Genomic DNA, 287,665 nt, shown 5'->3' with positions numbered 1-287,665 from the left:
GAGAGGCTCGTCTCGGGCAGCTGCGACTCGTGGCTGCCTTTCATCGGAGGGATTCCTTTTCTCCTTTTCACCCTCGGACAGGTGCGAGCGAAGGGTCGGATCCGCTTCCTCAAAACGATTCCTGCAGCGGAGGAAATGGCCCTTCTCCGGAAATCTCGGGACACCTGTCACCGAGAGAAGAGTCCCGCCTCAGAGGGCGACTCGTCCCCGTCCCGTCCCCCATTTTGCTCGCGGCAACCAGCTATGGCGGCCTCCCCGTCAGTGCCGAGCGCCTTCCTCCCCCGCCACCCGCCGGCTTCGACTTCTGCCTGCGCACGGAGCCCGCTTCCCGGCCCGCCTGCTCGCAGCCCCTCCGGCGGGAGCCGAGCGAGGGAGGGGAAGGCAGGCAGGCAGGCTGGGGTTTTCGCTCGACGCCCACCAGGGGCTGAGTGAGCCTCCTTCAGTGCGCAAGCTCGGGGCACCAGATAAAAGCTGGGCTGGCAGCTCTTGCCCTGCCTTGATGGAGCCGAGACCATCGAGTGGCAGGAGGAGGGAGTTAGGAACAGGCTTAGATAAGAGGAGCTGGCTCCCGGTAGGAGGAAGAAGCAGCCGAGGTGGGAATGGCACTGGTCTGGCTGCCCGACTGGACCCCACAGAAGGCGGCTGCCATGGGGCGCAGAGTATGCAGAGGGGTGAGAAAGGGAGGGCGATTAAATGTCTTGTGACCATGGTGGAGTGTGTGGATGTGCTTATTGTTTTTTATTATTATTATCACCCCCCCCCTTGTCTAATCCCGATGTCTATCTATTTCTCTCTCTCTCTCTCCCTTTCTAGGACGCTTGGCGGGGCTGCTCGCTTGGGGGTTCCGCCTGTTGTAATACGAAATGGCGACTGCCGTCTCGGGGCGGTTGGTGATTGTCGCGCCGCGAGGTTGTTGTTCTCCTCCCTCTGCCCTTCTCTTCCCTCCCCTCCCCCTTCCTGTCTTTGGCCGTTTCTCCGCAGCGAACCGCGGAGAGCGCACTGAGGCGGGGGGGGGAGGGTGGCGGCGGCCGCGCAGCCAATCAGCTCTGCGGCCGGGCCGCGGAGGCGCGCTCCGATTGGCAGGCGGTGACATCATCCTGCAGCAGGGGCAGACGCAGCTGCTGGGCAGGGCTCGGGGAGCTGTCGGGGGTGGCTGGTGCAAAGGGAGAAAACGGGCGCCATGATACCAGCCGCGGTGGGTGAGGAGAGGGGGCCGAGGCTTCTCCGGAGAGGCGCTAGGGACGGCGGGGCCGAGGGGGCGGAAGGACAGCGGGGGCCGGGCGACCGCGCCCTCCCGCGTCCCCTCGACCGAGCCGGGGTGGCGGTGGCGGCGGCAGCGGCGTCGGGGCTCGGAGGAAGGTCCGCTGCTCGGCGGCGTCTCGTCGGCAGCTGTAACTGCGTCAGTCCAAGATGGCGCGAGGTGTCCCTGGAGAGGGAAGGGAGCCGCACGTCCGCCGGAGGTCATGTGACCGCGTTGCATTCTTGTGTGGGGCTTGGCGGAGGACCAAGCTGGCTGAGGAGGAGGAGGAGGCGGCGGCGGCGTCCGTGGCTCTTCGGCTTGACAGGGATGTGAGGGGGGGGGAGTCCCTTTCCGTGCGGTCGCGGCGGTTGCCTTCCTCTTTCCACATACACGCCCCTCTCCCCCCTCCCCCGCCCGCGTCGAGCAGCTGTTCAGCGAAGCGTCTTTTCTTCCTCCCTCGAAGGGCGTCGACTGTTTTGACAGGGACCTCCCCTCCCCCCACAGCCGCCGCTTCTGCCAGGGAAAGTTCTCGCTCCCTTTTTTTCCACGCGCGCGGGGGGGGGGGGAGGCGGAGCGCGTGACGCCCGCGGCGGCTTAAAGGGACGAGGGAGGGACGCGAACTGCCAGCCCGTTGCGTTCGCGGGACTGAGAATGCAGAGGAACTGTTGGGACTCCGGAGTAAAACACTTCTCTTTTTTTGCGAGGGAGGGCGGGCTCGTGTAGCTCGGCTCAGTTTGCAGTTCTGTAAAACAAGGCAGAGGTAGAGTTGGAAGGGGTCCCTTGGGTCCTCTAGTCTGACCCCCTGCATTTAGGAATCTTGCCCACGGGTGGGGATCCACTTTGCTAACCGGCTTGTGTGACCCGCATTAAGGCCTCTTTCTTCTTGCCAGCTGGTGGTGGCGCAGAGTGACTCCATCCTTCAGTGTTTTCCGGATTTCCAGACACCCATCCGCGCCTTGCAAGGGAAAATATGACACACTTCACGTAGTCCGTTGTTGGGGATGCGAGGAGGAAGTTGGTCATCGATGATAGCATGGTTGTTTTAGTGTAGTGCAGCTGCCTTTCTGTGAAACTAATGGATGAAGATCCTGCTCTCCCTCCCCTTGCAGGGAGATTTCTGATCTCCATTTTAGGTTCCAAGGATGACGGTGGTGAAGGAGAGGCTAAATGTAACAGGATAGACCTTCTTAGCTACACTCTTTTTGAAGAAAACACATGACTTGGTGCAACCTAAAGTGACAGGGCACATTCCTAACCCATCAGACTGGACATATTTGACCATATCTGGATGTGGCCTGACTTTTTTTTAATGCTGTTAACTAATCATTAGCAAGGGCTGGAAATACCCTTGGAACTTGCGTGCTCTTAAAAAAAGAAGAACCTACATTCTTCTAGTCCAAAATATTATTAGGTTGTGCTGCATGTACTTGTTGCCGAACTGCATTATTAATCCTAACTATCAATAGGTGGATCTTGGATTGTTTTGGTTTTACAGTGGTAACATTTAAAAACAGACACCTGAACATTTGGCTTCCCCCGCCCCCCAGTGTTAGGACTATTTGGGGATATTAATCTAAAATATATAAGCTATAGCTGAGGGTGAAGCCCGTTGCTTACCTAACTTTATTTTGTTGCTAAAGTTATCTGCTTTAGTTACAGCTCTTAAGGGAATTTTTTAAATAGCATACAATAATGGGGAACTCTTAAAAAGTGTGCTGTTTGCTTTTCCATGGTATCGAACAGAATACAAGTTTTAAAACACTGTAGGAAGTAACGTTTAACATGGTTTTTTTTTTTTTTTTTTGTAGATTTTAAAATTGTAGTAGATCTATTTGAAGACTAATGTTTCAGGAAGATGCAACCGTGACAGTGTCAAACCCATCTTCCCTTCAAGTGTTAGACAAACAGTGGCTTGCATTACATTTCCTCCTTACAAAATTTGCTTCACACTGGGATGATTGAGGGGAGGGTGAAATAAAAGAAGAAACTGGTAAACTCTTCTGAAACCATTCATACCTATTGTCAGAATAGTTCAGGACCAAATTTACCAGTTTCTTCTTTTATTTCACCCTCCCCCCCATTTGATTACTAACCATTTTATAACCTTTTGCTTTTAACTTTGTTTGTTACAGGCCCACTGTGCCCCCAAAAATGTTTGACTTGGATTGGTCTGTTGTAGGTGGTATTATTTGCAGTTTCAACTGTTTATGAATCCTGAAGCCTAAATAATTAGATAAACCTTCATTGCTAGCTTGGTGACCAAAACTACTTCAGCTTGTTTGTGGACTTGGTGAACACAACAGAAATACAGTAATACCTGGCATGAAATTTGATAGTCATCATTAGCACAATCATGATCTTGAAATTTGCCCATTAGTTGGGCGAAGTTAGTTCTTCACTTAGAATTAAAAGCCAACATGATAGGATCTGCTCCTTTGATAGCTGTAATAAACCACATGGAAAATCCCAATATACCCAGCTTGGGGAGGAGGAGCCACTGTATTGAAAAGTGGCAGGTGTTTAACTAAAAGCACCATATTCCCATAAATACTGTGTTATGTACCAGGTGCTAATGATGGTATTATTTATTTGTAGAGGCAGCAATTCAAGTACAGCGGAGAAGTACAGCTGAATAAGAATTGATTATTTTAAGTGTTACACGAAGAGTAGAAACCCTTGAGGAATTTCAGTAAGTCCAAAAATGATTAGTATTTCAGACAGAGAAGTCTTGAACTCTGCCAGATATCAAAGGAATGCACTTAGTTTGTGTGACAGAATCATCAGGTACAACCCAAAAACATCAGCCAAGAAAAAAACGAGTTCACTCAAGATTCTGATTCTAAGATACGCAACTGCTTTTGTGGAGACTGACAGACACAGCTCATGTGAACGTTCATACTGAAAAAACCCATTTGGTGAAGTGGAACTCTTGAAGTTACATCCTGGCTGAGAAGTGTCTGATGGGTGGGGGAAACATCCAGATTTGGATAAACTGCATAATGGACTTGACTTCAGCCACAGGGTGTTACTACCACCATTGCTTTATGTGCTCAAGTCATCCTGTTTCATTGCCATTTATCTTGGCCCATAACCAAGGACACCCAGATCATTAAGGCAAGATGTTCAATTTCCACAAGATAGGCGAGTATCTTGGTGAACTTGTAGCCATTATGCAAAAATGCCCATATTCAGAAAAAGTAATATACCACTATATTTTGGAGAGCTGGTAACTATAGGTGAAATAGCAGGGAGAAGTTGAGTTGCTTCTCTGGGCTCCCCTACAAGGTTTTAAGAGAGAAACGGCACAGTGACAAAGTGACTTCCAAAAAGATGCATAAGCAGATATATGTTCATACTCGGGAGTGTGATCTGTGCCCAAGAGCAATGCAAGATGGCCTTGAGACAAGTCTCTAGTTCATGAAATTTTTAGACATCTGATTGGTTTTCTAATGCTTTGGGAAAAGAGTTACTAAGTTAAGAGCAAGAGAAGTGCTTCACAATCCAGCATGCTGTCATTGCTGCAGTGCATCCACAATAATTCATGTCACATTTGCAAGTTACTCATAAGCATTCACCTCCACAGGCAGTACGTCAAAGGTATTGCAAGATGCTCTTCCAAATAGTTGTGTCTGTCCTCCTTGCAATCTGATTTGGATAATCAGAAAAGCGGAAGCTATAGTTTGGGAAACAGCTTTCTGAAGTTGGTGTTCCAACAATAAGAGCCAGCAATGTGCCCCTGAGTGGGCACAATTCCTTCCATGCCATGAATGGCACATAGCGTGTAATTAATGCAAATGAGTTCTTTCCATGCAGTGAACCCAGTTCCAGAACCCAGGACAACTATTGAATTTTCTCTAGTGAAGGACATTGTGAATTTCCACAAACAAGATGTACTGCCTATTTTGTCAAAACTGCTATAAGTTTGCTCAACTTTTCTGTGTGTGGGCGAATGTAACAGGAAATTTGGTGGTGGTGAGTAACATAGTTTGCAGTAAAAAGACTGTAATAGAATAGTAAAATTGTTACTCGGACCACAAAAATTGTTCATACTTCACCTTGCTGTTCATCGTGAACACTTGAAATAAAGCCAGTATAAATTTATTTGTTTCCAAGTAAAGGCAGTCAAGTGAAATTGGCATTTGAGCCAAACATTTAGAACGGTGGGTGGGGAACGTGTGGCTCCCCATATGTTGTTGGACTCCCAAAAACATAATCTCCAGCCAGCATGGCCAATGATGGGAGTTGTTGCTTTCTGGAGGGCAGCAGGTTAACCACCCTTGAGTTAGAGTAAAACTCTAGAATGTCACAGCTTATACAGAAAATATAAAAAAAGCCCCTAGGTATTCAAATTCTGTCTTCTGACTGTTTTGAGTGAAAGAAGGTTCAAGCCAGTTTTCTCTCTTCAAATACTTGGAAGATGTGGGTATATTTAGCTGAATTGAGAAACCACCTGGTGGCTTCCTCTCAGCTCAGTTCACTTGGGCTGCCTGTATGTTTACCACAGCTTCAAAAAAAGTGCATTTGATTTGGACAAGACATTTTTGTATTTGTACTGAACTGTGTTTGGAAGGAATATACTGAAAACAAATATGGCCAGGCAAACAAATGTAGTGAAGTACTGACCTTAGAACGTAGAAAATGGTTTTGGAATAGAAATAGACCACATCTTCCTACTGAAAAAATGCAGATATTGTGGCAGGCAGATTGGATCTTGTGTTGGAGAATTTTCAGGAAAATCTATTCCACAGATGTGAATATCCTGTGCACACTGTGATCCTTATAAGATGGACAAGTTTCTTTAGTAAGGCTTTGGAGAGGCTCTTCATGTGCATTGACCTACAGAGGGTAGGTGGGTGACTATGAAATTGATTTCTCAGTAGCCCTGTCCTAGTTTTGGAATGCCCTCCCCAGGGTAATTTGCCTGGCACATACTTGTAAGATGTTTACATACCAGTTGAAAATACTTCTGAGGATTAGCGATCTCTGCTAACACTTCCCTGCTGGTTGTGTTCCTGTTGTGATGTCTTACCGTTTTTTTTACTCCCAACTTTTTTTACTGTGTATAATCTTTTCCGCAGCTTCGAAAGTGGGGCATTCCATGCAGTGCAAGAAGAAGCCCTTGTCCCCTTCTTCAATCCCAGCTTGGAGCAGATTAAGAGTGAAGGGTAGCTTTGGCTCTATTTGGTGGCTACTTGGAGCATCCAGCAAATGCAGATAAGCTTTTGCTTCACCTTCGCCCTCAAGCTCAGAGGTGATGGTGAGAAGAATATTAACTTTCCTTTGTATTTGCCAGGTGCCCTGAATGCCTGCCTGCCTCCCTGCTCCCCCCTTTGAGGCAGGTGCAGAGACAGGATAGAGCCAAAAAAACCTTGAGGCTCCTGCCTAATTTGGGAGCTGAGGAAAGAATGAGAACTCTCTCTGCCTCCTGCAGCTCCAAGACTGTGAGGAAGCCCTGGATACATCACCTTTAATAGAGGCTGGCTGAGATTTGCTGCGGTGAGCAAGTTTGCGCCCCCCTGACAGGGAAGACCATAGAATGAAAACAAGGCCCCCCCCCAAAAAAAAGATATGAGAAAAAAATGCAAATTTGGGCAATGGGATTCTAAAAGCAGTATGACCATGCCTTCTCATCGTAGTCTGAGGTTTGGTTAGATGTAGGTTTTTGATACTGGAGGATTATTTAACTTAAGCTTGACTGGTGTTTAAAAGCAATTTTCATGTCGCTACTTCTGTCATTGTTATTAAGGCTATGAGAAAATGTAAGGCCCACTTGACAACACAAGGGATGAGCAGACTACCGTATTTTTTGCCCTATAGGGCGCACCGGCCCATAGGGCGCACCTAGTTTTTTTGGGGGGGGGGAGAAATAAAGAAAAAAAATTATTCCCCCCCCCCCAGGCGTGGGGCTGGGGCGGGGGAAGCCTGAGCTTCGCCCGACCCCAGCCGCCAGAACAGGCTGCTATCCGCAAGCCTTGGGATATCTGCCCGAAGCCCGGGGTGCGCTCCGTTGCGCTCCCCGGGTTTCCGGCTGCTGTCCGCAAGCCTTGGGAGCCCAGCGGGAACTCCCACGGGCTCCCAAGGCTTGTGGATAGCTTCCTGAAGCCTGGAGAGCGAGAGGGGTTGGTGCGCACCGACTCCTCTCGCTCTCCAGGCTTCAGCAAAAGCCTGCATTCGCCCCATAGGACGCACACACATTTCCCCTTCATTTTTGGAGGAGAGAAAGTGCATCCTATAGGGCGAAAAATATGGTACTTTGGAAGCATTTATACGTCTCGCTGCTCGCACGTCAGGGTTTTAGGAGCTGCTAAAACAATGCCAGTAACTATAGCCTGTTAACTTTATAATCTGAGATACTGTTTTTTACATCATTAGATGTGCACATAAGTCTGCAACTTTTGGGGAACAAATAACGGTGCATCACCTTTCCATAGTGAGGTTGACATCCAGAACTGTGGCAAACCTGGATTGTGAGGCATCCTTGGTGATGGTGGGACAAGAGCATTGAACAGCTCCCAAGCTGCTTGTTTGAAAAGGAAATCATACAAGTGCATGAGGGTGTTCTCAGCATCTTGCAAAGCCTCTGAACTTCAATCACTTGTATCCCAGCTAGTTCAATCCTGAATTACTTCAAGAGAATGAAATCAAGTAAGACTGCAATTCTGTACTCTTAACTTGGGAGCAAGTGCCATTCAGCTTGATTGGGCTGGGTTGATACGTATAAGGTTGCACTGTAAGACAGCTTCTCCGATTGTAAAGTAAATTGAATGGCAATCTACCAACAAACTAACATTTCAAACCACAAACAATAAATTGTGGTTTATTCCTAACTGTTTAGTAGATTGCAGCTGGGAGCAATTGATAAGCTGGGTGTATCATGATCATGTTGGATGTATGTATTTGAATTATGGCCTTCAAAACATTTTGTGGCTCCAGTTCAACTTATTTTGAGAGGGAGGAAATGTAAGCAATAATGTTAGGAACCTAGCATTAGTGCTTACTGCCAGAATTCTGGTCTTAAACATGAACACAACTACTGTACTGCTATCTGTTTAAAGAATGGATCTGTCCTCTTGTTAAAAGTACCAAATACCAAATTATTTGGACTTGAGGATACCTGGCGATGGTTGTGATCCAATACAGCCGCTTTTAAATATTTATAATGGTAAGGAAATGCTGTTTATCATAGACTAGTGCAGCCACTACATAATGCAAGACTGAAACCTTCAAATTGAACTTGGGAAAAAGTAGGGATATCTATGGCACCATATCATTTGCATTCACACACTTAATCTCCAAGGGCTTGCAGCAAAAGTGAAAGCGTGTGGTGTCTAAAAGACTTAAAGCGGGCTTGGAAAACTTGCCATCCAGCAACATATTGAAGGCTACAGCTCTTTCCTGAAAGAGCTCCCATGACTAAACTGGGAAGGCATCAGTTAGGGAAGTTGACCTTCTTGGTTCTGGAAACCCCTTTTGGAGTAGCAATCTGAATACCCTTGTGAGGACAGGCTAGGCCTTGGGGACTACCTTACTTCTAGTGAAAGCCAGTTTGGTATAATGCTTAGTGTGTCAGGCTAGGAACCTGTGAGGCGACAGCATAGGTCTGGATGGTCACGAAGCTCACTGGGTGACCTTGGCCCAGTTATTGTTCTTACCTGTGTCTCGTAGTGGTTAAGATAAAATTGGGGGGGGAGTCCCATATGTTACCTTGAACCCTCCTTTGTGTGTCCTAGGCTTTCTGTTTCGTTGAAACAAAAAACATTTTAAAACAAAAGTTAAGGGGGAAAATACAACTTAATAGTTCATGTGGTGTAATGGGGGGGTCCACAAGTGGTAGGAACCCATAATCTGTAAGCATTAGAAATATAGTCCAATGTAATTGTGCAACATTTTTATGCAGTGTTTTTTAAGTAAGGAAGTGTTTGCTTTTTCCTCCCTTATAAGAGTTGCCCAATCCGTTCCGTGAAAGCCCACAGGAATTTCTCAGCCCCTAGAGTGCTGCTCCTTGCAGCCAAAAAGGTGCTTTAGCTATTGATAGATGGCCCTACTCTAGAGATCTAGAACAGAGATGGGGAAACGTTTTAAGCCTAAAGGCTACATTCCCTTCTGGGCAACTTTCCAAGAGTCACATTCCAGTGTGGTGGGTGGAGCTAGAGGCAAAGGTGCACAGAGCAGCAAATACAGATTTTACCTTTGTACGGTAGGCAGGCTAGTTTCCACACCCCTCTCTCCACACCCTTCTCTCCAGGTAAACAAAAGGCATTATCAGAGTTCAAGGACCCATTCCAGCTAGACTGGAAGAAGGCGTGAATCTGCCAGTGAGGGGTACAGCATGGGGAGTTTTTAGAGTCAGCTAGAGAGGCCCAGAGGGCTGCATCTGGCCCCTAGGCCTGAGATGCCCCACTCCTGGCTGTATGCAGGAATAGTGTGAGGCACCAGCTGGGGAACCAGCAAAGGAAGAAGGCTCAAGAGCTAGGGGTGTGGTGATGGGAGAATGACAATGAGTGGTCAGAGGGAGCAGACTGGGGGGGGGGGAGGTGTTGGAAGCAAAATAGGCAACAGGGTTTAGTGAGAAGGAAGAGGCTGCGGCAGAGAGCAGTTCAGAGGCAGAGACTGGAGAGGAGGTCGACCAAGAGACAGTTGAGACACACTGCTGAAGAATCCAGGGAGTGTCCCCCTTCTGCGACCAGCCCCCCCCCCCCGGTCTCCTAAAACACAGGGAGAAATGAAAAGAGCAGAGCAGAGATTGGTTGTGTGCAGATGCAGTTTGAGACTGCTTGGGAAAAACCCTGGAGAGAAGAAGCCTTAGAGCATGTTGGGAAGGCAGGGACCTTCAGTCCTTGCAACTGCCTCATTGGAGCAAGACCTAGTGGGAAGAGTTGCTGGGATCACGAGGCCTGCACTGTTTTGGTTTCTGTGAACGGCGTTTCCGTGCGCTGCTCTGGCTCGCCAGAAGCAGCTTAGTCATGCTGGCCACATGACCTGGAAGCAGTGTGTAGACAAACGCCGGCTCCCTCGGCCTGTAGAGTGAGATGAGCGCCGCAACCCCAGAGTCGTCTGTGACTGGACCTAACAGGGGTACCTTTACCTTTATATTTATGGTGGAGATAAGGTGGAATGAAACAAAATTGGAGTTCTGCTCCCAAGAACAATGGGCTTTCAAGGATAGATAGTGGAGAAAAGTTGAACTCACTCCTTAACAATGTTTAATTTCAGAATCTAAAATTACCTAACCGCACCACTATATGTTAGAGATTGCATGGGGGGGGGGGGGAATCAGTAGCTGGCTGGCTTATGTGAACCACTGTAAATAAACAGTGTGCTTCTATTCTGCACCACCTTAATCAGTGTGCAAAAATGCAAGATTTCAACAGATTCATTTTGCTCCATCAACCTAAGTTTGAATTGCCTGCAGTTGCAGGGTGTGTGTGGTGAATAGGCCCTGCCATTACAAAGTGTGAAGAAAACATGAGCCTCTCCCATATCATCCACTAGTTCCAACGTGTAGAAATGCCCCCAAGTGCAGAACACTAAATGACTTGCTGGTTTTGTCCCTACTTGTGTTTTCCTTCTGGACATTCTTGTGACAAACATTTACACCTGGTTGGAAGAGTTCTCTTCCATGTGAGCTTGGCACTGCCTTCTGGAATACCTGTGCGATTCCATCTCGCTTGCTACTTTCAAAGCCCATCTTTCCCACAAAGCCTTTGATTCAACAGCCCAGTTCCCCTGCCCTATTACAGTCAAGCCTAAGCACATGGAACTAACAATTGCGTGTTCGTTCTGCTCTTGCCCTGCCTCTACGTCCTTCCTCTCCTCTTCCTCCTCCCTAAAAAAGATTAAATTTGAGATTGCAAGGGCCTTGGGCAGGAACATTTCCCCTTTTATGTGTTAAAGCACCATGAATACTGATGGAACGGTATCTTGGTGTACAGGCAACCCCCAATTGGTGTGGAGGTTGCATTCCTGCCCCCCTCCAAGGGCAGGAGAGAGGGAAATGACTTTCTCCCCTTGTCCATCTTCATGCTTCTCCCACCACCATGGCTGCTGCTCTAGGAAGCATGTGTATGGTTGTCCTAGAATATATTTGGTAATATTTTTGTAACTAGCTATATTTATGTCTTTGCTTTATTTCCATCCATAATTGACAATTGGGAGCATGGACATGTATCCTATTTAAATGTGTGTGTTTTTTTACTTCTCCCTTCTGTGAAGGTGGTGGGTACTACCAAGAGGACTAAGAAGACTTAAGTTGTTTAGGGCTTTACACAAAAAGATGAGCACCTTGAATTGGGTCTGGGAACAAACAGGAAGGCCCTGTATCTGCTTTAGAACTGGAGTTTCATTACAGATATTGGGGGCAGTGGTGGTGTGATTGAGACTCCTTTGTTGGCTTTGCTGAAACCGATACTGGGTTCATAGAGATGGAAATCTTGTTTGGCATAGAGGAATGTTAGCAGCAGGGGTTGAGGAGGGAATTTCCTTTTGAGAGATGTTCTCCCCCTCCCGCCATCAGGAAACAATTAGGTGGCAGCCTAGTTTCAAGATTGCTGTGCTTCCTGTTACATCTTTGGAGCCTTTTCAGTACATAGGCTGAGTGACGGGCAGCCTCCTGTCACAGCTTCTTACCCTTCTCTAGCTGTGCCACTCACACAACTTCACTGGAGGGGAAACCGTGATGAAGAAAATTTGCCAATGTAGTGTTTGCAGCTGTACAAAAGCATCTGCCCCCCTTTTTCTAAAGGGCTGCAATTTCCCCCTCACCCTAATGGCTGGAGGTAGAAGAAACATAAGAGGTGCACATTGCCTTTTCACCTCAATCAGTGGTTGCAAAGCTACACTTGTTTAATTTCACCCTGTCCCATTGAAAGCGCAGAAGGACATCTCCCTCTTTCATCTTCTCTATTACAGCTGTCTTAGCAGAGTTGAAAGTAGAACAATGTGGATTTCATTTCTGGTAAAAGGAGGATTTCTTCAGCCCTAAGCTACATTCTAGATGCCCGTGTATTAACCAAAGTAGCCTCAGGTTTTGTTGCTCTTTTCAGTGGCAGCTTTTAGATTTGAATGCCAGGTTCAAATCTCTCTTCTTCAAGCCCAACTGGTGACCTTGGGCAAATGGCTGTCAAAACTGTACACACAGCAGTTTAAATTGGTTTCATTGCATCCCATGTGTGCATGTTTTTTTTTGCATCGTCAACATGATGTCCTCATCCAACTGGCAGCCTTCACCCCTCCCCCAATTTAATGTGGATTTTCCTGCTCTGAACAGTATGGGGGGGCATACAGTTGTATATGGCTCAACTGTGGGCATACTGAAGTGAATTGTGTGGGGTGGGTTCTTGTGTTTTGCTGGGTGCATCTAACACTATATTGCCTGCTACTTTGGTGAGGGTGCCCCTTCATGAGTGGATGGGGGGCAGGTGTGACACATTATTATTAAATTATATTGTATAAGTCTGATATACCAGAAAACCCATATCTCAAAAATTTTTTAAAAAAATGGCTATACATGCAGGTAAAACGGCTGCCTGCATTGGTACATTGGTACATATGTGGTGCATATAAAGATGAAACTTGGGCAAGCTCTACTAGGAAGAGTTGTACAAGGTCCTGTCCATTAATCCACCGTCCCCTTTTTCCTGCTGGAGTAAGCTGTATTCTTTTATATGCAACAGAAGGAGAAGAACACGTGAATTGTTCCGAAAGGCAGGCTTCAAGTTCTTCAGACATTAGAAGGCTTGAAGAAGCTGTTGTCCTGCTAAAAGAACAAGGCAAGTTAAAGAATGCAGGCCCAAAGGTCTTTAGGTGGTTGATGGCTCTAAAATGCACCTAGCCATTCTAAAGAAAGTACAAGTTTAAAAGCAAGTGAGAGGAGCAATATCACAATAAGATATAGAAACGAAGAAAGAAAGAAAAGACCACGGGGAGGTACAAGTTGATTTTTCTGTTGCTAAGATATTTTTTCCTGTGCAACTAAGCAGGCAAATACTGTAAACAAAAGCTGAGACTTTTAGCAAGAGCAAACCGCTTGTGCTACCGCTGTGCTTGCTGCTGGACAAGGCTGTAGTAATCTCAATTTCCTTATCTTTTGCTTAAATTTAATTACCACAATGAGGTGGGAGTTTTTCTCAACTATGTCTAGACTTCAAAACACTGGTGTTGGGGAGTTGATAAGAGTTTTGGCCTTGGACCAGGGAGGAAAGATTGCAATCCCTGTCCAGCTTTCAACTCGCTGGGTGAGCTCAAGGCAGACTTTTAACTCTTCCTCACCCTCCCATACTTCTCAGAGCTCTTGAAGGCAGCAAAGGGAGTTCTCTGAACTTGTCAGAGAAACTTTCCATTTTAAATTCCATCTCTTACAGCCCCCCCCCCCAATCTTTTTTTATTGCTGGCTTGCGTAGCCGAAGAACACCGAGACTGAACATAAAGTGAAACTGGCTTCTTCCAATTTATGCCTCTCTGTGTTCCACTTCTGGAGGCTGTGGGACAAAGCAGTCCTGCCTGCTCTGGCATGGTGGCAAACAGGACAGAGCGTGGAATTTACATGTGTTAGTCTTGCCAAGCCTTGGTTCATATCTGAACTTAACCCCAACATCAAGCAATGACCTGCATCTGTGAAAGTTCCAGGCAGAGCTTTACTCACCTAAAGATCAACATACTTAGCCTGCTGCAAGTCATCAAGTGATACATATGCATGGGTGAATAACCCCTTAATAGTGCAAATAAGAATTTTTATTCACGGACTTTTGAACGGTTCATCAATAAATGAGAAACAGCAAGCACTCCCATTTTATTCAGTAAGGTCTGGCTAACACCTCGGGTATCCTGCATTTGCCCTCTAGAACACGGCAGCGGTTTCCTAGCAGACAAGTTAATGTGAAGAGTTTTGTAAACAGGAAGTTAGAAAAACCACAAAACTTGCCTTCTTACGGGGTGATAAATGGTAAGTCAAACTGAAGTTTTGTTTTCAGCTTTGTTTTCATGTATTTTCACAAATAAATGGTTTTGGCGATAGGCTGAGAGCTGATGATATTCCTCCTAGACAGTAATGAAAATCCAGGCACCCTGTCCTCTAGAGCTGCTACGCCTTCAAGTATTGCCTGCCAGTATATAATAACAGACTTAGAACTGGAATGAAAGATGTTAGAAATACACTCTCCTTCCTGCAATAAAACTGAATAAATGCTGTCTATGTGTCTGGCTATTTACTAAGGACTCACACAAGCTCCTAAGACATCCTGTTCACAGAAGCAGCTGACAGGAATGCCTATTGTTCTGCTTTGCTTTTGTGCCTCTAATCTGATTTTTCAAGGGCTATGTGGAAACTGCAGCTGGAAAGGCATTTCAGAACTTCCTTGGCACATCCCTATGCAAGCAAACAAATGGGGCCCTCTACTGGTTAAGGGCACCGTCTTGTTAAAAAAGTAAACACAAAGCACAAACTGAACTCGACAGGAACAGCCGTTTGCTCATCTTTTAATACAGCCCCACAGCTATTCAACACATTGTGGCATTGCTCAGTGTAGCAGCACTGGCATAAAATAAACCAAATGGATCACATGAAGTGGCCGAGTTGACATTTGCAAAAGGTTACCCACTGTTTCTTTAGCTCCTGAGCTTTGAGAAAGGGTTTTGCCATTGCTTCCCTACTGTACCTGTCTTCATTTGCTCTTCTCCCCTGCTGGAAGGTATAAAGAGGAAGAAATAAGTGATAACGTACCTGTGACCCAAATATTGTTGCACTCCCACCACCCCCAGACTGCACGGCTAATGTTCACAGATGAGGGGAACTGAAGTCCTTGTTCTCCAACACTGCATTTCAGAGTCTCTGGTTTCTTTTAAAAACTAGTGGGGAACGAGAGAGCTCTGTATAGAGAGTTTTATGCCTTTTTTTTGCCTCTAATAAACAAACGAGAAGCCCGGCCCCAGGAAATGCAAAACAATATTAATAGGCCTCTTGCTGCTCAGGAAGTGGATTCTTACATAACAAACTATGAACTTGCAGTTTAAGCCACTACAACGATTGTTTTAAAATACCACTCTGGGTTGAACCATTTCCCCTCTGGGAAAAAAGTGCCCGATCTATTCTTCTATTTCTTCCTCACATGCACAAAATGACCAAGGGAAAAAAGTAGAAACTGAAAATACAATTAATTTTTTTAAAAACATTTTATAACCATTGTCTCATAACCGGTTTTGCTTAATTAGAAATAGGTGTTGGCCCGTGCATAAAAAAATGTTTTATGGAGTGCAGCAAGTTGTAACTTTGTAGGATCAAGCCCAGCAATTTCAAAAAGAATGCAGCCACCAAACCCTTTCTACTTCAGCGTTTCTCTGATTCTTACACTTTCATGCTAGGTCTTCTGAAGATTGACGCATGCAGAGTGCCAATTCATTATCAGCCCCACAGCTTGGTCCCTTTTCTGCATATGAACCTTCCCCAGAGCCTGAGATCGTTACCGGAGGCTCCTCTGCATATCACTTCCAAGGGGGGTGGCTTTTCCTGCAGTAGCTTCTCCATCTATCAAACACTTTCCCCAGGGAGATCTATCTGGTGCCAACTTTTTCATTTTGGCGTCAGGCAAGGAGGTTTTGGCTTCCTAAGTAATTTGGGCAGTGCCTAATGAATACCGTATTTTTCGTTCTATAAGACGCACCAGACCACAAGACGCACCTAGTTTTTGGAGGAGGAAAACAAGAAAAAAATATTCTGAATCTCGGAAGCCAAAACAGCAAGAGGGATCGCTACGCAGTGAAAGCAGCAATCCCTCTTGCTGTTCTGGCTTCTGGGATAGCTGCGCAGCCTGCATTCACTCCATAAGATGCACACACGTTTCCCCTTACTTTTTAGGAGGGAAAGAGTCTTAAAGAGCAAAAAATACGGTACATAAGTTTTTTCATGCACTTGAGAGTTGGGGTGCTAGGGCAGGGGTAGTCACTGGTGGGGGGGACACTGTGCTGCTGGAGCAGTATGTCCACCTTTGGTCCCCACTCTGCACTTGGCTCTCACCTGTGGCTCCTAGAAGCAGCCCCACCGCAGCAATGACTGACCGGCTGGCTAAACCAGGCGAGGATAGCCAATGTTATCTAAAACCTTTGGTGGCTTAGGGACTTCCTTTTCATGTGAAGACAAGCTCTGGCAGGTTGGACAAGACCCAATAGTGAGTCCAATGGTTAAGAAAGTGCTTTCTGCATGTGCTGTAGAAGCCCATCTAGAAGAAGGAAAACTTCCAAGCCTTCCCCTGCCTTGTGGAATAGCACAGCCAGTGGCGTAGCGTGGGTTGTCAGCACCCGGGGCAAGGCAAGTAATTTGCGCCCCCTAACCCGTGGATTTGCGCCCCCTAACCCGTGGATTTGCGCCCCCTAACCCTAACCCCAGATGTTGCGCCCGGTGCGGCCGGCCCCCCCCCTGCACCCCCCACGCTACGCCACTGAGCACAGCTCTCCTAGGTAAAGGGACCCCTGACCATTAGGTCCAGTTGTGACCTCTGGCGTTGCGGCACTCCTCTCGCTTTACTGGCCGAGGGAGCTGACATACAGCTTCCAGGTCATGTGGCCAGCATGACTAAGCCGCTTCTGGCGAACCAGAGCAGCGCACGGAAACGCCGTTTACCTCGCCGCCAGAGCGGTACCTATTTATCTACTTGCACTTTGACATGCACTTCAAACTGCTAGGTTGGCAGAGGCAGGGACCGAGCAACGGGAGCTCACCCCGTTGTGGGGATTCGAACCGCCGACCTGATCGGCAAGCCCTAGGCTCTGTAGTTTAACCCACAGCGCCACCCGTGTCCCTACAGCTCTCCTAACCACCCATTAAAAGGTAAAGGATCCCTGACAGTTAAGTCCAGTTGTGAACGACTCAGGTTGCGGCGCTCATCTCGCTTTACTGGCCAAGGGAGCCGATGTTGGTCCGCTGACAGTTTTTCCGGGTCACGTGGCCAGCATGACTAAGCCGCTTCTGGCGAAACCAGAGCAGCGCACGGAAATACCATCTGGGACCTTCCGATTGGCAAGCCCTAGGCTCAGTGGTTTAGACCACAGCGCCACTCGCGCCCCTACCCATTAAACACCTGCAAATAGGTGATCTCTCTGACTCTGTTTTCCCAATTGCAGGTTCTCCCATCTTCAAGTGTAGTGATTTATAACTATCCCATAAGAATGAATGGCACATGTTTGCCTAGGTAGGAGAATCTACAAAACTCAGGTTGATCCTCAGTTCTTCGTCTAAAAGGGATACATTTTGGGACACCACTAATTAGGTGGGGGATAAATCTGGCCCTTGTCATTGCTGACACCAGCCAATAAGAACCTATCCTGTCCCTATCTGCACAGTGGGGAAAGTCGTTTACCAACATTAGCCTCAAAACCATTTAAGGGAGATTTACAACATTTTCTCTGTTCCATAATGCGGGAACCGAGCCTAAGATGTATCTTGCTAATTGTAATAATGGATAAGCAGGAATTTGAACTCTTCTCTTCTGGGTCCAGGTGCAACACCCGAGACCATACCAATGCTCTTCTTAAAACACAATGGTGAGTGGAGAGATCTATCGAAACAAAATACAGTATTGAGGAAATAAACGTACTGTACCTGAAATAGGGATGTTGAGATTCTAGGGAGATGTCTGGTGCCCTCTAGTGTTCCTTTTTGTTAGAACACACAATTTCCCCCCTTTTAGAAAAACAAAAGTTTTGTCACATTCAGTGTGCAAAAGATATGTATATTACATTTCATCTCGTTATTGTGCATAGTTTTATTTGGTCTTGGTGCACTGCCACTATGACCGCCCATCAATTAAGTTTTTAATGGATGGATGATCTGCTTTTTAACCTATTCAGTTAAATGTGCACATTATCACAATCTCGGTATAGGTGCTATCTGGAGATATTGGAATAAGTGTGATGTAACTAATGGTCATTCGGTAGATATTATTAATATTATTAAGACTGGCAGGAGTCGCAGGCACACAAAACAAAATAAGTGAACAACACTAATGTCAAACGCGGAAGCTAAATTCATATGGAATTTATGGAATCTTGCATATGGTTTCCAACCTTTCTTGCCATATCTTTAAAATGCAAGATGAACAAGTATAGAATAGCAGCGTGGGGCAGGATTATCTTTCAGAGAGCAGTGTGTGGGGAATTGGTTAAAAAGCCCTCCCTCTGTGCCATGGTCCAAGTTCTGATTTTATTCCCCATTGCCATGACTGAGATTTAAAGAATAAAAACCATGCCTGCTAAATACTTGTATATTTAAATCGGGTCCAAACCATTGGCTGGATAGTTATTCCCTCCCCCACCACCAGAAAATGCAGGAGAAAACTGAAAGTCAAAACAAAAAGGATAAATAAAAGGGCAGCTGCAGCCTTATGCAAATGGTTTTATTATTTTGCCACAAATATAACAAGCAACTCCCTCAGTTAACCTTTCCATTCTTCCATAAATTTATTTATGTGGATCAAAGAGCTTGCCTGTTCTCCTCTTCTCAGCCACTTCCTTATTTGTAGATTTATAAATCATTCACCAGCTGTCCTGAAATGGGTCCAGGTTCCCTTATTTTTAAACTCTGCTTTCCCCCCTCTAGTAGCAGTACTAATTAATCAATCAAGCCTCAACTGTAGGAAGAAACTTAAATTTCCATTGCAAGAGGATAGCCCCATAAGGATAACTCTGTGCAGGGACTTTTTGCTGCCTGAGAGGAGACAGGCTGGCCATCCCCCCATATTCTGTGCAACGAAGCTGGCGAGACGGGCAACTGAGTTTTATTTCAACACAGGTGACACACTCCTGGCGGTAGCAGACTAGCTAGCAGGGAATGCAGCAATCTTCATAGTACTGCTTCCTGCCCCTCGGGACCTGCTGCCTGGGGGCACTCCTGGCTCCTGGCTCTATGTCCAGCCCCATGTCCCACCTGTGGCTTCCATGGAGGAGGTGAATATTTGATAACAATATGTATAACAACGTTCCATTCAACAGAATCCTCTCCCAGCTGATAATACAAGTTCCTATCAATTAAAAGTTCTAATCAGTTTCATGGGACCAGTTCTTTCTGCTATCCTAATAGTTAGTCTAACTTTTGTGCCCCCCCTCCTTCTGCCCTTTAGGCTAAGCCTGTGGTTAGGACTAGGGCTGATGAGAAGCTGGAGCAGCAGGTCCTGATGTACCGGACCCACCGCCAGAAAGGCCCCCAGACTCATAGTTTTCGTTAGAGAGAGAGAGATAGTTTGTGTGTCTTGTACTCCTAAAAAGAAAGTTAGAAAGCAAAATGTTTAGGTACCTTATCAATTTCTTTGAGATGAGTCAGCCTGGCTGCTTCCACCTTGCAGTGTTTTCAGCCAACAAGTGACCTCAGGAGTCTGATGGATAAGTGAGTCGTTTGGACCCTAGGCAACAGGAATTCTGGTGGTCCTAAAGAGCTGCTTCTTACCCCTCCCCTTTAGTGTACTTTTCCTGGTCCTGAATGGAGTAACTATACTTTGAAGGACCAGCTGTGCAACCAGGGGGTCATACTGGATTCACAGCTGTCCAGGGAGACACAGGTTCTGTGTCCAGGGCCATCTGATATGCCAGCTGAGGCCCCACCCGCCTGGGCACTGTCTCACCAGAGTGGTACATGCGCTGGTTATCTCCCTCTTGGACTACTGCAATGCGCTCATATTGATTTTGCATTGTGTTTTTGTTGCTTCTTCTATTTCTGTTACGTTTTATCTATGGAATTCAAAGAGTACCAGCGGAAGAGCCATAAAACGGTCTGCTAAGACCCTCAACAATGTTCAAGTGATCCACGGGGGACCATGGCTCTGGCCTGATCTTCAACGGATAGGCCTGGTTGCATATCTTGGTCTAGCTTAAGGAGAACCACCAGCATTTGGATTTTGTCTTCACTATCATTAAAACCTTTGGGCTTATTCTTTTTTAAAAAGAAAATAAAAGAGAAAGGAGGAAGTCAGCGAGAAGAGGAGGAAGACACATAAAGAATTAGAATTAGAATCAGGTCTCCTCTGTTGCAGGTTGTGGTGAAAGAGGAGTCCTACATCGGAAAACGCTGGATTACTACCGAACATAGTACTGAAATCCCAGAATAGGTTATTAACACAGCCTTTTCCCCTAGTAAGTAAAGGTGCAGCGTTTCCACTGTAAATAAGATAACCGCTTGTTTGCACAGTTAACAACAGGGCAGAAGGCAAACAAAGCCCTTTTTTCATATAGCTCTGACTGCCAAACAGCTGGCTTGGGGTAACTGTGTTGGGTTGAAGGCATATAGCCAGCCTCTAGCATTATTCACTAACATTATGCCTGGGTAGGGACCTCTCCCCTTAACCTTTGCAGGGGATACTGACAAAGGGCCAGGGGCCAAGGTTTGTCCAGAGGCGGATTTAGGGGAGCACAAGGGATGCCACAATTATTATTTAGAATGGAACTAGGGCTGCCATACATTTGGATTTTTCTGGACATTATCGGGATTTCAAAGGTGGAATTGACGTCCGGAGGGAATTTCTGGAAGGCGGCGCTTTGTCCTGGATCTTAGGCAAGTCAATCAAAAACTCAACAATTTTGGGGGTTTCCAAAAAACAAAAACAAAAACCAACAACAACACCTCATTCAGGGTGTCCTGGTTTTTACTTTTTGAAAAATGGCAACCCTAAGAGGCACCATTGAAATCTGAGAGCCCAAGTTCCACCACTGAGAAATCCCATCGGTGCTGGGACTGTGGATAAATTATGGAAATTGATTAGGATGGTTCAGCAGGGGAAGAATCACTGGGGACACACGAGCTGGACTTGTAGGTGAAGAGACAACAAATTGCAGGTGGAAAACGTGAAAACAGGGTGGTCACAGTCTCTCTGATGCAATATAGTGAGAACAGATTTCTCTGTCTTCATCACAGCACATGTTTGTACATACTATGGCACAAAAGTCAAAACCGAAGCAGCACAGGAAGCGCCCGTCTATCACGGCCATTAGCTCATCTGACTAGCAGTGGCTCTCTGAAACTTCAGCCTTTCCCCGTCCAACTCAGAGATGCCAGGAACTGAATCTGGGACCTTTTGCATGCAAAGTGTGTGCTCCGGTACAGAGCCACAAGCCTTCCACAAAAACAGCTTGCGACTCTTCCTGTAGGCCATTCTTTCAACAGCAGCATCTGCCATTTCCAATTGCAAGATGTTGTCATTAACCATATGTGTGGTCTCTGGCTGTTTGTTCTTTCAATTTGTTTACTCCCATAGAAGGCTTCTTTTGGTTGGAAACCTCAGCCTCACTCCAGAAACCCCTAGCAAATGCCAAATTCCATCCTTGCTGCAGGCGAGAGATCGCCAGTGCGCAGGGAATTGTGAACAGGAGGCTGCCAAAGCAAGAGAGAAGCAGCCAGTCGCAAGCCAGCGGCCTCCCCTTTTTCTCTCAATGAGTGACCCCCCAAAGAAAGGGGTGAACAGTTTCAGGAATGCAGTGTTTTATGGGCACATTTAAAGTAAACCAATGGTGCACTTAGTGCAGCGTGCCACATCCTTATTAAGAGCACTAATGGAAACATTAAGGCATCAGAAAGCAGAAGCAAAAGAGCAAGCAAAAATCATTATTTTCTCTGTGACGCACAGCACAGCTTCAGTATCCGGCTCCGCCAGAGCGCATGGCCTCATCCAGAAGAAACAATGTCGTGGAAGACTGCAGTGGTCTGCGCGGTGTTGGGAGACGAGCCCTTTGTGTGTGGCATCACACATGTGCAAAGCACGCCAGGCCCCTCCAATTTTGGAAGACTGTTGCCTCTGACTCCAGATATGCTAAAAGGGAAGTAATACAGGGAAATCAGGGTGTGCCCTCATCTGGGTTGAGTGGATCTGTGCTACAGCTGAAGAGCTCAGCACTATGATATTCTGGTAACCTCCAGATTGGATGGTCCTAACATGCTTTTTGTGGGGCTGCTCTTGAAGATGATTTGGAGACTTCAGGTGGGTCCAAAATGCAGATTTACTGGCTGGGGGATCCATTTAGAACTCAGGTAACTCCCCCCCTTTTTAAAGTGTTCAAGGGTTAATTTGTTTAATCATTTTTTTCGATACAAACATCAGCCGCAAAAGACACATACAACAAAAACCAGAATAACAATAATAACACAATTTGACAATTCAGATTTAAATACACTGATATACCTACGACTACACCTTTTTAAACAATATTTTCCCACCTCTCTCTCCTCCCCCTACTTCCCACCACTATCCGCCTTATTACTTAAATATTCGTTCCAGATTTCTTCATATTTATCCATTCTTATTTTGCGTTGACATGCAATTTGTTCGTATGTAGCTAATCTGTCCATATTATCAATCAATGTGCTCAATTGAATCTTTTTGCGGCTCTTCCAATTCATCAAAACAAGTTTCAGGTAACTCCCACTTTAAAACAGCTGCACTGATTGTCAGTTTATTTTCTGGGCCCAATTCATGGGAATGAGGAGGGATTTACAAGTCAGCCTAAAACGTAAAGACTGCAGGTTTCCCTCTCCTCACCTCTGTCCTGCTATCAGGGATTCATTCTACAGATTTCCTAGAGCCAGTGTGGTGTAGTGGTTAAGAGCGGTAGACTCGTAATCTGGGGAACCGGGTTCGCATCTCCGCTCCTCCACATGCAGCTGCTGGGTGACCTTGGGCTAGTCACACTTCTTTGAAGTCTCTCAGCCCCTCTCACCTCACAGAGTGTTTGTTGGGGGGGAGGAAGGGAAAGGAGAATGTTGGCCGCTTTGGGTAGTGATAAAGCAGGATATCAAATCCAAACTCCTCTTCTTCTTCTTACAGCCCAGTTCAGTGGGACTCACTCCGAAGGAAACGTACACCGCTTTAGCCAAACGCAGTTGTATCATTATGTCCTCAACAATTCTGTCACCTTGGGAAAAAGAACGGGATTGCCATCCTTTGTCAGCACATTATACAGAAGGAGGGCACTTGGCATGACAGAAGGTAAAAAATAGCTTGGTTCCCCAATGCTGAGAAATTGAGGCAAGGTGGAGGTGGCCATTCTTCACTGGCTCGACACCCGGCTCTTGTGAGGCAAGCTGCATGCCGCTATCCATCTGTCAGCCTTGAGGCACGAGAGAGGGAAGCACAGAGAGGACCCTGGTGGGTTGAGAGTATACTGTGCAATGAAAGGTGCTATTGAAATTAGCTGTCATGAAAAATTTAATGCAACCCACGCCTAGAGTATCAATAATGGATCTCTCCATCTCCGGAGATTATATGGAAGCAGGAGAACCTCCAGCATAATGCCCGAGGCAATAATTCAATTTTGCAATTGAAAGAGCAGTAATACCTCTACTCTTCTTTCACAGCAGTGTGTTATCTAGCATCAGGCTTATCTCGAAGAGAGCGAATGCAAAAGGCTTGCTCATTTGTTACACGGAACACACAAACAAGCTGCCTCTAAGCGTATGCAAGTGTTTGCGTGGAAGACTGTACGCTTGCCGATTTGGGCAGCTCAGCTATTGTCCGTGCAGGTTCGCAGACAGCATGCTCACTGGAAGTTATTTACCTGTGAATAATTGCATGAGTGTGCATCTGGGCTATTTGTGTTCGCAGGTACAAAGAATGTACACATGTACACATATGAGACTGCTGATGCCATCTTCACAACCCCATGAAAGGTGCTGCTCACTGCTATACAGCTGCCTTCTCCTATGAAGAACAGGAAATACAATACGCTACACTCCGCTACGATATCTTTATTGTCATTGTGCCCATGAAATTGAAAACTACATAAAACTACATTAAAACTACCACAAAACTACATAAAACTACATAAAAACTACATAAAACTACTACAAAACTACATAAAACATTCAAACCCCCCTAAAAACTCTAAAACCCTCTAAAATTTTAAAATACACTATACTACAGAGACCCCTTATGCTGCGTTTAGAACCAGAATTGCATTAGCGTAGAAACAGGGGGGTTGAAGATTCTGCCATTTAGATGGAGCTTCAGCTTCCAATGCATCAGCAGTTTTGATCCATGATAGGCGGCTCTTGCAAGGCAGCTGTGAATCACAGTCCAAAGCAGTCACAGACTAGCTGTGTTGCATGCTCGCCATTTGCAGTGGCAGACCTTGGCATCTAAAATTTCAGCGGTGGCCTGTGCGACACCTAAATCTGCTGCCCCTCGCCTCTCGCCTTCTGTTAGATGCTGAAATATACTCAGAGTCGAGAGTGGATTTCATGCTCTTTATTCAGCTCATAGTGGTGAGGAGGAATGGAAGTTCCCCCAGAATGTCTGCTTTATATACACTATTTACACAATGGGCCCCACGTGATTGGCTAATTCCGGGATTCTCCTGTAGGCCAATCAGGTTGCAGATTCACTTCCACCTGGAGCTGGATTGGGTGGCTCCTGTGGACCAATCAGACTGCTGCATTCTGAATCCTATTTTCATTTCCCTTCCATAACTTGAAAATTATACAGCATAGGAAATTTTTTATTCACACCAGTGGCTTTGACATGTGAGATAATCCAGTGCAGCAATTTTAATCAAAATCTGAAATGATGTAGCTTTTTTGTGTGCGTGTGTATGTTGTGGAACAACCCCATTAAGAATATAGCAGTGGTTCCCCAGACCTTGGTGGAATCTAGACACATATAAAAAACATTGTGAAAATGCTTTTTAATTTTTTAAAATATATATATTGAATTTGGCATAGCTCACCATCACCCTCTAGTGTCACATTTGTATAATGCACTTTACAACACACTTAAAACGTTTTATTTCCAGCTGTATAGCTGAGTCCCTTGTTGCTGGTGGCGAAGGGGCCCCCATATCAGTTCAAGCTTTAGTGCCCCCAAAATGTAGGTCTGCCACTGCACTACAGTCCAGCTCATAAAAGGGACTTTGTTCACTGCATTGTTCACAGGATCTCAACCACCCCTTCCTCAGTAGCTTGCGGAAGTCTTTCCTTGGCAACACAGAAACAAGTTCGGCTTCATTTCCTTTTCCTTTTTCGCTCCTAGATTGAGGTATTAATCTTCTGTCCTGGATAGGACAGTAATTTTGACCACCTCATCTCTTATTCGCCAGGCAGAGAAAGAGATTTCCCCGAAGACTCAAGGCTGAACAAGATCAGCTGTCCCTCTTTGCCGCCTCTGCAGCAAAACGCTGCCTGGAGCCATTCTATTGAAACAAGGTGCATTAAGGATAAATGTGTTCTAGGCCGATAAAAAGGACCCAAGGCTGTATCTGGCAGGGAGGAAGAGGCTTAGACTAAGTGACTGGACTGAGCATGCCTCAATCAATCTACAAGTGCCAGAACGCAAGCCAATGTGCACATCTGCTGAGCCAAAATATACTTAACTTCCCATGAGTCACCAGAAGCGTCATCTGTCTGCTGGCTGGCTTGATACAAGTTGGGTTGAGGAAGATACAGGGATGGATGTTAAAAAAGGATAGAACTTTCTTTATGTATGCTACAACAGCAGCAAGAATACTCATCGCAAAGTATTGGAAGACGCAAGATCTACCCACTCTGGAAGAATGGCAGACGAAGTTGATTGACTTTATGGGATTGGCAGAATTGACTGGCAGAATCCGTGACCAGGGAGAAGAGTCGGCAGAAGAAGAATGGAAGAAATTCAAAGACTATTTGCAAAAATACTGTAATATTAAGGAATATTGAGTGATGTTGGATTGAAATTAAGGGGTTATTAGCTGTAATGTTACAAAAGAATATGAAAAAATAGTTCTTTTTCTTTGTATATAAGTAAAAGTATAAGTTACAATAATTTAAGAAGATGGACAAAAAATAAGGTTTTTAGCTGTAATGCTATGAGATAAGGATTTGCTGGATGAACAATTTGAACTGGAATACAAGAAGGGGAGGCATGAGGAGGTCAGGGAAATATGTTATTGAAAAATAAGCTATGAAATTTTTGTGTTTTTAATATTTTTCCTTTTTAATATTTTTTCTTTTTTTTTCTTTGTTTGTATAAAATGGAAAACCCTAATAAATATCTTTAAAAAAAAAAAAAGAGGAAGATACAGGGATGGATGGACCAAAGTGCCCCAATGCTTGAAATACATCCCACGAGCATCTGTAGCAGTGAGAGGGCTGGTGACTGTGATGCATTTGCTGTCTGCTAGAACTACAAATACGGGGAAGGGGAGGCGAGGGTGGGTTTAGCCTAAAGAGGGCTACCAGTTGTGTAGACCTGATCTGAAGAAATGACTGCCCTTTATTCTTTTGATATCACATTGCCAGAAGCTGCTCTCCCACTAGGGCGCTTCCAGATGTGCGACAAGTGCTCCACATGCACACAAGTTTTTTTCTTGCAGTATCTGCATGGCGTTGTTGGCATGCAAAATCCAGTTTGTATCCCAGGGAACGTCCGGTTACAAAACCAACAGCCCTGTTGCCAGTGACCTGCTCCTGAGATCTCAGTGGCACGTTTGCAAACTATGTCTCAACCTGGAAGCAACCGCGGTTGCCCCAGGGCTACAGAACCGAAGGACCAAGACCTCCCAGCCAGAAAAAAACAAATAAACCAAGAGTTCCAGCTGCCAGGAGACCTGGGAGCCACTCTGGGCTCTGCCACCACGAAACAGAGGCACATGACCACCAGAAGGGAAGATCAGCCTGGCCCCAGCTGGATAGAAATGCCCATTTGCAACTTATTTTGTCAAAAGGATCTCCCTCCACTTCTTTAGCATGTCCTTGCAAATTTCGTAAATTTAGTACAATAAATAGGTTTCTAAGACATCATCCATGGTGTTCTGATGCGTTATCAGGGAAAGAAGAGAGAAAGACCCGCACAGAAACTGCTCTGTCTCCTTTGTATCTTCCAGCTCCAGCTTGGATAAAATGTTAAAAATGGGCAGGGGAGGCGGTTCTGTCATTCGGACCTTTTGTGTCTGGGGCAAAAGTGCTTTGGACCAGTGCCGCACAAGCAAATGTAAGACTGCAGGAAGGCAATAATAACGATGAATAATAATAACCATCAATAATAATAATAATGATAATAATAATAATAATTTATATTTGTACTCTGTCCATCTGACTGAGTTGCCAGAGCCACTCTGGGTGGCTTCCGACATAACGTACAGAAACACAACACCAACACCACAACAGAACATCACACCTTAAAAGTGTCTTGATACAGGGCTGCCTTCAGGTGTCTATAGAAAGTCGTATAATTATTTATCTGTTATGTACTGAGTTGAATAGGATCCAAACTGCAGCAGTCTGATTGGTCCTAGAACAATAGGATCCAAAAGGCAGCAGTCTGATTGGTCCTAGAACAATAGGATTCAGAATGCAGCAGTCTGATTGGTCCTAGAACAAGGCAGCAGTATGATTGGTTGGCAGGAACCACCCAATCATGCTCCAGATAGAAGTGAATCCACAACCTGATTGGCTTACAGTAGAATTCCGGAATTAGCCAATCATGTGCAGCCCATTGTGTAAATAATGTATATAAAGCAGATACTTTGAGGGGACATTCATTCATTCCTCCTCACCACTATGAGCTGGATAAAGAGCATGAAATCACTTTGCGACTCTGAGTATATTTCATTATCTCTTTGACATCTGATGGGAGGGTGTCCTTCGCATGCCTGAGCACACTGTAAATGTGGCACATGGAGGAGTTTTTCAGCAAAGGTGATCATCGTAAGAGCAGCAAAAGCAGGAGCAGTTAAGGCCTGCAGAGCAGGCATTTTACATCTTTCTCGCCACAGTGCCTTCATCAGCCACTACAGCTATGAGGAGAGATGGAAGCTGCAGGTACTGTCTACCTGTCCAGGTACACTAATCTACAGGGATGGAACCAGCCTGTGCTCTCTGCCTCCAGTTGCTAGGCAACACACTTCCAGGGGAGGCTATTTCGCCCCGTGGCTATCAGGAAAGCTTCCAAGAACATCAGATGCAGTCATGACTTCTGAATATGAGGGTGTGGACTTTTTATAGCTTCACTCTTCCAGTGATCTGTGCCCTTAAAAAAGGTTTGTTGTGTGTTAATGTTTTCTGATTGTCACATGCTTTGGGGCTTTGTCGGGCAAGATGTAAATATTTTAATTAAATAAAAGCATAAAAGCATCGGAGATGACAGAGCTTGAACTGAGACCCTTATGAGGTGTAGTTGGCACCTAGCCCACTGAAGAACTGTTAGGGGTCAGGCTGCAAGACATCTTAAGGCACAGAAGGGGTGTTTGATGTCATATCTTGCTACTGGGAGACAGTACAAAGCCTGGGGATTGGCCAGTCCTGGTATAACTATTCGGAAACTGGCCTTTTGTGCAGAGAAAAGACCAACAGAGTGGTTTTAAATTCGTCGCATGATGACCTGTGTCACAAACTAGATTTAATGAACACTCACATCAGAGTGCTCTCTAAATTGATAATTATCGCATTTTATTTTTTTAAAATATATTTTTATTAAAGATTTCTTGGTTTACAAAATCATGTGCAATGTCTCTTTTTCAAGTTACATTTTCTGCAGATCAGTTTCATTTGTTGAGACATTAGTGTCACATTATGAAGAAAAAGGAGAAAGAGGTGGAGGGGGGGAATGGTGAGTGGGGTGGGGTCGGGTAGCAATGCTTCTGTTCTACTTAGTGTATGTGTGGGGTTTTGTGTCAGTGTCTCTTGTGCGGGTTCTCTTTACTATTTGCTTGTGTTCCTTTGGTGGTGAGAGGTTGGGGTTGGCCTAGGGTGTGGTTGTTTGTTTGTGATTGGCTGTGGCGATCTTTGTTTTCATGTGTGAGTGGGGTGGGTGGGTGTTTTGGATCAGGTTAGCCATACTGATTTGTATGTTGTTGGTGGATTTTTGTCATTGTCTGGTTGGGCTGTGTATGTGATAAAGGGGAACCATACCGGGTGAAGGCATCTTCTTCTATTTGTCTCCTTGTCAGTTTCAATTTGTTGGTTAGTTTTTCTAACAAGGCTGTTTCACATTACTATTTGATACCATTGGTCCATGCTTACTCCTGACAGGTCTCTCCAGTGTCTGGTTATGATGCTTCAGGCTGCTGAGCTCTTTGTGTTGTGAGTGGGCATTATTGTCTTGTAAGATGTTTAGTAGGGAGTTATAGTCTTTTATAAGGGACACGAGTGGCGCTGTGGGTTAAACCACAGAGCCTAGGAATTGACAACCAGAAGGCCGGTGGTTTGAATCCCCATGACGGGGTGAGCTCCCATTGCTCGGTCCCAGCTCCTGCCAACCTAGCAGTTCGAAAGCATGTCAAAGTGCAAGTAGATAAATAGGTACCGCTCCAGCGGGAAGGTAAACGCTGTTTCCATGTGCTCCTCTGGTTCGCCAGAAGTGGCTCAGTCATGCTGGCCACATGACCCGGAAGCTGTACGCCGGCTCCCTCGGCCTATAGAGCAAGATGAGCGTGTAACCCCAGAGTTGGCCACAACTGGACCTAATGGTCAGGGGTCCCTTTACCTTTAACTTTATAGCCTTTTATATACTAATCTTTTATGTTCTTCCTCATCCGTTTAAAGCTCCTAACCCTTCTTTTAGATTCTTTTAGTTTCTTTTAGATTCTTATAGTCCTTTAGATATACCTTCTGTTTAAATACTTTTTAGCTTTGTACCCCCACCCTACTTGTGCTGGTCTATGACCGTAATAAAGATTTTATGATGATGATGGTGATTGTCTCTCTCTCTTAAGACAGAACAGCAACAGAAATTTCTGACTCCACCCAGTTCAATAGTGCCACCTTGTGTCAAAGCTATATAATGTCACTATCCACACCTCAGGTATCCTGGACATTGCACCTTTCTGGTCTACAACAAAGTTTAGCCATCCTCAAGTCTAGCTCAACATTGACAACTGCTTGCTTGAGCTGGCTGGGGAATAACCGTAGCAGCAAGTATCAAAGCAAGCATGGTTTAAGGACCATTGATTTTATTCCTCTGTTGGTGTTTAACTTCAGAGAGGCAACAGCAATAAAAAGCAACCTCCAAAGTACTACAGGTGTTCTTGCTTTATTGCTGAAGCTATATGGCCACATATAATGGCCGGACGTAAGTGGTTTTAGTGCTTCCTTTGTACGCAGCCTCTTGTGATGACTGCTGCGAAGGTCTCTGTGTTGGCCTTTGCCCCTTGAATTCCCAGAGAGAGGAGTCTTGTCTTATCAGGCAAAGACAGGGAAAGAGGCAACACATTCATGCACACACTGCATGGCCAAACGGCAACTCTTGTTTGTACCCCAGCTGGAGAAATCCAGGTGAGAGCTCTGTGTTTTTATTTCCAGCAGAGCCTCGGGGGAATGTCGCCTCGGCTGCTAGGAGCCTGCACACTCCACCTCCCAGTGCCAGCTGATCCGTGGACCCCATGGGCTGGTAAAACAGCATGAATGTGCTCTGTGTTCTGAGACTTCCTCTATTTGATGTGGCAACATGCTCAAACCAACAGCTCTGTGCTTGTGGAGTCTGGACCCATGCCTGTGGGAACAAGTATGCGATTCTAAGCCAGCAGAGTCTTCCCAGCAGGGGATAGGGAGTTGGCTAGAGCTTCACATTTATTTAGCCTCAACATTGTACTAACTGCTGCAGCTGCACAGGAAACAGAAGGGGCTCCAGGTGAGTCTAGAGGGGGCTTACACTTCAGGTAGGATGAATAAGGCAAAGAAGAAGATTAATGGAGTGCTTGATACAAAGAGTGGTCTGATAGGGGACAGAATATAGTAAACAAGCAAGCACCCAGTTGCTGAGTGAGGAACTGTTTTCCAGTGGAAATGTGTGCTGGGTCACCTGCAGATTGTTGGTATTGTGGGGGGATTCAATTGCATATCAGAAATTTAGGTTTAAGGAAATAAAGTGGATTAAAATTCTCCGTTGCTGTGGTGCAAGAAATCCACATTAAAACAAAAAAACAACAACAATAACAGTTCGCAGTTACAAAAGTGATGAAAGGAGAAGACATGACAATGTATTTTGGGATTAAATTGGCCACAACTTTCTTTAAATTTCAGACGTAGGAAACCTTGGCATAGGCACTGGGCATGTATCCCTCTCAGCCCCCTGCTGGGGGTCTGAGGCATGACAGGGTCAAATGGGAATATGGAACCACGGCAAAATGTTTGATGCATGGGGGACTTCTATGGCCCAACTGTTGTGTGCTTGTGGACAGAGATTCCCCTCAAGACCCCTCTAACAGAGTACACTGTTATTGCCGTCATGAGGGGTGAGTTACTAAGGGATTCTACCCAAGGCCTAAAAACCGCCACTTGAGACTGCAAAATCACAGTCTGGCCACCAAGTCTACCTACAACTGAAACCATTCCTCAAGGCCCTGCTTCACAGCTCTCAACCAATGTTCATTCCCTATAGGGGTGAGGTGCACTCCGTCAGGTCTGAAAAGGTCCAATTTGTCAGTTTTAAGGTCCGGATGTCTGATCACTCGGCCACCAAGAGGCAGGGTCGCGTTGCCTAAAGGCCTGTTGGTTTTTATTAGGGTGTAATTGAGGTGAGAAGGCTTGAAGGCCCCTCTCCATCGCGGGCGCAGAAGGGGCTCAGACCAAAAGATGGTGTTATCTGGGCACATTGCCCAGATTCTTTCAACGTCCACAACTGCTGCCATGATTAAACTGATGCTCTTTTGTGCAACCAAATCATTCTCGCCCAGATGAATGAGCATCCTGGGGACTATGTGAAGTGCCTGCCTATTGCAATTTCAGCATGAGGGCATCCCAGCGCATCCCTCGTTATTTGTCATGAGCGGACAGGAGTTGACCCAGCTCCAACTTGGTCTGCTCTAGTTGCCCTGCCCCCCCAGGCTGCCATGGATAGGCCAAATGTGAATCTGGCTTTGGTGGGAACCCAGCATGCTCCACAATGGCCATGGGAGCAGAGCAACGGCCAACAAAAGCAGTGTGGCTTTGGGAAGACGGGGAAGCCACACGCTGGGCCGCAAACATGGCCCACCGCCAGGACTGGGTGAGCGGCCATTTTAGGTAGGGCATGAAAGAGGCATCATCATGCAAAGAGGATATTTTTCTTGTTTGATAAGGGCACCTGCGTCTCACCCAGGCTGATGGAGCAATCATCCTGGTCTGCTTGTACAAAGCTTACGGCATCCACTCTTGATTGAGCATTTGTTCTGATTTGCCCAATGACAATGAGCATCTATCCTGATCTGCTAGCCCGGAAGGCATCTTCTTCTCATCCTTCCAGGGACCACATCTCACTGGTGGGCCAGAGGTAAAAGCAAGCAGAGCAATCAACACACATTTTACCTTTGTTTCAGCAGCCTAGTTTCTCCACACACTCACATAGGCTTCTCTACTCTTCAGAGGTCAAAGGCACATTCCAGTCAGGTAAAAATATTTGGGGTACAAACCAGAGCACATGAAGGCTGTGAGCAGAGTAGGGATGGCCAGGGGAGAGTCCAGAGGATTGGCCCCTGAGACTGAGGTTTGCCACCCTGGCATATAGTTGCAGCCTAAGAGGGAGAAAACACTTTTTTTTTGCTGTTAAATTTATTATATAGTTTTATTTTCTTAACAGCACACTGCTCTGGGAAGTTATGCCAGAGGCCAGCTTATACACTTTCAAAATAAAGCTATGTGTACAACTTTCAAATACAGTGGTACCTCAGGTTAAGAACTTAATTCGTTCTGGAGGTCCGTTCTTAACCTGAAACTGTTCTTAACCTGAGGTACCACTTTAGCTAATGGGGCCTCCTGCCGCCGCTGTGCCACCGCCACACGATTTCTGTTCTCATCCTGAAGCAAAGTTCTTAACCCAAGGTACTATTTCTGGGTTAGCGGAGTCTGTAACCTGAAGCGTCTGTAACCCGAGGTACCACTGTATTGAGTAATGTTGTAAGATGATTTATTTTGAAAGCATCACATCAGGATACAATAAAATGCAACGGGTTTAAATTGCAGGGGAGACAAATGCAGGCTGTTCATGTAGAGTTAAGATATATCTTAAAGATACGATCAAATTAAGTAACGGGGAAACAGCCAAAATAACTTACAAAGCCACTTCCTTTGGGGGGTGTTGGACCAAGAGGTGGCTAATTTGTCACCTGCAGGTGTTGTTGACCATGTTGGCTGGGTCTGATGGGAATGGAGAGTCCAGCAACAGCGGCAGGACTACAGGTTAGCCACCCCTGTTTGAAAAGGGCCTCCTGGAAGAATACCTCTGAAGGGTGCTTGGGGTTTCACATTGGGCTCTGCAATCAGTAGAGCGGCCATGGCAAATCTATGGACGTTATCGTCTGCATCACCGGAATAATCTCCCATGAGCTTGCAGATGAGAAGACGTTGATCAAAAGCAGTGCAGCCCAGAAGATGGAGCAGGAGCTGTCTCCTTTCCCAAAGGAACAGCAGAGCAGAGAGGATCACGCCCTGAAAATAAAAAAGACGAACAGGTCTTGTGGCTTGGGTGCCTTGTGCAACTCTGAGGAAGAACATCCTGTCTGCATGAGTGAGCCTTTCTTTTCATGCGCAGTTCCCATGCTCCTCATTAGAAATCTGCTGATTGCTCTGTCAGATGTCGTCGCCGTTGTTTTCCATAAAGTATTTCTTTATTTCATTTTGTTACGTAAGTCAAGAAAGCAGTTACAAACCTCAAAGGAGGACAAACAGAACAAGAAAGGGAATTTAAAAAAAGGATAATACAGTAAAAGAGAGAAAAGCAAACAATACAGCAGGGAGGGAGCACTTCAAAGCTAAAATGGTAAAATGTCATACTATTATATGAGATATACTAAGAATAATGGAAGACCACTGACCTAAACAGTCTCCAAAAATTGAGTTGTGAGAGTAGAGGTTGACTGTGCTCTCCCGATCGAATAACAAACACCAGGAGAGGCCACCAGATACCCTCAAACTTATCAGTCTTAGTAAGACCTTTATACCGTTGGACCTGGTGGTATAAAAAAACCTGAAAGGAAAAACAGCTTTTAATCAACTCACTTTAGCTCCCATTCCATTTCAAGGATTGGTGGCTCATGTGAGTCTAATGTAACAATTCTATACTGTTTCATTATCAAGTGAATATATACCAGTTCATCATGTAAGTGGTCCGTGAATGGTCTGAGATGGCACATTAGTTTCATCTTTCGCCAAACTTCCTCTGCAGATCAGCAAGATGTTCAGAAACGTCCACTTTCAAATGCAAACACACACACATGCATTCATCTGATTTAATCCAGGTGATTAAATCACCTTGATTGCAAATAAACGTTGAGTAATGAAAACTTTCCAGTTATTGATTCTTGCTTTACTTTCTCTGTTTGCATTCACATATTCAAGACACACATACACACATCTGGTTCCATCATGTTTATGTGTGTATATCATAGGAGCCACCTCCCAGGGGCTGAGGTCCCTTCAGCCTCCCCAATAAAATATTTGAGAGGGCTGCCCCCCCACAGTTGACGGGCATTGCTGTTCCAACAGCGTGTTTGTGTGTGTGTGTGTGTGTGTGTGTGTGTGTGTGAGAGAGAGAGAGAGAGAGAGAGAGAGAGAGAGAGAAAGGGGGGGGGGGAGGGAGAGAGAAGGGGGGGAAGAGAGAGAATCTTTCTCTTTCATCTCTCTATCATCTATCATTGATCTATATATCTATCTATCTATCATCTATCTATCTATCATCTATCTGTCTATCTATCTATCTATCTATCTATCTATCTATCTATCATCTATCTATCTATCTATCTATCTATCTATCTATCATCTATCTATCTATCTATCTATCTATCTATCTAATCTATATCTGTTTATCTATCTATCATCTATCTATCTATCTATCTATCTATCTATCTATCTATCTGTCTATCATCTTTCTCTATCTTTCTATCATCTATCTATCTAAAATTGGGTATATCTCTTTCTTTAAAAACTTAGAATTGGAGTAAGGAAAAGAACAAGCTATTGTGTAAATGGTTGTTTGTTTGTTTGTTTGTTTGTTTGTTTGTTTTTAAGAGCCACAACAACCAATTCTACTCTTGGACCTTTCCTTCTTGACAAAGTGCACATCTGTTTCTATGGGCTCCCTTGGAAGGTCAGGCAAGATAGAAAATTAATAAATGAAATGAACATGCTAACGGAAAGGAGAGAAAAATAAATACTGGCCTACTATTAGGATTGAATGAATGAATGAAAACTGTCAAGTGATTTATCACTGTTCTCAGATAGCAGCTTTGAGGCAGGAGGCATGCAGAGCCTGTTGACTTAGAGGCCGCACTTGGCTCATTGAGATCGGCTTCCTCTGTGCAGTCCAAGGTTGTGTACACACAATACCTCCAAAGCACATTTGAGGCACATTCTCTTCCTTGGAGAATTCTGGGCACCGTAGTTTATGTCCCACAGAGTTGAAATTCCCAGCAACAACCCTTAACAAACCAGAGAGCCCAGAATTCTTTGAGGAAAAGAATGTGCATTGAAGCTAACATGCTTACATTGCTCCAGGCTACAATCCTGCGTCTGCTTTTTTGTTGTTGTTTAGTTGTGTCCGACTCTTCGTGACCCCATGGACCAGAGCACGCCAGGCACTCCTGTCTTCCACTGCCTCCCGCAGTTTGGTCAAACTCATGCTGGTAGCTTTGAGAACACCGTCCAACCATCTCGTCCTCCGTCGTCCCCTTCTCCTTGTGCCCTCAATCTTTCCCAACATCAGGGTCTTTTCCAGGGAGTCTTCTCTTCTCATGAGGTGGCCAAAGTATTGGAGTCTCAGCTTCAGGATCTGTCCTTCCAGTGAGCACTCAGGGCTGATTTCCTTCAGAATGGAGAGGTTTGATCTTCTTGCAGTCCATGGGACTCTCAAGAGTCTCCTCCAGCAACATAATTCAGAAGCATCAATTCTTCGGCGATCAGCCTTCTTTATGGTCCAGCTCTCACTTCCACTGGGAAAACCATAGCTTTAACTACACAGGCCTTTGTTGGCAAGGTGATGTCTCTGTTTTTTAAGATGCTGTCTAGGGGCCTGCTTAGGACAGTGTACCCCATCTTGTGCACTTTCAGCGTTCCCCAGCCATGTGCCCTCCCAGATGATGGGACTACAGCTCATAGCCGATGGCCAGAGATGATGGACGTCGTAGTCCAACGCATCTGGAGGGCACCAGGTTAGCGAAAGGGGACTTATTGGATGGCACTGTTGTCAAGCGTGGCATGGCTCCAGTGTTGCAGGGCCATAAAGGTAAAGGTAAAGGGACCCCTGACCATTTCGTCCAGTTGTGGCCAACTCTGGGGTTGCAGTGCTCATCTCGCTTTATTGGCCGAGGGAGCCAGCGTACAGCTTCCGGGTCATGTGGCCAGCATGACTAAGCTGCTTCTGGCGAACCAGAGCAGCACATGGAAACAGCGTTTACCTTCCCGCTGGAGCGGTACCTATTTATCTACTTGCACTTTGAGGTGCTTTCGAACTGCTAGGTTGGCAGGAGCAGGGACCGAGCAACGGGAGCTCACCCCGTTGCGGGGATTCGAACCGCCGACCTTCTGATTGGCAAGCCTTAGGCTCTGTGGTTTATCCCACATCGTCACCCGCGTCCCATACAGGGCCATACTCTAGCACAAATCTTTAGTCCCGTAATGAACTGAGAAGGGGAAGTGAGGCCACAGCTGAAACGACGGGGCTGGGAGTAGCTATGGAGACCATCGTCTTTCTGGTCGAGATTAGAGCCCAGCATAAAAAGCTTTGTGAGGTTAGAGCAGCAGAGTTGGACAACTTGACTCCTAATGAGCTCGCTTAAACCATCCCAGCTGTAGCTGACTCATGCAGCGGGGCTGAGAAGCAGCAGCCTCAATTGCTGCTCGTGTTTACCCTGGCGTCTGTCCCAGAGGCACTTGGGACCGGCTGGAGTTTCCAAGGAGAGCAAAGGTGGGGCTCTGCGAGGGGAAAGAAACAAGAACCAGCTTCCTCTGCTGGAAGGAAACGCTGCGTTGAGCTCAGGGGATGAATGTAAGGCTTCTTCGTAAGCACGGACCCAGGAGGATATGACGACAGCAGGGCGAGCCCATAAAATAGACTCCTTGCCTTTGTATTCCCACAAAGAGGAAACAGGAGACTTTATAGGCCTTCCTTACCGGAGTAACCGGGTGATCCTTGGTGGGCTGTCCCTTCTCAGCCTAGTCTACATCACAGGATCGTTGTGGGAAGAAAACAGGGGGGCACCCTCCCTGTTGTTGTTGCTGCTGCTGCTCTCAACTCCTCAGAGAGTGATAAATACAAAGAACAGACAACCCTGTAGGGTAGGACTGGAGAACTTGTGGCCACTAGCTGCTGGTATGGAGCTGAATGTTAGTTTTGTCAGTCAATCTCACCTTTGGCTTTTTATGGCTTGCCAACAAAGGCCCGTATAGTTAAAGCTATGGTTTTCCCAGTAGTGATGTATGGAAGTCAGAGCTGGACCATAAAGAAGGCTGATCGCCAAAGAATTGATGCTTCTGAATTATGGTGCTGGAGGAGACTCTTGAGAGTCCCATGGACTGCAAGAAGATCAAACGTATCCATTCTGAAGGAAATCAGCCCTGAGTGCTCACTGGAAGGACAGATCCTGAAGCTGAGGCTCCAATACTTTGGCCATCTCATGAGAAGAGAAGACTCCCTGGAAAAGACCCTGATGTTGGGAAAGATGGAGGGCACAAGGAGAAGGGGACGACAGAGGACAAGATGGCTGGACGCTGTTCTCGAAGCTACCAGCATGAGTTTGACCAAACTGCAGGAGGCAGTGGAAGACAGGAGTGCCTGGCGTGCTCTGGTCCATGGGGTCACGAAGAGTTGGACACGACTAAACGGCTAAACAACAAACAACAACAACATTTAAAGGAGGGGCCAGCTGTTGGTGATGGAAGCAGCAGCACCAGCAAACTCAAATTGCTGCAGCCAAGGAGCTTCGACCAAGAACCGCTCAGCTTCTTCACCTCAAGTTTCCTAATAAATCCATCCCTTGTGTTACAGCAAGAGCATCTGCTCCACACTCTCTGTCCCTGGCCAGGACCAATATTTGCAAAGGATCTCTGGCTCTTGTTTCAATATTAACCTTTCAGATGGGACTTAGCTTCGTTCCAGGTACTCCACCATTTATAGGATATTTGTACAGTAGTACCTTGGTTCTTAAACATAATCCGTTCCGGAAGTCTGTTCCAAAACTGAAGCGTTCTAAAACCAAGGCGTGCTTTCCCATAGAAAATAATGCAAAATGGATTAATCCGGTCCAGACTTTTAAAAACAACCCTTAAACAGCAGTTTTACATGAATTTTACTATCTAACGAGACCATTGATCCATAAAATGAAAGCAATAAACAATGTACTGCAATCACACAATCAATCAATCAATCAGTAGCTGAACTGGGTTCCACACAGTCACACAAAAAAGAGCCACAAAAATGCAAAATAAATAGGAAAAACAGACAGACCTCAGTATAACACTCAAAACGGAAGCATAACACTCAAAACGGAGCATGTTCGACTTCTGAAAAAAGTTCTCAAACCGGAACACTTACTTCCGGGTTTTCAGTGCTTGGGTTCCAAGTTGTTTGAGTACCAAGGTGTTTGAGAACCAAGGTACCACTGTATCTTGTAATCCTCCAGGAAGACTGTCTCTATTACAACACTGGCATTCCTGATGCTCACACACAAGCTTTATTTTGCGCTATCTCAAGTAGCGATGAAGTTATTTGCAAGAGACGAACGGTAAATTTATTAGGTGAATTCCCAGGTGAGCCTGTAAACCAGGAAGGGGGCAGGGCAGGCCTGGGGTCCAAAGGTAGACCTTTCTGGCCACTCCTAATTGTGAACTCAGCTCGTGACAGGATTGTAGCTAAAATGGAACCCCTGAGAAACAAGATGAAGGTATCAGTATGCTTGGGGGAACTCCAAGCTCTGTAGAAGTACAAAACTTCAGAGGGAAAGCCCTAATGGTGCAATCCTGCCATCCTAACACAGCCTGATACTAAGTACAGCAGAATGTGAAGTGTCTGCCATATCTGGCTGAATGGAAAACTGGGAGGGTTTGTGCGCAATTGCGTATCCCGGAGAGGGCACGGCTAAGCATCACACACACACACACACACACACACACACGTATACGGAGGCCTCTGTTTTCCCAATACCATTTTATTTTTATTTTATTAAAATAACGTCTTACCTTTCCAGTGCATAAAGAGAAACAGAACAATCTCTGTGGGGTTGCCTATATAATTTCCTTTCTCCAAACTGTACGTCTTTTAAGCATCAACACTTTGCTTTTCTTGGGATGCTAGCCAGCCACTTTCCCAATACTGTGTACGGTAGTTTAGCAGCTGTCTCTTAGAAAATGTTTTACTGCCATCTACTGGACAATATAACAAACTGCACCTCAGGAATAAATGACGGAGCTTCACGACAGCAGCTGTTTGGTAGAAACATTCCCCTTCCACAACAGCTTTAGGTTTGGCAAACATCATTGTTGACATGTTGGCTCGCAAGCAACACAAGAAACGAACCTGGGAAGTGTAAAGGTCTTTACTAGGCCAGGTTTTACTCTTAAAAGTAGCACAGTGCCTTTTCGTGTGATGATAATGCATACTTCATCTTCTTTCCAGATCCTGTGTGCCTTGTCTTTAAGAGCTGCATGGTATGCATAAACTTAATATCTACCGATTTTACTACTCTTTTATGGTGCAGAAAGGCTGCATTTTGTAAATTTCTACTTGTTATGTAAGGAGAGGGTGCCCTGACTATATAGCCAAATACATTCGGATCATAGCTGTCAACATTTCCCCCTTTTAAAGGGAAATTCCCTTATTCCGAATAGGATTCCTCGCAAGAAAAGGGAAAAGTTGACAGCTATGATTCAGATTTGTACGCTTCTGTTTAATGGCTGCTTTTTATTTTATAGTACCAGTGTGCCTGACATTGCAAAGCAGAGGTGATAAATACCTTTCAGGCCAGGAGCCACAGTGCGTCATGGGAGCAACAGACTCTTACCTTTGTACAGCAAGCTGCATCCCTACCATATAATAATAATAATAATAATAATAATAATAATAATAATAATAATAAGTAATAATAATTTAAAAGCAATAGGTTTTCAAACACATCACTCTCCACCCTGGCACCATCATAAGTCAAGGACACATTCCAGCCAGGCAAAAGCTCTCGGGAGGACACAGAGCAGGACCAGTGAAGAGTGTGGCCTTCAAAATGGGCACAGGGAGCAGTCTTGAGAGCTGCATTTGGCCCCTGGGGCTTGAGATTTCCCACTCCTGCTTTGCAGACTACAGAGCAGGTCCCTGCCCCAAGGTGCTTACAATACAAGGGAAAGAGAGGAAGAGGCAGGAGTAAACAGGCAGCGAATATAGACTTTCAGTTAGGAATATAAGAAGCTACCTTATAACAAGGCCATTGGGTCCATCTAGTATTGCCTGCACGGATTGGCAGCATCTCTTTGGTGTTTTCAGGCAGGGGCCCCACCTGAAAGTGTGAGGGACTGAACCTGGCATTTTCCGCACGCAAGGCAGATGCTCTTACGTCTGAATGCAAGGCAGCTTCACCCTTTACAAAGGATGAGGCTGGAGCACAAGCTGAATAGCCAAGGAATACAAGTACAAATCAGGTTTTAAAGAAGGTTTAACTTTCTTCCCTTTCTCTCGCAATTTAGGAGGAGACTCATGGAAATATGCAGGAGACAGAAAATAAAAAAATTACAGATTGTTTGGGGAAAGTGGATTATTATGCTAAGTGGAAGCTGGGCCACCGCCTCATGACTGCTGGGATGCCCGCCAGATTTTTCCATGTCTGATTTTTTTAGCAGGAACATAACAAATCCCCCCCCCCCCAGATTCAGGAAGGAAAGAGGCAGCATCTGGGGTTCTAGCCAGGATCTGGTAGCAAGAAGAGAGCCTGAGGGGAGGGAGGCAGAGAAGGGATCGAGATCAACTGTTGAGGAAAAGAAAGCATTTTGTGTGACTAGCAGCAGGAGCCACAACGTAGGCAAGTGGAAAGAGCAGGAAGCAGATATGCAGGCCGGAGAATATTAATAACGGCACAAATAACTGGATCTGTGTACATCACTGACGTTTAAATGTATTTTTAAAAAGCTGGGCTTTGGGAACCTCAACTTCCACAGTGTAGTTACAGATAGGTAGCCGTGTTGGTCTGCCATAGTCAAAACAAAAATTTTTTTTCCTTCCAGTAGCACCTTAAAGACCAACTAAGTTAGTTCTTGGTGTGAGCTTTCGTGTGCATGTATCTGAAGAAGTGTGCATGCACACGAAAGCTCACACCAAGAACTAACTTAGTTGGTCTTTAAGGTGCTACTGGAAGGAAAAAAATTTTTTGTTTCCACAGTGTAAAATGCAAAAGGTGAACGGCAAAACCTTTCAGTGTACCACCAGGTGGCAGCAGTCAGGCACACACACAGGGCCACTGCATTTCCTAAATAACAACATCCCATTTCACGAAAATGTTTTTTTCAGCGCTCTTGGCATTCTTGCCTACTACCCTACCTTAGGACAGAAACGTTCTGAAGCCCAGAGGATCCCAGTGTAAATGCACTTAACTCAAAATGGCTGAAATGATGAGAGGTGCTTCATTTCATTTTCTAACACAAATTGTGGAACAAGTGCCCTCCCTCCCCCTACAACCTGGATTATATTGGTTAGTCAAGACCAGGAGTGGGCAGAATAATCTGGATCTCCTGCCAGGGTTCTGACTGATCTGCAGTCACCTGGTAAGGTGCAAACGGCTTACATAACAGCAGTGACAAAATGACCTCCCACCCGCCACAAAATTTCATCGCTGAAATGAAGAAATCTTTGGGTAGCTGGGAATGGACTGTTGTACAAAAAGACCCTGAGACCTGCCCAATTCTGGTACTCAGAATAAATTCCTCGGCTCAGAATTTTTAAATTATATGTTTATGCCTTTTGCAGCAGGTTCTGGTTTGTGGGTCTTTAAAAAGGCGAAGTCAGTACATCTTGCAGGCCGGACATCTGCCCAACGTGGGCCAGCCTAGGCAGGCAGCAATCCCTCTTCCTTAGAGGGGTGATGGGGGAATATGCTTGTTTTTGTAACAGCTACCCAGGCATTGCCCCCATTGGGATGAATTCCTATGCAGGAAATTTCGTGCGGCACCAAGGGACTTTGTAAATACTTCGTACCATTAGAAGCACTTATTGGCATCTGTCTGCCATGAGAGGCAATGGGGTGCGCCTCTGGGGGTGAAGCCAAACCACTGTGTTAGGAGTGCCCTGGGGCGCAAGCCTGGGCAGTGTGTATGGAGGTCCTGGGTTGTCCAGACGACAACATCCCCCTCTCAGCCTCACTGATGTGGTCCAAAGGAAAGCAGAGCAAGACATTTGGCACCAGCTTGGCTGCAGGAGTTGCCAGACGGAGGCATACAAGTTGCCACCCAACTGTCTTAGGGACTCTGATCTGGATTTGTGGAGGGTTTTCCCCTTAGCTTTTTCTTCTCCCAGAAATATCCTACAAGGCAGTGGAGGTTTAGGATCAAAGTTTTCCTTCTCCTAGATGGGAGAGCCAGTGTGGTGTAGTGGTTAAGAGCGGTGGACTCGTAATCTGGTGAACTGGGTTCGCTTTCCCGCTCCTCCACCTGCAGCTGCTGGGTGACCTTGGGCCAGTCACATTCTTTGAAGTCTCTCAGCCCCACTCACCTCACAGAGTGTTTGTTGTGGGGGAGGAAGGGAAAGGAGAATGTTAGCCGCTTTGAGACTCCTTAAAGGGAGTGAAAGGCGGGATATCAAATCCAAACTCTTCTTCTTCTACCCTCCCAGGCGGATGAGCCCTATGCCTTCTTGACCGTTGGACCCACTGTTAGTCTCGTCTGCTCATAGAATCATAGAATCATAGAATCATAGAGTTGGAAGAGACCACGAGGGCCATCGAGTCCAACCCCCTGCCAAGCAGGAAACACCATCAGAGCACTCCTGACATATGGTTGTCAAGCCTCTGCTTAAAGACCTCCAAAGAAGGAGACTCCACCACACTCCTTGGCAGCAAATTCCACTGTCAAACAGCTCTTACTGTCAGGAAGTTCTTCCTAATGTTTAGGTGGAATCTTCTTTCTTGTAGTTTGGATCCATTGCTCCGTGTCCGCTTCTCTGGAGCAGCAGAAAACAACCTTTCTCCCTCCTCTATGTGACATCCTTTTATATATTTGAACATGGCTATCATATCACCCCTTAACCTCCTCTTCTCCAGGCTAAACATGCCCAGCTCCCTTAGCCGTTCCTCATAAGGCATCGTTTCCAGGCCTTTGACCATTTTGGTTGCCCTCCTCTGGACACGTTCCAGTTTGTCAGTGTCCTTCTTGAACTGTGGTGCCCAGAACTGGACACAGTACTCCAGGTGAGGTCTGACCAGAGCAGAATACAGTGGCACTATTACTTCCCTTGATCTAGATGCTATACTCCTATTGATGCAGCCCAGAATTGCATTGGCTTTTTTAGCTGCCGCGTCACACTGTTGGCTCATGTCAAGTTTGTGGTCAACCAAGACTCCTAGATCCTTTTCACATGTACTGCTCTCAAGCCAGGTGTCAATCTACTACAGCCTGTCCTCACCTGCAGAGGAAGTCCCTAATTCACCAAGAGTTTCAGACTTATCGGCTACCCTAATCTGGTTTAGTCAGCCAGTCAAAGCTGTTCCCAGGTATGGTGGCTGTTGCATGCTGACAGCTTCTAGGAGTCACAGGTGAGCGTTGAGTGCAGGGTGGTGACCAAAGATGAAGGACCAGGTGCGCATCCTGGGAGTCATTCTGGACTCACAGCTGTCCATGTCAATTCTGTGTCCAGGGCAGCTGTTTATCAGCTCCACCTGGTACGCAGGCTGAGACCCTACCTGCCCGTGGACTGTCTCACCAGAGTGGTGCATGCTCTAAGTTATCTCTCGCTTGGACTACTGCAATGCACTCTACGTGGGGCTACCTTTGAAGGTGACCCGGAAACTACAACTAATCCAGAATGCGGCAGCTAGACTGGTGACTGGGAGCAGCCGCCGAGACCATATAACACCGGTCTTGAAAGACCTACCCTGGCTCCCAGTACATTTCCGAGCACAATTCAAAGTGTTGGTGCTGACCTTTAAAGCCCTAAACGGCCTCAGTCCAGTATACCTGAAGGAGCGTCTCCACTTCCATCGTTCTGTCCAGACACTGAGGTCCAGTGCCGAGGGCCTTCTGGCGGTTCCCTCGCTGCGAGAAGCCAAGTTACAGAAGAGGGCCTTCTCGGTAGTGGCACCCGCCCTGTGGAACGCCAGATGTCAAAGAGAAAAATAACTACAGTGGTGCCTCGCAAGACGAAATTAATCCGTTCCTTGAGTCTCTTCGTCTTGCGGTTTTTTCGTCTTGCGAAGCACGGCTATTAGCGGCTTAGCGGCTATTAACGGCTTAGCGGCTTTAAGAAAAAGGAAACAAACTCGCAAGAACTCGCAAGACGTTTCGTCTTGCGAAGCAAGCCCATAGGGAAATTCGTCTTGCGGAACGACTCAAAAAAACGGAAAACTCTTTCATCTTGCGAGTTTTTCGTCTTGCGAGGCATTCGTCTTGCGAGGTACCACTGTACCAAACTTTTAGAAGACGTCTGAAGGCAGCCCTGTTTAGGGAAGCTTTTAATGTTTAATAGGTTAATGCATTTTAGCGTTTTGTTGGAAGCTGCCCAGAGTGGCTGGGGAAACCCAGCCAGATGGGTGGGGTATAAATAATAAATCATCATCATCATCATCATCATCATCATCATCATCATCATCATCATCTTCCCTCCCCTAACACATCATCAGAAGCAGGGAAATAAAACTACCAAGCTGAGGACAATGAAGATGAGAAACTAGACTTATAACTGCAGCAGGGCTGGGCAACGTGTTGTGTCTGGCAGAAGTTGTTGGGCTAGGATGTCCATTGTCTCCGATCATTGACCATGAAGGCTGGTGCTGATGGGAGTCCAACCACTCCTAGATGCCACAGGCTGCCCATGCCAGACCTACAGCAAAATGTGAGGAATTGACACTTCCCAGCACACACTGCTTCCCCACAAGCCCTCAGTGTGGCTAATCCAGCAAAACGTTTGTTGGTGAGACGAAGACTTTAGCAGTCACTCATTCTTTCCGCATTGTGTGTCCAGTGTGTACGCCTGTGGAGCTAATAAAAATGGTAAGGGTGTTGCGGACCAGTTCCTGACATGTGGAAAATTTAGAGATGCTGTATGGATTTCAGTGTGTGCTATTAAAAAGGGGCATCGGGTCTTAAGGCCCAATGTTCCTCTCCTTGTTCTGACATGTGAACCTGATTTTGGTTTTCCTGGTCACTTCCAAATTATTTAAGAGTTTATTGAGCATTACTGTGATCAGTTAAAATGTCCAGCCAGTGAGCTTACTAGATCAGTGCAATGGACTCTGCAAGACAGTTTAGCTGCTCTGCAGACTTCTGCAAGACATTAGTTAATTTGCAGCTAATTTGCAATTCAAATAGATTTGCTAAATCTGATCAGACAATACTACAAGGCCTTCTTGCATACATTTTCATCCATAGCTTTTGGGTGTTTTTATTGGATTTATGATTTTTTCCCAAGCCATCCCAGGAATTTATCTGAAGGGTTAAGAAAAGAAATCCCATAATAAATAAAACCACATTTACATTTGAGTAAGCAACTTAGGCTTTCTTATTGAACAATTCTAGACATGTTTTCACAGCAGTAAGTCCTGCTATATTCAGTGGGACTTACATGCAAGTAAGTGTGCCTAGGATTGAAGCTTTAATTTACTGCTAATTAGCTAATTAGCTGCTTCATAGCACAGCACAACAACCTTAGAAGAAGATACCTGGACGAGATAAGGTACAAACCACATAGAATAATACTTATAATGCTATTCATCATCTAAGTACTGTATAGCACTAAGGGCATAAAGATTGTAACGCTGGCCTTTTTAGCCACTTTGAAAAGTAAGATGTAAATATTAAATTATTATTTGAAGGTTTGAATACTAAAACCTGCATAGTTGTCTGCTTTATTTTCATCATAGAGTAAGCTGTAAGTTGGGGTGTTGAGTTCAGAGGAAAGAGTCCAAGCTTTCAGTCTTAGGCAGACTTTCCAATGTGTATCTCCTATTGCATCCTATTCATTCCTTCCATATGAATGCTTGTAGAATGGGCCATTGCACCCTCAGGGTGACTCTGGAACTCAGAGCTATCGTTCAGAAGTCCTTATCAGCCAGTGAGATGATTGTGAACAAATTCCATTGTCAGTGCTGCACCTCTGGTTAAATTCATTGATACCTTAAATAAAAGATGCATCACTGTACATCTTTTATACTACAAAAGCCGTGAGAAAAACGACTGGGATAAGCTTTTTTTTTCTAAAAAAAAAGAAGGGAGGGAGGGAGAGAGAGAGAGAGAGAAAGAAAGAAAGAAAGAAAGAAAGAAGAAAGAAAGAGAGAACAGCCACATCTGAATGAACTAGAGAGAAAGGCACTAGAACACTTTATTCTAGTATGCTACAAAAATTCATTATTTATCTTTATTAGGTACTTTAATAACAAGCATACCTTAAAGTAACAAAAATTATTGTTTTTTGTTTCTTCAGAAAGGCAGGTATTCCAACAGATTTCTTTACAATTTGTTGACCTTTTTCTTTTCAAAAAAACACAAAGAGAAACAAAGCAAAGAAACCAAAGACCACGACTCTTTTCGACATGTTACAATGGGGCGACCTGGTGGAAAGTGTCAACACTTTAAGAAGTTAAAAACAGACTCCTACATTGAATGATGTATGTACTTAAAACTGTTTTGCTTCCTTTATATATCTATCTATCTATATATATCTATGTACATCTATATACACACACGCAGGTATCTACACACAAATGGTCATGGGGAAACCCACATCAGTTTGCAAGATTTTTGCAGTAACATTACTGGGCCACAGTGAGAAACAGGATGCCGAGAGGTGGGAACGTCTGCTGAAGAGAATAACGAATTTTGCTTTCACGATTTGGGTCTAAGGACCACCCCGCCATATTGGTACCAACAAAGTCAGCGATGGCCAGTTTTGTCAGGACTAGGTCATGGGATCTGATGAGCCCTGATAGGTCAAGGAGCTTTGGATCACATCAAAAGTGGCAATTTTCCGGAAATGTCAGGTGTTGTGGAGTCAACACTGGAGTCAACAATGGTCAGAAACAGAGGGACATGGTGAGAGGGCAATGGTCACTGCTGGATAATTCATCTTTGGAAGGCTAAGACCAAAGCACAGACCAGAGGGAGTTTGAGGATGACGCAGGTATGGAGAATAAAACTTTGTATGGCAATGGAAGGTAGGAAAGCACAAATCCAAAGAGATAAGTTGCTCAGGTAAGGGCCAGAAGTTGACCGGAAAGGTGTCATACTTAATTTGGGGTCACCAGAGGCTAATGAGAAGCCAGGAACAGCACCAAACATAGTCATGAGGACAGAAAAGGACCAATCCTCATCCCCCAATGCCAGCTATCCTTTGCAGAAGATGCTGCTAAGGAGGTCAGGAAGGTTTCTGGTTCAAGCTCTTGAGAGGCTGCGATGTGAAGGACAATGACTTTTTTGGGTGTGTTGTCTGTTCTGGACAATGACTCATGGTTCAACACGTGATTAAAATATTGAGGGTTTCCCAGCAAGTGGCAAACTAGAAACACACTGCTGTTCACAATAATGGCCACCACACACCAAAAAGCCAAGCATTCACATTACTACCTCAGCAGAGTTGCTGTGTGATGTCAGAACCAGCTGATCAGAGTTTGGGCTGATGTCCTTTCTGGCATTTCCCTGTAATACTCAAGACAACTCTTACCTTTTAAGCACCGGAATCTGGTTTTTTGCCCTACGGCAAGAGGTAGCCGAAGTCATGCCACTGAGTTCTTTTGGACCACAGCATCCATCAGCTCCAGCCAGCATGGCCAATGGTCAGGGATGATAGGAGTTGTACATAGGGGGGGCATTCTAGCTACCACTGCCTTTCAGGCACTTCTGCCATGATGCTCCTTTGCCTTTACTGCTTTTCTCTCACAGCAGGGGGTGGGGGTAGGGTTTCCTGGCTATGTAGTTTTCTGTCACAGTGCAAAGGGTTAGATTAGATGAGTCTCTGGTCCTTTCCAACCCTAAACATTCCATTTAATAACTAAGGATATAACTAGCGTGGGAATAAGCCCTGCTGAATGTATTAGACCTTATTTTTGAGTAGACACATATAGGATTGCAATGTAAGGCTGCAGTCCTATGCATACTTACTTAAGAATAAGGCTGGCTGAAGTTACATTTGAGAACCCACGCATCGGATTGGGCTGTAAGGCTGCAATCCTAAATACACTTACTAGGGAGCAAGTCCCACTGAATTCTGTATTCCGGGTTAACCCAAGATAACTTTATCATTGATGCTACTGATGACTATCATTTCTGCTGGGAGCCTAATGCCTGAGGCAGAAACCACCAGGCCACAGAAAGCAATCAGATGGCAATTCATATTATAACATTTAACAAATTAACAAGTAACAAATTAAAAAGAAAAGAAAAAAGAATTGGGACATGACCCAGACAAATAATGACTCTGTTAATCTGATGGTGGAACCATACATTGTGAGAAAAATGGGTTGCCAAGGAAAACATCCTTATTCTCTTTTTAAACATCTAGTTCAATGATGTCCTCCTGATATCATCAGACCTGGAGTATTCCCATCCCATTTTGCAAATAGTTGGTTGCCACTAGTAGGGGAACAGTATCCTGACATCAGGACGTACATTAAGGTGTGCTACTATTGACAGAGGGAGATAACTCAACACGAGACATCCATTTTTGTTCAGTTTGGCCCTTAATTACTATCTCCTTAGTTAGGCAGAACATCTAGAGATCAAGATTCATTGCAGCCACAGGTGTGCTGAGCTATATGTAAATATGCTACTCCTGTTTAACCAAACCTTGGGTTGTCTAGACATTTCCTCCAGGCTGTTCAAGATTAATGAAGTTTCCCTGCACTTCCACTGACTTTCATTCAAAGCCCACGGCGAGCCATTTTGTCCTTGGAACCTCGGGAGGGAATCACATTATACAGCACCACTGTGAAAAAGACGCTATGAATATCTATTTATGCTGTATAACAATGTTATCGGTAACTTCCTCTGGCAAACACTCAGCACACAGCATTGGAATACTACAGTGCTGGGGGCAGCATAAGCACCTAGAGAGTGGGGGAAAAAAGTTGTTTACTTAGAAAGAACCCTTTTTAATATATTGATAGTGTGTCCATAGGCATTGGAATCAGAGAGACAAGCAGCTTTAAACACAAATGGGTTTCTGCGGATTTATTCAAAAATGCAAAATCTAGCTTGTTTCCCCCGAAACCCCTTCTATCACAGCGCGTTTTTCTTATGCTAGATGCAGCGGTGAATGGTGAACCAGAGTTGTAAAGGAGAAGCCAAGCATCCTGACATAGTGCCCACCTGTGGCAAACAGTTACCAGTTTCTGTCTAGTATAATTAATTAGTAAGCATTGTGCGATGTTGTGCATGGAGGGATCCATACTGATAATGCATTAAGTCAAGTTTTCTAAAGGCAGCAGAGGAGCAGATAGATGGCGCTTTAAAACTGGCTGAAGAAAACATCACTGAGAGTACCTTATGTATTTCCCCCATTCAAATGGATCCCCGCAATGGACTGGTGTGCCTCAAACCCCCGTGTGGCAATGATACAATAAAAACGTAGCTGCCCAGAGTTAGCTCTTTTTGCTCTCTACTTTGAGCTAGTTGAAATAATTATTCCAAGCAATTTCATTGCTATTTGTAAAGAACGTCCATTTCCTTCTCTCAGATCAGAAAAACGGTAAAAGTGCATCACAGCAGCTCTTACGTGGTTACATTTCGGATGCCAAGACTAACCCTATATTGTTTACCAACCTTACTGTGTTACGTTTTGCAAAATGGCTTCCCACTGGACGTCAGCAGCACTTACCCCAACTGCCAACTCAACATGAGGGAGCTGGCTGAGTTTGCTTCAGGAGGCAGATTTGGGGTAGCAATTTCATGAAATATTATCTTAAACACACACACACACACACACACACACACACACACGACAGACACATTTGGACTGTCTGCTTCAGGCACAAAAATGTCTTGGGCCTATCTTTTACATCTCCGTTCTCAACCTTACCTTATCTGAGCTCTCTCCCCTCCACAGTTTATAATTTGACTGGGAGGCAAGGAGGGGAATGGAGACATGCTACAGGGAACCTATTGGGTAAAGAAGGTCCCCAATGAATCTCTGGAATAGCCTGCGAAAGAATTGTGGAAGGAGATGGGTCACTCGTCACTTTATGGGTTTTCATGTTTCCTCCTCGCGGAGATTTCGCAGTTTGGGAGCCACCATCTCAGAGCCTTTGCAGAATGAGAATCTGAGTCCGAAACAGCCACAGAGTCGCTACGCACAGAGAGTAAACAGAACATGTAGGCAAGGAATCAAGAAGCATTGTGTTTCAAAGTGAAGGCCAAATGAGGTGCAGCAATGGTGGATTCAAAAAGTTTACGCCATTTCCTCTGTAACTCTTACGAGAGTCTTTTCTGCAGCGATGCTGGATGATGCCCTCTCTGTTTCCTGGTGGCCGGAACAGGAATTCTCTGAGTTAACTGCCCCCGCCTTGTGAAATGCTTTATTTTAAAGGATTTTGCTTTTCAGTTGAAATAATATTATTTTTTTACAAACCTCCTTGATGCATGTATATTAATATGTTTACCTAGTGACAACTATACCCCCGTTTAAAATTTATTCCCCTTATGTGACTTTTCATGCATGCCTTCTGAATGTTGCATCCAGTGACAGTTCCTAATGAGCTGGTGGGTAAATCCAGGATCGAATCTCTCTCCAGAGAACCACTTGCGTGTCTGGCTGAACTGTGTTTACAAGGCAGCTCTTGGCAGTCAGACTTTTTATTTTGTGTTACACGCGTCAACATTCTCCTTCATCACAGGCTTCCTTCCAGAGCGTCTTCCCATTTAATGCTGATGTACAAAAGCTGTTACTTGGTTTTGTTTTGTGCTCATTCTAGTGAGGATTGGCTTAGCAGAACTGCAAAACAGAGAGAGAAAGAGAAAAGCCAAGTTAGTGCTGGAGGACATATTAGCCGAGGCATTCCTAGGCTTTCCTATCCCTTGATATGGCAAGCCTCCCGTTTCCGTTTGTTATAAAAGCTGTCAGGCTGAGCCCAGGCTGAGACACCTCACGAAAAGCAAGGTTCTCTCTGCATGTCTTTTGTTCATCATTTGAGGTTCTCAGGTAAGAATAAAGCAACAGAAACAGCACAACACAGTTCCTTTGGCTCAGGAGCCACACGAGATAAAAGATGGAAGGCGAGAGACTGGCTCACCTATACTTACTAAAAACCTCTCCAGGCCATACTTCACTATAATGAAACACCCAAGGAAGGGTTGTGACAGTCATAAAAACTGAATAAAAACATATAGACGGTAGAAAATGAAAAACGGAAGAGCAGAACAACAACAGGCAACATGCACATTGCTTAGTTCATTCCTCTTTGATGGCCTGTGGGTGAAGATGCCCACCAACTCATGTGGAAAGAAGTACTGCGTCCCAGTCCGACCACAGGAATTTGCCTCGCACCAGATCAGATTTCTTTTTAAATATGGCATAGGGTTATAGATAGTAGGGTGTTGGGGACTGGCTGGATGAGGAGGAGAGGTGGAAGCTGCCTGACTAGGAGCCCCCCAGGGAAAGCCCAGAGGACTTTGGATCTGAGCTCCTGATCTGGCCACACCCCAGAGGGGAAGAGCGGGAGACTGGGAGCTTGTCAGAGGATGGAGAGGAGGAAACAGGCAGGTGCGCCAGTACAGAGCAGAGACAGGAATCAAATCTGGCAGCTCCACCACACAGCCACCCCGATAGCTTCTCTGCTGACCTCCTGCAGGCCCCCCCCACCCAAAAACCCCCAAGGCGTCTATTGCATGTTACAGAGCAGAGAGCCAGGCAGAAACAGAGTTGCTGTAGACAGAGAGGGGCCTGTATAAACCAGTTCGGGCAACGGCTTCATCTAGACAGAAGCGACCCTTAGAAGTCTCTGTGTGTTCTCTGTTCTGCTTCCTTAATACAGAAACAGCTAGCCGGCGTGTCACTGTCTTTCTCTGATCTGCGTATGACCGGTTCTCCCTGTCGGCTCCCTGACACAGGGGTGGAAAATCTCAGGCTCTGAATGTGGCCCTCCAAGCCTCTCTATCTGGGCTTTAGGACTCTCCATAGGCCACACTGGCTCTTCTTGGCCACACCCCTCACTGTCACGGCTTTGCATCTTCCTTGAGGGCTTTTGCCTGGCTGGAACTTGCTATGGACTCTGACTATGGTTCCTGCTTGCCTGGATGGAGGATAGAGAAGAGTGTGTGAGTAAATTAACATTTGTGGTCCCACCCACATTTGACTCTGGTCCCATGGTCCACCACTGGCGTGTGGAGTGTTGCCTAGAAAGGACTGCAGCCTTCCCTGTCTACAGTGACTGGAAGCGCTTCCTCAGAGGCTCAGGGACAAAAAGGTCTTTCCTTGTGTGGAACCAAATCTCTCTCCCCGCACCCGTCTTTCGCAGGACCAGTTGTGTTTCAATGGTTCCCTCTCCACTACATCACTGGTAAGTAGACCAAGCCATTGTTAGTGCTTTCATAAGTCCAGCTGCTTTATATCACCAGTCTTCTCATAATCTGATCTAAGCTTATACCTAACCAGATCATATCCAACGTTAAGGATTTTTTTTTAAAAGGAAAACCCACAGTTTATTGCCAATTTTCTATTCGAAGTCTTCACCGTGTTTTATTAAGCGCAGAAACCTTTGATGTTCCATTTCCGGGCCACAACACATTGAAAGCTTTTTTAGTTCTCTTGCAAAGTTCTTACATAATGGGGTTATGTAGATGAAAGAGGGAATTTAATAAATGTCATAGGCTACTAGTTAATGCTGTATAATAGCAGCTGCTCCATAAGCAAGTCAATTTCCCTCAATCAATGTTGCACACACTCCTCTGGCCTTGTCACCTGTCATGTGCTCTGGAAACCTTGAAGGCTTGTATTCATGCAGGCTACCTACAAACCATTTCCCTTTTCTTTTTAAAGCTGTCACATGCACCTCACAGTTAATGAATGCAGCATTTAAGGAGTCTGCATTGTCCAAATTAGCCATGTGTTCTGTTTCAAGGGTTCTAAAGGACTTCCTGTCATCCTCACCTCCTTGCGAGATGTTGAATCTGTGTAGCTGACCTATTCAATCTGAAGCCTTGTCTGCCGCTGGTGAGAACACATTGCCTTAAGGGACTGACCAAAACCATTTCAGGGTCTTTAGAATTCCATTCCTGCGCGAATGCTCTGACAATCGCTGTGTCCAAGACAGGCAGGCTTCAGAACGGTGTCCTGCCAGTTTCTTAATATACAAACAGGCACACAAATAAACACATAGCATTTGTGCGCAGTTGGCTATGTGAGATTTTGATGGGGTCACTTTCCCCAGAGCCCTGAGAGATTTCACATGAGCTTCCCAGAGCAAGCACACGGAGCAGGCCTTGCTCCCCAAGCCAGGCAGAGAGATTAAAATCTCTTTATGTGCTGCATAACCCAAGCAGACTTGGTGCATAAAGAGCTTTTAAGCTCTCCGCCTTGCTTGGATTTGACTTGCGCAATTTCAACCAGTTACATGCATGTTAAGCTGCAACTGTACTGTGCCATCTAAAGTTGTGCACATTATTATTTTATTCATTTATGAGTCACCTTTCATACAATTTAAAAGGAGAAGAAGAAGAAGAGTTTGGATTTGATATCCCGTTTTATCACTACCCGAAGGAGTCTCAAAGTGGCTAACCTTCTCCTTTCCCTTCCTCCCCCACAACAAACACTCTGTGAGGTGAGTGGGGCTGAGAGACTTCAGAGAAGTGTGACTAGCCCAAGGTCTCTCAGCAGCTGCATGTGGAGGAGCGGGGAATCGAACCCGGTTCACCAGATTACGAGTCCACTGCTCTTAACCACTACACCACACTGGTGTAGGAGATTACAATCATACAAAAAACGGAGAATGAGCACAGGTTTAAGAACAATCCAAAAAGCCAAAAACAACAACAACAAATGAATATAGGTTAAAGAACAATACAAATAAACGCCCAAGCCAGAGACCTAATCCCTCCCCACTCCAGCTGGAAAGGTTTTGGTGAAATACAAATGTCTTCAATTGTTTCTGGAAATTACAAATCATAGGCACCTGTCATGTCTCAACAGGGATACTGTTCCAAACAGTGGCAGCCTCCCTTGAAACTCCTCCTTGGAGCTGACGTGGAGCAAGCGCCTGATATTTTAGAGACACCAAAGAAACAGCTTCCTGCAAAATGCAGTGACCTACTGAGTACATAACTGAGATAAAAATGTGTGTCCAGAGGAGGAAGGCTATTACACACAAGAAAATAGGCCTTAAGATTCCTGGAAAGGAACATGTAGTCTTTGCAGTGAATTGGTGTCCATTCATTCTTTGGTAGATTCTTAACTGGAACAGGCTCTTAACTGTTCAATTGATTGAATTTTTTTTGTTAAGGCCAACTTTCAAGGGGTTAATTCTTTGCTTCTCTCTCTTTCTAGCCTGCTGTGATTATTATAAAGGTTCACCAAGATGCTGATGGAGAGCAAATGGTTTTCTTGATGAGGTCAAGCCCAGTGCCATTCCAGCATCCAATTATCTGTCAAGAGGCCCTTTAATAATGTTCCAATGGCAAATTTCCTCCTCGCCTGACTACAGCACATAAAAGCATTCCAATGATACATGGAGCAAAAATAGAGATTATTTACTAAATTATGGAGATGCACTCAGGGCACAAAAATGGGAGAAGGAAGACAGGCAATTAGACTCTCCAAGAGGCCCAAGACACCAAATATTTGGGGAGGCAAATGTCTATTGGGCTGCTTGAATATTCGCAGAGATTTCAGTGATATTCTTGCAAAATCCCGTGTTCTGCTATGCCTGATCAAGTGACTGGTCCAAGGTCACCCCGTGACCTTTCATGGCTAAGTGAGATTTGAACCCAGGCCTCTCCAACCCTAGTCCAACATTCTCACCACAACACTTAAGGGAATTGTGGGAAACCAATGGGCCATTCTTGCAGGGGCTGATGGAAGTTATAGCACAGTAACATCTGGGCAGCCAAAGATTTCCTGCACCCGATTTAAGGGATTAACTCCTAAACTGTGTGCAAGAAATTGAGTAAGCGACTAAAGGCTTTAATGAAGAAAGAAAGAAAAAACTGCCTCCAAAGGAGAGACTGGTACCAGTTCCTTCAAAATGGAGACACATTCAGATCAGAAATTGATGCAAAACCTTGGGCTGCAGCAATATTGTGGAGGGTGAGGGATTTGCTTCAGGACTATGAAAGTGGGAAGCATAAAACTACCTCTCTCCACACACCATGTTCCCAAATTGCGGACCCTGCACCTGCCATTCAACAAAAGCAGTTGATGAAACCTGCTAACGTCTGGCTCCAAGAAAGAAGCTCTGTGGTGCAGGATGCAAACGAAATTGGCTCTCTTGAAAGTGGTGAACAGTTTCTCATTTCTTCAGGGGGGCAGCACCATCATGAGGGCACCTGGGCCAGTCCCTCTTCATCATGGGGAAACAATGGGGCACTGTATTCTTCAGGCAGGCCACATCTACATGAAGCTACAATTGCCAATCTCTCTCATTTTCAACAGGAATCATCAACATGTGGCCACAATGTCTCCCTCAGTCATTGAGGCATGCAGAAACAGGAGTCTGTTAGCATTGCCATACGTCCGGAATTTCCCGGACATATCCAGAATACTGCAGTCGGAAGCAGTATCTGAGTGGAAATCGCTAAAATGTCAGGGGAAGTCCCATCTGGCAACTCATGCCGGTGGTGCCGTTTTTGGCAATTTCCCTTAAAAATAGCTCTCGCCCCCTGCCCCCCGAATTGGGCCAAACAACGTTTCTGTCCAGATTTTCACTGTTTGAAATATGGCAACCCTAAGTCTGTGGGCCGTGTTTCTCTTTCTCTAACTGAATTAGGCTGCAGAAAAGTGTGGGCCCAGCAACCACCCGTCAGCCTGTGTCTCTGAAGTGTGCATTATCATGAGAGGCTAATAGAGGAGAGCTGGCAGGCAGATATTCTAACTACGAGATGCTACTTTCAGTGAGCGCCTGACATGCGTAGCATGGGTTGCTGGTACCCGGGCTGTGCAGAGAGGGCTGGGAGGGAGGGAAACGGATGGAGTACGCATGCACATTCAACTGCCTAAATATGACTGTGTCACCTGGCCACAGAGATAAGAAGAGAAGAGTCATTCCATTGTCTGGAGAGGGCACTTTCTGGTTCGCATGGAGAAGCCCAGTGGTGGAAGTGCACAGCTGTATTGAGACAGTGCTGGGTGTTGAAATTTTGCACCCCTGATCATCTTGTGCCCGGAGTAACTGCCCCTGTGCTATGCCACTAGTGCCTGAGGATGGCATGGAACAACAACAACAAAAAGTAAAGATAATGGAGAAGGGGACAGGAATGTAGTCAGCATCCCAGATACATCAGGATGACATCTTGCAGTGTCTGCTAGGCTCGGACACAGTTGAAGGCACAGGCTGTGTGCTCAACAAACATTGAAAGCATACAACTTCCCCCAAAGAGTCCTCAGAGCTATTGTTTACCCTCACAGAGCTACAGTTCCCCACATCCTTAACAAACTTCAGCTCCCAGGGTTCTTTGCAGAGGGAGTCTTGTGCTTTAAATGTATATTGTGCATGCAGCCACAAATTGGCAAGCTTCAGATGGGCAGAAGAGGAGCAGGAACGGGCATGACACCTTTGATAAAGCATCTGCCAGACAGAAAGATCAGGAGAGGGAGGGAGAGAGACAAGCTGTCAGCAGGCAGTGGGTGGACTGAAAAGCTGTGGGGAGAGGCAGGCCTTGTCTGGCACCCTATGGCAGGCAGGGAATGCTGAGAGACAGAACAGATGGTGGCAGATGGGGACCTGAGCAGCAAAAAGTGTGTGAAGTAAATACAGGAGGAAAATTGCATTTGGGCAGGAAAAGTGGCAGCCCAGAGATTGGTTGCATGGGCAGGGACAGCGTCTTGGACTTGGCAGTGTGGTGGTCACCTCAAGTCACAGGGAAGCCCACCATTTATGGAAGGTCGGCCTTCACCAACACCAGATGCCATGGAGCTGAAAGAGTTGTGAAGGGCAGCGAACAGGGTAATACCCACGGGAGATGGGGTGGGATGATGCGATGGAGAATATGCAAATAAAGATAAGAATTCGCAAGAAAAACAGCAAAACGCTTGGGCAAATCTAAAGAGAAAGAAATGAAACAGAGGGACGAAACTACAAAAATGAGCGCAGGGTGGGGACCAAAGGTGGACAAACTATCCCAGGGTTAGAACTGGAAGGAATTGTATGGAGGGTTAGGGGAGGGGTAGAAGCTCAGGTACACATTGTGCTCCTTCTGGGGTAGTTCCTCCACCTTTGGTTCTGTCCCCCTGCCCTCAGCTCTCACCTGTGGCTCCTAAGAAGCTGTCAGAATGTGACAGCGGCCACACCCCAGGAATGATTTCGACAGGACAGCAAAATCGGGTCTCAAACCCTTGGTGAGGTAGGGATTCTCTGCATGCAAAGACAGGCTCTGGTGGATTGAGGGGTGAAGACCAATAGTGGGTCCCATGTCAAGAAGGAGGCTTCTGCGTGTGGCATAGAGGGAAGTGAGGGGCAGATGGGGCTCGTCAACCTGGGAAGGTTGCCCAACTGGAAGTAGGAAAACTCTGGTCCCAAACCTCTGCTGCATTGTGGGATATCTGTAGCAGAAGAAATGGCTAAGGCATAAACCCTACACAAATCTGGAGTGGAGTCCCTAAGATGGTTGGACGGCACCTTGTACACCTGCTTCTGGCAACTCCTGCAGTCAAGTATTGCTCAGTTTTCCTTCGGACCACTTCAGTGAGGCCAGTGTGTGTGTGTGTCTTGTTGTCTGGGCAGCCCAGGATCTCTATAAATACTGCCCAGGCTTGTGCCCCAGGGAGGCCACTGGGGTGCCGCTAATGCTGTGGTTTGACTTCACCCCCAGAGGTGCACTCCATTGTCTCTTGAGACAGACGGACACCAACAACAACTACTCTGCCGACAGAATTAGCACCAAGAAACTCAAAGCAGCTATTATTATTTATTATATTTATTCTACCCCCTTCCTCTCACGAGATCCCAGGACAGCTTTCCCATTCTGCAACAGTTTACACGGTGCCCTCTCCACAGTGCCCCTGACTGGGTACTGCCAAATTGTGACACCAACACGAGGGTCACAGTGATGCATTTACAATGATAGTTGGCCTTTGGCTTAACTTGCTAGATGGTTTTGCATCTCAACCTCACAGCAGGACATAACGAGAAAATAATAGCACTGCATTTTGCTTTCTTTCTTTTTTACTTTTAACCAACTGAAAGGAAATCAACTAATTTGGACGTTGTCACTTTCTTAATTAAAACCAAATGCACATCTCTACATGAGACTTGTTTCCCAAAGTCAAAACAGCCAGTTGGAGCAGGTGTTTCCAAAGAGAGCTGATGAAAGCTGGTGAGAGGTGGATAGACAAGTTGAAGGAACAGGGACACAGCCCCTAGAACATAAAAAACAACCCTAGAACATAAGGGAGAGTGTTTGGCTAGGACCATTCCCTCCCAACATCTCTTTTGTAATGTAGAGGGATTACTTTTGTACGGTGAAGTATTTGATCATGTGAGCTCCCACCCGCAGTCAGAAATGGTACAACCAAGATGAGGAGATTTCACCCCTCCCATATCCAAGAATCTCATGATGATCTCTGCTGATTCTCCAGAGAGGAGGGGCGGTTTTCTACTCTCTACTTATTCTGCTCCAGCACCAAATCAAAGAGCCAGTCAGTCAGTCAGCCAGTGTGTCGGAGAGAGAGAGACTGAGTGTTACAGATCGTGTGTAGAGATAAGGTTGCTGCTAAGAGCAGCTGCAGACACGCAGTGTAGTGCAGCATTCATTTATGCTTAGACCTCATTAAGCTCTGTATATAGTTGTATAATAGTTGTAGATAGAATAAAGAAGATATTCTACAGAGCTGCTCTCCGAGTCGTTTATACTCTGCTATACTCTGCTGTAATAATAATAATAATAATAATAATAATAATAATAATAATAATAATAATAATATCTTTATTGTCATTGCCCCCTCTCAGGGGCAACGAAATTACTTGACTGCTCCATAAAAACACTAATTAAAACAATACAGTATAGTACAGCAAGGAAGATTAGATGACTTTCAAAGTCCAGGCTTCCCATTCAGGGCCGAGATTGCTCTGGAGAAGAAGCTGTTCTTAAGACGACTCGTTCTTGTCTTCATCGTCCTGTATCTCCGTCCTGACGGCAGGAGCTCGAAGAGACAGTGACCAGGATGCGATGGATCTTTTACTATGTCCAGTGCCTTCCTATGGCACCTTGTGGCATAAATCTGCTCTAAGGTGGAGAGTGGGCAGCCAACAATGCTCTCTGCTGCCTTAACAACTCTGCACAACCCCATCCTGTCCTGGGTAGTACAGCTTCCGTACCACACACATAAGCCATAAGTGAGCACGCTCTCAATGGCACAGTGATAGAAGGCAAGCAGCAGTTTCTGCGGAAGATGGTTTTTCCTTAGAATTCTCAAAAAGTACAGTCTCTGCTGCGCCTTCTTCACAAGCCCCCTTGTGTTGACACTCCAGGACAGATCCTCTTGTAAGTACTCTGCTGTGCGACGACTGTCTTCTTGTTGGAGTGAATCCGGTGCTCAGAACTCTAAGCTGTGAGTCCACAGCACTTTGACCTGTTCCTGTGCAGAAGGTGGTCTCTGGAAGTGCTACCCAGCTCACCTAGCCCAGTCGGGGCTGAAGTGGATGAGTCCAGTTAGTGGCACTGGCTCAAGGGCGATGCTGACACAGGACTCAGGTCTACCATCTTTGGGGAAACAAGATCCTTCAGTTCCTGACACGGAATGGAATGCAAGCATGTGATGATAAGCAACCTGAGAGACAAAGGAATCATGCAATAGCCTCAAACACATTTTTAAATTGTAAAGTGAGTAGGAGATAGCCAAATATTTCATCTGGGTTGAGACACATAAATCCTGCAATGTTTGATAACCCAAGTATTCTGCAAGATTTAATATTAATCAATGTTAAGCTCCTAACAATCTGCAAAGATAATCCATGCTGTTCTTCTGATAAAAAATGTAACTTACTTAATGGGGCAATGGGGAAAAATAATTCACATTAGCAGTATTTATCGCAACCTTCACGGACAGTGTAATGCAAGCCATTACCTTGAAGATGCCCACATTTTTGAATGGTAGTGATTGTGTACAGGGAACTTGCAACTTATGCACATTTAACTTGTGCGCATTCAGCTTTATGCTCTTGGCAATAAAAAAATTACACTAAATTAAAAAGGGCATGGGCACCTGGGGAAAAAGTCTTTGGCAGTCCTACCCACTCTTGAACCCGTTTTGACTATACACGATTTTGGCTTTACACAAGATCCCCGGAACATAACCTGATAGATCATGAGTCTCTTAACCTCAGGGTCGTGGGGTCTGAGCCCTGCATCGGGCAAAAGATTCCTGCCCCTTCCAACTCAACAATTCTATGAACCCCAGAGTAAGTTGAGAATGGCCTGTGTTGTTGCAATCCTAGAAACTGCCAAATTTTAAAATAGCAGTGGGGAACCTCTGGCCCAGAGGTCCTAATTTGGCCCATGGGGCCATTTCCTCCAAACCACATCTTCCTGCCCCACAAATGAGAATGTGGAGGAAAAAATGGGAGCTCCACATTGCTCCTTGCAAAGAGAGACTGTCTCTCAGTGCTGGTTAGTGTTGACTCAGGGAGTCCCTGCAGTACAGAGATCCCCACCAGGTGCTCCCTAGTGCTGCCAATGGGGGTCTTGGTTATGAATCACCTGCTGCGCACCCAAAGCTATTTGCATGAATGTGGTTCGTATTCCATTTTCCTTGTGCCAAGACTGCTTCCCTCTCTTGCCGCTCAGTGTTATGATGAGCCTTCTATCTGAGCTGAAATCTAGAAGATAGGTTTAACTGAGATAGAGAAAGACTATAAACTATTGGTCTGTAGCCTGTTGGGAACTTGGTTTAAAGGTCTTTTTGTGTGTGCTTTAAGTGTTTAAAAATCAGAAATTCATACATTTTTGCCAGCCTCGGGGAGTAGTAGAAATAGTATAACCACCTTATACAAGAAGTGTCAGAATGTGGAATTATATTAATGCTTTGAGATAAAAAAAAACTATCATATCAGGATACAAGCTATGAAAAACTACTATACACCTTCTTGCCAGGGGGGATATACAGGGGTATGATATGGGGTGAGGACCTCAAGTCCAGAGGTAGGATTCTTGTTATTTAATAACATTTTAAGGATTAGATAGGCTTGTTACACCAGTATTTTAACACGATGTGGTGTTGACTTGCTTCAGATTTTGATATATGCTATGCTATGTTATGTTATATTTATTATTCTGATATTTTGGGTTGTGCTGCTTTCTGTTTTCAGCTTTGGGCTTCCCCCAGGAAGGAAAGTGGGATATAAGCAATAAATGAAACAAACATTTCCCCTGCATTTCAGACCTCATCAGATTATTCTTCCAGCCAACTCATCTCAGGGAGTGACATTGTTTTACGCACTCCGTATGCATGCTGAATGCACAAAGCCCTTTGCTTCTTAAAAAAAGGAGTCTGTGCCATTGCTAATAACTTTGGGATAGTTCTTGACTTTGGGATAGTTCCCCAGCCATTCTGGGGACTTCCAACACTTATAAAAACATAATCAAACGTCAAACATTAAAAACTTCCCAATACAGGGCTGCCTTCAGATGTCTTCTAAAAGTTGTGTAGGTCTTTGGCTCCTTGGCATTCCAAGGGCAGGCGCCACTGCCGAGAAGGCCCTCTGCCTGGTTCCCTGGCAGTGAGGGAACTGCCAGAAGGCCCTTGGATGTGGACCTCAGTGTCCAGGCTGAATTATGGGGGTGGAGATGCTCCTTCAGGTGCGCTTTAGACCAGAGGTGGGCAGACTTCAGACCTGCAGCATCTGACTTTGTTTTTGTTTTAGTAGAACTTCTTCAAGGTCTACCACCAGAACTAGGTGCAAAATAGTGGCTATGGGGCACAGGGAACCTCTGAGCATATGATCACCCCAAGGATTTGTTTATATCCCCAGAATTAAGCTCACAACCCTTATACACAAAAATCTATTCTTGGTTTCCCACCAAGCTTTTCTTTATTTCACCAGCCTGCTGGGAACAACTGGGAGTGTGCTACCTCGCCTTTCGACAACCTATCATTATTTGGCCTCTCCCCTCAAACTGTAATTTGGAATGCCAATCCCGCAAACATTTTGGGCAAGGGTTACTGAGGTTATCTTGTGTATCACATTGAACTCTGGGTAGCACTATAGAAATGCTAGGCATCATCTCACGGAATTAATCTATACTTGGGAAAGGAACAGGACACAACAAATATGACCTCTTCTACTTCTTTGGCTGTGTAAAACTGTTTCTATTACACCGACATAAGCTGATGTCACTTAAAAAAAATATCTTCAAGTTAAAGACTTGTTATTTTTGTTAATTTGGGTGGGAAGGAGGAGAACAAGGAGGGGGAGGAAGTGTCAAGAGATGATAGAAAGGGCAGAATCTCTGCCTCACCTCTTAATTATTAGCAATGAAAAGATCTTCGTGATTTTGCTCCTCGACCAGCACTGCCTTCTATTTTTGTAACAGCAAGCTTACATTAGCATTTATTTGCTAAAAATAAACATATTTCGAATGCAGTTCATTATATAGTGCATTAGAGTAAAGACTTAATTCACAGCTCCCAGTCAAGAAGAACTTGTTTTAAAAGGGAAATTGTTTCGTGCAAATAGTCACTCTGTGTGTTGAGCTCACAATCTTTCAGCTTGAGCTGTCGTCTGGCTTCTCAGTGTCGTGAAGACAAACAACGTTCCAGAAACTGAGGAGAAATTCTATGTACTGTAATTCTATGTACTGTAGCGGTATTCTACTTTTTGTCTTCTTCATGAAACCCGGATGGGCAAGTCGGCCCGGGTTTCCCCGGACGTCCGGCAAACCTAAAAATGATTGTATTTAGGGCTGAGACAGATGACTAGTGCCTCTTTCGGGCTGCCTGAAAGTGTGCAAAGAGAAGTTTCCCCTGGGCTTCGTAACAGCCACATACCACTGAGCCATGCCAAATGTTAGCGCTATGAGACATAACTTGTGCTTCTTGCTCCAGAAAGCACTCAATGAGCCTCCGATAAACGGATGGCAAAACCCCAGCATGGTTACATATTCCTCCACCAGAGGGCAGCTATAGTCATGGTTCTCCAATTCACTGGATAAGATCTAAAGAATTGTTCTAGGAAACCAACTTTCTGTAATGCGGCTATATTTTATATTCTAACATTTCTACTTGTGTTTCTCATGTGAAGCCTTCAATATTGGATAAAGACTCTGGCACCTGCACGAAGCATGTAATTACAAAGCCTATTCAAAATTCTCCTCATATTAACATTCACCGATCTCATGACTGTCACTTTTATCTTTAATTCAACTCTGGTGTAGACAGGACATTTAAAATCAGTGTTAATTTATTTAACATTACCTATTGCACCGAAAACGCTTCTGAGGTGTCATAATCATAACCATAAACATAGGAAGTTGCTTTATACCAAGATCACTGGCCAACCCAGAGATGGCAACCTTTTTGGGGGGCTGAGTATACTGTCTGTGGATTGGGGCCCCTACTCACAAAAGAAGACAGAAAATTTGCATAAATTTTACATTCATGGCCATGTGCAAATGTGTGTCCTCTTTTGCGGGTGGGGGAAGGAAGCAGCACCCAGAAATAAATCAGGGGTGACATATGCACAAGAAGATGTCCAAGAATATCAGCAGACCTCCAATGCCATTAACAGCTACAAGGCAACACAAAACTGTGGATTCTTGTCCTATCACTTCCCTTTAACAAGGCAAGCTTCACTTGCAAATTTTCAGCTTGTCAGGTAGCTTGTAAAGGCACAGGGGGTCAAGATGACTCTCCTGCTTCAGGCTACACTCAGCAAACTATTTACTCTGCCATGGATATCTTGGGTCAATAGGAACCCTGCAGAAATAAGTAGTTTGCTGATAACAGACCTGGAGACCAAAATAGAAAAACAGCTGTGCTGTCGTTTGGGCCGCTTTGTCCGACAAAGTGAAAAATTAAAGGTCTTCTGGTACATATTGCAAGTCTTGTTCTAAAGCCACCGATATTTCTGTTAATCCTTCAAACGAATCCCCAAAAGAGTTTGCTTTGAGAGGAATTAACGCAACAAACATATTGCTATCATGAAAGCTGAATAAGTATTGTGTAGCTCCCTCACACCTAAAATGTCACAACCTTCCTCAGAATCAACTGCCTGGTAATTATTTCAGGTTTTCTAGTTCACAAAGAATTCTATGGTTGTGCCTGAGGAAGGACAGCTTTGGATAAGAAGAAAAGGCAAACAGGTTCAATATTCCCACATCTCCCTTTTCCTCTCAGTGTGAACTGCACTGGGGAAACCCAGCCAGAAGGGCGGGGTACAAATAATAAATTATTATTATTGTTACTCCTTAAGTTAAAAGTAGAGATAGGGTAGGAATGCTTTTCCAAGGGCCCAGCATACAACCTTCCAGGGGCCCAACTCTGTTGACAGCACACCAGCTATTTATCCTTTGAAGGGTGTGTGTCTGCCTTGTTTGCTGTGCCCTCCTCATGGCGCCCTGCCAACCCTCTCTGGGCACCATGAAGACACGCGCCAACACTGTTACCAGGTAGCAGAAGTGAACCTTTTTCCTTTCCAAGGAGTTTTGGAGGGAGTCTGGAAGGCAAACCTTCGGCTGCCTCATCCTCTTCTGTCACAGTTAAGAATACCAGAGGGGTCCAGGGGAATTGTGGGAAAGGGGATGGAAGTGGTGGAGAGGCTGCATGTAGCACTCATTTTCCAGCAGCCCAACATGACCCAACATCATCCATCTAGTCCTTGGGTCCCCAATGTGGTGCTTTTCAAGGTCCCCGCCTTCCCCCCCAGTTGATGGGCACTGCCGTTGAAATGGTGTGCCTGTGCTGTGTCATGTGAGGAATTAATTGAATTAAGTTAATTAATCAGGAATTAACCAGTTATGTGGGGAGGGGCTTACCTGGGCCCTCCCAATATTTTATTCCCATTGGCACCCCTGAGCACAATACAGCTTTATAGGTGCACATGGAAACCAAATTTTATTTCTTCCTTTGTATGGTGATGTTAGTTTGTTATGAAGCAACCGTCACATTCCTACAGAGATCTGTTCTTCTCTCTGCTTAAAACCAAGTGAAGCACCAACTGAGGCCGAACACGGAATTATACACAGGTGCATACCTTTCAACATTCCTCAGATGAAAAGAGGGACATTTTCATCTGAGGAATGTTGGAGGGTATGTGTCAGGATGCTGTCAGCGGCTCCCGGCTGGTTGCCCAGGAAAGTAAAAAGACAAGGAAAAGTTTCTTACCATCCTTTTTTATTTCAGTCTTCACACAGGGATGCTATAGAACCCAGATAATGGCATTGACCCCAGTGAATCTCCACCCAACCATCTCTCCCACTTCCTAATTCGTCACTTCTACGAGTGCTGCTACATGCCCTCTGCCTTTGAGCTCTTTGCTCTCCTACTTTTAAGGCTCGCCGGGTTCTGGGAGATGGAGGGTCTGGAATGCTTTCTAATGACAACATGTCAGCTGGGTGTTGTTCTGGCTGTCCCATGATTTTCCAGCTTTCCCCCTCATCTGCCTCTGAGATGCTATCTCCCTCAAACCCCTGTGGTAAATCTATACTGTCTTCCTCCTCATTGGAAGAGTCAAGATGGGGAGGCGGTCTCCACCATTGCTCCTCTGCCCAGTCCCTGACTGTATGATGAGACCACACATGCTACAGCAGTGGTGGGGAAGCTCAGGCCCAGGGACCAAATTTTACCCCCCCCTTTTCTTGCCTGGTCCTTGGGAGTCTCCACAGGCCACACCCCTCCCTAGGCCATGCCCCTCAATGGCCCTGATCCACACCCTCCTCAGTTCTTTGGCCTGGCTGGAATGTGTTCTGGACCATCAACAATGCTGTTTGCTTGCCTGGATGGAAAGAGATGGGTGTAGGAAACACTGGCTTTCGGGTGGGTAGATTGTAGCTTACTGTACAAAGATCAACGTTCCATGTATTGCCCCACCATCAGCTTGTGCCCCCTCCCTGCTGAGAAACTCCTGTGCTACAGGCATAATGCACAAAGGGGAAAGCCCATAAAAATGAACTAAAGCAGCAATGTTTTTTGGGAGCAACTATTTTTCTCATTCTTTCGCTTGATTGCTCATGGCTTCTTCTTCTTTTGCACTTGACCGTTCAGTTTGAAACATGAACAAAGTGGGTTTTGCTTTGCTGGAGAGGCGTTAGAGCGTGATACCCATTGTACAGAAAAGTACAACTTATTTTGCACAAGAGAAGAGCATTGGAGGAGCGTAGGATAACGTGAGGTGTACAGCATAAGCTGCCATTCAAAACTACGAAGCGAATGCCTCCCTATTATGTTTGACATTTCTCTGTGTGAAGGGAATTTTCTGGCTCATCATTCAACATTTCCCTTCCAGGGTTTTTCAAAATCTTTTGAGCTTCCTGGCACTTCATCACTTTCTTCTTTTTCTGCTCTCACAATACCACCCTTGCTAACCACTGCAGTTCAATAACTCGTGTGTGACTATTTTTATCCAGAGTGTTCTTCTGAACTAGCAAAATGGGAGGTTCTGCAGGGCCGGGCAATGGAGTTCCTACCAGGGCTTTGCCACAGCCTCAGTTAGAGCCAGCTGGGAGTTGGACCTTCAACGCTGCCGCGAAACTACATTGCCAATAATTAGCTGCCCTGTTCAGAGCTGCATGTGGCTCGTTAATCTCCTTGAAACGAGGGCTTAATGAAACATGCTCTGTAAACCAACTCAGCCTAGAGTCCCAACTGCAGGGAAGACGGAAGTCAAATTCAAAAAGAAAACATGGTGCATGTCAACAAGTTCATTTCGACAGGAGTGAATACGTTTTAAATAATAAGGAAAAGCAATTTCCGCCTTGATGAATACGTTGCATTTTCTCCCCTATATTAAAAAAGGAGGGAGGGGGAAAACCCACCGGAAATATACTCAAGAGAAATCATGCTCATAGCTAAACCAGCCAGACAATAATTTAAAAAGCAAATAAATTGTAATCAGAACCACAATTACAATTGCCTCCATTACATCGCGGAGTTTCTGGATTTGCCCACTTTAATTTTCAAATCGGAGTAAGGCCAAAGACTCAAAATAATATTTTCAAGTAATCGCTAGGGAGGGAGGGGAAATTCAGTTCACATTTTAATGCACATCTGTTTAATTCACACTTCCTGACACAATAAATGAACTAAAACAGAGCTATGCTTCAAAATTCACACTCCTCTAAATTTTATGGTGCAGTTCTCCAACCAAGTAATTAGTACAAAAATGCATATATTAAGGCATACTGCTGGCAAAAGAGATATCTCTTCAGTAAAATTACATACCAAAATGTGCAGATTAGGAGAAATCCACACTAAAATGCTGATGAATTTTCATTAGGACTTAAAGAATAAACCTCAAACAGGTACAGAAATGCGGAGGACTAAACTTAAAAGTGGAAAAATGAGAAAACAAAAGAAAACCAAAATTGACAGACTTGTCCATCCCTAGTAGTCAGAAATAGAACTTCCTGGGGGTTATCTGGGCCTTGCATTTCCAGAGATGCATCTTGCAGATAAAAGTAGAAGAAAGTAATGAAAATCCAACAAAGAGCCGAAAAAAGCTACATACTCAAAAGCTTTCTGACATGAAAGAACTGAGGCAGCAGATCTGTTTGCACAGCTGGTGAAACTTCATGGTGCTTGCTTGATCCTAAAGAAATCTCTTCCCCAAAAGGGAAGGTGGTTAAGCTTGTATGGGATTGAGAATTTTAGAATCTGTTAAATGGAATTTTAATACAATGATGGAGGAATATTTATATGTTATTTAAAACAGCATTGTTGTCCGATCCAAGCCTTTGGGACCTGGACAACACAGAACAAAGATGGAAGCCAAGGCTGAGATCAGTTATTTCAGTCCCACATATATTTTGTTCTTCAGAAGGCTGGTGTGTTCTTCCACTGTCTGAAACCAACAAACCCTTGATTGATATTTGAAGTAAGTTTTAGGATCATCAATTACTGGGCCACAGACCCTATGGTTCCTTCAGTCATGGCTTCACTTTGGTAAACCAAAGGTCTCCAAGTAGCTTTGAGCTTTTGCATAAGAACATCTTGTTCTCACAGTGGCCAACCAGAAGCCCAGGAGAAGAGCATCTCCCCTCCTGAATTCTCCAGCGCTGGTATTCAGAAGCATGCAGCCTCCGACTGTGGAGGCAAAGTCTAGGTGCCACGAGACCGTGAAAGTGTCAAGTGGCAACTGGTAATAGGGGTGGAAGAGATCACTGCTTGAGAGCTTGGATAGCTGTAGCCACGCAAAGAGCACAATACTGGGCTAAAACAATGAAAGGCTTGTCTCGGTAAAGGTAAAGGGACCCCTGACCATTAGGTCCAGTTGTGGCCGACTCTGGGGTTGCCACGCTCATCTCACTTTACTGGCCGAGGGAGCCGGCATACAGCTTCTGGGTCATGTGGCCAGCATGACTAAGCCGCTTCTGGTGAACCAGAGCAGCGCACGGAAACTCTGTTTACCTTCCCGCCAGAGCAGTACCTATTTATCTACTTGCACTTTGACGTGCTTTCGAACTGCTAGGTTGGCAGGAGCAGGGACCGAGCAACGGGAGCTCACCCCATCAGGGGGATTCGAACCGCCAACCTTCTGATCAGCAAGTCCTAGGCTCTGTGGTTTAACCCACAGCGCCACCTGCATTCCTGTACGTCTCGGTAGAAGGCAGCTTCATCAACTAGATCTGAAACAGCTTTGTGAACTAAGCCACAACTGATAGACTAGCAAAAAAGGTGTTGTACAAGTGTAGATTTCAGTTGACCCAAATAACACACCAGATCTTGCAGTAGATTTACAAGTGGTTTGATGACACGGCATTTAGGCTTGCCGTACATCCGGAATTTCCTGGACATAGCTGGAATACTGCAGTCGGAAGCAGCGTCCGGGCGAAAACTGCAAAAATTCTTCAATATGGAAACCCATGTTGGCAGTGTCGTTTTTGGCAATTTCCCTTAAAGATAGCCCAGAAACTACTTCTTATTTTTGGGGGGATGATTTTAAAGCTCAGCAACTTTGCCAAAAAAACTTCAATGACTTTTGTGTCCAGATATTCACTTTTTGAAATATGGCAACCCTAATGGCACTGAATCTGTGAACTTATTTATTGAAAAAGCTGGGCCTGCTGAAAGCTTCATCCATGGTTCCTTATCTATGATGGCTGTTTCACTGCATCACTTGATGCTGTAGTCATCAAGGAATGGACACATATGGGTGAATGCATCCTTTAAGCAAGGGTGTACATACATTCTGTAAGAACCTGCCGTCCATACAGGACCAGGGTCATTTGTAGGTCAACATGGCGTGCATCTGGACTGTTCCCATTTTCAGGCTGATTTGCCAATAGCACCATTACGTCTGCAAATAGTGTCCAGTTTCAGCCTGAGCCAGAAGGACCTGCGTTGCTCTAATTTCTTCCTAGAAATACCTTTGGTTATTCTCCCCCCCTTCCCTTTCCTAAATGTTTCCCTGGACACCAATAGCACTTCTAAGCCTCTTAGGGATTTTCTTTTTCTTTTTTACTCTGTGCTTCCTGATAAGGCACTGAGGAACATGACTGCTGAAGAGGCACATAGCTGAGTTCTCTGCAGCATTTTTCTCTCCTGAGAGGCAAAGCTAGATACAGATACGGACATAATTTGGAAGCAAGCAGCTTCATTATCAAACCTTTTAGCTAGACTAGAGCATTAAATGTAATAAGGTCTCCATGTATCCCATTAAGAAGTACTGTGTGGTTATTATAATGAATCCTGTTGCAACAGGTATGAGTACCTATTTTCAATTTATTTTACAATAGATTCTGGAAAGTGGTGTGTCTGCTTGTTCTCTGTAGGTCAAGCTGCCTCGAGATACTTGTTGCCAAACATGGCATGGGGATTCCTGAGGTGGGGGTGGTGATCTTTTTCAGTGTATGGATGCCAGCCATTTTAAATCAAGATGGTGGCTCTAAACATCACTTTGGTGTGACTTCACTCGTTTTTTGGCCTAGGTATGGCTGTGTCTCATTATATCACCACCAAACTTGGCATAAGGGTTCCTGAGGTGGAGAAACAGACTTTGTTGCCATTTGGACACCAGGTGCCACTGTGAATCAACATCAAAGCATCACTTTGGTGCAACTTTGCCCATTTTAGACATAATTTCAGTCACTTCTCCAGATATCGTTGCCAAACTCAGCACAAGGGTTCCTGAGATGGGGATGGGTAAATATGTCAAAATTTGGGCGCCATTTTGAATCAATGGAGATTGAGTAGCTTCCCCCCTTATGTACTGCACACAGAGTCTAGATCAATGGCTTTTTGTTTGTTTTCCTTTTGTAGCTGAAAAGTGATTCTTGAGAAATTGGCCTCATTCAGAAAAGCTTACTGCTGATTGATTCGGCATTACTCCACAGTATGTACATTTGAAAACAGAGTTCTGGCACCTCTCAGATGGGCGCCATTATAAGAGAACAAGGGAGGCACCTCTTTTTCTAGAAAAGCAGCACTGGTTCAATCTCTCAGCCGTTACCCCATGACAGCTAAGAAAGACTTTGAAACAGCCATTAGGCTAAATGGGGCACTGCCCTGTCCACTTCAGTCTGCCCTTAGCCAGACCCTACATGCCAGCTGTCTTATTTATAATTAGTTATAGCCTGTCAGTTTCACTGTCCTTCTCCTTACTCACAGTCTTGCCCTTGTAGAATTCAAGAAGGAGGAGGGTGGGGACAAAACCAGTATTAGCTAGCTATGGCTCCACCTACCACTGCGCTTCCTGCCTCCACTGCTCCTATCAAAATGTACATGTTTATAACGTCAGTGAAAAACTGCATTGCAGAGGAAGAGCATATTTTGAAGTTAATATTTCAAGCATTTGCCAGTAGGTTGTAGCCTCATAGACATGACCTTATTCGCCATCACAGTATGCATCCCATGTTCGCTTAATGCAAAACAAATGTGCCAATCCCTAGGGTCACCATTTCAGAGACTTAATTTGGGTCAAGATCCCAATTCATTTAGAGTGGGCAGTGTGCCCAGAAGCAGAATTGCACCTGGTCCTCAAGGAATGATTCTGATTGATTATATTAAAATTCTTGCAACATACTTTTGGGCACTACACACCAGAGAATTATTTTATCAGTCCTCTGAGAAGCAATTCACTCCAATGTCTGCCAGGCTGACCTGTGCCTTGCTCAGCCCAAGTGCAGTATCTGAGAATATTCTGTGTACTAAGACAAAGTTCCTTTCTTTCAATCAAGACCCTGAGCCTATAAGTTGCTACTCTATTACATTATCAATAAGCTAATAAGCAAGCTATATAATAATGACAGCTAGAAATATTTTGTTCCCTGAACAACTAATATGAAGAGACGTTTTGGGGAATTCAAAAGTTTTCTTACCACTTTCTGACTTTTCAGTAGACCCTAACAAAAAGTTATTTAACAGGTGTTGTTTTTATACCTCTAAAGTTCTTCCCAACCTCTCCTAAACCACCATTGCCAATTTTCTGCCCGTCTGCATGATTCCCCAGGTCTTCAAGGTCCTCAAACCCCCAACTGCTGCCTATTAGAAAAATATTATTTCAAAATAGGGGCAATAAAGTCTTTCACACAGAGACAGTAGACTGCTTCCCTTAGGTATCTGGTTGGCCACTGTAAGAAAAGAATGCTGGACTAGATAGGCCATTGGTCTGATCCAGCAATTCAGTTAAAAAAGCATGTCTTAGAGAAGGTTTGAGAACTAGCTCTCAACTTCAGATGATAGGTTCCACAATTGACTTGTGGGACTGTTTTCAGGCAAGTCACTCCTCAGGAGATGAAGTGAGAAAATAACTGAATGAAGACTTCACAACTCCAGAAATGCACAAATAAGTCAACTCCTGTTTTAGGGACAATATTGAGCAAGCAACTGTAATAATAATAATAATAATAATAATAATAATAATAATAATAATAATAATAATAATTTATTATTTATACCCCGCCCATCTGGCTGGGTTTCCCCAGCCACTCTGGGCGGCTTCCAACTGAATATTAAAAACAATACAGCATCAGACATTAAAAACTTCCCTAAAGAGGGCTGCCTTCAGTTGTCTTTTAAAAGTAAAATAGCTGTTTATTGCCTTGACATCTGCTGGGAGGGCGTTCCACAGGACGGGCGCCACTACCGAGAAGGCCCTCTGCCTGGTTCCCTGTAACCCTACTTCTCGCAATGAGGGAACCGCCAGAAGGCCCTCGGTGCTGGATCTCAGTGTCCGGGCTAAACGATGGGGGTGGAGACGCTCCTTCAGGTATACAGGACCGAGGCTGTTTAGGGCTTTAAAGGTCAGCACCAACACTTTGAATTGTGCTCGGAAACGTATTGGGAGCCAATGCAGATCTCTCAGAACCAGTGTTATGTGGTCCCGGCGGCCATTCCCAGTCACCAGTCTAGCTGCCACATTCTGGATTAACTGCAGTTTCCGGGTCACCTTCGAAAGTAGCCCCACGTAGAGCGCATTGCAGTAGTCCAAGCGGGAGATAACTAGAGCATGCACCACTCGGGCGAGACAGTCTGCGGGCAGGTAGGGTCTCAGCCTACGTATCTGATGGAGCTGGCAGACAGCTGCCCTGGACACAGAATTGACTTGCACCTCCATGGACAGCTGTGAGTCCAGAATGACTCCCGGGCTGCGCACCTAGTCCTTCAGGGGCACAGTCACCCCATTCAGGACCAGGGAGTCCTCCACACCCGCCTGCCTCCTGTCCCCCCAAAACAGTACTTCTGTCTTGTCAGGATTCAGCCTCAATCTGTTAGTCGCCTCCCTCCTCCAACCGTTACAGGAGAATTATGTGAGGTGGGATTTAAGGGTTGTTGTTTTTTGAAAAAGGATAATCAGGGGGCATTTTGGTTTTTAATGCTTAGAGGTCAGGATTCAGCGCCCACGAGGAAACATACTGATCCTAAGCTTCTAAGATGCCAATAAGATCCAATGAAATAAATATTATTTTATTCATTACAAACATTTATACCCTCCCTTTCTGTTTTTTTTTTAAAGCTTAAAGTGGCTTACAGCATAGAGATTAAAATAATCAACAAACAAAACCCCAAGCTAAAAGAAAACTAGACGGGAACAGCATATTCAAGCATACTAAACTTCCAGAGAATAAAACAATCAACAACTGAATGCCTATTGAAATAAAAACATCTTCACAAGATGGTAGAAAACCAGTGAGGGGGTGAGGAGGCATAGTGATCTCCAGAGAAAGATGTCGGCAAGGCCACAGAAATTTGCATCAGAATAATTCATTTTAGTCAGATTGCAATTCTCGGGGCAATTCTCTTTCATTTACTCCAGTATAACTTACTGAACTCCCCCTTCTCCAAATAAAATTTGCACACTCCAAATAAAATTTGACATGTCGGCTTAAAAGGTGCATTAGCAAAATGGCAGGATGCAGAAATAAATCTAGGTGTTGTGTATGAGAACAGAACTGATGACTATATTGCTGAAAAAGATGTGTGAGGAGCCAAGTGACCTGGTTGATTCTTTTGAACTCTGGGAGATGCTCTGGAATAGATCTGTTGAGTCAGAGCTTTGCAACTCTAGTGAAATAGAGCCTGCTCATCACAAAGCAGAATAAACTCTGTTCACTTTCATCAGTTCTTACGCCGGTTCTGTAAGAACCCTCTTCATTGCAGGATAAGAGAGAGAGAGAGAGAAATCATGCCTCTGTTTGAACAAACACCTGGGACTTACAAAGGCAATAACCATTCATGGATTTGTAATAAGGCTGTGCCAAAGTATCACAGAAGACTTAAGAGATCATCACTCCCACTTCTGCCAGCCATTATTTTAAATTATTCACTGAAGGAATAGTGCTTGATGCTGCCTATATGTAAGTAATCTCAAGACAGAGGAATTAACAGTCCAGTCACCTGCAAAGTGGTCATAGATAAATCCTACTGGGTTGAATGGGATCTACTGACACAGAAATGTACACATAATTTCAGCCTAACATGGGCAGCTATTTCATATGCCTTTGCTGTTGGATAAAGGCAGAAAGAAAAGATCTGTTAAAACTTACATATTATTATTTTTAAATGTGTACCCCATCCTTGCTCCTGACGGAGCCCAGAGCAGCAAGTTATGATACTGATGGACTGATAAGGCTGGAAACCATGTTAAGAATGGACAGAGATGGTTAATATAGAACACTACAGTGGAACCTCTGGTTACGTACTTAATTCGTAAGGTCCCTTCTTAACCTGAAACTGTTCTTAACCTGAAGCACCACTTTAGCTGATGGGGCCTCCCGCTGCCACCGAAGCACAATTTCTGTTCTCATCCTGAAGCAAAGTTCTTAACCTGAGGTACTATTTCTGGGTTAGCGGAGTCTGCAACCTGAAGCGTCTGTAACCTGAGGTACCACTGTATTGAATTTCTAGTCAGAGTAGGCTGCTGAAATTAATGGATCTAATTAACTTATGCCCACCAATGTCAATGGGTCTACTCTTAGTACAATCAACACCGAATTCAACACTGTCTGTTTGGAGTGAATCTGGCAAAAGCTGTTCCTTCTCTTATTTATATTGTCTGGATTATATGGTTGAAGTGTGCCATCGCTCCTACAGGAATACTCCTGTTCCAAGCTCCAGCCAGCAGGCACATTCTCCTTCAGGGTATTACAAAAGGCTGGAGGCTCAAGCTGGACAAAGCCTCCCTCTCCTCACTGCCTCTGACTGAACGTATTACGGATCCTACAGGCCAAGGAGCAAGGCCAGCCATTACTGAGCTGTGTTTAGGTGGGGTGAGATGCCCTCCCTTAAAAAAAACCACATGCTGTGTACTTGGGATACAGATAGGTAGCCGTGTTGGTCTGCCATAGTCAAAACAAAAAAAAAATTTTTTTTTCTTCCAGTAGCACCTTAAAGACCAACTAAGTTAGTTCTTGGTATGAGCTTTCGTGTGCATGCACACTTCTTCAGATACACTGAAACAGAAGTTGCCAGATCCTTCTATATAGTGAGAAGGTGGGGAGGGGTATTACTCAGAAGGGTGGTGGGAATGGGTGGTTGGCAGATAGCTGTGATGAGCCTGTTGACGACTCTTAACGACTGCAATAGGTCTTACAGGAAAAAGCAAGGGGTGAGAAGGTGAAAAATGGCTTTGTCATGTATAATGAGATAAGAATCCAATGTCTTTGTTCAGACCAGGTCTCTCCATGGTATTAAGTTTGGTAATGAGTTGCAATTCAGCAGCTTCTCTTTCCAGTCTATTTCTGAAATTCCTTTGTAGTAATACAGCTACTTTGAGATCTTGTATAGAATGTCCTGGGAGATTGAAGTGTTCTCCTACTGGTTTCTCTGTCTTGTGATTCTTGATGTCCGATTTATGTCCGTTTATTCTTTGGCATAAGGTTTGGCCTGTTTGTCCAATATAGAGAGCTGAAGGACACTGTTGACATTTGATGGCATATACAATGTTAGATGATGAGCAATTAAATAGTCCCGAGATGGTATGTGTGATGTTGTTGGGGCCAGTAATGGTGTTGTCCGGGTGTATGTGGCAGCAAAGTTGGCATCTGGGTTTATTGCAGGCTCTGGTGCCAGTGTCCGTGTTACGTCTGGTTGTAGTATTATTGTGAGTTAGTATTATTGTGAGTTACGTCTGGTTGTAGTATTATTGTGAGTGTGTACTTGGGGTTCATCTGAGCAGGCTGAGAGGCCCCCCCTGTCATTTCTCAGTGGCCCTGCTTGGCCCCCTCCCCGTGTGATTGCGAGAGAACACTTTCAGAGCATTTGCGACAAAACTCCATGCTGTATGTCAGTACGGAAGGTAACACACAAGTATTTTTAAAATTCAATTTAGACTTTCAATGTGCGTATATATTATGTGAAGGATGGGGGGGGGGATTTGAAACCTCGCCTCAGGAGATGGACTATATTAATATAGTTCCATGAAGCTTTGCTCGTTTATGGAAGGGCAAATGCTAATGTGGGGCAGCGCTGCCAAGAAACCAGAAATTAAAAAAAAACAAAACTGGCCAGTTGCCAAGATTTTGTGTATACAAAGGCAAAATTCGGGATAAAGCTGGAATGTTATGCTGCAGATTCTCATGAGTGCTTGCGCATGAACTATGTAGACCAGGCGTCTTCCACATGGAGTTAACAACCCAGGAGTAGATTTACTATTACAGTGGTATCTCTGGTTGCGAACGGGATCCGTTCCGGAGGCCCATTCGCAACATGAGCAGAACACAACCCGCAGTGGCGTGTCTGTGCAAGAGCAGGTTGTGATTCACCATTTCTGCGCATGATGACATTTCGCACGTCTACACATTCGATAGCAGCGAGGAATGGCAAAATCCGGAAGTAACCCTTTCTGGTACTTCCGGGTCGCCGTGGGACGCAACCTGATAAAACGTATCATGAAGCAAACGTAACATGAGGTATGAGTGTATTATTTTTAATAATAATATACCGTCCTATAACTGGAGGTCTCATGGGGCTCAGGTGGAGGCAGAGGCATAGGAAGGGGGGGGCGGACCGCCCCAGGTGTCATCACTGAGGGGGGTGACATTTGGCGTGCCACCTGCCCACGACTCCCAAGCCTACCCTGAGCAGTTGATGGGGGGGTGACCCCCCCAAATCTGCACCTGGTACCACCTGACCTTGCTATGATTCTGGGCAGAGGTGTCTTCAGCCCCCTCAAAATTTGTTTGAAGGGGGCCCAGTCCCTCCATGCAATGCAAGGAGGATGCCTGCATGTTTGTGCATGTGTATGTATGTGTGCATCTTTTTTCCGTTTCTTTCTTTTGCTGAGACAGCAATGTCGTAAGATTCCAAACCAACATTTCAATTAAAGGATCCCCAAGAGGAAGGGACGCGGGTGGCGCTGTGGGTAAAACCTCAGCGCCTAGGACTTGCCGATCGCATGGTTGGCGGTTCGAATCCCCGCGGCGGGGTGCGCTCCCGTCGTTCGGTTCCAGCGCCTGCCAACCTAGCAGTTCGAAAGCACCCCCGGCTGCAAGTAGATAAATAGGGACCGCTTACCAGTGGGAAGGTAAACGGCGTTCCGTGTGCTGCGCTGGCTCGCCAGATGCAGCTGCGTCACGCTGGCCACGTGACCCGGAAGTGTCTGCGGACAGCGCTGGCTCCCGGCCTATAGAGTGAGATGAGCGCACAACCCTAGAGTCTGTCAAGACTGGCCCATACGGGCAGGGGTACTTTTACCTTTTAAGAGGGCTAGGGGTGATGTATTGAGACTATAGGACTAGGACTGGGGACCCAGGTTCAGACCCTCTCAACAATGGGGCACATGAGGGTGACATCTGAACACATATAAAAAAAGTTGTTAAAATGCTTGGACAAAAAAAAGTTTTGAGAAATATATTGAATTTGCCGTAGCTCACCATCTAGTGTCACATTTGTATAATGCACTTTAAAACACACTTAAAATGTTTTATTTGCAGCTGTGTATCTGAGTCCTTAAAGAACCATAAAGACCATAAAGAAGGCTGATCGCCGAAGAATTGATGCTTTTGAATTATGGTGCTGGAGGAGACTCTTGAGAGTCCCATGGACTGCAAGAAGATCAAACCTCTCCATTCTGAAGCAAAACAGCCCTGAGTGCTCACTGGAAGGAGAGATCCTGAAGCTGAGGCTCCAAGACTTTGGCCACCTCATGAGAAGAGAAGACTCCCTGGAAAAGACCCTGATGTTGAGAAAGATGTAGGGCACAAGGATAAGGGGACGACAGAGGACAAGATGGTTGGATAGTGTCTTCGAAGCTACCAACATGAGTTTGACCAAACTGTGGGAGGCAGTGGAAGACAGGAGGGCCTGGAGTGCTCTGGTCCATGGGGTCACGAAGAGTTGGACACGACTAAACGACTAAACAACAACACCTGAGTCCTTAGTGACCTTGGGCCAGTCATTATCTTTCAGCCTAACCTACCTTATAGGGTTGTTGCGATATGTAACAAAATAATACTGACAAGGCTGTTCTGTTTTATACCACGCATTCTTACAATGGGCAGCTATTGACAGGATACTAAGAAAAAAGAAAAAAAGGACTGTTTCATTGGCACAAGAGACCTGCTTTTACTGCCCACACCAGGGCTGGGGAACCTATGAGCCATGGGCTGCCCTCTGGATTGTCCACAGGTGAGTCTGCTTGCCTTACCTGAGTGCTTTTGCCTGGTTTGGGAATATAACCTTGCCATGCCTCTTGTTGCCTGGGTGGAGACAGCACCTGACATTTGCATGGCTGCAATGTAGCCGACTGTATAAGGGCAAGAGTCTGGAGTCCTCCTGTGGCGCAGTGGGTCAGTGGGTCTGGCTGTTAACCAGAAGGTTGGTGGTTTGAGCCCACCCAGGGATGGCTGTGGGGAGAATTCCTGCATTGTAGGGGGTTGGGCAGGCATATCCAACTCCCAAGAGACTGTGATCTACTCCCAGTACTAAAAAACTGACAGTGATCTACCCATTGTCGTTGGAGGGAGGAGAAGTGTGTGTAGGATGAGTGGATTGCCCAGAGTTGTTGAGCTTTTTTGAGGGAGGATCCCTCAAAAAGGATAAGGATCCCATGACTGGCAGAATCCGAGACCAGGGAGAAGAGTTGGTGGAAGAAGATTGCAGGAAATTTAAAATTTATTTACAGAAGTACTGTAAAATGTATGAATGTGGATGATATTGAAATAAAAAGAAGAAGTTCTAGTAACAAGAGATAAAAATTGGAAACTATAAATTTGGGAGGTAAAATTTAAGGACAAAGTAGTACGACATGAATTTGCTGAGCTAATTGTTAAAGAGGGATACAAAAAAGGGAGGTGCGAGGAAGTCAGGAAAATAAGTTAACCAAAGATGAATAATTAGAAAAGAGTGATTTGTGTTTGTCTTATGTCATTTATGTCATTCGTGGTGTTTCTGATTGTTTTTTTCTTTTTTGTGAAAGATTGTATTGTTGTTCTTTATTTTTTTGTGTGTTTTATGTATCTTTTTATTGCTAAACTTAATAAAATATTATTATAAAAAAAGGATAAGGATCCCGCAATCTACCGGGATCAGTCAGGGATCTACCGGTAGATCATGATCTACTGGTTGGACGTCCCTGGACTATATAACCCTTGGGTCCCTTCCAACTCTACAAAGATTCTGTGATCTATTGGCCTGCCCTCATTTGTTTCTGGCTGTTCTGCCGACTGCTGGTGAAGCTTATCCATGAGAAAATACAGCGCGCAGGCAGGTCACTATTTCCCAGCCCTAATCTGCACCTCTGTGCAACCCAATGGCAGCCAACAGCAGAAAAGGCAAAAGGCAGGCATGGTGTCTTGTGCCAGGCCATTGAAAATGCTGCCTGTGGCATGTGGGATACCTTGAACTAAATTAACCAGTCAAAAGCAATGAATCATAGAACTGGAAGGGACCACAAGGAGCATCTAGTCCAACCCCTGCAACGCAGGGCTCAAACGCATGACCCTGAGATTAAGAGCCTCATGTTCTACCAACTGAGCTGTCCCAGTAGCTCTCTCAATAATTTCCCACTGGAATAACCGACACCACTTCTGAGATCATATCATTTCTACTGAGTTTTGTTATACAACAGCAGCTAAAGCAGATTGAACAAACTTTCTCTCTCGCTTTTTCAATGATTTGTCCCTGGCGCTTTCCGATTTACCTCTGAAGATGTCCTTGGGCACAAATAAGGTGGCAGCAATATTAGCTTCCCCTGCCAAGATGAACCGAGAACAAGGATCCCTTAGAGAATATGAGTTCTTATTCTAGAGATGGCTGTAGGCATCCAGGAAGTCTATTGGAGAGTCCCAAACGTGCTGAATTAAACAGCAGATCTTAGCTTCGGCAGCCTTGATAGACACATCAATTTATTTTCCCTGCTGGCTGGGTCAAAGAGCTGAATCTGACTTATTTTTCCTTATGCAATCCAGGCCTGTGATCCAGATATCCTTTTATCTTAGTAATTAGGGAGGAATGTGATCTCAGAAATTTAAGGACAAACTGAATCATTGCACATCATGAAATCCTAAACGCACTTCTTAGAGAGGAAGCTCCTCTGGGGACACTGACCTGGTTCACACATAATGCTAAACCAGGGGTGGGGAATGTTTTCAGCCTGAGGGCCGCACCTGCTTCTGAGGGCCACATGCCAGCAGTGGGTCTGACCAGAGGTCAAAAGGGTGAAAGCATAGGAGACAACTCTTAGGGGTCGAGGGGTCTTCATCCCCCCACAATAAAATATTTGAGGACACCCCCCCCCCAGTTGATGGGCATTGCCATTCGAATGGTGTGCATGTACCACATCATGTGACCAATTCTTTTCTTCAAGTTGGCAACTCTGGGTGGAAAAATGAATGTAAATGTTATCTTTGTAGAATACACTGGTTTCTACACAGCTGTCTCTCTTTTCTAGCCAGGCAAGAAAGAGGCACCATCAGAATTCTAGGGCACATTTCAAAACCAGTAAAGGATGGTATGAAGTGGGGCCTGTGAGGAGTGTGAGGTGGGGAGAGTCCTAAAGCCCACATAGAGAGGCTTGGAGAGTTGCATTTGACTCCTGGGTCTGAAAGTCATCATCCCTGTGATAAACCATGGTTTAATCTGATGGTCCCAAACCAGCCGTGGCTTAACCATGGCTCCGGATTACAAGTGAACCTGGCCAGTGAAACTTACTTCTATGAATAGGATTGCACTGCAAGTGGGAATCGTGTGTGTGTGTGTGTGTGTGTGTGTGTGTGTATCTGTCTTTCTGTGTGCGCTTTTTTTTTAGTCAGGACAAATGAATTGCCCACGACCCCCCAAGTATTTTAAGTGTTTAGTTTTATCCCCCCTCCTTTCCATTCCGTTCCAACCGGCTTAGATGTTATTCTTAGATGTTATCTTTCTTCCTCTCCGTCACTCTTGGCACCTCAGTGGCTGGCTTAATTGGCAGATTAATTACCCCTTCTTCGCTTGAAGTATGTCCAAGAACTTAAATCCAATTTTTTATCTTAAGAAATGGAACTAGGTGTGCTCGCGGAGACAGTGTCCAGGAGATCCGAACTCCCTCGGGGGCTTTCCATCCAGTGCCCCCACCCCTCCTTCTTAACGAACTCGGGGGTGGTTTGTTGGGCACCGCAGATGAGACTGCATCTTCCCTTCCACCGGGAAGAATTTGGGAGGCTGATTACTCCCATTTCAGCCTCTAAATTACCTCGTGGGAGCTGGAGAGATGATATTGTCGGCCATCTTCTGTGGCGCCCCTAGTGGAGCCCCAATAATTTATTATTTTTACCCTGCCCATCTGCTGATAGGGTTGCCCCAGCCACTATGGGCAGCTTCCAACACATATAAAACATAGCACAACACTCAACATTAAAAACCTTCCCTATACAGAGCTGCCTTCAAATGTCTTCAAAGGTTTATATAGTTACTCCTCTCCTTGCCATCTGATGGGAGGGTGTTCCACAGGGAGGGAGCCACTACCGATAAGGCCCTCCGCCTTCATCAGCATGCCATGTGGAAGCATAGAAAAGCAAACCAGATAATCAAAGGGAGAATGTAAAATCAGATGACTTCTTAAAGAACCAGCTTCTGTAAAGAGAGATGTTTCCCTCTAGAGCAACAGTCATGACTTGGGACCAAGGTACTTGCTGGATCGACCATTTCCATATTCACCTCAATCTGTGCCTTGAAATCAACTTCAGAGCCCTTCCTTTCCATGTCACCTCCATCACAGATATGGCAGGCAACTATCAGGCAAAGGCCAAGACATGAAGTGGATTTGTTTCATGTTCTGAATGAAATGCATTCACTTTTGTGGAGAGGAGAAAGAACTGCAAATGGGAAGTCCTGTTTTAGTTCTGGGCTTACTGCCAATCAGCCTCTGAGAATTTTGCCCTCATTTGACACCACTGATCAAGTATATAAAAGGTTATTTGGTCCTCCTTGTCACCTGCTTTCTTTTTTCCTAACAGTCCAAATACCAATTGATAATTTCAGCTGCTTTTTGTGTATGTAATTTACCTTGTTCTATAATTGTGTGTGGGGGGTGTGTGTTAAGCAATTGGGACAGAAAGTGCTTTAGCCTCTGTTATATTCAACTATTTTAGCTATTGCTAAATTGTTGATTACCAGAACTCCCAGTAAGACAATACTGGCTGCAATCTCACAAGCCACTTTATGCACATGCAAAATTTTGCACGTGGTCTTCTTGAATCTGTTTTGGTGCAGCAGCCCCCTTGTCTATGCTAAATTGCAGGCTGCTCCCCCTCTCCCAGCAACCCAACTTCACTGAAACACAATGGCTGGCTGGACAGGCAGATAGAGCACTTATGCTCTTTTAGATCAAATGCCATTGTTCTCTGGAATGTCATGTCTTATCTCCTAAAAGATACAGAGCAGGAAGAAATGTCTCCAAAATTAGACTACTTAGATGATAAGCAAATGGAAAGTGGAACACTCAGATACAAGATAGTTTTACATAGTTGTGTGCATTACTGCAGCATCACATTCAGTCACATGCAATTAATTGCTGGCTTCATTTATTTTCAGGTTAATAAAATGCTGACTTTTCTAGAATTCTTTCCCCCTTCCTCTTCTCATTAGGTTATGCTGATTGAATAGGGGGGAAATGATTAAAATAGAGCAGAGGTGGTGGTGTGCGGTCCATGTTAAGAAACACTTTTATTTTGTCCTTCCTTTCTTGCCAGAAACAGAGGAATGAAAATTACACCTCTATAAGGATGATTATGTTCTGATGATGGAAGGTAGATAGCACATTATCTGCTGCTAGATTGTCTTAATCAGCTTGTCATTAGGGAGCATGACCTCATGACTATGGAAAGCAGCTGTGGATATGGATATTTTTGCAGGTGTCGCTCACGGTGTGTGTATGCATGTATGTGCGTATGCAATTACTCCAGAATGCGGCAGCTAGACTGGTGACTGGGAGTGGCCGCCGGGACCACATAACACCGGTTCTGAGAGATCTGCATTGGCTCCCAGTACGTTTCCGAGCACAATTCAAAGTGTTGGTGCTGACCTTTGAACGGCCTCGGTTCTGTATACCTGAAGGAGCGTCTCCACCCCCATTGTTCAGCCCGTACACTGAGATCCAGCGCTGAGGGCCTTCTGGCGGTTCCCTCATTGCGAAAAGTGAGGTTACAGGGAACCAGACAGAGGGCCTTCTCGGTAGTGGCACCCACCCTGTGGAACACCCTCCCTTCAGATGTGAAGGAAATAAGTAGCTATCCTATCTTTAAAAGACATCTGAAGGGAAGTTTTCAGTATTTAACACTGTATTGTTTTTAATACTTGATTGGGAGCCACCCAGAGTGGCTGGGGAGACTCAGCCAGATGGGCGGGGTATAAATAATAAATTATTATTATTATTATTATTATTATTATTATTATTATTATTATGTTTTACTTGCGGTATTTATCTGTGCCTTCGATTTTGGCAACTGCAAGAGAGACTTGCTACAGGCCTACCTCTGAGTCTGAAAGGGAAAATATGCCTTCTTTATCTGTAACCCTAGTCTCCAAGTTCCGCCTATCTTTTCCTTGACGTGCCAAAAATGGAAGCTGAATTCTGAAAAGACAGAGATCTTATTTGCTCTTGTGTCTAGGGAGTGGAGAGAGGGCCTGTTTCGGATGGAGCTGCACTCCCTTGGAAGGAACAGGTCTGTAGCCTGGGGGTACTTCTGAATCCAGCATCGTCATGGGAGTCTCAGGTAGTCTCAGGGGCTAACAGTGCCCATTTTCAACTACGACTGGTTCACCAGTGTGGGGATGCCAATATCCAGGGTGTGGGGGTCAGATGGGGTTGCTATGAGGAATTATGAAATATGGAGCAAGCCATTTGTGTCAGCAATAAAAGCATTGCGTTGACTGGGTTTGATTCATCGACAATAATTTCTGATCAAATCCCACAAACCTCTGCACCTCTGCCATTTGCTTTCTCTACGCCTGACAGGCACGTATAAGCATTCTAAATACACAGGTCAGTTGTTGATCAGGCAACCTGGGTCATAAAGATAGTAGGTAGCTTCTTTGATGTAGCTGTTGTTAGTTTTGTTAATCTTAAGGCCAGGAAGAGAGTTCACAAGGAGATGGTAAATACTCTTTCCTTGCCATCCTTCCTTCCTTTCCTGCCTGTTTAGGACCTCTGGAGTTTCCTAAAAGCATTCCTCCTTGCTTCTTATTTTATTTACTCTGAACTACATATGCATGCTCAAGTAGGAAATAGTTTCTTTGTAGTTAAAATAATTTCTTCTGATCTGACTGTCCCATGTGGGGTTTTTGAAATGCTCAGAGGAAATCTGATTGGTTCTTACGAATATTGCGTAAAAAGTTATTTTGTGAATAAAATGACCTGGGCCAAGGGGTGAAGAGATTATTATTATTGGCACCTCCTCCCAGAGTCTTGCTGGTCAAGCCTCGTGTGTATTCTATTAATCAGAGTCCAATCCTTCCTTGTTTTGGGAATGCTGCAACCTGCTATGACCCCTTTTGGACAGAGACAACTTGGCCACTGTACTTCATGCTATGGCAACTTCCAGAGTGGATTATTGCAATGAAGTCTACATGGTCCAAACTACTGTAGTCAGATTACCGGTTGGGGTTCCCTTTATTGTTGTTGTTTGTTGTTATTTAGTTGTTTAGTCGTGTCCGACTCTTCGTGACCCCATGGACCAGAGCACGCCAGGCACGCCTGTCTTCCATTGCCTCCCGCAGCTTGGTCAAACTCATGCTGGTAGCTTCGACAACACTATCCAACCATCTCGTCCTCTGTCGTCCCCTTCTCCTTGTGCCCTCCATCTTTCCCAACATCAGGGTCTTTTCCAGGGAGTCTTCTCTTCTCATGAGGTGGCCAAAGTATTGGAGCCTCAGCTTCAGGATCTGTCCTTCCAGTGAGCACTCAGGACTGACTCCTATTACTCGTTTTAAAATAGCTGTACTGGTTGCCAGCTCACTCTGAGCCCAATTCATGGTGCTTTGAGTCTCCAATATCTGAAAGACCGCTTCCTTTCCCTACGGACTCTCTTGGGTGTTAAGATTGGTGGTGGGGCACTCTTAGTAGTTCCACCACCCTCAGGTGATTTTTTTTGGGGGGGGGTTACCTGGGAGAAGGCATTCTCTAAGGCAGCTGCCCCACACGGTGTGTGTTTGTGTGTGTGTGTGTGTCTAGCATCTTCTTTATATAGTTTCTGTTCCAAGCTAAAGGCAACCATCTTTTCCCTGTACTTCAACACTTGATATATTTAGTTTTAATACCCACCCTGTTCTTGTGACTGTAATTTCTTTTCAATTGTTCTAAATATTTTATTTTTAAATTGAAGTAACCCATCTTGCACCCTGAAGGGTGGGAAAGAAACTGTTATTGTACACAGTGTGGCATCTATTCAAACTTGCAGCTCCCCTAATGGCAACCAGAGGTGGTACAGCCTGGGAAAAGTTATAGCACCTGATTCTGAAAAATGCATCGACAGGCCCCCAAATAGATTCAAATAAATCCCCTTAACGGCTGTCCAATCGCCAATTGTTCCGGCCACACTAATTCAGAAGGCAGATCCAGTCACTCTTAGCCATTATGCTGACCCACAAGGCTTCTTGTAATTCTACAAGCCCTGAAAACATATATATTGTGTGTGGACTTCTACATTTAATATAATATAACCGCACTTCAGAGAAAGGCGCTGTGAAAAGTTGAAACTGCATATTGCTTCTCTTTTTCTGTTAATCGTCCGGAGACAAAAGGTGGATGGAGCAAAATGGAACTGTGCACTGACCTGTCACCTTGAACAATCTGGTCTCAAATTATAGCTTAGGACACAATGAAAATGAGGTTGGCAGTTTCATTCCATTCCCTATTTGCAGATTTCACAGGATCACGATAAGGTTTAATGGGAACGAGGCTCTCCTCTCAAGAGCAAACCAGGCTTGGAAATGGAAGAATAGGGTAGGAAATTGACAATGGAGTCCTGGAGATGCGTATAACAAAAGTGCTACCTCGTTCCTCTATACCAAGCCTTGGCACTTCGGGGCATTTCAATTAACATTTTGTTCACTTACACCGGTGTGTACAATACCTAAAGGTAGAAGCAATAGGCCTTTGCTGATTGCCATAGCTTATTATGGATGGCAAAGGCCCAGGTACTATTATTCCCATAAATCAGTGGCATTCAAATTGTGATTTGAGGAAACATAACTCAGTGGAAGAGCCTGTGCTATGCACAGAGAAACTCAGTTGCTGGCATTTGCACTGAACAGGATCAGGTAGCAAGGGGAGAGAAACAGGGCCTGCTCTAGGTTTGAGAGAGAGCCCTGGGCAAAATACTGGGTCCTTACGAGCAAAGTATTCAGCCCTCTGCCACTGGCGAGCAACAACAGCTTCCATCAGCATTGTGTTGGTATGGGTTTGTTGTTTTTGCAGAGGAGCCCATGATTTATGATGAACCCCTGGGATTCTTTGGAACACAGTTTGAAAACTGCCGCCATGTTCATTAACCAGAGGGCAATGTTCTATGGCTTATATCCACCTCAGGGCCAGTTCCATGGCTTTTGTCATACCTCATTACTTCTTGTTTTTCAGGATAGAGAATGTGGTGGTACTGGATCAGGAGTCTGGAGAGAGGGCCCTGCATATCTTTGCCCAGGCCACACCAAGACACCACAGTTCTCCCTCTCTCAATGATCCCTTACCTGGGTTGACTCTTGCCAGATAGGCACTAACTCCACTCCAGGTGGAAATGGGATAGGTGAGGGGAGCCTATAGCGACATCCCTGCATATTGATGGAAGTCAGTTCCTTTCCCTGGATTGGACACTCATCTCAAGATGGTGCAAATTCCGTAACAGTAATCACAACATAGAAGCCAGTTTGCTAAATAAAATAAAAACAATATATATGTGCAAATAGACACAAACAAGACTATAGCCACAAATACTATGCCAACACTTTTGCAAAAAGAGCTTTTTTTAAAAAAGGGAGGGGCTTGTTGTTTTTAATATAAAAGGGTAGGGATATAAACATTTGTGTTGCTGAACAAGATACTGAACATGCCGCCCAATTCAAAGGATGATAGCAGAAAGCCATGCAGCACACTTTGGGCCAGAAGCACATGAAACACTACACAGCATGTCCCAGTGAGCGCCATGCTTACACTTACATTTGTCAGTTTCACACTAGCTTTGCTTGTTTTATGCATTTCCATCATCTGCACAGGAGGGAAAAACAGAAGGCAAAGTTTAAAAAGACTGCATACACACAGAAGCTAAGCAATTCTCGTTATTGTCAATCTAATCTAATCTAAATATAGATGCACATCAAGTCAATTCCCAGCATTCGATCACACTTCAGCTTGACACCAAGGGCTAAAACAGATTGCGGTTGTTGTTAAAATCTGTATACTGTCCTTCATCCGTAGGTCTCAGGGCGGATCACAACATAAAATTGCAATATATATAAAAATGCAAAATATGTAATAAAAATAAGAACACGACTAAACCAATAACAGCACATTGAAAAGGGCATTGGATGTCAATGAGCCAAAGGAACATTTTCGCCCGGGGCCTAAAGATGTATAATGAATATGCCAGGCAAACCTTCTCGGGGAGAGCATTCCATAAATGGGGAGCCACTGGGGAAAAAGCCTTTTCTCATGTTACCACCCTCCAGACCTCTTGTGGAGGAGGCACATGAAGAAGGCCCTCAAAGGTTGATCTCAGGGTCCCAGTAGGTTCCTATGGAGAGAGGTATTGCAGTCCTGAGATGTGATGCTGGCCATGACTAAGCCTGTCCACTCAGATACTGCTTCCGACTGCAGTATTCTGGATATGTCCGGGAAATTCCGGACGTATGGCAATGCTAACAAACTCCTGTTTCTGCATGCCCCAATGACTGAGGGAGACATTGTGGCCACATGTTGATGATTCCTGTTGAAAATGAGAGAGATTGGCAATTGTAGCTTCATGTAGATGTGGCCTGCCTGAAGAATACAGTGCCCCATTGTTTCCCCATGATGAAGAGGGACTGGCCCAGGTGCCCTCATGATGGTGCTGCCCCTCTGAAGAAATGAGAAACTGCTCACCACTTTCAAGAGAGCCAATTTCGTTTGCATCCTGCACCACAGAGCTTCTTTCTTGGAGCCAGACGTTAGCAGGTTTCATCAACTGCTTTTGTTGAATGGCAGGTGCAGGGTCCGCAATTTGGGAACATGGTGTGTGGGGAGAGGTAGTTTTATGCTTCCCACTTTCATAGTCCTGAAGCAAATCCCTCACCCTCCACAATATTGCTGTAGCCCAAGGTTTTGCATCAATTTCTAATCTGAATGTGTCCCCATTTTGAAGGAACAGGTATCAGTCTCTCCTTTGGAGGCAGTTTTTTTTTCTTCTTTTTTTCTTTCTTAACCAAGGAGCATGCAAAGCTGCACCTGGGACTCATGTGACCTGTCACATTGAAATGTAATCACCACACTCACCTGCAAATCAGCCAGCATATGTGGTAAGTACCTTTAAATTTGATAGGTCATCCACGGAAGTCTCATGTTAGGACCCCGTTACCTGTGGCTCGCAACATGGATGTTTTGGCTGCGAGAAACAAATACCAGAATGGAGATACATATATGGAGGCTATGGAGTTACTTCTCGACTCCATTACCATGAACTGCCATTAAATGTGAGTGGGCAAAGTAATCAGATGGCAATCTGGGACTTAAATTGTGACGGTGCTGAAATGGACCCAGAATGCTGAGTCAATAGGGACAGCTTGTAACCCCACCTTGGTGGTATCTGAGTGCATCCCTGTACTTTTTTTTTACATACAAATTGCAATTTTCTCTTAGCGGTGTGGGTGTTAGGATTCATTCTCCATGTTGCAGTCATGGGATTGTGTATATGGTGTATGTTTTCATTCCACATTGTGGGAAGTGACGGAGACAGGATGTTTTGATTACTGTGTTTCCGTGATGTAGGACATTTGTCCTTTGTTTTTGCTTTTTGCTGTCTGATGCTGAAGAGGAAGGAGTGAGTTACAATGCTCTGAGTGTATATATGTAAATAAATGTAGTTTAGCCAAAAAGCTGCGCTACTGAGTATGTACGCTGACTGCCTATACTCTGCTGATCCTGAAGTGTGCTGATGCCTCTGAGGTATCAGTTGCTGTGATGTTCGGGCTGGAGAAAGATTTTGAATCTCCTGAACAACCGACCAGGAGGGAGAGAACATGCCAGTTGGGCATGTGTCTCTGCCGGACTCCTACTCGTGTGTAGGACCTCCTGACAGTGGGAGCTAGTAAAGCACTGTCCTTGGGGACAATATTGTAGTGGAGAGGAAGAAAAACTGAAAGGGGGGGGGAACCAGTTCGTCATGATCAGCCTTTTCATCATGTGATGATGTAGTGCTGATCACACAAAAGGGGTGCAAACTATTCCCTAGGGATATCCCCCCACAGGACTTTAACTTTTGGAAATTAAAACATGTGGATGAAATGATGGGCAGGGTAGATGTGGGCAGGTGAGGACAAACAGGCCGAATGTTGCAATAAAAAGACAGAAAATGGTTGCATAACATTCCACATACAGTATAGCAAAATCTTGGTTTCCAAGTAGACTTCCCCTCCAGTAATTTAAATGCTAAGTCAGCAAGACTAGTTTTAAAGAAATATTTGAAGAGATATTAAAAAGGGAAAAAAAGAGCTTCTACACAAGTCACAGCTAATTATTTTGATCAAAGATTAAACCACATATGAGATAAGCCGATGTTCTCAAACATACACTAATTTATATACAATTCTCCACAAGGAACTGGAATAAGTAACGGGATGGTTTTCGGTCTCAAAGGCTTATTTATGCCGTGGGCTATCGTTGCCAAATTACAGTGACGGCTTTAAGCACCTCACCCTACAAAATTGTTATTCACATATCCATGTAATGACTACTCAAGTCGAGTTCATCAGCAGCATTCACAAGCCAGCACACTTAATTATGGCCGCTGTCTCAATGAACTGAACCTTATGGCCATTTTCCACTTTTACAGTTCACACTATTTATAGCTTATAGGCAAAAAGCAATCATTTTGGCTCTCCAGAAAACAGCATGACTAAGGACCAATTCATCCAATACATCACATATGTGCTTTTAAATATATATTTGTATTCCTCCCTTCATTCAAAGACCAGCAATTTAACACCCACAGTAGAGGGTGCAGCCATTTTTTAGGAGATAAGCGGGGGTGGGAAACCACTTTCCTCCTTTTAATCTCACATTAAGTGTCTGCCGGACTAAAGCCCCTTCCGTCAGCGGAGAGACACAAATAAAACACAGGCCTCTCAAATTTACTAAGGAATACACGCCTTCCCTTCCCAGACTGGAATCCACATCATCAGCTGCAACCTCAGATTAACTGTCTCCAGGCACACTCTCCTATGGACAAATCATACAGTAACGTGCGAACAGCGATGAACACAAGGTCCAGTCAGTAGCCACATGTGATTGCAACAACTGGGAAAAAATGATGTGAATTGTGTCTGTGACTGGTGACACACTGTCTGCTCACACGATCTTGTAGCTGAGGTCAGCTAGGAGCACTTGCATGGTTCAGCCCTTGGCCTTATTGCTTATACTTAACCCAACAATGGCATCTGGTGAAACTCTTCGTAGGGGAACAGTGAGGGTCAGAGGTGCCAGGTTGTGAGGGTGATTTGGGGAGGGGACATTGTGTGTGTGAGCATCGCGCCTCCTCCCGAGATGGGCAGAAGCTTCCTGGGCTTTGGGAATGAGGTGCCAGGGCTCTAACAGGATGCTGGAAGCCTATGGCCTCCTTCCCAAAGCTGGGCAGGCTTTGGGAAGGTGGCCGGAGGGCTCTTGGACCCATCAGAGCATCACACCTCACTCCCTAAACTGAGCAAAAGCCTCCTGGGCTTTGGAAAGTGACAGCATCCTGACATAGATTGTCCCGAGTGAATCTCCACCCCCCATCTCTCCCACCTCCTCATTCGTCATCCTCATCATCTGATGGCAAAAAGTGAGGAGGAGTTAAAGAACCTTTTAATGAGGGTGAAAGAGGAGAGCGCAAAATATGGTCTGAAGCTCAACATCAAAAAAACTAAGATCATGGCCACTGGTCCCATCACCTCCTGGCAAATAGAAGGGGAAGAAATGGAGGCAGTGAGAGATTTTACTTTCTTGGGCTCCATGATCATCGGAGATGGTGACAGCAGTCACAAAATTAAAAGACACCTGCTTCTTGGGAGAAAAACAATGACAAACCTAAACAGCATCTTAAAAAGCAGAGACATCACCTTGCCAGCAAAGATCCGAATAGTTAAAGCTATGGTTTTCCCAGTAGTGATGTATGGAAGTGAGAGCTGGACCATAAAGAAGGCTGATCACCAAAGAATTGATGCTTTTGAATTATGGTGCTGGAGGAGACTCTTGAGAGTCCCATGGACTGCAAGAAGATCAAACCTATCCATTCTGAAGGAAATCAGCCCTGAGTGCTCACTGGAAGGACAGATCCTAAAGCTGAGGCTCCAATACTTTAGCCACCTCATGAGAAGAGAAGACTCCCTGGAAAAGAGCCTGATGTCGGGAAAGATTGAGGGCACAAGGAGAAGGGGACGACAGAGGACGAGATGGTTGGACAGTGTTCTCGAATCTACCAGCATGAGTTTGCCCAAACTGCGGGAGGCAGTGGAAGACAGGAGTGCCTGGTGTGCTCTGCTCCATGGGGTCACGAAGAGTAGGACATGACTAAATGACTAAACAACAACAAAGTGCCCTCTGTCTTCGAGCTCTTTGCTCTCCTACTTTTAAGGTGTGCTTCTTTTGTATGCAGCGTATAAGATGATATTAAGTTACCTATGTCTATAGAATTTTCAGCCATAGAAAATGAGTGTGCATACATGTAAACTTTTTTTAGACCAGAATTTCTTTCAAACTAAGAAAATACACTGTGATACTTTCTCCTATCCTGGAATAAGAAAGCTGTTGTTGTTAGTGTAATGGAGGTGCCCCTTGGAGTTCCTGTATTCCCTGTGCCACAATGATAAGCTTCCACAAGGATTTGAAATAAATAAATTGTGTCTCAATCACATGCTACTAAAAGAATATCCATGTTTTATTCTTTGTTGCTGGAGAAAGTTCAAAGATTTCCAGGACTTTTAAAATGTAGCCAGTTTACAACAAGTGAGCCCCCTAAGAAAGTTATTAGCACACTTGTAGATTAAACCAATTGATACATTAATTCTCTTAAACATTCATAGCAGGTGATAAAATAGCATAAACTTTATTTTTAGTGCATAACTCAATTTCCATAATTCCTGGAATCTCTGATTGAGTATCTAGTGCTCCCCAAAGGCCTCCTTAAAATACTTCTTGGCCTGGTCCCAGTGCATACATTAATCAAGCTATAAAACAGGGAGTTATCATTTTTAAAGAGACCTTGGAGAGTCATTGAAGAAAAGGCAACTGACACTTCCATAAAGACCCTGCAATAAGAGATGAAAAATCAAGGGAAGTCAATAACTAAAATGAGATGGCTTAAAGTTTATTGCTAGATAATCATTCCTATCTGTTAATATATGCTTGTGTCTCCTAGTTTTATATCAGTGAATGAAGTCCAGAAATAGATTGTGCTGACAGCCTTGAGTCAATGAGAAACACTGTTGATAACTTTGCAGTCAAAGAGAGTTGATAGTGAGGGGTGGAGTTGGGAGGGTATTTTGATCTTCTAACCTTAGTACAGCAGAAGCTAAACATTTTATTTTTGAACTATGCCAGCAATGAAAATTTCTCAATTAGCATTTTGCCCAGTTGTCACAATCTTCTTCATGAGCAATCTGCAACTAGTTTTAATCTCCCTTCAGTCTTGAAACATTTGGCATTTTATACTCAATATTTGTCTTTTGTAATGCTTTACTGTATTATTTCAGTGCTGATAAAATTGTAGATGTTAGGGGTTAGGCTGAGTTTGAGAGGGCAAAAAACAAACAGGCTACATACTGTAAATGGGGAAGCCTTTATAGACAATTAAAACTTGAAAACTAAGGAAGGATGTGTCAGGGAACTGCCATCGGAGCTAGAGGCGGAGGGAAGGCTCCAGAGGGATGCCGGAGAGGGTCCCAGTAGGGAGAGAGGCAGCCCATCTGCTGGGGAAGGAAATCAGCGTAACACCAGTGGAGAAGGGGGGCAGATGGGGGAATCGGAGAGGAGGCTCCAGGACTCTTCACCGGAGACCAGCGGGGAGAGCACGGGTGCTCCGCTGCCCACTCCCTCCCTGCACAGAAGACTTCCGCGCAGGGAGAGTAGGAGGAGACTTGGCGTCAAAGAACTTCTTTGCTGGAAGAAGTTCAAGAAACGCCCACTGACGGATTCTGCCAGCGACTGAGACAGTCACAAAGTGAAGGGCTGTCCAGACAGAAAGGGTTCAACCAGGTAACCTAGCCAGGAGTGGTGGCAACTTACGCACGAGCAACCCCTAGAACCATTACAGGATGAATCTATCAGATTCAGTTACTCAGTTATCGTTTTCATTTTTCCAATCTTAATTTCAGTTTGCCCATATCCACATGAAAATTATAAGCATTTTCGAGAGTATTTCACCCAGTATATGAATTTTTGTTTGCAATTTTGCCCAATATACACATTTTTTTGCAAGTAATTTACCCTAATATACACATAATTGTGCATACTTTTCCCTACAATATGCTTTGTCCCATGCGTTTTTTGTTTGGAAAGCTCTGCTGCAATATTCAGAGAAGTGTGACTTTCTAAAAGTAGCTGCACTTCATTCATGTACCAGCTTCGGAAGCGTGAATTGTTATTGAAAGGCCCATTTAAAAAAGAGAGAGAGGGGGAAAAAAACAACCCTATATTACACTATAATAGAAAGGGTAATTAAAAAAAGGGAAATCATTATATTTGCTAATACACAAAGGCAAAGATGCAATGAAAACAACTAAATAATACATACTTCTTGCAGAAAGCTTTATTTTCACTGCCAAATACCCTATCATTTTTCAATGAAACGAAAATGTCCCCCCCCCACAATTGCTGGGGAGGGGTGAGTGTGTAAATAATAATATTACAGAATTGTAGAGAAGAATAGCACCACAAGGGTCATCTAATCCAAACCCCCGCAACCCAGAAATCTTTTGCGCAACATGGGACTTGAACCCACGAACCTGGGATTAAGAGTCTCATGCTCTACCGACTGAGCTAGCCATGCTGTCTGGGCGTGTACAGTGCAGTACAGGATGGTGGTGCGTGACATCGCTGCCCTTGCTACTGCTTACTGGGAGGTAGAGGGGTGAAGTGACAGCATGGTGCAAATGCACCAGTGGAGCCGATCTGGTGAACATGTGCATGCTGCATATATGGGTTTGTGGTGTGTGCTGCATGTGTGCCGTATCCCCCCCCACTGGCATGTGGCCCCCATAAAACTGGTCATGAAAGAATCTGGCCCTTGCTCTTGCTCTATGCTTTCTCCCTTAGCATATTTTTGTCCCTATCCGTTTTTAAAAGACGTTGCTTTGCCAATAAAAAGGCTCCACACCGTATAAATTTATCTATTTCCGAACACAACTGCTTGCACTTCTTTCTTTCACAATGCCACCTTTATCACATGCAAATCATAAAGCGAGGAAGCTGGCATTTGTTTATACCAACCTTTTCACAAACGCTTCTCTATCCTAAAATGAACTTTTTTCTCTTGACTCCATTAAAAAAGAAAATTATATTTGATTCTTCTGTTTGAGGGCAACCAATTGAAAAGGCATCAGATTCCTTGATGAGTTGGTGGAGAAAAACTTAACGCATGGGGGGCAGGGTTTTGGCTTTCAGGATTCCTTCATATTAACATTATTTATGTTCCTTCTCCAGGTCCCCCATTATGGGTCTGCCATGACGCACCTTCCTTCAAGTCTCTCATTTACCTCCATCTACTTGCCGCCATGTTTTCTACAGATAGAGGCATGGCTCAGGCATAAAGCTGCCCCTCCCAAGACACTGTGGTTGGCTGGAATTTCAATAAACCTGAGTTTGGGCACTCCCTCTTCCCTTAGCTTGAGAGGATATGCCATGGTTTGTTAATGTCTAAACTGCCCTCAGGGCTAGCCCACCCTTGAGGCAAAGTGAGGTGACTGCCTCAGGTGGCAGGTTCTGCATATCCCTCAACTGTCCTGCAACATCTAAGGATTCCAGAAGCCACCCCAGCTTCTGATTGGATCCCAGGAGATCCCATTTTAGCTCCCATGAGATCACAGCTCCAAAAGGCTGTTTTGGGGGGTTGTGCTCTTGCGCAGGAGTGTCCCCCTCCGAAAGGCGCATGTCCCAATTTTCATCTGAGTCATGTTGGAGGGTATGGTTCTGCAGGGGCAGCAGATCTAGATCTAGGTCTTTATTTCCCCCTTGTTCCCAGTGTAGATCTACGCTTGCCCCTTCTTCTCCAGCAGGGAAGGGCTGCCATTTTGTGGTTTGCCTCAGGTGCCAAGACATCTTGGGCCGGCCCAGTGAGGTACTGTGGGCTGCTGTGTTCTGAGGTCTCGGATGGGCAGTATAAGAAGCCTCTGGACTGACTAGGCCTGGTTCTGACAACAGGTCTGTATAATTTACAAACCTTGGGGGCCACAGTAGACTTACCATGGCAGGGATTACACTCTCTTCTCTGGCAGGGATTACACTCATCACTTCTCAATCATAGATATTGTTCTCTTAGGTTTAGGCATAACCTGAATGGGTATTTATAGTTTTAAGCCCCACCATGCCTAAAACAGAATATGTGACAAGGGCTATATGTATGTACTGTACATGCATGGACATTTGTGGTGCCCTTCAGCTGTTTTAGACACTTTGGGCTGATGGGAGTTGTAGTCCAAAATAGCTGGAAGGCTGGGGAAGGCTGACGTAGGATTTGCCCACCTGCCTTTTCAGGGAGAACAATGAGAAAATCAAATATGCACTCAACCTTTGTTGTATATCTTACATTTTAGGTGTAAAGGTAAAGGGACCCCTGACCATTAGGTCCAGTCGTGGCTGACTCTGGGGTTGCGGCACTCATCTCGCTTTATTGGCTGAGGGAGCCAGCATACAGCTTCCAGGTCATGTGGCCAGCATGACTAAGCCGCTTCTGGCGAACCAGAGCAACGCATGGAAACGCCGTTTACCTTCCTGCCGGAGCGGTACCTATTTATCTACTTCCACTTTGACGTGCTTTCGAACTGCTAGGTTGGCAGGAGCAGGGACTGGGTGCAAATAAGGTCTTGGCCCAGTATACCTGAAGGAGTGTCTCCATCCCCACCGCTCAGCCCGGAAACTGAGGTCCTCCTCCGAGGGTCTTCTGCTGGTTCCCTCACTGCAAGAAACAAAGTTACAGGGAACCAGGCAGAGGGCCTTCTCGGTAGTGGTGCCCTGCCCTCCCTGTGGAACACCCTCCCTTCAGTTGTCAAGGAGATAAGGAACTACACAAGTTTTAGAAGACATCTTAAGGCAGCCCTGTATTGGGAAGTTTTTAATGTTGGATGTTTTATTATGTTTTTATATATGCTGTAAGCTGCCTAGAGTGGCTGGGGAAACCCAGCCAGAGGGGTGGGGTAATATAATAATAATAATAATAATAATAATAATAATAATAATAATAATAATAATGAGTTGTCTACCAGCTGTACTTCTTGCAGATGTGCAAAATGTTCAGATATGAATAATTATCCTGTATACTTTGAGATTGGGCTATTATACCAAAAGAAAGTATGGCAAACAACCACTAACATTTAATGATAATATTAAATGATGCTTCTGAATAGTAGATGCCCTTTCAAATAAATATATTTTAAAGTACTTAAATGGTACTTTATTCAAATATACAATATTTTACTACAAACACAAAACAGCAAATAGGAAGCTACTCAACCTTCTACTTGTTCCGTTTATTTGAGTCTACACAAGTGTAAGCAGTGAATGATAATTCATTTTCATTTCTGATGTGCTAACTTCAATTTATAATGCTTATCTAATTCATCTAATTACAAGAAGCAGAGCATCCATCACTATCTTTTAAGATACAGCCTGGTTCAGTTGTGCTGTGACTGATACGTAATAAAACTATTAAAAACCGATTTGTTTCTTAATTAAAAAACAATTTGTTTGATTAAAAAGCACAAATTGTTTCTTAATTTTCTCCATTTACTGTTCCTAATTGATTTGGATTCATTTAAGACATGCTTTTAATCTTCCTTTTGATTTTTAAGAAGGCTGGTTGCCTCTGTCCATTTCATACCCTGACACAAAAAAACTTTGGTTTTGGGGTCGTTGTTTTGCAAATCTTTGCATAGACTCCTCTATTCAATACCTTTAAGTAGAAACCAGAACCCTGCAAATGAGTCTGATGAAATGGAAAAGAGTGAATTTATTTATTTTATTGAGCAAAAAAATTATTTACTGCATGATAGTAATAAAATCTCGGTGGTTTTAATTGAAAGATGCATTCTGTTACCAGGTGAACGTCAGCTCACACCTGTGGGAAAGAACAGCTAAAGCAGATTTGGTGAAACAATTGGTGTGACATTGGTTGTGTCTTAGTGCTGTGCTTTTCTGCAAAGCAGTTCAACAATCAAGTGGGAGGGTCCAGGAGATCAACAACAACAACAACAACCACCCTATACTGTTGTACAGCCCGAATCAGCCTCATAACGGCATTTCCGTGCACTGCTCTGGTTTCGCCAGAAGCAGCTTAGTCATGCTAGCCACATGACCCGGAAAAACTGTCTGCAGAAGCGGACAAACACCGGCTCCCTCGGCCTGTAAAGCGAGATGAGTGCCACTACCCCAGAGTCGTTTGCGACTGGACTTAATTGTCAGGGGTCCCTTTACCTTTAATCAGCCTCACAGTGTCCCTAAAATGTTGCCATGCCCAAGGTGGGGATATTATTTGAGGCTTGGGAAGAGGAAAAGGTGAACAGTAAGGTTCAAATGCCTCTTCTTAGCTATTTTAAGATTGTGTGTAACTTCCATATGACTTGCAATAACTGGAGATATAGATATTATTCAAGAACAACAATGCCTGGTCTGAAACACATTGGTAAGGAGGACAACTGCGCCCCTGTCATCCCATAATGGCATCCCAGTCAGAGTCTTCTCCAGCAACTGCAGACCATGTTTACTCTGATATTATGTCTAATTCTACTGGACTTACTACGAGGTAAGTGTGCACTGTATGGCCTGATTATTTGCTTAAAAGTAATTCAGTTACGGTAATTCAGTGGGTTTTGGTAGTATGGGTACATAGAAATGCAAGTTTTGAAATTATGATCTATTCCCTCTTCTCAGGGTTTCACCTGCAAAAGAAATGTACAAACATATCAGATTCTATGTGAACTCTCAGATAATTTCTGAGATGGCTGTCTCCTGGTATCCCTTGATCAACTCCAGGGTTTCAAGGTTAAGATTTCCTAAGGTTGCAAGTTTAACACCATGGAATATTTAGGTAGCCTTTTTTTTTTGTTTTGTTATCCAAATCAGTTGTTATAGAAATCAATTTATACAGAGCAGGCTCTTCATAGCTGAGCAGCCACCTCTGCAAATTCCAGGGTTGATTTACTGTTTCCATTCCACGCACTCTTTTTAGTGGAGCATAAAATTGAAAGGCTTATGTCAAACTCATTGGCACGTGGACACAGTCAAGACAAAATTAATTTTAAGGGCGCTTACAGGATACAAAAATCTAAGTGATGCTTTACAAATCTACGGCACAATTTACAGCACTTTAGGAAAAAAGCTCACGCAGAAGAGAAGATTGGATGCTTTCTAATCTATCAGAATCTCGTTAGCTATAGTTCAGTTTGGAGAAGGCAAGGAATGGCAGGAATCGTTTCTGGGTGACAGAGGGAGATTCCTGGTGCTCCTTATCTTCTCTATAAAAGGTAAAGCTAAAGGGACCCCTGACCATTAGGTCCATTCGTGGCCGACTCTGGGGTTGTGGCACTCATCTCGCTTTATTGGCCGAGGGAGCCGGCGTACAGCTTCCGGGTCATGTGGCCAGCATGACTAAGCCGCTTCTGGCGAACCAGAGCAGTGCACGGAAACGCTGTTTACCTTCCCGCCGGAGCGGTACCTAGAACTGCTAGGTTGGCAGGAGCAGGGACCGAGCAACGGGAGCTCACCCCGTCACGGGGATTCAAACCGCCAACCTTCTGATCGGCAAGTCCTAGGCTCTGTGGTTTAACCCACAGCGCCACCCGCGTCCCACACCTTCTCTATACTGCAACACAAATGTCGATGAGAAAAGCGCTTGCTGTTCTGCAGAACTTTGCGAAAGCGGAGGGGCAGAATTGGTTGTGACCAGCAAATAACAGCAGCTAGGAAAGCAAGTCAAGTTTTGTGTGGAGTCCTGCCAATAAAATATGCATATCAACATTTTAAATGCGGACAGTTGCTTACCTCCTTGCCATGCCTTTGCTGATGACACCACAATAACACAGAGACAGAAGCAACACAACACGAGCAGCTGCCTCTCCTCTCCTTTCTTCTCCCCAGAAATAACTCACTCCTTAACTGGCCATTCAGCAATGGAATCAGAGGTTTGTTTGATTTTTAATCTGGGGGAACATGTCCTCCAACTGCTAGGGAAAGCTACCTAATTTGGCTCCTATTGACTTTATTTTTTTTAATCTTAGCACACCTCCTAAAATTAATCTGCAGCTCCGTAAATATAAAAAACTGCCTAGTTAAGGTTGTATAACATCCACAAATCCTCACTGCTTGTTGCAGAAACCGGGCTACTATTGCATTTGTACTAGCTTACATTTGCCTGAATGCCACTCCCTACTAACAACCAACTGATTAATAAACGTGGATTGAATTGTCTGATACCAGGGGCAGTGCAAAAGAGCAGGTGCTACTGATTCTATTTGTCTCTGTCCACAGGGGTGTAGTCTCTCTACGAGTGGCGTTTTCTGGAATCTCCCTTGCAGTATTGCCAAGAGTAGCTCATTTAGTCTTGCTCGTGTGTACACCCTTGCGTTGATTCAGGTTGGTCAAATGGGAGAGGTTAGTCGCCATTGCCTGTCCATTGGCAAAAGATGAAAGCATATGATTTGAAAAAAAGCTTCAGTAAGAGCCTAAGATTGAACACTGAACAGTATGTGCAACAAAGTACTAGTGAAATCATTGAAAAGCTTCAAGCACTGTCAATTCAAGATGGCTAGTGACCAGATAGCTTGTGATGAGCGCTGGCAGGTCTTCACTTAGAGACAGTGTCTCTGTAAAACTTCTACTGCTGTGCGCAGTGCAAGGAAATGCTCCATTCTGGCAGCATGCCTTTGAATGCTTGCACATTTCATATCTCCCAATAATGAAAGGAAATAAAATCAAACTAATAATTCCAGGGACCTATTTGGCTATTTTGACTTCCACAAATGTGTACATAAGGTTCAACACAGATTCTATTAATGGTTGGAAATAAAGATGAAAGAATGTTGATACATTTACAGTTTAATTGAGAGGGCACGAGTGCAACTGGGATTTTAGAGTTCACAGAAACTGTACAGTACACTTCAGTGCTACATGAGTTCTTGACTTTGAGAGAAAATATATTCTCTTTCAAGATTTACTTTCAAGCTCCCCAATTATAATGGGTGCCCTAGAAAAATTTGCAGCATATTGTCAGCATCTATCATCTACAAAAGATAGCAATAAGTAATATATCTAGAGAACTGCCCGAGATAATCAAGATTCTACACAGTAGGAAGCCACTATAAGACCCAAGCGTAGGTAGATTCCGGTAATGTAAAGTCTTAGATTAATTAGCTGGCTGTGAATAGGAATACTGAATAAAAATCTTACATTAGGGAGACTAGAAGGGGGTCGTTTCAAAATGGCTGCCTGGAGGCAGAGATGTGTAGGAACAAACAAGAGTACTCCTTAAACTAGCTAATTACTGGAAGGAGGCAGATCTGGTATAGTTTGTCAACAATGAATTTCTGCAATGTGCCTTATGTGTATTCCAAGGGAAGGGAAGGAGCAAAGGGGAAGCAGAAGCCACAAGGGAAGGCTGAGAGTGGACAGAATCCAGAATTATTGTTTGGGATCTCTGTCAAATACTTGGTGATGGAGAGGAGGGTTTGAAGGGGGAAGGGCCAAAGGTCATTGGTAGAGAATCCGCTCTGCATTCAGAAGAGCCTCGGCTCAATCCCTGGTCATTGGAGACCATGCTGAACTATATGGACCAATGGTCTGACTCTGTATAAAGCAACTTTCTATGTTTTCCTAAAGCAAAGAAGGCATCTAGAATGTCAGTGGGATTTGCCTTTCCCAAACATGGCTGATGAGTGCAAAGGCATGTGGGAAGCAAGAGGAGTTCAGTGTGCATCTTTGGGTGATGGTTTCAACCACAATGGGTGTTAAGGTATTGACCAGTGGGCTGGACAGTGGCTCATTCATGGTGCCTATCCAGAGGTCTTCACTGCCAAACTTTCCAGGGAATAAACCAGATTCTTTGGGCAAAAATTCATAGGATGGTAGATATGTGCAAAACTCATGTTGCCATAGTCCATACACTCCTAACCAAGAAATATGAAAAGTTTGTCACGGCTAAAATTGGCCGCTGTTACTTTAATGCTTAAAAAGCTGGGTCAGTATGAGTCAGCGATCTGCACCGGGTTGTATATATAGAGTGAGATGTGAGTGAAATGTTAGTTTGGGTTGGTTGGTTGGTTGGTTAGTGAAAACTGGTAGTGTTGATGTGTACAGTTGGTCAGTCGCTTTTGCAGAAAGACTTTTAAGAATAAAAGCAGAAAGTACTCTGCAAGGATATTCTTCTCGTGGACTCTTTTATGCTGACAAGGGTCCAAGGACCAGGCTGAGGCAACAAAGGGAGGTCAGAACCCTTTTTTTTTTAAACAAACACTGACAAAGTTTTGTCCCTGGTACTGAATAAGCAATTTATGATACACTTCTCTGTTTATATCCACAGAATCACTGAGTTGGAGAAGGGCCTTGTGAGCTATTGATCTAATCTAATCACCTGCTTGATGCAGGAAATCCAGGGCTTGGGCATCTCCAACAGATAGGCTTTGCTGCTGCTGTGATAATGTCTTAATAAAAAGTTTCAAAGAAAATGCTGTGCTTGACAGTCTGGTGTGACCTGGCAGAAAACGTTCAACTGAATCTGACAAGCAGGAAATCAGTCTTCTATGGTGAGATCTTGCAAGGAAAGAGTGGCTTGGAGTCTTTCTGTTTCTGTGCCTTCCTGGTTAGCACAGACTGGCATGTCTCTTCTGATTTTTCATGGCTGTCAGGGGCTATCCCTTACAGATGTAGTCCTTGCCCTGTCTACACAGACCCCACAGCTACCTCTGAAAAGAAACATAGCACCAAAACAGAAATCATCATTATTTCCTAGCCCTGGGAAGAGGTAAGGAGGGCAGAAATAATGTATCCTAGCTGATACCCCAGGCCACTTCTGCAAACTAAATTGATTTGTCCAAAGTAGAACAAAAAAGCACCCTGTTTTCACCTCCATCCAAAGAGCATGGCAGAATACATAAGAAAACAAAAAGCAATCCAAATGAATTTGAGGCATGTTTCATGCAGGGCCCTCTGCACTTATGGATCAGCCGCCATTTTGCACCTGCTGTGAATAACCATGGGGTGCTCTCGGCTTTCCAAGTGGGAAGCAAGAAGCAGATCAGAAGATAGTTCTCAAAAAAGAAGCTGTGCATGTGCGATGCCAATCACTACTTACCATTTGAAGAAAGCAGTTCCTGTTTCCATCACTCACTCAAGAAAAAAAGGCAGGTACCGTATTTTTTGCTCTATAAGACTCACTTTTTTCCCTCCTAAAAAGTAAGGGGAAATGTGTGTGCGTCTTATGGAGTGAATGCAGGCTGCGCAGCTATCACAGAAGCCAGAACAGCAAGAGGGATCGCTGCTTCCACTGCACAGCGATCCCTCTTGCTGTTCTGGCTTCTGAGATTCAGAATATTTTTTTTCTTGTTTTCCTCCTCCAAAAACTAGGTGGTCTGGTGCGTCTTATAGAGCAAAAAATATGGTATTTGTTGGATTAATTCTCTTAAATCACAAGTGCAGGTATGGCTAGAGACAAATGAGAGTGCACACACATCCCCCAAAACTGAAGGTGATGTGACAGAGCGGGTAACTGGGAAGCTTATTTCAGCCTGGGGTGGAGGAACCCATTGAGAGTTTAACTTTGCCCAGGAAGCTAGTTTCTACCCTCTTGCACCCTCTCTGTTCTCTTATCCAGGTAAGCAAGATCCATCAAAATTCAAGGCCAGGGAGGATTATGAGAGCCAGGCAGAGAGGCAATTAGCTCCCAGGCCTGAGGTCCCCCCCCCTCCCTCGGTGATAAATGAATAGAGACACCATTGTCTGTGACGTGCATGGCCATCCCACTACCATTTTTGTCCACAGTTATTTGAAGTGCTTAAAAATCCCGCATCAAGAGGGAGCCAGCCAAGGTAATGATATACCTGCAGGCCCAGCAGTAATAAGCACAGATCCCCTAGGATCTGCTTTTGATGCTCAGCAACCCTATGTCTGCCACAGCTATAAATCTCTGTGGACATTAGTATAGTGATGACAGGTAAACACCTGTGGCACTGTCTATAAATTGTATATTTTGAAAAGGCAAAGTTCTTAACGGTGCTTTCTCGGTTATGACAGAGTGCTGCTGTTGCCACCAAAGTATCCATTGGGGAGATGGCTGGGTTTCTGTTCCTCTCTCTGTGCAGATGTTGTGTAGGATTGGTTCATCACATGTTTGCGTTATGTATTCCAGCACCGACTGCTGGAATCACGGGAGCGGATGTTTACTGTACTCTGTTTCCGTTTGTTTTTGCTTTCACTTCTGACTCCTCTCCGAGGAAGACGAGGGAGAGGAGACATGTTTTCCTTTGTTCTGCCTTATGCTTAATGGAGTAGCTTAGCGCTTACAACCCCAGCCTAGCTCCGACTGCGTTTTATCTCTCCTGGACTCTGGATGTGTGCTCAGTGTCTCCAAGGCATGAGTCACTGCAAATCGTCAGGGAAGGTGGTTTGGAACTCCCCAGAGCTGAATGCTGCACCCTGATGGGATAGACAGGCTGGAAACATTCCTGTCGTATGCTTGGGGGTCGTCCTAGCCCCCGGCCGACCCGACAGAGATGTGGTCAGGGAGGGAACTGATGACATACTCAGTGATGCCCTGCCTTTTTGGATAGCTTACCTGATTCCTCTCTCCCCCCATATTGATTGTCACAGGCACATCAATTCTTCACTTCCTCTTTGTAGCCACAGCATATGCTCAATTATATTTTATTTTCACTGAAGCACAACTGCTCCAATAAAAATGAACAAGCAACTGCTGAAAAGGAAAATCAAGGAATTTCAGGGCCCACAGCTAGCAGAGAACAGGAAATATCTCATCAAAGGACCGCTTCATTAATGCCCATGACTAGAAGGGAACAGAAAATGACAAAAGGCCAGTTTTGGTATAATGATGGCAAAGAGAAAGTGCTACTTCATTAAATGGAGAGACTTCCATTAAATGGAGAGACCTTTGCTGCACACCTAATCACTCTGAACTGAATGAGATTTATTTATGGGTAAATATACTTATTATTGTCGCATGGAGATAGCCATTGATGGAGTTTTTGTAGAGAATTCTGTATTTCATATATATCCTGCCTTTCATTCAAGGAGCTCAAAAAAAGGGTGCATGTTCCTCCCCACAATTTTTATTCTTCACAAGAACCCTGTGGGGCAGGTTAGCCTGAGAGTAGGTGACTGGTGAGCTTCACGGCTGAGCAGGGTCTCCCTAGTCCTAGCCTGACACTTTAACCAGTGGAACCACATGTTTAATATCATTTCCCTAAAACTGCAGACGAAGTGGTAAAACTAGAAGAAGAAGAAGAGGAGGAGTTTGGATTTGATATCCCGCTTTATCACTACCCGAAGGAGTCTCAAAGCGGCTAACCATCTCCCTTCCCTTCTTTCCCCACAACAAACACTCTGTGAGGTGAGTGGGGCTGAGAGACTTCAGAGAAGTGTGACTAGCCCAAGGTCACCCAGCAGCTGCATGAGGAGGAGCAGGGAAGTGAACCTGGTTCACCAGATTACGAGTCCACTGCTCTTAACCACTACACCACACTGGAAGTGGAGATAAGACCCCTCTCAGGGAAAAGAAAATTTAAGAAAAAGCCACCTTACTTGGAAGGATTCAGCACAGAGTATTTTCTGCTATTTGGTTAATATCCATCCTCTAAATATGTACTGCACAGCTGCACGTCTTGCTCATTTTAAACATGCTACCTGCAAATCTCCTTTCTGTGATTAATCCATTATACTCTTGGTGACACGATTTACACTTTAAAATTTTGATCTAATTTCAATTACAGCAACCTGTGGAAACATGTTCCAACGGAGGCTATGCAGAAAGTTAATTGGATGATCAATTTAGAATGCCTGTGCCGTTACGAAATTTTCCAAAGTCACAGGTGTGATACAGAAGGGGATGGGGGGCAGCAGAAGAAGCTTCTTTAAATGAGGAATCCACAGGGAGGCGTCTTGTAGGGTAACTACTATGCAATGCACTGACACAGACAAGCAGCTTATGAAGGACATTAATCAAGGGGAAAGTGAACAGGAAATGAGACGCTTCAGGCCACAAAGGCTTTCCAAATGGCATCCTTAGCAATAAAGGAAGACAGAAGTCTGGAGGAGGGAAATAAAGCAGGGTTTTCACGAGGAAATAAATGGAATTGCCCCAGAACATCCCATCTGTCAATGAGGTGGCTTTCTGTTGCTCAGAGGTGGTCAAGTGAACCATGGGGGGGGGAATGGGGTTTCTTAAAGTATGTTTGTTAAAGCATACTTCCAAACTGGCCTGTGGCAAAAATAGCGCTTGGTTAAATGCAACAAAGAACTGAAGCCATCTCAGCAGTGTTGAAGGGTGCTTGTGTGAAAAGAGCCTCAGACGAAAGCTATGATAGATCATCCCATGCCCTCAGGGCAGGACTAGAAGCAACTAAACTAGCGGAAACACTTTTTCAAAAGGAACCTGTACAACCAATATTTCTCTGGCCTAAGGACGCCATGTGCCCCAGTGCAAATGGAAGAAGAGAAGAAGAAGAGTTTGGATTTGATATCCCGCCTTTCACTCCCTTTAAGGAGTCTCAAAGCGGCTAACATTCTCCTTTCCCTTCCTCCCCCACAACAAACACTCTGTGAGGTGAGTGGGGCTGAGAGACTTCAGAGAAGTGTGACTGGCCCAAAGTCACCCAGCAGCTGCATGTGGAGGAGCAGAGACGCGAACCCGGTTCCCCAGATTACGAGACTACCGCTCTTAACCACTGGCTACTTCTCCTGCTCTACAGAAGTAAATGTCTAGTGAAGGCCATGTTCTTTTGAACATTGAGGAACCCCTCAGTGAAGGCAAAGCACTTTGAACGCTGCAGCTTTTATGTCAGGCTCAGCCTGAACATGGCTGTAGCCGAGGCAGCCTCTGAGCGCTGCCCTCATTCAGTTCCTCTGCAAGGAAGTGTCCAGGATTTGCTCCCCTGGCCTCTGCTGAAGGCAGAGCTTGCATCAGAACACATCTCTGGTTTATTTGGTGTGTGTCTTTTAAATCTCAGTGTAATTTCTGTTTGACTAATGGAAGTGTATTGAAGTTTTCTAGAGGCATTGCTGTCTGCTCTTGCAAATCATGGTTGTTTTAAGGGAGTTTAAGGGAGATGGATGGGTGCCACTGATTCCCCAGGGGACGGTTGTTTAGTTTTTAGAGTCTACCATTTCTTATGTTTAGCTGCCCAGGACATTTTTGGTTGTATGGATTTTAACATGTTTAGGTAAAAGAAACCCAGTTGTACTTATCAAATGGCTGAAGTAAATAATTGTGTTGTTGTCTAGAAAGACATTGTGAAATCCAGCAATGCCACCTGAATGCCAAACTTTCTGGGGGGGGGGCAGGGAGAATCTGCTTATATAGGCCCCCCCCCATGCAGCCTTGCAAACAAGTTTAAAAATAATGAGACACATTTCTATAGTGCCTTATGTTATTCAAAGTGCTTTGCATACATTGGGTTGGACCCATACAAATTTAGGTGTACTTAGTTCCTATTGAAATCAACATCTCAGCAGCAGTTTTGGCACTAGATGAAGACAAATCATAAATATTAATAGACATTTGTCTTCTTTCTTTCTTTTTTTTAAACCCATCTATGATGGATGCTTGTTAACTTGATTCCCTTGTTTTCTTTTCATTAAGGGAAGCAATAGAAATAATCAAGAATTAACCTCCTGAAGAGAAAGAAGCCAGACTCGAACGGTACTTAATCCTTGAGAAAATTAAATGCTGGAAACCAGAAAGCTGCAAGGTTAAGGGGCATAGCTTTGTTGAATGCTTAGCTGCGCTTTTGATTCTGCAGAAATGTTAAGAGTGCAACCAAGTGAGACTGTGGGGGATCCGTGATCAAATCTCCCTTTTGGGGGTGGTCATATTGGAGACATTGCGATGGGAAGAGTTTTTAAACATCCTTCTTCCCTGCACTACTTTATATCAACGTTTTATATCTCTACCCAGTTTGAAGCTATCATCCCTCCCCTCCCCCACTCTAGCCTGAAGCTCCCATTCGCTTTCCCTGTGTGTGTGTGGAGAAAACAGGCACCATATAAGTTAGCCATATGTACCAAAATAGGAAAAATATAATCATATGTCAGCTGGGAATATATGATGTGAAATTGCCTGTTTCTATTTTCATACCATCTCATGAAATTTCATTTGGGGGTGAGTTCTTGTCACCTTAAAATATAAATAGACTAAGGAACTATAAAACCCAAGCAATTCCCATAAGCTGCTAAAGTTTTACTTACTAACGCTGCACATATGTTATGAAACGAGACTTAAAAGCACTGTTTTGCACCCATTTTGGACACCATGTAATGACTGATCCATTGGGGATGCAGAACGAGCTTCTAACTGACCCCGTTTAGTGACTGACCTCTGTCACTTGCAGTCTTACCAATGTTGCTGGACTCCAACTCCCATGGTCCCTAACCAGAGGGCAGAGGCTGATAGGAGCAGGACTCCATCAACATCTGGAGAGATGCAGGTTATTTATCCCCATGTTACCAACGACATACATGCACACCTTTTTATCTTACTCTACAAATGAGTATCCTGCCAACCTAGCAGTTCGAAAGCACAAAGTGCAAGTAGATAAATAGGTACCACTCCAGCAGGAAGGTAAACGGCGTTTCCGTGCGCTGCTCTGGTTCACCAGAAGCGGCTTAGTCATGCTGGCCACATGACCCGGAAGCTGAACGCCGGCTCCCTCGGCCAGGAAAGCGAGATGAGCGCCACAACCCCAGAGTCGGCCATGACTGGACCTAACGGTCAGGGGTCCCTTTACCTTTACCTTTTACAAATGAGTAACAGGTGCACAGAGAGCACTGGGAAATGTGCGTCAGGGTAAAACATAGGCCTGCCATTACAAAAGATGAATTCAGGTAAGTCAATTTCCACATGATGCAGCTTTGTCAACATTGCATAGTGGGATTCCCAGAGAATGGTGGCCAGTTATCATGGCCCCCAAGCTTCTCAAGTAGGTTTGATTATAAATTTAAGATGTGTACGATTAGCTTAGCCAACGCACCCCCTAGTTGCAGCAGCCAACCGTGTCAGTCAGCCTTATTCTTGATGTGCACTTATAATGAAGCTTTCCTTCTTTCCACATTTCCCCTAACCTCTGATGTTAACGGTCCTAAATACACTTAATTAAATACTCAATGATTGGGACTAGATCTGGCCTACCTAGTGCCCTTGTCCAAATGATTAACATCATATTTATTCCTCCCACCCCGGAGGGAAATCATCTTGGAAAGCCACACTGTGAGAGAAACTCACACAAACGTTTACGGCTGGGCGCATGGCTTGAGTGCTCTGCAAGCTCTGACCCACCAGCCACCCAAAGGCCACACTGCTGTGGTTATAAATCACCAATCCAGACCAAATCATAACAGGGGGTAAAGCAAACGAAGGCACACAGGCACAGATTGCTTGGGAAGAGCCCTGCAGAGCGGTGGGATTTAGACAGCTGTCAGAAAAGCAGGGACATTCAGTCTTTACAACTAGGCCTGATCCTCCTGTACAGATCCTTCTTCTAATAAAGAGGTAAGTCCACTTACTTCATGTGATTTACTGTATGCTCCCAACTGACTCCGCTGCTCCTGATCCCCTAAAGGCAACAGCAGAGAAAGGTGACATGGATTGCTCCCATTTGTAGCTACTTCTCTATCCAGAATATGTGTGGATGCGACAGGGACGGCATGAGCCTTACTGAAAGTTATATGGTTTGGGACGCTCTGGAAAAGAAGGCTCTAAATGTCTAATGCTGGGTAGATTACGCAATTTCAGAAACATCTCTTAAAGAGAACAAACTGCATAAAACATAACAACCACCAAGCCAGCTGAGGACGGCATCTTTATCTCGAATGAGGCTTTTATTGGTACCTTCAAGAGAAAGAAGGATTGCTCCATGAAAAGAAATGTGCTTATCTCTCGAGACACGCTTGTTGAGCTTTAAACAGTTATGCTCAGTGCTAAGAAAAAGCATCTTCAAGGCCTAAACCACTTTCTTGAAGATACACAAAGAAGCCATCATTTCAGGAGCGGGAAGCCGCACAGCTTACTTGCCCATGAAAGAACAGGGTCAGCTTTGCTCATGTGAACGAAACAGGCCTGGAATCAGCACCCGGCAGAATGGGACATTTGTCTGGGCCCACATGCCACCGCGGCCTATACCTTGCCTGCCTTCCCTGCATCTGCTGCCACTTGGACCCAGTGGCTTGCTTGGGGGTCGGGGAACATGATCTGCCATGGAAGGCCACTCACAGCTGGGGGGCGGCAGCTGATAGCTGCCCCACCCCCTTGCCCATCGGGTTATCTAGTGGCATCAGGAGTGGTATAATGGCCAGCAGTATGACCATGCATTTTTCCTCTAGCAAGCCATACAACACAGGAACAATACTTTTGCAGGGTTCTGCACAGCATTCTAGATTAGGGATGCCTGAAGAATTCAGAAACAAGTGTAAAAACGATTTGAAACGAATATTCTGAGATAAACGTAAGAAAATGAAGAAATAACAATAAAAGGATCGTTTTCATTCTGAGCACAGCAACTTGCTCTGCCTCCAGTATGTGCTAAACATTCACAAACCTACCTACAAGAAAACTTTGAAGAAAACAAAAACTGAAGCTAGGGGGTGGAACATCAGATGCGATGGGATAATGGAATGGGGATTCTTGTGGGGTTGCCAATACACCCATGGTATATGTGTTTGTTGTGTGAATTGCCCGTGCATTTTAAGGCAATTCTTAATTGATTCAAATGTATTCGTGTAATTGCTGTAATGACGTTTAATTGTGCAATTAGTGTAAAGGCATGCAATCATGTAATTAGGGTGTGTAATTACAATATGTAATAATATTAGACTGTTGTACAATCCTGTTTTTTAACTGTAGAAAAAGGAGAGAAAGAGAGAGATGCATGTGGTATTAAAAGCATCAGTGTTCTGAAATGCATGGCAACATAAAAATGTATCAATGTTAAAAGCTCCCAGGAAAAAGGATTTGTATGTGGAATGCTAATAGCACTGTAATAGTGCTTCATTAGGGCACCATAATTATTACAGAATTGCTGCAAGTGAAAATGGGGCTTGATATTGACGGAAAGGTAATTTTGGTTCTGATTACCAGGAGGCTTGTTAAGGACTGAAGATTATTTTGGGTCTAACGACCCAGAGGAGCACAACGTCTGCCAAAGTTAAAGAGAGGAAACCTCTTTTGAAGGTGCACTTTCAGCACCAATCAGTTGATAAGTTGCTGGGGGCGGGCCTTCAAAGAGACATGCTGTAACACCCAATCAGCTTTTAAAGTGAAGTCCCTTTGAAGTCTCTGCGGAGGGGGAAAGATGCCATTAGTCAGTGTGTGTGGCCCATTAACATGGAAAGAATTGTGAAAGCTCAGACTTACCGGACTCTACAATTCCTACATATTACCATGCACACCAAGAGAAGCCATTGCAAATCAACCCTAGGCATCCTCTTATAGAAGACATGCTCAGACACGTGCAAGCAAATGAGGCTTGAACGTTGCTGCGGCTTCCTTTGAGGCTGCTACCTGAAGATCAGGGCATCTGGCACCAGATACAAAGGGATATGGAGAGAGGACGGAAAGAGGCCCTTCATCAGAACATGACCCTGGGCCAGATGAAAGGGTGGAAGGAGAACCGAAAGAACCGGAAGAGGATGATGAAGAGGAAGAACAAAAGTAGGAAGCAGAAGATGCTGAAGAGAAAAGGGAGCCCACAGATGTTTTTTTAAAAAAGATTGTAAAGTGCACTCTCACAAATAGCACCCCACATCTGGAATGAAAGAGGAAAGTGAAATAAATTTGGTTCCCTCCTCCCCACTGTAAAATGTGATGGGAGAGGCTTAGGGTAACGGGCAGCGGAACTGCATTCTGTAAACATGTAAATGTTCAAGGGCATCCTGATCAAATTTGCAGATGACACCAAACTGGGAGGGGTGGCTAACACCCCAGAGGGCAGGATCACACTTCAAAACGACCTTGACAGATTAGAGAACTGGGCCAAAACAAACAAGATGAATTTTAACAGGGAGAAATGTAAAGTATTGCACTTGGGCAAAAAAAATGAGAGGCACAAATACAAGATGGGTGACACCTGGCTTGAGAGCACTACATGTGAAAAGGATCTAGGAGTCTTGGTTGACCACAAACTTGACATGAGCCAACAGTGTGACGCGGCAGCTAAAAAAGCCAATGCAATTCTGGGCTGCATCAATAGGAGTATAGCATCTAGATCAAGGGAAGTAATAGTGCCACTGTATTCTGCTCTGGTCAGACCTCACCTGGAGTACTGTGTCCAGTTCTGGGCACCACAGTTCAAGAAGGACACTGACAAACTGGAACGTGTCCAGAGGAGGGCAACCAAAATGGTCAAAGGCCTGGAAACGATGCCTTATGAGGAACGGCTAAGGGAGCTGGGCATGTTTAGCCTGGAGAAGAGGAGGTTAAGGGGTGATATGATAGCCATGTTCAAATATATAAAAGGATGTCACATAGAGGAGGGAGAAAGGTTGTTTTCTGCTGCTCCAGAGAAGCGGACACGGAGCAATGGATCCAAACTACAAGAAAGAAGATTCCACCTAAACATTAGGAAGAACTTCCTGACAGTAAGAGCTGTTCGACAGTGGAATTTGCTGCCAAGGAGTGTGGTGGAGTCTCCTTCTTTGGAGGTCTTTAAGCAGAGGCTTGACAACCATATGTCAGGAGTGCTCTGATGGTGTTTCCTGCTTGGCAGGGGGTTGGACTCGATGGCCCTTGTGGTATCTTCCAACTCTATGATTCTATGATTCTACTATTTAACTGACTACTTGGTGCTATAGTATGCCATGGATTCAAAATCAAATTGTTCACACCATTTGCAGTTAAACACCTCCCACCAAAGAACAACAACAACAACACCCAGAAGCAGTTTGGATTCAAACAGCTTTCTCTACTGCCTCTCCAAAGGGGAAAATGCACATATTTTGCACTCCCCCTCTCCAGAAAGATGTTTTATTTTTATTTAAATGTGTAACAACCCCTGCAAAAGCACAGTACTCATTTTCTCACGCATGAACTAACAATTTTATCTATTGAATTTGCAACGGCTACTTATTTGTATCAGAAGTAATAACTGACTAATCAATGTTCTTCACAAGATTATTGAAAAAAAGTGCTTTATGATTTGCAAAAGTAAAGAAGAATGGGTTTTGGAATTCATTCATTACTGGTATTATTCTGATGAAGCCAATATACACATTGGCTTGTTCATTCAAATGAATGGCTAACCCTTATTTGTGCATGGATAACATTTCAGGTTTTTATGCTAATCACTCCAAGCCTAACGCTGTGTGATGCCTCTATTGTACCTGCTACTATTAGTGTTCCTAATTAAGGAATTATTTACCAACTATTAGCATGTCTTTGATAGCTCACTGACATGTTAATTATAGCTAATTGAGAGTTTGCACAGACATGATTCCATTTCCATTCTTGTATGAAACCTTCCATAAATCCATTGTCAGTTTAACTACAATGAATCTAAATTACAGCAGAGTTATAAATGCTCTAAAAACCAAATTTTAGTAACATATATTGCTCTGCTTTTTAATTTTAAGTATCTGTTGCATTATTCATGGTTTCTGCACCTTATGTCACACCCATAAAAGATACTGGAGCCATGAATCATTCCACACACACATAAAAACAGGAAGAATTTAATTTAATAATCCTACGCACACTTCCAAGATTAAGCTCCATTGAACATAGTGAGAAAGCATGAGCAGGGTTGCACTACACATAGCCAAATTTTAAAAGTCAATAATTTATAGCATTTCTAATGCTTTGGTGTAATGTATGTTCATTGTACCTTACAACTATCATTCTTTTGCCTTCCAACTTTGCTGCAGTTCTACAGAAGTGCAGAAAGTGCTATTAGGCACAGAACTGCTTTCTGAAAACCTCATTTTTTTATATAAAAAAGTTTCTACGTCTTATGCCTTGAATATATGCTTTAAAGATAATGACTGCTGGAAACTGAGAAGCCAGAGAAACAACTGAGAAAAAATTTCCAGTATTTAGGGTGGGGCTTCAATGCTTTTGCTGTTGGATTACTGAAACCATAAAAAATACAGCAAATATACAAGTGTGCCTTTTTACTATACTGTATTATAACTAATGGGACGGGGGTGGCGCTGTGGGTAAAACCTCAGTGCCTAGGACTTGCCGATCGCATGGTCGGCGGTTCGAATCCCCGCGGCGGGGTGAGCTCCCGTCTTTCGGTCCCAGCTTCTGCCCACCTAGCAGTTCGAAAGACCCTTAAGTGCAAGTAGATAAATAGGTACCGCTTTATAGCGGGAAGGTAAACGGCGTTTCCGTGTGCTGCGCTGGTGCTGGCTCGCCAGAGCAGCTTCGTCACACTGGCCACATGACCCGGAAGTGTCTCCGGACAGCGCTGGCCCCCGGCCTCTTAAGTGAGATGGGCGCACAACCCTAGAGTCGGACACAACTGGCCCGTACGGGCAGGGTTACCTTTACCTTTACCTATTATAACTTATACAATGGTGCAACTTTTTAAAACAAATGATATCAAAACTAGAAGTTGAGTATAAAATGAATAGAGAACAAAAGGAAGACGGGGGAAGCTGCTCTTGGTTCTAGTGTACAAGAGAAAGTGCAGATCTAGTTATCCAGTTACAGCAGGAGTGTCAGTGTGGTCCTCCAAATGTTGCTGGTCACCTCTTCCTTATAAGCTGGGATCCACAAGGGGTTACTGAATCCCAGCTGGAGCCAAGGCTAGGGTAGTTCACAGGAGATCAGGACCACGGCCAGCTCACTATGGACTTAGGTTCAGGGTCAGTCTGGATCAGGCTTCCTCAAACTCAGCCCTCCAGATGCTTTTGGCCTACAACTCCCATGATCCTTAGCTAGCAGGACCAATGGTCAGGGATGATGGGAATTGTAGTCTCAAAACATCTGGAGGGCCAAGTCTGAGGAAGTCTGGTCTGGATAAAAGACTCACAGGAGACGTGAGAATAGGATGCTGCTCCAATGATGGTCCAGAGCCAACACAGCTTAAGTGGTCATTCTGTTTGGTTGGTTTCTCCAAGCTTGGCTCCCCTGGTGAAACTGTTGGGGTTTAAAGGGGCCATCCTATTTCTCAGACCAGGAAGAACTGGAGAGGCTCCTGCTGCCCTTGGATGTGGTGTGGCAGAAGAGGAGTGCCCTCAAAAACTGTTGAGGGTTCAGAGGAGTCCTCAGAGACCAAGATGAGGGGCATACATGCACTATCAGGCCATGCAGGTGAACCTCACTGTTGAGCCCTGTGACTCCAACAGGGGCCTCCAACTGGCAAAGCAGTGACGCTCTCTCTAGGGACTGTCCCTGAACCCAGTTTCTCCCTTCCTCAATGACATCCAACCCCTCCTCGAAAAGCAGAATTTCCTTAGTTATGACAGGAAGCTGTGGAAAGCTGTGGCACTATCTGCAAGATTAATGCATTCTTTTTTCACAAGATAAGGTACCTCTGCGGATCTTTGAACATTCTAAAGTGCTACATAAATATGAACCGTTTTCTGAAGAAAAATGCATCTCTTTATGAGGAATGGTGTGTGTGTGTGTGTGTGTGTGTGGAAAACTAAACTAAGACTGCAAGACTAAACCTTAATATGAAACATACTTTTAATTATCCTTCTGAAATCTAATATATGGGACAAAGACATCCCACCATTTATTTATTTTTTGGGGTGCTAGGCCATCTAGCATCACATCGAGAGGAAATGTTTTGCCCTTGGTACCCTTTTCTCTGAGAGAGTAATAGGCAACCACTGGCTGAGGTAGGAAAAGCTAAAGAAGTGCACTTTTAGAAGATACTGTTGGAGTGGAGGCTGAGCCCCCTTAGCCGCCCAAGAGAATGCAAATCAAACTCATGCCCATCTCTGCAGCGCCACCTCTTCACCTACAAAGCATCCCAGGTTCTGCTTCTTGGCTACACTAGAGCAGGGCTGAGGAAACTTCAAGGTCTCCAGGTCCCTCTGTCAGGCCCTTGTGACACTTCCCAGTCCACATCCCCTATCCTCATGGTACATCCCTCAATGCTCCTACTCTGCACCCTTCCTGAGTGCATCTTCTGGTTGGAATGTGTCCTTGAACTGCGTTTGGGCCTCTTTGTTTGCCTGGATAGATTGAGGTGTGTGACGAGTGAAGGAAGCTCTGACTTTCAATGTAGAAAGGTGACACGTGTGGTTCCACCCCACCTTAGCCTCTGGTTCCTCCACCCACCGCTGGGATGCAGCCCCTGGAAGGATGCTCATAAGGTAACGAGGCCCTCAGGGCTGAACAAGGTTGCTCATCCCTGCGCTAGAATGAGACAGAGAACTGGGAACTGTCATTCATCTTGGTAGATGGATTTTCTCTGGCTGATGGAGCGCTGAAGCCAACTAATGCTGCATACTGTCAGTGTCTCCATTCTTAAGAAGCAGCATGTAGGGAGAGCTTTAATCTTGCACTACTTCTGGCTCCTGCTGAGGAACCTCTATTCATCATCATTATTAATGATATCACTGTGTATTAAAGTTCTCTCTTACAAGCAAGGCAGCTGATAGAAAATGTCAGGCTGACTCGGTCCTTTGGAATTAATATCCAGGAGCAAGATGACTTACTTAGAAAATCTCTTTCTGTAGCAGGTGACCAAATATCCAGAGTTTTATTTTGTCTAGGAAGGAGCTGCAATTTAGGCACTGTACTGTGAGCTGCAGAAAACTACAAGAGGTTTACACGTTTAATGCTCAGTTTTAGCTTGCCAGTTTTAGTGTAAACTCTGGGATGTAGAAGTGGGAGAGGCAAGGAAAGCTCTGGAACTTCAGTGGGATGAAATCAACTGCCTGTGTGTGTCTGCCCCCTTTTCTACCACTGGGTTGGTTGGTTTCGGGCTGATGTCCCACCTCCTCAACTACTGATGCAGTGCCTAGCTCGTTCAAAAATATCACATGACACAACAGATCATACGAGACAGACATGGTGAACGGTCCAGCTTAAAGCCCCATTGTCTCCCAGTACACTGAGAAGGTTGCAGCAATGAAATGACTGCTACAACAACTTGAGCCAGTGTGGTGTAGTGGTTAAGAGCGGTAGTCTCGTAATCTGGGGAACCGGGTTCGCGTCTCCACTCCTCCACATGCAGCTGCTGGGTGACCTTGGGCTAGTCACACTTCTTTGAAGTCTCTCAGCCCCACTCACCTCACAGAGTGTTTGTTGTGGGGGAGGAAGGGAAAGGAGATTGTTAGTCGCTTTGAGACTCTTTAAGGGGAGTGAAAGGCGGGATATCAAGTCCAAACTCCTCTTCTTCTTCTTCTTCTTCTTCTTCAGCATGTGAAGAACACAACAAAACACTTTAGGGACTACTCTATGGGGTTGCACCATCATGATTTCCTACTACCAACACCACACCACTACCAACGCGGGTGGTGCTATGGTCAAAACCACAGAGCCTAGGGGCTGCCGATCAGAAGGTCGGCGGTTCGAATCCCCGTGACGGGGTGAGCTCCCGTTGCTCGGTTCCTGCTCCTGCCAACCTAGCAGTTTGAAAGTACATCAAAGTGCAAATAGATAAATAGGTAGGTACTGCTCCAGCGGGAAGGTAAACAGCATTTCCGTGCGCTGCTCTGGTTCACCAGAAGCAGCTTAGTCATGCTGGCCACATGACCCGGAAGCTGTACGCCGGCTCCCTCGGCCAGTAAAGTGAGACGAGTGCCGCAACCCCAGAGTCGTTTGCAAGTGGACTTAACAGTCAGGGGTCCCTTTACCTTTACCAATGCATCTACATAAAGCCATCTAGCAGAGCTTTCCCAAATAGCAGGAGTCTGCCCCATCTGACCCTTTAAGATAGTACCGTATTTTTTGCTCTATAAGTCACACTTTTTCCCTCCTAAAAAGGAAGGGGAAATGTGTGTGCGTCTTATGGAGCGAATGCAGGCTGCGCAGCTATCCCAGAAGCCAGAACAGCAAGAGGGATTGCTGCTTTCACTGCGCAGCGATCCCTCTTGCTGTTCTGGCTTCTGAGATTCAGAATATTTTTTTCTTGTTTTCCTCCTCCAAAAACTAGGTGCGTCTTGTGGTCTGGTGCATCTTATAGAGCAAAAATATGGTATTTCCCAAATAAAATCACTTACATTTGCTCAAATTTGGATGCCAATTTTTTCTTGCAGAATGCACACAGGGTGTTCTTGAGGTCCATACTAACTTGAATGAAGTACAGATACCACAGCCTAAGGATGCAGTCTACCACTGACATGCTTGACGCTTGAGCATCCTGCCTCATCATATTAAGCCAAGGGAGTGGGGTTGTGTGTGGAATGTGACCAGTTGGATCCAGATGTAAATTAGTGCATCAATAAGACCAGTCCGGGAAAATATCTGTGGACAATAATTTTGACAACTATTAGCCAGTCAGAAACATTCCCTTTGGGGGCAAAGTTCTTGAGAAGGTGCTGCTCAGCAACAGACACTCCTGGATAAAACTAGGCCAGTCATCAGCAACCTGGTGCCCTTCAGAGGCTGCACCTTTGGTCCAAATCAGATACATTTCATGATTATGTGCTATTTTTAAAAAGCACTTTATTAGCTAGGCATTGTGCACCTGGGACGCGGGTGGTGCTGTGGTCAAAACCACTGAGCCACTTGGGCTTGCTGGTCAGAAGGTCGGCGGTTCGAATCCCCTCGACAGGGTGAGCTCCCGTTGCTCGGTCCCAGCTCCTGCCAACCTAGCAGTTCAAAAGCATGCCAAAAAGTGCAAGTAGATAAATAGGTACCACTCCAGTGGGAAGGTAAACAGCGTTTCCGTGGTTTTGGTGTTCCACTGCGCCAGAAGTGGCTTAGTCATGGTGGCCACATGACCCGGAAAACTGTCTGCGGACAAACGCCTTGGCCTATAAAGCGAGATGAGCGCTGCAACCCCAGAGTCATCTGTGATTGGACTTAACTGTCAGGGGTCCTTTACCTTTTTTTTTTACTGTGCACCTACGATGTAAAAAGACAAGCCCTGATGGCTGTCTCATAATCAAGAAAGAGACTGCGCACATAAAAAACGGGGATTTTATGGTACCTCGGTTTAAGAACAGCCCTGTTTACCAACTATTCAGTTTACAAACTCTGCAAAACCAGAAGTAGTGTCCCGGTTTGCAAACTTTACCTTGGTCTAAGGATGGAATCCAAACAGTGGAAGGGCACCAGCTGCGGGAGGCCTCATTAGGGAAAGCGTGCCTTGGTTTAAGAACGGTTTCGGTTTAAGAACGGACTTCCGGAACGGATTAAGTTCATAAACCGAGGTACCACAGTACTGGTAGAGAGACACGGGCTTCAAAAATAAAAGGGCACAAGCTGAATCAAATACAAGGCAGAATTCTTGCTGAGCAGTATTTAGATTGAGGCGGCTGCTCAGTGACTTCCATAATCCCCAAGTGATTCCAATTCGCACACACTGTCAGAGCGAAGAGCCTGGGAAAGGCTCAGAATGCCAAACGGACGACAGACGGTGGATGTTCAGGTGTTTTTTGCAAACCAGCGCCAAGGAGCTTGTACAAGGTTACCTAGCAAAGCACTTGCAACTAAACCCTCTCCCTCTCCTCCCCCCCCCCCATTATCTCTCCAAGACAAGCAACTCTGGAGCACCAAAAAGCTGAGTCTCCTACAATTGCTGATTTTTATATAACATCTTGCTGAAATGATGACAGCGTGGAGAATGCAGCTTCCACGCGGGGAAATAGCAGGCTGTTTTATTTTATTCTTCCTGTGTCTAGGACTGGATTGTCAGACTTCAACTGATTCTGCCTGAAATCGGAAGACGTACCGTATAGATCTTGGTATTGTAAACATTTCCCCATACGTATTACCTCCACCAAGCTCAATTTCCAACGCCTGTCTCTCCGGGCCACATCCAAATTTGAGAAGGCCTTTGGCACTATGTCCTCTCCATGGATAAGATGCCCTGTTTGTAGGCAGCTATGGATTGCCGTTTTGAAATTCCCCACAGTGCTTTGGAGCACCCAGCGTAAAAGAAGGCCCAGTTGTTAGTGCTGATGAGCCTATTTGGGTGCTCTGGCCCAGACAGCTGCCTAAATTTGCTGAGTTCTGCCACTAGGCTCACTCCCTCTAGAGGTATGAAATTATTTTGTGGCCCTAGGAAAGCCATTATTTATAGCCAATTTAAATGATTCATCTCTAATGTTTCAGTTTTACACTGATTCGCAGCCCTGGTATTTACCAAGCCCCAAACAAAATAAACCCCCTTTAAAATACGTCATGTCTCCAGAATGTTCATTGTGTGCCTTGCAGACTTGACAGCTCATCTAGGACGCCAAGGGACCCATATTTACTTGTATTTAGAAGACTGGCTGACAAGATCTTGGGAAGAACAATCTGCCCTTCAGACAATCTGTTTCTGTTTCAGCTGTGGAGTAAGGGGGGAAAAAAAAAGGCAGCAGCTTTCAGCTAATACATTTAACAAGAGTCAGGATCATTTTCTCATCTGCCACAGAGCCTATTATTAAAACCCCACCTATGCTGGACGTCCCGGAAAATTTCCACTGACCCTGTTTTCCAGGTTGGATTGTGATCAATGCAGCAGCAAGTGGTCTATGAAAATGCATCCTCCTTTTGATAACTGTGGAAAGATTCCTTCCGGTGATGAAAGTATTGCAAGGTATAGCTGCAAAAGGGAGTAAATGTTTTGGAATCATTGACAATGGTAAACTGCAGCCTTTGTGAAGAAGGTTTCTCCTGGTTATCCAACTAGAATGGATTTCTAAAAGCCTACATAATTCAGATTGCACGTAACTATAATAATAAAAAAACAACGAAAAAAACGAAACAAAAACGAAGATCATGGCCAATGGGCCCATCACCTCCTGGCAAATAGAAGGGGAAGAAATGGAGGCAGTGAGAGATTTAACTTTCTTGGGCTCCATGATCACTGCAGATGGTGACAGCAATCACGAAATTAAAAGACGCCTGCTCCTTGGGAGAAAGGCGATGGCAAACCTAGACAGCATCTTAAAAAGCAGAGACATCACCTTGCCAGCAAAGATCCAAATAGTTAAAGCTATGGTTTTCCCAGTAGTGATGTATGGAAGTGAGAGCTGGACCATAAAGAAGGCTGATCGCCGAAGAATTGATGCTTTTGAATTCTGGTGCTGGAGGAGACTCTTGAGAGTCCCATGGACTGCAAGAAGATCCAACCTCTCCATTCTGAAGGAAAACAGCCCTGAGTGCTCACTGGAAGGACAGATCCTGAAGCTGAGGCTCCAGTACTTTGGCCATCTCATGAGAAGAGAAGACTCCCTGGAAAAGACCCTGATGTTGGGAAAGATGGAGGGCACAAGGATAAGGGGACGACAGAGGACGAGATGGTTGGACAGTGTTCTCGAAGCCACAAACATGAGTCTGACTAAACTGCGGGAGTCAGTGGAAGATGGGAGGGCCTGGCGTGCTCTGGTCCATGGGGTCACGAAGAGTCGGACACGACTAAACGACTAAACAACAACAACAACAATAATACCCAGGATTTATATGGTGCATTTGAAGTATTCAAAGCCCATACATCGTTTTTGAGCCTTCTTGGCCGTTGGTTCTGGAAAACTTGCTCCCTGGCTTTCAGGCCTTTTCCCGCCTGAACTGGGAGGGCGGGGCCCTGACTGACTCCAGCTACAAAAGCTGAAGCTGCTGAAGAGGCCAGGGACCATCTTGACTGTCTCTTTGTGCAGACTCAGGTCATCGTCTGAGTTTCCACAGCCACCACCTGCCGTGAACCTCCATCGACTAGATTGGCAGCAATAGCAGCAGATACGTCCTCTGCTTATGATAATATTTTATTCTCTTGCTAATTGTGCTGTTTTTAGATGTGCATGTTATATTTGACTTCCTTTAGTAATGTTTTCTTCTGAAATGTTTAAGATAAAAAATGTTTGGTTAACTTTGCTGCGTTTAAATGTGCACTCTGAAGTTGACCTCCTTTGCAATGTTCTGTTTTGAAATCTTTAAGATAATATTTTAATTTCCTGTTAATTATGTTGCTTTGAATGTATGCTTTATATTTGACTTTCTACAGTAATGTTTTATTCTAGATTGTTTTATTTGATGTTTTAATGCAGGATGTAAACACCGTTCTGTCTTATCTTGAAAATGTAAAGTGGTATAGAAATGAAATTAATGAGAACAACCACCATTTTAGAAATTTGTACAGGAACAATTTGAGACAGGGAAGTATTTTTATCCCCTTATTGCATATGGAGATTCTCAAGGCCGTAACTCACCTAGAAAATTTGGTGCCGAGATGAGATTTAAGCCACAGATTCCCCAGCCCATGGTCTCCATTCTTAACCCCTATGCTTTAGGCTTCCTTTTATTTGCTTTGGAAATTTGAAAAGGTTTTCAGAGTGGCTTTTAAAAAAAAAAGTTCTACGCCAGTATCTTCATCCCCAACAACAAAATTCACTCCTGGGGGGCTCACTGCCCCACTGTTTCAATGCTAAGCACCATGCGTCTAAACATTTTTTGGGGGGGAACACTCCAGCTTTGTAAATTATAAATCTTCCCCCACTTCTGATTAATTCTCTTCCCTGTCATATGCAAGAACATAATTCTGAGCAGGAGCAAAAACGCACAAGCCATCACATAAAGCGTGTTAATTCAGACCCTACATAGAAATGAGAATTGCCTGCGCACTTCTGCTAGATTGTCTGTAGCCCAGGCACAGGCCTGATTTTAGACAGCAGGCCTTGTGATATCACTCACTGGTGCTTTTGGGGGGCCACCACAGGTGGACAGATTTAGCTGCAGTGTTAATTCAGTACAACCTGGTTAAGTTGTGAGAAATGATGTTATCGTCTATAGAAACAGTAGATAGAATTAGTGGTAGCGGCAACGCAGAGTTACCGTATTTTTCGCTCTATAGGACGCACCCGACCATAGGACGCACCTTGTTTTAGAGGGGGAGAACAAGAAAAAAAATTCTCCCCTTCTCTGTGCTGCGCCCCTTCAGCGAAGCGGCAGGAGAAACGGAGCCCCTTCCATTTCTCCTCCCGCTTCGCTGAAGGGGTGCTGCACAGCTCTCCTCTCCCACATTGCCTTCGCCTTCAGTGAAGGCAACCTGAAGCCTCCGGAGCATAGAGGGAGCTCCTGCTGCGCTCCAGAGGCTTCAGGCGACCCCCCCTCACTCTCTAGGCTTCAGTGAAGGCAACCCGAAGCCTCCAGAGCGCGGCGGGAGCGCTCCCACTGCGCTTCTGAGGCTTCGGGTTGCTATCGCTGAAGCCAAGGAGCCTGCATTCGCTCCATAGGATGCACACACATTTCCCCTTAATGTGTGTCTTATAGAGCGAAAAATATGGTACGTCGTTTTATGGCTTGTGTCTGTCCATTTTAAGCGCTGCATATAATTTCCAGAGGTTTTTAAGTTCATGGTCTTTCTTGCTTTTACTGCATATAATGCTCGGCAACATATTTACTGATTCATAGAATTTTAGGGCTTAAAGGGAACTTGGAGATCATGCAGTTGAGCTGCCCTACACAGTGCAGGAATCTTGAAACAACAGCATCCCCGGTAGATGGCCATGGAGCCCCTGCTTAAATAGCTGCAGAAAAGCAGAACTTCCCACCGCCTACTGTGATCGTATGTTGCACGCAAAATCCGCTTCCGAGCTAGGGAGGAGGTGGGGTTGTGGGCTTCACGCCCCTCCCCCCCGCGATAGCAGGGAATCCTCGGCTGCGTCATACCCCGTGCCAGCCAATCGGCTGGCGCGGGGGGCGTGGCCTCACCTACTTAGGTCTGGCGCGGCCGAGGGCCTCCCTCTTTCCCGCGCCGCAGCTGACCTGGTTTTCCCTCCGCTCCCACCCATTAGGCTAGGTTCTCAACGTTGCTATGAACCTCGGTTGGTCGCCGTCAAGGGGCCTGGTAGGAATTTTTCCATCTGGCAGATTGGCTCCAGCCATTTGGTTTTCGCCTACCTCGTAGCAAACCGTCACAACTCCACGGTATTGGCGGTAGGCATTGGGGGGGGTACAGTCTATTGTTATGCAGATGAAGGGGGAGAAGGAGCGCCATCACCTTCTCCCAAATAAAGGGTAGTCCGGTAAAGGATTCCGGGGGCGTGGCCTCGCCCTAAGCCTATGGAGGTGTGGGCCCATGGCACGCCCCCACGCGGTGACCCCGGGGGAGGTCCTAGTTGACGTGCCTCAGCAGGACTCCTCCCACTGGTGGTTAACCCTCACCGGCCAGGCCGGTTAGTAGTAGGACCAAAGCCTAAGCCAATACCGCTCAATTCCTGTAATCAATAAAGTTGTGGCCTAATTTGACCCATTAACTTGAATTCTTGTGTCCTGCGTCTTTATTTCTATGGGGGGAGGCGGGAACTCGCCACGCAAACACTTCTTCCTCTTAGAATGTTCCTCCTAATGATTAACCAAAATCTGCCTCCTTGCTTTTCCTTCTCATTAGTTCTAGCCCTGCACTCCAGTGAAGCAGAAAACAAGCCTGCCCCACTTTCTATATGACAACTCCTCATATATTTGAAGAGAGCGATTATGTTACATATGTTCTACATCTTCTGTGTGCTCCATCAGTACGGATTTAATTTCTAAAGTCTTCTGAACCTCAGCTTTCAGATTTCACCAGGGACTGCAGCTCCTCTGGAGATACGAGTGTATATAACGAATTGATTCCCTTCCTCCTGTAAGACCTTGACTCCAGGAGGTCAATCAAGGTGTACTTCACACACAAGCAATTTCCTTTGCCTGAAATCCGCTTTACCTGAAACGTCACCGACTTGCAGCCTAATTGGTGGCCATGGGAGTTGCATAGTCCCTTAAAACCAACACAAATGCTAGCGTGATAGCCGACTGCAAAGTTACAGCAGCTAATCATGTCACAGAGACCTTAGAAAGACATGTTCGGGAGGCGACTACCAGCCTCCTTCAAGAAAATAACAAGGCAGCTATGGCGGGAAGTGGAGGGTATTTATTTCTCTCAATAATGTGTCATCTTTGCCCTGCATTGAATAAAGCTAACAACCAGCAACCAAACAGCAGGAGGGTAGCATGAAAAAGACAAAACTGACCGAGGGAAGGCGGCAAGGCTTGCTCTTTGCCCGTTAGTCCCGTTTTCTGGATAAGCTAAAGGGCACGTGCCAATTAATTCTCAGCAGGATCTCAACGATTGCTCTAAATCCAGGAATTAGAAGCTAAAGGCTAACTTTGAAATGGCAGAGGAGCACAGCAGTATACCATGAAACAATTCTTGATCCTCACCCTCAGAAGAGCATCACTTTACCATTCCACATCCCTTCCTTCCATGCTGACAGTTCCTAGGGTTGTATTAGAGCCATGCCCTTTCGTGCCTGTTCTTCTAAATATGTCACCGAGTGCCTCTCATGCCCCAAACTCCCAATTAGTGCTCTGAAATATCTTGTTTAAAAACATGTCCTGTCATTTCAAGTGCACTTTGGTGTACCCTTCACCTCTAAAAGACATAAGACCCCACTGGAATAACAATCAAAGACTAAAGAATTTGCTTTGAGAGGATTTCATTTCCAGACATTTAAAAGGAGGTTTTGTACCTACAGTGAATTTATGGCAGCTCTCTAAAGGAAGTATATGTGGGAAATCACAGTCAGATATAACTAACAAGCTTAGGGCTAGTTAATGCATGAAGGGGTTAAGATCATAGAGTTGTATTCTTAGACTCAGCTAGGTCATGCCCCTCACCCTCACCTGGAGGGAAGTTAAGTTTCCTTCTTTGTCCACTCTTTTTCACCATGTGAACTCACCAAGTTACAAGCTCAGACTGCATGCTTAGAGCTATTTCAGAATATTTTGTATCCCAAGATTTCTGCCTGTGTTTACTTGTTGCTGCATGGAATAGCACATTGTCAGGGAACTGTCATCGGAAGAACCGGTGGTGCAAGGGCTCCCAGAGGTTGAGAGAGACTTATCAGCGGAGGAGGGAACCAGCAGGGGGAGAGAAAGAGCTCCAAGGGAAAGCGAGTCGGAAGAATGGCTCAGAGACAATTCCAGCGAGAACAGCGGGGAGGTTTCAGGACCTCCTATAGGGACACCCACTCCTCGCCGGAAACTGTCATGCAGAGAGTCCAGAAGACGTGTTTCCGTTAAGGAGCTTTTATGCTGGAAGAAATTCCGTAAACGCCCACTGTCGGATTCTGCCAGCGACTGACGGAGCCATGCTTATGGAGCTCCGTTACAGACAGTGGTTTGTGGACTTAGCCAAACACTGAGGGACTAGGAACTTTACGCACAAGCAGCTCAACATCCCATCACACACATGAATCTAACCTTTGAACTCTGTAAGTAAAGCATTCAAACTTACTAAACAGTGTGGTCTGTTTGCGAGAGGTGTAGAAATGGGGGAGCGCTGTCAGTGGACTAAATGGGATATTAAAAGGTCTAACAGCCTATATTCCTAATGCTTCACTGTCACTGCATATTTTGTAACTTTTAAACTCTGCTGGGGCTCTCTTACTGGAGAGTGCATTTAGCCCTGCACTTTGGATCCCGGGAGCCAGCCAATTCTTGTATTAATTACACCACATGGGTGATCTATATGTAGTTTTCTCCTCACAGTATGCAGGTGGTTGAGAAGTGGAATTTTGCACCACTCCAGAAAAGCTTCTGAAGTGCCCTACAAGAACTCCAGGTCATTTAAGACGGCTGTCCTCCACCCCTATAGGAGAAAATATTGTGTGAATCATCAGTATGTGGGGAACTCTTTGCAGCAGTACCTGTTGGAACCACTTTTGCAAAGCCTCCCTGTGTACCAGGAGCTCACAAGCAGTGAGCTGGTTTGGATGAAATAACAGCCCACGGTTTACCAAGGCGAAGGAGCCTTGGAGGACCCTCAGGTTTATAGAGTCCCTTTTCCTTGCTCCCCGTCCACTCAATTACTGCAATCCCATCATCACTGCCTAGCTTCCACTGCAGCTTCTCCTGCAACCTAGGACGGGAAATGAACAGGAAATCCTAGTTTCCCATCCAGGTTTTCAGGACAACTACAAAGCATACTCTGCTGCTGGAATAATATGGCAAGTAGGCTTCTGCCACAGACCATGAACAGAGCTGCAACACACAAGGGAACGTATCACAACGCATAAGAAGAGGAAAGTGTATGTAAGCCTTTGGATCCTTTAAGACTTATTCACCTAGCACCAAACCATGATTAGGTATTTTTGGAACCATCACACCTTGTTTTCATGATAACAAAACTGAGGATTGTTTGCATTGGGTTGACAGTATGAATCAAGGAAATAATATTTCCTTTCTGCTTACCACACTGAACTAGGATTGAAAGGTATCCCAGATAAAGGGTGAGAAGGTTAAAAAAACCCTATCCCTGGCAATGTAACCTAATGCATGCCTATTCAGAAGTCCCATTGGTTCTTACTCCTAGGTAAGCATGTAATAGGATTATAACCAGCATGCATTTTGCATCCCTATCCCTAACATTTGTGTTAAACCTCAATAAATGAAGCTGAGTACCAGTAAATTAGAGGCTCGGGAAACTGGTGTTAACACAGAGATTTCCCCCCTTATATTAAAGCTATTTGTACTGGGATAGCAGTGAACCAGCATAGTTCCAGGAAGGCAGCCATCTATTTTGAACTTTTGATGTTTAAAATAGAAATGTTAGCAGCATCTTCCAATTCACAGTGAAGTCTGCATTTGGGGACAAGTTGATTATTTCTGGCAATAAAGAGCACATGCTTGGCGTGTAAAATGTCCACGGTTCAGCCACTAGCATCTCCAGGTAAGACTGGAAAAGACTCCTACCTGTGGTCCTGGAAAGTGGCAGCCACTCAGCAGAGACACTACTTAGCAAGACGGACCATTGGTTTTACATGAGATAACGACAACTTTCTATGCTCTGAGCTGGCCTCAGTTAAGTCATTCTCTTTTAGCCTTAGTCCACCTCTATCACGTGGGGAGAAATATGTGTCTACATTATGGGACTTTCCAAGGATCAAAAGATAATGCATGTGAAGGTGCTTTGAACAATCTAAAGTTCTGCAGAAACAGCTATTGTGACTGTCCTCTATCTTCTTATATGCCCAAATCTTCTCCTGATCTGCCCACCTATATATCACGGGGGGAAGGGGAGGTTCAGTCACCTTCAGAGGTTGTTTTCACCCTTTCGTTATTTGATTCAAACCTCCTACATCTCCTAAAACACTTTTGTAGTTCCGAGGCTCACTGTGGAGATCCGGCTGTGGAACATGACTGTGTTACCCACATATCTAGACTATGGAGATCAGGAACATAAATAAAACCCAACTGATCTCCAAAATTAGGGAAGCTTAAATATACCGCTAAGAATCATGAGGTTGTTCTTCACAGTTTGATGCATTCCAAGGGCTTTAAGGTTGCGCCTTGCCTCACAACTTGAAAAGTGTTCTGACCTTCCCAGTGGGCGAGAAGAGCAGCGTGAGTGGAAATGTCCATGTGTATGTTGTTTTCCCACCTGCCCAGATGAAATGTCCCTCTTCGTTCCATATGGGAGCAGAGTGGCTGCCATAGAAACCAGGAACCACATGGGACCTAACCATGTGGGGTGCCATTTGTCTGAAGCATCAGTTGGGTAAATTTAGTCAACCTTTGTTTTTGGAAGCAGCAGCTAAAAAAAGCGCACAACCCTGATACAATTCAGTGGAATGGATTAAGAAACAACAACTCAGACCCAGTTTACACTATAAAAACCCCAGGCAAATAAAATGGCACCACAGCTAAAATGATTTCGGAACTGGTGCCAGGTGAGCATCAACCAAGAAGGCTCTCCTCAGTCACATGTCTAACATCAAATGGAAAAAGAGGGGGCAGATAACATGAGGAATGTTTTGGCAATGTGCGTGTAAGTGTAGCACGATGGACTCCTTTTCTTCAACCTTGATTCAGTAGGTTCAGTAGGTCTTTGTGATGGGGCCCAGTGAATGGTGTGCTGAGTACCTGGCAGAAACTGCAGAGTTGCTGAAGCCAAGATGCTCTCCAGACCTCACCAAAGGGAGACTGCTATGAATCCCATCTAAGACTGGGATGTAAAGGAATATATGTCTATCAGACCCTGTAGTCATCAAGTCCAAATCTTTACCTTGAAGCTGAACCCTCCAAATAAACCCCCATACCCAGCTCACTCCCCAGCAAGTCCTTGGGACCAAATTCAGCACAGCCGTCAAGGTGTGTCTGTGTGTACCTGAATGTGTGGGGCATCCTAATATTTCAGACACCCTTGCACAGTTCGCAGGAATCCTTTGATGTCTGCTTAGAACAGGAAACCTGACTCTGACACATTCACAGTGCCTCAGGCTCAGGCTCAATATTTTAAAAATCCCGATATTTATAATCCAGGGCTCATTCTCAACTGTCTTGCCACTTCCGAAGGCTTTGTAGTCAAATTTAGAGCCTTTGTGAAGAGATAACATTCTTCAAGAGCTTAATAACTCACACAGTAATGCTACCCGTGAGGAAGTGCAACAGTAAATAACTCGTGCTTCCCAAGCGCTGCAATGGGGGCAGCTGCTCAGATTATTTTGTTAAGCCCCTGCCTTAGAGATTAATTGTTATTATTTTAGCTGTTTGAATGAGGAGTTCAGGGGAAAGTGGGAGAACAGCAGCATTAGTACGCAAAAGCTTGTGGACTTGGCTGCATCCTAAAGAAATAAACAAAAAGCAAATTGCTCCGATTCATTATAACTTTAAACAACCACAACCACATACCAATGACAGACAGAACAACACAACGAGAAAATGTGCTGTTATTCAGTCTTCAGTTAACCAAGTGTTTAGTCATAGGAGCTAGTGTTACCTTGAACAAATCATTCAAGATGCACACTGGGATAGCTCAGTTGGTTAGAGCACAATGCTGATAACCCCAAGGTTGCAGGTTCGATCCCAGCATTGCAGGGGGTTGGACTAGATGACCCTCAGGGTCCCTTCCAACTCAACAGCTCTACGAATCTATGATACTTAATGGCTAGGTTGATAAATAGAACAGTATTTACAGATAGTGGCTTAATCCAAAGCTCTGTGACCCTTAGATGGGGTGGGGGGGGGAATGGCTGCCCATGCATAAATATAAACCCATTTCTGTATACATTATGCATATTTGAGGAGACATGTATAAGTCTTATATATTTAGTTCTCCTGCTTTACTCTTTTGCATAATTTATTTGCCAACTTGGACGGCTTTAAACAAGGACTAGACAAAGAAGCGAGAAAACCGAGAGATCAAAAAAGTCTACACAGTGTCGGTTTGCTACATTAAAGTAAATAAGTTGTAATGAGGTATTTCATCTGCTACTTTTATCATTCCGGCACTGTATGAACAAGGCCCATCTCCAAATAAACTTATTTTGGCAATTATATTTAACAGCATTCCTTTTGCATGCAAATTTCATCATCACTGCCTTCTCCCAAGCTTTCCCCAGTCATTTTGTGAAGTGTTGGAGGGTCCTTATTCTAAATGCTTCTAAGATTATAGCAGAAAATGCCCATGTGCTTATTTAGTATATCTTTCTAACCATGAGAACTAGAAATCTGCTGCCTTCAGAAAGCAATTGTTTTTAGAAAGCTGCTTTTTAGGATGCCGCAGTGTCTGATCAAAACCCAATCACGCAATTCGAACTGAGAGGGTTAACAGCATTTCCAAGGCTATATTTACTTTCAGTGCACAGATTGTATTTTCTTTGGAAGCAGAATTTGGATTTTTTGTTGTTGCAGTTTTCTATACCTGAGATTCCCACAATATCATGACCACGAAGTGCCATCCAGAATATCCTAGATGGATTAAAAATCACAGTCTTTCACCATTCTCTGTTTCTGCTACATGGATCTCAGTAAAGGCCAGATGTTGTTTTTCTTCATTCCTTTCTGGTGGCCTTTCAGCCATAATGCTCAAACCAGGACAGGAAACTGACTTTGTGTTTCATGTTAAGGGGAATATGAGTTGAGCAGTACTGTGCAGATTCACCAGGCCTCATGGAGAATGTGTACATAATCCTTCCATGAAGAGGGAATTGTGCACATTTCCCAGGCAATAGAGATAATCTTCAGCACACCTTGAAAAATGTGTATATATAGACCGAATTTTGTTCGTTCTTTTTTAATCAATAAATACTTTATTTTCTTTTTTTCATTTATGCATTTTACATGTCTTAGTACATCAGTCATTGTCATTGTTTATCTTACAGTCTTTGCCTTCCATACACACCCCTCTGTGGGGTCTTAATTAGTCCTTGTTAAGCTGCATCTCCTTAATGATCACCCTTCTTCTGCTTATTTTAACTGCTGCTCATATATCTAACCCCACTTGGAAATTTATCTGATTGTAATATTTCTTTAAATATTTGCCAAAGTATTCCCATTCTTTTACATCCGGCTCATGCTGATTTCTAATCTTTGCAGTCAACATTGCTAGCTCCGCGTATTCTATTAGCTTATTTTGCCAGTCTATTTTTGTGGGACTATTTTTGTCCTTCCACCTTTGGGCATAAATTTTTCTGGCTGCTGTTACTGTGTAGAGGAAAAGACTAAGTACTTTCTTGGGTATTTCCCCCTCTACTATACTCAATAAGAACATCTCTGGTTTCTTGGGAAATGAGACCCTGAACATCTTTTTCAGTTTTGAGTATATCTTCTCCCAATACTCTTTGGCTTTCTTACAGCCCCACCACATGTGTATAAATGTCCCTTCAATCTCTTCATATTTCCAGCATAAATTAATTTCCTTTTTATACATTTTTACAAATTTACTAGGGGTGAGGTACCATCTATATATCACCTTTTGTAGGTTCTCTTTTAGGGTATAGCAGGCCGGGAAGTTTTTTGTGGTTTTCCACAGTTTTCCCCAAGAGGACATATGAATGTTGTATCCTAGGTCAATTGTCCGTTGGATCATAGAGGTCTTTGTCATTTCTTCCTTAGTCTCCCCACTCTAATAAGTTTTTATAAATTTTTGAAACTAGTTTTTATTTGTTGCCCAATAAGACTTTTTTGAGTTCTGAGTTTTCCTCAGAAAATCCCCTTTCTTTGTCTTTCCTGAATATCTCATTTAATTGGAAATACTGGACCCAGTCTTTGATCCAGTTTTGTAAGCCTTCTCTCTTACAATTCCCTTATTTGAATTCTGTAATATCTTTATAGGTACCCCAGTCTCCTTTAATGTTGGTCTTCTTTACTGATAGCACTTCTATAGGTGATAACCATTGTGGCGTTTTCCTTTCTAAAAGGTCTTTATTCCTTATCCAAATGAATTTTGTTGATTCTCTGGGCATTAACCATATTTCCTAACAGGCCTTGGAAAATGTGTGTATCCTGGCAAGCTTTTCACCACCCCCAGCAGTTCCCCAGTCAGCAGCACAAGGGGGTGGGTCACAGCAAGAGGAAAGTGTTAAACCTTCGCTCCCCCTCCCCTATCACCTCCTGTGCTGCTCTTAAACTTATGAAAAATCTTAATAGGAGCATGGGGAGAAGGTAACTGTAGCCCATGACATCTGGAGGGCAGCATGATGGCTAACCTTGGAGTAGACAATATGGGGGTGAAATAAACTAATAGTCCAAGGCAGGTTTGTCTATCCTTGGTTCCTATCCTAGGAGGCGAAAGGTTTCCTTACCGCGTTGTTAAAAATACACAAAATTTGCATTTCCTAATAATTGTTTTTTAAAAGCTATATTTGATATATCCATCGTCCACCTAAAGCAACTAAGACTAAAACTCTCTCTTTCTATATATATTTAACTGTATTTAGCTGGCCCAAGACATTTTGGCACCTGACAAAAATGACACCTCTCTCCCCACCAGGGAAGAATGTGGGAGTCAAGATCTGCATCTCAAACAACGGGAAGAAATTAAGGTCTGCAATGGGATCTGCTGCCCCGGTGGATCCTGCCGCTTGAGGTGGTCCCTTCACCTTGCCTCATGGGTGGACTGGGCCCTGCACATTGAATTTGGCAGGAACTGCTTTTGCGGATTGCGCGGTAAAATACTTGTCCGGGGAAACGCAATGTAATTAGGCAGAACAAGGACTACAACCAGCTCTGAGTTCTGCTGAGTTCACCAGCATGTAGTGCCCTCCTCCACAGTCTACGTCACCATCATTGCTCCCTTGTGTGCTTTTCTTTGCCCTCCGAGGCAGAGTAACATCCCTTTGGGCAGCAGCACACAGGAACAGGAATAACACAGGAACTTTTGCCACTCTGCCAGAGCATGAAGAGCATGAAAGGGGAAGGAAGGGGAGAAGCCAAAAGGTGCCATTTGACTAGGTCAATAATACTAAGGACCAGTTCTTTAATATGGATGGGGGATAACTTATGAGCAAGCGCAAGTCTTTACACAGACAATGGAGATGGTTGTTTTTAAGTGCTTTCCCTTGCCGTTCAGAGTAACACAGCCTCCCAAAGCCGTTCCTCCTACCTTTGTTTTCCAGCTTGAGTTCCTCTGCTAGTAAGCTGTCCTGTCTATTGCCAAGTACAAATGCCAAGAAAGAGAGGATCAGGGCATCCAGGATTCCAATTATGGCCAGAATGTAAGCCCAGCGGATTGAACAAGCCCCCAATGTGTACTTGTCTGTCTTTTCACCACACATCCGTTTCACCTCCTTTGCATCCCAGCCATCAGGATAAATCATACAGCCCAGGACAAGACAGGCAGCTGGGAAAAGAAAGAAAGAAAGAAAGAGGAATAAAGAGAATGACAGAACAATCACACGACTGAGGTTTATATCTCACAACTATTCCCATATTCAGTTATTAAAATGTCTCTACTTTGCGATGCAAAACTTCGTAACCTGCTTATGTCCAAGACAACCACGACATATCCACTGTGCAGAAAATTATGATGCTGCTCAGAAACTTGAAGTTTTATGAACTTTTTGGGGGGTTGGGGGGTAGGAAACCTTCACCTATAACAACTTCTTTTGCTTATTCTCAGACTTTTGGGAAAGTGTTGGGGCTGCAAGACAAGCAGGGAAGTTGATACATCCATTCGTAATGCAAAGCAAACTGACATACTGTAAATTTAAAGTTTGTGCAGCAAATAAAGAGATCCACAATAGTATCTGCATTGTGCTAATGTAAATTTTCAACCATATACAAAAACAACAACAAATATTATGAATCTCTGGCAAAAAACATCCATTTAACAAGTAGTCATTTTCAAGTTCTTACTGATGAATGAAAGCTTCTAACTCCTTGCAGCAGTAGGGGTTTCTAATCAGAGTCCAACTTGAATGATGAAATGCCCTAAGATTTCCAGGATAGTTTTGTCTTGCAGTTCTTCCAACTTCATTAATCTTCTTCTATAAGAAAATTACTTCTGGTTCCCAACTCCCCTTCAGTATAGAAAACAAGCCGTCTGAAATGTCACTGGCCCAAACAAAGACTTTCCTTTCTCTACCACTTGCCTCTTGATTCATGAACCATCAGCAGACTGGTGGTCAAGAAGTGATGAACACGCATCCTAAAAGCATGTCATAGATTTCCCTCAAGTCACTTTGTACCTTGTTTGCTTAACTCTTCCCTGATTTCTGTTTCCTTGCCAAACATAAGCAGACCAAACAGCTGAGAGTCAAGCCAACTTCCACGGATATAACTTTCTTTATGTATGCTACAACAGCAGCTAGAATACTTATTGCAAAGTACTGGAAGACACAGGATCTACCCACACTGGAAGAATGGCAGATGAAGGTGATGGACTACATGGGTTTGGCAGAAATGACGAGCAGAATCCGAGACCAGGGAAGAGAAGCGGCGGAAGAGGAGTGGAAGAAGTTTAAGGATTACTTAAAGAAATACTATAAAATTAATGACAGTTAGAATGATGTTGGGCCTAAAATAAATGGTTACTATTAGTAATGGTTAAGACAGAGAGAATAAGGACGATTAATATAAATCTATAATAAAATAAGGGAAGATTCGCTGAATAATTGTAAGAACTTGGAATACAGAAACGGGAAGCAAGAGGAAGTCGAGGAAGTAAGGTCTAAGAAATTAGGACATGAAATGGTACTTGTTTTTTGTTCTGTTAACGTGTGTTCTTTTTTGTATGTTTTGTTTGTGTTAATATAAAAGCTGTTTAATAAAAAATATTATAAAAAAAAAACTTAAAAAAAAAAAAGAGAGTCAAGCCAACTTCCCTTGAACAAACTCACAGAGGTGACGCCTGACATTTCTGAAAGGCCTTTCCACAGCAATTCTAGCCTGTTATAATCTTGTCACCCACATTTTTGTCTCTTGATAATAATAATAATAACTTTATTATTTATACCCTGCCTGTCTGGCTGTGTCTTTCCCCAGCCATATCCTTTTTATGCCCAACGAAGACCTTCAGTGGTACAGTGGTACCTTGGTTTCCGAACTTAATCCATTCTGGAAGTCCATTCTTAAACCGAAACTGTTCTTAAACCGAGGTGCGCTTTCCCTAATTAGGCCTCCCACCGCCAGTGCCCTTCCACTGTTCAGCTTCCGTTTGTAGACCAAGGTAAAGTTCGCAAACTGGGACACTACTTCCGGTTTTGCGGAGTTCATACACCGAATAGTTCATAAACCGAGGTACCACTCACTGTACTAGGAATTCCCCACAATTCCTGCATAAAAAGGGAAGCTTCTATAAACAGCTGAAGTACAAGGTACTTCAACTCCTATATTTATTTTGTTGCTCATTGATGTTTAAATTATTAAAAATCCTAAATTAGTGTGGGGTGTTTTTCTTGCATAATTGTCACAACCACTGAAAGTGAACAGAGTAAGTCACACAGAACAAAAGACACAACTTTGCTTTGTATGTTAATTTTGTTTGCTTGGAAGAGTGAATAGATTTTAGGTATGAAAATATAGTTAAGAAAATTCAGTGTTATTTTTTCGGCAGCTGCTTACATTGTATGCCTTGAACACTGTAGAAATAATAATTCAGAAGCAATAATTAAGCTGAAATCATGTGGAAGAGAAAAGCAGGCGGTTGTCCACCTTGCTTACAATTAAAATGAACTCACACAGTTTTTTGAAAACAAAATATCAGTTACGTTGAAATTAACTCATAGGATTCCATCTTCAGAATGCAGTACTAGGAAAAGGAGCCCCCATTAGTTTAATGAACTATTTAATAAATGTTATTAGAATTAGTCTTCACATGCAAAAAATAAATTAAAACCGAAGTACACATGTTGTTTAGTCGTTTAGTCGTGTCCGACTCTTCGTGACCCCCTGGACCAGAGCACGCCAGGCACTCCTGTCTTCCACTGCCTTCCGCAGTTTGGTCAGACTCATGTTTGTAGCTTTGAGAACACTGTCCAACCATCTAAGTACACATGTACACTCTTAAATAAGATTACCTAGGCACAGTTTTCATTTGGCATGCTAGGAAGCACAGGCAAGTATTTGAGAGGCAGTCCCAGCAAGGTTTCATTTATCAATTATAAGATCATAAGATCTTTAAAGCAGAAGAGATACTTATAAAATCTACCTATCATTTTTATTTGAAATGGTAGATTTTGACTTTTTAATCCTTCCCAGAGGACCAGGAAATTTTCTGTGCAAGCAATCTCATCCTTTTTTGCCTGGCTGCCATTTTCACAGTTTGTTCACTGCTGCCATGGTTTAGTACAGAAACATGGTGGATGTGATGGGCTGGCAGGAAGAAGAGTAGGAGTGGCAGCTGTCAATGAATGGTGTGTCACACATCCACTATGGCAGGTGTATGTGCCTTTAAGATAATAATAATAATAATAATAATAATAATAATAATAATAATAATAAATTTTATTTATATCCCGCCCTCCCCAGCTGAAGCCGGGCTCAGGGCGGCTAACAACAATCAAATAATCAAACAATCAAATAAACCAACAATCTAAAAATATTTCATTGCCCTCCTAGTGGGGATATCACATCTTTCCTGCTGATATTTGAATCCACAAACTGAGCAATCATTTGCAATATTCTCCCTGTCAAGGAAAACTGGGCAATTTCTGTGTTCATTGACACCATTTCCCCCCAACTTCCCAAAACAAATAATGCTACTTTCCTGTGTACATGCAAATCAGTCTAGGGATTTGATTTATTATATTTCTATGCTGCTTTTCAGTCAAATGAATCCCAAAGCGGCTTACAAACAATAAATAACACAACCATCTGTGTATCTGAAGAAGTGTGCATGCACACAAAAGCTTATACCAAGAACAAACTTAGTCGGTCTCTAAGGTGCTACTAGACTCTCTCTCTCTAAAATCAACTGCGTCAGACCAACACGGCTACCTACCTGAACCTAGTAACAAAACCATGATAGAACATGACAGAACACCACAAATACAGCATATATCGTACAGAATAAATAACAATTTTTCAGCAAAACAATTACAAACTATAAAGCACTGTTAACAGAGCAACAACTAAAACATAATCTAAACACCACAGCTAAAGCAAAAGTCATATTATATGGTGCATTTATAATCCATAAAGCAATATTAACAGCATTAACAAAATAGCACACGAAAGATAAACCAAACACTGTTAAAACAAAAAAAAAAATTTCTTTCCAGTAGCACCTTAAAGACCAACTAAGTTAGTTCTTGGTATGAGCTTTCGTGTGCATGCACACTTCTTCAGATACGTATCTGAAGAAGTGTGCATGCACACGAAAGCTCATACCAAGAACTAACTTAGTTGGTCTTTAAGGTGCTACTGGAAAGAAAAAAAATTTTTTGTTTTGACTATGGCAGACCAACACGCCTACCTATCTATAACTCAAACACTGTTAAGTTCATACACACTCTCTCCATACATGGGCAAAATACACATATACATAATGCTCATGGCAGCAACTTCCTTCTGAAGGTTCCTCAGACTCGAGGGGGTACAGCAGAGGTGAAACCAACCACCCCCTGATGGCAAACAGAGTCTCTCCCCCCTCTCAATTCGTCTTCTGGAAACAGTTCTGTTATGAAGGCTCCTAGGGCCGGAGGCTGGGGCAAGGCAGGTGCAAAAAGTCATTACCTGCTGGCCAACATAGTTTCTGGCTGAACCCACTGGCTTTGTTTGCAGGCCCATGTGGACAGGATCTCTTCTGCTGTTCACCCCTGTCCCCTCACTACTTGCCAAGCTGGCAAGAGCCAAAATGTCAACATTACTTTGCGGCTACTTTGTCAAGCTATGAACAGCAGCTGATGCACTGAAGTTGCTGCCACCGGGCCTTGATCAGTTCTTCCCGCAAGTGCAGAATATGGGCCACCAAGTTCTTCAGGTTAGGACACACAGGTGCTTGTTAAGCTGCACTCTAATAAAGACAAATTAGCCTGAGATACGGTTTTGTCTTGGCTTGCCAGCGGTTTCTCAGATAAGAGGACTTAGTTGAGGCTGTTAGCTGACAAAACACATCAATCCACTGAATTAAGGGGGGAACTTCAGCTCTGCAGACGGTGACACACAGAATGGCCCATGCAGAAACAGTCCCCAACACAAGAGTCTGAGGGCCTCCAGGCTGTCAGTATTTTGTGGGAAAGATTCAAGGACACAATTCAAGCAGTTTAAAGAGCTCTATTGCTCAAGTGAAACAAATCCATTGGAAAAAAAACAGAGAGACGTTTTGTGGTTTGGAAAGTACCTCGGGTTACAGATGCTTCAGGTTACAGATGCTTCAGGCTACAGACTCTGCTAACCCAGAAATAGTACCTCAGGTTAAGAACTTTGCTTCAGGATGAGAACAGAAATTGCGCGGCGGTGGCGCAGTGGCAGCGGAAGGCCCCATTAGCTAAAGTGGTACCTCAAGTTTAAGAACAGTTTCAGGTTAAGAAGGGACCTCCAGAATGAATTAAGTTCTTAACCCGAGGTACCACTGTAATGGAGAAATGCACTGAAAAGTGTCATTGACAAATGATTACTGGGAACACCCTGAATGCAGGATGAATGCTCAATGTCACAGAACCAGCCCATAAGCAAATCAGAACCAATTCTGGGCCTACAAGAAGGAAGTTGTTCATAATATAAAATCGCCACAAATCCAGTCTGGGGGAAAACACACCCAAGGACCACACAGTAAAAAATGGAATACACAGGCATCACTCAGATGCTCTGAAGAAAGGGGATGATGAGGAAGCAGTCTTGTGTTGGTTCAAGAAGAGAGTTTTTGTAAAGCAGGTGATACATGAAATTATTCCCCTCATTAATACACTTTGATTCCAAGTTCTTGAGAGAAGGCCTGTCAGGTTGCAGGGCAGATGGCATAGCAGTGACATATACAACAGCAGACATCTGGCAGACAGGTGTTAGATTTTGTATCTGGTGGCTGGCCAGCAGCTCAAACCTATCTGAGTGGAAATGAAGGTAACTGGAAGGAAGAAGGTGTTTAGCAGGCAGAAAAACAGAACAGAAGAGCGGAACACACTGGCTGTCTACCTTTTCTCACCAAAAGATCAGAAACAGGACCACAGTTCCTAGCGGCACCTTCTGCGTTGATAATCAGCCTCAAGAGTTTTTCTGCAGCAAGGAAATTTCAGTGAGCAGATGTATTATTGCTCCGTAATACATCTGCTCATCTGTTCAGCTGCCAGTTTGGCATCATGCATTTCTGGTATCGCTTTAGCTTGGCTTCCCTCTCTTCGATGTTAATGATGCAGCTCTCAAGTGGAAAACATTAATTTTTTTATCAGTGGTTTAGAGACGACGTAAATAGAAAGTTCTAGGGATGGGCAAATTTGTCAATTTAAGTTTCTCTCAGTTTCTTGTTTTTTTTTCCAGCCTTAAGCTCTGTCCTCTGCATTTCAAAATTATTCATTTTTTTTAAAAAAACAAAATAACTCTAGATGAAAATTCACATGGATTTTTGAATGTGCTTTTCTACTGCTGTGCACATTTACATACACATTTTTTTTAAACAAACATATTTTTGCAGGCAATTTCTCCCAACACAATGAATTTGTGCACACTGTTTTCACTCTTATAAGCAATGTATGCTTTTCTGTTCATATTTTTGGACTGGAGAACTGCATCACCAAATGCGGAGAGGTGCGATTTTTTAAGGACCAACAACAGCTGCATGGAGGTTACTGTTCTGATTTGGGACATGCAAATTAAGTAACGTTAGTAAGCTTCCATTAAAATGTGAACTGTATGGATTTGTTCCCCATCCCCACTTCGTACAGCTTTGCGCGTCATGGTCCCCAAGACCCCCCCCCCCAAAGAAAAACACAATTGACACTTAATTTTTGTTTAAGGTTTTTGGCATAATTTTGGCCACAACTTTATTCAAATTACAGCAATGTGAGTGGTTGCTTAGGCATTGGTAGCACTAACTGACCCCGCACGGGGACAGCTGTGACATTCGCACCCCCCGCGAAGTCAGCAAGGGTAAGTCACCTGGGGAGAGAGATGGGACTGGGAACCATGCCTCACCTCTCCCCAGAATGCTCCCAGGGGCTTGCGTGGCCCTAGCCCCTTGCCAGGGGGTTTCGGACAAAAGCATGGGGAGCCCCTGGGTTCCTTTAACGGAAAACCCTTGAAGCAGCAGCATTTTGGAGGGGCAGGCACAGCCGAATCCATACCCCTCCACCAACCAATTTCAAGACCAATGCCTAACCGCAAACCTTACAAGTTGTGACGATTTGCTACGCAATAGGCAAAAAACAAATGGCACACACTAATCAGCCAAATGGACAAAATTCCTACCAGGCCCCTGCCCCAAAGCAGACGACCCCATGACAGGCATAGCAAGGTCAAGCAAACAGCCTAAAATTAGGGAAGGGAGGGCGGGTGATCCAAAGTAAGCAGTGAAAAGAGGAAGTTCATCACTGCGAGCATTGTATTTAACAAATAGGGCTGTCAATCAACAAATGGCAATATCTAGATTTCCCCACTAACAGCCTGCCCCTGTTTAAAGGATGGCCAAACCATTTGCCTAGTAACAGTGAGGTGTCTTGTCAGCCCCGCCCGCAACCTGTGCTCTCCATGAGGGAGAACACACTTTCTCATAAAACTTTCCATGGTATAAAAACGTGTTTCCCTCCCTCCTTAGGTCCACACCACAAACTAGCTTTTTGTAAACAGCTTTGAGGTCTGTTGTGTCCCGCCCCATCACACAATATATGGATTTTATGCAACAATGGAATGGCCCAGTGAAGTAGAACTATTTACTGCCCTGATATTTTGCGAGAGGGCAGTACATAAATACTTTTATAAATAAATATATAAAATATACTATTACTGATAGGATAGATGGACAGAGCAGAAGTCTTGTGAAATGGCAGACACTATTATGGCACAGAAGAAGAACGGGCCCAAAGATTAAGGCTTTCTGGGAAATGATTTATAATGAAATGAAAAAGGTATTTAAGTATACCTTCTTGAAAAAACCAGAGGCTTTTCTCTTGGGCATAGTCGGCCATTTGGTGCCAAAGAAGGACAGAACTTTTTTTATGTATGCTACAACGGCAGCAAGAATACTTATAGCAAAGCACTGGAAGACTCAAGATCTACCCACTCTGGAGGAATGGCAGATGAAGTTGATTGACTGTATGGGACTGGCAGAAATGACCGGCAGAATCCGCGACCAGGGAGAAAAGTCAGCAGAAGAAGATTGGAAGAAATTTAAGGACTATTTACAGAAATACTATAAAATTAATGAACTTTGAAAAGATGTTGGTTTGAGCTTTGGTGGTCTCTAGCTGTTATGATAAAGATAATGGGGACTAAAATTGTTTAAGTTATTATTTAAAAAAAAGTTGAATGAAAATAAGGCTTATTTTAAAAGGAATGTTAAGAGATTAGGATTTGCTGAATTAACAGGTTGAACTAGAGAACAAGAAGGGGAGGTATGAGGAAGTCAAAGAAATATGTTATTGAAAGATTGTTATTGAAATTGATTTGTTTTTAATATTTTTCTTTTTCTTTTTCTTTTTGTGTTTATATAAAATTGGAAAATCTAATAAATATTTATATAAAAAAAAAAACAGAAGAAGAACGGGGAAGCTTGTGGGTATCCCCAACTATATGAGAACTCCTCTGCTTTAGTAGTTCAGTGGGGGAACAATTCAGCATATGAATAATTATTGTTAAGTGCAGCTGGTTTTTATGGGAGACGGTAAGCTGCTTTGAAGAGGAAGCTCCTCAAAAAGAGGGAATACATTATTAAATGAAATAGAAAAAATGAAAATCAATTCAAATACTGACTTAGGGAGGGATGAAGAATGGCTCTGCTTGTCACTAGTGATATTACTGGCAATATCCAGCAGGTACCCATGATTTTCATATAACCAGGTTACCCAGAACAATTGCCATTGTTAGACATAAGCTTCATGGGAAGAAAATTGGAATTTTCTTACAAGACAGATACCGTGACTTGAGTGTTGGGGAAATGACATGACCCTCCAGCAGAGGTGATGTCTGGAAGGAAAGAACAACTAGATCTGCTACAAATCTATTGTACTAAAAGTGAGCATTTGGAAATTGCTTTTCAACTAGCTGTGACGTAGGATGATGCCACTCTCTGTCAGGAGTCCAGGTTCCCAGCTTGATAACACAGTAAGTGTAGCTAATTAAAAAGGAGGATTTATTACAAAAACAAACAGATAGCTCTGGGCGGCTCTAACAAAGCCTCCGGCATCATCACTCAAGATGACCCTTCTGAAGATCCCTTCCGGCATGGCCAGAAGCAACTGAACTTACGAACCTTACGTCTCTTGTTTTGCTTCCTGTCTTGCAACCCTCCCATTCGCCAACTCCTTGGACTTGGTGGATTAGCCCCCACCTCTTCCTTTTCTGACAGGCTATCTCTGAGTTCTTTTGTGCCTGATTGTGCTTCAGGCGAGCTTTGACTGCGTTCTAGCCTGCTCTCAGCTACTGCCTTATCAGCTTCCCTGTCAAGGTCAGGAAGAGCTGAATTCTGCAGCTGCTGGCTCCCCCTCCCCCCGCTGACAGACTATCATCAAAGCCTCTCTGTTCCTGGCTGTTTTCTGCAGTTGGCTGCAAACCTTCTCTTGGAGCTGGCTTATTCCTGACACTCACCTCTGGCCAACTTTTTTTTTTTGGGGGGTAACTTAACGCGGGTGGCGCTGTGGGTAAAACCTCAGCGCCTAGGACTTGCTGATCGCAAGGTTGGTGGTTCGAATCCCCGCGGCGGGGTGAGCTCCCGTCGTTCGGTCCCAGTTCCTGCCCACCTAGCAGTTCGAAAGCACCCCTAAGTGCAAGTAGATAAATAGGTACCGCTTTATAGCAGGAAGGTAAACGGCGTTTCTGTGTGCGGCACTGGTGCTGGCTCGCCAGATGCAGCTTCGTCATGCTGCCCACGTGACCTGGAAGTATCCTTGGACAGCGCCGGCTCCTGGCCTCTTGAGCGAGATGAGCGTGCAACCCTAGAGTCGGTCACGACTGGCCCGTACGGGCAGGGGTACCTTTACCTTTACCTTTAACTTAATGCTCTGGGACGGTATGTAAAGTACACAAGTAGTGAGAAAATATTTTGAAAAATGTATTTTCATTTGCAGAATGGAAAGAAACACACATTTCCAGATAATTAAAAGGTCACTGTAAAGAACAGAGGGAACAACTTGACTATTCACATTCAAAGAACAAGAAAGTTTCATTTCTTCAACGCTTCATTTCTCTAAACCTCACCACCATTGTTTATATTTTTGAAGGAGAGCCACAGGGCAATGGGGGGGGGGGAGCGGAGGCAGGGAGAAAGGGAATCCCCCCCGCCCCCCAAGAAATAAAGGTCATGGCACTGCCCTCATCTCAAGACATCTTTAGACCAGTGCAGTTTCCTGGTTTGGGGCACCATCTTGGAGGAGAAGAGCGCAGAGCATCTTTATTTGTAGCCCCCCACCCCCAGTATCCGTGGTCATTGCTGTACCCCTCTCACTGTACTCCTGCTGAGCATGACTTGTGTGCTGGAGAAGCTGGTTGTTGAACGCTTTAGTAGTGTGGTGGTCTTGTGAAATGAATGTGTTGACCAAGGTGGCATGGTGTGGGAGAAGAAGGCTGTATTGCGTTGGTGTCATGTGAACAACCGGTTAAACTGCACAGAGCTTGGTCTGATGTCTTGAGGAGAATGCCCCCCACATCTGAATGTTCTGAGATAAGAGTGTCAGGTGAACTGGGTTACCACAGAAATACTGTACTGGCAAACTCGAGGGTATATGTGATGGCCTGGGATTCTGACTCGGATGCTGAACCTGAGGAATCCCAGCCTGCACAGGATTCCCCGCCTCCAGAACCACCTGAGCCGGGGCTGGGGCTTGAGCCTGAAGGGTCCCCGCCTGTGCTGGATCCTCAGGTGCAGGCACCAGCTGAGTCTGCTCTGGCTCCTGAGGTGATGGAGGACCCATTGCCTGCAGGTGCTCCATTCTCAGCCCCGTCAGGGGAGGCTGAGGTTGCCTCTGGGTCCGGTAACCCTCCAGCCTCTCCTGAGCTGCAGAGGCTCAGGGCAGAGAGGCGGAGGGAACTAAGTTCCCGCAGGAGGAGTGCTCACCTCCAGGCCAGGAGAGGCGAGTCACCTGTGGACCGGGGCCGCCCTATGCCTTGGGGCAGATAAAAGCCAGCCAGCCCCAGTCCCAAGTTGCGGGAGCAACATTGTTGGTAGCCAGTTCCTGCCTGCACCCTGTCCTGCTTTCCTGCTGGAGCTCCTGACCTCACCCGACTCCCTGCCTTGTACCCAGCTTCAGCTTTGACGGACAGCCTCCATACTGTACCCTCGACCTCGGACTGGACTCGGACCTCGCCTCATGGTTAAACCACGGGACCAGCACAGTATGGCTTGCTGAGTTATTCACCCTCCCATTGATTCAGGAAATATACCTACACATAGAGACAGGTATAATAGTTTCTGGGGCATTGCTTTCATTCCTTTTGCTTTCATTTCTTTCATTTTCATTCATTTCCTGATGCTGTCCTGTCTGTGTCAGGGTCAGACTCTGAACACGTAAGAGTTAGGGGAAGAGGCTGTGGGTTTTACACAGCAGCATTAGCTAGCATGCTGATAGTGTTAGTGGCTCTCTCTGTGCATGTGTCTCTTTACTTCCAAGAGCAGAAAAAACTGTATATAGCAGATAGCAGTGTTTTGCTTTGTCTTGTGTCTGGAGACAATAAACACTTTGCCACTTTGAACTGTGTGGGAAAGGAGTTTTCCCCTTAACCCGGGACTCTGGAAGAAGGTGCTTGCTGGGAGCCGGAAATCTCTGAAGACTTTCCTGGGACACTACATTCTCTGCTGATACATCACACAGGTTGAGGTGTGGCAAACGATCACCTGACTTCCACAACTCACCAACATACTGGTTTTCAGCAAAGCTGCTCCACACTCCATTCTTTGCACTCAGAGTAGGCAAGATTGGACTCATTACTGAGAGAGGCATCCAAAATACCTTGGAGCACAAAATATATTATTTCTACCTGTTGGCCAGGGGTCAAGATCCAAAGGACCACATGGAGTCAAGATAGCCCTCATGTAGCCCCATCAGAAGCCACCCCACAGTAGAAGCACAAGGAGTAACAGTTCAAAGACAAACTCGTCTCCCACATCTAAAAAATATATTAAAATGTGGGTTTCTCTGAAGCTCAGCCAGGAAGTGCAAGTTGTTATTTATTACATTATCAGCTCAACATTTTTCATTTTAGCAGCTGTCTACTTGATAACTACCTGATAAACTTATATGCCAAAAGTTTACTGCATCTGCATTAGGAAATCAGCCTGGGGAGTTCCTGCTTATGCTAGACTGATTTTTTTGAATCCTTTGACAAGAAATAATTTGACTGCGTTAAACTCTTTGCATCCCAACAACAAACAACTGCTTTGGTGGGCCAACTGCAGAAAAGTGCAAAGGATAATTCAGAAAAAGAGAGAAAGAAGCAGCTAAAGGGACCAACTACTGGTTGCAAAGGAGAGTACCAAGGGATTTAATAACCCCTTTATTAAAACATATATTTTAAGATAGAAAGAACTGTTGAAATAAAGCCTTCTTAGTATGCCCCGAAGGAGACAGAGATCTAATAAATAAAAATAATGTTTGTGGTGGAGGGAGGAAACCATGACATTTTTTTGCAAAGTAGCCTTATGTATGACAAAGAGCAGGTACGTTTTGTGTAACAAAGCAATATTTTTCCACACTCCCTCATGCATCAGAGGGGCACACATTAGTCTCACTGGTCTGTGCTGCCTGTCATGTGCTGTTCTTCACTTATCTCATCTACGGCTCTTCCTGATCTTTTTAACAGTTCCATTAAGTAGAAAAGGAGAGGAAGGGACAATAGGCCCTCGAGGATCCTCCGCTATGCCGTCACTTCATCCACTCTGACATTCAGCAGTGACATTTCCCTGCCTTTCAGAAAGCAGATGCCTCGCCAAACCCGGCAGCGGGGAGAGTATCAGCGACAGTCGCGTCCCCCTCACTGAGGACGCGGGTTATGAATAATGGCAGTAGCAATGGCAGAGGCTGAGGCAAGGGAGAAAATCTTCAGAATTTCCAGATCCTTACTGAAAGAGAGAGGGAAGGCCATTTCACACAACCGGTTTTGTAGAGGGAAGCCACCGCTAGGCAGATTCCTCTTGAGAAACCCTGATTTCCCACACAAATAGGGCTGCAAATGCTGGTGTGAGAGGTGCCAACATGCTCAAGGCATCCGTACGTGGGCACCACCACCAAGAAGGCCCTCAGCTTCACCTCAGATGGTGGGAGAACCTGTAGGAGGCCCTCCATTGGAGATCTAAGTGGGACACATGGAGATGGGCAATCTTTTGAAGTACAGTGGTACCTCGGGTTAAGTACTTAATTCGTTCTGGAGGTCCATTCTTAACCTGAAACTGTTCTTAACCTGAAGCACCACTTTAGCTAATGGGGCCTCCCGCTGCTGCTGCGCCGCCAGAGCACGATTTCTGTTCTCATCCTGAAGCAAAGTTCTTAACCCGAGGTAATATTTCTGGGTTAGCGGAGTCTGTAACCTGAAGCGTATGTAACCCAAGGTACCACTGTACCCTGGTCCAAAGCCACAAAGGGTTTTTAACCAGCCATTTTTTGGGACTGGGTGCTGGTGCATTAAGCACAGCACAGGTATAATAAGATAATAAAACCTAGTCCCAGTCAGTATAGCGTTCTCTGTTAGGGAAGATAAGTTACTCTGCAACAGAATGCAGGCTTAGCCACAAGGTATGGCATGCCCACATCAGACAGAGTAAGGGCAGAATGTGCCCACTACATTATAAGTGTGATCGGATTTATTATGTCTGGGTTTGCCTCCCACCTATGGTTGCTATTTAACAAAAACAACAAGAATGTAATATAGGGCTTGGCCCCCAGAGAAGCTTCAGTGTATGTGAGCTGCCAACACTGGTTTGACATTGTTCCACTGTGTTACCTAGGGCTAGTTCACACATGCAATACAAACGTCATTTGATTTCTCATCACTTGACTACGCAGCCATTGGTGGTTGGAAGCAGGGAACATGTGAATCATGTCTAGGATGATGTGAAAACTTCATTTGTAGACTTTGATCTGTGATTGCTTACTCACACATCCAAGCGAGCTGTGATGCATGTGTGAAGCAGTCAATAGTCTACAGGACTTTCTGTTATCCAGTTTGTCACATTTCTACACCATTAACTCATTGTGCTGCTTCACACATAACACCAAGCCAAACTATGGTTTGGTGCAAACGCACAGGCTCATGCAATGGAGATGATGTCCACTTTGCTCCTCCACCAGACCAACTGATGCATTGCTGTGAGCTAAGCCATGGTTTGTCTTCTGAACCTGGGATCACGGTTTGTCTTGTTCCACACAAACAACTAGAAGTTAACGAAGAATTACAGATCTTGGGTTTACAGTTTGTGATTTGTCTTGGGTCAGGTTCGGCTGATACACCAAGTCAAATCATGGTTCAGTTTCCAGCAGCGCAGAAGCAAGAGGACTAGGGGAGGAGTACAGCAGCCATGATCTCCTCGCCAGGAGTGCTTATGTCCACCCTAAGCCATGCTTTGGTTTAGCGTTATATGCAAACCAGCTCTTTGTCTCTTCCAATGTCTCAGTCACTGCAGCTTCCTATACCGCATTCCTGATTAAGTCTTACGGTGCATTTGTAACACTGAAAGTGGGTCCTTGGCTAAGCCCTGCATGTACTAGAGGACTGAATATGTGTGACAGAAATAAAATAAAAATTAAAAATAAAAATTCAGGTTCTCTGCCCTTGAATGCTATGTTCTGTCCACCAGTAAGAAAAATACCTGAGGTGATTTAATTCCATTATCATCTGCTCCCCCAAAGAAGAATCTGACTGCACAGTGGAAAATATTAACCTCATTGTTCCTTAACATAGGCTAACGTAAGAGGAACCTGTCAGGGAACTGCCATCAGCTCAGAGGCGAGAGGTGGAAGGGCTGTTGGGTTACAGGGAGCCTCCAAAGATCGTGAGAAGCAGCACTTCCTCCGCGGAGGAGGGAAGCCACGCCTCTAGTGGGGGAGGGTTGCAGGGCTCGGAGGATGCAAGGGAGAGCCACAGCACTGAGCAGGAGCAAAGCAGGGGGGAGGCAGGTCCCCCTTTGCCCACGCCCTCTCTGCGCAGTCGGTTTACGCGCAGAGAGGGGAGGCGTAGGATGGGGGTCAAGAGACTACTCTGCTGGGGAAAGTTTAAGGACCGCCCACTCCCAGATTCTGCTAGTGACTGAGCAAGACATGGAATTGAGACGTTCTGCACTGTGAATGTTTTTGCACCGATAATAAAGCCTTTGAGAAGACCAGTGGGGGTCTTGCCTGTTTGCTCTCGAGCAACCACTCCGGCACACATAACAGAACCATTCTCAATTTAGCAGTACAATAAAGAGAACTGAGTCGATTGTGGAAGTATCTTCTCTTTGATAAGCAGAAAATACAGTTGCAGTCTCCTATTAGAAGATGTTGCCAAATTGAGTTAATTGCTTAAGAGGCATCTTTGATGTCACACTAGGTTTCAACTTAGGCTTGGAGGGAACAACTTTTTCTCATCTGTTTTGTGGGTCTGAATTTGCAAACATCTCCTAACAGCTTCAAGCCACTGACAATGCGTTAGATTTATCAGTGCAACTTTATGGTCTATGTAGATAAAGTTGTACAGATCTGCAAATTAATGGTCCTTTGAAACCACCACCCCAGCTTCACGCACAGATGCAAGGACCATTAAGTAATCCCGTTGCAGTAAATGGTTGTGTATGCTTGGCTACCACAGACTGTACTTCACTGCGTGACACCCTTGCGCCTCCTGTAAGCTTAGCTGGAACACCAGATAGCAGGTTTGGTCTCTAAATATATATACTTATCTATAAGGCTGCTCTACTGGAGCTGGGAATGGCCATTCAAAGAAAAATGGCACCACATGCAGCACAATAATGGACTTTTTGAAACTTGTATATATCCTCCACTGAAAAAATGCTGGGGTACATTTTCACTTGGGTGTCTGTACAGACTGGATGGAAAAGAAAAACACAATAGGCATGCATAGGGGTAAAATTCTGCCCAAGCCACCTTATTAAAGGTGTCTGTGTCTTGGTTTGCTGCTGGTCTTTCAGGCCTTGTTCGTTTTGTAATGTCCCCTCCTACGGGACAAAGCAGGTCCCGTCTTTTCTCTGTCCTTCCTCTTCAAAACATTTGTCCACTGCAGCAAAATGTGTCAGCAGTCAATGGTGGCACTTAACAGTACTTTTTTCCCTTTAAAAAGTAGGCATTCTTAAATTCCAGCTGTGCTAAATAGAATAATCCTACTGCTCTATCAAATGCAATGAATACAGAGGTAGCAGATATTTGGAGGTTGCTGTGTTTACAGCAGTTCTCGAGTAAGGTGTAATTACAATCATCTGAAAAATGATTTGGGGCTGTATTCTGCTTTGCTACCTCTTGCTTTCTGGAATCATCTTTTTTTTGGAAAATTCGCTGTTTTTTTAGCATGTAATGAATTATTGCATTGCTTCCATGCTGCGGGGGGAGGGGGAGAACAAGAGAAAATAAATTGGGCCATTTGAAGTTTTTGTAAATTTGATTGCTTCTACCTGCAGAACATACATTTGTCTCTTAGATTTTATAAATTTTCATTTTCCCGGTATGATATATTGAATTTCAGTCCCACACAATTTTTCTCTTTTCATGGACTTTGGAGAAGGCATGCTTGATTTACAATGGAAGGAAGGAGAGAAAAAGAATATAAATCCACATATATATTTGACTAGAATGCAGCAACTTCCATCAGCAAAGGATGCTTAATGCCACTTTAATTGAAACATGTCCATTTCTCATCAAAGTTCCTCATTCACAGAGGGAGCACAATGCCTTGTCTTGAGCTGACAGGACCTATAAATAGTTCACAACCGAACCCCCCCAGTCCTTATCACATATTCTTTCTCTCAACTAACCAAACGTCACAGATTGCATCTTCCTCCCTGGTTCCTTCTTTTTCTTAAGCCTTTCAGTTTCAGAAACCTAGCTGAACAGAATAGATTTGAAGGGGTTTCTCCTGCAATTCAGCAGATTATGCTTTCAATTAGACAATGGAGTGGTTTTAAATCGAGGGTAATAAAGGAAGCTTTCAGATTACGTTCTGGGGAGCCCCGGGGTTTACTGGGAACTTTTCAGTGGTTCCTCAGTGTAGTGGCTGTAATGGCAGATTGTGCCTCCAATAAAGATCCATCTTTGCAATGTGTAGCCATAGGAGAGCATGGGTGTGCTCTTGGTTGAACTGTCACTTTAAAAAAAGCAATAAGGAGGCCCAAAAGACCTGAGCAGCACCCAACATGAATAGGGTCTGCACCTACAACCCAGAATCCTATAGAAAACACTGGGATTCCATGGCAAATGAATTGGTGTGGAAATGTCTTCCTGAAAGCACAACGTATCAAAAACACTGCTCTATAATCTGGTCTCTACAGCTCCATCAGGTAATGTGACTTTCAAACGGTTTGACTTCACCCTCAAAGGCACACTCCTCCATTGCCCCCCGAGACAGACAGGTGCTAACAAGGATAATCTGTGTGTTTTTCTGGACTGATTTTGCAGCATAGAGGCCAGTGTAGATTATAAATGGATCCATCATCTAAACATGCTACAACTATGTTGTTGTTATTGAATGAAACCTGCTTTTGCTCTGAATCTGAGAAAAGCTCTGCATTTATGCTTGCAGTTTTTTAAAAAAGAAAAAGATGGATGCAATAGGCAATGGCATGTCTGCACTAGAAATTAACTGAATTGAGAAAGGCTATGCAGAGTTCACAGAAATTGAGAAGAGCCAAAGGAGCAGTGTATGGGAGAGGCCAAGAAAACAATGGGGGCATTCATGATGTGTGATCAGTGGGTATTATGAAAACAGGGTAATGATTGTGGCTTTGCTATCTTTTGGGTAGACTCCCTGTTCCACACAGATACTTAGAAAATGAGGAAATGTGCAAAGTAAAAATTAAGCTGCAGACAATGGAGTGTAGTTTCACTTCTATTCTGCCAGAAAAAACCTCACTGGTTTTCTGTGGGAAGGGGTACAGGTTATAGGGAGATATTTGTTTCTGATTTCAAATATGTATAAATATCTGGTCTTAGCTAACGATGCCACTATATAATTAGAACTGTTTGCCTTTGAACAATGAATAATCTTCGGCAGGAAAATATGTAACTAAAAGCAATGTGAATGATGCTGTACCCTATGTCTCAAACAGTGGGTCACAGTGGAGTAAATATTTTAGTTACAGTCATTACCAACACACCACACCCCTAATATGCCATTAAAAAAACAACTGTTGCCAAGATTGTTTCAAAAAAATGTTAAGGTTATATTAGACACTTTATCAAGTATCTATTTTCAGTTCATAAAAAGTTAGTTATGACAGCGGTATTATGTTTGTTGTAAACAACAAAAAGAGATCTAACTAGGATGTTTTCTAGCTCAGCTTTTCTTCAATATGCTAGCAAAGAGTGTGCAATCTGGTGTTTATTGAAAGACTTTTATTATATTGATCTTATATATGTGAAGGCTGGAGCATTCAAATGTGTGAACCCATATACATTTAATGAGCTCTTTCTGAAATCTACCTGAATCTGCCTTTAAAAGCCGCCTCCATGAATAACTTTTCACAATAATCCTATGGAAATGTGTTGCGTTATCCAATTGCTCTGCAGAATCAACGTTTTCCTTAGCTTGTTACAATCATTAGTTTTGTACCATCCATAACAGGCAAATGATATAATGATATAATATTTCTATAGGGCTTAGCACTCCGTATATTACTACTATCTTGTTGTAAAAAAGGATTTAGAAATTCAGCCATGTTCCCATACGTGGGTTGTCAAGTGGGCTTGCTTATTTCATTATGTGTTGCAACACAACCTGAACTATATTTCTGAAGCATAAATCAGTTGCTTCTTTTCAGCTGTATCTCCGATCTTTTGCACCAGCCATTCAAATATTTGATGATCTATAATAGCTCTCTAATTATCTTGTCTTTTAATGGAAAAAGGCCCCAAACCTCCCATCTTTCCTACACCTTTGAATTCATAATCATTTTGACACTTTCCATCCTCTGCATCTGCCAACAAATTTAGCTACGTAGACTCATAGGCTTGTGGAGTTGCATTACTTGACAATACAAGTATCTCAGTCAAAAATATTTAATAAATTCTTGTAGAGCTTGAGGTAGGTGACCGAGCCACAGTCACCAGGTTTTTTTTTGGGGGGGGCGGGGATATGCACTAAAGCCATTGATTCTGCCAGTGAGCAGGTACAATGCTAATCATTTAGAGCCCCCAAGTTTGAACCGAGATCTTCCATTGTATATACAAAGTCAGTTAATCCTCCATAAGAGCTGGCACACGCCCTCAATGGGTGTATAATGCAAATATAGTGACTTTCGGAGGAAGACAGTGGGAGCTAGAAGCATTCTGAGACAGTAGGAAGTATTGCAGCAGCAGCATTTCTGGGTTTCTCACCTGAAACTCAAATCAGTGTGCAGCTACATGAGAAAAACCTAAAAAGCTGCAGGAGAGAAGGAAATGTGGGAGGAATACATTATCTGAACCAATTACAATAAGCTGGTATTTTTTTAAAATATAAAAAATGCTGCAGATGTTGAAGGCTGTGTTGTGATGAATGGGAACCATAAATAGCAGCATGTTTTCTGAGGGTCTATCACATTTTTCCTAGAGATAGTATATAACTTTAGAGTAAGCCAGAATCAGAAATAACTCTTAACCTTCTTCACATTTGCACTGCTGCCTTCAGCGTAAACATCTGATAGGTCTGGAACTGTAGTCTTTTAAACCGCCTTCATTTTAATTACCCACAAGGGCAGTTGACAATGCATAAGTCAGACGTGGGTTGCAAATTTGGTTTTTGGCTGAAGACGAGAAAGCTCTGCTGTTAAGTTGGCAGCATGGGAGCTACTCCTGGACAACTTCTTCCCATGCCACCAGGGCAACATGAGAAGGTCAAGGCCACAGGGAGGAGGCTTACACTTTGACTGCAAACCAGCATTGTGAGTCAAGGACCCGCCACATGCTTAGGGCTAAATAAGACACAAGGACACATGTATTTTAGGTTAATGGGCTAAAGAAGGCCACAACTTTATTGGTTACAGCATGTGAGTGGTATTGGCTTAGGCATTGGGTCAAACAATCTATATATGACTCCACCCCGTGCAGCAGGGAGTCATTTGAAGGTTAACAACCAGTGGGAGGAGCTTGTTGATGCAAATACAACTGGAAGCTTCCCCTGATGTCACCGGGGGTCGTGCCATGGCCCTAGCCACCAGCAGGTCATTGGACAGGATCCACGAACGCCGGATTCCTTTAATGGAATACCCAACAAGGGGAGGGGTAGGTGCTGGCCACAACCTGCCCTCCAGCGCACGACACATATTTCAATGCCTAACCACCAATACCCAAAATGTTGTGACGATTTGCTATGAGGTAGGCAAAAAACCAAGAGGCAATTTGCCAAATGGATAAAAATTCCTACCAGGCCCCCTGTGCAACCAGGGCAACCAACCAAAGTCCATAGCAAGGTCAAAAGCATAAATATGACCTAAAGGGAAGGCGGGCGGGTGATCCGTTGACTCCAGGCCGCGGCCGCTTGAATGTGGCTAAACCCCGCCCCCAAGTCAGCCCTATTGGCTGGCCTGAGGGGTGCGGCGTGACAACCGGGAAAATGATGCAGGGGGCCGAATACGCCCCCCCCCGCTGATGTGGGAATGGCTCCAGCTCACAACACCTGGTAGGAGGAGAGGTTTTGTTCCAGGACCAGGAAGATGGAGGGATTTCTTCCCTTCCTTAACAGCAACCTTGTATGTGTGCCTGCAAACCCAATTCCATTCTAATGGCTAATCTGTTGCGGAGAGAAGCAAACACAGATCTCTTCTATTCAGGCTAGAGCACAGACAACAGCTCCGGCTCCCAGCACTGCAGCACAGGAAAAAGGAAGACACTTTGTTTAGCGCCAGAGGTCTGCAAATGAATAGCAGAAAGTCATTTGGTTACCAAGGAAACCGAACAGCAGTATAGCTGGTGCTTCATTGAAACCACGATCAGGAGAGAGAAATAATGTGTTATTGCAATATATTGTGTCAAGAACATCAATATAACATGGCAAGGCGGGGGTGGGGGCAAGCCATCCTCCAGACTTTATCAACGCCTGCTATTTTTAGTAACAAAACTATTCTTTTTATGGGGCTTCTATTTATGACAGTACACAGGGTACAGGTGGGTCTGTGGTTTCCAAACAGGGTCTTAATTGTGGAGGGGGGCATTCTTTGGTTGAATCTGAATTGCAGAGATCAAATTTAAAATTACAAAAACACAAAGGGATGGAAAAAGGCGCACGGGGTTGTGTGAGACACACATTCTAGGCACAGGTGCCTCTGACTCTCTCACTTTCTTTTTTGTTTCCCCTTAAGGATGCTTAAGTCAGTGGTAAAGCAGATGAAAGACAAGTAAATTTTTTGAGGTCTTAGAACAAAGGAAGGAAGTCAATTTGTGTTTATGTACGTAATGATATGGTTTTTTTTCTGTAGATGTGCGCTTTTTCGTTTTTGTTTAGTTTAGTTTTGTTTCCTTTGCTTTTTTTCCCTTTTTTTTGTATGTTCTGGTTTTTTTTTTGTTTGTATAGTATTATTTTGGATTCAATGTTTGTAATTTTTGTTATGATTCTGCATTGAAAATAAAAAAAAATCAAAAAAAGAAAAGAAAAGAAAGACAAGTACTGAAGTACAGCTTCCCTGCTCCCTCCATAAAACTTGTGATGGTGGTTTTCAAAAGCACCCCTGAGCGCAGGGGATTCACAGAGCTGTTGTTGGCATCCGTCTGTCTCAAGACAGTGAGCCTCTGGGGGTGAAGTCAAACTGATGTGTAAGCACCACCGAAGTGACCTCTCTGGGGTGCAAGGCTGGGCAGGGTGTCTGGAGGTCATGGGCTGCCCAGACAACAATAATGCCCCCCCCCCTTACTGGCCTCACCGATGTGCTTCAAAGAAAGCAGAGCAAGACATTTGACACCAGCTGGGCTGCAGGAGCTGCTGGAAAGACACATACAAGGTGCTATCCAACCGCCTTAGGGATTCCACTCTGGATTTCTGCAAGGTTTACTCCTTAGCCTTTACAGAGTAGTATAAGTTTCTGCGTTTCAGTGGAAGGGGAGACAAAGGAACCAAAGAGATGTACAGATACAAGGATAATGGAGAACAAAAACGCATTAATGCAGCTTCACATACTTAAGGTCGGCAGATTATGGGGTCCACCTGCAATAGCTACTGCACCAGGGCAAAAAGTAAAAGGTAAAGGTACCCCTGCCCGTATGGGCCAGTCTTGACAGACTCTAGGGTTGTGCGCTCATCTCACTCTAGAGGCCGGGAGCCAGCGCTGTCCGCAGACACTTCCGGGTCACGTGGCCAGCGTGACAAGCTGCATCTGGCGAGCCAGCGCAGCACATGGAATGCCGTTTACCTTCCCGCTGGTAAGCGGTCCCTATTTATCTACTTGCACCCGGGGGTGCTTTCAAACTGCTAGGTTGGCAGGCGCTGGGACCGAACGACGGGAGCGCACCCCGCCGCGGGGATTCGAACCGCCGACCATGCGATCAGCAAGTCCTAGGCACTGAGGTTTTACCCACAGCGCCACCCGCGTCCCTATCGCACCAGGGCTAAGAGTAGCCCAATATGATGGGATCTTGTGGCCCAGGCCCCTGCAGCACCAAAGGCTAAAACCCAATACAGTGGTACCTTGGGTTAAGAACTTTATTCGTTCTGGAGGTCTGTTCTTAACCTGAAACTGTTCTTAACCTGAAGCACCACTTTAGCTAATGGGGTCTCCCGCTGCTGCTGCGCCACCGCTGCACGATTTCTGTTCTCATCCTGAAGCAAAGTTCTTAACCCGAGGTAATATTTCTGGGTTAGCGGAGTCTGTAACCTGAAGTGTATGTAACCCGAGGTACCACTGTAGCAAGTTTAAGGGTTAACATAAGAACTGCCAACATTTCTCTGGAGACCTTAGCAACTACATTGCCACCCAACTGTGAAATCATTCATCACAGCCTAAGTTATCCACGTGTGAAGAGCTTCCATCAACATGGATGATAATGGCATGGGCACTTGCAATCCGTTCAGTACTCTAGTCCACAAACAACAGGCAGTCTCTGGAAAGAGGTCACAGCACCTTCTCCATCAAAGTAGCGGCGTCTGGTTAGCACGAGGGTAGAGGACAGGCTTGCAGGGGACGTGTGTCAGTGGTCAGGGACGGAGGAATGGGGTGCGGGTCGCCCCGGGTTTTCACCACTGAGGGGGGTGACAAAATGCCAGGTGGCACTCACCACAGGGCCTGCAGCGTGCCTGAGCCATGCGTCTCTCCTGGGAGAGACACAGTGGCTTGGGCACGCACAGGCTCCGCACTGCCCAAATGGTCCACCTGCTGCCTCTCCTCCAGCTGTAGGGCAGCTGAGTGGGAGGAGGCAGGCAAACTCCAGAGGCCCCACGATGCGCTCCGCCCCTATGGACCACTCACCCTGCCCTCACCTCGCCCCTATGGGCAGCTTGCACCACCCCTGGGCACACTGCCCCAGGCGCCCGAGTGGCTTCCTCCGTCACTGTCAGTGGTTGGTAGGGTCAGAGGCAACTAGTGAGTGGGGCAATAGCTGTGGCCCTTAACTTTTGTTCAGCTCCAAGGTCCTGAAATATTCAGCCTCCAAGCTGGAGATCCCCTACTCCTTGCATTAGGACAACTTTAAAACTTAAATGAAAGATAACTCTATCCAACAATAGTACAGTGGTACATCTGGTTGCGAACGGGATCCGTTCCAGAGGCCCGTTCGCAACATGAAAAGCCCGCAATCTGTAGTGCCGTTTCTGTGCAGGTGCACAGCGCGATTTGGTGCTTGTGCTGATGCGCAAAGCGTGATTTAGCGCTTCTGCACATGCGCAAACGGCTAAACCTGGAAATAACCCTTTCCGGTACTTCCAGGTTGCCGTGGGACGCAACCTGAAAAAACGTAACATGCGCAAACGTAACATTAGGTATGACTGTATTTGTGGTGGGTATGTATTTTGCCCACACAGTTCTATAGACAATCCTCCTGAGCTGAAGCAGAGTCTGGTATTCTTCCAACAGAACCTGCTTCAGACAAAAGGGTGACGCTGCTGCTGTTGAGGAATTAAAAAACTCTTTTATGGTCAAGGATCTTAGGAAAGGGTTCAGAGATCCTGAAAGAAATGAAACCCAATAAACAAATTTTATTGCAGAACATTTAATGCTTTAAAAGCATTTGGGAACCGAATTTCCTTCTTCAGAAATGATCTTAGACTTTCTGAAGAAGCTTACATAGATGCTGCTGCTTGCTGGACACCAGAAGGAAGGGTTTGGGGAGCAGCCACAGCCCCATGGTAGAGCACTGGCTTTGCATGCAAAGGGTGGAAGGGTCAATCCCTGGCATCCAGGTAGGGCTATGAAAGACCCCTGTCTGAATTACTGCTGGCCAGTGACTGATAGATAGATAGAATCTGTATTTGCAACAGTCACAAGCCATAACAATAAAACAAAATACAATGTATTTAGGTAAAGGTAAAGGGACCCCTGACCATTAGGTCCAGTCGTGGCCGACTCTGGGGTTGTGGCGCTCATCTCGCTTTATTGGCCGAGGGAGCCAGCGTACAGCTTCTGGGTCATGTGGCCAGCATGACTAAGCCGCTTCTGGTGAACCAGAGTAGTACATGGAAACGCCTTTTACCTTCCCGCCAGAGCGGTACCTATTTATCTACTTGCACTTTGACGTGCTTTCGAACTGCTAGGTGGGCAGGAGCAGGGACCGAGCAACGGGAGCTCACCCCGTCGCAGGGATTCGAACCACTGACCTTCTGATCGGCAAGTCCTAGGCTCAGTGGTTTAACCCACAGCGCCACCCGTGTCCCAATCGGGTGTACAATGTATTTAGGGTAGAGCTATATGCTTACCTATACAAAGCATGTTCTAGAGGTTTACAGCAACACAAATGGCAGAATTAATACATAGTCCTTTAGCTGCAGATAATACATGTGAACCAATAGGCTTTATTTAGATTAAAAAAAACTGAGGAGTGTTAAAACGTTAATCAAATAATAGATCTTATTATACTTTCCCCTGCTATTTTTTTTAATTTATTTTTTGCAGAAATATCTAAGCTAGATGGACCATTGGTCTGATTTGGTAAAATGCAGCTTCTTATATTCCTAGGCATTTGTCCAAGTCATATGAAACTTCAGACAGGTCTCAGAGTTGACAAGTCTGTCATGGAAAATACTAAGGTGAATCAAGATAAAGCTTGAAAAAGAAAATGATATATACTGAAAAGCTCACAAATGGGCAGAATGATGAACAGTTTGTTAACAAGCTGCACACTCTGAATACTTATTCTGGTTTATTCACATAGATATCCCCACCCCTCCAACAAGAAGCCTTCTAAGTACTTAATTTGCTTTGCTCCATTGATTTTAATTAATCTTGCCCAAGGCTGGTAAGGCTGATGAGCCTGGAGAACTTTAGAAAGGCAACAGCCAAATGGTTGCTTTCGTCTGCTTCAGATTTCTTAAACTCCTTCTGGTGCATTGCTAACACCTTAAGTCACCACTGCAATTGTATGTAGCCAGAGACAAAAACCTACAGTCTGGGATTGATGCAGACATCATGAACAGAAACCTTTAACATTTGCAGAAATCAATCATTTCTTATTTCTAATATAATGTACAAGAGAAGATGGATCCTAACTACTCAACCCACTCCATAATCAGTTGTCAGGGGTGTGCAGTTAATATTTTTGAGGGTGAGGAGTGAGAGAGGAGGCTTGAATCTCCGGAGTTCATTGAAGGTGGCTCAACTCTATGCGTTCCATCTCAAAGGAATTAGAGCTTGATTCAGAGCTGAAGAATTTCCTTGGGAGTCAGGTCATCTCTTTGGAGCCATTCACACATTAATATTTTATTATAGTATATTACAATATATACTATAGTATAGTATATTGTATTTTAAAATGGGGTTTCACAGTTTTTAGGGGTTTTTGAATGTTTTATGTAGTTTTTCAATTTCATTGTTCTGTATGGGACAATGATAATACAGATATTGTATATTGTATTATATTTTGTAATAAAATCAGCAGAAGTAATATAGCTAACCCAAATCCATATGAAGACAATGATTAAAGAGGTAAAGGTAAAAGGCAAAGGTAAAGGACCCCTGGATGGTTAAGTCCAGTCAAAGGCGACTATGGGGTTACGGCGCTCATCTCGCTTTCAGGCCAATCAAAGAGGTACCCATTAACAAATATATCCTAATGTAATCCATATGTCTACAGAGAGTCACTCTACTGGAACATCTCTGAAGAGCTATGGGAGGATTCAATTGCCTGGTCCCACTACTGGGAGCCACTGCAAGGACTCCTGCTAATGCAATGGAGCCTTCCCCACCCTCTCCTCCCTCCATGAACCCCCAACTACTCCCCCAAATTTGCTCTGCAGGGCCAGGAGAACCCTCAGAACAGTGTGTGAGGACTGGGAGAAGGGAGATCGTTCTGCTGGGCAAGCAAAAATGCTTGTGCTAACCGAACACATCTGCTGAGTGACATGTTGAATTCCACCCCATTGATAATACAGATCAATGAATAGTGCTTAACTAGAAAAAATGAAAAATGAAGTTAACTCTATTAACTTAGGAAAACCAGAATTAATTCAGCGAATGTTATATTGTTTTCCCTGGAACCATGAAGTTCTAAAGCAGGGATGGGAAACCTGTGCCCATTCAGATGTTGCTGAGCTACTACTCCCATCATCCCTGAGCACTGGGCGTGCAGGTTAGGGCTGTTGGGAACTGGAACCCAACATGCATGTTCTAAGTTAATTCCTCCAAAGCAGAGTTGTTGAAGACGAAGGAGGAGAAGAAGAAGAGGAGGAGTTTGGACTTGATATTCTGCCTTTCACTCCCCTTAAAGAGTCTCAAAGCAGCTAACAATCTCCTTTCCCTTCCTCCCCCACAACATCTGAAGAAGTGTGCATACACACAAAAGCTCATACTAATAACTAACTTAGTTGGTCTCTAAGGTGCTACTGGAAGGATTTTTTTGTTTTTGTTTGAACTACGGCAGACCAACACGGCTACCTACCTGTAACTCCCCCACAACAAACACTCTGTGAGGTGAGTGAGGCTGAGAGACTTCAGAGAAGTGTGTCTGGCCCAAGGTCACCCAGCAGCTGCATGTGGAGGAGCAGGGACGCGAACCCGGTTCACCAGATTACGAGTCCACCGCACTTAACCACTACACCACGCTGGTAGAAACACCACAAGGGTTTCTACCCTCCTTCCTTTCCTGCTAACCTCCCCTTCCCCTCAAAAGTGTTTCCTGCAACTCACTGAAAGGAAACTTAGAGAAGTGCCAGCTGTTCAGGAAGGATGCAAGTTTAATATGGAGGTCCAAACAATTCCATTAGAGTACATTGGAGGTGGCTCCATGGATCTGCATCAATGAAAAATAAAGCTCCTACTAAGGCCAGGACACATGGAGAGAAAGGTGTATGATGAAAAGTGCAGGACGGATCCACAGCAATGTGCTAGGGAGACATCAGGTCAGTTAAGATGTAAATGATGGAAGCTCTCTGAGCTAGAAGAAATGTGAAGTCTTGCTCTAAATAACTGGTTAAATAAAACCAAGATTTGCCTGGAGGTGACCTCCCATTGCAAACTTTCCCCTGTGACCCTTTTTAGGAGAAGATCACAGAGAAGGCCATATGCCCTAAAACAGAGGTGGGGAACCTGTGGCCATATGGATGTTGCTGGATTCTAGTTCCCATCAACCCTGGTCAGCTTGGCCAATGGCCCAGGATGATAACTGCAGTCCAGGTTCCCCACCCTGACTAAAACATCATTCTTTAAGCCTAACATCTGCGAAAAAGTAACCTTGGGCTTCTAACATCTTGTGACGCAGTCACACAAATCAATCAATGGAAGAATGATCTGCTTTCTCAAGAAAACCCACCCCTGAGGATGTATAGTCAGTCTAAAAAGGGAAGACATACATTCATTAAAATGGCTCATTAAGAGCATTATTCAGCACCAGACCGTCCTACTAATCAATCCATTTGAATTAGCAGAAGGCAACTTTACCACAAAGCATTTAACTCATATATCACTGAAATCATTAGGGTACCTCCTGGTGAGCGAGAAGCCTTGGATCTGGTACACTTATAGCCCAAGGCAACCCAATTACTTGAATATATATGAAAACTGAGCATTTTTTCATGGCGCCTCCAAACTTGCAGACTTGAAAGCCACATTCAGATTATCCTATGCTGGCTCAACAAGACAAGTTTTTGCCTGAGCAATCAAACTAGAAAGTCCCTAATTAATCTGTTTCCTGTTTTGTTCAACTAGAAAACTACAGTATGATTACCTGTTTTAGAACAAGGCAGGATATTACACCAACTCCCAACGGGTAGAATTATACCATGAGATTTGTTCACTAGTATTCTTTAATAAAGAACACGGGACACAAAATATAAACAGGCGTTCAATATTCCTTCAAATCTACAGTTCTAAGAGCTTGAAGATAGCCCTGATCATTCATAGATTGCCTGGTAAATTTGGTACTTGTGGCAAAGTTTAGTTCACTCTCATTTCTACCTACATTTGAGGTTAAGTTTGACTCACAGCAGATCCATTAATTTCAATGGTCAAGTAAAACTTAGTTAACTACCACCCATGTATGAACATTTCTACATATTTACCTGCATATTTTTCCTAACATACACATTTTTGTATGCAATTTAGTTTAGTATATTCATTTTTGCAAGTAGTTTTCCCCTGACAGAATTTGTTTTTGTACATCATTTTCACTAACTATACATCACTTTTGTGGGAACATTTCACTAATAAATGCATCTTCATATGCATTTTGGGGGGTTAGAAAGCTGCATCACAAAGTTTGGAGAAGAGTGAATTTTGAAGGAAAGCTATGTTTAGGTTCGCTTATTGCTTTGGAAAGTGAAAAATATATATATTAAAATGTGGACTGAGAAATTTCTCCCCCAACCCAAGATCAGGAAACACACCATACTTTGGTGTGGGGGGGTATTTATTCTAAAGCTTCGATCCCACATGTTTGCCCAGTATTCACAACAGCCAACTTTATCTTGCTCAAAAAGAGTGTGCCATGATTGATGATGGTACTAGAGATTGTTCAAATGTTAATCTTCTGGCACAGAGTATTTGTATAATTCTCTTCTCAATGCTTCAATATTTATTTTTAAAATGCATACCCCATTCTTCACACTAACGTCACAGGCGAGGTTACAGCATCAGATACATAGACACAATAAATAATCACACACAAATACACAAACCAATAGACACCTTTTAAAACTAGTAGGTCAGACCAATTTTTTGTAACTAAAAAATATAGTTGACAGTTCCCTGGCCTTGTTCAAAGGCCTGGTGGAACAGAAAATGTTCTAAGCTGTTGCCAGAATGCATTCAACACTGGAGCCTACCTGATCTAAAGGGGGAGATAGCATCCCAGGTGTCATTCGGCTGCAACATCACTGTCACCTTGAACTGGGCTCAGTGACAAATAGGCAGTGAGTGCAATTGCTTTGAGAGCAGTTTAAACTTCATAGGGCTCAGTAACTGATTTATGACTCTTTGGGGTCACAGGCACCTAATTGTTCAGGTATGTTGTTGTTGTTTAGTCGTTTAGTCGTGTCTGACTCTTCATGACCCCATGGACCAGAGCACACCAGGCACTCCTGTCTTCCACTGCCTCCCGCAGTTTGGTCAGACTCATGCTGGTAGATTCGAGAACACTGTCCAACCATCTCGTCCTCTGTCGTCCCCTTCTCCTTGTACCTTCCATCTTTCCCAACATCAGGGTCTTTTCCAGGGAGTCTTCTCATGAGGTGGCCAAAGTATTGGAGCCTCAGCTTCAGGATCTGTCCTTCCAGTGAGCACTCAGGGCTGATTTCCTTCAGAATGGAGAGGTTTGATCTTCTTGCAGTCCATGGGACTCTCAAGAGTCTCCTCCAGCACCATAATTCAAAAGCATCAATTCTTCGGCGATCAGCCTTCTTGATGGTCCAGTTCTCACTTCCATACATCACTACTGCGAAAACCATAGCTTTAACTATACGGACCTTGATCCAGAACCTAGCGTGCAACAAATCCAGAGGCAGGCACAGGACATAGTCCACAAGCAATAGCAACCAGAGGCGGAATTTCAGGACCTTGGACAGGTCACTGGGAGTGGATTGTTTGTTAAGAAGACATCTTGGCTGTTGCTGAACCCAATATTAAATCTACTGACCTTGGCTACCCCCCCCCAGCCCACACTCACCAAGCTGGGAGCATTAAAGCGAAACTCTTGGACCTGAAGACAAGCCTTTCGTTCGTCACCTGCATTGGATGCACTTACTGCAGTGGCGAGCAGGAAAGAGGAAGCTTGATGGCATCCCCTCCATCTCGCCCCCAGAGCTACTTGCCACAGTTATGTGGCATCTATTCATTCTGCCACTGAAATGTTTAGTGTGAGTATATTCTGTTAGCCACAGCTGACTGGTTACAATGCAAACAGAATTCCTTTATAACCAGATGCCACAGTACATCTTTCAATCCAAAATAGTTTGTTTTTAAAAGTTCATTAGCCATCATTTGAACAGAGCTGGAAAATGTTTATTTGAAATATAAATATGCGTCTCCCAAATTTTTCTTACTGTTTGTGTACCTCTGTTTAATATTTATGCGACCATTTTGGGGATGTGTGTGCACCTGTTCCTATTTTCCAGGTACATGAGCCTGGAATGTTTAATATGAATTTTAAAAGCAGGCAATTCAGTCTTAAGAGGCAAATGGAAGAATATATTTCCAAAATGAACCAACAAGGGAAATCTGAGCATAGAATATCCCTGGCACTTTAATACAAACAGTTCATCCATCCATGGCAGGGAGCCATAACAACACGCAGCGTAAACGTCTCTGCAGTGCCACTGCTAATTGAAAAAGTGAATGTTATTTATTAAAGACTGCTCAGGATGAGCCCAGGAAACCACTGGAAATTTGGCTTCTGTATAGCAATTTTTAAAGGAATTGTGAACGCTCCTGCTGCTACCAATGGCTTAATTTTTTTCAAAGACATTTTTAACCATATTAAAGCAAACTCTCTTTAACTTAATACAAGTGGCACTTGGGGGGTAATTAAGATAACACATCCCCCTTAGCCAACCAAAATAGGCATATCAGAGTTTGGGAGTGTCTTAAATACACTGCCTGATTCGAGAGGGGCACAAACAATTTTCTTAGAGAACCCTTTGCCATGGAATTCCTGAGTGCTGCCCGTGGTCAACAGGCTAGTGCTTAAACACACGGCTGTATACAGCTGCCTCACAGCAAGAATCAAAGTACCAATCGATCCATCAAGTTCATTACTACTGACTGTGGGCAACTCTATGTTAAGCTGTGGGTGAACATATCGGACGACACAGCGATTCTTCAAACAGCTCTTGTTTATTCACAGGCCAGAACAGCATTGAACTGAAGGGTTCAGCCAGCCTGCTTATATAGAGCTCCAGAACAACGTAATTGTAACAACTTTCTGTAACTATCCAATCACTGAACGTCACTTTCGATCCCTTATTTGCATATGTGGACCTGAACTATCTACAGTATCCCCCTGCTGGCCCAGGGTGAGAGCTTCAGTACATAACACTCTACAAAGACACTCCCGATCTGAAGAGGGGGTGGGGTTGCGGGCGCACGCCCCCATCACCTTCTCGCGGGGCTAGGAAGCCCCGCAGGTCGCGGGAATCCCTTCAGCTAATTATTATTCACCGCCCGGGTCGCCAGCCAATCGGCTGGCGCCAGGGGCGGGCGCTCAAAGGTCCTCTTAAGGTCAGGGCACCCCTGCCTCGCCCCTCTTGCTCCTTCTTCAGCCGAGGATTTCCCACCCACCCTCCCTTTAGGCTTGTTTTCTGACCTTGCTATGGGCTTCGGCTGGTCGCCGCATGGGGCCTGGTAGGAGTTTTTCCATTTGGCTAATTGGCTATATTTTGACGCCACTTGGTTTTTTCGCCTACCACGTAGCAAAACGTCACAACTCCTCGGTTTTGGCGGTTAGGCATTGGCCAGGGGTATTGTCATGCAAATGTGGTCGGGGGGGAGGAATGCCATCACCTCCCCCAAATATTGAAGGGTGGTCCGTTAAAGGGCTCCGAGGGGCGTCGCCTCGTCCGAAACCTACGGAGGCTAGGGCCTAAAGCGCGCCCCCGAGCGGTAACCCCTAGGGGAGCGCTTACGGATGTACATCTCGGAGGCTCCCCCTGTTGGTGTTTAACCCTTCCCGGTTAGACCGGATAGTCGGTTAGGGCCAATGCCTAATGCCAATACCTCTCTTTCCTGTAATCAATAAAGTTGTGGCCTTTCGCCCATTAACCTAAATTCTTGTGTCCGGTGTCTTTATTTACTTCTTCCGCGGGAGGGGGCGGGAATCGCCACGCAAAGTCTCAGGCAGAGCTCATTGCTAGCTGTGATACTTAGAGGGTCTGTTTAACGGGAGAAGTCAGACCCTAAGCCAGGAAATGTCTACATGCAGAACAACACTATGCACAATTTGTTCTACGTACCAAATGATTATGATCTGCACATTTAGGGTTAGCAGTTGCTATGTATATTTCACTTTTGTTTATTCCAGCATGAGAACCAGGCTCAACATATTTAAATGACAAATGCCATTTTATTTATCAAAACAGATAAGAAGTTAGCAGAATCCTCTTATCTCATTGCAGTTTGTGTGTGGTGGAGGAAGAAAAGGAACATGAAAGGTAAAGAACAGCAGGGAAAAGTTGGTGTAATTATAACTTTGGAAACTATGTATTGCATTGTAAGTAAACTTCTCTAGATTTTATTAAGCCTATTTTTTTATTTAAAAGATTTTTTTATTTTAAAAAAATAGAAACACTTACATTCTACGCTGCAATCCATTCCTGCTCTTTGTTATACTGACCTAACCAAGAACCAGCTGCACTGTTGTGACGTTTAAATCGCACACCCGTCCTGAAACAGAGTGCAGGCCTTTCTTTTTCCTTTTCAGAAGTTTTATCTCTGAATTCAGCGCTTCCACAGGGCTGCATTGTCATGTGCATTACAATCTCAGAGTTATATTAGCAAGACTTGAACACCCTGAATTGAAGTATTCAAGTCTTAAGGCGGATGGCTGAGCTTGCTACAAAAAACGTATTACACTAGAGATGGAACATTATTTAAACAGAGCTGAATGTAGATAAACATCTCCAAGCGAGAACATAAGTTTCAAATTCCAGTGGTGTTTTCAGGTAAAGGCTATTTCCTGGGCTTATTTTTTTTAAAAAAATGCCCATCCAAATATACACTAGAGAAGAGAAACCACCAGGAAGGATCTCGCATCCTCGAACTACTGCTGTTCCCACCACCAACCTTACTTTGCAGAGATTTATCCCATGAGTGAACTTTCAGGCACATGTAATAAGCAAGCCTGACAACCACGCCAGGGTCTTGGGCTGCCATACTCTTTTTTTTTTAAAAAAATAATTTTTATTAACTGGCCAATCACATCAAATTAAATCACATCACATAAATTCCAAATTACAAAGCCAAATTTTTAAATTTTGTTGGGGGAACCCATACTTCAAGATCCAAAGGGGGATTCAGATCATCTTCTTATTACTGCGTTAATGTCCAAATCAGTCCCAATCAGTCCAAAGAAAATTCATAATTCTATTCAGTCTTATCTTGGTGTTTCCACATCATATCTTGTTCATATAATTTCTATTTTTCCTTTACGATCTCTTCTGTTAGTCTCTTAAGCCGGTAAGCAAAATAATAATCCTGTGTGGATTTCCCGTTCCTCATCGCTCTTCCCATCATAAATTTGGCATTTGTCGCTCTTAAGTCCCACCGAGACGTATGTAAACAACTCTATTTCTCTCTTTCTCCTCCCAGACCCAAGAGCTCCAACAATGCCTCCCAAAATGGCGACGGCATTTTTAACTGCGTCATTCCAAAACTCTTAGCTTTCCAGCTTCATCTTGAAACATTGCTTTGGTTCGAAAGTTTATCTCCACACAGCCTTAAATCCACAGCTTAAGTCCTTAGTTCCTGACTCATTTGGGGAGGGGATTCTTGTTAAATCACACAATGAAAGGCAGGTTTCCCCCCCTCCCCCCTCAAATCATACCGTATCTTGACGTATCTTCTCATATTTTATTCTTGTCTTGTTATCAGAGATCTCTTCTGTCAGCAGTCTTTACTCCCCTTTTTCCTTGAAGCATGTGCAATTTATCTCGTCCAAATTGTTTCTTTTGAAGATGCTTGCAACTAGCGGCGCGAATCAGGGACGGCGTCCAGGAGTGCCGGAATCCCACAGGAGGGCTTTGTGCCTAGTGCCCCCACCCCTACAAATTCGGGGGTGGTATAGGGCACAGCAGGCAAGGGCCGTCCCCCCCACAATCCTGGGGGGGTTAAGGAGGCTAATTACCCCCATCATAGCCTCCAAATTACCTCGTGTGGGTCGGAGAGATGTTATTGTCAGCCATCTTCCGATGCGCCACCTAGTGGCGCCCCCTTCGGCTGCCATACTCAAATCGAAAGTGGAACGTGTTCTGCAGCCCAAGAACCCTGAGGGCAGCCCTTGGAAAGGCAGCCGGACGCAATCTGGGAGCTGGCCAGACTGACAGCTGGAAGCCTGAAGCTTGAGAGGCACCAGGCAGAAGAAACTCCTCTGCTGTACCAGTGGCAAGAAGCCGCTCTGTTTTAAATCATGCCTACAAGCCAGCTCCAGGTTGGAGACATTCCTCAGCAAAGGGCCCCTACCTCTGTCAGTCTTCCCTTGGGCTGTCAGCAGCGGGCACAGAAGCTGCAGCGCTGGGCAACTGGGTTTCGTCGCCACTTTAATTTTTTTACAATGCTGGTGAAGCATCATTCTGGGGCATGATGGGAAATTAAAATGGACGCGGGTGGCGCTGTGGGTTAAACCTGATTGGCTAGGACTTGCCAATCAGAAGGTCGCGGTTTGAATCCCCGCAACAGGGTGAGCTCCCGTTGCTCGGTCCCTGCTCCTGCCAACCTAGCCGTTTGAAAGCACGTCAAAGTGCAAGTAGATAAATAGGTACCGCTCCGGCGGGAAGGTAGACACCGTTTCCATGCGCTGCTCTGGTTCGCCAGAAGCGGCTCAGTCATGTTGGCCACATGACCCAGAAGCTGTATGCCGGCTCCCTCGGCCAATAAAGCGAGATGAGCGCCATAGCCCCAGAGTCGGCCACGACTGGACCTAATGGTCAGGGGTCCCTTTACCTTTTTATGTTGGGAGCAAAATTAACTGGTTGCTCAACCCAGATGCCCAGTGTGGCTCAGGATGCCAAGCTGAGAGGGCAAGCATCAGTGATGGACTCTAATACTGAAGTTTCACAACATCTGTGGATCAGAAAGACCACCACTGCATATACTTAGTTCCTGTCTGTAGATGAAGGAGGCTCTCTTGACTGAACACTGACTGTCCAGGAAGCTAATTTAAACCAGGCCCCAACATCCTGAAGCCAAGCCCAGGAGTCTCTGACACCAAGCTAGAAAACACATATGTTGACTAGCTAAGTCCCTGAGTTGTAAGGGCACTCACAAAATGGTCCCTCCCATACTCTCCATTCCCAGTGGAATGACTCGGTGGGTACATGTGTAGAAGAGTGTTTTTCTCCTGGTTCATACATCTAAGTTTTTAAGCTTAGCTGAGAACTAAAGTGGGGAATAAAGTGTGCTTGCATCGCATTATCTGTCTCTACCCCACTTTCACCCCCAGACATGCTTGTCCCAAAGCATAACGTAGGGAGCATTAACAGTAGGTCACCAGATAGGAGAATGGCTCCAGGGACTGGCTCCAATCCAAGGGAGGTGCTGCCGCCATTTGGCTGAACAGCTGAGGAGAGAGTACTATTCTGCCCCTCTTTATCTCAGTTCTTCACCAAGCAGTGGTGGCCATGGGGAAGGTCTCTCTGGAGTTATCACTTCTGAAAGGGGCAACTTCTCCAACACCAAGCCGTGCTGAGCATGAAACGGAGGATCTACACTAGGGGTCAGCAAACTTTTTCAGCAGGGGACCGATTCACTGTCCCTCGGACCTTGTGGGAGGCTGGACTATATTTTGAAAAAATAGAGAAAAAGAACGAATTCCTATGCCCCACAAATAACCCAGAGATGAGTTTTAAATAAAAGGACACATTCTACTCATGTAAAAACATGCTGACTCCCCTTGAGAAGGTGATTGGATCCGGCCTCTAGGCCTTGGTTTGCCCACCCATGTTCTACACTATCTATTTAGAAAAAGTTTCCTTAGGACATTGATCCAAAATAATAAATGCTAGCATTCCTAAATTATATCATTTAATTCACATGCAAACAGCATTATACCAGACCCAAGAAGAAGTGCTGAACATTCATTTATTTTACTTATATAAGAAACTTGAAAACATCTCAACAAAATGTTTCGCAATGCATAACAAGCAAACACGGAACTTTGAAGTATTATTGCAGGTTAACAGAGGACACCTTTCTAAAGAGTGAATGGCATGTGAAGGCCTGGCCAAAGCTTTTTCCACAATTGATGTTAAAATATGCAGAACTTGCAGGTTTAACATATAGAATAAGAGAGCAATATTTAATGGAAAATATTTAGTGACTATATGGAAAAATAACTGTACACAGCTGAAAATGCTGGCAGCATTAAGTTAAAATTAACAGGGTAATTATTGTTTGAGGGATGTAAACATGGAGGACTGACAAAAATGGTTTCAGTAAAATATGTAGGAAGAGTAGATAAATAAAATGAATCAAGGAAGGAGAGTCATTGAATATTTAAGGGTGTGTAAAATTGAAAATTGAATAAATAGTAATAATAATAATGTTTCCTCAATTGAGCCTTGGTTCATATGAGGAATTGTTGAAGAATGAACATATCATTCCCCAGCCAGCTGAAGATGGTCTGATTCAGCAACTGAACTCCAGTGGTGCATATACAGTATACTGAATATATATGTGTGTATTATATGCGTCTGAGTGACAGCTGTCTTCAGCTGAAGGGATACACACAGTCTGCATTTCTCTTGAGCCTAAAACACACACACACAAACCTTGCCTTGGCAGTAGAACTAACCACCCCTGTAGCAAGCATTGATTTAGCCAGTACATTTGAAGTATTAGAAATAGAATTTCACAAACAGGCAATTAGACTTGAAAGACCTACGTTGGCTCCCAGTACGTTTCCGAGCCCAATTCAAAGTGTTGGTGCTGACCTTTAAAGCCCTAAACAGCCTTGGTCCAGTATACCTGAAGGAGCGTCTCCACCCCCATCATTCTACCCGGACACTGAGGTCCAGCACCGAGGGCCTTCTGGCGGTTCCCTCACTGCGAGAAGCCAAGTTACAGGGAACCAGGCAGAGGGCCTTCTCGGTAGTGGCACCTGCCCTGTGGAACGCCCTCCCACCAGATGTCAAAGAGAACAACAACTACCAGACTTTTAGAAGACATCTGAAGGCAGCCCTTTTTAGGGAACCTTTTAATGTTTGATGTATCATAGTATTTTAATATTCTTTTGGAAGCCGCCCAGTGTGGCTGGGGAAGCCCAGCCAGATGGGCGGGGTATAAATAATAAATTATTATTATTATTATTATTATTATTATTATTATTATTATTATTATTATTATAGAACTGCTTTGGGTCAGAATGCGGAGTTTTTGAAAGCAAGCACTTTAACATGGCTTTTGTCTGCGCGCACAAGGAATGTTCATCACATGGAGACAGCTGCCGTCTGAGATGTTTAAAGCACCCATCTCATAACATGTCTGATGTGCGCTTTGACCCTGAGCAGCAGCAACCATACGCTCTGGGGGCTATTTACTTATTAAGGTTATATACTGCACTTCAGTAAAGCATTTCTTAGGGCAGCTCATAAATGAAATGAAATGCAGCAAAATTAGTAAATATATGGCAGATGAAAACAAAATAAACCGGCATGGATAAAACTGAGAATTAAAAAAGCTTGGTTGAAGCTATTTGCCTGGAAATACATTAGAGCAGAGCTTTCCAAACCTTTTTATGTCAGTAACACACTTTTTAGTCATGCATCATTTTGTGACACACTAATTCAGCTTTACTAGTAAATCGGAGGTTAAACTTTCCAGCTCTGTATTCGAGAGAAGGAGGCAATACTTGAAGGGGATAGAGAGTATTCCACATGTGGGGCACCATAAAAGACAAACCCCCCCATACCATGCTCCAAAATATGACAAGGGGTGGACCTTGGTAATACAGTGCCCTGTGCGAAGCCAAAATTTGATGCCCCCTCAAGCCCGGCTTTCCCAAAGCCAAGTGCTGGGCTTTGGGAAAGAGACACAAGGTTCTTCCAGAATCTTAGAGCCCTCCCATCTCTTCCCATAGATGGGCAAGTGTTGGACTTTGGGAAGGAGGACTGTAGAACCTGTCAGAGACATTGTGCTTTCTTCTAAGCTTTGGAAAAGGAGGCAGGAAGGCAGCCCCTTGACCCCTGGGGGTGGGGAACCAGTCGCAATGTCCTAAACCCACCTCTGGATTGTATGGGCAAAAAAATGTAGGAGAAGACAGTCCTTGGGTTCCCTTGGTTTAATCTGTTTGGGCGTTTATAGGCAAGCACCAACACCCTGAACTGTGCTCAGTCTGGGCTGGTTGGAGAGAAGGCAGCACTGATGCGGGCCAGGCAGAGTGGAGTTAGGCGCCATTTTTATAGCATTGTCAACGCCGTTTTCTTTGTTGAGACCAATATGGATTTAAGAGGGAACTTGTTCCACATGGCCCTGTATATGAGGTCTATATAGGTACTGGGTCTTTTTTGTTTTCGTTTTCATAAGTTAATGAGTGGCTTTAGATTTGGCTAAAGTTTTCAGAGAGAAGACCTTTTGGATTTCATTAAAGCTCCCTACCTTTCCTCCGGGGACGCGGGTGGCGCTGTGGTCTAAACCACATAGCCTAGGACTTCCCAATCAGAAGCTCAGTGTTTCGAATCCTTGCGATGGGGTGAGCTCCCGTTGTTCAGTCCCAGCTCCTGCCCACCTAGCAGTTCAAAAGCACGTCAAAGTGCAAGTAGATAAATAGGTACCGCTCCAGCGGGAAGGTAAACAGCGTTTCCGTGTGTTGCTCTGGTTTGCCAGAAGTGGCTTAGTCATGCTGGCCACATGACCTGGAAGCTGTACGCCGGCTCCCTCGGCCAATAAAGCGAGATGAGTGCCGCAACCCCAGAGTCGGTCACGACTGGACCTAATGGTCAGGGGTCCCTTTACCTTTACCTCTCCTCCAGGGGATATAAAACGTTGCAAGTGAAGTATGGAAGGAATTGCTATTTACTGAAATTAATGAAGACTTCTGCCCCAAGTGGCATGCACGTATTTGACGAAACATTCAGTGTGTGCATTATTATAGTGTGACTGGGTTTGTCTCACAACAAGCTACATCTCCATGCTGTAAACCAACATTTCAATGATGAATAGTTCATGGCTGCACGGAGCCATGCATTTACTGTTGCTTCTACTCAGTGACAAAAGAATCACAGAATCATAGGATCATCTGGTCCTGCAATGCAGGAATAGGCAGCTGTCCCTTACGGGGATTGAACCTGTAAGCTCGGCTTTATCAGTACAGTGGTACCTTGGGTTACATAGGCTTCAGGTTACATACGCTTCAGGTTACAGACTCTGCTAACCCAGAAATAGTACCTCGGGTTAAGAACTATGCTTCAGGATGAGAACAGAAATCACGCAGCAGCTGCGTGGTGGCAGCGGGAGACCCCATTAGCTAAAGCGGTGCTTCAGGTTAAGAACAGTTTCAGGTTAAGAACGGAGCTCCAGAACGAATTCAGTTCTTAACCCGAGGTACTACTGTACCACACTCTAACCTACTGAGTTATCCAGCTGATGCCATCATTATTTTACTAATCCTATTTACATGTTGCTCAAACCATTTTGCTTAAGACCTTCTGAGTGAATCTTTCAGGGTTTAAAAACAAACATCTTTATATTGAATACTTTTATAGCAAGTAGCTGTTTTAAAAAAAACACACCCCACAAACTTTACCCAAAGGATTCGTAATTTAGAAGCAGTTAACAACCACACTTCACATTTTCGGACTGCAAGATTTCTAACCTATTTGTTTTTCTGTGGAAGTGAAGTATCCTTTGATGGAACCAGCAATTCTAAAAGAAGATAAAACTTTTACTGTACTATGACAATTATTATTATTTGTTCTTTATAGTACTCTATGGGCTTTTTTCAGGTCCTCCGAAGCATGTCATATTAAATATAGCAAGGAAGTCAGTAAAATATTTGCTCATAAAGTTACAGTACCGGTTTTTACACAATATAATTTATTGTGTGGCGTAAAAGATTATAACAATGTCAAAACAAACATAAAGTTAAACATAAAGGTAGAGTATGGAGTCAAAGTACCAGTGCTTTGGCATGTTGTATTGATGAATGCCAAACAGAATGCAGGAAGCAGACTGGAGAATTCTAGTTCTGTCAACCTAAAGCCTATTTAAAAAACCCCCAAACAATTCAGACCTATAAAAACTGGCCTGGAAATGTGCCCAGAATGGATACGCACTGGAAAAGCTGCTTCATATTTAAAGGCTTTTTTTATTTTGCTTTACTTCTGTTTAAACTGCATTCTTTTTACCTTCGTCTGTGTTTTCTCCCCGTCATTTTTAAATGGAGAACCTTGTTCTCTTCTGCTGCCTGTAACTTTGGTGTTTTGCATTCTGATGGCATGAAAATTACAGATGTTCTGCTATTCCTCACCAGATGCTACAGACCTGTCAAATTTCAGACAGTTTGGATGAAAACATGAATAAATGCACCCCCGTTCATTTTTCACATTCATTTTACATTAAAATATATGCAAACTAAATTGGTGGTGTCAGGGAACTGCCATCGGAGCCAGAGGCGGACGGAAGGCTCCAGAGGGATGCCGGAGAGGGTCCCAGTAGGGAGAGAGGCAGCCCATCTGCTGGGGAAGGAAATCAGCGTAACACCAGGGGTGAAGGGGGGCAGATGGGGGAATCGGTGAGGAGGCTCCAGGACTCCTCGCCAGAGACCAGCGGGGAGAGCACGGGTACTCCGCTGCCCACACCCTCCCTGCGCAGAAGACTTCCGCGCAGGGAGAGTAGGAGGAGACTTGGCGTCAAAGAACTTCTTTGCTGGAAGAAGTTCAAGAAACGCCCACTGACGGATTCTGCCAGCGATTGAGACAGCCACGGGTAAGAGGCTGTCGAGACAGAAAGGGTTCAACCAGGCAACCTAGCCAGGAGTGGCGGCAACTTACGCACGAGCAACCCCTAGAACCATTACAGGTGGGGATACATTAATTTCCCTTTAAAGGCATTTTAAAATGAATTGATACCGAACTGAGCCAGGAATACGCTTACAGTCTTCCTGTGCTACCTAAAAACACCTAGTCCCTGCTCCAAGAAGCAGGACTGTAGATAAAGGCTGCAGTGATACCTTCAATTGGGAAGATTCTGCATATACTCCAAAGGGCCGTTTGCTGCATCCCAGCTGTTCCAGCCTGGTAATACTGATCTGAGCAACAGTTAATATTTATGCACAAAGATAATATCACACCCTCACGGTCCAGTTGCATAATCATACTGCTAAGTAAACAGGCTTTCTACAGGGAGTTTAGCTGGCATATCTGATAATCCCTTCACACGCGCAAAATAAAAATCTGTTGATCTGCAATGAAGCTTAATAGCTGAAAAACAGCAAATGGAAAGTTCAATCAGCAATTATCCATAAAAACAACACAGTCTTGGTTTTTGGAAACATTTAACATGTGATGCTTCAACTGACTTAACACAGCATGTTCCAAAGGGTACCTCCTGGGCGAATATTCTAGCCGTCTGCATAAAACAAAAATTGAAGCTGGAACATAAAACACCGGCAACAGATGATTCTGGAAAATGATCAGGGGCCAATATTTCGAAGAGCGTCTAGTAATACAAAGTAACTCAGCACTAGGTAGAAGTCTCAGGAAAAAAAGAAAGCACACACTGGAAATGGCTAAATATATAACACAACTGCACACACACACAAACTAGGAAGTGAATCACTTTTAACAAGCAAAAGCCAAACACCACACATGTATTTATCTGAATCAAGAAGAAAAATCAGGCAAGAATATGTATGTGTGTGTCTTTGTTTGATCACATTGTTTTGAAAGAGGGGGGGGGGCAAATATGCTATTTTGGAAGGGCAGGGTGAACAGCTAATACACCCTTTGTTTTAGGCCACACCTGATTTTTCATTTTTCTCTAACGGTTATGCAATATAAGCAAGTATCCCACAACAACAGCTGTTTCTAAACATTTTATTTTTTGCACTTAAACAGGCATTCTGGTGGTCCTGGCTACCTTTTAATTTATTTATTTACAGTGGTACCTCGGGTTAAGTACTTAATTCGTTCCGGAGGTCCGTTCTTAACCTGAAGCTGTTCTTAACCTGAAGCACCACTTTAGCTAATGGGGCCTCCTGCTGCTGCCGCGCCGCCGGAGCCCAATTTCTGTTCTCATCCTGATGCAAAGTTCTTAACCTGAAGCACTATTTCTGGGTTAGCAGAGTGTGTAACCTGAAGCGTCTGTAACCTGAAGCGTATGTAACCCGAGGTACCACTGTATTGCATTTATATACTGCCCTATACCTAGAGGTCTCAAGACGGTTCACTGAACTATAGTGACATATAAAACCATAAAATATATAATCAAAATAAAAACAACAGCCCAACGACAAACCTCTCCCTCCCAAAACAGCCACATTCTAAAAGGGCATAGGATGTCAATAAGATCAACCAGAGGCCTAGTTAAAAAGGAACGTTTTTGCCTGGCACCTAAAGGTGTACAATGAAGGCGCCAGGCGAACTTCCCTGGGGAGAGCATTCCACAGACGGGGAGCCACTGCAGAGAAGGCCCTGTTCTCGTGTTGCCACCCTCTGGAGCTCTCGAGGAAGAGGCACACAAAGGAGGATCCTCAGAAGATGATCTCAGAGTCCAGGTTGGTTCATATGGAAAGAGAAAGTCCTTGAGGTATTGCAGTCCTGCGCCGTTTTAAGGCTTTATAGGTCAAAATCAGGACTTTGAATTGGGCCTGGAAACTAGTTGGTAGCCAGTACAGACGGACCAGGATTGGTATAATATGCTCAAACCGTCTTGCTCCGGTGAGCAACCTGGCCACTGAATTCTGCACTAGCTGAAGTTTCCGAACTGTCTTCATAGGCAGCCTTACATATAACGCATTGCAGTAGTCTAACCTTGAGGTTACCAGAGCATAGACAACAGTAGTTAGACTATCCCTGCCCAGATAGGGACGTAGCTGGACCAGAAGCTGATGGAAGGCACTCCGGGCCACTGAGGCCACCTGAGCCTTGAGCGACAGCAAAGGATCTAGGAGTACCCCCAAGCTATGAACCTGCTCCTTCAGAGGAAGTGTAACCCCATCAACAGCAGGCGACCTCCCACCCATCTGGCCTAGGGAACCACCCCCTAACAGTGCCTGAATCCTATCTGGACTGAGCAGTGTGTTGGCTCTCATCCAGTCCATTACTGAGGCAATGGAGCTTTCCCCTTGCAGGGCACATTGGCAGGTCCAGTCTCTTCCAAGCAGAGGAAGGAATCAGAACCTTGGCTCATTACCGGTGGGACCTGATGGCTGACACTTGCCTGAGTCTGTATCCTTGAGAACAAGGAGCTGGAGCAGCTGCTAAGGAGGGGGAGGAGGCATGGAAGTGGAAGTGAAAACAGGAGTGCAAAGCAGGATTGCAGAACGGAAGAGAGAAATGGTTTTAGAAAACAGCCTCATTTGCCTTCACTGCTTTTTGGTCCTATTGGTTGTGGCACCTCAACTGATTTTGCTTTCAGGACATCACATCAGATGTGGCAATGCGACCTTGACAGTATCACATGGGTTAACTGTGACCAATAGCAGTGCAGCTGAATGAGGCTGAGGGCAGTAAAGGGGGAGAGAAATGGTGCTGAGAATTGCAACACTTAAAGAACGTGACTGTGGTTGCAATGAGAGCAGAAAAGCCATAGAAAACAGAAGTGTTACAACAAACATGAAACAAAGCAAGTAGGTTCAGTTCAGGTCTGGGCAATTTTTTTCTGTGGATTGTACATCTGATTGCCAGGAGGCAGAGGAGAATTCAAATATGTGAATGTGTCAGAAATTGCAGTCATACATAACTAAGAATGAGTGCTAGTTAGTGCATTAAGGGGTTAAGACCACAGAACTCTATTCCTAGACTCAGCTTGGTCACACCCCCCTTACTCCAGTGAGGGAGGAAGTGAATCTGCTTCATCTCTTTTTCTATATTCTATTCTTGCCATGTAATCCACCAGGACAGACGTATCTGAACTTGCTCAAAGTTCAGACCACTTGTCTGAAACTATATTGCATATTTTGCTCCCAAGAGGAATCCACCTGTGTTCTCCTTGCTGCTGCATAGAACAATGCATGAATCAGACCTTTGGGTTTAGTAAGTAAAGCTTTTAAACTTACTTAGCAGTGTGTGGCAGTTCATTCAAAGATGTGAGTCCCAAGGGTCTGAATATGTATGGGAAACATTTCACCATGTGATCTGCTGCTTGTGTAAGCTACCCTCTTCCCTCAAAATATGAGCCTAACCTCCTTAGCCCGCTTTCTCCCTCCTTGCGCTTCATTTTCTGCTGCTATAAGCAGCCACCCTTAAATCGTTCAAATCCAAACTTAGGTTTGTTGCAATTGTCAAAAGAAAGCAAACGGTTTCTTATTTTCATTGCTAACTTTCCTAACACGTTATAAACACTCTAATACATTAATTCAGATTATCATTCTGAGCACTTTTTGCATTAATTCTCAACTGACTGACCCTCTCCATCTGTAATTATTACCATGAAGGGTTTGAATATCATTAAGCTCTTCTCACCGACTGCATTAACTTTAAAAGGTAATTTGATTAATTCTGCAAGCCACTGGTAGACAGATATTTAACGCCTCATGGAATTTGTGCATTATCAGTGTTTTGCAGCAACTAGATCCAAAAGATAAACTCAATCCTTGGAGGCCAGATGAAAAGGGTTGCTTGTTCCTCAGAAAGATTTCAAGTAATTTTGCTAAGCTTTAAAGAGTGCTTTAAATTGTTTTCTCCAGAATAACAAACAGATCATTCCTTTGAATCCACCCCCACCTCTCTTCACTTCTGATTTAATAACTTTTCATTTCAGCTGAACACATATTTCCACAGCATAGCCCAAGGTTTTCCACATGAGAAAGCGCAGTGATTTTCAGCAGGTTAAAATCATCAGCTGATAAACTGCTGAAGAGACTACTGTCAGCCAAAACAGGCAATCCTAATCAGGTTTAGTTAGCCGTAAGTCCCATGCACCTCATTTCCCAATTCTGTGTGCAAAGCTATGCACATTTACTGCAGAGTGCTGTGGGTTAAACTAGGACTTGCCGATCAGAAGGCCGGCGGTTCGAATCCCGGCGACGGGGTGAGCTCCCGTTGTTCGGTCCCTGCTCCTGCCAACCTAGCAGTTCGAAAGCACGTCAAAGTGCAAGTAGATAAATAGGTACCGCACCAGCGGGAAGGTAAACGGCGTTTCCGTGTGCTGCTCTGGTTCGCCAGAAGCGGCTTAGTCATGCTGACCACATGACCCGGAAGCTGTACGCCGGCTCCCTCGGCCAGTAAAGCGAGATGAGCGCCACAACCCCAGAGTCAGCCACGACTGGACCTAATGGTCAGGGGTCCCTTTACCTTTTAAAGTCTCACTGAAGTCAATAGGGCTTAACTCACCATAAGCATTCACAGGACTGTGTGCTGAACTTACATTTAAAACTGCAGAGATTATTTAGAAGGGGGTCATGGATTTTTAGTATTGCAGTAATAGCAACTAGATATAAAAAAGAGAGAAAGTAACAGGGAAAGGTGATTACTTTGAAAGTACAGAGCATACATTCTTTGATTGCCACAGGCTAGTACTTAAAAATTTAATTCAGGCAGGAATATGCAAGGAAATATGTCTAGACAGAGGTATTCCTAAGCACACGTCTTCATTCAGGGAAAACATACTTTGAAAGCATCATCAAAAAGTGACAGATGACTTGGAAAGTTAATTAGATACGATCTCCCAAAGAGATCTTGTGGGTGTCTGCTAATTAGCCAGCTCGACTCTGGGTGCATCTTAAAGACAGTGTCTCATGGAACAGCATATAAAGTACAATCTTTACAATGGTTACAAACCAAGCCCCCCCCACCTTTGGGGGAAAAATAGAGAGTAAAAATGTGCAGATACATTTGCAATGAATAATTCTCAAAGTAATCACACCTTTACCCCCTATTCTTCGCTTGTCTCTTTATTTCTTATCTTGTCTACGTATCCCTGTCTTGGTTGGCCCCCCTCCCAAATCCCCTTTCTCCTTCTCGCTCTGCAACTGACTGCCGATGGTTATCATAATTGCTGTCTGCGCCAGCCAGGAACTCAAATGAAATAGGGGTCTGCCGGCGGGGTGAGAATGGCTGACACGCAGACAGGAAATCTGGAAGGGACTGCTCTGCACTTTTGCTTCCTGTCAGCTAGAAACCTACTGTGGCCAGTAGGTCATGCGACCTGTTACAGAGCTGAACTGGCCACATAAAAGACATTAGGTGGTGCCAGGTTTAGAGAGATGCAGTTGGGGGTACAAAACTGAGAAGGGTCAAAATTGAGAAGATCTCTTTGGGGGCACCAAATTTTGGTCTCTTTCAGGGTGCCATATTACCAACGATTATCAAAGTCTGACCCTGCACAAGGTGGCTGTTTCAGTAAGGAACCCTGAGTCTTTCAAGCACACTGACACATACTGTATTTTTCGCTCCATAAGACGTACCTGATGATAAGGTGCACTTAGTTTCTAGAGGGGGGATTCAAGAAAAAAAAATATTTAAAGGGAGCGCTGAACAGAGCCTGTATGCATCCCAGGCTCTGCTCAGCGCTCCCTTTCACAAGCCGCGTGGAGTGTGTGTGTGGCTCTTGGCGGCTTTTCCCCGAGGAGGGAGAAGGGCAGCCCACGCGGCTCTGTAAGGGGAGCACGGCTATTCCTGGCTTTTGCAGGAGGTGGGGAAAGGGACAGAGCCGTGCTCTGTCCCTTCCCCCACCTCCCGCAAAAGCCAGGGATAGCCGTGTGAAGCCTCCACAGGGCAGCGGGATGAAGGCTCGCTGCTGCCCTGCGGAGGCTTCGTAGGCTACCCCAGAGCTGCTCAGGAGCTTATCGGGGCTGGCGGGCGAAGCCCGGGCTTCCCCCACCAGCCCCGACAAGCTCTGGGAGTATTCCCCACCTCCCGCAGAAGCCGCACACTCTTTAGAGGGTGCGTGGCTCCTGTGGGCTTTTCTACGAGGTGGGAGAAGGGACTGATGCGGCCAGTCAGTCCCTTCTCCCTCCTGGGGAAAAGCCTGCAAGAGCCACATGGAGCTTGTGTGCGGCTCTTGGGGGCTTTTCCCGCCTGCCTCCCCCTACATTTGCTCCATAAGACGCACACACATTGCCCCTTGCCTTTTAGGAGGGAAAAAGTGCGTCCTATGGAGCGAAAAATACGGTAGTTAATGAAGTTACCTATGGTCAGGATAACACCGTCAGCATAGATTGCTGTCTCGGTGCAACAAGGTTGCAGGTGGAAGAAGTTGCGGCATTCTGGCAGCGCATAGGATCAAAATGTACAAAGAGAGTTTGCAAATGGCAAAAACACCAGTTGGGAGTGAGACCACACCCCTGTGCTTGCTCACTTAATCCCACCGCCCCCCAACATTAAGCCCCACTCTTGCTGACTGATCTCCCCGCAGTGATGCTATGGACAATGATAGAAGGCAAGATCTATATGAAGCCTCTGGGAGAGATCATCAGGGGGTTTGGGCTGGGTGTTCATCAGTATGCAGATGACACCCAGCTCTACCTCTCTTTTAAATCAGAACCAGTGAAGGTGGTGAAGGTCCTGTGTGAGTGCCTGGAGGAGGTTGGAGGATGGAAGGAGGCTAACAGATTGAGGTCGAATCCTGACAAGACAGGAGTACTGTTTTGGGGGGGACAGGGGGCGGGCGTGTGGGGGGGACTCCCTGGTCCTGAATGGGGTAACTGTGTCCCTGAAGGACCAGGTGCACAGCTTGGGAGTCATTTTGGACTCACAGCTGTCCATGGAGACACAGGTTAATTCTGTGTCCAGGGCAGCTGTCTACCAGCTCCACCTGGTACGCAGGCTAAGACCCTACCTGCCCACAGACTGTCTTACCAGAGTGGTGCAAGCTCTAGTTATCTCCTGCTTGGACTACTGCAGTGCACTCTACGTGGGGCTGCCTTTGAAGGTGACCTGGAAACTGCAATTAATCCAGAATGCGGCAGCTAGACTGGTGACTGGGAGTGGCCGCCGGGACAACATAACACCGGTCCTGAGAGATCTGCATTGGCTCCCAGTATGTTTCCGAGCACAATTCAAAGTGTTGGTGCTGACCTTTAAAGCCCTAAATGGCTTCGGTCCAGTATACCTGAAGGAGCGTCTCCACCCCCATCGTTCAGCCCGGACACTAAGATCCAGCGCCGAGGCCCTTCTGGCAGTTCCCTCATTGCGAGAAGTGAGGTTACAGGGAACCAGACAGAGGGCCTTCTCGGTAGTGGCGCCCACCCTGTGGAACACCCTCCCTTCAGATATGAAGGAAATAAGCAGCTATCCTATCTTTAAAAGACATCTGAAGGCAGCCCTGTTTAGGGAAGTTTTTAATATTTAATGCTGTATTGTTTTTAACACTCGATTGGGAGCCGCCCAGAGTGGCTGGGGAGACTCAGCCAGATGGGCGGGGTATAAATAATAAATTATTATTATTTATTTTATTTTATTAATTTTATTATTTTAATTTATTTAATTTATTTTATTATTTTAATTTATTTTATTATTATTTAATTTATTTTGCCTGGCAGCCTCTCCCCAAAATAGTTAAGTTCAAAAATGTTGAAACAGAAAATGGTTGACATTTTAAAGCCAACAAATAAAAGCTCTGAGTGTAGGAAATGGCCAGGATGGGCTCTTTGTCCATCTAGACCAGCATGATCTACTCTGGAAGCGGATCTGCAGGGGCAGAGAGAGGTCCCTTCTTGTCACTTGTTACCCGAAACTTTTAACTGGAAATGCCAGGGATTGAACCTGGAACCTTCTGCATGCAAGGCACGTGTTCTACCAATGAGCTATGGTTTATACCAGTTGCAAATAAACTGTGTGTGGTTGCTTGTTTCCAGGCAAACGTCTGGGAAAACAATATGCTGAGGCACTGAATCATTTAAGAGACTATTACCCAAATGTGATCTTTGAACTTAGGTAAGGGCTGGAAATAAAACACTCCTGGTTTCAGTGTTTGCACCTTTTGAAAGAATCAGGCCCTTTAGAATCCTCTCCCCCTTTTAAAAACTGCCCTTAATGGAAAAAGCTGCCCCAAAGGCAACTGATTTCACTATCTTCAGGTCTGCACCTTCCTACCTGTGTGTGCAGACTTCAGCTTAGTAATGGGTTTTGAATGCCCTTCCTTATCTTGTGTGACCTTTCAATGAAACCTTCATAGGTTGTTTTGCTAGGATATTTCCAACATTATGCTATTTTCCTACTTAAAAAGCAAAGCAAAACACATTTGACACATGTTAAACACATAGCTGTCAACGTTTCCCTTTTTTTAAGGGGAATTCCCTTATTCCGAATAGGATTCCTCGCAAGAAAAAGGGAAAGTTGACAACTATGTTTAAACACCATGCATTCAAAATAAGACATTTTTATAACTTTATTTTCACCTTCATAGTTGGTTCCCAATGTCCTTTTCAAAGCAAGAGATTTGGACCAGGGAATCTTATTCTATCTTATTCCATTCCTGGAAACTGCAATACATTAAAAAAAAAAATTTGCATAGGGCACAAATTTTCCCCTGGGCTGGACAACTACACAGAAACTGCCATATAACTCGTCCTGTCTGCTGCTGCTGTTTGCCCTCAGGTGAGTTCAGGAGGACTGTGGGGGTTGGACCACCTACCTAGGAGATGCTAGGTGGGCCTGGATCACCCACCAGGGATCACCCACCAGGGATCACCCACTAGCAGTCACATGGGAGTTCCACCATCCCCCTAAGAGCATCTTGCCCAAGGTTGTCCTAACCTCGTGCTGGGTTTGCCCAGAAATGAAATCACAGTGTCCAGCAGCAACAGTGAATTTTCTTCTTGCAACCACCTGCATTGGCAGCCCAGAATAATGTGAGATGCGTCTCCTGTTCCTCAAGTCTTTCACCCGCTGCAGAGATCTCTGAGCCACTTTGTGTTAGTTGGGAGAGTCAAGAGTCTTGACTCAAGACTCTGCCTTCCTTCCAAGTTCTCTGGCATACCTTGGGGGTGAAGGGGGGGTCAGTCTCTCACCCTTACACTGGGCTTTCGGAAACGTGCAAAAGTAAGGGGAACCTGACTGTTTCCAAGTGTTTCCAAATCCATGTCTTTAACAGATACGTTATTTAGGCAATATTGATGTGGTACGTGGATCACATCACTGGTCTACTTCACTGTTACTTGGTGGTTACTTAGATACAGAATGTGGTGTATTTTGAGCAGGGCTCTACTGTTTCAATACACTTACAGACAAAGACAAGTGGCAGCACTCATGTCCCTGGAGTGACAATATTAGTCTTTTTGTCAGAAAAAGCCCATGCCCTTTCAAAGACAGGCGTGCAGTTACTTCGGGAAAACAGAGTGGTCCTATTTGTCCCCACCTCTAAAATGTCACTTGTAGTGACATGACTGTCCTTGGCCAAATTATGGAAGGATCTTCTTGATGTTAGAGGGCAGTCACAGCCTAATGCTGAAGACTGCAAGCTGGGAAGTCTCCAGTTCCAAGAATATCACATCACCAAAAAGCAGCCGCCATATTGATAGGCAGCCACCCCCCCCCATCTTGGCTCCCCATCTGTGGATAACAATATCAACTTCCCTTCTGGGTTTGCTGTAAGGCTTACCAAGACAATATATGTGGAACAATTTTAATGCAATACAAATGCTTATTAAGTCTTCAAGCCTCCATGGACATACTTTGCAGCTCCCTTGGTAGGTTTGATTCATGCTTTACAAATTAGTGAGATTCACTACAGACTTTTTTTTTTTTTTTTTGAGGTGGGGGAGCTGTGTACACATTACCAGATAGGTTAATCTTTTTCTCAGTTTGGAAAGAAGCCGGTTTGGAGAAAAATACATCAAACCTCTGCATTTTTGATGAGTTTACAACAGGATAGATACAGGATAGATTTGGATTGTGACTGAGGTCAGGTGTACACCACTTCCCAAGCTGGTAGTGGGAGTGCGCTGGACACAGAATAAATGGGAATGTGTACACAGAGAGAGAGAGAGAGAGGAGAGAGAGAAATGAACAGCTGCCTATCTCTAGGATAACATAGAAAAATATTTTTTTTAATGACTCTGGTGTAAACAATGCTACAGAAATATTATATGCAAAGCCCCCAAAGGGAATTATTTTATGGGGAGAAATTGCCACTATTTCCCATGGCTGTCTCTGCAGTGATTCTAGTGTTATACTGAAACTTGTCCTCCAATTTTTCAATTCAGGAGAGGATTTCTTGCCAAAAGAGGCTCTTATTTTTCGACATCATTCTCACCGCACTTCTTAACTTTTTCCCCTCCAGATCTGACACCGGGTGATATAAAACTTCCATCTCTGGTGATTAATCTCCGATGGCTCATTTACATGTGCAAGTAACATGCCTGTTTAAAATAGCCTTTGGTGCTCCATCAAGAATGCAAATAGCCAGTAAGACACTTCTGTATTTTACTGAAGAACAAATGAGTGCATCCTGATTGTAGGCATCTCATAGGCATCTAGAGTGGCTCCCATAGTATACAGAATGCCAGACTATATAAGACTATATAATGCTCTAGGTCAGGAGTGCGGAACCTTTCATCTTCCAGGTGCTGCTGAACCGCAACTCCCACCACCCCAGCAGCAATTAATAATAATAATAATTTTATTATTTATACCCCAGCCACTCTGGGCGGATCCCAACAGAATATTTAAAACATGATAAAACATCAAACATTGAAAACTTACCTAAACAGGGCTGCCTTCAGATGTCTTCTAAAATTCAGATAGTTGTTTATTTCCTTGACATCTGGCAGGAAGGCGTTCCACAGGGCAGGCGCCACCACCGAGAAGGCCCTCTGCCTAGTTTCCTTTAACCTCACTTCTCACAGTGAGGGAACCGCCAGAAGGCCTTCAGAGCTGGACTTCAGTGTCCAGGATGAACAATGGGAATGGAGACCAATGTGGCCAATGACCAGGGATGATAGTAGTTCAGAAACATGGGAAAAGCCAAAGGTCCCCCATTTCTGTTCTAAGTCAAAGTTAGTAAATGTGGTGTCCTCCAGATGTTCTTGGACTGTAACTACCATAATCCTTGGCTACTGGGCATCTGGGCAGTACCAGGTTGGCTACCCCAGCTCTAGGTGGTCTCCTCTCATTCCTTCTATTGAATTTTATGGAATCTATATAGGCTATGCCCCTGTCCCCAGATTCACTGTGTTCAAGTTCAAGTTCACTGTGATGAAGGTATTATTTTCAAAGGACAGCATTGTGCCCTTTCCCCCTTCTGATGTAAAAAGAATAATTTTGTGGCTAAAAATTACGCATCCAGAAAATACCCACTGCAGGGAATGTCACTAAGCGCAAGCGTTTGTAGTGCTGTTATCGAGTCTGCTCAGCCCACTGTTTCCCTTTAAACAACTTGTTGCCACTAAATAGTGAAAAGGTAAAGGGACCCCTGACCATCAGGTCCAGTCGTGACCGACTCTGGGGTTGCGGCGCTCATCTCGCTTTATTGCCCGAGGGAGCCGGCGTACAGCTTCCGGGTCATGTGGCCAGCATCACTAAGCCGCTTCTGGTGAACCAGAGCAGCGCACGGAAACGCCGTTTACCTTCCCGCCGGAGTGGTACCTATTTATCTACTTGCACTTTGACGTGCTTTCGAACTGCTAGGTGGGCAGGAGCAGGGACCGAGCAACGGGAGCTCACCCCGTCGCGGGGATTCGAACCGCCGACCTTCTGATCGGCAAGTCCTAGGCTCTGTGGTTTAACAGATAAAGGAATGCAATTATTATATAATGCTCCCCCTTTATCAATCAGCCTAAATAACATTTCTGGAGTCTCCCTGATGTCTCTTTATGGTACTGTGGACTTTCAGGCATAAGGGTGTTAAGAGAGGCCACACCAGGCTTTTGAAACAAATTCTGAAGTTTATTGAAACAGAAGAAATGAATGGAATTTAAGAGAAAGGTGAGCATGCGTTACTGAAAACTAGTACATTCCCCTTTGGAATAAAATTGACAAAACAAGATAAATGAAAATGTATCCACTATCTCTGGTCCACACAGTCCCTAAAACTGCTTTTAAAGGAAGTCTGGTGCTTTTAAATCTGCCACTCTTCCGTGATGGCTGTTCAGTTCTGGGCATACAAAACAATGGACACACCTATCTTTATGTTTAGACCATTGGGGCAATCACTAGGGGCTTATCCACAACTTACTTTTTCTCTGCTTTTTCCAGGCACGGCCTGCACTTTAAAGCTCTGTGTCCGAGCACCCATTTTTTCTGCTGCAGATCTTTCTTTGTAAAAATCTGCTCTTTAAAGCTCAATCAGAACAAACGGCAATCTGCAGAAAACCTGAACTGACATTTGCTCCAACTGAGAGCTAAAGAGGGGGTTTTTTTTCCTCGAGAGTGAGGAAGCACTTGGATACAGAGCTTTTAAGTGCCTGGAAAGAGTGAGGGCAGCAGTTAAGTGTTGTTGTTTATTTTTTTATATAAAATATTTATTAAGGTTTTACAAAAAACAGAGATTTACAGAATAAAAAGAAAGCAAAAAAAAAGAAGAAATAAGGAAAAATACAAAAAATGCAAAAATACATAGAAAAAAAAGAAAATACAAAATACAAAAAACAAATAGATAGGAAAAAATTAAAAACAGATCCATTTTTTGATATCTTTAAGCTCATTTACTTGTTTCCTTGACCTCCTCACACCTCCCCTTTTTGTATTCCCATTTACATAATCAATTCAGCAAATCCTTACCCTCTTTCATTTATTTTAACTCTATATCTTAACATATTATAGCTATATGTTTTCATCCATTATCAATCCATTTTTGCATATTCTTATTAACCTTGTTGCTAATGCCACTTAATTTCAATCCAGCATCATTTTAACATTCATTAATTTTACAATATTTCTGCAAATAGTCTTTAAATTTCTTCCAATCTTCTTCCACCAACTCTTCTCCCTGGTCTCGGATTCTGCCAGTCATTCCCGCCAATTCCATATAGTCCATCACCTTCATCTGCCACTCTTCCAGGGTGGGTAACTCTTGTGTCTTCCAATACTTTGCAATAAGTATTCTTGCTGCTGTTGTTGCATACATAAAGAAAGTTCTATCCTTCTTTGGCACCAATTGGCCGACTATGCCCAGGAGAAAGGCCTCTGGTTTCTTCAGGAAGGTATATTTAAATACCTTTTTCATTTCATTATAGATCATCTCCCAGAAAGCCTTAATCTTTGGGCACGTCCACCAAAGGTGAAAGAATGTACCTTCATTTTCTTTACATTTCCAACATTTATTATCGGGCAGATGATATATTTTTGCAAGCTTGACTGGTGTCATGTACCACCTGTATATCATTTTCATAATATTCTCTCTTAAGGCATTACATGCCGTAAATTTCATACCTGTGGTCCACAACTGTTCCCAGTCAGCAAACATAATGTTATGTCCAACATCTTGTGCCCATTTAATCATAGCAGATTTAACCGTTTCATCCTGCGTATTCCATTTTAACAGCAAGTTATACATTCTTGAAAGTATCTTAGTTTTGGGATCTAACAGTTCTGTTTCCAATTTTGATTTTTCCACCTGGAAGCCAATTTTTTTGTCCAAATTATAGGCCTCTCTTATTTGATAATAGCGAAGCCAGTCTCGCACTTTGTCTTTTAATTTCTCAAAACTCTGCACAGTTAAGTGTTGTTGTTTAGTCATTTAGTCGTGTCCAACTCTTCGTGACCCCCTGGACCAGAGCACGCCAGGCACGCCTGTCTTCCACTGCCTCCCGCAGTTTGGTCAGACTCACGTTTGTAGCTTCAAGAACACTGTCCAACCATCTCATCCTCTGTCATCCCCTTCTCCTTGTGCCCTCCATCTTTCCCAACATCAGGGTCTTTTCCAGGGAGTCTTCTCTTCTCATGAGGTGGCCAAAGCATTGGAGCCTCAGCTTCAGGATCTGTCCTTCCAGTGAGCACTCAGGGCTGATTTCCTTAAGAATGGATAGGTTTGATCTTCTTGCAGTCCATGGGACTCTCAAGAGTCTCCTCCAGCACCATAATTCAAAAGCATCAATTCTTCGGCGATCAGCCTTCTTTATGGTCCAGCTCTCACTTCCATACATCACCACTGGGAAAACCATGACTTTAACAGTTAAGTATAGATAAGCCCTTTGTCTTCAAGTTATCACTATAATCCCCCTGCAAGTTGCAACAAGCCAGGCCAATTTGACACCCATTCCCATGCTATAGGTAAGTAAAAATATGAATTTCAAGGCTTTAAAGCCCAATTCCTTCACAGATAACTTTGCAAAGTATTTTTCTGCCTGTTTCTAGGAACTGATCCTATTTCTGCTGTTAAGTTTTTCTTCTCGGTACTTCTATAAAGCTGTACTTCTCCAGGTTCTCTCTTGTATTCTTAAAATCAATTAATTAGAGGGTTACTAAAAAACAGGCCTAGTTTTAGCTTGTCCCCCAGAGAAACCAATTTGTAGCAATAGATTCACACCCTGGGTGTCTCTGAATTTAAGGGAGAGAATTGCATCGCATGCTATGAGACTGTCACAACATATTTTTAACAACATCCCGGCATCCTTGTTGTCTAATAATCCATGGTAGACTGAGTGAGCATTTGCATTAATGTAAAAGATTTGCAAGCAGCTACTCCATGGTTGCCTGTAGTGAGAAATAATAAGTCCCAACTACCTGGCAGAGAAACTTCCTAAATTGTGAAAGTTACCGTATTTTTTGCTCTATAAGACGCACCAGACCACAAGACGCACCTAGTTTTTGGAGGAGGAAAACAAGAAAAAAATACTCGGAATCTCAGAAGCCAGAACAGCAAGAGGGATCACCGTGCAGTGAAAGCAGCAATCCCTCTTGCTGTTCTGGCTTCTGGGATAGCTGTGCAGCCTACATTCGCTCCATAAGGCACGCACACATTTCCCCTTACTTTTTAGGAGGGAAAAAGTGAGTCTTATAGAGCAAAAAATACGGTAATTCCCCCTTTTTTTCAGGCTGTTCATATGTCACAAACAATGAAGGTCCCTTGCTTTAGGACTGTGCTTTACTCCTATATACTTAACCTAGGAGTAAATACCATTGACCTCATTGGGATTTACTTCTGAGTAACCAGGCACGCAACTTCCCCCCCAAGTATCACTGATTGCATTCTGAAATGGGACTTAAAAGCATTTAATTCAAGATGGATTATGTCCTAACACAGATATGTGGGGAAAGGCAAGCTAGTAAAAATGTTCATGGGCTACTAAATTTTATGGGCTCCTTTGCAAGGATGATTCTACATCCCATTTGTCGGTTCATTTGCCTAATTAATTGTTTTATCATCCATTTTTCATGATTTGAAACTATTAGGTAAGCAGTCCTTCAGATCAGCACCGTTGAAAGATAAACATACTAAGTATGGGTAGATATAACACCTGGAAGGCCACAGGGAGCTCGCTCTCTTCTACAGCTCTCTTGTACAATGTTCACTTCTTCACCACCTTCCACCCTGAAATATCTTCCTGTAACACCAGGGGCCATTCCCAAGGTTTCAACGACCGAATGCACTATCTGTGACAAGGAGATGATACAGTTGGATTAATCTGGGATCACAACCACAGTGTTTAATAGGGCATGTGATGTTTAACAGGGCATGCGACCATCCTGTTAAACACAAGAGCTGTCTGAAAAACACCAACATTACATCAATCCACAGTTTTGGTTCTACCTAGCTGCACTGCCCAAGTGCCATTTTTTAATGTCAAAGAAGCCCTCCATGCACGCTGGGAAGTTTTCCAGAGACAAGTCATTTTGAAAACTGAAACATTCCTCTTGATTAGCTTGCAAATCAACTACATAGCACTTTGTTTTGATGCAGGCAAACCTATCTCTCGGACCAAAGCGTGCTTTGCTGAACCTGGAGTGTCAGACCAAAGGAGAGCTAACAAGAAGATCTCAGCTAAATTGGAGATATAAGATTGCAGGGATCTTGAGGGAGGCATCACAGGAGATACTCTCTTCAGAAGTGACAGAGGGTATGATCCCCCCTAAACTCCATTGATTTCAGCCCTTCAAGTAAGTAGTTAAATCTCTTCTGCTGAAATCAATGGGACTTAAAAGTGTTTGAACTTGGTGATATGCACACTATAGAAATGGTATATATATATATATATATATATATAGAGAGAGAGAGAGAGAGAGAGAGAGAGAGAGAGACTCTTGAGAGTCCCATGGGCTGCAAGAAGATCAAACCTCTCCATTCTGAAGGAAATCAGCCCTGAGTGCTCACTGGAAGGACAGATCCTGAAGCTGAGGCTCCAGTACTTTGGCCACCTCATGAGAAGAGAAGACTCCCTGGAAAAGACCCTGATGTTGGGAAAGATGGAGGGCACAAGGAGAAGGGGACGACAGAGGACGAGATGGTTGGACAGTGTTCTTGAAGCTACCAGCATGAGTTTGACCAAACTGCGGGAGGCAGTGGAAGACAGGAGTGCCTGGCGTGCTCTGGTCCATGGGGTCACAAAGAGTCGGACACGACTGAACGACTAAACAACAACATTATATGGATTGTACCCAAAGGTATTCGGAACTCCCTTCCCCCACGTGTCTTATTTGGGTCCACTTTCTTCCTTTCTCCACATGCCAAAAATTTACATTGCAGCAGTGCTGGAAATTGTTCCCAGATAAGGTGTATGTTCACATTAGTGCTTACTCCATGTCCAGTGTGCTTCCGCTTCTAGTTTCTGAAGCTGCGTTCACATGATGTTAGCTGCAATTGATCCTGTGGCAAATTCTGCTGCTTGATACATTTTTTTCTCAAAACAACTTCGGGCGGACTAGAAAGCTTAAGCTGCATTCATGCTTAAGAATGATGTAGACATCTGAGACATGCATCATGCATGCAGAGGTGTGGCACATGTGAAGATGTCAACTTCATGAATAGGAGTTTGGGGGGTGGGGGGGGTTGCAGGTGCAGGAAAACAAACAAAAAAACCCCCTCTCTGATGTGAGCAGCACTGTGCCAACGTGGCTTGAAACACACCAGGGAAAAATGATCTTGGTGTGTTTTAAGCTGCTAATGTGAACATAATAAAAATCTTCTTTCTTAAAAGAGACAGACTATTTCCATAATGACAACAAAATCTTCCCCTTTCATCTTTATCTTCTTTTTTGGCCCCCTCTACTGTACCTGACAAGAAAAAACTTTAGGAAGGAAAAGCTTCTCTGGCGTGGAGATAAAATGGTAGAAGGAGTTTAGTTTGTTTAATCCCTTTGTATTTGGCTGCGGCTAACAGTGGGTGGTGCTGTGGGTTAAACGACAGAGTGTAGGGCTTGCTGATCAGAAGGTCGGTGGTTCGAATCCCCGCGACGGGGTGAGCTTCCGTTCCTCAGTCCCTGCTCCTGCCAACCTAGCAGTTCGAAAGCACGAAGTGCAAGTAGATAAATACGGTAGGTAACGCTCCGGCGGGAAGGTAAACGGCGTTTCCGTGCGCTGCTCTGGTTCGCCAGAAGCGGCTTAGTCATGCTGGCCACATGACCCGGAAGCTGTACGCCGGCTCCCTTGGCCAATAAAGTGAGATGAGCGCCGCAACCCCAGAGTCGTCTGTGACTGGACCTAACGGTCAGGGGTCCCTTTACCTTTACCTCTAACAGCACAAACATTAAGATGGGAGAGAAAGGTGGCAAGTCCTGAGTAGTCAGGGCCAAATCAAAAGATGTCCCGAAAGAGGGATGTAATGTGTCTTTGTGCACAGAGGATGCAGATTTACAATGAACTCCCAACTCCCTCAAAGGTCTTTGAGAAAACCACAAGCCCTTCCTCTGCATCTCTCGCACTGAATGGGATTTTGCTACAGTCTCTTAAATATTAGGTTGCTTCTGCCTTTTGAATAGAAGGGCCAGACATTATTTAGACACTTTCACTGCAGAATGGCAGCAAAATTATAAAGGAAGAAAATGATGATGTGCACTAAATAAGAGTGAAAGTAACTGCCGGTTTTTCACTCCAGCACAGGATGCAAGTTACTTTGCACAAGAATAGTGATAACTGGAAGACCCAATAAGGTTGCAGTGTGGACACAGAGACTTCAAAACGCAGTCTTTCAGGTGCCATACTAACTAAGAATATTATTTCTGATTTGCCAGCAGTTGGCTGGACGCTCTATGAGACAAAGCCATCACATCAGCCACAGTAAGCCAGAGATCATGCACCACAATCACATTATAGTGGAGTTACACGAGGAAATTGGCACTGATCCAGATGCTCAGCTGTACGGGAATATCATGGAAGACAACTGTGGTTTTAATGAGATTTTAGGTTGTGCTCAGCAATTGCCCCTCTCATGCCAGATGAATGCCTGAGTCCTCTAAAGAGTTAAATCCACCTCTTGCATTCAGCATTATCTTGTAGAAGCTATATGTCAAGACAGCACAGCCTGAAAATGTTGGGCTATTTCTCTCTGAGTGATAAGCCTAAGCAGAATCTCATGGGGACCCACCTCATACTGGATAGTGGCTGCATGCCAACCACTGAAGTCAACCTGGTGCGAGTGCAGGACTATCTTGAAGATAAACACATGACTATCTTCTTTGGTTGTTTGCTGCCCATTTGGGGTACTTCCCTAGCCTTAGGAGAACTTCAAGACCATGGGAATGTAACTAAAGGAACAGGAGACTAATGCATTAATTTGGTCAGCATAATAGTATATAAAGGGGAGAGCAGAGCTCTGTCTTTTCAGAAAATCCCACCACAGTGCTTGAGCCGGTTCCATCAGGCTGTCACGAGTCCAATCCTGCTGCCAACCAGAGCTGAGTCTCAGACTACTGAAAAGTGACATGATGGGTGACGACCAGTTGGCAGGCTTTCCCCTGCCGAATGTAGGGCCCAAGATGGTTGATATCAGGGAAGTCACTCTTTCAGATACTTGGATCCCAACTTGTTTAGGGCTTTGTATGCTAGTATTCGCACAATGGACTCAGCAGCTCACCGACAGGTAGTAAAGGGCTTTCAGGAATGGTGGAATGCGATTCCATTGGGCTGCCCTACTAACCAACCTAGCAGATGCCAACTTACCAACCTAGCAGATGCATTCTGCACTAGCTGCAGCCTCTGAACCAATATTTATTAACCACTGTTTATTAATCCCTTAAAACATACCCTTTGGGAAACTTGCCATTACATTATTGCCCCGTGAATCATCGGTAATACAACTTAGCACTTAGCTTTTTAAAAACAGCACTTTGAAAGATGCACAACAAAAGAGACCCTTCTGCAGCAGAACATAAGTAAGCATGAATTTAAGACAATGCCTGTCAATTATCTGCACATTAAAAATTGCACAACGGACATTTCTTGTTTCTTCTAATTACATTGCAGAAGGCAAGAGAATCAACGTGGCACTTACTCAAGGGACCAATAAATTGCAACAAAGGTCATAAATGCATAGCCAGATGATAACAGGAAAAACAAACAAGGCTTCTGGGACAACTTATATAATTTCCCATAAAGTGCAAGCAGTATCATTTTTATAGCAGTGTGTCAAATTTTTGCAAGGTTCAATTTTCAATGCAAAAGTTGCTCATTTGGGGAAAGGGTGACAGTTCTTGGCCAAAAGGGGGGGGGGTACTGTCTCACAGGCTGGATCCAGTTCCCCACACCTGACCTAAACCCCCAACCAACAGCAACTCTTGTCTAGATTAAGCGTCAGTTTCTCCACCTGCATCCAATAAAAAAATGGTGCTTGACTTGGGTGTAGAACTTCTACTGCCTCACTGGGATCAGAATATGAAAACAAGACGAAGAGCTGGGTATGAGCTGCATACTGAAGACATCTCAGCTGAAATCTTCTAAGGACCTTGCTCATTTCATGCAGATGGTACAGAGCACAGGAGACAAGATGTAATCTTGCCCAAGGCTATGGGGGAACATAAGCCTCCCAAAGCATCTTCTGAAATTGACCCATGAGGAAGGAAGGCTTTCCATTCCCAGCCAGGTGTTCCCCCATGAGAGGGAAGCAAAGCAAGTAAACCAGCCCAGTCAATTCCTCTTTCTTCTTAACTGGTTAGGCTGCCTCCATTAACCAATCCTTTAACATTTTGGATTTTAGCTGGCCCAACCTACTCTCAGTACTGGTTACAGTGATGTGTCACTTTGTCGTGAGCCGAATTAAAAGGCCTCAGACTATTCTTTTTTCTCCCAAAGAATTTAGTAGACAACAAGTTTAAAACAATTTTTGAGAAAGTGATTTTAGATAAAAGCTAGTTTTACAGTTTTAGTAAGAGCAAATAAAAAATGAACATATCCAACTACACATATTCTACATAATCAATTTGCAGCCTCTAGTTCAGATTCAGGGTCCTCTAATTCCTTCCTCTTAATTGCCAGCTCTTCACATTGCTGACTCCACAACCTTCCGTTAATGCCCTGTTTTCCCTCTTGGCTTCCCCCCCAGTCTTCCTAACAACCTTTTAGCCAATCAGGACAACAGTAATGTCCTGGTTAAGTTTCTATTTCTTCTTAATTAACAGTTTTCTGTGATGAATCTTTGACCTTCCTGTGAGCAATGCCCCCGTATAAAAAAACTTCATTAGCAAAATATACACACTTAAATATCTAACTTTCCTTGGACCTTTGACCCTCCTTTGGAAGAGAGCTTTGAAAGCAAGAAGCAACAGATTTTCAGCAAGAAACCAAACACAGAATGGCTTAAAGTTCTATTGTTACACACATAATCAGTAGTACTGAGTGGCACTTAGAGATCCAAGATAATTAATAGAATCTCATTTCCCTTGTTCATCCCCTGACAGCCACAATCCACAAGCATGAATAAGGAAGTTTCAGTTGCAGAACTGGACCAGAAACCAGACTGAAATGGACCCAAATAACTAGCATAATCTAATAATACTTTGACTTCAGTCTCTAACATGTTTCCAAGAACCATGTCAATATATGATAAAATTTGCCCAGGGTGATAGTCGTTCAGTTAGGTTAAGTGATGGACCAACAACAGCCATTCCTTCGGATGGGACTGAGCTATCCTGAGGCAGTCTTTCTTCACCAGATCTCACCTGCCTATTCTAATGAGCCAGAACAGGCAAGATTCAGAAACCATGTGGTGAGTCACACTTTTTCCAGGATCTTGTTTCCCCAAGTGGGAAAGTGCCCCTATGGAACTGACAAAAAAGAACCCAAGAAGCAGCCAGAACAGATCCCATTATAAGTGCATTGTCTAAGTCAGAGCAGCTCCAAGCAACATTATCCTCTAACTGCCTTGCCAACTGGTCACAGTGGGCATTACCTAACCATAGCTATGGGAGACATAACACCAGCACCAACATTAAAAGCAGTGCAGACCAGTCAGGGCCTCTTTTAACCGGGATTTGCAATCAGTTTCCAACTCTTGATCACAAATTCTGGTTATGCAGCAAAACCACCTGGACTTCATCATAGCAAAAGTTGATGCAGCTGTATCCTTCAACAGCAGGTACGGCAGGTGCAGGGGATTCACTCCAGGAAGAGAACACACAATCCTGTGTCCTGCTCCCAATCTATTAATAGTGATTTGCAGAGACACAGCAGCTCTGAGTGATACAGAAGCAAAGCAAATGTGAGCAAAGGCTCTGGAGGAGCCATTGCAAGACAAATGCCGTGAAGGGAGAACATTACCTGCAACATATGGGCAAAGAGAAGAATGCTGAACAGTATCAGCATTGCTGTATCCCCTTCTTTTCTGTAATTGTATTTGTCTGGAAATAAATCAGTATTCAGAATTAGCTGCCATGCAAGATCTCTGATGGATAAATGTTGAAAGTGTTACCGTCTCTCCTGACAATAGCAGACAATGGCTGTATCTTTATTACATCATTTGAGGGTACATCTGAGAGACCTGCATGTAAATGTTTAGTATTATTACTAACATGCTGAAATATTTACAGCAAGGAAAAGAATAGATTGTGCTGCTGCTTTCAAACAGCAATATGGAAGGGTTTATACAGGAGAATAAATAATTAAAATTCTGGTTGAATTAAGAATCAAATTCATACATAAGGTACTTTTTTAAAAAAGCATTTCCAGAAGTTAATTAGAAGCACAGAATGCATTAATAATTTAAAAACACTCCTGACTAATTTATAGATTTTAGGCTTCATCATATTCGTGGTTTGCCTTGCCATTCATAAGAACAACTCAGGAATGAAAATGCACACTGCAACAAGGCACAGAAGGCCTCTTCAGCAAAGGGTTGCACCGAACTGATGCCCTGGAATGAGCCAATGGAGGCATCTGCTAATGGAAGAGGAGGAGAGACATTATCTCCCACCCCCTTGCAGATCCCAGGACCCCTGAAAATCTGCTCTGGAGGGTCAAGAAGTTCTCCAGAACAGGGTGGGAGTCAGACTGGAGGGCATAGCTTACAGATTTGAAAATAAGGGACCAGCAGCCTTGAAAATAAGGGATCAGCAGCCAAAATTAGGGATTTTCCGGGCACAGGTATGTTTAGCTTCTGAGCCCCTCCGAGCCAAAGGCAGAAAGTCCAGCCAGCAGCCAAACGAAGCCTCATCAATAAGGGACAGCAGCGGGACATGCTGCTGGGATAAGGGACTGTCCCGCCAAATAAGGGACGCTTGACAGCTATGCTGGAGGGCTGCAACAGGCAGGGGAGGGCAAATCCCCTCCCTTCCTCTTCTGTTCTTAGATACTTCTTCTGGAGCAGAAGCTCAAGGAGAATCAACTGGATCCCCCACAAAAAAATGCCATTCTAGACATTACTTTCACACTAGAACCAGCATTATCCATGATAAGCTTTTCATCCCGGTCTCTAAATGGAAAGTGTGCAATGTGTGGCTGTCATACACCTCGGAATTTTTGTTTTGCTACCATTGACACAGAATTGTAACGAGGGAAGTCGCAGCAAATTACGTAGATTCATAGGGCCTGCTTCCATTCCAAGGAGGAAACATGCCATGGGGACAGAAATCCCTGGGGTGAAAGTAACAACTGGGCTAAGAGTCATGGGATGAAACAGAAACCTTTGAAAAATGGCAGAGGCAAAGGCAAGTTTCAGCTGCCATTAGTTCAGTCCAAGGTATCTCCCGCTAGTGCAGGCACAGGCAAACTCGGCCCTCCAGATGTTTTGGGACTACAACTCCCATCATCCCTAGCTAACAGGACCAGTGGTCAGGGATGATGGGAGTTGTAGTCCCAAAACATCTGGAGGCCCAAGTTTGCCTATGCCTGCCCTAGTGCAAAGACTGGATGGTGCCGTCAATGTAACATAAGGCTTTGCAAGAAAACATAAACAGAGGTTTCCTGTTCGGGAGAGCTGACAGTCTGCATTTCAACAGAGGAAGAACATTTCCTGAATCAACCAGGCAATTTGTGTATTTAATGTGGGCAGTCCACATTAAAGAGAGAGAGAAAGAATAAAAAAAGAACAATCAATAAAATTTGCCTGATGCTTAAAAAGCATCCAGGTAGGTGACAGATGAACTTCCTTAGCATGCCACAAATCGGACATCATAATTGAAAAGGTCCTTTTTCCAGCTGCCATCCATGAAGGGGCAATGCGGGATGAGACAGTCATTCAGGAATATGTGAAAACGCCGTTGGTTGCTAACATGGCGTAGTCGCAATACGGGATACAATGGGGTGATATGTTTTGTCTCTTTTCAAAACATATAATCATTCAGTAGGGCAGCATATGCACAGATCAACAGCAAGCTGGGCTATTGAACCAAAATCTTTCTTTACATTTGCAGGAAGAAAACATGCATATCTTTCATAGGAAACCTATAATGTCTTTCTATTCACACAAAATTATGCCCTAACAACCGCCCCCCCTCTCTCTCACACACACAGAGGTACCTTCTTATGGAACTCTCCCATCTCTCATTCAAACTGTTCTCATTCTCTTCGTCTTTTCTCCCAGAGCTATTTGTCTCAGCTGTTTCCCTCTCATCCATTCCTCCATTCCTTTGCCATCTGGCAAAGCCAAAGCCAGTCTGGTTCTGTTGGTAGAGTGCTTAGAGATAAGCTCCACATAAACATGAGTAATATACAAATTGCTAAAATAGCACAGTAGCTGTTGAACAAACCTATCAAAATATCTACTGCAAAATACATTAGTCACATTATCTTGAAACTGCCCTCTGAAATGTGAGCAAAGAAAGACCGAGGGTTTTCAGTCCTTCCTGAGCTGCTTCTTTCTTAATTTTACATTGCCTGTCTTATGAAATAAAAAAGATGCTGCAATCTAGATGTTTTCCAATATTATTTATTTATTAAATTTATACCCCGTCCTCCCTCTCAAAGGAGTCCAGGGCAGCAAACAACCAGTAATAATAAAACAACAACAACAGCAACATCTTACAAACAATTCCAATACAGATGCAGATAATATGCCAGAAAGACTTCTGGAGAAGTAATTGCATGGCCAGACAATAGAAACTCTCAACCAAAATACAAGAAGAATGCACAGACCCACTGGGAATCTAACACAAATTGTTGTTGTAAGACACCCTGGCATTAATCGGACGTATGCCGAACTTCCAATGACATTGAAACTCGGATGGCTCTCATTTAAAATTTAACGCAGAATCACAAACAAGTTCAAAAGCTGTAGTTATAACAGCCCTAATAGATTTTTCTCTGGTCTTCAAGGCATCTGAGGACGCCTTTCTCTGAAAAAATATTTTTTTAACTAGTAATTTAAGCATGGACTGAGTAAAATCTAAATCCGCAGGACCATTATGCAATAGGTAAAAACAGATCTATTAATACACCATTCAGACAATGAAAAGATAAGGTATTTCAAGCAAATTTTTATTTTTACTAAAGTGCTATGGAGAAGACAAGGTGCATATCTATGCAACAACAGCCAGAGAAATGGAGGCACTGAGCAACCCCCACCAACCTCAGCATTGCTGCAGCTTACCTGGATGGCACTGGGGCAGGGCAGGGTGGCAATGGGGTTTGGGCTACACAGACACACCAGCCATCATGCCCAGCCCCAGCCATAACCAGGCAAGGTGCATGGATCCACTGCCTCACCACTGTACAGACACATGCTTATTTTTATTGGAAAGTTTAAAAAATTACAAACTGAACACCTTTCCCCCAACCCAAATGCACGGTTCAGGTGTTATCACGCACAGATTTCTAAGAAGTAAAAACCTGTTTTCAAAAGCTAGATTGGGAACCCGGGAGGCCACCAGCTTCCATTATCTTCCAAGGAAACAAAGAATGGAGGAATAAGAAAGTTATCTGATAGGCACAGATTCCAGCAGGAGCTCTATTTCATCTGAATCTCCCAAGGACTAGACTCTGCCCTGTAATAATGAAAAACTACCAGCACTCAGTGAAAGGATGTCTGTCCCCTAGTGACACAGGCCAATCAATGCTTTGTGGGCAGACTTGTGAAAAGCCAGGGAGTGCTGAGCTAGACCTGAAGGATGAAATGCAGCCTGATCTAGACAACTGCATCTCTGTCTACTAACAAGGTAGACAGGCATTTAAAGAACACAGGCCGGAAGGCGAAAAATAAAATAAAATACAGAACTGCAGAGAGGGGGCAGAGTGCAGAAGGATTCTCCCTGTGAGTGAACAATACAGAATTCATCACCTTTGTTATCTCACCAAAATGGAGTTGGGCGCTTTTATAAATTTAAGCCAGAATATCATGCTTGTGTCTTGAGGCCACAAGACCCAACCCCAAAATAAATACACACAGACACTTATGTTAGTTTAAGTTTTGGGTCAAATTTTGGCCACAACTTTATTGAAATACAATCAGGTGAGCGGTATTGGCTTAGGCATTGACTCCCCACTATAACTGACTCCACCTCTCAGGGTGATCGTTCAATGGGGTAAACCAAACGAGGGAGCAAGGTCGATGAGGACCAACCGAAGCTCACCCCGGGGTTCCTGTGGTCCTGGCATGGCCCTAGCCCCTCAAGCAGACTTCGGACGAGATCCAGGACCCCCAGATTCCTTTAACGGAATACCCAATTCCTGGAGGGGCAGGTGATGGCCGCACCTCCCCTCCCCACAATCCAACTGAGCCAATGCCTAACCGCCACCTTACAAGTTGTGACGATTTGCTAAGGGGTGGGCGAAAACCAAATGGCTAAAGCCAATCTGCCAAATGGAAAAAATTCCTACTCAGCCCCTGTTCCAAAACAGGCGACCCAAACCAAAGCAAGGCCAAGAGACTCTACCGAAACTAGGGAGGGTGGGCGGGTGTTCAGCCGTGCAAATGCAAGTGCCCCACTGCATCACACTGCTGCTTTTAAAGCCCCTGGGATCACGTCACCTACTGGCTATTGGCTAAAACAGCCTGGCATGATCCCAGGGGAATGGCCAGGACTTCCTGCTCCTCCCCCCCCACATTTTAACCCTGTCAGGTGAGCTCTTGGGTCCCAAGTGCAACCAGGACCCTCTGTTATGAGGATCCCATTTGCCAGTCATGGTCATTAGACTTGGTTCACCACAATTACAAATGCCTCTCTCTCTCTCTCTCTCTCTCTCTCTCTCTCTCTCTCTCTCTCTCTCTCACACACACACACACACACACACACACACACACACAGACTTGTAAAGAAGTATTCAGCTGTACTGAGATGAATTATCAATGGGTGATTGGATAATTGTGTTAATATGCATTATTGCATGGTTGGACTGATTGTTTATTTGTGAAAATGTTAGTGTTTAAAAAGGAAAATCTTCCATCCATTCTGCTATACTGAAGGCAGGCTTGAACTGCACCTTCCCATGTTATAACCTGGACCAAATCCTAAGTGCTGTTGTCGTGAGGAACTGTTTTCTGGGGGGAAGATTCATGGCTAGGAGGGTTGGGAAGGTCTGGCGGTCAGCACTGAGGGCCATCCTCTTGACAGCTGTACTCTTGCTTTTTCTCTAAGCAATGGTCAGCTTAAAAGGATTTAGGGCACAACCAACCTAGCTTTGGTTCCAAAATAACAGACAAATACAGAACATCACCATTCACATTCAAAAAAAAAATGTAAATTTCCATAATATTCCACTCTATTAATATTCTACTGTTTTGCCTGTGTAAGTAAGAGGTCTTGTATCAGAAGGCTTCTTGTGATAGGGAATAGTTCTGCTGAAGAATGACTAAAAAATGAGCTACCTCTATTGCCAAACTTTAAATCAATTAGCTAGAAAAACTGATGGATCAATGAGCCAAAAGGAAGAGTTTCATTCCTACTGTCATTCCAAAATGAGAAATACAAACTGGAATGTTCTGAAATGCCATCATGGAAATATTCAAAGGTGTCCTATGCAAAGTTATTCAAGAGAAATGTTACAAATCCTAAATATACTTGTGTGGGAAAAAATTCCTGCATACCTTAGAAACACCAGTCCTGTGAACTATGTGTCTAACTAAGAATGGCTACAATATTTGGGACTGAGAACCTTCCCTCGCTCAGACAATCCGATGGTTTGGCACTAGAGATGAAACTATGGCAGGGGTGGGCCCACATGGTTTGGGATCCTATGTTGCCATGTTTGGATGTAATTGCAAGCTATGGTTTGCCACACACCATAAACAAAAACTTCTGATCGTCTTCCTTTGCATACAGAGAAGAGGAAGTATGTAAGCCCAAGGGTCAAGGCAAACCGTGGCTTTGCATGATGTCTAAAAGCAGACAGAGTTCGACACAGAGCAGAAAATTATCAGTGCCTCCCAGAATCACATCATTGCTTGGGGTGTGAGGGAAACGTTTCTCAACAAAATTGTTTTCCTTTCAGCCTTTCCAGTGTACATATTGCAATGAAACACAGATCAAGCAGAAAACAATGCCCCGAGAGAAAGGAATGATATTTATATTATTTTCTTTGGAGCTTTAATTTCTTCTCAAACATGTATGGCAGCCCTAAGCGCTTTGTGTGATTTAACACATTTTTAATATACTTGTCACCATGCTGGCTCAGACAATAAACCTTGGAGATGTTGTGTATTTTTTAAAAAATAACCTGGAAGCTAAGCGGTATGTATTACTCTTCTGTCATATCCCATTATTTTATATTAATGAAAAACTGTGTGCTTTCAAGTATGCTCTGCAACACCAGAGTGTGTATCACTGGGCATCAGCTATTTTATTATTCTATTTCATAGATATCTTTGGGCAAGTTCAAATGTTAAGACATTCAGACAAGCACAGCAGACAAATTGCTTCTGTGTGACAATCCTTCACTCAAAGGCTGTATCATTTGTCACAACAACCACCCATGTGGTCTCCACTCCACAAGGCGAGTTCCAAGCATTGCAGTTCTCACGATCAGTTCCAAACACCAGGCATTTGTGCACACACATAGTAGAATAATGTTAATTATATGTAGTATGCACACGTCTTTGAACAGCTTGTTCTTGTAACTTTGTTCCAAAATGACATGAGTTTGAAAAGGCAACGGCTATCTGTACTCCTTCCCAAAGTTCACTGCTCCTCCCAACTTTCGCTTTAAAACTTGCATTTCCTTCTCATCGTCGAATCATGTTCTGATGAGCATCCATACAACAGTGATGACGTTTTAACTATGACTCTGCAAAACATTGCAGAGGTGCTTCTTTGGTGAAGCTTTTGGCTTTATAACCATCAAGGGCACCGTGCACTACCTTACTTCTGTATGTTGCACGTTAGGTGGGGTGTGTGAACTGCGAGTGACCAAGGGCCTGCCAAATCAGACTCCTGGGCAGAAGAGCACCATTTGCAATCCTAAAGTCAGGGTAGCTAGGAAGCCAACTGTGCCCCTCCAAAAATGGGGAGAGGTGATTAACCCTTTTCCACCCACCACCTTTCTCACTCAAAATTGCTTCCTCCCAACCTTGGGAGGTTGTGGACTCTAAAACAGAGGTTGGGTGGCCATCTGTCATGGATGCTTTAGTTGAGATTCCTGCACTGTAGGAGGTTGAATGAGATGACCATTGGGGTCTCTTCCAACTCTACTATTCTATGAATTCTATGATCCTATGAATGCCTCTCCTCCCCCTCTGCCTCCCTCCCAGCAGGAAACCTCCTTTGAGGGGCAAAGCAAGGGACCCTTCCCTCTCCCCCTTGTAACCTTGGAGGAAGTTATGGCAAATCTTATGTAGCCAAAGCAAGCCAGAATGAAACAGCTGCAAAACTGCAAACCAGGAACAGCCACAAGCCAGGACAGGCTGAGCTTCAAGCGAACAGTAAGTGAACGTGGTACAAGATATAACAAATCACATCCTTAGCTAGCAGCGTGAAAGGCCATGTTGAATTTCAGACCTGGAATGGAGGCCCTTGCCTCTATTTCTGTAACTGAAGGCACAGCTCTGTTAACTAGGCCAGGACAGAAGGATGGGATCCTAACATCCATATGAATGCTCTCACGTTGCCTCAACCTTGGCAAGTGCTCCATGGAAAGCAGTAAAAGTGCTGCTGGGTTTGGGTCCCCAATACAGCCTTGAAGCCCCAAGGAATGTTCAAGTTCACCACTCTCAGAAGCTGGCCGTGGGACAAACACAGCTACCTCTGCAAGCCATTGTGTGGAGGCAACGCTCCGCTTTGCAAAGGCAAACCTTGCACCAGACACACAACAGTGTGTCAAGGAGCATTGCGCCCACACTCCCTGACCTTTCGCCTTCTTGGCTAGAAAACAGGTTTTCCCTCCTGACTGCCCTCTCACAGATTTGGTTACTAGACATAAAGCTTGGCTGGAGCATGACCAGGGACGCAGGTGTAATCAAGTACCGGGGGGAACATCTTAGGGAAAAACCTGCTGACATGTGCATTTGCTAACGCTGGAAATGTGCTTAGATGGAAATACGTCATGTTCAGGGTGGTTTCACTACTGTTTCCCGTTGTTGACTTCTGCTAATAAAAGGAGCCTCGGCAGAGCTAGTCGGCAGCTTGCTTGGAGCATGCTTGCCAGTGTGCTTCTGCACAGCTCACCTGCATTCAACCTCCTGTCGTCCTCATTATTCCTACACCATTGGAAGGCAATGGACATGGGAACAGGACACCTACAGCCTCTGCCTTGCCAGGATTCATGCAGGCCATCACTGCATCCAGGCACACACTTGAAACACAGGTATTGCACACACTGCAGCTCCCCACTGAGGCAAATCTGGATTGTTTGACCCGGTAACTAACATCTTATTACCTTCTCCCCAGCAGCATCTAACTTTGTCCATTCAGATCTGACCCTCTACAAGCTGAAGTGGAAAATGGTATATCCTAAGGCAAATAACATCTATATAGTTAGTAATGATGGTGTGAAACCCAACCTGAGTAAGGGGTGAAACCCTTGATAGAAGCTAGCATTTTCTGAAGGGAAGATCAGAAGCAGCAGAAGCTAACTCACATTGTATATATTCTTTGCAAGCACTGGGGAGCCCCAGCAATGAGGAGAATTCCCAAACCCTCTGTAGCAATTTAACCTTGTTTGTTCAACTGTTAGAGCTCTGTGCCAAAGCCTGCAAGAAAGAGAGGCTGTTGTAACTAGCGCTTCAAGTGGGGTTTGGGTACGGCTTTTGCTGTAAGGAATTTATCTATCAAGCAATAAGAATAGGAACATTCTAGGTGAGAGCAAAAAAATAACACCCTTCTCTGTCTGACAGCTGGTTGCAATCACAGACTGAGCTCAAATGTACACACTCAAAACAGCAGCAGTTTTACTCCAACAGCAAAATATTTCACTTCTGTAACGTCTGCCCTGTCAGCTGAGTGGAAAAAGTACATTAAGTACTTCACTGGTGAGGTTACTACTTGGGTAAATGACTTTCATTTAATTCAATGGATACTAAAGGATCCATAGATAGCCAAAAACATATGGTTGTTGCACTATAACTCCCATCAGCCCCAGCCATCATGGCAAATGGTCAGGAATGATGGGAATTGTAGTCCAACAACATGTGGAGGGCATCAGTTGGCTGCCCCTGCACGACACAATGGCCCTGATGATATATTCATGGCAAGAGGGGGCAAATCAATATGAAATTGCTGATACTCGTGACAATGTGATATGTCAACTACAAAGAGAAAAAATAGTGTCAATCACCAGAATTACAGGTGCCGCATGACTGCGTTCTGCACTAAATCGGATTGGCCAGCAATAACTGATTATTAAATCTGATAAGAGATTGAGAAACCAATTATGCCACCCTGCCTTTCTTAACTAAAAAGTCCTCTTCAAAACTGCAATGTATGCTTTGCAAAACCAAACAAACAAACAAAAAAAACTTTCCATGGCATTGCAATGTTTATCTCCTACTGCCATGTGCCAAGTCTCCCAAGTTGTAATTAATACACAAAACAAAGAGGCGTTTTGGCTCATAGTAAAATTTCAAGGTTGAGTTATCCTCATATGCAAAATGGTACAAGATTCAATTTTCTCTTAGAAACTGCAGGAGCACTTACTTCAGCCACCTCAAAAATTATCCAGTTAAATCCCCCAAACATAAAAGAGATATTTAGAAAGCCAAGTATATGCTTATTTCCTTGCTGGAACATTTGCATTAATACTGATATGAAGATTATATGCCTTACAGAACAACAATTAAAGTGGAAATCCTAAACCCATTTGTATGGGAGAAAGCCTCACTGCTCACAGCTGGGCACACTTTCGAGGCGACATATACAGGATTGCACTGTCAGATACATAAGTGGATGTATTATTCTTTAAAGTGAACAGGAACATGTCTATCATAAAGAAGTCAGGTATCACAAGTGTTCCTTTCTGCCACACTTCTGCTGCAGCCGCCAAAGGAACCAGTTCAGTGTTTGAAACTCCCATTGTTCTAGGCGCATTTTGCAACAGGGAATTTAATTAGTGCAAGTACTGTAGTTTCTGGGCTCTGGGCGCAGTACTGCACCTAAGATTTCAGATTAAAACTGCAGAGTAGAAGGAAAGGAGAACCATTTCCTGCCTCCCCACTTCCAGCTGTTCTCTGAAGACTGGAGAAGAGACCCTCTTAAGAATATATGGGGGGTGGGCAGGGAAAGGACTAGACTAGTTGCAGTTCATTCATTTTCAGCTTTGTATTATTGTTATAAAGAAAAAGCGCCTGGGCATTCCGTTGCTGCGCCCACAACCTAGGTTTAAGGTGCCATTTAGCTCCTAGCTTTTATATCTCAGTTTCTAACACTGAGCCATTTCCCTTAGTGCACCATTGCTCTGAACAAAAGTTCCCCCATTGCTCCTTACGTGCTCCAATTTAATCCAATATCACCACTGCTAAAATGCTTGGAGTGTTGCTTTGCGAGACAGAAGCATTACATGGAAACATCCTTCAGCAAAACCTTCCTCAAGGGTGGAAGTGACCTATTCAGGTTACCTGAAAGCCTGTCTTCCCCAGCGGCGTAGCTAGCTGCTCAGGTGCCCGGCGCAGCACGTCCTGCAGCTGGGGGTGGGGCAAGCTGTCCAAGGGGGCAGGGCCTCTCTGCTGCCTCCCCCTCACCTATAGGGCGGCTGAGGGAGAGGCAGTGGGCAGGTGCAAGCCCCACGCTGCTGTTTCAGGCAGCGTGGAGCCTGCAGGTGCCCAAGCCACCACATCACTCCCAGAAGAGACGCATGGCTCGGGCACGCTGCAGGCCCCGCAGTAAGTGCTGGCCCCATCGGTGTGGCACCCAGTGCCAGACGTGTTTCGTTACGTTTCTTGACTGAACTAAAAAGTTTCATGAGCCTTTTTTTAAAAAAAACCACAACTCCTACTTTTGTCACCCCCTCAGTGATGACACCCGGGGAAAACAGCACCCACCGCACCTCCCTTCCTCCGCCACTGGTCTTCTTCACACTGTATGGTAAGGGAATTAAGATGAATTAAGATGAACTAAGATGAATTAAGATGAATTAAGATGAACAAATGGAACTCAGTTAGTTCTGCCATAGCTCTATGGTTACCAGTTTGAAGTAACATGCAGGCCTTTCTCCTGGTGGCACAAGGGATGTAGAATGCGCTCCCTGCTGTTGCATTGAAATTCCTTGGTTCAGACAAATATTTCCTTGATCTTCTGACTTGATTTGATTGTTGTTATAACTCTTTTGCTGTTTTAATCAGCTTGTTTATTATAAGTACTTAATTCGTTCCGGAGGTCCGTACTTAACCTGAAACTGTTCTTAACCTGAAGCACCACTTTAGCTAATGGGGCCTCCTGCTGCCGCCGCGCTGCCAGAGCACAATTTCTGTTCTCATCCTGAAGCAAAGTTCTTAACCCGAGGTACTATTTCTGGGTTAGCGGAGTCTGTAACCTGAAGCGTATGTAACCTGAAGCGTATGTAACCCGAGGTACCACTGTACTATGTATTTTAATTATGTGTGGCTGTGTTTTTATAATTGGTTTTAACTCTTTTTATTTTGCTGTTGGCTTTTATTTGTTTGTGAAACAACTCTGATATTTCTCCTGGAAATCAGCAGCAGCAGCAGCAGCGCATATGAATCCATTAATTCATAAGAAAATCTGAAAAGCAATATCTAATGTTCAGCAATCGAAACATTACACAAAGAAACAATTGTTGATGCAACTTCCCCAGACTTGCAGTCATCTGCCTTCAGGAATGTATTTCACTTACATGAACGTGGCTTCAAAATGTCACCTGTGAGAAGCACAGAATTTAATATTAGGGCACCTCTAATATACAAAGCCTTCCTGATGTAAAAGACTCTCAAAACAGAGCCAACCCAAGACATTTTTCTGCCTGAGGCAAAACAGTCATGAGGCCAATATTTGAACAACCTATAATGTGATGGGTTGACAAAAATACAACAAGACTTACGACGACAATATAAATGCAACTTTTGCTAGAAATTCAACTTATAAAAGGATTGTTCTTACTTTTTTATACAAAAAAGGCATAGAAGCAATTACATATTCTGCTCTTGTGAAACAACAAACAAAACAACTTATAGGGAGTTTTTAAAAATTACAAATGGTATGAAAAGACAGACGTTTTCAACCATCTCACGTTATACTGGAAGTTGGGATCACCCAATGACTGGCGGTAAGTTCAGGAATGACAAAGGAAAGTACCTGATCAGACATTATGTAATTAACTAATAGAAGTCAGCACAACATATGTGTTGTGGCATAGCCACTAATTAGACAGAACAGGGGACAGATTTTGCTCAGATAATATTGGTGCTCATGGTTTCATTCCCACCTCCCACCTCAATTTCCTTCCCGTTAGTTCACTGTGCCAGTTTCAGAGCTGGTTTCACACGCTGCTCATAGGATTCTCCCAGGAGGCTCCAAGGAGGGCCTGCGTGACCCACAGCTACTTGTGTGAGCACCACCATTCAGTTATTTGCATCACCCATATTTATTCCACTCAGTTGCCCCTTTCAGTTTTCCTTCCTTATTAAAGTGTCGTGCCATTATTCTTAGCTTCTAAGCCCGTGTTGTTTTTGAAGTATGGTACCACACCTAGAAGGGGACGCGGGTGGCACTGTGGGTTAAACCACAGAGCCTAGGACTTGCCGATCAGAAGGTCAGCGGTTCGAATCCCCGCGACGGGGTGAGCTCCCGTTGCTCGGTCCCTGCTCCTGCCAACCTAGCAGTTCGAAAGCACCTCAAAGTGCAAGTAGATAAATAGGTACCACTCCAGTAGGAAGGTAAACGGTGTTTCCATGCGCTGCTCTGGTTGCGCCAGAAGCAGCTTAGTCATGCTGGCCACGTGACCCGGAAGCTGTACGCTGGCTCCCTCGGCCAATAAAGCGAGATGAGCGCCGCAACCCCAGAGTCGGCCACGACTGGACCTAATGGTCAGGGGTCCCTTTACCTTTTACCATATCTAGAAAACTAGGTACTTCATAAGTAATAAACAGCAGCTACAAATATGGCTTGCATCAGGCAAGCTTATGACATCACCCAAAGGCACCTCACTATTTGACCTGAGCTTACTGTATTTCACACTCTTAGAAAGCCGTTGTCAACTTGTTGCCATCCAGATGTTTTGGACTACAACTCCCAGAAGCCCCAGGAAGCACGATAAAAGCTGCTCTAGCAATTAGTCAGTTTATATTTCATTTCATTGTGTTGATGTTATTTAGGAAATTATTCTGAAAAGGGTATGGAAGTTTAGCAAACCAAGAATTTTATACGTAGTACCCGTTTGAAAAGTTTTGCCTTCATCAGCTTGTTGCCATATGTCCCCTTTTTCCAGGACACACCCTCTTTTTCATGGGTAGAGTCACCATAGTGATCCATACTAGAAGTCGGCAAATGTGTCCTCTTTTTTGCTCTTCGAAATATGGCAACCCTCCCTATTTGGCCCTCAGATGATTCTTACAATTCACACAACCAATAGAGGTTTTTTTCCCTAGAATGTACTACTTCATGTGGGGAGGAGATGCAGTTTGAATGCCCATACAAACTATGACCGTGCACAGAAAAAAAGAACATTAGGGGAAAGGGTTGCCTGAGCTCATATGAAGCATTAATTTTTTTAAAAAATGTCAAAGGAGTTTAATATAACACAAAACCTGAAACATGTGCAGCCTGAAATGGTACAGTCAAAGAAAAGCGTTACTACCTCATTTTACCGCTTGTAAAACTGGGCCAAGGAAACAGACATTTCCAAAGTCAAATTTCAGACTCAACTGCAGCTTGCAACCATTGTTTTCTTACACACCGGTAGTATTTTGGTCTCCCTAACACAGCTGATAATTACATAGCCTTTTCAGTGAAAGCGACTAAACAGCTTCATATCACTGCCAAAAGCGTTGGAAGAGAGTAAGAAGTGAAGCAATAGTGGATATCATAAATTACTGTTTATAGCGAGACAAATAAATGACTGTCTTTGAAAATGGACCTACTTGTATGGTTAAAGATTAAAGGGATGTTTATGGTAGCAATCGAAGGGCTTAAAATAACCCTTTAAAAATAGGCACATTGTAGTGCTTCAGCTGCAGCCCCACTAAGCCTACTTAAATCATTCCATTTATTTAGCACAGCCTGTAATTTATCAGCCCAAACAAGCTGCGTGGGGGCTAACTACATGTTACACCAAATGTGTGTGACTGAACCCCGACACAGGTTTTTCTTTGTTTTAAAGGCCAGCTTTTCCCAGAGGGAGGAAACTGAAAGGAATGCATATGGCGCGGTTTTTTGGTGGGTGGGGGAATACTTGACTTGACACTCTTTCCTGTTTCTCCTGATCATGCCACTAAGTGTCATTTTGCTGCAGAAGGTTCGAAAAGCATGTTCTGGAATTCCACCGGGTAAAAAGCTGGGTGGAGTGCAAACACTCCTTACTCCACTACTGCTCACTGTCCCAATTGAGACTTCAGGGTGCAGCTACACATGCCTGCATATAACAACCTTCACTATAATTCTTCTTCTTCTTCTTCTTCTTCTTCTTCTTCTTCTTCTTCTTCTTCTTCTTCTTCTTTATTTATTTATATCCCACCCATCTGGCTGGGTTTCCCCAGCCACTCTGGGCAGCTTCCAACAGAACACTAAAATACAATAACCCATTAAACATTAAAAGCTTCCCTAAACAGGGCTGCCATCAGATGTCTTCTAAAAGTTTGGTAGTTATTTTTCTCTTTGACATCTGGTGGGAGGGCATTCCACAGGGCAAGCCCCTTGGATGTTTTGGACTGTAAGTTCCATCAGCCCCAGATGGCACAGACATGCTCAGTATGAACTGAACCTGTTGTATAAATTGAACAGAACATGCAAAGCGATATGGAAGTATTGAAAGATTCCCCCCCCCCCCCAGTTCAAGTAAGCAGGTACAGTGGTACCTTGGGTTAAGCACTTAATTCGTTCTGGAGGTCTGTTCTTAACCTGAAACTGTTCTTAACCTGAAGCACCACTTTAGCTAATGGGGCCTCCTGCTGCCGCCGCGCCGCCGGAGCACGATTTCTGTTCTCACCCTGAAGCAAAGTTCTTAACCCGAGGTACTATTTCTGGGTTAGCGGAGTCTGTAACCCGAAGTGTATGTAACCTGAAGCGTATGTAACCTGAGGTACCACTGTATAAGGAATGCATTTTAGAGAATTTAGGTTAATAAGAAGTGACAGGGTCTATGAAACAGAAGCCCAATTTATTAATTGCAGGAAGAAATTTTCTATTAGATTCTACGGAGAATTTGTGGGTGTTTCCCCTAAATTATCTATTGTTTTCATGTCATGGCATACCATGCATTTGTACAAACAAATCTGTGATCGACTGCCTACCAGAAGTATCCAGAAAGTGAAACACAATTATAAATGGTCCTCATTATTTAAAGAGTGCTTTTATGCTCAAGTCTCTTTTACCAGCACTAATTAATCCACATACCATCCCTGATTATTAGCCCCATTAATCACAAAGAATAATTATCCATAGGTATTACAATTGGAAAACAAATTATTTCTTAATAAAACCAAGAAAATTAGCACAATGCAGTAAAGCCATTTCATAAACTTAAATGTGGTTACAATTATTCTGAGCTTTAGTTCTGAACAAGTGGTAAACCTAAGAGGCTGTCCAGGACATCATTTTGTCCTTGATATGCGCATTCGTCTGCTCAAGAACAGCATTAATTTAAGGATGCATAGAGAACACGATGCAGCAAAAAAGTAAAAAGAAAGAAAAAGGCATTTTAGGAATGAACCAGCAGTAATTGGGGTACTGGTGGAAAAAAATTGCATCTGAAAATTAGATGCAATAGATGAGATGGTAAATCTCCAGATGTTGTTGGATTCCAGATCCCATAATCCTTGATCACTGTTCATATTGGCTGGAGCTGATGTGAGTTGGAGCCCAAATAATATCTGGGGGGAGCACAGGTTCACTATCCCTGCCCTAAAGAGAGATCTAAATTGGTAGGTTTATTGAACGCTGAAAGTGCAAGCTTCCCTAATACTTATTTGCAATTGGAACCCATTCATTGCTACTAATCTACATTTTGGAAAGTGGCTCATCTGTCCATTTGTCGCTTATAAGTTCACGCGCCTCTTGAGATAGTTGCCAAACTCTGCACAGGGCTCCCAAGGTGAAGGAGACAGTCTTCGCTTGGATGCAGGCTGCCATTTTGAATTCAAATGCAAAAGGTCCTAAGTTCAACACCTGACAATTCCCAGGGAGGGCTGGGAAAGACTCCTCTCTGAAACCCTGGAGGCTGGTGCTCAGCGTTGATAATGCTAATCTAGATGGGCCAATGTTCTGACTCTGTTTAAGTGTCCTGGCCATGATTGACAAGCAAAGCACTTGCAGCAGCTTCCACAGTGCTCTAGATACACACATGCACACAAACCTCTAGTCTCTAGGCAGCTGTCCACAGGTCTAGGCCCTGCAGAGAACTGTAGTAACAGGAAGACCCCATTTCATAGCTGGCTTATACAGTGGTACCTCGGGTTAAGTACTTAATTCGTTCTGGAGGTCCGTTCTTAAACTGAAACTGTTCTTAACCTGAAGCACCACTTTAGCTAATGGGGCCTCCCGCTGCCGCCGCGCTGCCGGAGCACGATTTCTGTTCTCATCCTGAAGCAAAGTTCTTAACCCGAGGTACTATTTCTGGGTTAGCGGAGTCTGTAACCTGAAGCGTATGTAACCTGAAGCGTATGTAACCCGAGGTACCACTGTATATTGTCCCCTGATGGGTTGCATGCCTGTACCCCGAGACTTCTCGCTTCAAGCCCCACCTGGTTCTAGGAGACAGCAGGGCAGGGGAAGGTCCACTGATCCATATGTCAGATGGGTCTTCTTCTGCTCCATCTGGTGCACCTTCCTCTGTTGTGAACTGCCCTGATTCTCCCCCGTCCCCTGGCTCCTGCCTTGTGGGTAACATCTAACCCCATAAATCAGTGGTCCCCTTTCCTCTGCTCCACACCCTTTGGAGTCCTGCCAGCCCCTGACATTAAGGCAGCTTCCTACGTTTCTAGAGGTAGATAAGTGCCTGAACAAAAGTCATAATTCAATGGTTAAAATAAGTTCATGAAGAGTTCACTGCATGACATTCATGAAGCCTCACCACAGACCTGAAGGAATGCATTTTACCATATCAGCAAAACTGTACAGGATAAATAGGGATGCATGCCCTGAAACATCTGATGACGAAAAGAGAAGAAGCTTTTTTTCATTTATCAACTACACAAAATATGTCATAACATATTAGTTACAAAGCCAACCACTTTCATGAAATCTTGTCAGCATGGCCCAGCTAATCGCTTTCCATATTTTTAACCCCTCACTTTCACAAATAGATTTCCTACATTTGCTACCTAAACACTAACAATTTCAGAAATGCAAATTTTCAAATGTGCTGTTAGACCCATTTTATATTTCAAGAACATATTGTGACAAACAAATAAGTAGTTAGTAGATATGATCCAGTAAGATATATAATTTGATTTACTGCTCACAGAAAAAAAGAGGCTTTTAAAAAAGTATCTGCTCAATTAAATAGGTATAATTGGTATACCTTTGTGGATCAACTAAGGTAGCAAACAGTTAAGAAAGAGGGAAACTATGGTAGTAAAGTGGGTTGCATCAAACTCTTGTCCCTGTGAGCTTTCAAACTACACATGAAAAGAAGAACTTGGAGGAACTGAGCTACGAATATCTGGAAACTTCTCCCCCTGGAACTATGATTGCAAACAACGATCCACTTCACATCCACTTCACATCCACACGATCCACTTCACATAAACTAAAGTTTGAGCATGGTCTAATGTGAACGAGCAACATGCTGATTCACGCTACTCAAAGGTTTGCCTAGTGTTCCTCCTGTGCTATGGGTGAACCAAGCAGGACCGGACTTGGGTATTTCAGATTTCAGCAGCCTGTGCAAGGCCAAATTCAGGGGGTGGGGGCCTGCCTCTCACCTTCCATTCTACATGTGCACAATGTCATAGTTGTGACACCCTGCAGCACCTCCCTCGGCTTTGCGCCCAGCGGCGTAGCGTGGGTTGTCAGCACCCGGGGCAAGGCAAGTAATTTGCGCCCCCTAACCCGGGGCAAGGCAAGTAATTTGCGCCCCCTAACCCTACAAATCTATGCCTATGAATGATGGTCCCTCTCTCTCTTTCTCATATTCCAATTGATTCCCATTTCCGCCGATCGATCCCCGAAGCTCTCACCCAGCGAAATTTGTGCGTAATTACGCTTCGCCATCCCTAATTCTGCCGCTTCCACCAGGAAATCATGACGGTGCGTTTCTCCTCTCCAAACTTTCCCCGGCCCTTTGCCGGCCGGCGCAGCCCTTTTGGCTACGAGCTCCCCTCCTTCTCTGCCCGCTTCCGACCCCACCTCCCCGTCCAGCCTCCCTACCTCCTGAAAAAAGGCGCCGGCGCCGAGCAGGACACCCCCGCGGCCATCGGAGAGAGGCGGGGCTGAGGGAGGCAAGCCAATGGGCGAGGCGGGGGTAGGTGGCCACGGGGGCGGGCGCTGCCGCAGTCCTCGGGTGGGCAAGGTAGGAGCAGGCGGAGGCTGGCTGGCCGCTCTGACAATAGGGGCGGGCCGAGGGCACGACGCGGCTGGGCCCTCTGGACTCGCGCCCCCCCCAGATGTTGTGCCCGGTGCGGCCGGCACCCCTGGCACCCCCCACGCTACGCCACTGTTTGCGCCCAGTGCGGGGGAACCACTTGCACTGCCCTAAATCCACCTCTGAACAAAGCCAGAGTCTGTTTTGTCATCTGCCCAAACCCAGGCTTACAAGATGTAAGCTGGCCCTGGGTGGCCATGATGTCCGCTCTGTGTGATCTGCCTTGTGGCTGCGGTCAGTGATTTCAGCTCAGCTGAGGTGACAGTTCCCCAGCAGTGATTTCAGCTTGTGGAAGCTAGCCAGGGCTGCATACCTAGCCTAGCATCGAAGTGTAGGTGGGTTCCCACGAGGCAAGACATGGTGATAACAGCAAGAACCTTTACTGAACAACATTAACTGGGAAACAGGGGCAAAGCAACTGCTTATATACATTCCTGAAAGCCTGGGCCACTCCCACTCCCAACACGATTGGCTGTCTAAACTTCCAAGCTTGGGCCAATGGCAGAGGCCCAAATCCTGAAATGTTCTGTGACTGGACATCATGTATCGAATCAGAACACAGGAGCTCAGAATCCTTAGTCCAGGCTCAAGCTCAGGCAAACACAGACCACTGAATACATAACATAAGCCAAGAACAAACTTTGGATACTACAACTGCACTTTGGCACTACAAGATCCTGCCCTGGGGAAACAGCTGTGGGTGCAAATCTTCCTGAAGTCTTTCATCTGAGCCAGGACACAGTAAGGTTCAGCTTCAGAAGCAGGCAGGAAAAGGACTGATATAAGCAACAGCCCAGTTCAATAGCCTGCCAGACAAGATCCAGGCTTGGCTGTATCCAAAATGAAGTCCAGGGCTGACATAAAATGTTTATAGTCCTAACCAGAGCAGGGGGGGAGGAATAATTGGGCTACCTGGGTGGACTTATCCAGGGGCCTGATAGGGTGCCATCACATTGGGAATGCTTGGATTCTGGAGGTTCCAGGTTACAGCACTGCTGGTCTCTAGTTTTCTTCAGCTTTGCAACCATCGTGTTTATGCTGATGTTATGCAAAAGCTATTCACAATAATATGCATATCTAGCAACGCGGATCTCTGAATCAATGCACATTTTCACCCCTGGGAGCCAAGGAACCAATAAGAAAGGGGCTGATTGTCAAGTTTGGTGCTAAAAGAATTAAAACGGCACATTGCATGGAGAGGATTACAATTCTATTTGGAATTACACAGAACAATAAAACATACAATTCTCACTGTAATAACCAGTGGCTATCAGCAATTCCTTTGTGTAAGACATGTATTATAAAATTTAGGGAAACACTTAACTTGATTAGCAGTATTCTATACTAATCCTTTGCTCAGTCGCTCTCAAAGGCTGTATTCATTTTAAAAAATCCTTTCCTTGGCTCTCTTTATAGGCACATATCAAGGGCCCTAAAGACCATCATTCATAAAAACGTTGATTTGCCTCTTTATGGTCAAGGGAAAAAGCCTGCCCAGCCAAAACACTAGAATAAAAGCTCAATACACAAATCCTTTCCAGGATAAAGAATGGTGCACTGTGATTTTTTAAAAACCAAAACACATATCCTTGCATAAATGCATATTCTAACCAGCATTGGCAGAAAGTTTTTAGGATTAAATCATTCTGGATAGGTATAAACCTCCATTACTAGTGGGGTGTGTGTGTGTGTGTGTGTGAACGCGCACAGGCACACAAACACACGAGACCCAGAGAGAACACAGGGCTATATACCTGAGTTCCACCATAACCAGAAACTTTTCCATTACTGTACTGTTGAGCTGGACAGGCATATTGGCAAGGCAGCTACAACAATGGCTCACCTCTCCAAAAGCATATGGGGGGATGGGATGCTAACAACCAATACCAATGACCAAGGAAGGACTACCAGGCTTGTGTGTTGAGCATACTACTTTATGGTAGCGAGGCATGGGCCATTTACACCCACCAGGAGCGACACCTCAATGCCTTCCACATGCACTGTGTCAGGAAGGCCTGGGGCATCACATGGCAGGACAGAGTCTCAAACAGAGATCTGCTCTCTCAAACCCACAATCCCAGCACATTCACTGTTATGTACTGAGTTGAATAGGATCCAAACTGCAGCAGTCTGATTGGTCCTAGAACAATAGGATCCAAAAGGCAGCAGTCCGATTGGTCCTAGAACTGTAGGATTCAGAATGCAGCAGTCTGATTGGTCCTAGAACAATGCAGCAGTATGATTGGTTGGCAGGAACCACCCAATCATGCTCCAGATAGAAGTGAATCCACAACCTGATTGGCTTACAGTAGAATTCCGGAATTAGCCAATCTTGTGCAGCCCATTGTGTAAATAATGTATATAAAGCACATACTTAGAGGGGACTTTCATTCATTCCTCCTCACCACTATGAGCTGAATAAAGAGCATGAAATCACTTTGCGACTCTGAGTTTATTTCATTCACATTTAGTGAACATGCTTGAAGCAAACATATAGTCAAAACACATTGGGTTCAATGGCAGGTGGGAATTCCAAAGTCTTTTTTCCCAAATGGCCACCCCTTTTTCTATCCCCCCCCCACTTTTTAGCCAAGCACATAAACCTGAATACTCACAAGTTAAATGTGTGTAACTTGTGGGCTTACTGTATATGTTTGCAGCTGCAGTAAAGGTAGTCATCCATTGGGTACCGGAAGTTACCAGAATATATTAGGCTTTCCATTTCAATAATTGGAAAAAATGTCCACAAACTTAAAATGCTTTACATCAGTTTTCAGGAAAACTTAGTCTTCATTGATTATCTATGTAGTTAACAAATTCCAACTGCTTTAGCTAAAGCAATGAACATCCATGCAAGGGCAAACTTCTTTTGCTAATTTGAGAGTTAATTTGCAGCTGTTTGTTTCTATTTGATTGGGAATAGGTTTAAGTTAAATGTAAGCTGCTTTCAAAGTGAAAGTAAAATGCACACAAGGGACATATTGTTTAACTAAAAATCAGTTGATTAAGACAGGGCAAGTTAGGGAGAGATAATTAAACCTAAATTAATTAAACACACAGTATTAAAACCTGTTTGATTCTGAGTGTATCAGAAAAGTTCAAGTTCTTTTTTAATTCAAGATTCACTTTTCAGTCATTATCATTTGATTTCATGAGTGTGAAATCATTTTAATCATTGGGAGTGGTTGGAATTGTATTAATAGCTGGAAGAGCATAGATCATACCCTATATTCCTCAATATTTTTTTTCTTACTAGCAATGAAATATTCCCTCTTCTTTTCACCAGTTCTTTTTTCTGGTCTGATTTGCATGTTTTCTTCTAATTGTCTATTTTACTGCAGGCTTACTGCACGTCTGGCTCATCACCCACTCAGGTATTTTTAGGTGTACATACAAGACATTTTAAGAGTACGTACAAATACATCGAACACAGTTTCAAACAGATGTACATCCTGGGGCAACCAACATTGGCGGGCTCAGTGTTCAATACAGACTTGTCCTCTGTGATATGTGGAGCAGCCCTTTCTCTTTCCCAATTTTGCATTCAGTTTCTTTTTCTAGCATGGATTTTTTCCTTATATTGAACCTCCTTCCCTTCATTCATCCCTGTACACAACACCGTCGAGCTACCATGATTCGGTGAGTGCTAGTCAATTGATATTTAATCCATACCATTTGTCTCTATCAGTTGTCTCATTTGCCTGAAATCGATGTCTCTGTCAAGTTTTCTGCACAGCTTGCACTCTCTTAAGTCACACTTACTTTTTGTGTGTGGAGGGGGAATACTTAAAGGAGAACGAAGATCCGTGTTTGCTGCAGAGCATTTCAGGAATGAGCAGGTACACAGCAAAATGTGCAAGCTGAAAAGCTGAAACAATGGGTTCTCCTGCCTGCATTTCAGAATAGCATTGCTCAGGGACAGACACCTTGTGGAGTACATCTGCTCATCTCTTTCAGCTCCCTGCCTAGAAAACATGACTCAAAATAGACATTCCTATGCCTTATACAGAGTTGGACCCTTGTCTACAGTGACTGACAGTGGCTCTCCAAACTTTCAGGCACCTTTTCCAGCCCTGTAATCAATGCCACTGAACTAAAGTTCTGCTTGGTGTTCATTAGCCCAACTTGGTACCTCAAACCAGAATCCTCCATATCCAATTGTTTCAGTCCATGTCAACCAGATTGTTTCAGTCCACGTCAACCACGTCAAGCAAAGAGTGGTGAGGATGCATTGTCCCAGAAGTAAGCAGACGAGGATGAGGTCTGCTATCTCCAACTAAGAATCTTGGTTAACAGTTCCTAGAAGAATACAACATTAAGGATCCTCAAACTAGTGCAAACTATAAACAGAGGTACTGTCACCCACTTGTGTGTGTAGGCTTTGATTGGCTTAAGGAGAATACGGTCCTGCCTTAAAACAAATTCGAACTAGTCTAACAGAAATGGCTGTGTGCCTTTCGTGCTACTGTTGAATGGGAGGGGTCAACAGAACACGTTCCTGGGAGGGTTCAACGCTTCCAGTGGCAGGAGCTTCAAGCAAGCCATGGACTCCTTGTCATTTCCTACTGACCTGCCTAGCTTTGTACCTGGGAGAAGAGGGAGCGCTGCCAGACAATTCAACCCCCCCCCCGCCCCCGGACAATGTTTAAGAGACCTGTTTTCACAGTGTTATATCATACTGGCAATTTAGGATAGCCAAGGTATGTAGCATAGAGCTCCTTCCTCAAATAGTGTTACTACTAAGACCAGTACAGAAATACTAACAAAGACACCCCTCACTCTGGTGGTATTTCAGGGCTTACCCTTTTTGTTCGTGTAACAATGCAATGTATTTTATTCTGTTTTCGTTTAGCACCAACACAAACTGGCAATCCAGCACTGACATTGTTTCTCTTAGTTTTGACACTTTCTTATTGTCTCTGCAGACTTGCATTGGCAGCTGTGTGATTACTGTGCAATAGCACTAAACGACATCTTAGCAAATAGGAAACCACAGTTGGTAACTATAAGTATATTATGAAACATAGATAATTGTGTTCTTCAGCAACTTTTCTTGCCTGATGTAGCAGCGTTATAAAAACATTGTTGCCCCAACCACCTAAAGCAGGGGTAGGCAAACTAAGGCCCGGGGGCCGGATCTGGCCCAATCATCTTCTAAATCCGGCCTGCAGACGGTCTGGGAATCAGCGTGTTTTTACATGAGTAGAATGTGTCCTTTTATTTTAAATGCATCTCTGGGATATTTGTGGGGCCTGCCTGGTGTTTTTACACGAGTAGAATGTGTTCTTTTATTTAAAATGCATCTCTGGGTTATTTGTGGGGCACAGGAATTCGTCCATTTCCCTGCCCCCAAAATATAGTCCAGCCCCCCACAAGGTCTGAGGGACAGTGGACCGGCCCCCTGCTGAAAAAGTTTGCTGACCCCTGACCTAAAAGTTTCGTGTATATCTGTTTATCTTCATGAAATGCAATCACTACTTTCCTGGCTTTGTTTTACGGTATACTGAAAGGTGAGCTTGTCGCAAGCCAGGTGTTTGGGTCAACATGTTGCTGCAGCACTTAAATTGCTCATAATGTGACCCTGCGCCTTTTGTACCATCCTCTTAAAAGCAGCAAAGCAGCTGGGAGCCTTCGGCTGAAGCAAGGACACTAACATTCATTAGCTATAGATCTGGTGCTGCTTAGTTCTGCTGATGATGCTATGTTGCTGAAAATCCCATCAATCTCTCCTGGTATGTGGGCTTCAGCAAATGTTTCAACCAGATCACCACGGACACACACAGACAGATGAGGTCTAATAAGGAGCTTTCGCTTAATCAATAATTTTGTTTTGTTTTCTTTTATTAAGGCATTTTGCCACAAACTTAAATTTCAATGTCTAACATACTAACTCTTATACTTATTTATTTAGTGGGACAGGCTTTCAGGTTATCTGTGCAAGCTTCAGATCTAGGAAATTGGTATCTGTTCAAATCGAAGCCTCAATTGTCAGGAGCTTGGTGAGGACCAAAATATACATTGCACTGCAGATATATGGAAAGTTAGCCCCAACAACCTCTTCTCCATTGGGGCACTTTGCAGGAACGATGGGAAGGAGGGGATTATCCCCTAGCCTTCCAGTCCCTGTGGATCTCCCCACACAACTGCTTTTACTCCAATAGTATTCCTTATCTGCGTCATCTCATGAAGACAAATCTGCAATACCTTGGGTGGGAATATGTCTGCAGAAGCATTATGCTTCATTTCCCACTGCCCCTTCTTCACTGCAAATCATCTCCTTCCTAAGGTACTTTGCAATTCAGAAGAAGCTGTTGGGTTATCATTTAATGTGGCAGCAGCATAATGCTTCATTTGACCCTTAGTCTGTTGGATTCTGTATCAGACGTCACAATTAATATACTGTAGCTCCAAGCCAATTGTCTTAAACAAACAAAGAACGGTTTGCTTATTTTTGAATGTGTGACTTTAGGATTGCAGCCAGTTCAGTTTCCATAACTGTGTGTTTGAAAATTGTTTTATAGTTATGCATATAAAGGCAAAGGGTCCTTTGGAATTGTTTAATCCAGCAACTAGAAACCTTCCTAGACCACTCTGTACCCACAACAGCCGGATAGTTAGCTCTGTGATTAATATTGTTATATAATGTAAAGCAATCATGAGCATAAAGACACTGAACTTCATACACTGTTTAGCTTCCCCCTACAAAAAAAGGGTTGATTAGAGTTTGCATAGTTCAAAATGTAGTAAAACAATAAAAAAATGTTGTTTCAATTGGGTGAACGGATTTTAATTCTAAGAGGAATTCATGGACATTTATTTATAGCCTCATCTAAGCTGAACCCTCCTCATTGTTCTATACCACATGATCAGAAGACCAAATCCTGAATCAAGACACATTCAGAACACTGGGCAATTTTCAGTGTATTCAACAGCAAGTGTCTGAATTGGTTTATTTTCTAATAATAGGTATGCTGGCGAGTGACTGGGGTGAGGGCAAAGACTCTACATCACATTAGCATAACAATTAAGACTTGCTGATTAAAAAATTAATTTGTCTATTGCCTAGCTTTTCAAAAGCATTCATTATATGTTAATTCTCATACTGAAGGCCCTTTGAGCAGAAGGTCATTTGTAAAGCATGTCACACACTGGCGGGGGGAGCAAATTTGTAACTATTTATGACAGGAGAAAGGGGGCTGCTATTGATTGAAATGCTATTTCACGCTCATGAAATATACATTTCAGACATTAAATATGTGCAAGGGTCATCACGATTGTGACATACTCTGGGAGTGACATCCTGTTGAGTAGAAATTATGACAGGTAAAGAGGTTGATTTTTTTTAAAAGGTAGCATGAAATACTTTATAGGCAGTCTCCTTGATGGTCCTGAAGGGGAGGGGGAGCAATTACCTCTTGCCATGATCTGGACCCCCAGCAACAGTCGGGACTTAAGACACAGACAGGTTGGAACAAGCAAGGTTGAGTGTGCCAGGACCGTGATGGGGGTACTGAGCTCAAGCCGCAAGCCTGGACCTAACAGCCTCAACTACCTGAATCCTACATCCCCTGAACCAGAACTCCCAATGAAACCAGGGCCAGCCAAGCAGGGACATCAAGCTTCCTCTTTCCTGCTCCCCACTGCAGTAAGTGCATCCAATGCAGGCGATGAACGAAAGGCTTGTCTTCAGGTCCAAGAGTTTCGCTTTAATGCTCCCAGCTTGGTGAGTGTGGGCTGGGGGGGGGGTAGTCAAGGTCAGTAGATATAAATATTGGGTTCAGCAACAGCCAAGATGTCTTCTTAACAAACAATCCACTCCCAGTGACCTGTCCAAGGTCCTGAAATTCTGCCTCTGGTTGCTATTGCTTGTAGACTATGTCCTGTGCCTGCCTCTGGATTTGTTGCACGCTAGGTTCTGGATCAAGGTCCGTATAGTTAAAGCTATGGTTTTTGCAGTAGTGATGTATGGAAGTGAGAACTGGACCATCAAGAAGGCTGATCGCCGAAGAATGGATGCTTTTGAATTATGGTGCTGGAGGAGACTCTTGAGAGTCCCATGGACTGCAAGAAGATCAAACCTCTCCATTCTGAAGGAAATCAGCCCTGAGTGCTCACTGGAAGGACAGATCCTGAAGCTGAGGCTCCAATACTTTGGCCACCTCATGAGAAGAGAAGACTCCCTGGAAAAGACCATGATGTTGGGAAAGATGGAGGGCACAAGGAGAAGGGGACGACAGAGGACGAGATGGTTGGATAGTGTTCTCGAAGCTACCAGCATGAGTTTGACCAAACTGCGGGAGGCAGTGGAAGACAGGAGTGCCTGGCATGCTCTGGTCCATGGGGTCATGAAGAGTCGGACACGACTAAACGACTAAACAACAACAACAAGGTTCTGGATCACTGATGGGAGCCTGCATTTAAGTCCCACTTGCCTTCTGCTTCCTCAGCACAGGACGCTCATAATTCAACAGCAACAACAACATTCCTACACCTCCCTTCAGCACATGGCAGTTTACCGTACAAATACACAAAAATACACAAATGACACAACAAAAACAATACCCCCACAGTATTATTATTGCTATTATTATTATTATTATCATTTATACAAAAGGGAGCTTTTCTGGTTTATTTTCTCATTAATTACATTTAGGAGGGCACACGATGGCTTTAAAACCAAACAAGTTCAAGGCTCTCCCGTATTGTGAATTATTCTGTTTAAAGGGGGGAGTGTTGCTATTCATCTCACCTGAGCATTGGTAAAGGCAATGGCTTTTAATCACTACTAAAGCCCTTCCTTACAGCTCCATCCTTCATGGAATACTACTGGCTAGCTTTGGTTGCAAATGGGGTGTGGGGTGTGGAAGGGGTTGTCCAAGTTTCTTTTTCAGCGTTTTTGACTCAAGGAGGTGGTCTGCATGGCAGCAGGCCCTTGAAGGCTCCTGGGGGGGAATTCTGATCTGCAATTAAAGTTTTAATTGCTTGTACTTAAGGGCTTGGAAAGTCACAGGAATGCACAGGGCCTCATTAAGACTGTAGAAGTATCCTGCTCTGTCACTATATGTTACACGATGCCCCTTTTTATGAATGTATGATTTTTCACATCTGTTTTCTCTCTAATCTCTCTCAATATCTAGTCCAGTGCATTCCTGGCACCAAAAGAAAGCCTCATTAGTGATTCCGCAGGGTTCTAGTCAGCACTCAGCACATTTTAATGGGTCTAGGCTTCATGTATATCCATCCAGTCACCAAAATTCTTTTCTGATTCTATACCGTCTTTGACCTGATCTAAAGCCAGCATACTCCAAATATAATGAAACATTAGGGTGCATTCATAGCAAGAGGGATGAAGCTATCTGTATGGTAGTTAGATACGGTTGAGGAGCAGCTGGTCTACTCCTCACATCATCTCTGACTTTCACCGGCCCACTGCTTTTTTATGGGCCAGTATAGAAAGGAGAGAGACACGGGTGGCGCTGTGGCTTAAACCACAGAGCCTAGGCCTTGCTGATCAGAAGGTTGGCGGTTCGAATCCCCATGATGGGGTGAGCTCCCGTTGCTCGGTCCCTGCTCCTGCCAACCTAGCAGTTCGAAAGCACGTCAAAGTGCAAGTAGATAAATAGGTACCGCTCTGGCGGGAAGGTAAACACCATTTCCGTGCGCTGCTCTGGTTCGCCACAAGCGGCTTAGTCATGCTGGCAGCATCACCTGGAAGCTGTACGCCAGCTCCCTTGGCCAATAAAGCGAGATGAACGCCACAACCCCAGAGTCGGCCACGACTGGACCTAACGGTCAGGGCTCCCTTTATAGAAAGGAGAACAACTAGCACTACCAAAGCAAAGCCACTGATTCATTTTGAACAGCATTTTGAGCTGATTGCCTCCCATCCTTCTTCCAGTTGCAGCCTGCATGCACTTTTGCCATAGCACATAAAAACAGCCAGGAGGTACACAACTAAGATGCCGCTCAGAACTGTTTCAACTCATTTGTCATTGTAGCCTATGAAATAACGCCTTCCTTAAAGTCATTCCTTCCTTCCTGCATTGTTCATGTAGCTTCCTGCTCTCTTGCTCTTTTTTTTTATTTAGCTTTGGTTTAATGTTCACGTTCCTTTCCCCCCTCTTTCTAATGGCACACACGAATGGGGATAGTAACCATAGTTACAGAAAAATAAAGAAGATAAGATTTCACCCTGAAGTATGCATTACAGGATTTGTTTGCTCAAACTGTGCTTCTAGTTCATGGGCATTAGAAAGGAACAAGGTGGGGAGAAATGAAATGAAAACTTATTTAGTGTTCAATATGAAAACTCAGCTTTCAAAGCCATGTTAATTAACATTAGACTGGCATGGCTTCACCTTCAGTAATGAGTTACAGACTATTTTAGTAAAATATGTACATCTTCCTAGTATGGTAAAGTAACAATACACACATTCTTGCCCGAGTCCCTTTCAGGGTCGTGCATCTAGTTATTGAGGCTGCAAATCAAAGTTTATACTCAGCAGGAGAAAAGAATAGATTTATATGCAGTAATACAGTACAGTGTCACTCAAATTTTACTGGAACATACCCTCTGTTGTCTGTTCCTCTTTTTTCAACATTCTGTTTCGATCCTTTGGCAGAAACTTCCATTTTCGACTTCCCCTCATGTTTCCCCCCAATCACAATACTATCCTCCTTGTTTCCAACCCCTTCGACATCTCATCTTTCCCTCCTGCGCATTCCATGTTCAAACATACATGCCTTTCCCCCTGTTACTGATCCTTTCATCCTCTGGTTAATTCAAACTTTCCCAGGAGATGTTCATTAAAACCCCTGGCTCAGCTACGAGGGTCCGTGGATGGGCTCGCCTTATCCTGACAAAGCGTTTATTAGGGTAAAGTATAACCACCCCACAAGCTGAGCTCCTTAACAGGTAGGGTGGGGTACAAAGACTCCAACTCCAAGCACTGACGCCTGAAAGGATTTCAAGCAGCAGGGCTGGGGAAGATGGGCTGTTTTGATGTAGGGTAGCTTCCTATGTAAATACATATAAATAAATTTACCAGCTGGACAAGACCACAGCTGATGGTAAACCTATGGCTGCAACCAATAATCATTCTCACTGGGAATTGCCATCTTCCAGAAACTGGCACCAGGGGGGAGGTCAAATTAATTGTAGACTCTGGACATAATTACCTTTTGCCTCCACTCCTCTTCAAATGGTAATGTATGGTTATGTCCATTGAAGCCGCTGGCTTCCCCCAAAGAATCATGGGGACTGTAATTTGTGGAGGGTGCTGGGAATCGTAGCTCTGTGAGGGGGGAAACTACAGTTTCCAGGATTATTTGTTGAAGCTGCATGCTTTAAATGTGCACTGAATTTGCTTCAAATGTATGGTGTGGATTTGTGGATCAATTACTTCAAAATGTGGTGAGCCAGCCCTGCTGAATTTGGAGGCTCTCTTGCTGATTCCTGATCCAAATTTCTGACCTGAAGGTACCACTGGCTGCCGGGCTCCTGTCCAGGTAAAAAACCTTGCTATAGGAACAAGATTTAGCTTTTCTCTCTTCTTCTTCTTCTTCTTCTTCTTCTTCTTCTTCTTCTTCTTCTTCTTCTTCTTCTGCACTACAAGGGATCCATCATTCCACTAACTGCTGCACGCAGTGAAATGGCTTAAGAGCCACAGCTTACTGCTTCTGAGGCATGGACGTTTAGTGCTGGCCAGGAAATGGCGACCCTGTTTCAAAGTTCCCTAAAAAAAAAAAAGTTTTCAGGAGGAATCCAATTTAGATCACCATGGAAGAAAGGAAATCCCATGCACTGTACAATCACAAAATAAATTCCTTCTGCAGACAAACCTATCCGTTATCTGATTCATAAAAGCGATTTTTATCATCATTTGGGAGGAAAGCCCATGGCTATAAAACCCAGAAGAGCAATAAAAATAACTCCACAAGATGAGGAGATGCTACCACCAGCCAGCATTTTGCCTAACCCGCTCCTGTTAATTATACCCACAACTGTGAAAAATACATTAGCAAGTATTTTATTGTTTTTGCAGAAATTTTGTAGACTATCTAGCCTAGGAAGACAACAACAAAACCCGTCCACCTCACAGTTCTGTGTTCAATGACAATTATCTGGTTAAGAATGGAACCAAGCAGTTCATGAGGAAATTAAGAGGGGTTGCCAAGATCTTTTTTATTAGTATGCATTAAAATCTCCTATTGATCTCCTGGAGGCGTTAACATAAGTGATTCTCATACTACAAAAGGAAATCATATTCAGATCAGGTTCAAAGTGTTCAATCAGGAGGACACTAGCAGCATTTGAAAATGAAATGCAGGTTGTGCTTGGCATCTCAGATCAGTTATTTGATTGAAAGTCAGGCTGGGTTCCCAAAACAGAACATCCTTCTTTCTTCCTTGTGCCTCTTCACATGCATCCAGCATTCAGCTACTGCATTCTGTTGACAGATTGTCTTGCTCACTTCTAAACGCTTCAGTTTTTAATATGTACTTAAGAAGGGCTATGGCAATACATAAGGCTGAAATGATTCGCTAAATATCAAAAGCAGCCAGTGTTTTTGTTGTGGTGGTAGCTTCCTCCTCTTTTTATATCACTATCGCACTTAATAAAAAGATTAGTAAAAAATAAACTAATCCTCACCCCTAAATAAATTCATTATATGTGCGGTAAGGCAATCCAAGTAGATATAATTAGCCAAAATGGAATAATTCCAAAGTTTAGCTCCACAGAGTAGTACTGTGGTGTCCAGCTGCTATCACAATAGCTGACAGAGAGTCAATCTACACATAACATTAAATACATGTAAGCATTGAACATGTGCCTTTTTTTACTTAAATATCAGCTGTAGTCATGGCAAGCAAGATGGAGACCACATTACATGGAAAGGTGGTGCTGGGACCCCTTTCCTCACACACTGCAGCCCCACTGAAAACCCTCTCCCAAGTTGATAATAGCCCCAGAAACAAGGAAGCTTCCATTAGCATCGATAGAAGCTTCCCACTTGGAACTAAATCCAGTTTGGGAGCTGTATTTTCAGTGGGACAATGATACATGTGCAATGAGTTAAAAGCCCTCCCTGAACACCGCAATCCTAATTCTGATCACCAGCCCCGCAGTTGATACTTATAGGAAGGAAGGAGAGCTGGGGGGGGGATTCACATCTGGAAATCCCTGCACCCTTTGGGTTTCAGATAGTACATGGGTAGATGAGTCTACAAAGCCTGAGACACAAATTTCCGCGGCCATCTAGTGGATATAGTGGCTCATTTACCAGAAGCAATGTGTTTAGAGTCAATTCTGGAAGTGTGTGCTCAATTCTGTACAAACTAAGTCTCCTGATGCATATTTTGCGCCTTGGTTGCCAGATGTGAACTATATTGGCATTATTTTCAGCTCTCCTACCCCACTATTGAAGAAAAAGTGCGTGTTCAGTGCAACAGAGTCCTGTGACTTGAGCAAGGTATTCAAGCATCCTCTGAGAAGAAATGAACGACAATTTCCCCAAATCTCAGCCCTGTAGCTTGCAGCCTAACTGGCTTTGACTGCATCTTCACAAGCAGAGACTACTTCTGCTAAAGCACACCCCAACATCTGAGAAGTGGAAGAAAATCACCCACTCCCAACACCACCACCACCACCACCACCAATGACTTTTTGCAGCTCCTTAGGGTCCGTTGTTGTTGTTAATTAAATTTATATACTGCCCTAAACCCTCAGGGCAGTTCACAGGTTCACATGTTGTACTATGGAGGCTAGTGAGGTCTTTCAGAACTTGCTCAGCACCTGCCTTTCTGCAAGAAGACTTTCCCCAGTGTGGTGTAGTGGTTAAGAGCAATAGACTCGTAATCTGGGGAACTGGGTTCGTGTCTCCACTCCTCCATCTGCAGCTGCTGGGTGACCTTGGGCCAGTCACACTTCTCTGAAGTCTCTCAGCCCCACTCACCTCACAGAGTGTTTGTTTTTTTTTTTTAATTAAATATTTATTGGTATTTTCAAAAAACACACAACAAACAAAAACAAAAGAATAAACAAAATAAAAACAACACAAAAAAGCATATTCAAAACTAAACAGAAAAGTAGAAAAAACACATACAGTTTCTGATACTTATTTTCCTCAACCTTGTTTCTCAGACCTCCTCACACCTCCCCTTCTTGTATTCCAATTTAAATTGTCAATTCAGCAAGTCCTTAACTTATTTCTTCACCTTAACTTAAACATTTATTCTAACATACTGTTATTTTACTTTACTTCTTTTTTCCATTTCCTCCATTTATTTTTAACAGCCTTATTTTCACTTAATTTAAAAAAAAGAAAAAAAAAACCAATTTCACCTTATTAAAATTACACATCAATACTTATACCTCATTAATTTATTCTTAAACCTTTTTCCTAAGGTCGACCAAAATTTCCCTTCCACGGTTTACCCAATTTCCTTACCACTAACAAAATATAAAACAAACAAAGCAATGCAAATTATCCTTATGTACCCTTTGGATTCCCAACCTCCACCCACCCTTCTCCCGGTTCCAGTCCCCAACCAATATCCATCAGTCTTTATATTATTTATTTAGCCTGGAGATCTCAGGTCCGAGGCCCTTATGTCTCTCTCAGTTCCTTTCTGCCGGTCTCTTTGATAGACCTTGATGTTAAGCCCCAGGTCTCGGAGGGGCTCCGGCCCAACAGAATCGGTGTTGCTTCTAGCCAGTCCTCCATACTTAAAAGCAAAAGCAAAGCCTATGGGGTATTCCAACTCTTGTTTCAAATTTCTTTCAAATCCAAATGTCCCCACAGCTCCAGCTTCCACCTTCAACAAATTTATAATCCTCAGGTCTTCAGATCTCCTCAAAAGAGGATCTCTCCATTTTCCAAATTCCCAATCAAACCAGGCTTTCCGCATCCAGTTTTTATTGTCCTTTTTTATCATCATGTCAGGCCTCATATTGTAGCTCTCCTTTGACTCCTGCAAACCTCCATCTCCTCCTTCGTTTTCTTCAAAAGGAACATATTGCTCCATCGTGTCTACGCTTTCGGTTTCATTTATTTGTTCAGTTGAATAGGCTTCCTGATTCAAATCCTTATCAGACTCCAAGCTGTTGTTTACTGTCCAGTGTAATAGCGATACCTCTGTAGACAAAGCATCGTACTCATCTTGTAAGTTTCCCAAGAGAACCAGTGCTCTGTCCAATTCTGCTTGGAATTTAGACACTCCAGCCATTTTTGTAATGTAGTATCCTTGTTACCCCTCTAGGGGGATTTAATTCCTTGATCTTCCTTTCAGCTCAAAAACCAAAAGTCCAGTTATTTTGTATCAACCTTATTTTCAACAAGTTATCCCGAATAAACCAGCAAAAACAGCAGAAACAATGTTCTCTTTTTCCAGCTGACAACTAGCTGACTAGCAGCTCACTTGACAGCTGTCAAAATCTTCCATGCAACAGGCTTTCTCATCGGACGTTCCCGGGTCTAGGGGGGGGTGTAGTTTCAGCTCCCAAAATTCTTTTTATCCTCCAGAATATCTTCTTATAATGTCCAAACCGTGAGGTCAGGATCTTTTATTAAAAAAAGCAAGAAACAGATTCTCTCGACCTAGCTGCCCAGTCCTTTGCTTTAAGTTGTTTACAAAGAGGGGGGGGTGGACTTCCTTTTTAGCCCCTTCCCGCTCGTTCCAAATCCAAGATAAGAAATTTTTTAAAGTTCCAATCTCCGTATTACTCACGGGTTGATGTTTTAGGATCCAATCACTCTTAGAAGAAGTTGGCGCTCTCTGTCAATGGCTTGCGGCTTCACTCCGTAGACGAGGGAGTACTCTCAGCACCACGCCTTACCCTGCCTCCGTTCCGAAGCCTTTAAAAAGGCTCCGTCGCGGATTGGGGGGGCGCAAATGGTGCCCGCCGAGTCTCTGTGTTCACAGGCATCCGCGCCTGTGATTTTAAGGGTCCCCGCTTCGCCGCAGCGGCCAGACCCAGACGCTACGGAGCCGATTCCCTCCGCAGCTCGGAGGGAATCCGCCATTAAACAGTGGCACCAACCCGGAAGTCTACCTCACAGAGTGTTTGTTGTGGGGGAGGAAGGGAAAGGAGAATGTTAGCCGCTTTGAGACTCCTTAAAGGGAGTGAAAGGCGGGATATCAAATCCAAACTCTTCTTCTTCTTCTTCCCAGGAGTCTGGAGCAGCCGCAAGCAAAGGAATGGCAGTATCTATTCCTGCACAGGTGGTTTTGCTGATGGTGGGTCCTGGCACCAGAGCTGATGGTGTGTTCCCTTCCAGCGGACCAGTCACAGAACTGGTTCATGTGTGTTGGCCATACCTTCCAATAAGGTCACAAAAAGCTGCAAATCTGCTCTCAAGAAAGGCAAAGGGATTTGTTCAGAAACAAGAGCAAGAGATGAAATTCACCTAGCATGTGCTCTATATTTCATTAACAGTTAATATGAGTCTATACTATTATACCTGTAATGAAGCTGATTGACCGGAATCACATTTCTTCTTTTTTTAATAAACCCAAATACAAAGCACACCTGCTATTCCAAAGCGTTCTAGCTGGCAATAGCCTGCCTTGCAAAAAAAAAAAAAAAGTGAAACGTGCTAGATTACTAAGCTCTTTATCTTCGACACGCAGCAGTGGAATCCATTTTCCTCTCATTAAAATGATTTATTTTAGTTTACACTCATATAGAGAAACAAGTTTATATATACACAGAATACATTACTGCTTTTAATCCCCAGTGCAAGTCGGATATACATTTGGCTTAGACTCATCTCCTGGCATAGTTTAATCATCTTAAATGCTACTGGTCACCACAACTTCATGTGGCACTGAATTCCACAGGCCCAGGAAGGCAAAACTGTGAGATGTGTGAGGTTGCTTTGTGTCACTCCTGGAGAGGAAGCTGGCAGGCTTGCATGCCTGGGCATGGCATAAGACCATTTGCTCCTTTCTCTGTACCCTACTTGAAAGCTTCCCACAGGCTGAAACGTCTGTGAAGAGACAGATCACGTGACCCAGAGAGGCAGCTGCCATGATGAGTTTTTCCTTCTCACCCATCATTCTGAAGCACATCTGCCCAAGCAGCACGTGGCTGCAGAGTGCAGTTGTGAATGAAGGGCCCTGGGCCCTCTCCATGTTCCTTAATAGAGATGGAAGGAGTAAGTTTTGAAGCCAACGTAGCTCTTTGACCACAAACTTGACATGAGCCAACAGTGTGGCGCGGCAGCTAAAAAAGCCAATGCAATTCTGGGCTGCATCAATAGGAGTATAGCATCTAGATCAAGGGAAGTAATAGTGCCACTGTATTCTGCTCTGGTCAGACCTCACCTGGAGTACTGTGTCCAGTTCTGGGCACCACAGTTCAAGAAGGACACTGACAAACTGGAACATGTCCAGAGGAGGGCAACCAAAATGGTCAAAGGCCTGGAAACAATGCCTTATGAGGAACGGCTAAGGGAGCTGGGCATGTTTAGCCCGGAGAAGAGGAGGTTAAGGGGTGATATGATAGCCATGTTCAAATATATAAAAGGATGTCACATAGAGGAGGGAGAAAGGTTGTTTTCTGCTGCTCCAGAGAAGTGGACACGGAGCAATGGATCCAAACTACAAGAAAGAAGATTCCACCTAAACATTAGGAAGAACTTCCTGACAGTAAGAGCTGTTTGACAGTGGAATTTGCTGCCAAGGAGTGTGGTGGAGTCTCCTTCTTTGGAGGTCTTTAAGCAGAGGCTTGACAACCATATGTCAGGAGTGCTCTGATGGTGTTTCCTGCTTGGCAGGGGGTTGGACTCGATGGCCCTTGTGGTCTCTTCCAACTCTATGATTCTATGATTCTATGATTCTATAACGAAGGTGCCCTTCACTAACAACACCAGCCATACAAGAACCACCTTTCCATTATGCACTTCCATGTGACTAGGACAATATGGGAAGGATGCAATCCTGGAACTGGACCTAGTAAATCATGAACAGAAACAGCCTTGCTACAGTTATCCATGTTCTGGTAGCAGCTCCCCAACTGGACGGCTGCAATGTGTTCTATGTGGGGCTACCCTTGAATACGGCCTGGAAATCTCAGCCAGTCAAAACAGGACCATGAGATTACAAGCAGGGACTGTTAGATACGAATATATCATGCCAGTGCTTGGTCATCTGCACTCGCTTCTGGGTCCATCTGCACTATACAGTCATACCTCGGGATAAATGTGCTTCAAGTTAAGTATTTTCGGGTTGCGCTCCACGGTGACCCAGAAGTAGCGGAGTGCGTTCCTTCCAGGTTTTGCCGCATGTGCAGATGGTCAAAATGACGCCACGCGCATGTGCGGAAGTGGTGAAACGTGACCCGTGCAATCGCAGGGTTGCGTTCGCTTCAGGATGCGAACGGGGCTCTGGAACGGATCCCGTTTGCATCCCGAGGTACCACTGTACATTCAAAGCAGCTTCCTGTCACTTCAAACTGCCATGGCTTACCCCAAAGAATTCCAGGAACTGCTGTTTGTTAAGAGTGCTGAGAGGTGGTTGGGGAAACTTCTTCCCATCACAGAACAATTCTCAGAGAGGTTTAATAGTCAACCTTTCTTCCCAGGGGATTCTTAAATGTGTTAGAGCTTTCAAAGTTCAGAAAACTGCAGATGAGGGAGTGAGAAGTGCGGGAAAATGTAGGTGTCCTATAGAAGGCTGCCGTCTAAAGACACAAACAACACATTTCCAAAGCTGTCCTCTGCATCTGGAGCAGTTATATGTATGCTTACAGGCACCTTGCATGAAACAAGCAATGCACAATGGCTGAAGTCGTAGGCAATTATGGAGCTCTGTTCCTTCTTTCCCAATGTCACAAAAGTCAGAAGGAACGCATTCAAGACTGGGAAGAGGAGGAAGGAGTAACACACAAAACAGGTTTTAAGAATGAAATACAGAGAAAATGCCCCGTTTGCACATCTGCCAAACCACAGAACCATCTCTAGGAAAACAAAAGCAACATTTGTGCAATTCAGCACAAAGTATAGGATATGGCTAAGACTATTAGACCATGACTTACGAACCTGTACATGGAAGAACAGATGGAAATTTTAGGCTCCCAATTTCTCCTTAAAGAGATATTGGCAAGTCCTTGCAACTACAATTGCACAAGTCTTAATTCTTACTCTTCTGTGCTCTACTTGAATTCTCTCGGACCCAATCAATAGAGCCTCTGGCTTCTTTAGGCACCCCTCCCTCCTCCCCTCCCAAAATAATAATAATAAAAATCCCCCAGCACATTCAAAAGGGAACTGTTGTCTTACAGCCAGATTATACTGCAGCTTAAATAGCCTGCTGATATAGAATCTCATCTCAAGAAACCCTGGTGAGTTTAACAGACATAAAACAAGCCCATTATAAAAGCAGGGGCAAAGCAGACAGCAAGAGACAGAAAGCTCTTGAACCGAAAGCTTAAGAGTATGACCTTTCTTCTAAGCTCATTGCTGGAAAATAGAGTGGGACAAATGATTGTGCTGAACCACTTGCATTATGAATAACATTGGCTTGTTGGAAAAGGCTCTTCAGAGTTGGCGTTACTTAAACTAGCTAAGGGACAAATACTAGATTTCACTAGCAGTGGAATTCTGCTTGGGTATTTAGTAGAGAAAATATCCGAGAGCTTTCTCCTTCAAATTTGCACATTTAGACTACTTTGTAGTATCTTAAATTCAGCTCCAGTTCCCTAACTTGGAGCAAACTTGATTCCTTCAACGTGACAACTGGTCCTCACTCTTATGTCCAGGCAGAGTGCCGGATGCCCATGCAAAATATCTACCCACCAATTCTCCCTCTCAGCACCTCTATGGAAAAATCACTGAACATTTTTTCCTAGAGTCCTTACTTCCTTGCTGAACACCAGTCCCATACCTAACTCAAACCGAATTGCCATGGAAAGGATGCCTTGCTGGTGCTTCAGATGAAGAGAGATATACTTAGATAAAATAGAGCTGACCTTGATGGAAAGTAGGTGCTTTAACAATGTATTTTGGTTCTGAGAGAAAAAGCACATCCCCACCCCATGCCCAGTTTAGTTACTCCCCAAAAATGATAGTGCTTAGTATCCAATTCATTGGGTTTTTCTTAATGCTAGTACCATAAAATAGTTGGCACACTCTGCTCAGTTGGAGTTTTTCATTTGATTTACGAATACGGGAGATTCAAATACATTTTTTTTAAAATACTATATAGCAGCTTCCTAATCTATTGGGAGCTGGCTTCAGGCACCAGGCCTGTTGGCAGACCAACTATGTGTCTGCAAATTTGACAAGAAGGCTGGCAAACATCAACCCTGCTGTGTGGCAATCTCTATCTCTTGCACATGACTGCAGTGCCTGGAGACAGACAGACAGGTCACGTATCCACAGCAGTGACCAGAGGAGAAATAATCGCTGGGAGGAGCACAGAGAGAAGAAACGCCATGGTGCATCTGAAGCAACACAACTGGATGCCTCCATCTGTCCCAGTTGCAACAAAATATGTCTCTCCCACATTGTTCTCTACAACCACAGCAGGCTCTGCAACCTTCCTACAGTTTGACTTCACCCCCAAAGGCGCACTCCTCCATTGTCTCCCAAGACACACTGACAACAATTCCTGCTGATAAAGAAAGTGGTCGTTTCCAATGACAGCATGGTGCCTATCTAGTGCCATATCAGAGGAACTGGCTGTGGTGCTGAATTGTCTGAAGTCAAGCAGTCTTTTACGGGGAAAATGTAAAAAGCTTGCAACCACGTATAAATTGTGAAGTGGATTCTTGCCTCTCGTAGCTGATGAAAGTCACCCAGGAGTAGCTTGGATTATCAGTGTCTCCCTGTGCATCTGCTTCTGTCGATAAACTGACTCCTAACCTTAATTCTCTAGCTAGCTATCATTCCATGTCAAATTTGTATTTTGGGAACTATCTGAAACAAGTGGTTGCCACACATCTTCAAACCGTGATGGCTAAGGGCATCAGTATGATTACTCTGAAACATCATCATCATCACTTTTAATTTGTAAACAGTCTTTCTATCTTACAATACGCAAGGCGGTTTACAAGCTGAAGAAACAAAGAATGCACACCTTATAACAATCTAATGCAATACAAAAATGTGATAATAAAACGTAACTTCAAAATAAGCAACCTACATAAAATGAAGTAACATTCAACATTCATTAGAATAGTATAGAATAATAATATCAGCATATAAAAATTAAACAGAAATCGACACTTAACAATTACAATAAATAATTTCTAAACTACAATCAACACCCTTGGCCTTACTGTAGAGCTGTGTCAGCTCCCTGGTCTTCATTGGAACTGAGGAAAATGAATCAGCTGGGTTGACAGAGAGGGTAGAAATGGCAGAAGATTCGTAATGAATATGATCAAGCACAGCTAAGAAGCCACCTGTGATCTTATTCTGTGGTTGTAATAATGCCTTCATGCCAAGGTTAGTAACAGAAGTCCTCATTTGCCTGCCACGTAGAGTATTGAAACTGGTGAGTACAAGGCAAAGGATATTCTCTGTGGCAGTTACGCAACGAAGAAATTCATTACCAACCACCGTATTTTAAACCACAACACTGCAGGCTTCCTGGAAACATTTGAGGTCTTAACCTTTTTCTCACAAGCTTTTTCATGAAGGAGGGGACTCTCAGTTTATGAATTTGTTTTCTACTGTTGGGTTTAGCTACCTGTTTTCTCACTTGCTTTATTCTATTGTTTTACCTATGAGTATTTTGTACTAATTTTCTGTGTTTCAATGGACCATTTTATATATCATAATTATATGTTCAGCTTAACTTTATGTTATTGTTTGACACCTTGTGAGAAACTATCAAAAAAAGGTGGAATAGAAATCTATTAAATAAATAAAAAGGTAAAGGAACCCCTGACCATTAGGTCCAGTCGTGACAGACTCTGGGGTTGCGGCGCTCATCTTGCTTTATTGGTCGAGGGAGCCGGCATTTGTCCACAGACAGCTTCCGGGTCATGTGGCCAGCATGACTAAGCGAACCAGAGCAGCGCACGGAAACGCTGTTTACCTTCCCGCTGGAGCGGTACCTATTTATCTATTTGCACTTTGATGTGCTTTCGAACTGCTAGGTTGGCAGGAGCTGGGACCGAACAACGGGAGCTCACCCCGTCGCGGGGATTCGAACTGCTGACCTTCTGATCGGCAAGTCCTAGGCTATGTGGTTTAACCAACAGCGCCACCCACGTCCCATTGTCCCATTAAATAATCCACCCGCGTCCCATTGTCCCATTAAATAAATAATCCTGCACTAATCTACGTACAGTACGGAGATGTAATTAGCTGTCCTGGCTGATGGAGATAAAGAGAAGAAAACTCTACTGCAAACTCCGACACACAACAGACCATCTGTATCAAAAACAAAAATAAAAAAAAAGCAGCCTTGATTTCCCTAATTATTATATACCCTACCAGTCCTGAAATTTAGTTCTTCAGTTTTTCAAGTGTGGAAATGCTCCCAATATATTGTTCTAAAAGTCTTTCTTTAAAGATGCATTCTTAAAGATTCAACATGCAAGCGAACACTTCCTCTTGAACAACTAACTCTTAATCTGTTTTTATGCATCCTATCAATCTAGAGGGCAGTAACAGAGTCTTTAATGTCATTTATTTAAGGAAGACTCACATAGTGAGGTAGTTTACTGGCTAGATAATAAGCCTCAGGGAAGGAGCCAAATATTATGTCAAATATGTAAGCTCAGCTCACAGTTATTTGTGCTGGCTTAGCTTTGTGAAATGCCACTTGTGTTACAAGCAAGTTTTTATGAATTCAGTCCTTCAAAGAAGCTTGAAGTCAATTATTCACTGGGCCAAGTTCTCCATCTGAGCGCCCATATAGGCTGCAGAAACCCAAGGGGAACCACACTTGCATAAAGCTATGCAGTAATTGAACCAAACCATTTCCTGGAAGATCATTTAATGGTGCTTACTCCAAGTAGAGTCAAATTTATAGTTTTGCATATTCAAAGCCAACCATTAAAAGGCTGGCAATAAGTGTTCATTATTGGATGGAAATGGGCCTTGCTATGCTGGCTTCGAAATGTCTTGAAATAAGTTCATCCTTCCAGAAGCTTCACATCAACAGAGGAGGCTAGAGAGGATTTGTAGAAATTTCCAAGTATAATGGGCCTCAGACTTTGAAATGAAACCAATGAAATCTTATCTTTGACGCTGCTGCTTACTGACCCTAAACCACCAGTCACCTGCCAGAATATCATCCTTGTACAACTGTCAAGTCTGTTCTGTCTTTGGGGAATAAGTTTTCCCCCAACACTTGACTTGAAGCAAAACGGTTGAGTCGGTTAATCAGCAGCCATTATAGGGCCGAAGCCTGAACAACCCAACATTGTCAGCAAGCTGTCAGGCCACCAATTTTCTTGGTATCATCCTAAATAATGTATACTGTGGCTGCGTTGGCAGCCATTAACTAATTAGCAAAAGTTAATTATGTGCTTGTCACAAAATGCACACTATTTATGGCAAAATATGTCAGTTTGAAATCAAGCTAGATGTTTGCAGGGTATTAAGCGACACCACAAAAGAGCAAATGTGTTAGCAAGATGTAGACTGAATTCCGGGAACTAGACAGTCACAGTGGTGAAGGATTTAGTGAACCCACTGAATGGAGAATAGCTTGTCTTAGTGTGTTCTCATGCTTTGAACTTGAAGTTATAGCATCCAAGAACAAGCAGAGAAAATCATGCTTCATTTTGATTTGGGGAATGAATCCTTTTTGCTCAGTGAATTACCTATCAATTGCTGTTGTTGCTTTTGAAACAACCAAAGGATCACAACTTGGTTTTGGTTTTTTAATATGTTTTTCGCATTTGTTCCCAAGGCACTGTATAGAAGACATAAACTAGCAACCAACCCTGTATAAAGTGAGGGAAACCTGCCGGTGCTGTTTTGTCAGGGTTTAGGTGGACCAGGAGGCCCAGAGTATGTAAAGGAACATGCACTCCTTTCAGGCCAACACTGTACATTCATGGAGGAGAGCCTGCAGACCAGTGGTCCATGAAGTCCAGCATCTTGTTCTCACAGTGGCCAACCGGGTGCCTGTAGGAAGCCTGCAAACATGGCATGAGGGCAACAGGACTCTACCCACCTGTGACTCCCAGCAACCAGCATTCAGAGGCATATGGTCTCTGACAGTGGAGGCAGAACATAGCCATTGTGCATAGTGTCCACCAGGAGTGTCAGCTTCCATGAATTTGTCCAATCCTCTTTCTAAGCCATCCAAGTTGGTGGCCATCACTTCCTCCCCAAGGGAGGTTCCATGTTCCTCCTTTGCTTTGGAGGGTAGAATGCAAACCACTGGATTCAAGTTACAAGGACGGAGATTCTGACTAAATATCAGGAAGAATTTTCTGGCAATAAGAGCTGTTTGGCGGTGGCATGGGCTACCTCGGGAGGTGGTAGACTCTTCTTCCTTGGAGGTTGGATGGTCATCTGTCATGGATGCTTTACAGGGAGTTAAACTAGATGGTCCCTTCCAACTCTATCATTCTGTGGTTATGATTCCACAGTTTAACTGCATGAAGAGGCACCCACCCTTTCTGTCACAAACCTTCCAACGTTCAGCCTCACTAGCTAGTCAAGAGTTCTTGCACTATGAGAGGAGAAACACTTTCTCTATCTACTTTCTGAATGCCATGTATTACCGTATTTTTCGCTCTATAGGATGCACCTAGTTTGGGGGGGGGGAAGAAACAAGAAAAAAAAATTCTGAATCCCAGAAGCCAGAACAGCAAGAGGGATCTGGCTTCTGGGATAGCCTCTTGCTGTTCTAGCTTCTTGGATAGCCCGTGAAGCCTCCGGAGGGCAGCGGGATGAAGGCACCCTGCTGCCCTGGGGAGGCTTTGCACAGCTAACCCCGAAGCTAGAATAGAGAGACGGAGAGCTGCACAGCGCTCCATCTTGCTGTTCTGGCTTCGGGAACAGCCTCTGAAGCCTCCTGAAGCCTTTGGAGCGCAGCGGGACCTCACGCTGCGCTCCAAAGGCTTCGGGGTTAGCTGTGCAAAGCCTCCTCAGGGCAGCGGGGTGTCTTCCCCCTGCTGCCCTGCGGAGGCTTCAAAGGCCGTCCCTGAAGCCAGAACAGTACCAACGCTTTAGTATGGCCCAGTGGCAGATTGGCAGCTAGTGCAAATCCCACAGGCAAGGTGTCCTGTGTTGGGTCTCCACAAGCTACTTAGCCACCACATTCTGCACTGTCTGCACCCTCGAGACCAACGTCAGGAGCAGCCCCACACAGGGCATGTTGCCGTAATCCAGCCTTGAGGTAGCCAATGTGTGTAGCCTCTGTTGATTTGGCAGTTGTTTTATCCCTCAACCGACATGCATGTAAGTAGGCATGGAACTGCAGCGACCCCTCTCGCCCTCCAGGCTTCAGCGAAAGCAACACGTAGCCTCCGGAGCATGGAGGGAGCGCTCCCTCTGCACTTTGGAGGCTTCACGTTGCTATCGCTGAAGCCAAGGAGCCTGCATTCGTTCCATAGGACACACAAACATTTCCCATTAATTTTTGGAGGGGAAAAAGTGCATCCAAAGAGCAAAAAACACGGCATGTTAGGAACTTCTGTCATGCCGCCTCTTCCTCATCTCTTCTCTAAACTAAAAAGCCCCAAGTGCTGCAACCTTTCCTCACAGGGCCATCGCTCCGTTCCCTTGATTGTTTTGGTTGTCCTTTTCTGAACTTTCCCCAACTCTACAACATCCTTTTTGAGAAGAAGTGACCAGAACTGTCTTCCAAACGCGTTCGCACCACAGAATTGCATAACGGCATTATGGTATCAGTTTCAATTCCTTTGCCAACTGAATTGGCACACCACACAATAAGAGGACAGAGAATCACTAGACTGAAGCAGCCTCCAATAGTGATAAGATAACATGGATTTGTTCCATAAATGAAGCACAAGCACGTCTCTCCTAAATTCTTGATAATAAACAGATGGTGTGTATGTTTGAAGGAGCTGGTCGTTTGCTGCCTTGTTTTCATGTGTTAACAAAAGTTTGTTCATGCTATGTTCAACTCCCTGGAATTAATTAACTACACAATGACCAAAATGGGGGGGGGGGGAGAGAAAACCAACCCTCATTTCACTGAATTATTATTATCTAGAAAGCATTCTTGGTTTTGTATCTTGCTATATTTGGTGCCATGTGGACTAGCACGTAAGAGGTATTTTACAGTCATTATACAGAACACTTTTCAAGTCTTTTACAGTTCAATCATAAAAGTCTGTTCCAGGTTGAAAATTGCAATGCAAACCTCTTAGCAAAAGGTCCAATCTTTTTTCCGCGTTTCTAATATAATTTGTACATTTTTCAGCAACATGTCTGCAATTCAATATTCATTTAACAGCTGGGCTAGCGCTTTTTCAGGCTATTCTTCAACACTAGTATTTGCAGAAATAGAGGTCTGCTGAGTATTAGAGTGATTTTTTTAAAAAGTATTTTAGAAGTAAAAACAAAAATGCGTCTGTATCACTTAGGCTTTTTAAGGGTCCACTTTGTATACCACTTTGCTGCCAATGCATTCAAGGCAATTTACAACTAAAAGTTACGCAATAAAAGAGCAGAGGTCATTTTAGAAATGCTGGGAATATTACCGTATTTTTTGCACTATAAGACTCACTTTTTAAGGGGAAATGTGTGTGCATCTTATGGAGCAAATGCAGACTGTGCAGCTATCCCAGAAGCCAGAACAGCAAGAGGGATCGCTGCTTCCACTGCACAGCGATCCCTCTTGCTGTTCTGGCTTCTGAGATTCAGAATATTTTTTTTCTTGTTTTCCTCCTCCAAAAACTAGGTGCGTCTTGTGGTCTGGTGCGTCTTATAGAGCGAAAAATACGGTAAACATTTAAATATTAAACATTTCTTTCAAATATTATATGGCTGTTTGAAAAAATGATGGGGACAGGCAACTTCAGTGTAAAATTTTAAATAAACAAACCTGATTCCCTTCCCAAGTCATTACCCACTCCACTAATTTTATTTCCTAAGAAATACCTAAAAATGTCCAAGTAATATTTTGTGTGTGGTGTTGCATTTGTTTCTGGTGTAAGGAAAAGTGGTGTAAGGACAAGGAAGGGCAAGTAACAACTTCATGTTCCTCATAATACTCAAACACGCAGAAAGGAAGATTTCCAGATACAGTGGTACCTCTGGTTGTGAACGGGATCCGTTCCACGGCCCCGTTCGCAACCTGAGCAGAATGCAACCCGCGTCTGCGAGTCGCTGCTTCTGCGCATGCGTGTGACGTCATTTTGAGCGTCTGCACATCCGCGAGCGGCGAAACCCAGAAGCAACCCTTTCCAGTACTTCTGGGGCACCGCAGGACGCAACCTGAAAACGCTCAGCCTGAAGCAAACGCAACACGAGGTATGACTGTACATGAGTGTGCATGGACACACCCACTTCCTGATAGGAGAAACGTGAGGAACAGGAATTGCAAGACAATGTCAACAACAACAAAGCCCTAATGACTTCTCTTCCACTGGGGAGGGGATAAAGGCATAAATAAAGTCCTTTTCAGATTTTAAGGCGCATACAATGAACACAGCAGAGGTGAGGAGATCAAAGCAGCAGACTGCCCCTAATGTACACGATACTGTATATATGTTCACTGGGCTATTGTTAAAGCCACACACACACCCAAAAGGGATGTACATGCAGAGAACTCTTCCCTGTGTGTTCAGAAATGCCAGACATAAAACATGAAGTGTGGCTAAACCCCCAAATCAACATGGAAGAGTTTATTCCACACACACCCCAGGAGCAACTAGGCATGCCTTATCCATAATACCTTCTTAATCTTCTCCATATCTCAGCACAAAGTAAAGATTGGTAATGAAAGCAGATAGAGGTTCATCTATTAAGTCAAGCTTCTACTTGCGGGTCCCTGGCATTCAGGTGCTGACAAGAGTCCACAAAAACTCCATTACCCTGGTCTTAGTGGAGTAGAGTGCCTTTTTTCAGCTACAATGGACATACTGATTACAGCCTCTCCTGAACCGAGATAGAATAGCCTCAGTTATCCATACCTTGCTACCTTCAAAGACTGGATTACTAAAATACAATCCATGTAAATATGCTTTTCAATAAACTCTGGAAGCTTCAATTATCTATGATGCAAGGCTGCTAACAGGCAACAGGTACTGGGTTCCTATCTCACCTGTTCTGGGAGAAAGCCTTTTCGGTGGTGGCACCTCAGAAGTGGAATACTCTCCCGAAGAGGGCTCACCTAGTGACAATTGTTTTATCATTTGGGCACCAGGTGAACACACACAGGCTAACCTGTAAACTTTTAAAACTCTTAAGTTGCTGTGAGTTCTTATTGATAGGTGTATTTTATCCTGCACTGTGCTGCTGTTTGGTTGCTTTCATTGTTTTACAACATTTCTATTTATTACTCTTTGCAAGCTGTGAATGCCAAATGGTTCACTGGAAAGTGAGGCACACATTTCAGAAAACAAACTGCAGCACTAGTAAGAGCTCCCAGACCATTATCTAGATAAACACAAATATTAATTTGCATTATTTATTGTGTGCTCTCAAGTAGTTTGCAAAGACTGTCTCTGCTTGCAAAACGTTTGGCTCTGACCTACAGTAAACTGAAGTCTTAGCCTTGTATGATACCCTTTTAGTTTGCCCAGTGCTGCAAAAATCTCAATATCATTTGGCGGAGAAATCAAAATTCATTTCCCATACTCTACAGAACTTACTCCTAAAAACAAGGTGCTTTGTCCTAACAACGATTTTTTTCAAGAATTGTTTCGGTTTATTTTTTGCACGAATATCTTGGATTGAGCCTGCTAGCATCAAAACTCAATTTTCATTCAGATAATCTTTATGAAATAGCTAGTTAGATTTTATTAACCTTCCATAGCATATTAAAGTTTAAAAATAGTAAAAATAAAATTTAAAAAGGTAATGCATGGGCTGTGATGCTTCTTGCATTTGTCCTTTCCATGGGATTAAAAATCCCTCAGTCCTTTCATTTGCATTTATAAAACGAGACCGGCCATGTTCTCTTCCCAACCATGTTTTCTAATTGATCAGAACCGAATCTAAACATATCCCACTTCTTCAGGCTTGGGGTATAATAGTTGTTCCTCCTGACACGCAAAGAAATAGATCGGGACAGTTAAAGAGCTGTTCATAGCTTTTGAATATCTAATTAGCTTTTTAAAGAAGGCTTTGTTTGTCTCCTTTTTCTTAATGGACAGTTTTAAGAACCAGCTGCATGGAGGATCACAGCCCATTTTATTGGCAAGTGGAACTTACTGGCTAAGAAAGAAGGAGAACACACCATTGCCTATTAACAGGCACACCAGATGGTTTGGCTGCCTATGTTCCCCCCCTAGACCCAGAAATCTAATAAACTATTGTAAATCTGATTTCCAAATTCAAAACAGAAGCCTGAAGTCACACTCTAGCCTTCCAAACAGCAGCAAATTGGCTCCATCATACAGTAGGCTGACAAGCAACCATGCTCCATTAGTTAAACATGCTTCTTCTTTTTTTTTTAAGACAAGCTGCCCAAATAAGTATTTAGTTGATGAACTGTAACAGCTCTGAAGAAGCGTTTGGTGCTAGAAGCTAAACAGTGGCTGTTTACAAAATGCTGTAATTATAAAGTCATCAGTCCAATTATTTTGGCAGCCCGGAAGGAAGCAAGATAGACATGTGGCAAGAGAAATGCGTCAGAGATAGAAAGGTAAGTGGCATTCTGAGGGCATCTAGCTCTAAAATGTCATGTGTCTGTTTTTGCAGGAATATAAACCTGTGGGAAAGGGGGTGGGGAGCAAAACAAGTGGCTGGAGCGATGAGAGACAATTTGAGCTCTTTTATGTGATAAACATTAAAAACGGAACTCTTCACTCACCATGAGCTGTCCAGCATTCATAAAGAATAATTTCTTTGCAGCAGTAGGTAAAGTTTGAATGTGCAGTCGTGAACAGAGGTTTCCATTGAAATTAGATGTAGTGGCAGTCAGAGTTCTGCACTATGGCATAGAGAGAGAGTAAATTTACGTGTGTGTGCACTATTTAGGGACGCGGGTGGCGCTGTGGGTTAAACCACAGAGCCTAGAACTTGCTGATCAGAAGGTCAGCTGTTTGAATCCCCGCGACGGGGTGAGCTCCTGTTGCTCGGTCCCTGCTCCTGCCAACCTAGCAGTTCGAAAGCACGAAGTGCAAGTAGATAAATAGGTACCGCTCCGGTGGGAAGGTAAACGGCGTTTCCGTGCGCTGCTCTGGTTCGCCAGAAGCGGCTTAGTCATGCTAGCCACATGACCTGGAAGCTGTATGCCGGCTCTCTCGGCCAGTAAAGCCAGATGAGCGCCGCAACCCCAGAGTCGGCCACGACTGGACCTAATGGTCAGGGGTCCCTTAACCTTTACCTTACTGCACTATTTAGGAGCTCTGTAGTCCCCTACATACAATGATCTTTCATGAACGGTTACAGCATTTATTTAGGAACACAGGCCAGTGTTCTTCCCGCAGGGTTCATCCATGAAAAAGCTAATCAGTAACGACAGGTAAACTTCTTGGAGAGAGAATTTGTCCCCTGCAATGCACAAGAAAGTACAGGTGTGTTCTAAGGTATACCTGAAATTAAGGAAGTTTGAATAATTCCAACCAACACTCCCCCCCCCAAGTAAAAATCAGAAGTTAATACGAAATTAACATCTTGATGCAAACCATCCAGCAAGAATTTCCATTACCATTATATGCTTGCGATGGCTGTGCTAAATGCTTCACTCACATTTCCTACGGAGTTGCATTCATTTTGCACAGATGTACTCCATTACTTCCACTGCCACAATGCACACACATCAAACACACAGTGTTATTAGAAGAATAATTCACTTCAATAAAGAACTTTAGCTCTGTCTGAAGACCACACATTGACAAACGCAGACTGGAGCTCATGCAATTCCCACCTAAAATGTTTTGAAGCTGAGGTGACTTTTCCATCAAGTCTTTTTCTCCTGCCTTCAAGTCTACTGCTTTGAGCCACTAAGGCTGAGCTGAGGGTGTAAGTTTTATTTCCAAAACTTGGGTCTCCAGCTACAATTCCCATCATCCCTGACCACTGGTTCTTTGGACCACATCAGCGAAGCCAAGAGGTGGGTCTTTTTGTCTGGGCAGCCCAGGACTTCCAAACCCACTGCTCAGGCTTACACCCTGAGGAGGTCACTTTGGTGCTGCAAATGCAGCAGTTTGACTTCACCCCTGAAGGTACACTCCATTGTCTCTAAGACAAGTGGATGGATGCCAATATGTACAAAGTTGCACTTCTTCCATCTTTAAATTATTGTAATTTTTTGTATTTATATGCCGCTCTTAAATCACAAGATCTCAGGGCAGTTCACAGGATAAAAACACAAGTAAAAACACAAGCAAAGAGTTAAAGACAACAACAATAACCCCCCTCCCACAAACACATTTTAAAGGATGTAATATAATAATAATAATAATTTTTTATTTATACCCTGCCCTCCCTGGCCAGAGCTGGGCTCAGGGCGGCTAACACCAATAAAATTACAATAAAACATAATGGGGGACAAACAAACAAACAAACAAAAAACCAGTTTATTAAAATACGAGTTAAAATACAATTTAAAATGCAGCCTAATTTTCATAGTATCCCATAAATCGAAACCATAAGGGGAGGGAAACATAAGGGTCAGACTGAGTCCAAACCAAAGACCAGGTGGAACAGCTCTGTCTTGCAGGTCCTGCAGAAAAAAGTCAAGTCCCGCAGGACCCTAGTCTCTTGTGACAGAACGTTCCACCAAGTTGGGGCCAGTACTGAATAGGCCCTGGCCCTAGTTGAGACCAATCTAACCACCTTGCGGCTTGGGACCTCCAAAGTGTTGTTATTTGTGGACCTTAAGGTCCTCCGCGGGGCATACAGGAGAGGCGGTCCCGTAGGTACGAGGGTCCTAGGCCGCAGGTCCTAGGATGTTAATCAGCCTTATAAAACCAAAAAATACAAACTACAACCAACATATAACGTTAAGAACTCTTTAAAACACCTCCCCAATAAACAACACCCACTGAAGTTAAAACCCCATCCCCATTAAACCATAATTTTAGCACAATGGGGCTGGCCCACACCCTCGTTCCACCCCTGAAGTGCTGCCCTCAAAGAGACTTCTCTCTTCCGAGTCGCCCCTTCGGCCAGGAAGGCTTTCTAGAGCTGCCTCAGCAACTGGTGCAAGCCCATCTGGGGCCGGCTGCGCATCCAGGGTCCAGGTCCCTGCTCTATTTGCACAGCTGCAGGCAGCTCCACCTCTCGGCAACCACCACCTGTGCCAGCCCAGGAGCAGGGCTTCCATATTTCAGAAATCCTCTTCTTAGAAATTAATCACTCAAGAAAGACAGTAATGATGATTTTATTCTGGGAGTGAGAACATCAGATAATGAACATTTTTGAGGGTGAAATGAGCAAAAAGGGGGGGAGCAGATCAAAGGCTGGTGGAAAAAAATATATAGGAGAAAGCAATTAAGCAACTGCTAGGTAAATCTCAGGACAAAAAAAATCAAAAGGGTCTCATCAAGTAACGGGGATTATTGAATAAACTAACACTGAAAATAACTGATAGATCTCAGAAGGCTTTACATGGGTATGCTGTTCAGTATGTCTACTGAGAGAGGAAGATTCTAATTAACACTAAGAACAATGGGAGTTGGTGACGGTTGCAGCTTCAGCGACAAACTGCAAATCAGAATTCATGGCATGCAAAGATGGAAGAACTAAACTGCATGTTTGGCTCATGTACTTACGACCTTCCTCCTTGCAGAGAAGGGGGGTGGCAGAACCATTGAGAGGGGCAATTTACATGGTGCCAAGGCTCCTCTTCAGAGAACAGGCTCTGTGTGCAGATATACACGGCCATGAAAGCTAGAATATAGTAGTATTTTCTGAAAAAGTTATCTCCAGAAACTCTGCAATGATATGATCACCTCTGTTTCACAATCCAGGATCAGAGATAAGTATAAAACCATACTAGAGCTGAACGAGAGAACAGTAAAATCCATCAGCGAAATATTGGGGAGGGGCTAAAGGGGGTTGTGGGTTTGAGCCCCATGTTGGGCAAAAGATTCCTTCACTTCAGGGGGTTGGACTAGATGACCCTGGGGTCCCTTCCAACTCTACAATTCTATGATTCTATAGGCAACCTGTTGCCCTCCAGGTGTTGCTGAATTTCAACTCCCAGCATTCCTCCCCACTGGCTGAAATATACTCAGAGTCGCAAAGTGATTTCATGCTCTTTATTCAGCTCATAGTGGTGAGGAGGAATGAATCAAAGTCCCCTCAAAGTATCTGCTTTATATACATTATTTACACAATGGGCTGCACATGATTGGCTAATTCCGGAATTCTACTGTAAGCCAATCAGGTTGTGGCTTCACTTCTATCTGGAGCATGATTGGGTGGTTCCTGCCAACCAATCATACTGCTGCATTGTTCTAGGACCAATCAGACTGCTGCATTCTGAATCCTATTGTTCTAGGACCAATCAGACTGCTGCCTTTTGGATCCTATTGTTCTAGGACCAATCAGACTGCTGCAGTTTGGATCCTATTCAACTCTGTACATAACACTGGCCATTCTGGCTGAGGCTGATGGGAGATAGTCTAATAAGATCTGTCCTTGCTTTGGAGGATGGCGATAATATACCTTAAAAAACAACAACTATGCATTGTGAATATGTACATTAGAACAGGAGACAAAAATATCTGAAGCTCCAGTTCACTATCATGGAGGCTACGGAAACTCCTTAGACCTTATTGCGGAGACAGGCTAATTAAAAAAGCCCCCCCCCCCCATTTCACATCAATAGCTGCCTGGAACCAAAGCAAAGAGTTCAGAGAGGATATAAATAGCAGGCATAAATAGTATGGGGAATTTCAGAATTAATTCAAGCAACAGCAGAGGGTGAGAGCTGCTCAGCCAGTCTCATCACTTCTTCCCTTTTTCAAGTCTGTTTTTCTACTTCTTTCCCCCAGACCATTTACTGTTTAATAACTCATCCAAAGTCCTGCTTGGATGCTTTGATGCTCCCTTGCTTGAATGCATTCTCTTTGGATCTTAGAACTCGCTGCCTCTTTACTGCTTGATACTTTTTCTCTGTAAAGCTTCTTTTGCTCTCTCCTTCCACAATAGCTGAAATAGGTTTTTGCCCTCAAAGCACTCACAAGGCTTTGCAAAAACTCTCATCAACTTTGGTATGCCCAGTAAAATACTAAATTAGCCCAACTCACCGATCAAACACGAATTCGGCTGCAGCTCTAACACTATTTACCTGGAGTAAGCCCCAGTGAATTTAATAGGACTTACTTCTGAGTAGACATGCTTCGGATTGCACTGCTATTCCTTTGGCAGTTTGGTAACTGGGGCATCCTCTTCATTTATGGGAATGCAGGGTCTAACGTCTAAAATCATAGAATCATGGGATCATAGAATTGTAGAAGTGGAAGAAACACCAGGGAGCTTCGAGTCCAATCTCCTGCAATGCAGGTGTGTCACAATTCATGACTGCCTGTCAATAGCATCTTCTGCATGGACTATCCATTTTCTTAATACCAGATAAGAGAGTGCTCTGCGGTGTCCAGTTAATGAGGAGAAGACATTCCGTTCAAGCTCCAAGGCATTTGCTTAATATTACAGTGGCACCTCAGGTTACATATGCTTCAGGTTACAGACTCCGCTAACCCAGAAATAGTACCTTGGGTTAAGAACTTTGCTTCAGGGTGAGAACAGAAATCCTGCAGCAGCGGCGCAGCAGCGGCAGCAGGAGGCACCATTAGCTAAAGTGGTGTTTCAGGTTAAGAACAGTTTCAGGTTAAGAATGGACCTCCACAACGAATTAAGTTCTTAACCCGAGGTACCACTGTACTTCACATTTCCCCCAGGGCCGAGCCCTGCTGAAAGTGCCACAGAAATCCAAGGGTCTACACACACAATGTTAGAAGGCTACACAAACACAATTAGCAAAGAGTTCTCTTACCGTATGTAATTCTTACAATATAAAAATGCTCCTCAAAGAAAGCAAGGGGAAAAAAGTCAATGAGTTTATTTGTAACATTAAAAAGTCATTACGCAAATATTTTGTCTTATATCTGCTATCTGCGGGAACCAGGAACTTCTATGCAGCTAACTTTAAAGGGTCAGAGCTCAGGGGCACAGAACTTGGGTTGCAAGCAGAACATTCCCACTCCCATCGCCAGGAGAGACCCTGCCTGGAATCCCGAAGGGCCACTGCCAGTCAGTGGAGACAATACTGGGCCAAATGGAGCAACAGTCCAACTCAGTATAAGAAGTTTCCTACAACCACATGCCTGTTGTCTTTGTCCACGGAGTTTTCTTGGCAGGGATACTGGAGTGGCTTGCCGGTTCCTGCTCCAGGTGGATCACATTTGGCCAAAACTCTCCACTATGACCTGTTCATCTTGGGCAGCCCTGCACAGCATAGCTCCTAGCTTCTCTGAGTTATTCAAGTCCCTTCGCCACGGCAAGGCAGTGATCCATGAAGACGCCTGCTTCTTAGGAGAAAAGCAATGACAAACCTAGACAGCATCTTAAAAAGCAGAGACATCACCTTGCTGACAAAGGTCCGTATAGTTAAAGTTATGGTCTTCCCAGTAGTGGTGTATGGAAGTGAGAGCTGGACCATAAAGAAGGCTGATCGCCGAAGAATGGATGCTTTTGAATTATGGTGCTGGAGGAGACTCTTGAGAGTCCCATGGACTGCAAGAAGATCAAACCTATCCATTCCGAAGGAAATCAGCCCTGAGTGCTCACTGGAAGGACAGATCCTGAAGCTGAGGCTCCAATACTTTGGCCACCTCATGAGAAGAGAAGACTCCCTGGAAAAGACCCTGATGTTGGGAAAGATGGAGGGCACAAGGAGAAGGGGATGGCAGAGGACGAGATGGTTGGACAGTGTTCTCGAAGCTACCAGCATGAGTTTGTAAGTTTTTTCAGGTTGTACAGTCTTTCTTACAAACCCCAAGTTTGCGGGAGGCAGTGGAAGACAGGAGTGCCTGGCGTGCTCTGGTCCATGGGGTGACGAAGAGTCGGACATGACTAAACGACTAAACAACAACAACACAGCCACATGCACTCATTATCTCTAGCACCATTCAGGCATTACTGCACGAATGGGTGGCGTGAGTATAAACAGGTTACAGGACCACACCTTTAACCCAGCCCACCTCAGGGTGGCTTCCAATGTGTTCAGGTGAAAGTTTTGCCGTAGGGAGACTCTTCTGCCCCTGCCCGGTCCCCATGCATCTTTGAACCCTGATCTTCCCCTAGGTCTGAATTGTACAGGGAGACTCTAGCAAGTAGAAGGATCTCATTGCTGCAAATGCTGCAACAAAACTGTGGGCAGCAGGCACAACCCACTCCACAATGGGAGCAGGGCTAAAAGTATAGCCCCCTTTGCACTTCTGCTGCCCCTAGATAAGGGTTTTTTGTTTTTACAATCAGGTCTGCAACTCCTATGCTAGGTAACGTGGGGGAGAATTCTTTGGGCAAAGCAACAGCATGTCGAATGCAGTTTGCCAATATAAATCTACATGCTGGACTGTGTAGATGTTTTGCTTTTAGCTGCAGAAAATGTATGCAGCATTGCCACTCATAATAACCCAACCGGATTCTCCCTTTTAAGCTTTACCTTGATTAAAAAAAACCATTATTAACTCATCTTCCACCTATTAATGTTCTCTTGAAATTTATGTTTGCTTTAAAATGTGTCAGTGCTCTTGTTGATTTTCACCCTTTGCCAGTTTTCATCACTCAGAATATCACTAATTATCACCCTGTAATTCACAATGACTTTACACTGACTTGGCTATTTTTGGCTATTTTTTTTCTTTTTTAAGCATTTATTTTTTTTAAAAAAAAAGAATAATTTTTATTAAAGATTTTCTTGGTTTACAAAAGTACATTCCTTGCCTCTTTTTTCAGGTTGTAAAGTCTTTCTTACAAACCCCACCCCTCCTCTCTCCCCACCTTATAGTGTACCTCTCTCCCTTGGTGGCGGCAGCAATAAGCTGATGCTCTGCTGTGGGGGGTCCTTTTTGCTTTTCTGTTCGGCTCCAGAGGCCTCTAGGCCTTGGAGCTCCACTGGGCCATCGTTGGGGTGCTCCCGGTCCAGCGGGTTCAAGGCCGTTGGGGGGCTGGGGGCTCTATGTGGCCTCCCTGGTTGTCACGTTGGGGACCCCGGTCCCCCCCCCCGACCGCAGCAGTGACAGTGGCCATGTTGGTGGTGTGGGGACCAGCCAGGCAGCGCAGTTGGTGCCTCAGGAGCTCCACGTGGCTGTGGTGCTCGCCATCTTGCCTCACCAGAAGTCCTTTTAAAGTGTTTCTAGCCTGAGGATAACCATTATGCCTTGTTTGCTGTCCTAAGCAGCGCCAACACAACCGTGGCCAAAGCTGGCACAGCTAAAGGGATAGCGTTGAGTTGCTCTAAGCCCTGAACCTGCTTCATGCAGCAACTGTGGGTATGGGGAGATTTTTACATTTTATTTTGCCATCCCGACTCTCGTTATTTATGTCTCTTTGGGCATAAATGCAGCCTTAAATAATTTTGCACTATCTAGCATCTCACTAACAGCTGCTCTCATCACTTCTAACACACACACACACACACACACACACACAAATCTGATCACTGTATATGAGAATATGTACATGAAAGAGTTATTTGACTTTAAAACTCTATAAAATGGGTGGGGGGGAGAGAACCATCACTACCACTCTGTCATGCTATTTTAAATTTGTCAAGTAGCACTTCTGTTCATCTATTGCAGGGACGAGTCCCATAGGCAGCGTGGAAAATAGCAGGACTGAGGGACGTCACAGTAAACGAAAACATATAGAGAGTCACAGGCCCCTCACTCCTGCTTTATTGGGTTTACACACATACAACCTCCCCAAAATTTTGTCTGCTGCTGCATCAGAAATAGCCACTCACTTTCCTAGTCTGGTAAACAAAGCAATCCAAAATATAAACTAGTTCTTAGGTCTCTGACCTCCCTCCCTCCCTTCTCCAAATGGGAGGATGCAGCCACACATCTTCTCAATGGGGGAAGCGTTAAGAAAGAGGTTAGAGAGAGGTTGAGAGCTTGTAATGTTGATCGCCCTCTTATAAAACGAACTGCCACTTTAGGGGCCTTCTCTGCACTGACAAGCTTAAGCCAGCAGTTTCTTCAAGCAGACCAAACTGACACAATTCAATCTTCCTCACAGGTCTATTACAGAAATATCTTCTCTAGCAAAGCCATCCTCTCAAGGGCCAGGTCTCTGCAGTCACTATTTTGCCTGGTTGCCTTCTTGATATATTGAAATTTTAAAGTGGAGACACCACACACAGTGGTTTATCCTTCTTCTAGGTAGGAGCTGAATGTTTCTGAGGTAGCCTGATTTCAATTGCTGAAACAAAACTATACATAAATCACTGACAGGCGCTTACCTAAATATTTTGTCAGCGTTTGCCTGGGAATCATGATTTTTGATAGCTGGTTTTTAAAAATATGATTAAAATTATTCAAAGTACTTTCACATCCATTTAAGATACTGGCTCTCGTCTAACTGGAATATTTCTTTAGCCAGGGCTGGAGGGCCAGCCAAAATCACTGATGCATCTGTACTGCAAAAGGAAATTCCATACTGTCAGTGAAAACCTAAAAACCTGATATAAATAGAAACTAGGTTTCTTATCAATCCTCTTCCAGCTTTCACTTGCCGAACTGCTTTCTTGTGAATTATTCCTTTTAATAACACATTGCCATCACCTTTGGGGACCTTTGGGGAAAAGAGTTGGTGGAAGGTTATTTTTTATACCATTTCTATTTACTCCTCTTGTTTAATAGGATGCTAATTCTCCTTGCTCCCTTGAGCTCTGCTTCCTGTTACTGTGAAAACAATTTTCAAATCTTTCTAGATCTTAAGCGAGAGATGTGTGTTCATTTGCAACTATGCCAAGCTATTGCCTCTGCATTCCTGATTGGATTCCTTTCCACAACACAGTATCTCTCACAACCCTGCACCCTTCTTTTAGAGTGCGATGGTTTCAGTGAGCTTATATGAATATCGTATTAGTTTGAATGACGGATGATAGGCTTCCTTGAACAGAGCTTAGGAATCAAGTAGTGATGCATTTCCCAAGAGCATTGATTGAAGAGTTCAAAACTACACTACGGGGAGAGAAGCGAGAGAAGGGAACCTAGGCAACTAAAGGAAGGAGAGCCTCAGGAAACAACCTCATTTCCAGACCTATGAAACGGACCCTTCAAGAAAGCACTCAAGACCGAACACAGAGATCTAGCAAGTGAACCTTCCTATAGGGACAAGGAACACCTTGAGGGGTGTCTTTCAACAAAGAAAAGGGGTGGAAATTGCTGAGTAAAGCTCCCGAGCAGAGTGGCTTGGAAAACTGAGTTTCTGCCCACATCTCCAGCGGAGGTTTCCTATGCCAATAGCTGTTTGATGTGCAGTGCCTTAATGGTGCTACTTCACTGCAACCAGGTTCTTAAGAGGATCAGATTTTAGGCTGGATGTTGGGAAGGTCTGATTTGGCTTTAAATTAGCTGGTGAAGGAGTCTGCATGTCCAGAGTTCTCACACTGGCAAGCATACCTAATGAGTGTGTTTCATGAAACAATATAAACCAGGATGGCTATACAAATTAGAACTTTCTTGCCCTGGATGACCCTAAAGCCCCCTGGTGGGATGAGGCCACCAAGAAGTGGCCCCTCAAGACCCCCCAAATCTGGCTTTAAAAATAAAAATGCTATCTAGTATTCTGAAGGACCCCCCACTATAGCCCCGTAGTGTTCCTGCTGTGCTGAGCCAGCCAGGCCTCCAGATATCAGGTTCCTCTGGTAAGTCCTATTTGGGGGCTTCCCTGGCTTTTTTCTGGCCCACGTAGGACCAGTCTGGATAGTTGGCCTTGGTGAAGATTTGACGTTTTCATCCCCCAAAAGTTTTAGATTTGAGTTTCTACTGAAATGAGGCTGCATTTTAATGTTGTATTTTAATCTTGTTTTTAAGTTGTATTTTAATCAATTGTTTTTATATTTGGTGTTAGCCACCCTGAGCCCGGTCTTGGCTGGGGAGGGTGGGGTATAAATAAATTATTATTATTATTATTATTATTATTATTATTATTATTATTATTATTAATTTTCCTTCTGGAGGATTGCCCATGGCAAGAGGGAAAGAGAAAGAGGTAGGTTAAGTGGAAGGTCCGTCTCTCCGCTGCAGCACTGCCTGGGAGGAGACACTCCTCTCCTCCTAGCCCCACACTGCAATGGGGAGGGGAAAGCAGGAGGAGCGAAACTTGAGCACCATAATGCAGTGCAAGCAGATGCTCAAGCACTAAGCTACTCCCCACCACACACCACTGTATGGAAAAGAAACACATCTGTGCTCAGGATCGTGATGATTAAAAACACACATGCCAATAACCATATATATATATATATATATATATATATATATATATATATATACACACACACACACACACACACACACACACACACACACACACCATATTTTTTGCTCTATAAGACTCACTTTTTCCCTCCTAAAAAGTAAGGGGAAATGTGTGTGCGTCTTATGGCGCGAATGCAGGCTGCGCAGCTATCCCAGAAGCCAGAACAGCAAGAGGGATTGCTGCTTTCACTGCGCAGCGACCCCTCTTGCTGTTCTGGATTCTGGGATTCAGAATATGTTTTTTCTTGTTTTCCTCCTCCAAAAACTAGGTGCATCTTGTGGTGGTCTGGTGCGTCTTATAGAGCGAAAAATACGGCACTTAATGAAGGGTGGTTCAGAAACTAACTGAATATATAAATAAGTAGCATTCAAAGGCGGGTCATTTTCTTTCTGCCCTTTCCGTGAATGCACTGCCCTTAGACCTCTTCCACAAAGGACACTTAAGTACATTTTCCACAAAGGATGAATCCATAATCCTATGCAATATTAACTATACCACTCAGCAGACATGGCGAGATTTATTTCCACCTTCAGCCACACTGAATGAATCCCCACTTGATGCAAACGGCAGATGATTAACAGGCCCATGGAGGAACTGCTCATTAACCCCTGTTTTTGAAGGGATCTCTACTAACTTATGCCTTTAATTAACCTATTCACTTGCAGACACTATGCGATGATCCCATTACCCATGTTCCTAACAGCCAAAGCCTGTTCTCGTGTTTCTCTCGAGTGTCTTATCTGGCCGTATCATGAAAGGTGAAATATACTTACTGAAAACAGAAGCAGGGCTGATAACAAAACAAATCAACTCCAAGAAATAAAACCAGCCCAGTGAGTGATGATTACTCCTCATCAGCTCTGTGTCAATGAAAAACAGACAGACCTTGGCAAGATATATTTCACGGGTCAAATGATGAGGAGCGTAGGGATGCAAGCCAGGAACTCCTGAGCCTGAACCAAGAGTTGGGAAAAAATGTTGAAATATACATTTATAAAGAAACCAGAAGCATTTCTCTTGGGTATTGTTGGAAACGATATAAATAGAAAGGAATGTAAGCTTTTTCTATATGCACTAACAGCAGCAAGAATACTATTGGCCCAAAAATGGAAGCAAGAATTACCAACGATGGAGGAATGGAGGATGAAATTAATGGACTATGCGGAACTTGACAAACTAACGGGAAGGATCTGAAACCGGCGGGACCAGAAGTTTACCGAGGACTGGAGTAAATTTATGGATTATTTGAAAAGTATTTGTGATGACCAGACGACGTTTGTAGGTTTGCAAGAAGTTCTGTGAGGAATAATATTAGAAATATTGCAAAAAATGGAGAAGGAGACGTGATATGTTAAGAATGTAAAGGCAATATTAAGTTAGGAAATACGTAAGAAGTGATTAAGACGGAGGATTATCAGAGGTGCTGATGGAAGTCCAATAAGAATGTACTTGTGATAAATTGTGTGGTATGTTTTATAATTTTGTATGTTAAAAACCAATAAAAATATTTTTTTTAAAAAAAGAGTCTCAGCTTCTGAGAGCAGGACCTTGCTGGCTTGATCGCAGGAGCTACTACCTTGGACAGCATATGCTCAAGCCTCAGAGTCCACTGTATATGCAGAAGGAGATGGAAGTACAAAACACAGCTTAACACTCAGACTAGGGGCCAGTCTGAAGCCTTTGGATTGGCAAGGCTTTGAATAAATACTAAGAGCCAGGCCAAAAGAGAAGCACTTTGAGCAGCAGCTTGCAGCCTCTCCAGTTTCACCCCTCCAAGGTCTAGATTTTGGTGCTATTCATTTTTATTGTCCATTTCATTTCTATACCGCTTTTTTTTTTTTTAAGAAATAAAAATATCAAAGCAGTTTACAACCGGCATTCAAACATCAAGTAAAACAACCCTGAATAAAACATGATCGAAGAAAGTAAAATATTAAGCATACATTCAAAGCAGCATAATTAACAGGAAACTAAAATATTATCATAAAGATTTCAAAATAAAACATTACAAAGGAGGTCAACTACATTTAACAGAGCAAAGGCAACCCCCCCAAAAAAAAATTATCTTGAATGTTTCAAAAGAAAGCATTACTAAAGGAAGTCAAACAGAAAATGCACATTTTAAACAGCATAATTAACAAGGGAATTAAATGTTATCATAAGCATGGAACATATCCGCTGCCAATGGGGGGTCATAGCAGGTCGTGGCTGTGGAAGCTCAGGCTCAGTGATCTGGGTCTGCACTAAGAAACAGCCATCTGTAGCTGGGCAAAAGGTAGCTCTGGGATTCAGAAACATGTGAAGATGGACCATTTCATTGGAAAGGGACTCTGAATTTCCCATCAGGACCAAATTTGGGCAACCTATTATGACCACTCACTGCAGATGGTGACAGCAGTCACGAAATTAAAAGACGCCTGCTCCTTGGGAGAAAGGCGATGGAAAACCTAGACAGCATCTTAAAAAGCAGAGACATCACCTTGCCAACAAGGTCCGTATAGTTAAAGCCATGGTTTTCCCAGTAGTGATGTATGGAAGTGAGAGCTGGACCATAAAGAAGGCTGATCACTGAAGAATTGATGCTTTTGAATTCTGGTGCTGGAGGAGACTCTTGAAAGTCCCATGGACTGCAAGAAGATCAAACCTCTCCATTCTGAAGGAAATCAGCCCTGAGTGCTCACTGGAAGGACAGATCCTGAAGCTGAGACTCCAATACTTTGGCCACCTCATGAGAAGAGAAGACTCCCTGGAAAAGACCCTGATGTTGGGAAAGATGGAGGGCACAAGGAGAAGGGGATGGCAGAGGACGAGATGGTTGGACAGTGTTCTTGAAGCTACCAGCATGAGTTTGCTGAAGAGGTTTAAGAAGTGTCACTATACATAGCAGAGTGTTCCTTCCCTGTGACCTAAGATGTGCAACAATCAAAGAGTCATCGCACTCTCCTTTATACATTTCAAATGTATTCCCAGTGTTAACTATTAATCAGCCATAGGCACAATCGGCCCTCCAGATGTTTTGGGACTACAACTCCCATCATCCCTAGCTAACAGGACCAGTGGTCAGGGGTGATGGGAGTTGTAGTCCCAAAACATCTGGAGGGCCGAGTTTGCCTATGCCTGCTATTCATTATGGAACTCCACATATTCTATGGAAAGAACTTTGGTATCTTGAAAAATCAGCCCACACTTGCTTCTCCAAATATTAAAGACAATTTATTTAGGCTCTACAGTTGTGTCCACTAACATATCAGACCCGCTTGTGATTTCTGAAATACTTAATAGTCTCTGGATTGTCACCTGTAGGAGAATCCTTATGAATGGGAGATCCAACAGGTCATGTTAGCCACTTCTTGAGAGTCATTGCGAAAGAGACTTTAATTATGATGCAAGTGACCTGCTCTTCTTAAGTCACAGAAACTTGGAGAGGATTGCGGCCATCATTTGCATTCCTGGAAATCTAAGATTTGTAGAATAGATAAAAACTAATCAGAATGTCTCAGTTTATATATTCTTTCCTTAAAATGGGAGGAAAAATCCTATCTGAGGACAGAAAAATGTGCACTGGTTCATATGCAGAGAATAATTTCGGAGAACTGAAATTTCTATGGATGATAAAAACCAACAAGACGGATTACATGTGTGTGGGAAAAGAGCTCTCTTTACATCTCTCATTATTCACTATATAATCTCACCTACATTCAATCCATCTCATTTATTACCTAATTTTCTACTGACTTTTCCTCCAGAATTGTAACCAAAACTATCCAATCATTTCTTTGCATCAGACAAGCCACTAAACAAAACAATCACCAAAGCAAAATAAAAGATAATAAAAATCAGAACTATGTGGAGTCCTGAGTGGCAAACAGATAATTTAAACTGGATTCCCACACTCACCTCAAAGTAGAAGGACAGAAAGTGGCCTTCTTGTAGGTCAGAACATGGCTCCATCTAGCTCAGTATTGTCTATATTGGCCAGAAGTGGATCTCCAGGGTTTCGGACAAGGGTCTTTCCCAGCCCCACTATCTGGAGTTGCCAGGGTTTCTGAATGGGCCCATGGCCTGGTGAATGCTATGACTGCGCACCACTGCTTCATTCATGGGGGGAGGGGGGCAGGAACACAGCATATAGTAACAGGGTTTATTGTACATCTGGCATCAGGTTTAAATCAGGGTTGAAGCAACATAGCTGTAGCACTTTGAACACTGAAAACAGTTGCAGAAATACTTTTTAATTACTCCCACAAACATCGACATCATGTTAGTTATGTTGCTTCAGAACAGGGACGAGAGTTTTAAGTACAGAAGGCAAACCTTGGAGCCGTAAAAGAGGGTTTGCTCAGGTGAGAGACGAATTTTCGTGCTCCTCATCCATCCCACCAAAGTCACCCTTGGCCTCAAGACAAACAAGAGAGAATAAAAGACATATATAGTGGCTGAAGCAGGACAGACTTTCTCTACACTCTCCTAAACAGAGGAACAACACAAAATAAAAACCAGCATCAAATAACCTTAATAAGAGCAGACTCTTTTCCACAAAAAGAGCGGTTACACTTTGAGTGCCAGCTTCCAACCTCTAGGCTTAGACTTTGGTGTAACCAGTCACCCAAAATCCTGATCAATTATAGACACACTGTTTCAGTGTTAACAGGACTCCTGGCTCACTCTGAATTCCCCATGAGAGCACAATTTGTGCAGTCTGGTATGACCGCAAAATCAGAGATAAACAGCCAATTAAATGCTAATTAAACATAAAGAAAGCAGTGCTTCCTTAATAATGCTGTGCCCTAAAAGGCATTTAACTGATCACTGAAATCCCATTGATATAGCAATTTCTAGGAGTCCCGGGGAGCAAAGTTGCCAGTTCTGCACCCTTTGACAGTTACAGAAGGAGGATGGGTGATGTGGCCAGAGGGTCAAAAGTCTTGTCCCATCTCTTCAGTCAAAACCCGCCAAACTGCAAGGAAATGCGAGGAAAATCACTTGGAACGTATTTTTAAATTGGAAGGCTTTCCAATGCAAATAGCTCGAAACTTGCAGACAGTGACAGATGACTATAATAATCTGAGTGATTAAAACTCGCAAAGAATTATAAAGTGATGGTAGATTCTGTAGGAGAAAAGTTACAGTCTAAAGAGACCAACACAGATGAGGATGAACAGGGAGCATGAAGAGGAATAATTATTCTGTTAATCTATAGACCCAATCAGGGGCAGAACACATCATGTCAAATCCTGGCTAATGCACTAAACACTCACTGGATCCCGCAATCAAGGTTCACATTTGCTCCACACTAACCTGGTAGAACAGAGAGTGAAGTTTAACCAGCAAATCCACAGACTCAAGATTGTAACTTAAATGAGTCACTCGGATTATTAGCCTACAAAGTTTAATGGTATGATTAAATGGTATTAAAGGGTATTATGAAAGATTATGGGAAATAAAACATGACAAAGCAAGTTAAAGCAACTTACATATGGGGAAGGTTAAAGCTACTGGATTGGACTGGATATAATGCGCATAGATTAATAATGCTACGAAATAAGAAATAGCATTGACAAAGCAATCAGGGTAAATAACATAATCCCCTCCTAACTCTTTCTAGTTATGAAGAAATTCTTAGTTCCCTAGCATATTAGATCAATAACAATCATAGCTAGCAATCTAAAGCAGTAGGCTATTGCTTTGTAGTCATCAGTTGGGCGAAGCACGTAAAGGAAGAAATGCAGATAGTGGATGGCAAGAAAACTGTACAAGCCCCACTAGAAGAAGAAGAAGTAGTTCTTTAAAAAGACTGAATACTCCTTTTATACTGATCAGCAACAGGATCAGGGGGCTGGACGTAGGTCTCTTTGACATGCTCTATCATAGTTATGCCACTCCAACATGCTATGCTGCCATCTTTGTTTTGCCTTCCACAATGACACCTCAAAATGTGAATTTTGAGTAGTTTGAAGCTGATATGCTGAGACAAGGAGGCTCCCCGCCCTGCCCTCCAAAGACACCGAAGTCTAGCAAAATTTACACAGTTGAGAAAGATTATTGAAGTAGGGGTAGCGCTGTTTATTTATTTGCTTATTATTAAATTTATATCCCTCCCTGTCTCCCAAAGGAATCCTGGCCAAAGATAGAGGCAGAAAAGCTGCTTTGAACTGCATAATGGTCGTCTGCATGTGCGTGCACAGATATATGAGAGAGAGAGAGAGAGAGAGACAGGATTGGAGGGAGAGCAACCTGAGAAAACTGCAAAGGACAAAGCCCTCTAGATCCATACAGTGAGGTGACGAAAGAGGAGGAGGTGACAGTGATGATGACAGATTGCATTTTGCTATTGCCTTTTGTCTGGAGTTCTAACAAAATAATTTGCCAGACTTGGTGCTTGATCTTTTAGAGACTGTTTTCAAGCATTTGGCCCAGTCTGGGAGTCTGCCAAATGCCATATGTTCATCCTGCAACATGGAGGGTTTTTCGCACAACAGAGTTTGACTTTTCACGTGTTTCACTTGCCTCGGATTCCTCCAGCTCCTGCAGCAAGAGAAAACTTGCATAATGAATGTTTCAAAACAGGCGCGCTCAAATTGAGATGCAAACAAGTGAAAAGAGCAGAGAAGCTTGTTACAGCTCATGTAAACTTTCAATTGCCTGGAGTCAGTGAAGGCCAGAGTCAAAGTTCAGAATCAGAACCTACGGATCTTTCAGATATCAATTCTCATTAAAGAAATTTGAGTTGCAATTTTGTTTTCAGTGGTGCATTCTGTGGTAGGAGGGAATGGTCTAAACAAAATAAAGGGCTTCCCCTAGAGTTACTATGACCCTTGCAGCCTGTTCCTATGCACGTTTATTATGAAGCAAGTCTTCTGGGTTCAATGGTGGCTAACTCTGAAGAGTGCATATGACCACAATGATAATATATTGATAAAAGTTTCAATGTTGTGATGAAGTGTAATTGAATATCAATGTTTCCTGCTATTCCTCAATTGTATTCAATGATATTTTCTCAGTTTTCCCACATAAGCTTAAAAATGAGGTGTTTCTGAATAACGTGGAGGTCTACATTTGGTTTCTTTGATCTTGCTTATATACCACACTAACCATGGCTTGGTGCAAATGTGCAGGCTCTGAAAGAAGAGAAGAGCAAAGCAAAGCCACTCTGCTCCACCCTAGACCTGCAGCTGCTGCACTGAGCCATGACTTGGCATCTCATGCAAACCCAGGCTGGTGGTTGGCTCCATGCAGACTAACCACAACCTGCTGCCAAAGTTTGTCCTGTGGTATTGTGGTTTGTCCACAAGAGCTAAACGGCATCTGAGACTAACCACATCTCTAAGCCAACAATGGCTTGGCAGAGCCATGACGGGGGAGAAGAAGTAGCTGCAATCTCTGCTCCGGGAGCCTGTGCATTCCCTCTAAGTCGTGCCTCAGTGTGATGTGTAGACCAGACATATATAATGATAGTTTGGGTGAACCTCAGCTAGCGGAAGGGAAGTTTGCATGGGCTGAAGATGATGGAGTGAGGGACATCCACATTCCTGTGCCTTTAACCTATCTTCTCTATCTCCTGGTTGTTTCGACTAATACTCTTAGGCAGTGATTTTTTTTTCTTAAAAAATGTTTAGGGGCACTCTCATTTTAGGGACGCGGGTGGCGCTGTGGGTTAAACCACAGAGCCTAGGGCTTGCCAATCAGAAGGTCGGCAGTTCGAATCCCCGTGATGGGGTGAGCTCCCGTTGCTCGGTCCCTGCTCCTGCCAACCTAGCAGTTCGAAAGCACGTCAAAGTGCAAGTAGATAAATAGGTGGGAAGGTAAACGGCGTTTCCGGGCGCTGCTCTGGTTTGCCAGAAGCGGCTTAGTCCTGCTGGCCACATGACCCGGCTCCCTCGGCCAATAAAGTGAGATGAGCGCAGCAACCCCAGTTAGTCATGACTGGACCTAATGGTCAAGGGTCCCTTTACCTTTACTCTCATTTTGACTTAAGAAAATCACCATTTTATAGTTCAAATCAGGAAAAATAAATACAGTAAATGGACAAAAATACAAAGATTCACAAAATGTTTAGGGGTATGTGTACCCCTGCACCCCCCCCCAGAAAAAGCACTGCTCTTGGGTTGCATCCTATTTACAACTTCTTCCGCCATGTCACACTTCTCCCTTGGACCTCAAGATGAGAGGACTATCTTCAGCTATCCTCTGACAGAATGAAGGAGCAAGTGTGGCAGTCTTGTTCTTCTCGTTCTTCTAGTTAATTAAACTAGAACTAGATTTTTTCTATCCAAGTTACAGGTTTCCTACAATAAACAACTTTATTATTTTCTAACCTACAATCATCTCTCTGTGTGTGATTAGAACAGGTAAAGTCTACTGTCTAACCAGGATCCACTAGAGACAAATGCTGTTCACTCTACATATGAAAGGGTTTCAACAGGTATTTGGACCCTGTTATCTCTGGGACGCGGGTGGCGCTGTGGGTTAAACCACAGAGCCTAGGACTTGCTGATCAGATGGTCGGCGGTTTGAATCCCCATGACGGGGTGAGCTCCTGTTGCTCGGTCCCAGCTCCTGCCAACCTAGCAGTTCAAAAGCACGTCAAAGTGCAAGTAGATAAATAGGTACCGCTCCAGCGGGAAGGTAAACAGTGTTTCCGTGCGCTGCTCTGATTCTCCAGAAGTGGCTTAGTCATGCTGGCCACATGACCTGGAAGCTGTACGCCAGCTCCCCGGCCAATAAAGCGAGATGAGCGCCACAACCCCAGAGTCAGTCACGACTGGACCTCTATCTAGATAAGGAACTATTATTTTTGTTTGATGTTTACTAAAATGTTGACAGCTTGTAATGCCACCCCCACTCTTCCATCCTCATTCTTCCAACTGCCAAAAACAGAATAAGGGTGGAAGAACCACTCTTCAGAAATTATTTTTTTGTATAAAGAAAATCTCATTTTCACTTTTGAGAAAAGCAGAGAGGATAGTTATGATTAGGGAGGGATTAACACTTGTAGCTTAGCTGAAATTATATGATTTTAAGAGTTCGACTGCAGCTAAGCTTAGAGAGCACAGACCAACCTAAAGGATCCCCCCCCCCCGATATGAACACAAATGCCATTTTTCAAAGGGCTAAGTCAGGTCTTCACCTCACTGCCACACCCAGGGACAGGTTTTATAATTGTTCAGACCAGAGAGTAAGCCTGCCCTGGAAGTTTTTGTAGGCCTGAGGCATAACACACACTCTGGTCTAATGTGGCTTCTCCAGCTGCCCTTTGCAGCTGTTCCTCCTCTGGACTGAGCTGACTGGTGGTGCACGGACTAAACCCCAGCTCAAAAACTCTCAGATCAAAAGACTCGTTATGAGCTTGCACCCTAATTCGGAACAGCTTTGCACCATAACATCTTGGCAAGGAAATACAAAATCACAGCCTCCCTCCTCAAAGTGCATTTTGATGTGCAAGCGTATGAATTCTGTATAGCTCCTCTGAGCGCACAAGCACAGGGACTCTTCATTAGCCTTGCCAGGCATTTGAAGGTGACCCAGGCTCCAGTTCTTGGGGCATCAGTAGTCTAAGTTCCTTTGTTGCAGCTGTTCCTTTGTTGGAAAGAGGCATCCCAATATAATGCAAAATACCACCAGGCTGCGGCTTTTTCCAGGCAAGGAAGGGGATGAAAATGGGCTCTAAGCCTCCACAGGTCTCTTCTAAGAGTGCCCAGGATGACCTCAACTGCCTGACGCCAACCCAACTTATTCTGCCATTCACTGTATCTTGTAGCAGCAACATTGGACAGAGTTAGACAGACAGCACTGCTCCTTCCCCTGTGCCTGTATTAGTGCAAGTAAGACGCTGGGAAGCAAGTCACAAAACAAAGCAAACTGCAGCAAAGAAAAGCAAGAGCAAGCTTTGCACATCGGTGTGCACTGTATTTTACCCAGAAATTGCTTCCCACAAACTCAGGAGCTGGTTTAAAAGTGGGTGAGAGATGAAGGTGCATCAATAAAACTGCTGGCACATTTGCAAAGCTGAGCAGGGTCCAGCTTGGTTGCAAATTGAATGGGGGACTGTATGTTGAGATTCCTGCATTGATTCTACGATGTCAGCTCTTCTCAAAAGAGGCTTTTTCAGGTTTTTGAAGTATTATAAAAATCTGCAAAACCTGTGCACATCACCTATGGCCACCAGCCCTGCTTCAATTATCCATATCTATTCTTAGTCCACACAGAAGCTGGAGCAGCTTGCCAATGACCCCAATGGTTACTTGCTTCTTCTCTGGGCTCCTCATTCCCCCCCCCCCACCAAATACCTACAGGCTGGGTGCAACCGAGTAAGGCATGCCTAAACCAACAGAGATTGAGTGCATAACGGTGTTAAATTAAGCAGTGTGCTATTGGAGGACGGGTGCCGGAGCCAACGACTGGCTCCAGCAGCCTGGAAGCCTTGCCCTGCCTGACTAAATTAAGATCTGGGCAAACTAATGGCTTGCATATTAAGAGTGCACAAAGGATCAGTTATACACGACAGCAAACACAGTTCTTATCCCAAGACTTGCTTGCAGAAACATTTTTATTCCAAGCCGTCCTGTGCCCAGCACGCACCAGATTCTTAATATTCAGCTTTACTAGGAAATACATTGGGAGGATCACTCTGCCTCTCTACTCTCCAGAGTCCCAGTTTAATGGAAACTGAAAACCTGAAACATACAAGGAGATTAATTTTCTTCTGACATATGGGAGCAGCCGAAGCTTGTCACTTAAGCTGCAGCTTGCTATCAGTTCCCTTATGATATTTCAATGTGCCATGAGATTGTCTGCGAGAGTATTAAGGATACCCATAAGATACACAATTAGAGGTAAATGGGAGTAAATAGCATCATTCAGAATTTGAGATGGCCTGCCAGTTTGACGGAGCAAACACCAGACTGCACTGTCTGTCTCTGTCTTATTGTATGGTGTTTGCAAATCGTATCTTCCCTGCTAGGCATCTTGTAGTAGTGGACCCTAAGAAAGATAAAAGAAGTTGAAGCAGGGACTGGATACCACCTGCTGAGGATGCCCTAGCTCTGGAGCATGGAAGCAGAAGATTGGATTCAGTGGCCTACAAGGCCCCCATTCAAGAAACTCTAAGACTCAGTTTCTTGCATCGCAAGGCATGATGTTAAAAGTCTGGGGTGTAATACTCCAAAACACATACCGGTAGATACAGTTACCCTTGATCAGAGCTTTAGCTATGGGAGGACTAGCCAGGTTTTTTGTCCCAGGTAGAGCCTCCCGAGGGGTGCCATTGAGGCTCCCAGCATCTCTCTGTGTGTATGCAAATGCTTGGGTGAGGTGCCAAACTGCATCTTTGACCTAGGTGAAATAAAGTAGAGTTTCGCCCCTGCCTAAATTATCCAACAAACATCCTTTCTATCAGCTCCTTCCCAGAGGGTGTACTCCCTAATTCTCTGAGGCCAATACAATGAGCTAAAGTCTATGCTCCCTCTGCTGGCCAGATGCAGCACTATTTGCCTATGTCCCGTTGATGTGAATGGTTTGGGAATGAGCAGAGACATGACATCCTCTTTGGCGATCATTCGTAGCTGAGTAAGTTTGTCTTCCATGAACATAGTCTTAACAGTGTGTCCATAAGTGACTGTGGAGGTCTGTTCTGGATCCACACATCCTTCCACAGTGGGGACATAGGTTTGCGGATGGGAACATGACTAGTATACGTCCCATTACTCCTAGGAAATTTATTCTGTGTGTGCATGATAAGGAGGAAGAATGGAAGGCACTGTGTAGTATATGCAGATATATCAATTATGGTTGATCACAAATCAATCCATCTATGGACAGCTATTACAAACCACCAATTTACTATGCAAGGGAAGCAACAGCCGGGGGAGGGGAGAGGTTTTTTGCTTTTCTGCAACCAGCTCGCACTTCCACCTCTCTCTGCCACCTTGCTGTGTTCAGGACTGTGACCTTGCCTATTAAGCTGGTTTTAATTACAACATCTGAAAGAGCACGATCCCACCTTCCTCCAGAGCCAAGACTTCCATCCAACATCTGTGAGAGACGCAGGTCTTATCAAGGAGTCAGTAGGGATGCCAGGTTTCTTTTCTGGCAGAGCTCTTGGCTTTAACGGCTTGCATGTCAGGCAAAAGATAAACAAGCCTCACATTCTGCACATCCCTGCATCACCACAATGGGGAAGAGGCACCTGTTGAATTTCCAGTCACCGTGCAGCTGCTAAAGGCACAGGTGTCCTTCCAGCAGGAGAACGGCAAACCTAGTGGCTAGGAAAGGAGAACAGAACTGAAGGGTGGTGGGAATTTTAAAGTGAGAATTTGTCCCTTTACAGTGGTATCTCGGGTTACAGACACTTCAGGTTACAGAGGCTTCAGGTTACAGACTCCGCTAACCCAGAAATAGTACCTCAGGTAAAGAACTTTGCTTCAGGATGAGAACAGAAATCGTGCGGCGGCGGCGCAAGGCCCCATTAGCTAAAGTGGTACCTCAGGTTAAGAACAGTTTCAGGTTAAGAACGGACCTCCGGAACGAATTAAGTTCTTAACCTGAGGTACCACTGTACTTCCTAAAATCATACAACAGAGGTGTGGAGCCTCTTTCCGTCCAGGGGCCGCATTCTCTCATGTGGAACCGTCCAGGGGCCACATGCCATAGGCAGAAATGGGTGCATCAATGGATATGACTCTTACCCTTCGACAGCAGACCACACTCTCTTCATGTGTTTCTATGCACACACCTATGTCTGCATCCAGGACACAATCCAGCCAGCGTTCGAAATAAGCCAGGCGCCAGGCGCGTTTTGCACCTGGCTATCGACCACTTGTGACCAAGAGAAGATACTTGGGCGCCAGGATGATGCCTGACATCTCCACCATCCGGAGATGCATGCCTGGGGATCATTAGATCAGTACTGTTTCCACACTAGTACCCCATCCTGTAGAATTCTATCCGTTCTATTTTATCTGCGCAATCAGGATGGATTTCAGGAACCAAATTGCTTTTTCTGTGCAGCCTGAGCAGGAGCAGTCGCCATTAAGGAAAAGGGGTTGGAATAGGCCAGATGTTTAACTGAGAATCAATCACAGTCAGTCCATCGTTTGAAAAACAAGGCTTTAGAGCCATCTTGCCCCCAAAATGGCAACTAGACATGGAGATAGAGACAGCTGCATTTGGCCCCTGAGGTTCCACATCCCTAGAATATCATGTTGTATCTCTGTATCCAGAGGGAATAGAGAACAGGGACATTGAAAAACAACAAGACTTCTTCACATTTTCCTACACAGCTTGAACTACTGTACTGACCTTTCCCCAGCCTGGTTCTCTGTAGAGCACCTTGGATAACTGAGGAAACACAGATGAACTTACGGATGTCTTCAACAGAAGAAATGCACCCTCTCTTTGAATGGGCCCCAAGAACACTGTCCGGGCTTCAGCTACATACACTGCCCCAAAGGCCCCACCACGAATGGTACGGAAATCGACATCAGAGCAATTCAAACACAGGGCAGAGAAGGGCACCGTGTGCTGTTGCTCAGTAGCACTGAATGTAAATGAGGCTTGTGGCACATCGCAGGATAAGCTGCAGCCCTGGCAGCTTCCAGCACTCAAACTGGCATGACAGGAATTAAAACCCTAATCACAGTTCCCTCGTGGCCAGCTAAATGAGAGAGATGTGGCCTTCGGCTTTTGCCATTTAGGACTTAATGCCTCTTGCATCTGTCATGCTGGGGACTCTGTCCTCCATGCCCAAGTTTCTAAACACCACTTTTTTCATTTTGTTCTTATTAAGCCTTAAAATTTTCTGTGCCCCTTTTAAAGGCTGGTGGGGTTGAGCTCGTATTATGACACAACGCGCACTCCACGCAAATAAGAAAGGGCCTTCAAGAGTGAGTACAATTTTACTCCTAGATTAGCGGCAATGCCATGACTGAAACATGACAGATGTCAAAACAGAACCGATTCCCTCATTAATGCAGAGTCAAAAACCATACAGAATATGTTGTCTCGAATAACAATCCAATGTAGTGATAGATCTGTGCCATTACTTGTCATACTGCAGATGGCTGCACATAATGTTGAACAAGGATAAAATATGTTTCATTTTCGTTTCTGAATTCCGCTCGCTGTAATTACAGAAGGTTTATCTATTCCACTGATTACTTCGAAATAAAGCAACATGACCGCTGCTCTTCAGAAGAGTTGGTACAGAAATATATGCAGACTTACGTTCAGAAAGTCTATTGGGAGTAAAAACTCAAGGATGTAAACAAATCAAGTTGCCTGTATATGAATCCTCTTCCCTTCCATGCTCTATGGCAGAGATGGCCAACACGGCGCTCTCTAGAAATTGCTGGACTACAACTCCCATCAGCCCAAGCTGGCATGGTCAGTGATGCCATGTTGGGAGTGGCAGTCCAGCTGCATTTGAAGAGCACCATGCTAGCTACCCTTGATGTATGGATTGCAGCCAGCTGATTTCTACTCAGCATAGACCCACTGAAACTAATGGACCTCAATTTAGTTGCATCCCTCAGGTTTAATGGGTCTACTCGGAGGATGACTCTTGCTGGATACAATCCCATATCTATAAAACTAAAAATGCAAATTAGACTGGAAGACTATGCACCCAATTTGATGCTTTGCAGCACCACCTTTCTTCTGCTCTGGGAGGCAAGTCTCATGCCCTGTGCCAGGGAACCAGCCTCAATCAAATTCTAGTATTGGAGAAAACGCAAATGGTTTTTGTTCTTGGATCAATGAGAAATCCAACAAAGTGTGCTGTGGAAAGTTAAGGTCTCCCATCGACCCTGCACCCAGTCCTAAGGGCCACCCAAGTAGGGCCTTTTCAGCTCTGGCCCCGGCCTGGTGGAACGCCCTACCACAGGAGATCAGGGCCTTGCGGTATTTGACATCTTTCCGCAGGGCCTGCAAGATGGAGCTGTTCTGCCTGGCACTTGGGTTGGACTCAAGTCTACCCCCCCACCCCATTTATAACATTTATTTATTTATGGAACCCCTTATATGGGATTTTGTATATAAATTTCCCCTCGGCTCTTTTTGCTGGCCCATGTAGGACCAGCATGGATAGTTGGCCTCGGTGAATATTTGACATTTTCTCCCCTTATGGCTTTGATCTATGGACTACCACTAAAACGAGGCTGCATTTTAAGCTGCATTTTAAATTGTATTCTAATTTATATTTCAGTCAATTGTTTGTTTGTTTAATGTTTTTACTGTATTTATATTCGGTGTTAGCCGCCCTGAGCCCAGTCCTGGCCAGGGAGGGCGGGGTATAAATAAAATATTATTATTATTATTATTATTATTATTATTATTATTATTAGTTGTTGTTGTTGTTGTCTTGGGCAACCTGGTACCCTCCAGATGTTTTGGACTACAACTCCCAGCAGCCCCGGGCAACATGCTGGGAATTGTAGCTCAAAACATCTGGAGGGCATCAGATAGGCAAACACTAAACTACAGTCTGTTTCTCCTCCACTCAGCCCTTTTAGCAGCACTTCTCACTTCCCTGCCTGCTTGCCCCTACAGCTACAGCAAGGAGTAGGTTTGCCTTATTATTTCCATAAGGATAGTCAACACAGTTTGATGAGTAAAGAATAAAGCCTGCCTCAAAAGCATCAAATGCTGCCAGGAAGGGTACCTACTTAACTCTCTCTCCACCTGACTCTCTGTTCTGAACTGCCCCAAGTAGCTCCTGTTACTCATACCACCCTTCTGGCAACCATAAGCTGTGAATCCCTGCAGAACAAAGCTACTATCTCTAGCCAATTCAATTCTTAGCCATTACTATAGGTTTAAATTTCATGGATTCATCCAACACAAACTGCTCTAATGATCAGTGTTGCCCTGTATAAATATGACAGGGTACAGAAAATGACAGTTCTGTGGTACGCAGGAAAATTAAAAAGTGCAATGAGGGGGACAAACAAGGAACACAAAGTCAAGGACATGTGGAACCAGAATTGGCCTCCATAGTCACTTACGGACTCCCGGTTTAGACCGTGTTCATGGAAGACAATCTTACTTGGCTATAAGTGATCGTCAAAGAAGAATAAGAAAGTCAACATTAGTATAGTAATGCAAAGTTTGTTTTATTATTATCCTACAATGAAAGTTAGAACTGGATTCCACTACCTAAAGCCAATAACAGCATAAAAATGTAAACTAAACATCATATGGAAAACCCAGCAAAGCATCTACCTATAATCAGCGCTCAACAACCACAACAACACACTCTGTAGCATCAGTTTGCAAGTGATGGATCATAAGCCAAAAGAAAGTGGGTCTCCAACAGCTCTGCCATTGCTGTTTACCCGCAGAGAGAGCCGGGTGGGAGAAAGAGGGAGAAAGGAGGAATGCAAGTTGTGGAGAAATGCTTGCCAAATGTGGTAAAAGCAATCAGAATTGGGCTCCATGTTCCAGCAGATGGGGTTCAAAGAAGTGCCATGGGTAGGTTTGTAGGCTACTGACCTACGTTATTAGCACCAATGCAGCTAGCTAATCCACGCCTTTGCCCAATCAGCCTCCACAAGGGCCATCATCTCCACCACCAACTAACTCTTCTCTGGAATCTGAACTGGCATGAACACTCCTAGTTAATTCTTTTCTCTTTTACCTTCCCCCCACTCAGTACCCAAGCTTAAAATGGGAATTCATCGCAAAGCCTGTGACTGACAGAACAGCCTTTCACTTCAACCATAGCTCCATTTACTTAGAAGCCAGCACTTTTTATTTCAGCAACGCTTCCCTCCCAGGAAGAATGATCAGAATTGCAGCCTTCAGGTGACAGTGCAGATACATAACATGACTGAAACTTACATATAAAACTATACTTAATTCTTGATAGCTTTACATCAGACACTGTACAATTGGTTCCCACTCTGTGATTGTTCTTGGAACTGAAGCTATATTAGTCTAGTGATTGAATTATAATGGAAGACTATGTCTGAAATAATATTATAGTTTTAGAATTCATGCTCCCTCTACAATTTTCTGCAGAGAACAGTTACTGCTAAGAATTTATTTTTTTTATTTATTTTAGTACCTGGCTAGGCTCTCCACAGCATGTAAAAATGTGGGTGTACTGGCAACAAACTATTCAAGTTATTTTACTGACTCTGCATTTTATTACAGCACACACGACTGGAGCATCTATTCTTTCCCACCATACTGTGCATAGTTATATCCCAATTTGACTACATAGTCCCAAATATTATATACCAAATGAACATCGCATCTATTGTTAACTGGCTGGGCAGAATGGGTTGCATAACAGCAGCTTTACAATGCCACCATAAAAGAAGGATATGTTGGTATATTATAGTAACAATAATTCATGCATTTATGCAAAGAATAGGAAGTTCAGTTTATAAGGAACAAAAGAGAGATGTATAATGCATATCAGTACTACTATTTTATGTTAAGCCTATTTAAAAATGATGAGGTTGCCACTGTAATATGTGCCACCACCGAAATCACTTTCAAAGTTAGGTGTGTTGCTCTATCAGTTGTTAGAATTATGGGTTTCCTTGATAAAGGATCTGCACCGTTAAAAGCTTTAAAAAGAAAAAGGCAACAGCAGTTTTCTCCATAACGGTTAACTCAACGCTGGGAAAAGCTGTACTTATTGAATTTATCACACCACTATTAATGGCAGAGAACCCGTTGAGAGGGGGGAAAGGGTGGTAACAAGGCTTACAGATGTTTCACACTACAGAAACACACCACCACACCACATCTAAGCAATGGCACAGCGTGGGGGGTGCAAGGGGGGGCTGGCCGCACCGGGCGCAACATCTGGGGGGGGGGCCGCTCGCACTCGCAGCTCTCTGCCCCTACCTGGCTCACTCAGGGTTAGGGGGCGCAAATTACTTGCCTTGCCCCGGGTGCTGACAACCCACGCTACGCCACTGCATCTAAGAGGTACTATAGTTAGGAAATAGGGAGTTTCAGTGGTTTGTATATTTCTTCTCCATTCTACTTCCCCCCCTGTTCTTTTGGTAGTTTGATTTCACCCCATTTAGCATTGGCCTGGTTAATGCCAACCAGCAAGGCCTTAAAAATGGGGAATCCAAAATTTGAGATTGGTTTCTTTCTTTAAAAAAAAAAGATATTTATTGAAGTTTTACAAAAACATAAATTTAAAAAGGTTATATAAAAAGAAAGAAATACAAAAAAAAACATAGAAAAATACATAAAATAGAAAAAAGAAGAATAAAAACAAATCCATTTTTTGTAACCCTAACTCATTATCTTATTTCCTTGGCCTCCTCACACCTCCCCTTTTTGTATCCCCATTTAAATAATCAAATCAGCAAATCCTTACCCTCTTTCGTTTATCTTAACTCTGTATCTTAACATATTATAACTCTATATTTTCATCCATTATCAATTCAATTTTGCATACTCTTGTTAACTTTGTTGCTAATGCCACTTATTTTCAATCCAACATCATTTTAACATTCATTAATTTTACAGTGTTTCTGCAGATAGTCTTTAAATTTCTTCCAGTCTTCTTCCACCAGCTCTTCTCCCTGGTCTCGGATTCTGCCAGTCATTTCCGCTAATTCCATATAGTCCATCACCTTCATCTGCCACTCTTCCAGGGTGGGTAACTCTTGTGTCTTCCAATACTTTGCTATAAGTATTCTTGTTGCTGTTGTGGCGTACATAAAGAAAGTTCTATCCTTCTTTGGCACCAATTGGCCGACTACGCCCAGGAGAAAGGCCTCTGGTTTCTTCAGGAAGGTATATTTAAATACCTTTTTCATTTCATTATAGATCATCTCCCAGAAAGCCTTAATTTGAGATGGGTTTCCAAGCCCTGGTTATAGGGCAAGGTTGCTGCAGGAGTTGCCCACCAAGGCCAAAGCGAGGGAGGGCAGCTGCAGCCCAGCACCAGCGGAGGAGGACAGGACAGAGGGGGAAGAAAGAACTGAGAGCGGTGGAGGGGGCCCTTTCCCCATCCTCTGGACCCCCTGGGAAAATTGACATACCTGCTGTACCTGGAACTGGGTGAGAAGAGAGCAGCTAAATGGGACACAGCTGTGGGCAGCCTAAGGAAGTATCATGTACCCTGGGCTTTCCCATAAAAAGCAAGTCTAGTGTGAGAGACTAGGGTGTTTCTAGAACTTTTCTTGTTGTGAGACTTTTGTGGGTGAGCTGAGCGTTTGTTTGGACCCCAGGTGGAAACCCAGAGGCAGAGGGAGAGGGTGTGCCAGAAGGAATTAGTATCGATTCATATATTAGTTCCTTTGTATTAATGTAACATTTTTAGATGCAACTATTTTATTGTTGCTGCTGTTTCCTCCAGACCACACCTGGAATCCTGTGTCCAGTTCTGGGCACCACAATTTAACAAGCAGGAATGTGTGCAGAGGAAACCAACCAAGATAATCAAGGGTTTGGAAACCAAGCCTTACAAGAAACGCTTGAAGGAGCTGGGTATGATTAGCCTGGAAAAGAGGAGACTGATAATAATAATAAATTTTATTTATACCCCGCCCTCCCAGGCCAGAGCCAGTGAAATTACAGTAAAAACATAATAGGGGAAAAAACCAGGTTAAAATGCAATTCAAAATGCAGCCTCATTTTAAAAGTAGCCGATAGATCAAAAGCATAAGGGGAGGGAAACATAAGGGTCAGACTGAGTCCAAACCAAAGGCCTGGTGGAACAGCTCTGTCTTGCAGGCCCTGCGGAAAGATGTCAAGTCCCGCAGGGTCCTAGTCTCTTGTGACAGAGCATTCCACCAAGTCGGGGCCACTACTGAAAAGGCCCTGGCCCTAGTTGAGACCAATCTAACCATCTTAAGACTTGGGACCTCCAAAATGTTGTCATTTGTGGACCTTAAGGTCCTCTGTGGGGCATACCAGGAGAGGTGGTCCCGTAGGTATGTGGGTCCTAGGCCGCATAGGGCTTTAAATGTCAAAACCAGACCTTAAACCTGACCCTGTACTCCACCGGGAGCCAGTGCAGCTAGTATAGCACTGGATGAATGTGATAGCCATCTCCAAATATATTAAGGGCTGTCACATGGAGGACGGAGCATGCTTGTTTTCTCCTGCTCTGGAGGGAGGACTCGAACCAACGGCTTCAAGTTACAAGAAAGGAGATTCTGACTAAACGTTCGGAAAAAACCTTCTGACAGTAAGAGCTATTCAGCAGTAGAACAGACTCTCATGAGAGGTGCTGGACTCTCCTTCCTGGAGGTTTTTAAGCAGAGGTTGGATGGTCATCTGTCCTGGATGCTTTAGCTGCAATTCCTGCATCGCAGAGGGTTAGACTAGATGACTCTTGGGTCCCTTCCACCTCTAAGATTCTATGATTCTAAGTTATCTGTTGCTGCTTCTGTTTGCTGAATGACACTGAGAGATATTTTGAATACAGTCAATCCTCGTTTTGCATGGGGGTTCCGTTCCGGACCTCCTGGCCCATAGCAGCCGAGTATGTATAAGCCCATTCTGCCCCTCCATGACATTCTGGAACTACTTCCGGATTTGGAGCACAACTGTGTATCATTTAAATGCGTCTACATCAGGAGTTGCCTGTATAGTAAACAGTGTAGAAGTTAAACAATCAATCAATCAAACAATCAATCCTAGCTGGCACCAATATAGAAGTAATTCTGTGCTGTGGTTAAAACAAACCATGAAAGAGAGTATCAAATTCCTGCTGGAGATGGAGCGGAGAAACCCAGAATGCACTTCCTAAATGGGAAGAGAATGTTATGGCTGCTACACCAGACCAGAAAAACCATAAGAGCCCATGTGAGGTAATGACAGCTATATGATCACAATCATGAATATCCCTGTTGGATTCCAAGGGAGAAAGGTCAAGCAGCGGCCTCCACACCAGGTGGCAAAGATGTATTCTAGATTAGCCATACATCCGCATTAGTGTACAGTGACTGTTCCCATTCTATATGCAAAAACCATTAATCTACTACGCTTATTTATAAATAAGTGAATAATTCATCTATCAAGAGCAAATCATAAAAAATATAGCTTCTAAAAGCAAATAAAACAATTAATGAAATTCTTGTTGTGGAATATCAATGGATTCAAGGGATGCTTTCTGGCAGGCTTTGTTTGCTCCCCCTCTAGATTTATTCTTGTCAGGGAGACATCAGTGTAACGTAAGAGGTAATTGAGCAATTGAGGCATTTACATTACTGGTTAAAATAAGAGTTGTTAGTTACCATTAGCAATTTCAAACCATTTTCAGTAGCTCATATATATGAGGTAACACTGATCTGGCATGGTAGAGAATTTGTTCAGCAGGTGAACCAAGACATAGGCTGGAAGAGGGGCCTACACACACCTGGCTTTAGATACATGCTACACAGGTTCAGTGCTGACATAGCATTCTTGATCAAATAATTATGGCTTGAGGACACTATGATGATGGTGATGATGATGATGGTAATGATTATGATATTTACCATATATCGCGCCTTTTCCCCAGTCTGAACTTCCCTCCTTATACTCAGACACTCCCTATCGACCCTCTTTCCCTCCTGTGTACAAATTCTCTCATTCCATCCTTTGCTGCAAAGAATAAGGGGATCCCTCTGATATCCTGATCCTAAGTTGCTTATCTTTGTTGACAAACAACAAAACTACATTGTGGGAGTAACTGGCTCTCTTAAAAGAGGGAGTGCAATACTGGTTTTCCGTTAAGGCCAGGGAGTATTAAAGTTTGGGCACTACGATGTTTACCTATGCCAGGGTACGATGAGCCTGGTCTGTGGCTAATCCTCTCCAGGTTTCATCCTTGTGGCTGCATAAGGGCTGGGCATAGTTATAAGGCTGGCACCTATGCCCTTCATCTCTTCATGGTCCTGCCAGTAATGCATGGCTTGTCGTACAGCTAAGTGGGTAGATCTGTGCCAGCCCCATTTCTAAACATGAGGCACGGCAGCACAACACATGCAGCAATTACTTCTCACATTCCTTTGGGGTTTTTAGGCTACTGTTCCTGTATTCTCCTTTTCAAGGAGACTGGGGGCATGAAGGGATGGGCCATTGTGAGTCTAGGGCAGTTTTTCCAGCAGCACAAGCGCAGGGTGTTGTTGAAAGACAGAGCCACAAGCCATGTTGCTGCATTCTGCACTAGCTGAAGTTCCTGCCCTCAATCTTATAATCTGAAAAGGACACACCATCAAAGGAAAAGGGAGGAAGGGAGGAAGAAAAGAAAGAAAGAAAGAAAGAGCGAGCAAAGGCACTATTTCTTACTTCCATGTTTGACTACCTCCCAAATGTCAAAACACCTTCTCAAATGTGGCTTCAAGGCAGCTGGATGCTGAGCTCACAGGATGGGGCCTCACCCTTCTTGGGCCTAGCAGAAATCTGCTTGTGTCAAATAAGTCTCATCGTGGAGGCATCAGAGGACACCTAGAACAGAAGGACCTTGCCATAGAAAAAAGCTCAGATTTAAAAAGAGCCCTGGCAACACATCAGGCTTCCAGGAGGAAAGATGGCGGACTAAACGTCTATTGCCAACACTCTGTTGACAGAGACAATTATGTGGCGATTAATGATAGCCAAGACATAAATCTTGGTTAACACACACACACACACACAGAGAGAGAGAGACAGACAGACAGACAGACAGACAGACTTGAGAGCAGATAGTTCTGCTGCTTCTCCTCAACAGGATGATTGGTTCCAACAGCCTTTGCGGGGGCAGAGGCCCAGCAGGTGGGGGAAAGTAGCAGAGAGTAAAGGTAATTGTAAATGGCCACTCACCTGACTGCCTGCCACTGCTTTCCTTCCTCCTAACCAACAGCTGTACACTCAAACCTAGACCTTCTCCACTGTCTGTATTTGCAGATGAAAACTTAAAAGAGCCATTAGCAAATCGCACCTCAGCAAGTCAAGATGATTACAACTGCCTCTTTAACTCCATTATTTGCAAAACAGTTTCCATAGCAGCCTAACACCGGAGTAATTATGCTGCTCTGAAAGAGAAAGGCAAACCTTGCAGAGAGACGTGGTAACTATGCAATACTTGGTGTCGTTTATGAACAAGCAACCCAAAACCCCCTGAGACCTTTAAGTTCTCAGTTTGGCTTACCCTGTCCACTTTAAAGTGTGTTAAGGCAGTAATTAGTGTCCCGTGGGCTTAATCTATCCTGACAAATGAAGGGCTTTCCAGCTTTAGCTAAGCACTTATGCTTAGCCAAATGCTGAAGACAGGGGGAAGCGAACAAACTTTCATGGCTGTACCTTCCTACTTTTCCTGCTGTCTCCCTCTTGCTGCCAAAACCAGTCTTGGTCAGCTACAACTACACCAGGGGTAGTCAACATGGTGCTGTCAGGCGACAGCTCCCATTATCTCTAACCACTGACCATGCTGGTTGGGGCTTGTGGGAGCTGTAGCCCATCAACACCTGGAGGGCACTATGTGGTCTACCCTTGGACTACACCAGTACTGTCAAGAGGAAGACAAAATACTTGTCCCATCATTACCCATGTTTTGCTATCAAGTGGCCCGTTAGATAGTCATTGTCGGCTGCAGTTATGCAGGCCATGGCTTTACAACAGGACTAGTCTGCTAAAGCACATCAGTTCCTAGAAAAGCACCATCATCTTATTTCTGAAAAGGGAGAAGCTGTTGTTTGCCAAAAAAGCAATCTTCTGTGACTCAATTTAGCTGACCAGAGGAGTCCAGGCATGAAGCCACTGTTTTAAAAGCCTAGAAAAAACAGGTCCATTGAGCATAACTTGCTTTATCAAAAGGATGCCAAAACAAGAGAGGAGGAGACCATCCAAAACTGGCCAACAGGTTTTCCAAAAAGAGACATCATGTCATTTCCATTTCAGTTTAAGCACTGATTTTCCCCATGAAAATAACCACCTGCTTCAGAAACTTTACTGTGGCAACATTTCACTTAAATTTCAGTCATCACTCTTTGCCAACTGTACACTTGAATTTTCCCCAGCAATCCAATACATTAAAACAAAGCCAAGCTGTAATTAGTTTTCCTGGGTAGAAGGAATGGAGTCAGCAATAAAGATGACAAACCTGTGTTTTGCCAAGAGACAGAATCCATAATTTCCCTCTCTGGGATTTAATCTAGCAGCCTTGAATTAACACTTTAGAAAGCTGTATTAGAAACCTTCTTTGAGATTATACATTGCTTTAATTTTCTCTGGGAGCGTAATAGCCAAGGATTTAGCTGCTTCATCTGAGTAGAAATCTAAGAAACATAGTCTAGGGTCCATGGTGGGGAACACTGAGCCCAAGAGCCTAAACAGGCCCCCCCTAGGCCTTCCCATTTGGCCCATGAGTCTGTTTCAGCAAAGCCACAATGACCAAATAATATTACTCCTTTCCAGTGAAAGGGCAATCCCTTAAGAAAAACTGAAGGACTTCTGTAGAAGCAAAGCATACAGTTCCCCATTACTCTTTAAAAAACGAGTTTGCAAATTAATTTTCACGACATATATTATTCAAAAGGCATTAGTTAACATCAGTAGGCCCTTTTATAGTTATCTTGGGTGTACAGCATGTAGAGAAAGGACCTATATAAACTGCAAGGGCATTGAGTGCATTGAGAGAACCGTATTTTGAAAAAGCTGAACAGCCTGCAGGAAAAATTATTAGTGTTAATTATAAGGAACCGAAATCATTGTTTCCTTAACAATTTCAAAGCCATTAATTCCTCTTTCCTCCATCCCACATCTCTTTACCAAACACTTACAGGATAGCAGTAGTTTATGGGATATACTGTGTTTATTCAAGGGGTGGGTATAATTAACTTGCAACTAAAGTGAAGATGCTCCACAATAGGCTGCTCCCTGAGTTCCTGACAGGTAAACCAGTAAGACCACAATAATATGTACTCTTTAATAAAAAGTGAAGCAGTGCAGTGGTGTTTTTATTTTTAAAGCATTTAATTTCCGTCTGTCTCCACACACATGTCTATTCTGCAGCTCTGGAAACTTTAACCTTGTGGGGGGGGGGGAGTGCATACAAACTACCGTATGTATACAGAGGACTTTGGTGCAAATTCAAATGGAAAGTTTATAAATATTAAAATATTGTCAACTTTATTTAGAAAACAGCATTGCTCATTTGTACAGTCATAAAGTTAAGAGTAAAGTAAAGTTGGCTTCCTATGTATATTAATTATATGTACAGAACAACTGTGCCCTTTTACACAAAATCCATTTCTGCTATGTGAAAAGTAATCAGCACTAGACAATATGCAATAAAGAGGAAGACACGCTGTTTTAGTAAAATTAATTTGGAAAATTTAACCGTCAGCTTGCAATGTTAATTCACAACAGTGCTATTGAATTCACTGGCAGATTATAAGCATTATGTGGAAACAAATTATTAACATCTAATGATACTGTGACCACCTGAGAATGGCTTCAGTAAAGCCTTTCACAGACATATGTCTCTAATATAGCAATTCGCATTTATTTATTTATTTATTTATTTGCATCATGTTTTATATGCAGGGAGTGACTTGCAGAACCATTTGTATTACTTTAATCTGAAAAAGTCATTTATCAAATGTGATTCACACAAGTGAGGCACAAATCACCTTATATATTTAGCATTCAAAATGATACAATGGTACTAACGACCCAGTGGGCATTGATCAGAAGTGGAATTTAAGTTAAATCTAACACGTCTGCAAATCCAGAATATTCTTCCGCAAGCTGGACCACTTTATTGAAATCCATTCGTTTTTTTCATCAAACCCACTGCAGGACATTGAGGAATAAAGGAGGATATGCTCCTGCTTTAAGTATCAATTTGCAGTAAGCACTAATGGTAATATCAAGATACCTGTATCCTGGGAAACTTGCAAGTGCAAGAAACATTAATGTGTAGTAATCATTCACATGTTTCACAAATGCCACATTGCTATTACATGCCATACACAACAAATATAAATGCTCACTCAGTTCCACGAAGGACAAAAAAAACACCCAAAAATGAAAACATGAAATCCTTGTCCAGGTTACAAATTAAGGAAATGCAAAGACACACTAATTAGTACCCTTTCAGATCTTCCCAAAAAGTGAACAGCGAAACATAATAGGAAGCATTTTACAAATGCAAAATAAAAATATACTTATAATGTAATACCTAAGTTTACATAGCCAGCCCACAACATAAATTTTCTGGGAAGCTCACAAAAGAAATACAAACAGTACTAAATATACAGATTCACCTAGGTACATAATAGGCACGTGCTTTTTTAATCCTATAATTTAATCGCAATCCAATATGTAATGAACTAAATCTGACGTTTTGAATGGGATCAGACTTGAATGAGAAAGGTCAGGAGAGCAATAGTGCCTAGAAAATATACCAGAAGTCCATACAAAATCACAATCTCTGGCAGTAACCACCATTCAAATTAATTTCTGAACGACAACTACGCTTGCAGAGCACACATCTCTGTAGAAATCTCTACTACATGGCTAAATATAGCACCTGGGTGAAACTTCCAATAGGTAACTCAAGAGCATATTGTTTGCAGGCATTGCCCTCTGATTCCAACCACCTATAGCAAGAACATGCACCTTCAGAATCCCGAGAAGAATTCCTGCTTGGCTTTCACATAACTATATACCCCCCAAAAATTAATCACCCTTTTTTATTTGATTTAAAATAAAATAAAAAATCATTGCCCTGGGACCTCCATTCCTCCTTTCACTTTCCGGCAAAACACCTCTGTAAAAACCTCTGTCATTTGCTTATTTGTCTCCCCTCTTGAGGTTCAAATAACTGGCACTTGAACATAACCAAGTTATATGCATTGCACCATACCTTTCTTTTTTAAATAAATCCCAAACCTCTTAGGTGCTTTCCAAGGGCAGATTTATACTCCAGGTTACACATCTACACCACAATGTTAACCAATCAGATCCTTCCCCCGGAACATGTTTGAATGCTGTTAGCCACTGTGGGCATTTTTAAAATGGAAAGGCAGAGTATAAGTATAACAAATATATAAAACACTAGCCATGCCTGACCTGGCCACAAACTGATTCATACTGACAATATCCTCAATAACTAGACCCAGACCCTTCCTCATCAGCTATAAATGGATACCCTGTTGGAGGGTTTGTCTTGGTACTCTCAGCATTTTGCTTTATGTTTTAGAGGCTGAAGTGGTGCAGCATATCTGCGTCTCCCTTGCCCTCTTTTGTCACATTAGCTACACAGTTGTTTTTGCCACTTCAAAGCTAAGCCTTGGCCAGAAAGGTTGAACAAGAGTCAGTGTGACGTAGCAGTTGAGTTGCTGGACCTGGTTGCAGGCTCAGATTCTCAACTGGTCAGAAGCCTCACTGGGTGACCTCGGACCGGTCATCCCGTAACCTACCTCAAAGGGCTGTTGGGAGGATAACACAAGGAAGGAGGGAACAATGTATTTTTCCTTCCTTGCAGGGAGTAAATATATACAATACATACATAAAGAAAGGCTGGAGACAGTAAGGAATCTACTAATGTCATGGGCTTTGAACTGCCATCTCTTTGCTTTCCAAAGAGCCACTTAACAGCTCACCTGGAAGCTACAGATGTAGACTGCAATCCTATGCACACTTACCTGGTGCTATGCAGCATTGTGACTTGTTTAACAAATAAAACATCTATAGGATTGGGCTGCATGGCTCTTGGGGGGGAAACTACAGAGGCTTTCTCTCATTGTACTATCATACAGAGAAACCAAACCTTGCAAGAGAGACTCCCAACAGTCACAGCTGTCCCTCAACCAGACATGAATAACAAGACCTCACTCATGTTGAGAAGCAGAATTAATTTGTCATAGCAAGTGCCACAGAAAGCTATACCAGAAGCACCTCAAGAACAGAGCAACTTTGCCTGTCTGGTGGGATTTCTTTCAAGCATTCCCCAAGGTTCTCATTACCATTTCCTTGTGACCTTTCCTTAAGTACCAGCCTCTGCCAGAGGACAGATTTGTCACTGTGAGCTCAAACGTGGCTCTTGCAAGGTCTCATCCACTCAGTCCTTTGGAAAGGTGCACAGCAGCAGCCCTGTGTCTTTTCCCCACATGCAAGACACTAGTGCAGTACAAATTCCCCCAGAAAGAGAGGTGTATACGTAACCTGTCAGTCCACATTGTCATTGCTAGTGCTGGAGCTGCTGGTGTGGCATCTTCTCTCTTAGGGACGGTTTCAAACCCCAAGCAAGCATCCCTAATCTATGCAAGAGTTCTTTCCTGGATGACAACGTTTTCCGACACGTTGCTTTGAATGCAACACACCCACCCCTTTGCGGGTGCCCCAGGTTATCCCTCCGCATCTTTTAAGTGCCCCTAAGTTTATTTCTACTAACTATCCAGCCCTGCAGAGGAATTTAACCTGCAAAAGCCATCGCTTCCCTTGGAATACGGCTTTCTCCCCACCACCAGAGCGAAAAGGCTACCTAACACTTTTGCCACCCACAAAATGAAGAGCTTTCCATGCACACAGGTTTGCACCTTGCATCTCCAGATGCTGCCTTGCCCCTTGGGGTGCATGGGAGATGCTTGCTTATATCCCGCCAGCCTGGTTGGTCCAGCGGGGTGACAGTGGGACCAGCCCGGCAGGACTGGGGACATCATAATTCCAAGGCACTCGAAATGCACTCCTAAGGAAATGCACATTTCGAGGACCAGAGGAGGGGTAGGTTGCGGGGGGGGGGCGTGAGGCGATCGCGTGCAGGTTACCTAACTGGCCCACGGACGGGGCTGGGACGCGCGAGTTTCCTCCGCCCCCCCCCCCGGCCCGGTGCGCCCTTAACCCCTGACTCACCGGAGGTCAGCTGCATCCAGGCGCAGATCTTGTAGACGGTGGCCGTGTTGCAGAAGAAGAAGAGGATGAAGCAGACGATGCAGGAGATGATGAGCACCATGGAGAGCCCGATGAAGAAGGAGGCGGCTTTGAAGGCTCCCGAGGGCAGGCTGGAGAAGTCCGTGAAGCTGCCCTGGCACGTGAGTTCCCGGGAGAAGCCGCTGCCCGTGCAGAAGTGGAAGAGCCCGAAGTAGCCCGCCTGAGGCGTCTCCACGCCGTCGCCGATCCAGTAGGGCTGGAAGAAGCAGACCACGTTGACGATGGCGAAGCAGATGGTGAAGATGGCCCACAGCACCCCGATGGCGCGCGAGTTCCGCACGTAGTTGGTGTGGTACAGCTTGGCCGCCTCCTGGGGCGGCAGCAGAGCCCCGGCCGCCGAGCCCACGCCCGACGAGGCCGCCCCCGGAGCCGCCCCCGCCCCCGCCGCCCCCGCCGCCGCTCCGGGCATGGTGGCCGAGAAGAGCCCCTGGCAGACGCGCCCCGCCGCGTGCCGAAAGCGCCAGCCCCGCTTCACGCGCCCGGGCGCCGGGGCATCGCCAGCAAGGCTCCTCCTTCTCCCTCCGAGCCCGCGGGACCCGGCGAAGCGCCCCTGCTCGCTGCTGGCTGGCGCCGACCCGGGAGTCGAGGGAGCCAGCCGCCGCCGAGCTAGGGCTGGTGCTGCTGGTGCTGCTGCCGCCGCCGCGCGCGACAAGTGCACTGAACACTCCCCCTAGCGCAGCTCCGTCGCGGCGCCCGAGAGCCCGGCTTCCTCGCTGCTGCGCAGCCGCGCCCGGCGCCCGGGGGGGGGGGTGAAGCGGGCAGGCGCCCCTCACTCGCGGGGGGGGCGGGGGGGCTCCGTCTACCTCCCTCGTCTCCCTCTGTTGCGGGAGCAACAGGAGGACGGCACGTGTCGAGGGCCCAGTGAGAAAAGGGATATATTTAATATATGCGGGGGGGGGGGGCCGAGAGGATAGGTGAGTTTCAGCCTGTGTTTTTTTTTCCCCTCCTCCTTCAAATTTTTCCCTAATACATTTCGCACCGATAACATTTAATTTTGCACTTATAAAATTTACCCTGTGTGAGGCGCCAAATGCTCAACAGGCAATGCCTGCCTCTCTGTCATCACCACCATGGGGGACAGCTGCACCTGTTGAATCACTGGTAACAGAAGAGGGGGGGGACATGCTAAAACGGGGGGGGGGGCAGAAACCGGGTCCTTCTGAATGGCCCCAGGAGCAGTGGCGTAGCGTGGGGGGTGCAGGGGGGGCCAGCCGCACCGGGCGCAACATCTGGGGGTTAGGGCAAATCCACAGGTTAGGGGGCGCAAATCCACGGGTTAGGGGGCGCAAATCCATGGGTTAGGGGGCGCAAATTACTTGCCTTGCCCCGGGTGCTGACAACCCACGCTACGCCACTGCCTAGGAGCACAAAGTTCTAAAACGGCTGTCAAAACGCATTAAAACATTTGGTTGATTTACCACAGCAGGATATATATTTTTTAAAGGAAGCATCTTTGGATACCCGGACAAAATTTTTGCCCTTCCTGATGGCTGTGGGAATGCAATGATCTCATGGCACAGCGCAGAACTTTGGGGTTGGTGAGCACAAGTTGATAATCCCACAGGGAAGCCTGTGAGTGTGGTTTCAACCGACAACTGTAGCACAAAATGAAGCATTCAAGTGGTGCCAAGTGGTAATACCCCTCGGAGTGGTAATTGCCCAGGGGAAGAACCCTCTTCTGTCTAGCTGCTCTCCATAATTCAGAATTTGTGGAGACTCAAATTTAAGACAGGTTATCTGAAGGACAACCTACAGAACCTACACATGCTCTGAAATCAGTACAGATGTCATGCTCTTGAGAACCAGCAAGCTGGTGGGCACAAGAGACAGGACCTTTTCAGCCGTGGCCCCATCACTGTGGAAATCCTCCCATCAGATGCATGTCTGGCTCCCTCTCTGGTTGTCTTCAATCATGGGTTAAAGACTTGACTATTCCAAACTGCTTGGAATTAGGTCAGTGCTTAAGTGCTGCTGCTTTTAGCCGCAGTGCTGTGTTGGTTAGTTTAACGGCTTTAACTCTTTTAAACTGATTTTATGATTTTCACTGAAAACACCTTGAGAAGGCCTTTGGCCCAGAACGATAGTATAAAAATACCAAAATAAATACATAAGTAAAGTGAACCTAAGCACAGTGACAGATAAGGTCTCAGCCAAGCACACTTCCAGTGATGGTGACAGAGGCTTTTCTATGTATTTATGTTGATGCACACATAATATATTATGACATATGGCAGATACCCCAGTCTGGAAACGAATCAGAAGCCAGTGAAACCAATTCATTATGGAAGTCATGTGATCCAAATAATGAGCTGTGATCAACAATCTGGCTGCTGTATTCCGGGATAGTTTAAAGTTTCCAGACACTCTTCAAAGGCAGCCCCACACAAGAGAACATTGCAATCATTCGAAGTATGATGATGACTAAGGCATGTGTCATCATGGACAGATCAGCATTTTCCAGAAATGAAGACAGCTGACACACCAGCCTGTGCTGAGCAATGGTGCTCTGGGCTGCAGCTGCAACTGGAGCATCTATGCTCAAGGCAAGGTCCAGGAACACCACCAGGCAGGAAACCTGGATTCTTTTACGGGAGGGCTGCCCCATCCAAGAAAGCACAAATTTGTGCATCCCCATCTGTCTCTTACCAACCTCAGACACTGTTTCAAAAATGATAAAATGTGGCTGGGAGGTTTTACTCATTAAACTGGTG

General features: G+C 44.3%; 1 protein-coding gene and 3 long non-coding RNA genes across 11 annotated transcripts; 1 reads left to right on the top strand and 3 right to left on the bottom strand.

Annotated features, from left to right (window-relative positions):
• Positions 1-548: 548 nt before the first annotated feature.
• On the top strand, positions 549-12,724 carry LOC310744247. 7 transcript variants are annotated; one of them, XR_014539437.1, is made up of 5 exons: positions 549-671; positions 814-909; positions 2,131-3,929; positions 6,534-6,736; positions 7,613-12,724. It is a non-coding gene; the product is annotated as an uncharacterized lncRNA (long non-coding RNA). The 7 variants fall into 7 exon arrangements; XR_014539442.1 differs by lacking the exons at positions 549-671; positions 814-909 and adding an exon at positions 5,989-6,089 and having other exon boundaries at positions 1,467-3,929; XR_014539443.1 differs by lacking the exons at positions 549-671; positions 814-909; positions 6,534-6,736 and adding exons at positions 5,989-6,089; positions 6,319-6,497 and having other exon boundaries at positions 1,467-3,929.
• A 1,972-nt stretch (positions 12,725-14,696) lies between these two features.
• Positions 14,697-18,688, bottom strand: LOC310744281. Its single transcript, XR_014539490.1, has 2 exons — positions 17,829-18,688; positions 14,697-14,918 (listed from the first exon to the last, which is right to left on the bottom strand). It is a non-coding gene; the product is annotated as an uncharacterized lncRNA (long non-coding RNA).
• A 14,344-nt stretch (positions 18,689-33,032) lies between these two features.
• LOC310744276 lies at positions 33,033-39,386 on the bottom strand. The gene is made up of 2 exons (XR_014539486.1): positions 39,318-39,386; positions 33,033-33,796 (listed from the first exon to the last, which is right to left on the bottom strand). It is a non-coding gene; the product is annotated as an uncharacterized lncRNA (long non-coding RNA).
• A 7,257-nt stretch (positions 39,387-46,643) lies between these two features.
• On the bottom strand, positions 46,644-285,363 carry LHFPL3 (LHFPL tetraspan subfamily member 3; the record flags this gene model as incomplete). Of its 2 annotated transcripts, XM_083575367.1 has the most annotated exons (4): positions 46,644-51,246; positions 87,677-87,724; positions 133,579-133,815; positions 284,877-285,363. In XM_083575367.1, 3 exons carry the CDS (start codon positions 285,361-285,363, stop codon positions 87,708-87,710), a joined length of 741 nt encoding a protein of 246 aa, XP_083431493.1. In that variant the 3' UTR covers positions 46,644-51,246; positions 87,677-87,707. The 2 variants fall into 2 exon arrangements, with proteins under 2 accessions (XP_083431493.1, XP_083431492.1); XM_083575366.1 differs by lacking the exon at positions 87,677-87,724.
• Between the last annotated feature and the right edge of the window lie 2,302 nt (positions 285,364-287,665).

Source organism: Podarcis filfolensis (genome assembly GCF_964270895.1).
Source record: "Podarcis filfolensis genome assembly, chromosome: 10".
NCBI classification, from domain to species: domain Eukaryota; kingdom Metazoa; phylum Chordata; class Lepidosauria; order Squamata; family Lacertidae; genus Podarcis; species Podarcis filfolensis.
Note: the sequence above shows the minus strand (reverse complement) of the source record. Positions and strands in the feature narration are given on the sequence as shown.